General features: G+C 36.2%; 9 protein-coding genes and 1 long non-coding RNA gene across 16 annotated transcripts; 7 read left to right on the forward strand and 3 right to left on the reverse strand.

Moving 5' to 3' along the window:
• Window positions 1-7,658: 7,658 nt before the first annotated feature.
• Window positions 7,659-8,229, forward strand: LOC122402097 (cytochrome c oxidase assembly protein COX19). Its single transcript, XM_043404631.1, has one exon. It carries the CDS (start codon window positions 7,968-7,970, stop codon window positions 8,220-8,222), a length of 255 nt encoding a protein of 84 aa, XP_043260566.1. The 5' UTR covers window positions 7,659-7,967; the 3' UTR covers window positions 8,223-8,229.
• A 580-nt stretch (window positions 8,230-8,809) lies between these two features.
• On the forward strand, window positions 8,810-10,236 carry LOC122402096 (phosphopantothenoylcysteine decarboxylase). Its single transcript, XM_043404630.1, has 2 exons — window positions 8,810-9,243; window positions 9,697-10,236. Exons 1-2 carry the CDS (start codon window positions 8,818-8,820, stop codon window positions 9,865-9,867), a joined length of 597 nt encoding a protein of 198 aa, XP_043260565.1. The 5' UTR covers window positions 8,810-8,817; the 3' UTR covers window positions 9,868-10,236.
• Window positions 10,237-10,467: 231 nt separating this feature from the next.
• Window positions 10,468-169,731, reverse strand: LOC122402161 (matrix metalloproteinase-2). Of its 2 annotated transcripts, XM_043404752.1 has the most exons (10): window positions 169,230-169,731; window positions 133,460-133,561; window positions 128,818-128,987; window positions 35,985-36,131; window positions 33,720-33,862; window positions 28,454-28,612; window positions 16,407-16,813; window positions 12,009-12,307; window positions 11,832-11,935; window positions 10,468-10,795 (listed from the first exon to the last, which is right to left on the reverse strand). In XM_043404752.1, the coding sequence occupies exons 1-10, from the start codon at window positions 169,323-169,325 to the stop codon at window positions 10,554-10,556; spliced, it is 1,869 nt and encodes a 622-aa protein (XP_043260687.1). In that variant the 5' UTR covers window positions 169,326-169,731; the 3' UTR covers window positions 10,468-10,553. The 2 variants fall into 2 exon arrangements, with proteins under 2 accessions (XP_043260687.1, XP_043260688.1); XM_043404753.1 differs by lacking the exons at window positions 128,818-128,987; window positions 133,460-133,561; window positions 169,230-169,731 and adding an exon at window positions 124,292-124,415.
• A 24,914-nt stretch (window positions 169,732-194,645) lies between these two features.
• On the reverse strand, window positions 194,646-215,749 carry LOC122402139. Its single transcript, XM_043404706.1, has 3 exons — window positions 215,565-215,749; window positions 195,043-195,302; window positions 194,646-194,812 (listed from the first exon to the last, which is right to left on the reverse strand). Exons 1-3 carry the CDS (start codon window positions 215,662-215,664, stop codon window positions 194,759-194,761), a joined length of 414 nt encoding a protein of 137 aa, XP_043260641.1. The 5' UTR covers window positions 215,665-215,749; the 3' UTR covers window positions 194,646-194,758.
• A 7,576-nt stretch (window positions 215,750-223,325) lies between these two features.
• On the forward strand, window positions 223,326-225,328 carry LOC122402148. Its single transcript, XR_006259499.1, has 4 exons — window positions 223,326-223,433; window positions 224,256-224,262; window positions 224,822-224,871; window positions 225,197-225,328. It is a non-coding gene; the product is annotated as an uncharacterized LOC122402148 (long non-coding RNA).
• Window positions 225,329-225,649: 321 nt separating this feature from the next.
• Window positions 225,650-227,512, forward strand: LOC122402094 (28S ribosomal protein S27, mitochondrial-like). Its single transcript, XM_043404618.1, has 2 exons — window positions 225,650-226,813; window positions 226,995-227,512. Exons 1-2 carry the CDS (start codon window positions 225,755-225,757, stop codon window positions 227,283-227,285), a joined length of 1,350 nt encoding a protein of 449 aa, XP_043260553.1. The 5' UTR covers window positions 225,650-225,754; the 3' UTR covers window positions 227,286-227,512.
• LOC122402093 (coiled-coil domain-containing protein 22 homolog) lies at window positions 227,509-230,876 on the reverse strand. 2 transcript variants are annotated; one of them, XR_006259496.1, is made up of 8 exons: window positions 230,749-230,876; window positions 230,016-230,187; window positions 229,630-229,930; window positions 229,233-229,477; window positions 228,629-229,045; window positions 228,103-228,543; window positions 227,829-227,999; window positions 227,509-227,751 (listed from the first exon to the last, which is right to left on the reverse strand). XR_006259496.1 is itself a non-coding variant. In XM_043404617.1 (8 exons), the coding sequence occupies exons 1-7, from the start codon at window positions 230,799-230,801 to the stop codon at window positions 227,880-227,882; spliced, it is 1,749 nt and encodes a 582-aa protein (XP_043260552.1). In that variant the 5' UTR covers window positions 230,802-230,876; the 3' UTR covers window positions 227,509-227,751; window positions 227,863-227,879. The 2 variants fall into 2 exon arrangements, 1 of the variants encoding a protein (XP_043260552.1); XM_043404617.1 differs by having other exon boundaries at window positions 227,863-227,999.
• A 528-nt stretch (window positions 230,877-231,404) lies between these two features.
• Window positions 231,405-268,786, forward strand: LOC122402066 (DENN domain-containing protein 5B). 5 transcript variants are annotated; one of them, XM_043404579.1, is made up of 21 exons: window positions 231,405-231,673; window positions 257,316-257,425; window positions 258,213-258,433; window positions 259,104-259,298; window positions 259,570-260,041; window positions 260,158-260,294; window positions 260,370-260,557; window positions 260,639-260,814; window positions 260,894-261,105; window positions 261,195-261,401; window positions 261,490-261,498; window positions 262,091-262,265; window positions 262,356-262,620; window positions 262,723-262,758; window positions 264,506-264,767; window positions 265,091-265,358; window positions 265,555-265,867; window positions 265,947-266,123; window positions 266,191-266,401; window positions 266,470-266,687; window positions 266,767-268,786. In XM_043404579.1, exons 1-20 carry the CDS (start codon window positions 231,556-231,558, stop codon window positions 266,657-266,659), a joined length of 3,942 nt encoding a protein of 1,313 aa, XP_043260514.1. In that variant the 5' UTR covers window positions 231,405-231,555; the 3' UTR covers window positions 266,660-266,687; window positions 266,767-268,786. The 5 variants fall into 5 exon arrangements, with proteins under 5 accessions (XP_043260514.1, XP_043260511.1, XP_043260512.1 ...); XM_043404576.1 differs by lacking the exon at window positions 262,723-262,758 and adding an exon at window positions 263,323-263,430; XM_043404577.1 differs by lacking the exon at window positions 262,723-262,758 and adding an exon at window positions 263,323-263,430 and having other exon boundaries at window positions 262,094-262,265.
• A 5,618-nt stretch (window positions 268,787-274,404) lies between these two features.
• Window positions 274,405-276,029, forward strand: LOC122402132 (intraflagellar transport protein 46 homolog). Its single transcript, XM_043404697.1, has 4 exons — window positions 274,405-274,481; window positions 274,536-274,770; window positions 275,033-275,224; window positions 275,383-276,029. The coding sequence occupies exons 2-4, from the start codon at window positions 274,556-274,558 to the stop codon at window positions 275,957-275,959; spliced, it is 984 nt and encodes a 327-aa protein (XP_043260632.1). The 5' UTR covers window positions 274,405-274,481; window positions 274,536-274,555; the 3' UTR covers window positions 275,960-276,029.
• Window positions 276,030-278,982: 2,953 nt separating this feature from the next.
• Window positions 278,983-282,679, forward strand: LOC122402191. The gene is made up of 4 exons (XM_043404787.1): window positions 278,983-279,350; window positions 279,411-280,220; window positions 280,565-280,723; window positions 282,218-282,679. The coding sequence occupies exons 1-4, from the start codon at window positions 279,158-279,160 to the stop codon at window positions 282,478-282,480; spliced, it is 1,425 nt and encodes a 474-aa protein (XP_043260722.1). The 5' UTR covers window positions 278,983-279,157; the 3' UTR covers window positions 282,481-282,679.
• Window positions 282,680-286,634: the final 3,955 nt, after the last annotated feature.

Genomic DNA, 286,634 nt, shown 5'->3' on the forward strand with positions numbered 1-286,634 from the left:
GGTTAAAACAAATTACTATTATAAATTACATGTACTTATTGCATACGTATATTTATGGTTTCACCATAAACGAGATGTGGAATAGACGTGAACGTGATATAGGATAAATCGATTGTTTTATGGAGGTTGATGTTTTACCACAGATTAAGCATGGTATAGATACAGTTGGGCAGTGAGAGAGTTACAAGCTAAGCTTGTTTCTCTCGGCCAGAGATACCAGACGGAACCCCGAGTGCACCGGGGACACCTCATTCCACTTTCTCACACTATACCAGATCACGCGTACGTGAGTTCGTAGAGTCGACAAAGGCAAACTGATATATGCCCCCTTTCTCGATTCTCCGAAGCTGCCCGAAATAATTTCGAATCGTCTCGTGGGAGTCGAGAGAGAAAGGTCCACATTTGCCTTTTCGTAATGTTATGTATAGCAATCACATAGCAGTAGGAAAATTCCATGCACCCGTTTGGTTGTCCAGGCGGCAGGGGAGGTGAAAAGGCTGGTGACCGCATCCTCGCATGGCATCCCGGAGGTCGGAGCGAAAGCTTCCGCGGGCCAAACACCGCTATGAATGTGTGTGTGAGTGGGCTGAAGCATGGGATATTTGCCGTGAGTTTTACCTAAGGCTGCAGGTTGGCCAGTTGGTTACAACTTACAACCAACGTGGCCACGCGGCCGGCGGCTTAGTCCATGTCACGGAGTCGGGGGCGCTGGTGACCAGGTGCCTGCGGTTGAGTGAGAATGCGGTGGTAAGAGTGCCTCTCACCGGGTGGGGTCAGAAAAGGTACGGCGTGGCGGGAGACTCTGTTATGGCTTACTAGTAGAGTTCCCGGTCCCTCGCCAGGCGCCTAAGGATGGTCACCGTGGGGTTTTAGCCGGTAAGAATCTGGCACTACCTGCCGGCCCTTCCTTCGGGTGGGCCCGCGGGTGTCCATAAGGATTTTACCACGTACAAAAAAAAAACAGTGTGAAAATTCAAAAGTACATGATACTTTATGATGGACTATACAGCTATCGACGACCAGTTTGCCCAAGCTTGTCGAGAAGTTGTTCGTTCCGTACAACAATAGTTGACGTGCCAAATATAATAGATCGAAAAATTGTTAGTTTCATTTAACTTTTACATATTATTGTTATGTACATTAGGAGAAGGCAAATGTGAGTCTTTCTCTCTCGACTTCCACGAGACGGTCCGAAATTACTTCGGGCAGCTTCCTAAAATCGAGAAAAAGGGCATGTATAAATTTGCCTTTGTCGACTCCGTAAATCTACCAGCTCACGTCAAAGAGAAAGTGATCACTGTTCCGCCATTGTGATAAATCAAACCACTGCTTGATAATTTACTATTTATTTTCTTCCTGGGATTAATTTATGAACTTTTAGAGTTCAATACTATAGCTTAGTCACTGGAAAAAATTCAGGGATACCTTTTATAACTATTCTGTTCAGAATTATTACGTTGTTACGTCCCGAGATAGTGGTTTAGGGAAAAAGGACGGTGGGTTGGTGCCCGTGGAGCGCTGAACCGCTCTGCCCGGCGAGACGCGCAAAAATCAAACTACTAAGTATGTTCGAAAAAGGGTTGGTAAAAGTTTATTCGTCTTCGTCTCGATTGTTAGATACAACTTGGTTGACTTTTAAAATCGATCTAATCCTCCGCGGAAATCTTCTCGTCGTCCTCGGTGTTCATCCCTTCTCCGGAATATTCCTCGATCCTCCTTCTGGATTGTCCTGGTCCAATCGGGGTTTGTGCCTTGCCCCATCCATCCGGATCGTCTTCGATCGATGATCCACCCCCGAGCCGAGTGGAGGTGGAGGTTACGCGGCCATGTTGGAGCGGGCGCGCGTGAGAGAGAGCGTGGGAGTCGAGAGAGAAAACGAGGCTAGCGGCCTAAACAACCCTTAAGAGAATTTATGACCCTTGTGAAAGTAAACGAAACTCGAAGCGAAGTGTCGCGAGGCCCTGCTGTGTGTCAAGACCATTGAAACTCTTAACGGAAATAGCTAATTTGGCACGGTCCGTAATAAACAAAAAGAAGGAACGACGGAAACTCCGATGTGTCGTGGTCTTTAGAAAATAAACTAAGTATCTGAAAAGAAGTGCCTTCCTTTCTCTCTATCTTCCCCAGCTTAATCGCCCACGTTGAAAAACACACAATCGTATTGTTTATTACAATACGCCGGTCCGTTTGGATTTCGCTCCTAACTAAAACGCAGTTACATGACTCTGCACTCGACGGTGAATAATCGGGTTACAATTAATTCCCGTTGTGGCGCTATGTGCATTAAACCTACGTTCACGTGATAACGTAACACCTCCCTTCTTATACAAAAAGGTGTTTTGATAAAACAGCTTTTAGGTAAACGCCGATATTCATTATTATTATCCTGTGGTAGGTCGGTGTCCGTTACAATATTTACGCGTACAATATTCTCATGCTTATCATGCCTCCATGTTTTCGAAATTACTTACCTCTCGCAGAAAAAATAGTTAATATTTCCCGGTACAGATGCTTATCGAAATATAAAGTTAATAATAGTCAGTGAGGTGATTCGCAATAACTATACATCATTGACAACTACAAGCAGAGGTACATAAGGTTAGAGGTAAGTGTGATATAAATTATATATATGGAGAACATAATTAGAGCGCAGTCCTGAATTCGCAGACTATTACATTGAGTAACCTTTACATTGGATATTACAGGTTAACTAATTTATTTAGTCTTCTTTGGAAGGAGAGTTCGGTCTTATATGTGCCAGTTTAAGTTTATTTGTGTGTACTATCTTAAATCTATTTTTCCCTAGCGCTAATTTTGCCGTTAAATCGCTGAATAATCGATTTATTTTGTAGGGACCTAGCCAATTACAATCGAATTTGGAGGTTTTGGGCTCCTTAAGCAGGTATACTATATCGTTTAAATTAAATTTACATGGCCTTAAGGTTCGGTCATAATAATTCTTACTTTTCTGTTTCGCTTTTTCTAGATTCTGTGCCGCAGTCGTCTGAGTGGTGGTCATTTAGATAGAATATAGTAGGAGCGGTAGGAGAAGGTGTTGGTTCGTTTATATCGGTATTTGTAATCAAAATCCTTTTCCCAACATTGATTCTGTTTTTGTCATTAGCATATTGTGCATTTAAAAGATTTCCTATGGGGTCTACCGAATTTACTACCGAGGTCACACCACTGGATTTCCCTGTGCAGTCCTGATCATCTCCATTCACCCTTTCATCTGGCCTCACTGGCCAGGATATACGCAAACCTCGGTCCACCTGACCGAGTTGCGTACTTCCATCCGGTTCTCCTGTCCGGATGGGATACTCACATTCATTCCCTTCCGGCCTCTCCCGCCGGGATACACGCAAACCTCGGTCCACCTGACCGAGTTGCAAACATCCATCCGGGTCTCCTACCCGGATGGGATACCCAGGCATACAGGGCGCCCCTCTCCCTTGAGACGATACAGGTTGCACATCGAGTACAGATTCCCTCTCACGGCCTCCGAAGCGGGTTCCTGGGGTTCGGACTATACACCCGTTAGCCAACAAAAGACCGAGTTGAGGAGACTCTGGGGTACTCGATTGGGGTGTTCCTTCAGGAAGTTCTCGCGTGAAATTCATTACTGAGCATGATTTTCCCGAATCAAAAGTCTTTAATACGTTGTTGGTGACCTCGCTTAATTTGCTCGCTGTTTTCCTGCGCGCTAGGAACACAGAGGCTATGAATCTATCGTTTTCCGCGGATAACGCTTCATCCGTCCTGTCCACTTCGGAATCTATGATTGGTGGTTTGTCTGCGCAGACGTGCACCCTTCCTAGACACCTCGGATTAGAATTGGAGTCCGCGCAAGATCGTACAAGTTGCAGTTGAAGACTGGAATTTATGTCGGCGACGACGGAATTACGTCAGGCAAATCAGACAATATCAGGTTTCATTCCTCCGCGAGTAATCTTATGACTTAAATATGCACTTTTCTTTTGCAGGAAACGACCTTTTTCTGATTGAAGAGCCAGTCCGGCGTTTTGCTTCCTCGGAGGAAAAGATATCGATGATAGGTTTTTAGCACCTCGCCAAAGTGCCTCTCTCTTTTCATTTGTTCGATGCGAAACGCTCGCTAGGCGTAACCGGCTGATATCTTAACGTCCTACCGTCGCTTTTCAAAATTGAAGAACTGCGTTTATAATAGAACTACCCGATCCGATTTTCGTTAATTCTTGATAGTCTACTATTCTCGCAAATTCTACAAATAAATTCGAAAGAAAGGCATTCGTGGACCGGATGATCGGCTAAACGCGCGGTTTCGCAATCAATCTACACATATAACGGAGAGAGACATGGGGCGACCAACTTTTCAGAGTATATCTCTTCTTTCGGGTTCCGTTCCTATCGCGCCTCTCGTTCGTTTCGAGCCTCTTCATAGAGGATGATCGTCCGATTCCGTTGATAATTTATCATTTTTCCCTGGGGCCGTACGAACAGAGGAAGACGTCGATCGACGGTTACCGCAAATTTCACGTGGTAAGATATATTTTATAAATATTTATCAGAGTTTAGTCAACATTTTTTTCAGCGTCCCTTTTGGTATGTTCCAAAACTAGTTTACTTCCTTTTCCTCCTTTTGCATAAATTACTTTAATATTAGTCAGTGGGTCTGATTTTAATTCTTTCTGTTTAATTAGGTGAAGTTGGGAGCCGGTGTCGACCAGAAATTCAGCGGAGCCGCGGTGGAAGTGATTGTGGGTCAAGGAGATGGAAATATCGCGCCCGTTGACGGAGTCCCCTTGGAGTTTAAAGGGTTAGCCCCTAGGTTCGCGGAGAGTAAGGGAACCGGGGGACGCGTATCCTTAGGGACATGATCGAAGCTGTTCCGACGGCACTGTCTTTCCGTGTGCCCTATCTTCCCGCATTGATGGCATTTCGGTGCATAGGGTCGAGGCCCGTGAAATCGATTATCAGCCTCGTGCCGACAAGCTGCGATCGGATGCCCGGGTTTCCCGCAACGAAAACAAACTCGCTCGTCTGCTTGTGTCCTAAATATTCTGGGCCGGTCCCGGGGGGTGTTCGTAAGTTTTGGGGTTCGCGTAAAATTCGTTAGCCCGTCTATTCTGGAGGCTGCCTTAATAGCCGATCGTAGATCCCGCAAATCATCTTTGGATATTATACCCGCGATAATATCGTTTCGCAGGCCCTTCAAAAAGTTGTGTACCGCGTTTTTCGTAAGTAATGCCTTGACCCCCACGAATTCCTCCGGTTTGAAACCCTCGCGCGCCGCCTGAATCCCGCGATCTAACATTCCATGTACCCTGTAGCCGAACTCCTCGATCGTTTCGTGATCGCGTCGCTGTACGTCCCACAATTCGCTTCGCGTGTCGTTAAGGTTAAATGTCCGGGGGTACGCGGATTTTATTAAATTAACTAGTGCTTCTACGGTCCGGGGAGGGTCGTCGCCTACGATGCCGCGGTAGGTTAGATATGGCATCCGGCTCTGTATCAACGCGAGTAAATACATTTTATCCTCGGCCCTAATCAACGAGTCCGCGAGCCTGCACTGGGCAATGAATTGTTCAACTTGGGCTGAATTCCCGTCGAAATGGGGTATAAAACTGGAAATCAAGTCGTATGGCATGCGTGACGGATATTTTGAAATTTCAGGCGACGGTATCGGTTCGGAAGATCGAGTCGGGGTTACGATAGGGTCAATGGACAGGGTTTGGGAGGAGCACGACATAGGAGGTGACGCGAACATGCTATTAATCATATTTGAGGGACCGTTCGTCGAATTATACCCTTGAACTAAAGACTGTACAGGAACTAAACCTGTTTCATTTACTCGCGACACTACAGTTCCGGGAGTAGGGGGTTCTACGCGGGAAGATTCCAGTAATTCCTCCATGAATACTCCCTTATCACCACGCAGACGTTTACGGCTTCCCTTAGCACTCACGTATTTGTTTAAGAACGGCGGCATTTTATCGATTGATTAATCTACTTAGTTCGAATAAATCAGACCAGTACAACTAAATTTAACTACTAGTCTGCGCTGCGATTATTATTAGTTTACTAAACTTACTAAAAGTACGACGGAAACGCTCTAGAATTTATTCACCAGTTCTCCTGCAACAGGGGTTTTCCGCTCGTCGTCGATCTGCTGAGTCGGCGGCCTGCGTCCCGGAAGATGTTCGGAATCGGCGATGGACTGGTCCGTGATGTCCTTCAGATGTTCCGATCGGCGGTGATGCTCGACTCTCTGCCCTTCAGGAACCTCGTTCAGTGGCGATCGTCTCTCCGTGTTGAATTAAGGCGAAAGTTCAACCGTGATGGTGAACAGGGTGCATGTGATAACGGTGGTGGCTTGCACGGCCGCCGAAATCACCCGTCTCCGGTATTTACCCGTGCCCTTAGGGAAACCGTGCGAAAACCCAAGGGAGAGCGGATGCACTGATTCTAATGTCCACTTTATATTGTAAAAGTTCAATAAAATAGTTCGTCACAATTAAGTCTATTGAAGCGTGCACTCGCGAGCCGGCAAAGTTTGTCTTATCTATTTAAACTGTCTATATATTTATTTTAAACTATCCCACCGCTGTCACCAAAATATGTTACGTCCCGAGATAGCGGTTTAGGGAAAAAGGACGGTGGGTTGGTGCCCGTGGAGCGCTGAACCGCTCTGCTCGGCGAGACGCGCAAAAATCAAACTACTAAGTATGTTCGAAAAAGGGTTGGTAAAAGTTTATTCGTCTTCGTCTCGATTGTTAGATACAACTTGGTTGACTTTTAAAATCGATCTGATCCTCCGCGGAAATCTTCTCGTCGTCCTCGGTGTTCATCCCTTCTCCGGAATATTCCTCGATCCTCCCTCTGGATTGTCCTGGTCCAATCGGGGTTTGTGCCTTGCCCCATCCATCCGGATCGTCTTCGATCGATGATCCACCCCCGAGCCGAGTGGAGGTGGAGGTTACGCGGCCATGTTGGAGCGGGCGCGCGTGAGAGAGAGCGTGGGAGTCGAGAGAGAAAACGAGGCTAGCGGCCTAAACAACCCTTAAGAAAATTTATGACCCTTGTGAAAGTAAACGAAACTCGAAGCGAAGTGTCGCGAGGCCCTGCTGTGTGTCAAGACCATTGAAACTCTTAACGGAAATAGCTAATTTGGCACGGTCCGTAATAAACAAAAAGAAGGAACGACGGAAACTCCGATGTGTCGTGGTCTTTAGAAAATAAACTAAGTATCTGAAAAGAAGTGCCTTCCTTTCTCTCTATCTTCCCCAGCTTAATCGCCCACGTTGAAAAACATACAATCGTATTGTTTATTACAATACGCCGGTCCGTTTGGATTTCGTTCCTAACTAAAACGCAGTTACATGACTCTGCACTCGACGGTGAATAATCGGGTTACAATTAATTCCCGTTGTGGCGCTATGTGCATTAAACCTACGTTCACGTGATAACGTAACACTAGCAATCATGCTCGGCTAATGTCCCACGTCCAGCTCGCTTCAAAGGTATATAAAATCTATATTTTTTAGTCTTACGCGTGCTTAAACTCTATTACATTAATTAACTAACTTTCCGCAATCTAGTTACATACTATCCAGTAACTAACTATTCGTAGTATAGGGACGAGGGGCAAGAGTCGGGAATGGCTCAGATTTGTTTTTTCTCTCGACTCCGTTGAGGCGATTCGAAGTGCATCTGCGCTTACTTTGGGTAGCTTTGCAGAATTGAGGAAGAGAGCGGGTGTCAGTTTGTCTTTGTCGATTCTCCGAAACTGTACGAGCTCACGTACACGTGATCTGGCATTGGTGTGCAAAAGTGGAATGAGGAGTTTCCGGTGCACCCAGAGCCCGGTCTGGTAACATTGCTGGTGCAGTGGCACTGCATGGCCGTTCGTCGAGTGGTTCGTGAGAAATTAGTGTGCATTTAATTCGTTACTTTTGATTTTTCTGCATGAACACCGTTGAGGGTCAGTGATGACCTCGTACACGTTGTCGAAGAAGACGTTTACGCCCATACCACCGGAGAAGGGCAGCTTTCCACTCGATCATGAGGGTATCTGCAAATTGGCTATGATCAAGTATATGAAGTGTTTATACGAAAATCGTAACGAAAACACGATGTGCAGAAGCGCCGCGAAAGATTATCTTGCTTGCCGAATGGATAATCAATTGATGGCGCAGGAAGAATGGACCAATATGGGTTACGCTGATCAGGTCAAGGAGACATAACAGCAACGATTTATTGCCAATCGATTCACTTATCGAAGTCTTTTAACGATCGACCAGTATTTACGAACATTTATGCCTGGTTAATTTTATTTCGTCTTTGAAAATAAATTCTACGGTTTTTAAAAAACGTGTATAAATTTCTAATAATGCACACCGTATATACATATATATGTATATATATATATGTATGCGTGTATAGGTAAAAAGAATCGACGTCTTTAATAGTGAATTTCTCTTATTATATGAACAAATTAACGTGACACGTAATTTCAGTGCAGTGAATGGACTTCTAAACCAATTACTGTTCATTTTAAAACGATTCGTTACGTAGAGACGATCGCACACTCGTAGAAATTTAAGGAGGCTAAGATAAACAGCTGTTAAGCCTAGAAATCCTTTAGTTGTAATTTTTTCTGTTAACTGTTAAGGTATTTTGAGTCGACCGATCTATTCGTAGTAAAGCATTTATTGTTGTATTTAGGCGGACCAGGCCTATTTTGTCGATATTATAGACAGCACAGAGTTACATTTTATATAGTAAGAAGTAGTGAGTAACAAAACATTAAAAAGGAAAAACAAATACCGGTCTGTAAAAATGTCGAGCATGTCTAGAAAGAAGGTTTTGATCGGTTGTACAGGCAGCGTAGCCACGATTAAACTGCCACAATTGGTAGAGATATTATGGCAAAACAATTTGGAAGTAAGAATAGTGGTTACAGAGAAAGCCAAGCACTTTTTGAAAGAGGCAGAATTGCCTATAGGGATTCAAGTTTTATCGGACACCGTAGAATGGGCTGCCTGGCAAGATAGAGGTGACCCAGTGTTACATATCGATTTAGTTAAATGGGCCGATTTGTTCTTAATCGCTCCATTAGATGCTAACACACTGGGCAAGATAGCTAGCGGTATATGTGATAATATTTTGACGTGTGTTGCACGTGCTTGGAATCCTTCAAAACCTTTGGTCTTTTGCCCTGCTATGAACACAAAAATGTGGGAACATCCTGTCACTGCACCACAGGTATGAATTAATATCTAGCTCTAATACAATTTTCAATTACTTCAAATAATTTTTAGTTACGGAGTTATTAAATTTTATACAGCGCATGCAGGGTCATTTTCACTCAGATAATTGCGCTTAAGGAGCTTTAAGATTAACAATTTTGTCGTTGAATTAAAATTATTCAGATGAAAAAATTTTTAATATTTTTACGAGTTTTGTTAACGTTAGATTTACGGACATTCATTGTATATATTTTTATAGAAAGATATGGAAAATATGGTTTTTCTTTTAATTAGAATATAATACTAACAAATTAACATAAATTGCTGAGAAATAATGTTTGCAAGTTCTGTAACCATAAGTATGAAAAACGGATAAATGGATGGGTTCCGTAAATCTAGCGTTAAAGTTTGTTTAACGTGGATGTTATGGTATTGTGTAATTCATTTTGAATATTTTTACCCTATTCAGATAGCCCTGCTTAAGTCCTGGGGATACAAGGAGGTGACTTGCATTTCTAAAACACTTATGTGCGGTGATACTGGAATGGGCGGAATGGCGGAAGTAGACACTATTGTTCAAACTACGTTGAGATTGATCAATCCTTGGGATCCGTATCCGCCACCAGATCTACGTATCTAATATCGGGAAACGAAATATTCGACGGAAAGCTTTTATCATCGTACAGATTGAATGTGAAATATTTTATGAGGAAAAAAAAAATAAATAAATTTAAAGATAGAGAGTTCGTAATGCGTGCCACGGCGAAATTCAAATAATTTATGCTCACAGTTAAAATTCATGTCCAATAACAAGTTTCAACTTGTACGATTACGCTTTTCTGAATGCACCGTGGTCGCAATATTTTGTTGCTCAAGTAAAATGTTTGTAGAACGTCTGCGCCAAGGAATATATTCAAGATGGAGTTCACATACTACTGCAGAATGAAAAAAAAGAAAATTGTAAAGAAATTCTGTTCACATATCGTGTAAAAAATTGACCCATCAAATAAATGTGTACATGTTTTGTTAAATATATGAGTTAAATAATATTTCAAGGTTTTTTTATTGTAGAAGTAATGTAATTACAACCTATTTGTTATTTATCGATTGAAAGTAGTTTGGGACGGGCATTAGGTAGAATAAAGAATTGTCATTTATTATTAAAATTCTTTATTAAAATTATTTAAAAATTACTTTATTAAAATTACTTTAATTATACATTATTAGTATAAGGGAAGTGCGTTAAAATTTTAGTCGCTTGTAGACTTGAACGCGTACGCGCGTAAGCGTTCGTGTCCATACGCGACTTTACATAAATATCACAGTTTACAAATATTTGCTAAAATATGCTATAAAAAATAACCCGAGAGAAAGTGTTGGCAGTGCTGACGCGTCGCTCGAGTCCATGATCTTTGATTTTCTTGGATAACTTTCAACGTCATTCGTTTCCAATTCTCGAGGGCAGCCCATCCAGACTGGCGCCGAGAGTTTCTGTTTCTCGTGGGCGACTTTCATCCTTAAGTCATCGAATTCCCAAAAGCCCTTCCCTTTGAAGAAATACGTCTTGCCTAGAAAAGAAATATTTTACGTAATATTCATCTCTTTTTTTATTGAATAAGCTCGCGATTGGTTAACTGCTGTAACTTAGTAAAAAATAGTACAATTTTTATGGGGTTTAAAATTTCATTCAGAATTTTTAACATACAATGTTACTTTAACGCCATTTAACTTCACGACTTTTCTTACTTTGTTTTTTGTCAAAAATATGTAGTCTGTCTTGCCTACCACGGCAAACGATTGATATCTTTTTGTAAAAATACCGGACAAAATTTGGTATCAAATCCTGGTTAGCTTTCAATGTAAATGGGAAATATACATATAGCAAAGATGAAAGGAGAGAAATGGTTTTTGGTTTTTGTCGATCCGACTTTTCGTTTTGGATATATTGTAATTTATGTAAAGGGATAATTTTTTTAATTTGACTATTTCTGTATCTGTCTGACGCGCGCGTCGGGCCTCTCTCTCGCGCGTAAGTCGAGACAGTCTCGTGACCAGACAGTCGTAGTATTTCCAAGAATTTACTACGTACTGTTTACTATTTACACGCGCGGTCAATGACCTCGCATCGACGTCATCAATGAAAAGTAAACAAACGCTTCGGACCCCTATATCTCCGGAACTAGCCACCGAATCGACTTGAAACTAAAATCGTTGTATCTCAGGAATTAATTACGCTATCGACATGTACGAACGCTCATTTTAAAGGGCATTTCATCCCCCATCCGACGAACATAACGACTATTATAATTTTTGCTGTCTTCTATGTTTATTTTAAAATTTACTTTGATTCTATGCACCCAAAGAAGTTTCAGCAATTCCTATTGATTATAGGACTGATGTGCGATAAAACTGGATTATAAAAATTGTTTATTTAATCGAAAAAGAATGTTAATTTGTACACAGGATGTTTGCATAACTACTAGCCAGCATGTTTCCGTAAATAATTTATTTTTCGGGACTTAACTACGGTATCGCAACAAAATTCGTTTTCAAGGACGTTTTAGCGTAGTTTGTAAATTTTCTGTATGAAAAGGTAAGACTCACCGTTCTTCCACTGGAAAACAGCGTCGATATCGTTCCCAACATTAGCGAACATACTTATGTCTCTTGGATAATCCAGTTCTACTTGGTTGACAGATTCATCGAACCTGCATGAACAAATTGGTAATATTTGTCACGATATTTTGTGCATCCAATAACACTATACAAAATTAACCGTACCTCCAATACATGGATCCGCTGAAGAAATAAGTTTTTCCATTGTGCCCCCAAATCATCGCCCCATCAACCTTTTCCAACGAATCCGGAAGTCCCAGTACCGTTAATGGTTTCGGATAACCGGGCTCGAGATTGTTGGCGTTGAAAACGTAATACAGTTTCCCGATGAAAAATACTATCTTCTTGTCCGGCCTCTCGTAAACTGCATCCACGTGATCGATATCCTCGGAAAGATTAAACAAACGCGTAATTTCCGCCGGGTATCCCTCGTACAATCCTTGGTCGCCGATTCTCCACAGATACTGGAAAAATCAATGCAACTAACAATTATTTTAATTAATTCCCAAGGGACACTCAATTTTTCTTCGATCGATCATTGGAATAATTATCTTATTTTTAATTATGCCTAATTTAATTGTACTTGCCAGGATCAACTATTGGATGTACCCATAAGTTATTAAGTATTTGTAAGAGTTGTTTTGATACTCGTGCAAGGTATTCAATTAAGTATATTTCCGTGTTACGTTTAACGAGCATTGAAGTTTTCGATAAAACATATCTCTTGCATATCATTTTTATCGAATAAATTTTATATTTGTATCTATTGGACGGTCATTGAAAAAAATCGTTATTATAATAGAAAATAATTCGTTTTGTAACGTTAGAAATAGTATTGCAAATCGAAAGATATCGTTTGATTTTTTAGAAAAAATATATATTCAGGCAACAGTATATTCGAAGAAGAAAACTCTTTAGACGGAACAAGATAGTCCAACTTCCATGGCTTCGGGGGTTCTTACCGACGATGAGCTGAAACTTTTAGAGGATTTGAAAGTTCGTAGTTGGCTTCGTCAGGGATCTGCGGTCGTGTCTAAGTTCGCTTTCGGTTGTTGTCTATCTAAGTTCGTGTCATGGATTATCAATCAACTGCCACGGTATCTAATTGGTTACATGATCTAGCCTAGTCTCAATGGTGTAGAAACATTTCCTAAAAATTTGAATCTTTTCATTCTTACGGTGTTAAAACTTGACGTGCCACGACCAGAATGTTACAGAAACTTTTATTTATTTTAATCGGATACGAGTTACCCTATACGGGATGTTCGCGTTAAACTTGAGTATGAAAACGAAAGGAGGAAAAGTTTTAATATTTTTTATGTACAATAAGGTGAACGATACCGATTTTGTCGAAAAACGAAGGTGACCATTAATTTAAACATTTTTTAAAATTCTCCTTAAAAAATGCAAAATTGTCGAAGATACACGGCTCTGTGCACAAAAAAATTATTCTTGCAATAAATTTCTAATTTAATTATGCAATACAATGTCATTCGATTTTTTATCTCAGATCAAAGGAAAAAAATGCTAGACTGCACGTCGATCAACGCCGTCGACACAAGGAAGAACATTTATTATATCATCCAAAGTCGATAAAGCGTAACGGAAAAAAATATTTGTATCTTGAAATGTTAAAAAAATATACGTGAAAAGCGGAGAAAAGTTTCATCAAACCTTTATGCTATAAAAAAAATTGTCAAATATCATTTTACATGAGTCTCCCCCATTAAGAAGCGTTACCCTATACAGGGTGTTCGCGTTAAATTCGAATATGAAAAAAACGAAAGGTGGAAAAGTTTTAATATTTTTTATGTACAATAGGTGAACGATAACGATTTTATTAAATCGTTTCCCTCTTTCGTTTGTTTTCATATACTCAACGTTCGTGAGAAAACACGCTCGATTCTAGTATAAATTTTTCAGCTTCGAATAAATTCTTTAAAGGGTATAGCCGAATAAGTGGGTCAAATGTGCCCCCAAACCGAATGGAACGAGCCACGGGCCATTCGATAGCAAAAAAAAAATAACCCCTGTGTGCAAATTTTTAACTTGAAATCTCGACCGTGGGGGTAGTAATGGGGTGAAAACGAAAATCATGTTTTTGAATTATTTCTCTTGACCTATTGAGTAAAAAAATGTAAAAAAATTCAGAGACATTTCGGGTACCGGGGTACATACTTTGGGAGATTTTCAGATTTTTTGATTGAAGAACCAGTTAGTGAAAAATAAAAAACAGCAAAAAATGCCGAAAAATGCCGATTACGTATTGAAGGAGGCCCGGAACTACTTTTATACTTTTACAGTAAACAGGTATTACTATTACTATTACTCTCAATTTTTTTCAGATTTTTCATTTTGGTGCGCCGCAGTGAAAAAAAATAAAAACCGAGTTTTTCCTCGTTTTCTGCGTATTAGAGTAACTTACACGTTGAATTTTTATGCATCCTTCAATATATAAGTGTTTTGTAGACTGTTTAATGTTTCTACACTAAGCAGAATTACATAACAATTGAAACAAATAAAATAAAGCCAACCATTGGGTGTATATATCCTAAAAAATCAACGATATTTTCAACGGCGTCGATGGCGCAGCGTTAGAGTGTCCGATTGCTGAACCGCTGGAAGTTTTTTTACCGTAGGTTCGAGTCTCTCTTCTGGACTTAGTATTTTTTTTTCTTCATTATTTTTTTTTTCAAATTCTAACTATATAACAATGCTTTATATTTATTTATAAATGTTCTGATAGCATTTTACAAATATTTTAACCTGAAATATGTATAAATATAGTTTTGGAGTGTTTTTTGCATTTTTATTTTTTTTGTCAACCACGATTATTGTTTAACATCTCTTACACTGAAATTAATGTGAAATGTTAGTTTTCAAATCTCTTACCTTTGACTATTGTGAATGGATCGGAGCAGAAGATTGTATATTGGCTTACTATTACTTCTTCTCGCCCTTCGATCAAGCAGATCTTTCCTTCTCGTTCTCTTTCTTTGATAAATATGAATGTTTGCTACGGCTTCAGTATCTAACGTAGACATGTAAGGGCCATTCCACGCCAAATCTATTAACCCACTCTCTGCCAATGATACTTTTTTCTAATAAACCCATTTTTAAGTACCAGTTTGATCGTTTCATGCTTATTTTTGAATGAAGTATCATTGCTCGATGGAAACCACGGGGAAAAATGATTAATTGTCCTACCTGCGTTACGAAGGAAATAAAGGTTCGTTGGGTGAGGGCCCAGACCGTTCAGGTCAATGGGTGATTGTCGCGTTCGGGTTTCACAATGTATTTTTTAATTACTCAGTTCAAGCTACTGTATGCGATGGGATTTATACATAATTACTTGGCATGGTCCGTAGAGGTTGGTCCTACAAGTGTTTTCATTATCTTTAAAACCAGCAGTAAGGAAAAGATAATAACCCTTACATGTCTACGTTAGATACTAAAGCCGCAGCAAACATTCATATTTATCAAAGAAAGAGAACGAGAAGGAAAGATCTGCTTGATCGAAGGGCGAGAAGAAGCAATAGTAAGGCAATATACAATCTTCTGCTCCGATCCATTCACAGTAGTCAAAGGTAAGAGATTTGAAAACTAACATTTCACATTAATTTCAGTGTAACAGATGTTAAACAATAATCGTGGTTGACAAAAAAAATAAAAACGCAAAAACACTTCAAGACTATATTTATACATATTTCAGGTTAAAATATTTGTAAAATGCTATCAGAACATTTATAAATAAATATAAAGCATTGTTATATAGATAGAATTTGAAAAAAAAAATAATGAAGAAAAAAAAATACTAAGTCCAGAAGAGAGACTCGAACCTACGGTAAAAAAACTTCCAGCGGTTCAGCAGTCGGACACTCTAACGCTGCGCCATCGACACCGTTGAAAATATCGTTGATTTTTTAGGATATATACACCCAATGGTTGGCTTTATTTTATTTGTTTCAATTGTTATGTAATTCTGCTTAGTGTAGAAACATTAAACAGTCTACAAAACACTTATATATTGAAGGATGCATAAAAATTCAACGTGTAAGTTACTCTAATACGCAGAAAACGAGGAAAAACTCGGTTTTTATTTTTTTTCACTGCGGCGCACCAAAATGAAAAATCTGAAAAAAATTGAGAGTAATAGTAATAGTAATACCTGTTTACTGTAAAAGTATAAAAGTAGTTCCGGGCCTCCTTCAATACGTAATCGGCATTTTTCGGCATTTTTTGCTGTTTTTTATTTTTCACTACCTGGTTCTTCAATCAAAAAATCTGAAAATCTCCCAAAGTATGTGCCCCGGTACCCGAAATGTCTCTGAATTTTTTTACATTTTTTTACTCAATAGGTCAAGAGAAATAATTCAAAAACATGATTTTCGTTTTCACCCCATTACTACCCCCACGGTCGAGATTTCAAGTTAAAAATTTGCACACAGGGGTTATTTTTTTTTTGCTATCGAATGACCCGTGGCTCGTTCCATTCGGTTTGGGGGCACATTTGACCCCCTTATTCGGCTATACCCTTTGTTTCTATGTGGGTTCACTACTCACTCGTCCTTTGAACACGAAGATTTCCCTTCGAATAATGCTAATGGCGTCGTAGCTGGTGTCACATTTATCTGGCACGTCGGACCTGGGCGTCGGTGTCCATCGATGCCTCGGTCTTTGAGTGTTTGTTGTTCTCATAGTGGTGGTGGTCGATGTCGTGTGATGCCTGTGAGGCTTGTGAGGCCTCTGAGGTCGATCGTCCGGTCTCTCCGTCCTATAATCCGGCTTTTGAGGGTAACGATCAGGGCGTCGAGGTCGGTCGTCGTTTGGATAGTGATTCGGTCTGGTCGGTCGTGTTCTCCATGGCCTGTAGGTCGTTCCGACGCTTGTCGTTGTCCTCTGCGTTGTTGGATGTAACGGAGGCGACGGACCACCCGGTAGATCCGCCCAAAGTTTCTCCTCGGGATCGCCTGGAACATGATCACGCGCTCTTCATTAGTCCTTGTCAACTCAAACTTTTATCCCCTTGAAAATCTATTAAATTTTCATTCAACTCTCCCGTACAATTTCTAGTACTACTAGACACACGTGTATTTATTTGTACCAAAGAATTCATTCATTCTCGTTCAGAAAAGTAAGAGCTTGTGCAATTCTTATTAGGAATTACGAATCATTTTTACCACTTCTGTTTATAAATTATAAATTAACAAAATCTTTCACGTTGAATTTTTCTCAGAAATGATTCTATTTCTTCCTAATAATAATCGACACATCCTTGTCAGATAATATTTTTTTAACCTAGTACACAACGTGTTAAATTTCTTTAAAAGGGAACCGACGAAAAAGTAAACTCTTGGATCGTATTATTAATTATAATAACGAAACGAAAACGACAGATACTCGAAGAAATGTATAATGCAAAGAAAATAAATGTTCGTTCATTCTCTTATAGAAAAGTAGAGTAAATTTTCAAAAATCCAATCGACTAAATTTATTACAATTTTTATTAGGAATTACGAATCATTTTGACCACTTCTGTTTATAAATTAACGAAATCTTTGACAATGAATTTTTCTCAGAATTGACTTTATTTTTTCTCCAATAATCGACGCATCTTTGTCAGATAACATTTTTTTAGCCTAGTGAACGACGTGTTAAATTTCTTTAAAAGGGAACCGACGAAAAAGAAAAGCTCTTGGATCGTATTATTAATTATAATAATGAAACGAAAACAATAAATACTCGAAGAAATGTATAATGCAATGAATCATTCATTTTCTTCTAGAAAAGTAGAGTAAATTTTCAAAAATCCAGTCGAGTAAATTTGTTACAATTCTTATTAGGAATTACGAATCATTTTTACACCACTTTCAGTAGTTCTAGCATTAATTAGAGACGTTTATAAATCAACGAAAACTTTTTTTTCGAATAACTGACGCAGCTTTGTCAGACAATATTTTTTTAGCCTAATGCACGTAGTGTTAAATTTCTTTAAAAGGGAATCAACGAAAAGGGAAAGCTACTGGATCGTGTTATTAATTATAATGAGAATACGTGCGAATCGACTCGCATAAAAAGGTACGGGAACGAAAGGAACGAGACGGGAAACTTATTTAAAAATCCGGTCTATTATCCGTCGAAGATGATTCGGTCCTGAATTCATTTCCAATACGCCCGGAGGAACGGGAGAAAAATTTATTCCAGACTTCGCGATGAAATCAATTTATCATGTCGCCGTTCGTCGGATCCGCCCCCTTAAAAAGGGACATTCTTATTTGCGTATCCACCGCACTGGATACAATTTCTGCAAACCCAGACACAGTCTTACTTTCTGATTTATTAGAGTCAGGGATTCTTGGAAAATGCGAGTACAATATTTTTTAAAAACAACCTTTCAAACTTCGAACATACGCGTTTTTCTAATTCTCGTCTAGGCTCAATTTTAAATTCATTTTAGTTTTCTTTACATTTTTCCTCCGAGGAAAGAAGTTAATTTTTCCATCAAACGTTACGAAGCTTTCCAATTTTCCATTCCTTTAATTTAAAACCATGGTCGATACCAGAGTAAATTATCTAACTTAGAAGATTTATTCCGTTTCTTTAATTTTATGTTAATTAGCAAACAATAGAAGGAATCTGGGTAAATAAATTATTTATTAAAGATGCCTCCCTGTATATTCAAAAAGGGTTTTATATCAGACAAAATTTGTAAATATCAATTAACGAAAATCCTCGAGATTTCTGGATTAAGTAGAAATATCAACGCATGGTCAGACACGATTAAAATTAATTTTCTCGAGAACGAGACGCCCTATTAAAAAATGTTACTCTATATTATATTCGATTCACTTTTAAAGTTGTTGAAAATCCCTTCTTAAAGGCTGGAATTGGCGTAGCTAAGAATGTTGTAGTTTCTGCTATCGGTTTGTTTATCCGTTCCTCTGGGTCCTCTCTTCTACCGGGTGCAGATTTCGCTAATTAGTAGCTCCCCAGCGAATATTAATTATCATTCGATTCTGGGACACACGCTGTTCCTGAATAATGCAATAATGCAGATAGCGGGGTTGCGCGTGATGTATACTTTACCCGACGCGATGTATTATGCATACGGTTTATTGCTGGTGACTTCTTACCGTCGTAATTAGGGGATAGTTTTCGGAGAAACTTAACCATTCTATTTCCTCTGTCTTGGCTTTCCTTCCTTGGGAAACGGATTACACTTTTATCTTAAATAATTTCATTTGTTTCGAATCAAATGTCTCTCGTTTAATTAGTTTCAAGAGTTTTATTTTATTTAATTTTTATTTTTTTTTACAAATTATTGTGTGTAATGTTTTTTCAATTTTTGTTCAAAATTAGTATTTGGTCCATTTCACATCAATTGGTTTTTTTTTTACAGATAATCGTCAGACGTTGAATTTTCAAAAGCCACTATACTGACTCGAGATGTCGATTTCGATAAAAATGATCAATTCTTGGGTGTGTTTTAAGTTGTTGACGACGAATATGGAGATACAAACTCAGAAATTTCTTTTTAAATTAGTGTTTGGTTCGTTCCTAATCAATTACGATCCTAATTTTAATCTGGAATTAAAAGGCTCGTATCTCGAAATCTCTTTACGTCGGCTATTCTGCTTCGCGGTTTTCATCTCGACTTCAGGTTTCTCCTTTAACTCAAGGACGGCATACTGCCTTGCGATTAAGTGACACTCTTTCTGATGCTAATGAATTTTTAACGCCGTTGCTACGTCGGCAGATCCAAGACGGAAGACCGAATTGTTCGATAGACGTTACTCGAGGACTACTTTCTAAAGTACCTTAGCAAATTCTTTAACAATTACTATTAAAACGTAAGAACAAATCGAACATTGAAGATAATTATAATCTTAATGAAAGTAGCAAAGAAAAATAATAACCTTCGAAAGTAAATGTACGTTCATAGGGCCAAATTTGCAAAAATCTAATTTCATTCATACTTTTACAACAAAATTGTTATTCTTCTAGACTGAAGACTTTTATTACCATACAGAAATTCATTTTAAAGTGTACTGCACAATCTAAAAATCATTTCTATCTTGGTGATTTAAATTGGATGCTAAGAAAATCTAGTCTCATTCATACTTTTACAGCAAAATAACTATTCTTCCAGACTGAAGTCTTCTATTATCATATAGAAATTCATTTTAAGATTTACTACACATTCTAAAAATCATTTCTATCTTGGAAATTTTAAATGGATGCTAAGAAAATCTAGTCTCATTCATACTTTTACAGCAAAATTACTATTCTTCCAGACTGATGGCTTCTATTACCACGCAAAAATTCATTTTAAAATTTACTGCACAATCTAAAAATGATTTATATCCTGGAAATTTGAAATGAATGTCAAGAAAATCTAGTTTAATTTACTACACAATATAAATCAAATAATTTACTACATAATCTAAATTAAATTTAATTTACTAAAAATCATTTTTATCCTGGAAATGTAAAATGAATGCTGAGAAAATCTAGTTTAATTTACTGCACAATTTAAAAATCATTTCTGTCCTGGAAATGTAAAATGAATGCTGAGTAGTCTCATTCATACTCTTACTATAAAATAGTTATTCTTCCAGACTGAAGACTTCAATAACCATACAGAAATTCATTTTAAAATTTACTACACAATCTAAAAATTATTTCTATTCTGGAAATTTAATATGAATGCTGAGGAAATCTAGTCTCATTCATACTCTTACTACAAAATAGTTATTCTTCTAGACTGAAGGCTTCCATTACCATACAGAAATTCATTTTAAAATTTACTTCACAATGTAAAAATGATTTATATCATGGAAATTTAAAATGAATGTCAAGAAAATCTAGTTTAATTTGCTGCACAATCTAAAAATTATTTCTATCCTGGAAATTTAATATGAATGCTGAGGAAATCTAGTCTCATTCATACTCTTACTACAAAATAGTTAATCTTCTAGACTGAAGGCTTCCATTACCATACAGAAATTCATTTTAAAATTTATTGTACAATCTAAAAATCATTTCTATCCTGGAAATTTAAGTATTTTCTCGTTTCTAGTTGAAAATAAAGTATCAAAATCAGATTGCACGCCTAAAAAACCCCCGAAAGTCGTTTCGTTTATCCTTCACAATGTGTAAATAGCAACACTGTTGATTTAGTTTGCGATTCCAGAGAGCCACTGTGCGTCTTGTTCGAAGAGCGAGGAAGTCTTAAGAAGGAAACACACTCCGGCGAGCCGGTAATGAACGTATTTTGAAATGGCTGGGCTCTCCGGAGGGGAAATGCACACGGCACAGTGTTTCCGTATTCCAAGAGAGCAGCATTAAACCCGGACGAACATTGTTTTCATTTTTATTCTTTATTTTCTCCACCGAAATATTTCTGATTCTGAGGCAGGAAATATTCCCTGGTCGAACACTCGCTGGGAAATTTTCCCTTATATTTTCGAGCGATCGAAAACACAGTGGGCTCGTATTTTTGCAAGCCACTATAACGAATTAATCAAAATTAATTATTTTCCCGTAAAATATACGGTTCTGTATTCTCTTTATTTATTTCTAGTCAGGAACAAAACTGAACACACGTACGACATTGTAATAAAAATAATATTTACTCAATATTTGCAAGTAAAATACAACTAATAACAGATGATACTAATTGTAAGTATTTTGTTTCTTTCGTATTCCACGTGTAAATTCCGAAAAAAAGATTATTTTCGTTAAAATATAGTATGTGTATATCATACAAACTATATTATACAACTATTTCTCTGTAAGGTCTCAAAGGAAACGTAAACTTTGATGAGTATCGTATTTAAAAAATCTAAGAACTTTAAAATTGTACAGTCTAGGAACGTATTCGCGACCAGTTGAATTGTTAAACCCATTTGTATCGCGCAGGGGTGGAATAAAAAATATTCACGCGCGTCTGTGCACCCGTAGAAGCAGAAATACAACGATCGTAGAAGCGAAGCAATGTTTTTCTTCGAACAATTTGCGTCAGCGCAATTTGCAAGAGGTGTTTGCTCTTAGCTAAGAAACTACTATCACGGCAGTTGCGAAAGAACGATGGAAATTGCATTGTTGCGACGACAAGAAACGAGAAGAAAGGAATTTCTGCCTAGCTGCACCCACGAAAACGCGTTCGAAGCTCTATGATGTACAGGTACGTTGACAATCAAAAGTTTCGACGCGTACAAAATATTCAACAAATGTACAAATGATAATTTACATACCCCACGACTGTTTTTTTCAATTATAGCAGAACGAAACCTGTATTTTATAGTATAAGATATTTTTAAAAAATTTGTTACGTACAGTTTCAACTACGGTAGGTCTATTAGAAATTATGAAATAAAATGTTGTCGTTTTTGGGAACTCGTTTTCAGTACTTACGTACTCTAAAAACTTTATTAAACTTCGAATAATTCATTGGGATACGTATATGCAAAATAGAGTTCAGACTTTGGAGACCAGAACGAGTAGAAACAGTGATTAATGTAATTTGAAAATAATGTTAGAAACCCTTACAAAAATACAGCTAATTTATCGGTTGTTTCAACTGAAAACAGGAGGGGGGAGATTCTACATGAAAAACCAAGTGGAACAAGTGGAATAAAATTTTGTCCTATGTAGCTTCAGTTTCGAGAAAATTGACTTTGAATATTCAGGAGTACGACAAGTAGAATTATCTAGATATGGTCAGACATAGATATTAAAATTCAATTATCTCGAAAACGAAACGCAACACGCAAAAATGTTATTCTATATTTTTAATTCAGTTCTCGACGTAAAATTTTTTTTTCAATTATAGCAAAACGAAACCTGTATTTCAAAGATACTTAAAAAAAATTTTGTTACGTGCAGTTTCAACCCTCGGCCAATTAGAAATTATGAAATAAAATGTTATCGTGTTTGGGAATACGTGAGGAATTTCTTGTAATGTTTGAGCAATACTTGGGTAAAATTTCACGTCAAACATTGGAATTGTTTGCCCGTGGTTTACGGGTTCTTTGGTTTCCCGCGCGAAATTTTCCGCGTCCGGAGAAACGAGATTTCGGGCGTTTCTGTTTATTTACTATTACGTACGGGTAACTTGTAAAGTTCTTCCACCCGGTATGAAAACGTCGAGTTTGCACAGGGTGAAAGGAACGCCGTGGGAAAAGCGTGACGGCAAAGAAGAAATGTGGAACGATAAAAGAAACACGAGTACCGTAGCGGTAAAACTCGAGTGGAAGTTTCGATTAAACAGCACGCCGCGCCGCGGTATGGAAACTTCCACCGGGAAAACTTCGGGTCCTTCAGGAAGAAAAGGGTAATCGGAAGGGTAATTAAGACAAAGAGCAAAGTGTCTTAAGAGGTACGTTTATTACGCATCGTAACGCGATACGAATAAACAAGATTTCGAGCAACGGACAAAGAAGCCGGGAAAACTAAAATCTAGAAAGAGAACAGCCAGTCGAAAGACGGAAAATTATTTTTTGATTACCGTTTGGTAGTTTTAGTTAGAAACAAACTCGAAGCAAACAGTATTAAGATTTATTTTTATATGGTTTTAATTATTTGCAATAATTTGTGTTTAAAAATAGTAATAGAAATAGTTTTAAATAGTAGATTCCAACGAATAATAGAACTATTATTTTATTTTGAAAATGGGACCATTTTTATGGAGTTTTTCTTACTTTACGGAGCTAAGGAACAATTTTTTAAACATACACTTTCAGGGGAAAATGTCATTTACATTTTCGGTAAGGAATTTCTTTTCTCGTAAATGCGTAGGATTTCGAGGGTATATCTATTCACTAAAAATGATTGTAATTGACCCCGGCAACTAAGAATAATTTTTTTAGAACGATTTGAAATTTTTTAATTTTGTCGAAAAATTTCACACATACTCGAATTTTTTTCTCGAAAGTGCGTAGGATTTCGGGGTATGTGTATTCACCAAGAATTATTGTAATTGACTCCCACAATTAAAAATAATTTTTTTAGAACGATTTGAAAAATTTTTTTTTCGCCGAGAAATTTAGGCACCTACCCCCTGTCGATTTTTAATACTTTGGTTTGACGCCCTACAGAAAAGTTATCTATTACTTTTTTGTAGACACCCATGAGCTCTACTTCAGAAAAAAGTTTCATTGAAATATATTCACTATTGTAAGAGTTATGGCTGTTTGAAAATTGGACCATTTTTATGGGGGTTTTCTCATTTTCCGGGGTCAAGGATCAACTTTTCGAATATTTTTAGAATTTCTACATATTCTTCACCAAAATACGCATCGTTTGCACTTTGAAAAATTAAAATCCTCCAATCCGTTCAGAAGTTATGACGTTTTAAAGATACTCATGAAATTTCGAGGAACCATTTCTGACCTCATATTAGATTTTCGGTAAAGAATTTTTTTCTCGAAAATACGTACGATTTCGAAGGTATATCTATTGACCAAAAATGATTGTAATTGATCCCCGCAACAAAAAATAATTTTTTCAAAACGACTTGAAAAAATTTTTTTTCGCGTTTCTGAAACAACACATTTATTAGATATAACCGTGTCTATAAACAAATTTTTTTATAAACTTAAACCATTGTCCCAAATTTTGATATCTTTCTATCCCTCGTTTCTAAAACTGATTGAAATTAGTTTGGACGGATTTTCTTGTGCCTCGATTGAAAAATTCCAAATCCCGAATTTATCAAGTGGTATCGACTCGTCTGATTTCAATTGTTCTCTGGCCTTTGTCGTTCAATCCTTCGTATTGAAAGTTTCCAAAAAATATTCAAAGACAAGAAGTCCTTTTTGTTCCGATTTATCTTTCTCTTCGTTCGCTGGAAATGTTCAATCAAACCCGAATCATTGTAAGTTAACTCTCGATCCAGCAGCTCAGCGAGGCACTCGTGGTCGCGTATTCATGCTTTTTTTCATCCTGAATCACTTTCGACGTCTTCCATGAAAATCCCACACACGGTTCGTCGTATATTAAAATCCTCTCTTGCCTCGCTGTCTAGTTGAACGTGCTCGTTTAACTTCAAATTTCACCCACGATGTTCCGACGTGAAAATTTCCAGCTTTTTTCCCCGTGGAAACGTCACGACACTGAACGTGTAGTTTATGCGACGCGCCACGGGGATAATCGACGTGCTTCGTTCAAAGAAATGGGATCCAAAATTAGGCGAAATACAAATTTCAAAAATAGCGAGCAGATTTTATTACTTCAGGCTCACCTTTCTGATGCATTTTTTGTAAGTATCGAATATTTACAAAACACTCTCAAACAATTTTTATCGAACACACATAATAAAAAAAAATATGACGAATTTAGTGAATAAAATAATGCAGCAAACCTCGGAAAATTTTTAAACATATTTTTTTTTATATCATGATCACTAGATAATTTGTCTTCTTTACAAGTTGGTGAGCGAAAATGGATAAATGGAGTGTCGAGGTATTAAATTTTTCCAGTAACGATTATTAAAACAATCTGGTACGCGACGTTTCGATTACCTGTTGTAATATGCATGCAAATTTGTTCGCGTTTACTATAACGGCGGTGTAACCGAGCCGTAGAAACGTTCTGAAAATTAATGTTTCCTCGCGAAACGGTTCTTCCACTTAGAATTTAATGAAACAATTACTCCCGGCGAGTTTTCATCCGTGAAGAAGGAACGAGGAAAGATATTGGTTTGTTTTCGCTAAATGAAAACCATTTTATTTTCCCCTCCCAGCCTTTAAAACCGGCGTTTGCGTTCGTATCAGAAAACAATTAAGCAGAAACAAATATCCGGCGATATTTATGGTAGGAAAGGGAAGTGTTGGAATTTTAAACGTCGATACGGAAATTATAATTTATTAAATAACACCCAGAGGAATATAAAGTAAAAATTATTAATGGTTTCGGAATATTAATTCTATTAAAAGTTGGATCTCCTAATTTTAATAGTTTAATTTCGCGATTGGATCTTATCAGAAATTATAAATTTAATATTGCTTTCAATATTTTGTATTTTGCAGAATGCAGAATAAATTTATATAATTTAAGTGATTATGATTTATTAAATAACATCTAGAGGAATATACAGTAAAAATTATTAACGATTTCAAAATATTAATTCTATTCAAAGTTTGTTGGATCTCCTAATTTTAATAGTTTAATTTCGCGATTGGATTATATCAAAAATTATAAATTTATTATCGCGTTCGATATTTTGTATTTTGCAGATCGCAGAACAAATTTATATAATTTAAGTGATCCCATTTATTAAAAGTAACAGCAATCTACAAACGTTTTCATCCGTTGTTAATTGCTTTGTTTTCGACGCGTTCCGAAAGCCCGTATTTTTGCCCGCGTAAATAAATTCATTATTTTTCTTACACCGCGGAAGGAAAAAATCTCGAAACAAATTAATCGGTCGAATTTCCATCGAGCCGCGTAATTAGCGCTCGCGGGTAAACGATAACCTACATTTTGTTAATGAAAATAGTTGACGGAATGGAATTACAGGATTAATTGCGCGATTAAAATTAAAGGGTCGAATTAAACTGCGGAATATTTGTACAGATGCCGGGGACCGTGTTTCAACCGTTTGAATAATTAATTATTTTTGGAGACGAACGACGGGATTAGAAATTACAATTGAACCCGACACACACGGTGTATAATATTTTCACAATCACGATGCGTCGACTTGGCGAACTCCGGGAGACAAATTGCCGAATTAAACCGAAAGCTGCGAGGCAAGAGGGGATAAGTTAATCTTCCAACTTCCACTAGTGATCACATCCTAATTCTGGTGAATTATGCCAGTAATTTGTTCCCCTTTAATACATAATCTCGTGTTACCAGACTCGGGCGAAATTTATTTTAAATTGGAACCGAAAACGTGGCACGCTTTACTTTTAAATAAATAATTATACGAGATTACCTAAAGACAAAATATATTTGTATCTGTTTTAAGGGCCGAGTAAAAAAGTTGATTAAAATATTTCAGGCGTACAATGCTAAAAAAAACAAAAAAAATCAAAAATTGGAACTAATATTTTTCCCTTAGAATACTCGACGAAAATTGAAACTGAACGTTTCTACGACGTTGGTACAAAGACACTAGGAACACAGGACGCTGATGTGTGTGTGTGTGTGGGTGGAGGGGAGTAAAAAAGTATGGGTACAGAGAAAATGGCGGAAACACTGGTTAAAAAGAAGAGAAACGGTGGGGGGAAAAAAATCACGAGGAGGGGATGGAGGTGGATGAATAAAATCGAGAGGTGCAGAGTAAAGAGGCGAGACAAAAAGAAAGGAGGGGGCGTGGGGGTGAACGGAACAAACGGTGGGAGCGTGTAAAGGGCAAATAGGAACGCGAAGGGAAGTGGGAAAGGGTAGGTAAAAACAGAAATCGGGGAAGGGCAGACAGAATACGTTTGCGATTCTCCGGGATCTGCAAAGCTTTCCACTAAATCATTCGAACGTACGGCCGACATCCTGCTGGAACTAAAGAGAAGGGTAGTCCGTCCTTTATACTTTATTCACGTTTCATTTCACCCCCTGTTGTTAGCAACCACGGGGACACGTCTTCCACCCGCGATTATCCTGCGAAAATTGTTTTTCCCCGATTTCTCCTGAAATTCCTTGCTACGGCCATGTATTTTTCATACTTCAATTATCACGCGACGAACACTCATAAATACGAGAACCGTTCTCGCTGAACGGAAACGAGAATCTTCGCCCGTTTCTCGATCGCCTTCCCGGATATTTTCCTCGTTTTCGAAACTTTCTATCTACATTCAATTTTTTTTTGTCGTTTTTACAATACTTACGTGATTTGAAAACTTCATCAGATAATTGAATAATTCGTTGGGATACGTTTACGAAAAATAGAGTTCACAGTGATAATTTGAAAATAATGTTAGAAACCATTACAATAATAATATATTTAATGTACTGGTTGTTTCAATTGGAGAGCGGAGGGGGGAGATTCTACACGAAAAACCAAGTCGAAAATGTCTAATAACATTTTTTCATTCGAGGCTTTGTTGCCGAGAAAATCGACTTTGAATATTCGGGAGTTATGGCAAGTAAAAATATCTACGTATGGTCAGACGCATATATTAAAATTTAATTATTGCGAAAACGAAACATTGCACGCAAAAATGTTACTCTATATTTTCGATTCAGTTTTTCATGTAGAATCCATGGATTATTAGGAACAATTTATATTTTTATGAGTTGGATGTCAGCGCAAGTAGAAATAGTCAATAATGGTTCCAACTTTCTTTCTATTCACATATGATTTTTATTTGTCATCTTTCCTTGATATCCAATTGTCTTAAAACGAAATGTCGACATCGTGGGAACTGAACATAATTAATTCGTGGATTATTATTATAAAAATAAGTAATATTATTAATCTTGCGGCTAACGCGTTAATAAATAATTTCTGACGTTTCTATACCGGAAAAAGATAAGAATCGCGGGTCTCGGGGGCCACCTGTAATTCCGAAGAAATACAGTTATGGGAAAATAAGCGGTCCGGGAAGTACGGGAGTGACATAATTACTAGGTTTGGACGTAATTATCAAACACGCAGACCCACTTACCGTACATCTGCCGAATCCCGTTTCGGTCGTCCTCCGGTAGCTCGTAATTAGAGCTCAATCCTTGGTACCACGGATACATGAGTGCTCCAGGAACGGAGCTGTGCGCCAAGCCGAGAGAGTGGCCGAATTCATGCGCCGCCACCGCGAAAAGGCTGGTCCCTGAAAGCCAAAAGATACGAGGATTCAACGTCTTACGCGACCGTCCATTCACCGGGCCACTCGCTTTCATTCGCGTGATTCGGATCCTTTAGAAAAAAACCGTAGAAATCGGACGTAAATACGATGCAACGGACTAACGATTTTCATCTGAAAGGGAAAATAAAAGCGCACAAAGGATGAAAACATGATTTCCGCGGTGAAGACACTTCAGGCTGCTCGGTAGTCGCCATTTTATTCGTCTTCGAACCCTTTTCGGATCTGTGTAAATTATCTACTCTACAAAAAGGTAAATTATAATAAGATAGACATTTTCAACTTCACCAGTACTATTTACGAATATTTATATTTTGTAAAATTGAAACATCTGTTCGTTTATTAAAAATCGTTCTAAACAATGAATAATATCAGGCGTACAGAATGGACGAAGAAAAATTTGGAATATACTTTAAACATTCGTTTTTTAACCCTTCGTGGATTCGTGAAAATTATCCACTCTTCAACAAAGTAAATTCTAATAAAATAGACATTTTCAATTTTACCCGTTCCATTTACGAATATTTATTTTTTTTTGTAAAATCGAAACATCTGTTCGTTTATTAAGAATCGTTCCAAATTTTGAACAATATCAGGCGCACTGAATGGACGAAGTAAGAAAAATTTGGAATATATTTTAGACATTAAAACGACGTTCACTTTGTAAATATTATTTTACATTAATTGCACGGATTTGGCGCTGGTTCACGGGGCTTTTCTTTCGGCAGCTTTTTTATTATACCTCCGTTCCATTTCGCTTCGCATCTAGGACACTCGATTCGAATGTGGGTCGGAATCATAAAATTAAAGCTACCAGGTACGAACCGGTAAAAGAAAGCCCTATCATCGCGCTGAAAATCAAATGAATTTGATTGTTTCCTTTCTTATCTGTCTACGAACAATATTACAGACTTTTTGTTACGATTTTATCTTTGAAAGCTTTATTGGACTTTGAATATTTCACTGGAATACGTATATGCAAAATAAAGTTCAGACTTTGGAAACCAGAATTAGTAGAAACGGTGATTAACGTAATTTGAAAATAATGTTAGAAACCCTTACAATAATATAGTTAACTTACTGGTTATTTCAACTGAAAAGAGAAGAGGGGAGATTCTCCATGAAAAATCAAGTCGAACATGTGGAATAAAATTTTTTTCTAAGTAGTTTCAGTTTCGAGGAAATCGACTTTGAATATTCAGGGATATGACAAGTAGAAATATCTACATATAATCAGACGTGGACATTAAAATTTAATTATCTCGAAAACGAAACATTGCACGCAGAAATGTTACTCTAAACTTTCGATTCAGTTTTCTACGTAAAATCTACGGATTATTCGAACAATTTAATAATAAATGAAATTTATTCGGTTTGCTCCACCGTGAATAAAATTGCAATTCGTTGTCGTTTGATTCAAAAATATCGACATTGCACAATGTTATTTCGAACTTATATGAGATTTCCGGTCTCTGTCAGTACACAATCCATTAGCAAAATGTCGAATCGGTGTCGATACTTCGTAACGAGAAAACTTCTCGCCGCCCAAGACTCTCAACAGATTAAACTAGTTGCAAACTTTCCCCAAACCGAATCGAATCAAAAATACTTTTCGGGGCCAGTCTGGTAAGAAAAATAGCCGGAAAATAGTTTCGAACAAAACAGAAATGGTTAAACTTGGCTAGCAACGATGGACGAAAATAATTTTTCGACAGATTCGATATCGAATAAAATTGTAAAATTTACTAACCAGCGTGGCAATTATGAGTCGTGGATTGCAATTACGAGTGTGTCGTGCACACTAATCGCGGAGGTTGTCGAACATCAATCGGTGGAAGATGGATTCGTGCACAGAGGCCTGTCACTGTATCTTGGAAGTTTCCTCGTTAGTAACTTTCCCCGCCGCGATACTTTGGAATTTCAACGTTAACAGCAGCTGACTACGATATAGCGAAGTCAAGTGTGCTCTTAATCAAAAGCCCCGCTCGAGGACGAGCACGAAAATAAGTGGAACGAATTACGGTTGTCCTCGGAGGGCGCTTCAGATTGCAGAGTCTCGATATCCCGTGAAACTTGCTCGAAAACTTACAAGACGTTCTTACTTTTAAAACGAGTTGGCCCAGCCTTCTTCTGGCGATCCCTTTTTCCTAACGAATAACTCGGTTAACGTTTCTCCGGTCAAGATTATTCTTTATAGGGCAAACAATTTGGAACTTGGAACGATATATCATTTTAATCAATTTTTCATTTCATTGTTCGTAGATTATTTCTCAGTTCATGAAATCACAATTAAAATTATTTATTTTTTAATGAAGAACCAATTTATAAACGAAAGGCTGAATTTATATAATATTTTAAGTAGCAGATTGTTTCCCAGTTCACGAATTCTGTTTTCAAATTACAACTATTTATTTTTTAATAAGTAGAACTAATTTATAAAAGAGACATTGAATTTATATAAAATTTTAAGTAGCAGATTGTTTCCTAGTTTAGCAACTCACCTTTAAAATTATAATTATTTATTTTTTAATAAGTAGAACTAATTTATAAACGAAACATTGAATCTACATAAAATTGTAAAGAGCAGATTATTTCCTAGTTCTCGAATTCACCTTTAAAATTATAATTATTTATTTTTTAATAAGTAGAACTAATTTATAAACGAAACATTGAATCTACATAAAATTGTAAAGAGCAGATTATTTCCTAGTTCTCGAATTCACCTTTAAAATTATAATTATTTATTTTTCAATAAGTAGAACTAATTTATAAACAAAACATAGAATTCATGTAAAATTTCAAATAGAAATAACATTTAATATTATCGTTTCAAAGAAGATTTTTTAAAAAGTAAAATTCTTATCCAAAGTTAAATATTTGTAAAAATTAACCGAAGAGAAACGTAGATATAGTAAAAATAATAATATAATAATGTAAAAAATGTAGAATAAATGATTTTTAGGTAGTTTATTCGTATCTGGAGATATTTAGTTACAGAAAATGGCGACGACAAGGTTACCAGAGAGATTATTGTCGGTGCCCATCGATCGCGACAGGGATTTATTTGTCAAGTGAATCGTTGATGTACGAAATCTGACATAGCTAGCTAGAATTCAAATGAGAGTCTCTAGTGAAACCAATCTCGGAGGATGCTAATTTTCCAATGGATTTGCAAATTGTGGTATCCCGGTTCCTCATCGTTTATGAATGTCCTGCGGCTCCTGACGCGATGTGTCAGCAAAGATATTAGCAATTCATATGTGATATTAACGCCGATCGAATATATTGGCATTCGTTGCACCGTGTCAAATTATCGTCAAAAATGTTATGTGAAACGAAAGAGTCGTGTATTATGAAATGGGTCTGATCGTAACTCGAAGAGAGTTTTCGGAACAATGTCCCGGGGATTTGTTTCTGGTTGTCGACACCTATCTCTGGTTTGTCCAGATAGTAAACTCTCATTGTTAGAGTTTGGAGGTCAGGATTGTTTCGGGATCGACTTAGGTATCAGGCATTAGATCCCTCGGCCCATTTGGCCGAGAATTCAGCCCCGGGGGCTTAAGTTTCGCGTTTAGATTAGATCCGAGGACTGGTTCTTCGGTGTGGATTAGGTCTCAGACTTAGTAAACGAGCCAATATCCAAATTACTTCCTGTTTTAATTATCAAAGGAAATCCCATATTCGACGTTTCCTCTTCGTTAACAACGCCAAACAATAAACATATCGATGGAATTTAATTTACTTGAAATTATTTTATTTTCTAATTTTCAATAGAACCTGTCTTGGACGATTTTTTTAAACGATTGCCTTGAAGTCGTGTTCAAAGATTTCCTTTTCTCGCGATTATAATAATTTCAATATTTTATTTCATCATACGTGCACATATTTTGCATACGCTTACCATATTCGTTTCACATTTGCATTCGCTATGGAAAAATAATCCTCCTTTGGTAACGATATTAATTAATGGAAATGCGTCTTTCGATTAATATAAATATATGTCGGTTAATTTTAGAAGAATTATAATTCTTTATTATTTATCTTTGTTATCCTAACACAAGTCATACACAAGGGGTATGTTAGGGTGTAAGGAAGAGGAATACAAAATAAAGAGTATGACACAAGTCATACACAAGGGGTATGTTAGGGTGTAAGGAAGAGGAATACAAAATAAAGAGTATGACAAAATTTATTTAATAAATGATGGAGAATCTTTATTTAATCTGAATGTAACCGAGTCTTTTTCCTAACCATATATTTACTTTTTTTATATTTTGTATTAATCGTTTGTGAAACATCAAATGGATATATTTCGAATTTTGATAGAGGGTACGTAGATTTGTTTAGAGAAAGAAAATCTATTTAATATATGGAGCAGAATCTTAAATTAATCTCTATGAAACCGAGTCCTTTAACAAAAATAACTTGTGGCAGATAAAACTGAGCCTTTCTTACGATATATTTACTTCCTTTATATTTTGTATTAATCGTCTGTGAAACGTAGAATGGATATATTTCGAATTTTTATAGATTGTACCTATGTTTGTTTGGAGTTTCGAAGATTTCAAACGGCGTGATCGATCGAAAATGACGATATAGGAATATGGCGTAACGGGAGAAACCTTTCATCGTCGTTCCTTTATTTCTTCTCGGTCACGGGGTGACCGAATTGGCGGATCGCCAAGGTATGGGGTGACTCGATATATATTGCCCCCGCGAAAATTCCTCGGTTCAGGAATCTTTTCTTCCATTTGCGAGTCTCTATAAACTTTCTTCTCCGTGAGCTTTCTCTCCGTCGTAAAATCCTACTTTGAATTTCAGGACTTGAAACTGCCAAGCGAAAGCTCGTACCCGGGGCGTTTCCAGCTCGTTCCGTTACTTTAAAATCGTCCCACAGCCCCCTCTCCCCCTCCCCCTCCCCCCGTTAATCTCAGAGTAAACATTTTGTTTTTCGACGAAATTTATTTTCCCTTTCGCGAACGAGGTCGTAACGGGACGTTTCCCGCGTGACGATATTCTACCATGTGTCGCGAGAATCGGAAAGAAAAATGAACTTTATCGAATTTCTCGTTACCTTCTTCGTTGCTGTCGTCCTGCAGCAGCCATATTTCTTCCTCGTCGAAATGAACGTCTCCGCCGCGATCTCTGCCAGGAAAGAAGGCGTGTGCCAGGATCTGGCCCCTGCCATCGAAAGGATATCCATCACCGTGATAACCACTGAAACAAAACTCAGCCATTTATAGTTAATGCAAATGTCCTGGTTACTCGAACGTTCGAGGTAAAAATAAGTTATCTTTGGAGATATTTTTTTTTTAAGAAGGTCATCAAACTTTCAGGGACCAGCGTTTTGTTCTTTATTTATCTCGTGACAAGACTTTGAACAAACTTGTCGCAGTTTCGGACGACATTTAATATCATTAAAACGGTAAAGTAAAAAGATAAAAGTCAAGAATTATAAGAGGAATATGATGGATAGCTGGAAGTTAGGAAACTATACAACACTAATTATTCAACTACAGATATTTATGCAAATTATAGTGTATTTATTTTATTTATTACACAAAGAATTGTATTATGCAATGGAAATGAAACTTTCAAAAATACAGTGGTGTAAATTGTTTACAAATCTCATTAGAAATCACAAATGGGTCGCTTCGACTGGTTTGATAGTTCTGGTATTAACAGAATTAATGAAATGGGAGCTTTGTAGAGGGTTGTCTCGACCTCTAAATATTCAATTTATATTTTTGCATGTTAAGTGCAATTCTGTAGTTTTCTGAGAATTAAAATTTCCCAATAAACGCATAAACATTCGCATGTATTTTAGTAGCTATTTGCTTTGGGGGTTGTGAAATTGGTCATTCAAAATTTGTTAAAACTCAATTTGCTGGATTTCACTGCTTTGGAAAGAGTCTAGATAACGAATGATAAAAAATCGCAAAAGAAGGATATCGAGAGTCGTATGAAGCAGTTTCAGGATTAGCCCCGAATGCCGTGATATCAGTGGCGTATCGGCTGTCTAGATAATCGACGGCCGCTCGCAAGGGGAATTTAATTACGGGCAGGCCAGTATGGCCCGTCTCCTTCCGATCCGGAGAAAAGCCGAATTAAACGGACCGCAAAACTAAGGGATGGATTGCGCATCGCCGTGAGAACTCGGATCTGCTGTAACCGTTTGAATAAATAGCCAGCGAACCGAACGGAACTTTTGACGCGGAATTACTTTCCTGTCCACCATATTTCTTACATCCAATTTCTTTATCCACGACGTTTCTATTCAGTAACGTCCTACGAATTATCGTGAAGAGATACACGGTTGAAATTATTAAAATTTATTAGAAAAATTCCCATTCGATTCGAACTGAAATTAAGTAATATTATAAAGTAAAAGATTAATGATTCTGTAAAGTATGAAATTTACTTGTAATTCGTACTAAAAGGAGTATATTCGAGTCGCGTGACGTTTCTATTCAATAGTGTTTTACGAATAATCGTGAAGAGATACACGGTTGAAATTATTAAAATTTATTAGAAAAATCCTCATTCGATTCGAACTAAAATTAAGTAATAATATAAAATAAAAGATTGGTGATTCTGTAAAGTATGAAAAGCTGTAATTCGTACCAAAAGGAATATTATTTATGCTGTTCTCGGCTGCCATTAAGATTCCACGTGTAAAATATTAAAACAGAAGTAAATATCGAAATCATTTAAAAATTTTTATTTGCATCGTATTGACATGGAATTTATATAAAATTTTAAATAGCAGATTATTTCCTAGTTTACGAATTCACCTTTAAAATTACAACTATTTGTTTTTTAATAACGAACTAATTTACAAACGAAACATAGAATTTATATAAAATTTTAAATAGAAATAAAATTTCATCTTTTCGTTGCGAAAGAAGATTTTTTAAAAAGTAGTTGATATAGTAAAAATAATAAAATAATCTAAAAAAAATATAGAATAGATGATTTTTAAATAGTTTATTCGTATCTGGAGATATTTCGTTATAGAAAATGGCGACGGCAAGGTTACCAGAGAGATTATTGTTGGTGTCCATCGATCGCTACAGGAATTTATTTGCCAAGCGAATCGTTGATGCCTGGTTGAAGTAAGAGATAGGTGATTCCGTAAAGTATAAAATTTACTTGTAATTCGTACCAAAAAGAATATTATTTATCCTGCTTTCAACTGTCATTAAGACTCCAAACGTGAAAAATATTAAAATAGAAGCGAATATCGAATTCAGTTAAAACTTTTTATTCCCATCGCATTGACCTTTGGACTCGGAAGATTCGTAGGGTCCAAACTGATGCACAAACAGGGTAAACTTACCGATGGAAGTATACCAAAATGTCCGCCCTGTCGCTGTTCACTTCCTGGAACGTGAGTTTCGAGTTTCGAGCCCAGAGACCGAGGGCTTTGCTCAGTTCGAAACGAACGTCACCCGTGTCGAGGCCACTCGGTTGCTCGGTTCTCAGGCTGCAACAAAAAGAAAGGTAGATCATTAGGAACTCGGCCCCAAAAATCGATATCTAGCGCTTTTCGCTCGCTTATCGGCCCTCCTCGAGACGCTCCGACCCGATAACCACGAGAGCCAGACCTCCCCTCGGAGGGAGAAAATGTTTCCGGCCGAGACACGCTGAAACGGAAGACGATTCAATCGCTGGGGCTAGGGAGGGCCCGGGGTCTTTGGGAAATTAGCTAAATTATTCTCGAGTCGAGAGGAAAGTAATAAGGGAAACTTTGTTGCTCGTCGAACGGCGGAAATCCAACCCCGCGGAATTACACAAATTATGTTCACGCGGGTCTAAATAAGGAAGACGGGAGAATGACGTGTTTTCCTGCTCTTGATTAGAAGAAAATTTATTTTTGACAGGGATTAACCCTTCAGTCGACTCTCGATCTCAATCAAATTATTTTACATAACGTTGATTTTTACCAAATTGGTATATGGAAATCAACTCTCCTTTAAAGCATTTAGAAAATAACGAACTGATGGAGGATTACATAATCCCAATAATCCACTTAAGGGTTAAATAATTATTAGTTTAAACCTGCAAAGTTTGTAGAGGTGTACAAGTTGCATAGACCACCCTGTATATTTGGTTAGAAAATAACATAGTTCTATGCAGGTTTTATTTTTTTGAAATTCCCAATTAAATGTTTAAGGAGAATATATATAATAATGTACCATTGAGCTACAGTGCTACTTGATATACGAACAATTCAAATTGTATTTTCAAAGAATACTGAAACTTTCATCATTAATATTTAAAAGTCATTCAGTATTTGCTTCTATAATATTCCATGTATTAAGTATATGGGAAAAACGAAATAGGGAAAAGTTTTAATATTTTTGCAATTGAATAGTTTTAATATTTTTACTTAGTCCTATTCTTTTTCTCAAAATCGATAACCTTGAGGTTTCGAAAAATATTCTTCACATAACAAATTAAGATCTACCGTTGATTAGAAACGAGTTACTTCTCCCAGCAAGTACTATAAATCGTGCAACTCTTAAGCCCTTGTTCTTAACATTTCGTATACTACATTTTAATAGGAAAAAAATATGAAACGAACCTCACACGCCAGGGAATAGGTTAAAAAAAAAGAAAATAAAACAGATGGAGTAATTAATCGCGACGCGGAACCTTTGCTCGATATCTCGCGTCGCAATAGCGCTTCCCAAGTATTTGAAAGCGACGCTTTAAACGGCGTTTCTCATAATTAAGGTCATCCAGCTTTTAAACGAGAACATTTCGAAAGCGTGCAAACAGGTCATGCCCGAAGCATCCCCTAAAAAGATTACACGCCGTGCAAACTGCGTCGACTGTTTGCCATATAGATGGATCGACCTATCACCATGGCAAATATCGTGTCCCAGCCAGTCCCATTGTCTCCGCGGCGCCCGCAAAAGAGAACTAAAAAGATTGTTATTCCTCCATTCAGCCTGTTTCCAGACACCCTTTGCGTCGAAAAGACGGTTCCACGCAGGACTACAACATTTTTTTTTTTTATATCTCTGATAAGACTTATTTGTTAGTTGTAGAGTTATTCGTTATTACGCCAAGGTAATAAATTATAACTTTCTATACCACTCTTCAAACTGCATAGAAAGTATTTTGTTTTACATTGCCACGATTGGAGGATAGTAGCCTCGTTTAACCCCGTCGACGTACGATTTAATTCCAAACAATTTTTCAAACGTACACTATTGTTGATGAGGTACGTGGCAGGAGTTGACCAGAGTAAGAAGAAATAGTTTACCACGAGATAACCTTTTATAAGAAAACTGTATCTCGATACATCTCCTCGCGTGTCGTAAGACGAACTAACTAAATCAATTCAACTACTTGCATTATGGTGGCGCCCTCACCGATCGACTACGTGGTGCTCTCGATCTACAATCGACTTCAATAACTATTCAATTTTATTTAAATTTATTCATACATAGAATGACCACGAAAAAGAATATATTTGTTTAAAAAAAGTGTTGATTTTAATACATAAGACTTGATGACCAGTAGCCTCATGAAGGCGTAAACTTGACATCAAGAACTTGTAACGAGTCAGACTCGTCATTGTACGTCAAGGGGTTAAATAAAAAAATAACAGAATATTTGAAGGGTCTGTATAAAGTTTGAGAATTTTTTATAATTGCTATTTTTCGATCGCTACTATTTTTTATCGCGACGAGAAACGTTGAAAACCATTAAAAAATAATTCCAAACTTTACCCTTTGCACGGTTACTGATAAAGGAAGCTCACGAGGCCGCGAACGGGCATTGTAACGGTGCTAATTAAACCGGCGTGATGGTTCGTCCGTCGATGATGTGTCTCTAATTAAAAGAAATCGGCCCCGGAAAAGACGAGAAAAAAGGGGAACGAGAGCCGACAAAAAGGAACACGCCGCGAGTATTGAAAAAGACTGTTCGTTGAAGCGAGCGTAGCGGCATTATTCCGGTGCTCTACGTCCGAACGAGCGTGTACATCGCGACTCGGTGAATTTCGAAAGGTGGTTTTACCCTTTCCGCGCGCCAAGACAAAGCTGAAAGGCTAAAAAGCTGACGCCCGGAACCCCGCGGGCGATGCAGATACGCAGTTATGCAGCTCCCCGTGCAACTCCTGCAGCTTTCGCAAAACGCCCAGAGACAACTCTCTGCGCCAGTGTGCTTCCGCCTTCCTCCGCGTTCTTCGTCGAGTTCTAAACCGGGGATCAAAATGCTGCTTTCGGAACGCTTTCTTCCGGGGGCGAAATTCGACGAAAATAGACGACACGGATATCTATGGTCGTTCCCGAGGTCCATTGGAATTTGATTCCAAAGCCAAAGGGACGCTCTAATCTCTATGCAAATATTATTCATTGTTGCTGCAAAATTTCCAAACAACCGAATCGCGATTTTACGTTTACGCATCGCCAGGGAACAGCGAGTCGCGAAAATATGATATTCATTAACGTCGATTTTAGTCCGTTCTATCGTCGATTCTTTTTAACGAGGAGGGGATGATTATACCGTGGAAAAAACACAACGAAAACGTGGAATGACATTTTTTCATTCGAGGCTTCGTTGTTGAGAAAATCGACTTTGAATATTCAGAGGTATGACAAGTAGAAATATCTAGGTATGGTCAGACATATATATTAAAATTCAATTATCTCGAAAAGGAAACATTGCCCGCAAAAATGTTACTCTATACTTTCGATTCAGTTTTCAACGTAGAATCCACGCATTATTAGGACAATTTGTATTTTTACTATTTGGACGTCGGTGCAAGTAGAAATAGTCAATAATGGTCAGACGAGCCAAGAAAATCGCATTCAGTCCGACAAATGTTTTAATAATAAATAAATTTGATTCGCTTCATTCCACCGTGAATGAAATTGCAATTCATTATCGACCGATTCGTAAGTATCGACAGAGTACAATACGATAGTAAAATAGCATTATATTTATATCATAATCATTACCACGTAAATTCTGTATTTGAAATATGTCCGAAAATCGTAAACGTCGATACTGACGATATGAATTATTAATATAGAAAGATATACGCGACATATAATGTTATTTTACTACTGTGTGTCATATATGGACACATAATAAATAAAATATATATTTTTGTATTTCGAAATAATATTCGAACCCACTATCAAAAGCATAGTAGCTATTCGCTCTACGGTCTTACCCAAAACTTGTTCTGCAAAATAAATTTAAATAATTCTTCTATCATGTGTATACTAAACTTTAAATCATATCTCGAAAACGAAGGCTCATTGTGAACAAACCTATTATGGTTTTTTGATACTAGGTATATAAAACAATTTCCACGACTGTAAGGACCCATTGTTAGGTGCATGGATGTCAGTAGAAGTTATATATCACTAATAAATAGCACTAATATCGTTAATATCATCATGGTGAGATGTGTCATGTGAAAATAAATAACTGCACGAATCGTATCCACATATTCTCCATTTCCATATAAATTAATTTGGAAGAATCGATAGAAATTGTAAGTCAAACCCAAAAATAGTAACATATTACCGAATGAGACTGTAATAAGTTTCCAGGACGTCGTGTCAACGCAACAAAAGTGTGTTTATGTACACGAGTGTAAACATAAAAAAAAGTCTGTGTGCGAGATACGTGCATTAAACACTGAGAGAGTTATGAATAAAAATGTTAAAACAACGTTGTTATTACAGTAGTAGAGAACCAAGGGAAAAACGAGTTCGTAATAAATGTTCGTGAACGCGTCCAAACTGTCCGTGTTTGGAAACCGGCGTACACAAAGTTCGCGACTTGGGAGTCGCAGCTACGTGAGCGGGCAAGCAAAGCACGATATTCGGGGCAATATAATGACAGAAATGAAAGGACGGAATTGAAATCGTGCTGGTGTAACAAAATGGCCGAGCGTTCATGAGCTCGCGCGAACCGGAACGAAGGAAATAAAGTAGAAAATGAAACAATACATCACGAGCGTTGCGATATTAATTTTCTGCTCTTGGTCGTGCAGTTCCCGGCCCTCTTTCGCCGCGGTTTGCACTCCGACTCTGCATCCGCTTGATTATAGCGATTACGTACCATCGTACAATACGAAGAAAATAAAGAAAAAAAAACAAAAACAAAAACAAAAACGGGACGCGATAAAGGTACATGAAAAATTGCTATCAGCGAAATCGTGAGAAGATCTCCGGGACAAATTATTTGGCGTTTAAAACGGAATGGTTTTTTTTTCATTTTTTAGAAGTGCTTCCGCGTGATGGAAAGCAACGATATAACAGTTTCCGAGTGTTTCCACGCTAACACAAGTGACAACGATCCAGAGCTATCGAGTAAATTTTCCCCCGCGAAAGGTTGGAATTTTTTTGTTTGTTTCAGGCCATAAAAAACAACTTGTAACGCTTATTTAGAACCGTCATCCAGGTAAACGGACAAATTAAAGCCGAGGATCGTCAAGGTAAATTGTTCGGAACGAATTCCCCCGTTTGCTTTAAAGCTGTTAGCCTGGCGTTGTCAGCACATCCGGTATTAAAGCTGCCGCCAACCCCCTCCCACCCGCGCCTTCCGCGAGAGGGGTGACCATGATAAATTCGGTGGCAGAGAATACCATCTTTTTTTCCCTCCCTTCTCACGGAACGTTTTATTTACACGAACACAGTCGAGAAGCTGTATGGGGAGAAAAGATGAAAAGTTTCGCGAGGTCCACTTTGTAATCTGTTCCGTTCGCCGGTAAAATCAAAGAAAACCCTTGTTAGTCGGGGATCCTTTAACGAAACCGTTTCGTTAGCGTCGTGCACGGGCGAGCATCAACGGAAAGTCGTTTCGCTACCCGTGAAACAAGTCCCGCTTCCGATTCTCTCCGTGGAAATTGTATAAACTGTTGCATCGTTTCCGCGAGGTACGCTGCGCATTGTGCGCCACGATGCACAGCTCAACATTCAGCATAGATTTCCAATAACAACGCGGCCTTCCACCCCCCCCCCTTCCCTCCTTCGCCTCCTCTTCGGAAAATTACACGGATCCAACGATCCGCCATTTTTATCCAATAATTAGACATCGAGGCATTAAGGGTGGACCATATTTCTCGACCATTGAATTTTTTTAACGATAGAATTGGTGCGTACAAAATTTGGCGCGAGTCGGGCAATTTTTTATTGTAATAATTCGTTTTTCTTCGTTTTGATTGGTAAGTTTCTGTACAGATTTTTGTCTATCGTTAAATTCGTCTTTTTACACTCTATAGGTATAATCAGATAATAGGAATATAGACTATAATAATAATATATAGTATTATTTTACTACTGTGTGTCATATATACATAATAAATCAAATATATTTTTGCATTTCAAAATAATTAACCACATTTATAAAGTAAATTTAAGTAATTTTTTTACTATATGTGTACCAAACTTTAAATCAAAATATCTCGAAAATGAAGATCCATTGTGAGGAAACCTATCAGGGGTTTTTTATACTGTGGCGGCCAAGGCACCACATACGCCTTAGCCGTTCGAAGCCGCTACAATGTATGGTTGCACACGAGACGATGGTTGCACACGAGACGATGGTTGCACACGAGACGACCAGAGCCGCGTGGCCGAAAAGCCGTTGTCGTCGTCTCTGACCGTCTTTTGTTTTTGAAGGCCTCTTGGTACGGGGGCGATGATCGTACCAGAGAGTCGAGCGTAACCCGCACCACGAGTCACGTCGTTGTACGACAGCAACAATACAATTGTGCGGAACGGAACAGAGCGGAGTCATTATCTTCCCGATCCCACATTGGTGACCCCGACGTGATCTCGCCGCGCAAGTAAAGTTTTTTAAAGAAAATTTGGACATTTTTCGTATACGGACAATATTAGTTAGGGTAGAGAAATAAGTGTATAGTGTTAAGGACATAAGAAAAGGACACGGTCTGACAAATAGTAAGCGCGGTGTGTGTGTGCGGTGAAACTATTTTTTTTTTTGTGACCAAGACTGGTAAAATGACTGACCCTAACGTTAACGCAGGGACATCCGCGGGTGTGCCGTTGGCAGTTGATCGCGTCGCTGTACGGATACCCGAGTTTTGTCCGGGAGACCCGGAGATGTGGTTTTCAATGGTAGAGAGAAGTTTTGAGGTATCCAATGTAACGTCGGAGACCACGAAATTCGGGTACATTCTCGGCGCGTTAGGTGCGCGACACGCCGCGGAAGTAAGAGACATTATCATGAATCCCCCGGCCGCGGATCCGTACACGACGCTAAAAAATGAGTTCATTCGCCGGCTTAGTGCGTCGCAGGAACAGAAAACGCGGCGGTTATTGGAACACGAGGAAATCGGGGACAGAAAACCGTCCCAATTTCTTCGTCACCTGCGCGGATTGGCCGGTACGGCTTTTTCGGACGGTGTATTGCGGACGCTTTGGATGGGCCGACTACCTGCTAATATGCAGGTGATTTTAGCCACGCAGCGGGACACCCCGCTGGATAAGGTGGCAGAGTTGGCAGACGCTGTTGCGGATACGATGACACCGCGGGTACACGTCACGGAGGCCGCGATTACGGGCGTATCTACATCCTGCCAAATACCCCCGCCGGGCCCGAGCATCGAGGCCATGTTAAACATTAAGATGTCACAATTGGCTCTTTCCTTGAGGCAGGAAATTTCTGCCATCCGTGAATCCTTGGTGGACCAGGGGCAATCTTCCCGTCGCAGGTGGACCCACCGAAATCATCCAAACTCGCGCTACCGCAGACGATCTCTATCGCGATCGCGAGAGCGGCCCGCGGGAGGACAAATGGACCATCAAGGGAAATGCTGGTACCATTGGCGGTTCGGTCCGGCCGCGCAGAGGTGCGTTGCACCGTGCAATTGGAACGCCACGGATCAGGGAAACGACCTGGGGAGTCGTTGATGGCGGCCAGCGACACAAATCCAGCATCACGCCGCCTCTTCATCTTAGACAACAGCTCGAAGACGGAATTTTTAGTGGATACCGGGGCCGATTTGTGCGTTTTTCCGCGCCGCCTGCTAGGCGGATTGCGAGAAAGATCGGAGTACCAGCTGGCGGCGGCGAATGGGAGTGTAATTAACACCTACGGGACAGTGTCGTTAAACCTGCACCTCGGCCTACGACGGGATTTCGTGTGGCGATTCGTGGTTGCGGATGTTACAAAACCCCATAATCGGGGTAGACTTTCTCGATCACTTCGATCTTATGGTGGACATCCGCAATCGTCGCCTCGTCGATCGGACCACGTCGTTAACGGTCCGCGGAACACGAGCCGAGGATGAAACGCCGTCGGTGAAGACAGTAGCAGGGACTACCGTTTACCACCAGCTCCTGATGCAGATGCCGGAACTTACACGGCCTAGCGGCACCCCGATGAGGACTACGCACCAAACGGTGCATTACATCGAGACAACCCCTGGACCACCCGTTTCCAGCAAGCCGCGGCGGCTTGCACCGGACCGGCTCAGGGCTGCCCAGAAGGAGTTCGACGCGATGGTGAAGATGGGCATCGCTTGTCCTTCGAAGAGCGCGTGGTCAGCACCCCTTCATATGGTTCCGAAGAAGGGCGAAGAAGCTTGGAGGCCTTGCGGTGACTATAGAGCGTTAAACGCACGGACAATTCCCGACCGATACCCCGTGCGTCACATTGAGGATTTTGCGCAACAACTGAGTGGCAAAAAGGTATTTTCCACAATAGATCTCGTCCGAGCTTATAATCAGATTCCGGTTGCGTCGGAAGACGTCGGAAAAACGGCCATTACAACGCCGTTCGGGCTTTTTGAATTCCCGTACATGTCGTTCGGGTTACGAAATGCCGCGCAAACATTTCAGCGCTTTATCGACGAAATTTTACGCGGTTTCGATTTTTGTTACGCGTATATAGACGACATTTTGGTCGCCTCAGAATCCCAAGCCGATCACCTGCGCCATTTAGAATTATTATTTAAACGATTAAAAGATTATGGCATTGTTGTTAATCCGAATAAATGCACGTTCGGACAGGAAGAAGTTAAATTTCTAGGCTATCGGGTAAATGAAAGCGGCACTCAACCTTTGCCCGGCAAGGTACAAGCCATAAAGTCATTTCCCCTTCCGAAAAACGCGAAGGATTTGAGGCAGTACTTGGGAATGCTTAATTTTTACCGCCGTTTTATCCCAGATGCCGCTCGCTTTCAAGCACCCTTGAACGACCTTCTAGCCGGCAATTTAAAGGGCAAGACCCTCGATAGCCTGGACTTCGGAAGCGCGTCAGGCTTTCGAAAATACCAAAAATAGTTTAGCAAACGCAACCCTGCTTTCTCATCCTGCGGTCAACGCTCCATTGTCGGTTACCTGCGATGCTTCTGATTACACCGTAGGAGCTGTTTTACATCAGTGCGTCGGCAACGAACGACAACCATTAGCATTCTTTTCTAAGAAATTAGGATCTGCCGAAAAGAAGTATTCAGCTTACGACCGGGAACTACTTTCTATCTATTTAGCAATAAAACATTTCAAACATATGCTCGAAGGCAGACATTTCACGATTTTTACAGACCATAAACCCATAACTTTCGCTTTCAAACAGAAATTAGATAAATGCTCTCCTCGACAATTCCGATACCTAGATTACATTGCGCAATTCTCTACAGATATTCAACATATTTCCGGTAAAGACAACGTCGTTGCCGATGCACTGTCCAGAGTGGAAACGGTTAACCACTCGATTAATTTCGAAGAATTGGCAAAATCGCAAGCCCAGGATGAGGAGTTGCAGCGGTTGTTGAATAGCGAATCTAGCCTGCAATTACGCAAAGTCTCGTTGCCTGGCACGTGTTCCGAAATTTTTTGCGATATTTCGATTAAGAATGTAAGACCTTATGTCACCCCTCCTTTCCGACGTGCAGTTTTTAATATGTTACATGTATTATCACATCCAGGTATTAACGCGACGATCAAGCTCATAACGCAACGTTATGTTTGGCCGTCGATTAAAAGAGATGTTCGCACGTGGACACGTTGCTGTATACCGTGCCAAAGATCAAAAATTTCCCGTCATGTGACTGCACCATTGGCTACATTTGTTAAACCTTCTGCGCGATTCGAACACATTCATTTAGACATAGTAATTTTACCGGTGTCCGAAGGTTTCAGGTATTGTCTGACCTGTGTAGACAGATATACGCGGTGGCCGGAAGCCTTCCCCATGGTCGATCAGGAGGCCCAAACCGTAGCTCGAACCTTTTATGACGGTTGGGTAGCGCGGTTTGGTGCTCCCGTACGGATTACCACCGATCAGGGTAGGCAGTTCGAATCCAAATTATTTTTTGCGCTGAACAATTTAATTGGATCCACACGCCTTCGCACAACGGCGTATCACCCAGCGGCCAATGGGATGGTAGAGCGTTTTCACCGACAGATCAAGTCGGCTATAAGGTGCCACGGATCCGACAAGTGGACAGAAATACTTCCGACGGTTCTACTCGGTATTCGTTCCGCCTGGAAAGAAGACCTCGGCGCTACCTCAGCGGAATTAGTTTATGGCGAGCCATTAAGATTACCGGGAGAGTTCTTGTCTTCGCATTCAGCGGAAGGCACAGAAAATGCTTCCGATTTTACTAATAGACTACGCAACCATTTTTCTAAATTGAGTCCCTCTAATGCATCACGCCATTCCGTTAATCGTACATTCGTTTTCAAAGATCTTAGCAGTTCAACACATGTTTTCATCCGAACAGATTCAGCCAAAACTATTTTACAACCCGCTTATGAAGGTCCATACGCCGTAGTGCGCCGAGGCGAAAAAACATTTACAATAAACATTAGAGGTAAGGAAATAAATATATCAATTGAAAGGCTAAAGCCTGCTTATATGCTAGCAGAAAACAGACCGGATCCCGTGAGCATAGAAAATCAGCCGGTCACACAAACAAACGTACCTGACAATGCGCCGGTTATACAGCAACGTGTTACGCGTTCAGGTAGACGCGTACGTTTTCCCGAGCGATTTCAAATTACGCGGTAGTACTTAAGGCTTGCGCATTATTATAATAAGTATCATATACCATTTATTTTTTTCCATCACTTTTATGTACTTTCATGTATTTTTAGGTATTACGTATTATATATTAAACTCCATGTAAATTCCTTTTTTTTTCAACTCTGTTCAAATACTGTAATGTAAATCTTAGTTAGGATAACGTATTTTATATAGTAGAGTAAATGGTAGTGGTAATGTAGTCGGTCAATTTTTCGTAATTGTGCCAATTACTGGCAGGGGGGTAGTGTGGCGGCCAAGGCACCACATACGCCTTAGCCGTTCGAAGCCGCTACAATGTATGGTTGCACACGAGACGATGGTTGCACACGAGACGACCAGAGCCGCGTGGCCGAAAAGCCGTTGTCGTCGTCTCTGACCGTCTTTTGTTTTTGAAGGCCTCTTGGTACGGGGGCGATGATCGTACCAGAGAGTCGAGCGTAACCCGCACCACGAGTCACGTCGTTGTACGACAGCAACAATACAATTGTGCGGAACGGAACAGAGCGGAGTCATTATCTTCCCGATCCCACAATACATACTAGGTAGGTATATACTAGAACTTGTGCCTACTATTTTTTCTAAAACAATTTCCACGACTTTAAGGTCCGCCCTAATGCTCATATTTAGCAAGGAATGAAAATCCATTGACGTTTTAGAAAATAATCAATAAATCAAAATATGTCGCCTAATGGTAAAAATGTCGGTTTTAGCTGGCCAAAATTATTATTGAATAATTATGGCCCTTTATGACTCAATCGTTACAATTTTATTGTTTAAATGTACATTTTTTTTTAGTAATTGGAGATTAGAATTGAAAATTATAACATGAGAACTATTCTTTTCCTTAAATTTTTTTACTTATTATTTTGAAGGAATAGAAAGCAAATATTCAAGACAACCAATCTATAACCAATTACCTTCCATTTTGCTACACATTTAAAAAATAATCACTTTCTTTAATAATTTGATCGAAAAGACGCGAGTAGGAACCAAAGCAAATTTAAGAACATTCAACTGTTCATTATCGGATAAAAAATGAAGGAACTGAACTTGTCTATTGATAAAATTTATCATATTAATTATGATTGAAAGACATGGAAAAAGTCGATTTTGTCCAACAAAAATCGATATTTTTACCATTGTGTGTCGTAAAGACGAGTTCATCTTCATATCTCTGTGAAATGACAACGTCTGTGCTCTCCGAGAGAGTCTTTTCTAAAGGATTCTTTTTCATCTCGATAGACATTTAGACCCATTAGAAGTTGATTTGGGGTGAGAGATGTCTTCCCCCCGTCTCTTGTTTTTCTATTTCTACCTGGTGGGTTTGGCGTTCCCGTCGATCGTGAATCCGATCACTCGAGTCGCGGCTAAAAAGCTCTCGAAGCTTTGCGCCGGAAGCCGTGTGATCGACAGATTATAGAGAGCTGTCCCGTAGCCGAGTGGCATTCAACACTCCGTGCCTTCAGTGTCAATGGGGCGTCGACGGTGGGGAAATCCCACGGATCGAGTGATCCCGGTCCGTGACAGTCATGGATCGGTATAGCGAGCTCCCGGGGAATCCTGTTTTCGACAAAGCCTGCTCTTGACAAAGACCTGCTCGTCACGCATGGAAATCCACTGTGTAGTGTGCGGTTTATGCAGGACACAGGGATCCTTATTCCTCTTAACGCGGATAATTTCAGGTTAATCTATTTCGAGCTCCCTTTGTCGCGTACTATGCACTTGCCTCAATTAAATGGGAATATATCCTTATTACGAGTTCTGTTTCTCGGTGAACTTTAATTCGATCGCGTTCCTTCGATCCGTAGAACGAAAAGATCGCTTGGATGATCGAGGGATGCGGAGAATCTTTACGAGAGCTAATTTTTTTAGAACTTTGGCGCTGGGAACCGAGGACATCCTGTTTTTTTATAGTAACGGAAATAAGCAACGAATTCGATCCTCATTCTTTGGTTCGTAAAAGGTTAGGCGTTTACGTGAACTCGTTCGATAAAATAAAATAAAATATATGGGTAAATACTGGAGGATAAATCGTAATAATAAAGCAAAGACTCTAAGAGGAATTCCTTCGAAGAATAAAATAAAATGTACGAGTGAATTTGTGTTAAAATAAGTGGTTTCAAGTATTTTCTTACCAGAATTGATCGTGAATTTGAGACTCGATAGAGACTTTATTATTTCCGAATAGAACGTTTGGCTATTTTATTCGGTATTCTTAATATTATCTAAAGGAAAGGAAATTTCACGATGTTTAATCTTGTTTGAAAAGCAAGACGCCCGGTTCCGCATAGTTGGCGTGCACGCTGGAAGATATCAAATGCCATAAATGGCAGCCTCGAAGTTACGGAAAATATTCATTGCTCATGGACACGCTACTCGAAGAATTTCAAAGCGTAGCGCGAACACGAAAAACAGATGTTTCCATTCCACGCAACGCACGAATGGAATCGCAAGATATACCACGCCTATGTTGATTGTTAATTAATTTCGATGTACTTAATGGATTTCGTGACTACTAACCTGGGGACCATCGCAACGATATCATCAATTTCAGCGGGCTTTGGCGTTAATTAAATTCCATGTCGATTCGTTAAACGGGTCATTTAAATACATTGTCCACGTTTACTTTCTATTTTTATTGCTTTTCCAGAAAAGATATTTAGAAATTTCATTGAACAGCCCCCTTGCGTAGAATTAGAGAGATACAAGGTAAATTTTCAATTAGAGGCAGACTTCCTAATTTGCACGCTTCGAAACAAAGAAGAAAATAAGAGCAAAATGAAGGCTACTGATAATCCGACATTGTTAATGTCAATTTCAATTCTTCTCCGAAGTGTACGCATTAATGCAGGAACAATTGTGTGTAACATCGGCGCATAATAGACTCCGGAGGAACGCTCGGGCATGAACCAATGCGCTAATTAATTCTGCACGTTGCCTCTATTCAAGATTCGTGACTAGCATACGCGTTATTACGAAACCGATGATCACAAAATCGAACAAACTTTTATTCCCCAAGAGATAACATACCGATGAAACTTCTGAATTTTAGCTTGCAAAATTCTAACAGAAAATAATCTTTCGTCGATTAGATTCGAGACACACGGTCAAAAGAAATTAATAATAATAATTATAACATATTTTATTTGCAGGTTTGGCTCCTCTTATATGCAAATAATACTATTATTAGATTTCATCTCAAACTTTGCGATGGTTTTAATGAGTGGGGGTTTTCCCACTTTCTGGGGTCAAAATTTTTATATATTCTTGATTAAAATACGTGTCGTTTGCATTTTGGAGCATCAGAATCCTCCAATTCGTCCAGGAGTTATGACGTTTTAAACAGAAACATGAAATTTCAGGGGGAAAGGTCATGTATGGTCAGACATTACATTTTTGGTAAGGATCTTTTTGTCTCGAAAGTGGGTAGGATTTCGGGAGTATGTGTATTGACCAACAATTATTGTAATTGACCCCTGTAACCAAAAATAATTTTTTTAGGATGATTTGAAATTTTTTAATTCCGTCGAAAAATTTCTGCACCTACCGCCTGTCGATTTTTCTTAAAAATTCGTTTTCGATGTATAATAAATTTGTTTGACGTTGTACGGAAAAGTTATTTCGCACTTTTTTGTAGGTATCCATGAGCTCTACTTCACAACCAAATTTCAATGAAATCCATTAATTATTGTAGGAGTTATGAACGTTTGAAAATTGGACCACTTCTATGGGGTTTTTCTCATTTTATGGGGTTAAGGAACAACTTTCTGAATATTCTTAAAATTTCTACATATTCTTCACAAAAATACGCGTTGTTTGCATTTTGAAACATTAAAATTGTCCAATCCGTTCAGGAGTTATGACGTTTTAAACAGAAGCATGAAATTTCAGGGAAAAAAGTCATGTATGGTCAGACAGTACATTTTCGGTAAGGATTTTTTTTCTCGAAAGTGCGTAGGATTTCGATGGTATATGTATTCACCAAAAATGATCGTAATTATCCCCCGCAACTAAAAATAATTTTTTCAAATGCTATTAATAATAATGAATCTGAAGAATAATTTGGATATTTTTTAAAGTTTTATGATGTCTATTTTAAACGTGTAGTCCGAAGAAATCTTGGCACCAGGGATTAATAGGGGACGCCGAAAATACATAAACGCGGCGCACCGTAAGCTCGGAATGGATAATGGCGCTGGTAACCTAAACTTTCTTACTTAGACTACAGTTTCTTAGTTACTCCTTCAATTTCCCCGTAAAGTCATCTTTACCGCAACACCCCATCCCCTCTACACCTTCTTCCACTTACTCCATCCAAGTTAGAACCACCTTTAATTAATTGTTAAGAGTGGACCTCTTCGACGAAACCGCCAGAATGTTTCCGTGGCTGTTGAACGTAGCAAGAAACTGCTCGTCGGACAAAGTTAAATCGTTCGACGACACTGTGAACCAGTTTCGAACAAACAGCGAACTGGAAAAAATCCAACTCTAAAACAATTTATTTTTTACGAACAATATTTATTACACAAACACTTTGTCGCTGAACAAGCAGATATTTGTTACTGTCGACCAAGTTACCCGACTGTTCCCAATGTGGGGCGTGTATCCATTAGTTCGAAACAGTTTTACGTCCGATAGAAAGTGCCACGTACCGCGAGGAACGTTTCTTCTTTCGACGAAGAGGATCGTATCGACTTCCAAAAGGGCAAAACGGCAAAACGGCGAAACGACCGTGGGTTTTCGTTCGAAATGATAGCTCTGGCCCCTTCCGTGTTTCCATTGTCACTGGTAAATAAATCCACGGTAAAGTCCGGACCGCCCCCCCGCCCCCCCACGTTCCAGTCGATCGATGATCCTGTCGAGGACGTTTTCCTGACCCCACGAATTAATCTTTCGTGCTTGGTCCACCGATATCGGAAAATTCGGACACGTTGGTGCCACGTGTACGCCTTCGCCTTTTATTCCTTTTCCCCGTTTCGCTGAAACTTTATTGTCGTTGTCCGATTGAGTCGAAACCTCGGGACATATTGAAAAACGAAATCGCCAACGAATTAACCTAAATCCTAATTAAACATCGACCGTACTCTTTCTTGGCTCGCTCTTGCGATTATTTCGCGAGATTACAATTTCTTCGAGAAAATTAATCTTTCAAATTATCGTTTACTCAATTTTTGCGAGGTTTCACATGCAATATATTTTAGCAATCGACGGGCCATCTACGTCTCTAAAAGTACGCAAAGTTTTCAGAAAATCTATTTTGGGTAATTATTTATAGAAAATTAATAAAATTCTGTTACGTCTCGTGCAAGCCCATTGGTGTTTTTAGTATATCCAAAACCAAAAAACGAAATACTCGTTTAATTTTTACAGTGGTTTAGTCATTTTGTAACTACTGTGGAGTACAATTTTTCTTCGTTGCCAATTGTTAGATATTTAGAACCGCGTCTTTATTTCAAAATTATATTTAAACAAAGCCGAAGTTAGAAGTCAGTGTTCCTTTTGTATTTACTAGGAACTTAATTACTCGGTCCCGTCATTTTTCTCCCCCTCGACGGAGATTTTCTGGGGAAAAAGCAAATTGAGAGACACGCGGTAGGTATAAATCTGTCCCTTCTCAAACAGAATTTCCCAGCAGGTATTCCAACAAACTCGATTGAAGGCCGGTACGTGGAAACTGGCCGAGCCGAGGGATTCGATCGTAGCAAATGACAAAACACGGTTTACAGAATCCGGGCCCATTCGGGCTGAAATGTGCGCGCGATGACCGTGATGAGAATCGAATCGATGTCCGGCCACGTTGCGACGGGTTTAACTGACCGGAAGACGAACTCGCAAACGGGTGGGGGAGGGGACCACCTTTCCATCGGAACCCATCCCTCCAATCGTCTCAAACTTTTAATTATTTTCCAAATTTAATCGCTTCTCCTCCGATAACGCCATATTAAAATCAAATTTTATTTCCACGGTTATTCCCGTCGAAAGACATCCTTTGGTCGATCTATGTATATTTGGTTAGAAAGTAACATAATTTTGTCCATGTTCCATTTTTGTAGAATTAGTGCTCATTAAATAAATTGTCCCTCAATCTAGATAAGTGCCATGTCGTTAAATTTAGTAATAAGAAAAATAATATAGTTTATAATTATACTCTAAATGGTATCGTACTAACCTCGCTTAATCGTGTTAAAGATCTTGGTATAATTCTCTTCTAACTCATCTTTCAATGTTCATTATGAAGAAATCTTTTGTGTTAAAGGGTTTATTCTCGTTAATAAATGAATAATAATAATAATTATTATTATTGTAGGAAATTTGTATTGAATATTTATGTAGCGTTGTAGTTTTGTTGAATGTTAATTTATGTGCAAAAGGGTCGAAGGTGTTTGTTCATGAAGGAATGGGCGACCAGGAACAGCGAGACAACAGGGAGAAAAAAAAGAGTGGTTGTGAAGGAACAGACGTGATTCGTATATAATATTAATTTGTGTAAAAAGATTGTGTGCTTGGTGTGTTTTAAATTATATAATTCTATCCTTAGTACATTTGTTCCAAATACAATTCTCTTTGTTAAATCCTACAATATTGAAACATTATTGCTTCCGAGTAGCAATCGAAACCTTCGAAACGAAGCACATTTATTGAAATTTACTCGTATTCGTAAGTACATATCAGACTTGATCTCATGTTTAATACCGACTAGATCCACGAGTGTATAAAGATTCGATAAAATCGGTGACACGAAGAATCTTGTTAACGTACGATTTTCAAGGAAGACGTAAGCTCGCGCACCGCGATAACAGGCAGCCGGAGCTCGGTTCACCGTTTGACGAATCAAATGATAAATTGATCGAGTGTGATGAACAGACAATGGAGCAGATAAATGGAACGGATGGACAAGTAGATATAAAGTGATCGATGCGCGAATTGATGAACCGAGAGAGCGACGGGTCGTTGCATACCGAGGCTCTGATCAGATCTCGTAAAATCGCCAATTTAATTTTCCTCCCGGAAACGAAGCTGACAGTTCACTCGTAATTCTGGACAAACGAGCCGACGAATGCTACGAGTGCTCGTGCGTTTGTTCGATTATGCGATTACACGGATCGTGCCTTCCGTATTAACAATAATAATCACCCCCAAAATTCCAACAACTACGGAGACTAGCGATTTTTTTTTTTTAATGATAGGTAGGCTGTTTTGTACTGAGATTTTGGAGATATATTTATTCATGTTACGAGTATGTACAGTATTTTTTTCATCGAAAAATATTAAAAATTGTGGGAGTTGTAATTTCTTGTTTAAAAAACGCATTTAAACTGGCTTTCATGGTATGTATTTCAAGACCTAAGAGAGCGATCGACTTCTTTGGAGAGAATATTTAGCAGATACGCCTTCATTGCTGGAACTAGAGATTATTAAAAACATTGAGTTTAACTATTTCTTTTGGTACGCTGAAGACAAAAGAAAAGTTAGAAAATAGAAACCCTAGCACCTTTTTCAGAAGAGTCATTAAACAAGAAGTTATAACTCTCACAATTTTTAATATTTTTTGATGAAAAAAATACTGTGCGTGCTTAGAAAATGAACAAATATATCTGCAAAATCTCAGTACAAAACAGCCTATCTACTAATAAAAAAAAATCACGAAACAGTCTAGACAGCGATAACTTTAAACGTTATCACGTTGTACGATCTAATTCTCCTATTCTTTTCTTTTGCTAATAAGGAACTATTTAAATATTTTTCGATGAAAAAAATACTGTACATGCTTAGAAGATGAACAAATATATTTGATAGATCTCAGTACAAAACAGCCTACCTAGCATTAAAAAAAAAATCATAAAACAGTCTAGACAGCAATAACTTTAAATGTTGTTACGTTGTACGATCTAATTTTTTTTATTTATTTTCTTTTGCTAATAAGGGTCTATTTAAATTTTCATCCCGTTTGGCCTAACTTTCGAGCAGCGGAAAGAAGTTTGAGTTGAACAGGCAGCGAACGAGAAAGCCCTGTACGATAAAATTTCATTTTGATCTTCCGATGGGGACGGACGCAACACTTTGCGCTTCCCTTATCGCCGTTTAAAACTTTCCGCAAACTATCCCCCGAACTCCTTGACGTCATTGACGTCTTCATCGTCCTCGGGGTAATTTTCGCCGGACCCTCATTACGGGAAACGCCGCTTCTATACTAATCACAGAACTTCCACGCGGAGTTCCGAACGCCTTGTTATCAGCCTCGAAACTTCCATCGAACGAATCAAGACGATACCACCCTCTACCCCCTCCCAACAAAATTATATATTTTTTAGCCCCTCGACGAGTTTGAGTAAAATTTTAAACGAATCCTGCGTATATATCAAAATTGTATTTAAATTTAAAAAATAATATTCGTCTCCTATCGAACGTCAAAACTTTTCACCTCTTTTCTTGCGTACGGTTTAATTGTTATTACTGTATGAAATTCGATCCCGCGTGCGTGGTTTATCGATCACGCTCGCGGCTTGAGTAAACAATAACACAGTGGTAAGGATAATTCCGCTTCAGTTAACTGGGTCAAAATTCAATCAGTTAGCGAGAGAATACCATAAATATTTCATCGACTCATAAATAATGTTTCGCGCTGAATTTAATATTCACGTACGGTTCGTGCACCAGGGGGAAAATTAATATTGGCCAAGAGACAATAACGACTTCTGTGTACAGCATAGCTCGTTGTAAAAGCGAAATGAACAGCGGCTGAAATAAACGTTCGATCGTATATTACTATAGCGAGGAGCAAAACTGAATACACACACGACGTTTATAATAAAAATAATTTTTTTATTCGATATTTGTGTGTGGAATATTAAAGAAAAATACTTAGTATTATGTACGATCTTCTTGGCTTTTTAAAATACATTTAACATTTAGAGTACAATTATTAATTCGCTTCGCAGAATTTTAGTTCTTTTGCATTCTACACGCAAATATTAAATAAAATATAATTTTTCTCCTTACTGTAAATCTTCGAGGAGGTGGACAAATCGGAGGCGTTAAAAGATTATACTTTTTTTTTCGTTGCGTTCTATAATCTGTATCCTGTTTGCAATCGATCGTAAACGGTTTGCTTAATTTATGCGTTTTTTAAATATCGCGAGTCGACGTTCCCAGACCAGCACGTAGTTCGTTAATTTTCCCGCCACCCGTGAAGATCGTTCAACGTGGCACGATGATTCTGTGATAAAATGTATCGCGATAAAACGGCGACACTTTTAATCTCCGTGCAATTTTCTCGAGCTTAATTCGGCGGAAACGAAAGAGAAAACGAAACAAACGGCCATCGTGAAAATAACTTTGATGTCTCGGCTGTAACGAATAGTTAATACGATCGTTACATGCAAGAAAAATTAATCCAAAATGTGGAGCAAAAGTTTCTCGTAGGACGCTCTATTTTCGAGAAAATTAATCTTTAAAATGAGTACGACTTGGAGAACGCGTCTGATCGTTACTCGTTATTTCTACTTGATTCTAGCGTTTCTAGCATTCAGTAGAAACAGCGGACAACGGTCAAACGCGTCTGTACTTTCCACTTACTGTCAAAGTTAATTTTATTCGTTAAATGTAATTTTCCAAAATCCTTTTAAACTTCGTTATTTTGTGTCTTGATCCGCTCTTAACCCTTCTCAGTGGATACAACAATTAACAGTCCTAAAACAGTTTCAACGAAGGAATATACAGGATGAGTCTCGTAACATGATGTCTTCAAATAACTCATATTGTTGTACCAAAAAATGTTTCAGACAAAAGTTGCATAGCTTTTATGATATTTTGTTTTTTTTTTTACCAAAATATAAAGGTCAGTTTTTCAAATAGTATGCCATGAATGAATACCAAATAGGGTCTAAAATAAATAATTACTGAGATACAGACTCTATTTGGTACAGTACTTTTTTTTATGTAGAATTTAATGTTTGATCCAAATTAACCATTTCATTTAAAGAATTAAAAGAGCCCTTCGTATCTCGATAAAAAAAGCAAAATAACATAATAATCGATTATTAAAAACCAACTTTTATCTAAAACACTCTTTTGCACTGCAAATAATTTATCAGGACATGTATTTGGAAATTGTCAGAAAGAAGTTGGCGATATACAGGGTATCTCACCCGATTTTGACATCTTGATTTTCTCGCTATTGTTACTCGTAACAAAAAATGTTTCAGCGGAGGCTTGAATGGTATCGAGTGGAGCATATTCTGACGTTATTAGTTTTTCCGTGAGTGGACGCGTAAAGGTCATATAAAGGTCAACTTTGTTTTTTTAAATGGAATGAGGTATTTTTTAATACATCAATCGATTCAGCCGGACAATCGTTATAAAAAAGTATTAACTGTGTAACGTCGAAAAATTAGTAGTTCAGGAGATATTTAAATTCTTAAGGCATCATTACTACCGCACCTACCTACATCATTGAACCATTCCTGTAAATAAACGCTAACGTCTTAGTACAACAGTAATGGTGTTTTAGAATTATTTAAATTGAAATATCTCCCGAACTACTAATTTTTCGACGCTACATAGTTAGTACTTTTTTATAACGATTGTCCAGCTGAATCGATTGATGTATTAAAAAATACCTCATTTCATTTAAAAAAACAAAGTTGACCTTTATATGACCTTTACGCGTCCACTCACGGAAAAACTAATAACGTCAGAATATGCTCCACTCGATACCATTCAAGCCTCCGCTGAAACATTTTTTGTTACGAGTAACAATAGCGAGAAAATCAAGATGTCAAAATCGGGTGAGATACCCTGTATACCGGGCGTCCAATTCTTCCAGCGTAGCAGAAGGAACTATATTCTTTAATCGCGAGTTCAATAATCGCGCTAGAAGCTGCGTTCGTTTTTTTACATTTGCATTAAAGCTTAAAAGCGGTCGGAGGACGCTCGGTGGTCCCTTTTCTCGTTTCTCGCCTTCGACGAGATTGGATTAAACGAGTGCGGAAAGTATGAAGGGATTACGAAAATCGGTTTTCTCAACAGAGTAACGCCCGTTCGAAAACTTGGACTATTAAATTCCGCGGGCGAAATTAATTTAACGACGCGAAGCAGCGCCCGGCAGTTCGTTCGATGGAGTCTCGAGGCGAGGAAAACAAGAAATCGACGAAATTAATGGCCAAGGAACCAACTCCCGGCCCGAGCCGATTATCGAACTGTTAAAATATTCGCGGCCACCCGCGCGAAACACGGATTAAACTTTCGATTAAATTCGACCACGTACCCGGAGACGACAACAATTTATTTCGTTTCCTTCTCTACTGAAAATTAAACGATATTTAAACGTGTCTGCCATTAATTAATTATTCTCCTGCCACGTAAACGGAGACACGTAATGGAGACTCGACGAATTATTTTTCGGGAATTAAAGCATTTCTCTGGACGATAGAAACGTTATTTTTGGCATTATTGATAATTTAATTATCGGGTTACATAAATATCAGAACGCTTCAAAATACTTATACATCAAGGATATTTCTATACGAAATTGCGTTTAGAATTTTGTTGGCTGTAATTTTCTATTGTCAACGCGCGTCGAGTAAATATTTAAGAAATAATATATCGTTTTTTTATTTTGGAATTTTTTAGTTCGTAACGAAATTTAAAATAAAAGGCTCCTCGATTAATAATTATGGAAGACTGATTTATTTTTATTATAATATCAAGCGTTAAGAATGAATATAGGGCACGTGATTTACAATTTGTGGACACGAATATTTATTTGTTTAATTTTCTCGAAAGCGAAGCCTCCCATTTAGTTTCAATATTCTAAATTTTCGTCTTATTTCGAGCCATAGAATCTACTTGACCTAATTTGGACCGTTACGAGTCGCCCTATGTACTATAATTGGCTACTTTAATTTCCATTTTATAAGAATTATTTGTCCCCTCCTCCCTTTTCTGGAGCAACGGTTGAATCGGGTATGAAAGCCCAGGGGTTTTTGCATCACAGTGTATGCTCGAGAACCGAGAAACCTCGGACGAGAATGGAGTGTCGTGGACGAAGCGATGTGTGGTTAACACCAGGAGCTACCCGGATAGTTTTCGTGGACGAAACGGTGCTTAATAGCGAGAGCTATGGAAATGGAGATGGTTTTCGTGGACGGACCCGGAACTTAATTAACAGCGGACCCGCTGGAACGGAATAGATAAGCTTCCCAACTTTTCTAACCTGTGTACTTTGAGCGGTTAAAGTATATCGTCGCAAATAAATTCGAACCAGCGTTAATACAGAACCCTAGCGCCACTCCAGGGTTAACTGATACGGTTCATTTGCAAAATATACAGACATTTAAAAACCTCCAAAATATACTATGAAAAAATAGTACTTTTTATTTTATGCATTTAATCGCAAAAAGAAAAAATAGAATCGCTGGGGTGTAAAAATACACCACGATACCAGTTAAGGGTTAAATGAATACGAACCAAAAAGTACAAAATTTCCATTATTAGATGTTAAATAAAATAAAAGTAAATAGAATTTTGGAATCTGTATAAACTCACGAACGAAAAATTTGTGAAAAGAAAATTTTTGCCTGGTGGAAAATGGCAGATAAAGGTTTCAAGTATCGTATGGAGAATCGAAGAGGTTTAGGCGAAGATCGAGAGATCGATAGGGAGAGAAAAAAAAGTATGGGGGATCGATTGGAGCCGTTCGTGACGCACCTGGTCCATTTTTGGTGACTCGACAAAAGGTACACTTTTAATCGGTTTTGCAGGCTGAAAGCTGCACTTGGGATGGGTTAAAAACGTTACGGGTCTACATTATGTACACCGGTTCGATGGAATCCCGTTCAATTAGCGCAATTAACCGCTCGAGAGCGCGTGGATGAGACTCGAGTGCCGCGTAAAAACGCGAAATCGGATTAAGCGTCGGTGAAAGGGTCATTAGTGGGAGATATTAAAAGTTAGCGACGGCTTTAGCTGCCGGTGTCAGAATACGCGGGGAAAAAGGTGCCTGGGAATGGTCGCCGTTCCGAAGCCGCGAAACTGAATCCGGAACTCGATGAAATTCCCTTGGAAATGTCCCTGGGTTTCTTGTTAATCCATTCTATGCACCGAATGTAAAATTATTTTTAACGCATTCGTAACCCAATCGAGCAAATAGCCACCCCTTGTGTTCACAACAACTCTACAATTAAAGATAACGAATACATAATAACTTTGTGTAATCATAATGTCATCGTGGTTTCGTCAGTCGTATAATCAATAGGAATTGCTGAAACTTCTTTGGGTGTATGGAGTCAAAATAAATGTCAAAATAAACATAGAAGACAGCATAAAGTATAATAGTTGGTATAGTCATTGGATAGAGGATAAAATGCTCTTTAAAACGAGCGTTCAAACAAGCCGATAGCGTAATTAATTCCAGAGATGTAGCGACTTTAGTTTCAAGTTAATGCGATGGCTAGTTTCGGAGATACGAGGGCCCGAAGCGTTGTTTACTTTTCATTGATGACGTCCGCGCGAGGTCATTGACCGTGCGTGTGAATAGTAAACAGTGCGCGACGCGTCAGACGGAGACACATATAGTGAAATTAAAACTATTACCCCTTTACATAAATTACGATATTTCCAAAACAAAAAGTTGGATCGGTAAAAACCAAAAACAATTTCAAAGGGGAGGCTTTGCCGCTTCTAACAGTGGCTCAATTATGGAGAAAACACTAATAGCTTCAGAACTGCATGTGTGTAAAGTTTAACTATTTTTAATACGTGTTGTTGGGCTATTCTAAGACAGTGGCCATTGAAGATTCTCTCCTTTCATCTTTGCTATATATTTTCTATTTGTATAGGAAGCTAACCATAATTAATTTTTACAACAAAATATAAATCGTTCATGTGGTCAGATGTTAAAACAAACAATAAAAATAGAAGTGAATATTGAGAAAATTCATTGTACGTATACTATAAGAAAAGTCGTGAAGTTAAATGGCGTTAAAATAACATTGTATGTTCAAAATTCTAAACGAAATTTAAAAACGGTCGTTAATAAAACATTTGGTCGGTCGTGGTAGGTTTAGTGTTAAATCGTCGTAATTTAATTGAAAACAATCAGTCAGATTGAATCGATGGATAAAGATTACATTTTAAATTTCCCAAAAATTTGTGCGAGTTCTGTATATGCACTGCTTATTGTCATGGGTATACTGGAGGCTGTCCTCGGATTTTAAGAACAAGAAAATACGACTGTTCGAAGCAACAGACTCTGGCAACAAAAGGGTCTCAGTCTGCGTCTTTGATAGAATAACGAAGGTGTCTGAAGGTAAAGAGATTGTTCGGAGAGCAAATACCGGGTCGCAAAAGAGACTACGCGACCCTGTCTGATCTCTGTGTGTCTTGTTACCTATGTAAACGCGTGTAAAGGCTTGTAAGCTCTTGAGCAAGCAGTCGGGGACATGGTCTCCTTGTCGTGGAAAATCCAACGATGATGTCGCCGGGAGATACGTCTTTTGGTCGCCCGTGTAAATCCGGTTTCGACCCTCGGATTTTCTTGGTTTTTCTACCGTTCCCGGTCCCCCCTTGATCCTTGGAAAAATCTCCAAATAATACAGACAAATAATCGGACGAAATTTCTATATAAGAACGATTCGATGCTTGAACTTTGTCTATTCTGACTTAAATATACGTTAGGGTAGCATGCTGAAAACTTTTGGACAGGACAAACAGAACGGATATATTTCGAACAATTAAAGATAATTTTGTAAATTCTGGAAATCTGATGGGAGTTTGTTTATCCCTATAATGCTATAGATTCGTGAAATTGGTGACTCAAAGGCCCTGCTTTCTCCTTGTTAGAGACTAATCAAATGGAAAAGTTATATTATGTACTGTGTATGAATTGACAATTTAATTTTTACGCATGTATGTAATTTGTACGCATGTATAATTTTTGACAAAAATTGATTGGCACTGGGGGGGCGTAACAACGGACGCAATAATAAAAATTTCGTCTGGTTTTCGGCGTCCGCGAGAGAGCCTCTCTTCTCCCCCGTCGCCATAGGCAACACCCTCGAATGCACTCGTGGAAATGCAAGACGTTTCATCCGTATGCACGCACGTCGGGGTGAATATATGACGCCCCGTCGTCGAGAGGGTGGTGCAACCACTTCTCGAGAGAGTTCTCGGGCCGGAGACGGTGCTGGAGGGTCCGCCTAGGCAAGGGCAAGGGCACCCAAACAAAAGATATCAAAGGGAGAGTGCCATCGAGACTCTTGAATAAAGAACGTGAAACTGGAGACGCGGCGAGGATGGCGGAGACGCCAGGGAAACGGAAAGAAGACGCCATGTCTAAATTCCAGATGCTTTCTTTTCGGATTCTGCTTCTCTCCAAGTCGAATCGGACTAGCTTTGTACCCTTCAATCCTTCCACTACGACGCACAATACTGTTTCTCTCTTTTTTAAACGTACTTTTATTCCAGTCAAACTTTTTATTACATTTTTTTTTCTGTTTAGAGTATTTACCAAGTTTAGGAATCTTTACTCTTGATCGATAGTTTTTATTAACCCTTTATTATCTACGGTTACTTTAACCTTAACCCCTTGTGACTAATGGTGGAAGTACTGATTACTAGTATTACAATTCTTAATCGAATGTTCCTATGGAAATTTCGTTAAACTTTTATAAATTCAGCCGTTACGTTTCGTTTATAATTAAAATAAAATGTTTTTTCGTTCTTAACCCCTTCGTTACAAGTTCCTGATGTCGAGTTTACACAATCATGAGGCTATTCACTGGTCATCAAGTCTTATATAATAAAATCAACACATTTTTACATTCACGAGAGTATTCAAAAAACAAATCTATTCTTTTTCGTGGCTACTCCTTGTACGAACAAATTTAAACAAAATTAAATAGTATACGTTTGAAAAATTACATCAAATCGTACGTTAAGGGGTTAGGTGGTAGATAAAGAGTTAATATATTATACAATTACAGTTGTATTAAAATTTATTCATATTTTCATTGATGGAATTAACCAATGGGAGCTTTGTCGAGGGTTAGGTTAAATATAATATTTCGTATCTTACTTTAACTATTTTGAGAACTAAAATTTCTCGCAAATGCATACACATCTGCAGTCTGGTAATTAGTAATTAAATTAGATAGTCAAGGTAGTAATAAAAATTGTTACTTTACCGATCCTTGAGCCTTTTATGGATCGTAAAACGATTATAAATTACACTCGATCCGTGTAAGGTGAATAAAAGCGAATAAAAAGAAAAGGACAAATAAATAATACAAAGTGACTGAAAAGCTATTATACAGCTTTTGTTTGCTATAGTAATCGGTATCCGTGGCAGGAAACACATGCACAGGACTCGAGCGTAAAATTTCTCGAAACTATATCGGATAATATATTAAGGCGCGTTGAATTAGCGGTGATTCACGCGTCGACGAGTAATCGACGAATCCTAATTACGGAGACGAAAGCTTCAGGGGCACGGAACGACGAAAGCGGGAAATCACGGCGCCGTTCGAATTTCCTGAGGCGTCGTGAAAGGCGCCGCGACGCTGTCTGTATTTTATTAGGCCATTCTCGCGATCACTTAACGAGTTCGTCTAACCGTTCTGATTCGATTCCGTGACAGTAGCTTAGTTCTACGCGCGACTTACTGCCAATTCCATTCCCATTGGGGAAACATGTGTGTTTGCTGTTCAAAATGCCGCACAGTGCGTCGAAGAGAGACAAAAGTAAGAAAATCAACTTGCTTAGAGGCAATAATGCGATCCATAGACACGTTGTTAGATAGTATTAGGTTGAGAATATGTGTTAGTAAAACGAATCGTCGTCGATTGGTTTGGAAAGGAAATTTCTTGACTGACTGAAATTTTAGTTCTTGCATATCATGGCAAACAAGGTAAAGATTCTGTATCGTAAAGAGAATATTATTTTATTATTTTCGATGGATCGTATTGTTCAAGGCAAGTATTCTTTATTTTGAATTTTCGTTTTTTTTCTCTCTTCCATTAACAATTTGAAGTCACACATTTTTCCTAACTTTGATTAGACTTTTCTCAAATACTCCTCGATACACCTTCATAATTCTGGCTGCAAATCTATGTGGATGTATCTTGCAAAAGATCACAGCTGCTCCCATTTGCCCCTTAATTTTTTATAATCATTTATTTAGGTCATTCACGATCGCTCGCAAATAGAGCTATTTTTGACCGGTGGTTTATAAGTAATACAGACCAAAGGAAAAGTAACATATTTACATATATCCAAAATTATTCTTACTTTTTCGTGTATATATTGTATTACATTGCAGTAATACACAATAAAGTTTATTTATTATTTAATTATATTTTTACTGTGCCTGTTTGTAAAAAAGAATGTTATTATTCCTATAATCTTTTGAAACGTGCATAGATAAATTAAATAATCTTGAAATTTTTCGTAAATCAAAATCGCCATTTTGCAAGTTACTTGCTCACTAGTAGATTTAGTTATCCGGTTTAAAAATATATGTAAAATTGTTAGATATCCAATAAAATTTTTGAAATATTAATAATTGAAGTTTCATTATTATCTAGAAATATAATTTGAATCTATCATCTATCGATTACTAACATGGCTTGATAGCAAAGTAAGAGGCTCTTACTAAATTGATTCAAGTTGATACAGATAAATTTGAATAATGAAATTCACACATAAGAATGCTAATTAGCTTTTAAATAAAGTATCTTTGTATTTATTAAAATGTATAACGTATATAAATATTAAGCAGAGGTGTATTTAATTTAAATTAGGCCCATTAAGAATATAAAACCACATTTTACATGTGAGCAACAATTATTGTACATGATGTGAAATTCGACATTTCTCTTTATAACATAAGAGAAGAAGATAAAACAAAAGGAAATATATACAGGGTGGGGCAATAACTATGTCCACCTTGAATATCTCCGTTATTTGTAATAATATTCAAAAAATTTATATACAAAACTTGCACGGTACAGAGGGGGACACATTGTGATATACACATTTTTTGTGTGGGTGGAGACATAGAGGAGATTTCAAGATCACCTTCATTTTTTTAAATGGGATCACCCTTTTTGAAACGCCTACTATGATAGTCCCTTTCATTAGGAATTCAGTGACTATAATTATACAAGGTCTTTCAAGGTCACGGCCGGTGAAAATGTATAAGATTTAAAATATGAAAGCAAAATACCTGTGTTTCATAAATATTCCAAACGATGGTCATTTACGTCGATATATTGCTGTAAACAGGCTCTGAAGGAATGTTGAACTCTGACAAGTACATCCGAGGTGATATTCGTACATGCTGTGGTGATCCGCTGATGCATATCTTCAACTGTTGTTGGGGCATTCGCGTATGCGGTCTCTTTTAGCATACTCCATAAAAAGAAATCCAGTGGATTTAAGTCAGGCGAACATGTTGGCCATGAAACAGTACCACCTCGTCCAATCCATCGATCGGTTTGGAAACCTAGAATCCAATGTTTCTTTTGCATAATGGGCCGGGCAGCCATCATGTTGGTACCACATATCATAACGGTTTTGTAGAGAGACATCTCCCAACAAAATTGGCAGATCTTCTTGCAAAAATTGAGAATATTTTTGCCCTGTCATCGTTCCGGTAATGAAGTATGGTCCAATTGCTTTATCGTTCAAAACACCACACCACACGTTTACGCTCCATTGTATTTAGTAATCAACGTCTCGAAGCCAGTGCGGATTACTAACAGACCAATAATGGGCGTTCCGTAGATTAATTGAGCCATGATTACTAAATGTTGCTTCATCCGTAAACAAGACATTAGAAAAAAATGAACGATTTTGATGTAATCCCCATTGACAAAAATTAATTCGACATTGAAGGACCTTAGTATGTTTACTACAAGTCTCATTTACGATAAATGTATTCTGCTTTCATATTTTAAATCTTATACATTTTCACCGGCCGTGACCTTGAATGACCTTGTATAATTATAGTCACTGAATTCCTAATGAAAGGGACTATCATTGTAGGTGTTTCAAAAAGGGTGATCCCATTTAAAAAAATGAAGGTGATCTTGAAATCTCCTCTATGCCTCCACCCACACGAAAAATGTGTATATCACAATGTGTCCCCCTCTGTACCGTGCAAGTTTTGTATATAAAACTGGTAATTAGCGAATTTTTCATTTATCTCCGATTCGTAATACAAAATTAAATAAACCACCGCGAATACCACGAGAAAATACGTGTCAAAAGTGATCGATGCTTCGGTTTCCATGAAAAAAATTCAATTTCAGTCGTTCGACGTGTTTCGTAAAATAAATATCGCTTCCTGGAATTCATCTTTTCGTCGAACAAAAAGCAAAACGATCTCGACTATCGATCATTCGTTGGGTTTTCAGGTCAAAGAAGAGGTTGGGTGCAGCGTTCCAGCGAAACTCCATAATTTTCGTTGTTTTCCAGAGCGGGTTTTCGCGCGTTAGAATACAGGTCGAACGAGACATTCCGCGGGGAAGAGGGAGGGATAATTTTAGCGGAGAATAAGTGCCGTTTCTTCGCGACGTTTTCAATGGTCGTTACGGATGTGCTCGGTTACGACGAAAATACCAACTGGAGCACACGCGCGATGAATATTCGGAATTTCCACTCGGATAATATTGTAAATTCCAGGAATTTCTGCCTGTACAACTCACCGGTTTAGACAGTTTTCGGGACGAGGCTTTAAATTGCATCTAATTTCCGTCGACATACCGTTGCGTATCGTTACTTTATTATTTCAAACGATCAACGTGACTGGAAATTCACGATCCCTTACACCGAAGACACACTTTCGACCGTTATATTTCGTTTATAATAAAAAATAAAATGATTCGTTCGTTCTTAAGGGGGCAGTCTCATCTGTATGTTGCAAAATTTAACCATCTTTATTAAGTTTTTTAAACTAAATGTTACATCTAACGCTATAATTTATTTTCGCAATTTACTTAACTATCCTTTGGGAATACGAAATAAATTTTTCAATAATTTTTATCGACTTTTCAAGTTTTTATTACGCCCACGGTAAACATATGTTTAAACACTGGCGTAGATGATGAAAAAATCAAAAAGATTTTTACTCCATAGTTTCCTGTTATCGTCCGTAGCATAATAATTAATTTATGTCAAAAATTGGCAAAGTGATTTTAAGAAAAGTATATGATATACTCGCTATAAAAATATAATTTTTACACGGGCAAGAGCTATTAGTGCGTGGAACAACGTGTAAAAATTTCAGAGCAATCGAACGTATAATTTTTGAGATTTAATAAAAACAAATTGATCTTTTTGAGGCCTCACACGAGACCACCCTTAATATTGACTTTTCCATTTTGTTATTCTTCGATCGTACTTTCGTTTCATCGTACCATCGAAACGTTCGACTACTTCCTGCTCGAAACTCGGTTATAGAAATTTTCGTCCACCGTAGATCGCGCAGAGTGTCACTTTCGCGAAAAGTTTTGCGCGTCCCAGGACACACGTTGTCCCTGTTTTCAATCACGTAGACGTGTATCGACTTGGCGCGAGCCATTCGATTGCCCAGTTTGCACCACGATACGTTATCAGACCGTCTCCGCCTCGTCGAAATTAGATTCCGCGTATGGCCTTGTATCGCCGTGATTACAAGAGAAATTGGATGCAATATAGGATAACGACTGGCGTGGTTAAACGCTCTGCAAGGAATTTACGCTCTTGTCAGCCGGCTGGGGCCATTTAAATTAATCGTCGCTGGTGTCTGTGATTAGTGGGATCGCACTTTCGATGACACGCGGATCCCGTTTAATGAATTTCTGTCGCGACAAAATATTTCGAATGCCTCCCAGGATTAGGTACAACCATTCCCAACTTTTTCGCGAGATAATTCGCTAATTCGAAACTATCAGTTCGAACAAACTGACATTCCGTCAAAAAGAATTTACAAATTTGTTTCCTCTCGCTTAAAGTGGGATTGATTTTTTTTAATTCCCTTAACGCTACATTTTTTATACGATTTTTCTTTTAATCGAGATACGGTCAATTACGAAATAACGAAACCTGATTCGACCTTCCTCTTGAACAGAATTTTAAGATCAAATTGAACGTAATTTTATTTATTTTTGTGAATCTGACGAAATGCAATTGCATGGTTTCTAAATGGAACTTATGATTTTCATTTTTTTAAAAATATGTGACGAATTAAATGCTACGAGGCACAAAGAAGTAAAAACTATAGTTCGAAGATACGAACGAAATTTTAAGATGCTCACCGAATGTAATTGTATGTTTTCTAAATGGAACTCATGATTTCTTTTTTAAATAAAAAATATATAACGAGTTAAACGATACCATAAAGAAATAAAAGCTATAGTTTGATATTTTTTTAATTCTCTTAGCGCTACATTTTTGATACGATTTTTCTTTTAATGAAGATACGGATTCACGTCAATTACGAAGTAATGAAACCTGATTCGACCTTCCTCTCGTAAATATCGTCGCGAAGCGTTTCATCGTGCCGTGTTGCGCAATGCTATTGACATTTATTCCGATCGCTTGATCCCTTCGCGTAAACCGCGTATTCGATCCACGAAGTTTTCTCGATCGAGAAACTATACATGTTAAATGCTTCGTTGTCTTTCAATGTCCACCAATTGCTTTTGGCGGCTGTCGATTTTACTTCCATTTTATGGTAAACGTTTTTTTTTTTTTGGAAATTAACAAAGTCGTAAAAATTTATGATCAATCATCGAAATAAATAAATATGCCTTAATATTATATCTACTTTGGGTGTAAAAAGATTGAAGACTAATGGAACGAAATTACTATCATCGTGTGTAGCCACCGAAATAAATAAATATGCCTTAATATTATATCTACGTTCATGTCAAAAGCTACGAAATTACTTTCTTACCAAATGTATTGAATTGAACCGATTCATCATGACTCTAATAATACTTCGATAAAGAGCATCTTCGAAACAACGGAGACAATTCTGAGAACGAGAAAGAATTCCCAGGTCATCGAAACGGTCTGTCGGGGGTAGCAAGTTATCTCGTAATTGCGTCCAATACCGATCGCTTGTTGAAACGAGTCTCGATCGGCGTCGTAAGTCATCGTCAATCGTCATTGAATACAGCGTCGTTAATTGACTCGATCGACCGGCCTCGAACCCTTGGCTTCTGACGTTTGGGGCGCCAATCGGCTACTGGAAATTGCTAATTTACTCCCGACACGTGATTCCTAATTTCTCTATTGCAAATTCTTGCTTTTTATTGAATTTAAATTGAAATCAGAACGATTCGAGTAGACTGCTATTTCCGGTAGAAAAAGTCTCTAGAATACCATTTACGCCGATTCAAGATGCTTTATAAATTTGGAAAACACGTTGTACGCTGGTTCGATGTTAGAAAACGCGAATTAAAATGCGGATACAATCTTCCGAAGCGACATCGTTATCTTGCGTTTAGTTGTTTCAAGTTATTACTAGACTGAGAATGTTTATGCAAATGCATATGTTTCTAAGAAATGAGTAAAAGACTGAAACGTAAATAGAAGTTTGTTTCGTCAGTAGAGGTCCTTAAAAATATAGTTTTTTATTTTGCATATGGCACATGTTTTGTATATCTTTTATAAAAACGTATGTCAAAATATACTGCATATGTCAAACATATTTATTGCATTTCTTTTCATAAAATTATGACAGAAATGACAACCTATGTGTTTACCTATAGTGAATCATTAATGGTAACAGTTGATAGATTCTACGAATAATATTAATCAATAATTCTGGAGTATTCTTGGCAGATAGGTTTTCAGGAAACGATTTTTATGAGATCAGATTGTTAAAGAACCTAAAACAATTAAAGTCTGCTACTTCAGCAAATTCAAATATGCTCCAATCACATTTTGTAATGTTGAGCGATCGTTCTCAACTTATAAATTTACTTTGAGTGATAAACATCATCGACTAACTCTTGACAATATTGAAAAAATATTCGTAATACATCGTAATTTAAATTATAATTGATTATTGCCATGTCTAAGTAATAAAATTGTTTGAACATATTTTGTATATTCCTGTATATTTTTACATATTATCGATACATATTTGCCATATGTCACTTACATATTTTGACATATTTTATTCAGATAAACATCCGCAGTCTAGTTATTACTGTACTGTAAATTTTACAACATATATTACAAAATCAAAATAAATATATGACAAGTAAAATTTGGAATGTATTTCGAATAAAAATGAACTTTTGGTGGAACTTGGTAGCTGTATTATTACTGAATTATTACAAAAGTTTATAATGTACGTTACAAGATGAAAATAAATATATGGTAATTAAAATTTGGAATATATTTCGAATAAAAACGAACTTTTGGTGGAATTCAGTAGCTGTATTATTACTGTACTGTATATTTTATAATGTACTTTTACTCGATCAAAATAAATATACGATAAGTAAGCTTTGGAATATATTTCGAATAAAAACAAACTTTTCGTGGTACCCAGTAGCTGTATTATTACTAAATTTTATAATGTACGTTACAAAATCAAAAAAAAATATAGTGTAAGTAAAATTTGGAATATATTTCGAATAAAAACGAACTTTTGATGGAACCGAGTAGCTGTATTATTACTGTACTGTAAATTTTATAATGTACTTTTACTTGATCAAAATAAATATATAAATAAGCTTTGGAATATATTTCGAATAAAAAGGAACCTTTGGTGGAACGTAGTAGCAAAAAGGTACAAGTAAAAGGTCGCCTCGTAGCGATTATGTGAGCCAATTATCGACGACTCCAGGTTGCCTTCGGGCTTGAAAATCGATCGTCGGTGAATCTATGATTAATTACTCGGTTGCTGGAGTCCAGACGGCCTCATCGCCAAGAGATATCGCCAGGCGTATCGACTGCGCGGATAACGCAGCCAATATAATATCATTGAAGTCTATTACGGACGTGAATAAAGTCCTACCATGTGGCCAAATTGGCCTCAACCATATCCAATCGGTGACGAGAGCTCGCGCAGGGAGAAGAATAAGGACTTAATTGCTCTGTATCCAAGGCTAAAATGTCTCTGTCTCCCAGTCTGGACAAATTGGGTCACGACCCCGTTGAAAGAAAACTTCTGCCAGCAAGAAGAATCAAGCAGTCGACGGATACGCCCGAGTTTCTGCTTTTCCTCAAACCCCCTCAACTTTCCAACGCAATGTAGCTTTTTCCGTTTGCTTCTGGAACGTCGTTTCGACCCATCCCACTTCGCTTTCCGTCGCCATTGTCGACGTTCTTGTTCAAACCGTACTCCAAGGACCGGGGTCGCCCGGAACCCGTACCTCAAAGTAACTCTATACTTTTCCCTTTGCGTTATTTCCCTCTCGCTATTCTCTAATCGGTATTTATCGTTAAATAAGTACAGAAGTTTCCACATTTCTTTGTCAATTTTGTGTTTAACATACTGGAGGATACACTGAAAATTTAAATTACTAGCAAGTAATATGCTCCCATAAGGACATTTAAACTCTCACATTTTTCGCTGATGTCAATATTGATATTAAAATCCTTATAATTTGAAAGAAAAATTCTTTGCTGTCGATTAAAAATTATAGTAGAATAATATGACGAATCTATAATTGAAGAGTCTTTGTAAATGCCGAAAATACTGAATAAATTAAAATATTAGATCGTCCCATACGTTCTGTTCGATATTCTGAATGTGATAAAATTTCTAATGCAATATAAAAGAAGCAAAATTTGTCGGTTCAGGGAATTTCTCAAATTTTAGACATACTAACATCAAGAATTCATAGAAATTTGAAACAAATAGATATTGTGTCGAAGCTCGAAATTTGGAAACGATACTTCTTAATCGTGTTTGAGCCTGACTGCATGAATGTTTTCGCTAGCATACATATAATAAAACCAAACCTTATAAATAGACTCTGGATGTTTATGCAAATTTATATTTTTATTAATAGAATTAATAAAATGAGGGGTTTAGAGGGTTGTCTCAACTCTTAAATATAATAATTCGTATCTTACTTCAAGCATTGCTTATATTTTTGTGTACTAACAAGGAACCATCGCGAACGGTCCGGCTTCGATTTTGATGAAACTTTGTACACTTATAAAGCAGCCAAAAATAATCGACACGTATTTTGTTTTAGCTGCGGTAACTCGAGTTTAAGGGGTGAAACCACCCCTTGAAGTTTTGGCTCGAAACGGCTATCTCGAAAACGGAAAGAGATACAAAAAAATTGTTAATAGGCGAGGTTAATGGTTTCTTATGTACAATAACATGGTGTTAACAAATTTTTAAAAATACAATTTGTTTATAACAAAAAAAAATTTATTAATTTCATTTTTCATTTTATTGAAATTTTCATAATGACAAAAAATGACGAGCATTTTTTCCAAATCCATTGGTATGCGATTTTTTAAAATTGCCTCCTACAGTTTTGCAGATTTTGATGATTTACATCTTGCGCGCACATTCATTATGGTAGTAGCCGTTCTAACTTTGATTTTAATGAAGCACTGTAGGCTTGCACTAAATTATACAGTAATAAGTAGCGAGTAATAATAACAGTAACAAGTTTCTTAACAGCAACGAAAGGATTAATTATTTTTATTGCCCACCTATGACATCGTGGCAAAGGTGGAGCAATTTATAAATTATAAATATATGCAGTGTGTATAACAATTATTCTATATAGTTCCGACAATAGTGGTACTCGTCGAAAAAATGTTTGAAACATAAAGATTTCTTACACCATGCGCATTTAATTATTGCCACGTCACCGCAAATATGACATGTTGGCTCATTTTCAACAGAATAGCAGTACTCAACAGGATTCTGGAATGCATTTGGCTTTTCATCTATATATCCGGATTTATACCAGGATTATTTAAGACAATTTTGGAACCTTGGCGATGAAAATTGATTGTGGACCAGAGATTGAAGTTTAATTATATTATTCCTAGCATGTCGTGATTTAAAACGAGAACTATATCGGAAAATCGGCGGACGAAATTTTTCCAAGTGCGGAAACCGTAAACATCCAGTGGTTGAACATACTTTGTTCCACCTTTTGGTATTATAAAAAGTTTTACATTTTTACCCTCGGGAGTAACTTCGTTCACCGTCTTCTTACAGTGACCACACCAGGAATCAAGAATTAGAACTGTTGCGGCCCCAGTATTTGCGAAGTAAATTTCTCTTAACCAGGTCTTGAAATGGTCCGTAGTTAATTTGCCTGACTTTGAAGCTACAAGATATACATTGTCAGGGCGAAATAAATGTTGTTCCACAATCGGCCCGAAATGTCCTGTACTCTCTTTCAGTACAATAAATAATGGTGACAGTAATTGTCCATCAGCTGAAATGGTTGGCTGGATGGTGTAACTATGAGTGGTGGATGACACTGATTGAACACCTCCTTCTACGATTTTTATATCTTCTTCAGCCAAAGTGCGCCCTGAATGTAATTCCAAATTAAAACCACTTTGATCGGAATTGTAAACATTGTGTGGTTCATTTCGGGCTATATATGATTTTACTTCATTCACGAATGTGCTGCATTGCAAATGAATATCGTCTTCTCGATTTACCATATTTGTGGTTACAAATCTGGTAATTTTTCTGGACACTAATCTAAACATCTTTTTAAAAGTATATAGCCAAGTATATCCGGCTTTAAATGTTTGTAAATTTTCTATGTCCCTCACTTGTAAAGCCCATCGCCGTAGATCTACTTCATGCACAATTACTCTTAACTGCCGAGCTTCCATAAATTTATTAAATGTATACTCTGCAATACGTTTTATCTTTTCCTTTTTTGTGCCACCCTGTTCAATTTGTAAAGCCCATTTGCGAAGCATTCTTTCGGATTTCACGTGACGGAATTTGGAACGTACGGTGTCTAATTTTAATCGCTTCGACTTCCCGCTGTTCCAGTACGCCACAGCTTTCCTTTTATATTCGAATGGGATGTATTCCTTATTCGAATGACATACAACGTCTTGTTCGTATATGTTTGGAATATTCGGTGTCCTATTTTCCTCCTCTTCATCTACCCACAACCAGTTCAAATCAGCATCCTGATTTTCTTGGTCGATAGGCGTCCCGTCCATTTCAACACACGTTTCATGTTCAACCAGGAATGCCGTGTCTTCGACACTTCTTACAATTAAATCGAATAATACATCCCTTAAATTTTCTTCTGCGCTATTAATTGGCGTGGGTCCCTGGTTCCACTCAACAAACGCAGCAGACAGTAAAGTTATTACATTAATAGGATTAATATTTACCATCTTTCCGAATACAGTAAAAGCTGGATATATGCAACAAAAGATTGGCTGGATAAGTGCAACGTTTAAATGCCCAGAATCGGCACCTCGGCTGTATGGATAACCAACAATGTTCTACACGCTTATAAAGAGCTAATTGCAATATATATATATATATCCAAGTTCTCCCACTTATCTACCAACAAATATTATTTTCACATGACAAGGGCAATCAATTTAATTAACTTTACGATATGTCACGTTATCAAAAGGTATAATACAAACTCCATTTCAATATACCCATTTTATCATGTTTATTACAAAAACCGTCTCGATTTTAAAGAATGTTAATAACAACAGAGATACAGATGCACATACTAATCTCATTTGACACGTATTTTTATTATACAAATTACACAGAATGCTTTCACAACAGTGAAGATTTAGATAACGTGCGTAAACTGCATGATAGGCGAGCCGCAGGAATGACAATATTTATTTATTCAATTTGTATTTTAAAGCAAGTACATCATGAGAATAATAAGTGTATCTTTATCTCCTGGTATACACACTGTATGTATTTATAATTTATAAATCGCTCCCCCTTTGCCACAATGTCATAGGTGGGCATAAGAAAAAATCTTTTCATTGCTGTTAAGAAACTTGTTACTGTTATTGTTACTTGTTACTTGTTACTGTATAATTTAGTGCAAGCCTACAATGCTTCATTAAAATCAAAGTTAGAACGGCTACTACCATAATGGATGTGCGCGCAAGATGTAAATCATCAAAATCTGCAAAACTGTAGGAGGCAATTTTAAAAAATCGCATACCAATGGATTTGGATTAAAATGCTCGTCATTTTTTGTCATTATGAAAATTTCAATAAAATGAAAAATTAAGTTAATAAATTTTTTTTTGTTATAAACAAATTGTATTTTTTTTAATTTTTTAACACCATGTTATTGTACATAAGAAACCATCAACCTCGCCCATTAACAATTTTTTTGTATGTCTTTCCGTTTTCGAGATAGCCGTTTCGAGCCAAAACTTCAAGGGGTGGTTTCACCCCTTAAACTCGAGTTACCGCAGCTAAAAAAAAATACGTGTCGATTATTTTTTGCTGCTTTATAAGTGTACAAAGTTTCATCAAAATCGAAACCGGACCGTTCGCGATGGTTCCTTGTAAGTGCATTCTGTAGTTATGTTGAGATTTAAAATTTCCTATAAATGCATAAACATCCTACTTATAATATCAATAGATTTATTTGTATGTGTACATGATCAAATACATATTTTGTAAAAATTTTAATATCTATGGATTAGTCGAGTCGTTAGAAAATAATGAATTAAAAATATACAGGGTGTTCGGCCATCCCTGGGAAAAATTTTAATGGAAGATTCTAGAAGCCAAAATAAGACGAAAATCAAGGATACTAAGTTGTTGATTGAGGCTTCGTTAAAAAGTTATAGAAACATTTCCGACCACACAGTATATTTTCGGTAAAAAAATTTTTTCTCGAAACTATATAGGATTTTGGGAGTATGTCTAATAACCAAAAATAATTGTAATTGACTCCCTCAACTGAAAATAATTTTCCCAGAACGATTTCAAAATTTTTAAATTTTGTTGAAAAATTTGTCCACGTTCCCGAATTTTTTTCTTGAAATTGCGTAGGATTTCGGGGGCACGTCTGTTACCAAAAATAATTGTAATTGACTCCCGCAGCAAAAAATATTTTTTTTTGATGATTTGAAATTTTTTAATTTCGTTGAAAAATTTTTGCACCTACCCTGTCGATTTTTCTTAAAAATTCGTTTTCCATTTTTAATAAATTTGTTTGACGCTGTACGAAAATGTTGTCTTACACTTTTTTGTAGGTATGCATGAGCTCTACTTCCAGACTAAATTTCAATGAGATCCATTGATTATTGTAGGAGTTATGGCCGTTTGAAAATTGAGCCATTTTTATGGGGTTTTTCTAACTTTACGGGGTCAAGGAACCACTTTCCGAATATTGTTGGAATTCTTATATATTCTCCATTAAAATACGCGTTGTTTGCCTTTTGAATCATTAGAATCCTCCAGTCCGTTCAGAAGTTATGATGTTTTAAACATACGCGTGAAATTTCAGTGAAACATGTCAATGGTATGGTCAGACATGAAATTTTCGGTAATGAATTTTTTTCTCGAAACTGCGTAGGATTTTGGGGGTATGTCAATTCACCAAAAATACTTGCAATTGACCCCCACAACAGAAAATAATTTTTCCAGAATGCTTTGAAATTTTTTAATTTAGTTTTTTTAATAACTTTTTAACGAAGCCGCAATCAACAAATTGATGTTCTTGATTTTCGTCTTATTTTGGCCTTTATAATCTCCCATTAAAATTTTTCCCAAGGATGACTGAACACCCTGTAAACAGTTTCTCGTATTCGTACACTATAACAGTGATTCACTAGAAATGTAAAAAAAAAACATTGTACTAATAAATCAAAGAAGTTTCTCGTATCAACGATGTAATTGCTTAGTCAAAGGAAAATTTTCGAACAAGAGGTTTATATTTTTCATAAAATTCCTATTACATGTCTGAAATATTGCTTTAAATCGTAGTGCAAAACTCGCCACGAAGACGTGGGACGACCTAATACCAAGATTAATAATTTCAGCTTACGTATTTCGAGAATATGTTTCTGGTTACGCTGTCCGCGTAAACTGTAAACGTTGCGAGCTGTTCCCGACAAGAGGACACGCGAAGGAATAAGGTTTCCAGTCCACGGAACGGCGATACATCGTTGCACTTTGGTCCGAGCGCGCCTTGAACGATTTCTGGAACGACTTGGACGTCAATTTCGCCTCTTAAGCTCCCCCTTTCATAGATGATACGGTCGATAAAACGGTCGCGTTCGCTCACTCAAAAAGGTTGTGATGACCACTAGGGGCCCAGTGTACAGGCAAGCATCACACCCAGGTTGAGTGAGTCCACGTGACCGCCATTTTCAGAGAACTCTTTCTCGATATCCTCTTCACGTTCCAAACCTCCGCTGACTCGCGTTCCTCGAATCACCGATCCTCTTCTTTCGACGCGTTCCTCGGTACGAATTTATATTCCACATTTATTGACGGCTTCACGAAAACAGAAGATCCATCGTTGCGAATTATCGTCTTGTTCGATTCCACTTAAGGAGGTCTCTTCTTAAAAACGAAGGTTTAATGGAACAGGAAATACGCTTGAAACGTAATTCGATATACTTACACTTTATTCGTGTGTTTATTTGTCATGTTAAAGCTTCGAAGCCTCGATGTTTGATTATTATCTAGTACGAGTCACTGGTTACGATGAAACGAGAAGATGGAATTGTCTTCCATCGAATAAATTATGATACCAGGATCTTCGCGTTGGAAAATTAAATGGAAAATTTGCGGTAACAAATTTCGCGAGGCTTTGCTATCAGTTTTAAAAACGAAGGTTTAATGGAATAGGAAATACGCTTGAAACGTAATTCGATATACTTAAACTTTATTCCTGTGTTTATTTGTAATAAAAAATGTATTTATTTTTATTTCGTTTTGCATATATATTTATTACTCTTTCAGTAATATTCACAAATTTTTACAACGAGAAATAGTGAAAATTAGTGGCAGTACAGAGCCTCGTACGCAATCGTAACGAAAAAGTGTTCCAATGGTTCCCATGATTCGAACAGTTCTGCTGGTCCAAGTCAAAAAAATGAAAAAGATGCTTAATTAGGATACATTTTTCTCTAGCCGGTACTAAAGGGCAAAAATTGATAATTAAATAAATGGCAGCATTTTTAAATTGAAATATCGAATTTTTCTTGCTTTTAACTTTAGCAGGCTAAAAAAAAAAATGGAAAAATAATGATTTTGACTTCATTGTAGTACAAGCTATAGTGACACATGTATTGGAGGTACACGCCAAATTTGAACGAAATCGGACAAATAGATCTTGAGATGTCATGGAAGTGAATTCAGAAAAGATAGTTTTGAGAAAAATGCATTTAAATAGAGAGATCAGAGAAACAATACGTATACCTTCGTTAATTTTAAGAGTTTGGTGATATGCTTTTGCACACATATTTCTAAGACTATGTCCTTCAAGAAAATGGAAGAAAAAGAAAAAGAAAAAGTAAAATCGAATTTCTTGGCGGTTTACGGTACAAGATCCCGTTAAAGTCGGTGTTATTGGTGGATACGCGGGGACTAATTGCACGACGCGGAATAAGGGAACGCGATTATACGATGAACGGTGCAGGTTCGAAGAACGAATGCTAACGGGGCGTTAGCAGACACATTTTCCCGTTATTTTAAGGCAGAGAAAAGCGGAGGCTGCGCGCCGTGAAATATGATGGTCGATGTATTAACTCTTTGTTTGCTAACATTGTTCGCCAAACAACGCGGCTTTTGTACGACTGGTGTACAAAGCCATTGAGATTTCTGCGCCTCTTCCTCCCCAGTAATTATATACTGCCTCTCTCTGGTCGCAATTTCTCCGCAACTTTCCGGCCTTCTACCCCCTCCATTCGCCCAGTGCCTCGATATCGATGCTAATTAGACATCCCTTCATCTTTTTTCATTCAACGGAGTATTTCAAACTAATTCACTCGTTGATAAACAAAAAAATTTACGCAACTTTCCTTTAGGCGCCCTATAGAGACTACGTACGCATATTTTTGGATACATTTTTCATAGTTTACGGGGGACCAAAACGAAAAGAAAATGTGGAAAGAACGAGATATTAAATTAAATCGACAGTAGGTTCACGATAGAATCTCCGCCATTTTTGTGATTTCTTTTTTAATGATAGGTAGGCTGTTTTGTACTGAGATTTTGGAGATATATTTATTCATGTTACGAGTATGTACAGTATTTTTTTCATCGAAAAATATTAGAAATTGTGGGAGTTGTAATTTTCTTGTTTAAAAGAACGCATTTAAACTGACTTTTATGGTATTTCAAGATGCAGCAGACTGATTGACTTCTAGAGAGAATATTTGACAGACACGCTTTCATCGCCGAAGCAAGAGATTTTTAAAAAAATATTGAAAAAAAACTATTTTTTTTAATACGTCAAAGACGAAAGAAAGGTTAAAAAATAGAAATTCGAAACTTTAAGTACCATTTTCAGAAGAGTCATTAAACAAAAAATTATAACTCCCACAATTTTTAATATTTCTTGACGAAACAAATACTGTACATGCTTGTAAGATGAATAAATATACCTTCAAAGTCTCAGTGCAAAACAATCAACCTACCGTTAAAAAAAAATAACAAAAAAGGCCGAAAAGTTATGAGAATCGTCGAGGATCGATGGATCCACGAAACTGGCCGCAAAATGGCCAAGAAGTTCCTAACTATACAATGGGACCAGCGTTTCTGGATTGCTTATTCATTCGATGGACAAACTTCTCTCCCTCGTGGGAGAGGGGTTATCGTGCGAATGCAGAGGAGTATTTTCGAAGGACAACTCTGCCAGGATGCAAGTCGTAAGGGCGACCAGACGGACGTCCCGTTGTAATTTCCGTCGCGGGAAATGCAACTGAATTTCATCGTTCGTCCTCCCAGAAGAGAACGCTGAAGATCTACGACGAAGGGACTCGCGGAGGTAAGGCGATTATCGAACTGCCCTCCCCCCTAAGAGCATAATCGAAGGTTGCCAGAAGACGAAGGAACGAAACGAACCGACCGGAGACAATGACGATGGCAGAGTAGGTGGATTATAGAAACAGGGAGATGAGATTTCGGGGGGATTGCCACCTAAGAGGAGCCCGATTGGCTGAAGTTCTTTCATACCGGAATGTATAATCGGGAAAGTTAATTGGAAGAAGCTTAAAGTTTGATCGAGGGGGCGGCTTCTCTCGAGTCGCTGCACTCATTATCCTTATTTTTGTCGTATTAATAAATTTATCGCTTCGTCGTTTCCTTGTTTATAAAAATAGAGGACTAATTAAACTATAGGCATAAGGAAATTAAAAGTATAGTTCGAAGATACGAACAGATTTTTAAGATATGAAAACTGTATGCAATTTTATTTATTTTTGCGAATCTGACAAAATGCAATTGTAATTGTAAAATATTTTTATAAAAATGTATAACGAATTAAACGATACCATAAAGAAACAAAACCTATAATTTAACACTTTGACTGTCACGTCATTCATATGTAGGTGACAAGACTTTTCGCTTTGGAACTAAAACAATTAATTCTCAAGCTGGAATGTGAAAGGAAATAACTTTGAATAAGGTTCATGAATTTTAGTTGTTGTTACGAGAATAATTACTAAGACAAATGTTAATTCATATTGTTTACGATAGTTTAAAATGAAGTTTTAGTTTTAATCCGACAATGTGCTAAAGATACGAAATAGAACGAAATTTTAAGATGCTCGGACTGGATGTAATTTTATTTGTTTCCGCGAATCTGACAAAATGCAATTTGCATGTTTTCTAGAAGGAACCCTATCATTTTGACTGGTTTATTCGTTGACTTTTCGTCGCATCGGGAAGCAAAACTTTAATATTCAAACATGATGGAAGTTTGACACACACCCGTAGCGTGCGCCTGTGGGTATGCGCAGAGGAACATGCGCGAGAGAGAACGCGCGCATGAGCGTTGTGTTGCTTTACCAGCACGTTTTTGTCGTGTCGTCGTTGTGTGTTGTCGCGTGTACCATGTATCAATTCTGTATCATTAATCATTATTAAACATTTATATATATATGTTCCAACAATCCAACAAGGTTATGGGCCCAGGAACGGTTCCCTTACGCGAATGGAAGTGGAGATAAAAGGACACGCATAAATAGAAAGAAAGGTGTATTTGAAAGTGAAGTTATGTGCGAATAACCACGTGTTCCAAAGATTATAAAGAAATAAGTTCAACAAATAAATAAAGAAAAAAATGGCTACTTCAATGCAAACTGATCGGATAGATAAATTAAATGGTAACAATTACCGGTCATGGAAGTTTAATGTGAAAATGGCTCTAGTACAACGTGATTTATGGCAATACGTGAACGGTGAAGTTGTTGAACCGATCGAGGACAATGAAGCAAAGGCAATCTTTAGACATAAAGAAGACAAAGCGTTGGCCACGATTGCACTAAGTATTGAGCCGGAACATCAAATACACATTATGGACTGCACAAAAGCATCTGAAGCTTGGGATGCACTAACAAAGGTATTCGAACCAAAGTCGAGGCCCAGAATACTACAGCTCAAGAAACAAATGGTTTCAATAAAGCTTGAGCATGATGAAACAATGATGTCGTATCTAGGAAGAATAAAGACATGCAGCGACAGTCTTAAAGAAGCAGGTCATGAAATCAGAGATGACGATTTAGCATATGCAATGCTATGTGGATTACCAGATAGGTATGAAGGAATTATCATGGCATTGGCGAACCTTGATGACAAAAAGTTTAAGTCGTCAGAAATAAAAGGGATATTGTTGAACAAGTACGACAGGAGAGCAGCGAAGGAGATCAGTAACCTCGAAGAAAGAAAAGAAGCGCACCATCAAACCAGAGCAGTGTCTCATCAAACCAGAGAAGCGTATCATCAACCAAAGGAATATAGGAAGGATGAAAGGAAATGTTTCAAGTGCGGTAAACAGGGACACCTTGCACAGTATTGTAAAACAAGGACACAAAGTGCAATAACAAAGTGGAAACAGGGTACGTCTAATGATAAGCAGTATAAGCAGAAAGATATGTTTTTATCGGAACTAAACAATGTTCAATTAGATGATTCTTGGTTGATGGATAGTGGTGCGACTCATCACATATGTAAACATAGGGATTGGTTTGTGAATTATAAATCTATAGCGAATGAAACAATTTACTCAGCTGATAACAGTGTGCAAGATAATTTAAAAGCAATAGGAATCGGTGATATTAATATAGAGATTTACGTAAACAATAATACTTTTGATATAACTTTGAGCAATGTGTACCATGTTCCTAATGTAAGGAGAAACTTATTATCAGTTTCACAAATAGAGAATAAGCAGAAACGATTAATAATAGATAATCATAGATTAAGTATCCTAAATAAGAGAAATAAGACGATAGTGGGGGAAGCATTTTGTAAAAATGGGTTATACAGGGTGTTCGGCCACCTCTAGCAAAAATTTTAATGAGCGATAGTAGAGGCCAAAATAAGACGAAAATCAAGAATACTAATTTGTTGATGGAAGCTTCGTTAAAAAGTTATTAACAATTATATTCAAAAATTTCAAATCGTTCTGGAAAAATTATTTTCGGTTGCGGGGGTCAACTACAATCATTTTTGGTGAGTACACATACCTCCGAAATCCTATCTACTTTCGAGAAAAAAAATCGAGTAGGTGCTGAAATTTTTCGGTGAAAAAAAATTTTTCAAATCGTTCTAAAAAAATTATTTTCGGTTGCGGGGATCAATTACAATCATTTTTTATCATTACACATACCTCCGAAATTGTACGCACTTTCGAGAAAAAAATTCCTTACTGAAAATCCAATTAGGTGTCTAAATTTTTCAACGGAGAAAAAAAATTGCAAATCGTTGTGGAAAAATTATTTTCGGTTGCGGGGGTCAATTGCAATCAGTTTTTGTCATTAGACATACCCACGAAATCCTGCCCACTTTCGAGAAAAAAAATAGAGAAGGTGTGAAATTATTCGAGAAAATTAAAAAATTGCAAATCGTTGTGGAAAAATTATTTTCGGTTGTAGGGTTCAATTACAGTCATTTTTGGTGAATAGACATACCCCCGAAATCTTGCGCATTTTCGAGAAAAAAATTCAGTAAGGGCGGCACTTTAAACGTTAATAACTTTTTAACGAAGCTTCCATCAACAAATTGGTATTCTTGATTTTCGTCTTATTTTGGCCTCTACTATCGCTCATTAAAATTTTTGCTAGAGGTGGCCGAACACCCTGTATATGGTTAGAGCTAGTGTAACTAAAGGCAGATCAGATCGAATGGAAACACATATTGTCAAAAACGATAAGTTAAATGATAGTGAGAAATGGCATCAACGATTTTGCCATATAAGTACAAGAAATATTCAAGAGATATCAAGTAAGAGTTTAGTTAGAGGCTTGGAAAATTTAAATATAAAGGATATTCATTGTAATGGATGTAGCATAGGTAAATCTGTGAAAGCTCCATGTAAGAGCATGGGAGGTAGACAAACAAAAGCCGTATTGGATTTAATTCATTCAGACTTATGTGGACCGTTACCAGTAAAGTCAATGGGGGGTTTAAAATATTTTCTTACTCTCACTGATGACTATTCGAGGAAAACAACAATATATTGTTTAAAAGGTAAAGACGAAGTATCCAGTTTCGTACAAAAATATATAGCTAGAGTAGAAAGAGAACTGAATAGAAAAATAAAAAGAATAAGGACTGACAACGGATTAGAATTTTGTAACAAGGAATTAGCAACATTATTTGATAAATTAGGTATAAGACATGAGCGTACAAATGCATATACACCGCAAATGAACGGTGTAGCCGAAAGGGTTAACCGAACCCTAATGAACTTAGTGCGTGCGATGCTAAAGACAGCAAAATTACCTGAAAGGTTTTGGGCAGAGGCGTTGCTTGCTGCATGTTATACCAAAAATAGAGTCAAGCATTCGGCAATCGACGACAATGTTCCGGAAGGGATTTGGACTGGAAACAGACCAAGCGTGAAGCATTTAAAAACGTATGGATGTTTGGCGTATGTGCATCTCTCGGGATACGATAAACATAAGCTCAATCCAAGAGCGAAAGAATGTATATTTGTAGGGTATTCGACACAAACAAAGGGATATAGGCTATTTGATCCTTTGAAAGACGACATTATACATAGTAAACACGTAGATTTTGTCGAAGAATTATGTGGATTTCAATACATTTATGGAGAAGAAACATATGAAATACCATCTGACAACGAAAATAGAGCTAATGATGTAACAGATGAGATAGAAATTAAGAAGGAAGAAGTGAAGCTGGATGAATCAACAGGTAATGTACCCGTAGAAAATGTACCGTTATTAGAAAAGGATACAGTAGAAACGAATGTGAATAGCGATGTTAGCAGTTCGCAAGAAATACGAGAAAGAGAAATTGTTAATAGCAAACCACGACGCGGAAAGGTTATTAGAAATCCATGGGGTTGTAAAGGTAAACCTAAAGATATTGAAATAAACCTAACAGAGATAATCGAACCTACAACGTTTGAGCAAGCGATGTCATTACCTCAATCTGAACAATGGAAAACAGCAATGGATGATGAATTACAGAGCTTGGAAAGTAGAAATACGTGGGAGGTTGTAAATAGAGTCGAACATATGTCATGCATCGGCAGTAAATGGGTTTACAAAATCAAGACGGATCCCACTGGGAAAGTTGTTAGGTACAATGCGAGATTAGTAGCACAGGGGTATGGTCAAAAGAAAAATGTAGATTATTTTGAATCATATGCTCCAGTTGCCAACATGTCAACTATTAGACTGCTATTGGCGATGTCAGTGTGTGAAGATTGGCAGGCACATCATTTGGATGTTAAATGTGCATATTTGTATGGAGAACTAACTGAGGAAATATCCATGGAGTTACCACCAGGATAGAGCGAAGCAGATCAAAGGTAGCAAAATTGAAAAGACCGATTTACGGGTTGAAACAATCAGGTCGGAATTGGAATGATGCAATTGATATGTTCCTAGTTAAAAACGGATTCCAAAGATTAAAAGGCAATAACTGCGTCTACGTATATGATCGTGATCTCATTTTAACTATTTACGTCGATGATATAGTATTATTTAGCAAAAATGTAGATAAAATAAAACGAGTTAAAGTGTTATTAACATCACAATACGAAATAAGGGATTTGGAAATAGCGTCTTACTTACTAGGGATAAGCATTAAATATATTAATCAAACTATGAAACTGTCACAAGAATTATATATACAGAAATTATTAGATGAATACAATATGATGGAATGTAAAACCACAAAAACACCAATCGAGGCAGGTATAAAGTTATCAAGGCAGGATAGCCCTTCAAATGAAGTTGAAAGAGAAGAGATGAAAAATATGCCATATAGACGGCTGGTAGGATCACTAATGTACATAGCGTTGGCGACTCGACCAGATATAATGTATGCGACATCGAAGTTGGCACAATTTGTATCAGATCCCGGTAAAATGCACTGGATACAAGCAAAAAGAGTATTAAGATATTTATCCACTACAAAAGAGAGATGTATGGTATATAGTCAAGGAGATAGTGAAATAGAAATATTTAGCGATGCGGACTGGGCAGCCGACATTGACGATAGGCATTCCTACAGCGGCATGATAACTTATTTAGGGGGAAATCCAATCTCTTGGAAGTCAAATAAACAGAGATCCATATCCACATCTACCATGGAGGCGGAATATATAGCATTGGAATGTGCTGTGAAAGAAGCGATTTGGATAAATATGATGTACAAAGAGTTACAGCGACTGATTAGCATTAATGTACCGCGTGAACCATATATTATCAGATGTGATAATAGATCAGCTATCGACTTCACATTGAATAGAGTAGAGCGATCGAAGTCGAAACATATAGACATTGCGTATCACATTACTAGGGAAAAGTGTGAAGAGGGATTGATAAAGCTGAGGTATGTATCTTCTGGCGATAATGTGGCGGATATTTTCACCAAAGCGTTACCACACAGTGTAATGACTGTTCATGTAAAGAGATTGCGAATGTTTATGAAATAGATTGTATGCGAGGAATAGATGTGTGCCAAAAGTGGGGGATTGATGGAAGTTTGACACACACCCGTAGCGTGCGCCTGTGGGTATGCGCAGAGGAACATGCGCGAGAGAGAACGCGCGCATGAACGTTGTGTTGCTTTTGCCATCACGTTTTTGTCGTGTCGTCGTTGTGTGTTGTCGCGTGTACCATGTATCAATTCTGTATCATTAATCATTATTAAACATTTATATATATATGTTCCAACAATCCAACAAAACAGACAAGAGAGCCTGAAGTTGGAAGGGCGCGAAGATTGTTCTTGACTCTAATTGGCTTGTAGTCTAAAATCTCGACTGTGCGCCAATTTAACCTAACTTGGTTTCTCTCGACTCGACCACGAATCCCAACCGCAACATTAACTATGTTATTTCACTATATTATTATTCTATCACTAACTCTTCGAATTTTGGTCGAAATATTTTCCAAAACAAAACTGCAAATAAACTTCTTTATTATATTATACTCTTATTCTGTAGTTTTCAAAATTTTTATATAGCTCGATTGACGCGTTGCCTGCCATGGTAGTCACTGATGACCGGCACTTTAAACTCTACGCTATTTTAACACTTGAACTACCAAAGCAGCCCAAATGATCCATTAATAATTTCTAATACAACTTGTAAAAAATTTACTCGATTTTTACTGGATTTTTGCAAAATTGCATTATACATTTCTTCGCGTATCTATCGCTTTAATTTCTTTGGTAAAAATAAATGGATTATAATTGTCGTTAGTTCTAGTGTTAATTAAGAATGCTGTAAAATACAAGTTACAGTGAGTCACAAAATTATTAGCACATACAGAAAATGATAGAAATATGAAGGGTAAAGGAAATAATAAAAGATTTTTTTATACTTTTCATTTGAAAAATATAATGTTTGAACCATAAACTCACGATACTATGAAAAAAACAATAATATCGTTACATATAGTTGTAAAATAATGAAACGGAACGAAACAAAATTACTGTATAACTATAAGTGACGATATTATTATTTTTTCACAGTATTGTGAGTTCATAAATATTATGTTTTCGACCCAAAAACCGTAAAAAACAGTCTTTTCTTATGTCTTCTATTCTTCGTATTCCCATCATTGAGCGTGTCAATAATTTTGTGACTGTACATCGTTAATATTTCTATGTTTCGTGCTGTAATTTGTACAAACGTCGAGAAATTTGAGTTGTTATCCCAGATTCCTTTGGAATTTATTATTTCATAATGCATATAAACAGAGAGTCGATGCAGAGGTTTCCTTAAAAAAATTTCAATTGTAAGGACGAGGGCGACGGGGAGGTGGTGAAATAATTTCACGATTAAATATTCCTTTGTAAGTTTCAAAGAGAAACGACTTTCGCCGAGCCCTGTAATTCGTTTCAAGCGTGCCTTTTAAAGAGACATTTCAGGGGAAACGTCCTTTCGCGGCTTCTATTAAACTCAGTCTTGTTATCTCCGGGCAAAGCGTGGACAAATACGCGTTGACCCTTTTCTTCGCTGACTCTTGTCCTCTTTTTCCAGTGGCCCGTGTTTTCCACGGCCTCGTTTGTTTCCTTTCCCGTCCGTCTTATTTCGCCTCACGGTGAAACTGATTCCTTTCCCGCGTACCTTCGAACTAAAAACCTCTTTTCCCTAGCAAGCTGACGTTTCTCTACGAATATTCGTGTTGTATCGTCCGCTGAGATGTCGTTTGATACCGAACCAGCCACATTTTCTTGAATTCTCCATATAAATATACATTGATTACGTTCTAATCACTTTCGACTATCTCACTTTTCAAAATCAACCTTGCACCAGACACAAGGTGCCAAACGTAATTATCCAGAGCAAGATCTTAATCATATTATATGGCAATGTCTCCAAAGGCTATTTCTCTCCCTACACGATCGATGCTTTCCTCTTCCAAACACTTGTACCTCCTACAAGGGTTATATTTAAATTCCAATCACAGTCAATTCAGAATCTCTATAAGTAGCAACTAGTTTTACTATCTGTCTCATGCAGTTACTTATATAATCCCCTTAACACATTGACTGCCATGTCACCCATATATGGTGGCATGAATTTTCACTAAGGAGCTAAAAAAAATGAATTTTCAAGGTTAGATGTTAAAGAAAATAAATCTGGATACGCTTCTTAAATTTTAACGAGGCTGTAAAAATAAGTTCTACGACAAATTATGTTAGTTTTCAATTGTCTAAAAACAAAGTATTGTTTTTATAGACAATTTGAGGAGTTTGGTCCGGCAGTCAAAGTGTTAATATGTTTATTCGACTCTACGCAAACTCGTGCTAAAAATTTCGTAAGAGGTTACAGCGTAATAAATAAATATAAATATAGATGATTAAAGTGGCATGAAAAAGTTTTCGGAATTTCATTTTACAATAGCTCAAGAAATAACCAATACTACGATTCTAAATCGGTTTATTCAAGCAGAATTCTGTCAAATATTATCTGCTAAATATATTTAAACGTGATGTTCTATTTAACACGAATCGTCTGGGCACGGTAAAGTATTTTGATCCTTGGCGTCCATGGCGTCCAGAGCACGTATCCTTTCGTCCCCTGCCTTATCGCGGTTCTGTACTTGACAGTCGGAACGTGCAACTGTCATTTTGTCCGTTACGGTGCTCATCGAGAGAAAGAATCGTGCGGTCATGGATAAAACGGTCTTCGGGGACTCGGAACGCTACAATTAACTACGAATACAAACCAGAACAGAGAATCGACTCTAAGAAGCCAAGTAACAGGCACAAAATAGTTATATTAAGAAATAATCGTGTTATAATGCAAACTAGTAATTAAATAGAAATTTTTAAAATAGTCATAATCAAAGACACGTCGCTAAATACCAAGGGGAATAGAAACATTAATATAGATGCATTTAATTCGAAATCGTGCAAATGAAATACGAAATATAATAATGATATTGAAGAATTCTAGAAATTTGTTTTAAAAGAATGTATATTTCAATGTTTTTTAAAACGCCTTTTAAATTCCAACTTCTGATTCTTGTTATTTCCCAAGCTCCTCATATAAAATTTCGAAAAAGTATACAAGGTGTTTGTGTCAAATTTGATCAGCATTTTTATCACAAACGTTAAGTATATGAAAAAAAACGAAAGTGGGAAAAGTTTTAATATTCTTTACGCACAGTAAGACGTACGATATTTGTGTATGTATTGTGTATGTAATTTTTTAAATTGAACGATATACATTTTTTTGCGGTTCTCAAGCCAAATTTCTCAAAGTTCTCAAGACAAATTCAAACATGTCACACGTTAACCCCTAAGTGGATTATTGCGACCGCTGCGATCCCCTGCAAGTTTAAACTAATTATTTAATATATGTATGTCGATATAATTATTTGAAAATTTATGTAATTCTCCATTACTTCATTATTTCTTAAATACTTCAAAGGAAAGTTGATTTCCATTTATCAATGTGGTAAAAATCAACGTTAAATAAAATAATTCAGTTGAGATTGAGAGAAATCAACATATTTTTACATTCACGAGGTATTTGTTAATCGATTCTTTATCTTGGTCATTCCTTGTACGAACAAATCTAAACGAAATTAAATAGTACATGTTTGAAAAGTTATTTGAAATTAAATCGTACGTCGAGAGGTTGAAATTTCTGATTTTCCTTATTTCCCACGGTCCTCCGGATAAAATTTCGCCAAACCGTAGAAAAAACAGTTCGGTGCGCGTCGACCGTAAAACCGCACCGTGAAAAAACGTGCGAACGTCTCGTCGGGGCTCGATACTTTCCCAATTAACGACGGGGGGACACGGATCCCCGAAACTGACGGGTTTCCGCGCACGATCGTTACAAAAGCCCCGCAAAAGTCTGTCTTCTCGAGGTGTCGACTTTCATCGGCAAGGGTGTTCCCTCCTCCAGCACGATTTCAACGCCTCCTACTCAGGGCCCGACTCTGAAAGGGTACTCTCGGTGTCTCCCTTCGAGCACCGAAAGTGTTCCTCGTTGATCACGAAATGCAACACCGACGACCACACGGTGGGGGAGAGAAAAGGGAGCAAGGAAAAGGGACTCTCCCGGTAGAGCCCTTAGAAATGTCGTGGGGGGACGCGCTGCACCGTGGCCAGACTGGCTCGTTTCACTGCGAGCCCGATTCTAGTCCTGTTACGGACGGATGAATTTTAATTAATGCCGTTTCTTCGTGATCCTTTTCACACTAGCTTGAATCGGCCTTTTAAACCTTTATTCAGAGACACGGGGAACCCCGACGAATTACACGAGCCATTTGAATGAACCGTTCCCACCTCAGCACCCGCGATGGGTACCGATTCGTGTCATATATTCGTCCAATACTGGTAGTCACATTTTTTTCATGATTTTACGATTCTTTTATTGTATACAGTCTGTTTGGTAAGAGCGTGGGCGCGATATTTGTGGAAGTTTACTTTTTAATGAAAGGGATATTGTGTTTGTTTAACCCCTTAGCGTGCAATTTAATATGAAACAATTTTTCAAACGTATACTATTTAATTTTATTTATATATGGAATGTAAACAATTGTATAAATTGTTGTTGAATGTAACAAAAGTGTTGACTGTAATATATAGGACTTGATGACAAGCGAGTAGACGGTTGTGAAATTTGACATTAAGAACTTATAATGAGTCAGACTCGTTATTGTACGTCAAGGGGTTAGCACTTTTTTTTGTAATTATTTTTTAACGATAGGTAGGCTGTTTTGTACTGAGATTTTGCAGATATATTTATACATCTTGTAAGCATGTACAATATCTTTTTCATAAAAAAAATATTAATAACATTTTGCAAAGAGAGAAGTGCAGAGAACATAATAAAAGTCTGTATCGAAATCTATTCATCCAAGCCATAGCGAATATTCACAGTTGATATTCTCGACAACGAAACCTCGAATGAAAAAAATTTTATTCTGTATTTTTGATATGTTTTTTTTCACGTAGAATTACCCCCTCTCCAGTTATACCATTGATACTGGAACACCCTATGTATCCAATTAATTACTAATAAACATGTCAAGTGGAAAAATTGTACAGTAATTATTAAACTGAAAGTGGGAATAATAAAAGAATATATTTATCCTGTATTTATCCTTCCGACAAAATTCGAAACAGGTTGTTTTTAATTGCCTCCACCTCTCCCGGATTAAAAAATAGCCAATAATATTCGTACAAGATTCCGGTTGGTTTTTTTGTTTGGCAAACTAAATGTCTATTAAAAGTCGACGGTGCTCGTCGAATCGAGGAACCGGAAATCGGTACAAAGCGCGATCGGGGGTGGCGTCGTAGAGCGCATAAAACGCAAAGAATTCGTTAGTCACGCGAAATCGGCTTGCATCGGCACAGAAGAGTTTAATGACCGCCGCGGCGGCGGCGGCGGCTGTAATTAACGTAATACTCGTTAAAGGGAACCCCGTCGGTCTTGGAAGATTGTCGAGGGTGATTACCTGCACACACGGCCGCCCTTTCGAGAGCTTGGAAAATATCTAGACGGGACTAACGATCAAAAGGGAGACCAAAAATTACGACCCGACGACAAAACGCGTTTACCTTCGACGATTCGGAGACAAGCAGCGTTTTTGAAACGTGCCCGGAATCCCCATTACTCGGAACCATTATTTCGATGCTCGGACCTCTCTGCAATCTCATTCAGGATGCCTCTGTAATCGTGACACGACCCTCAAAGGTCGTTTCACGCGAAAAAATAAGTCGAATACGCGACATAAATCGATCCGTTTTCGAAATAATTGATTTCAAATACTTTCGTCCGACCGTTATTAAATATTTCCACTTGTACTGTCACCTAGCTCGTTGAAATACAGAATGTCTTAATACTTGCGGATTCTGCGCGAAAAAATAGGCTGAAAACGTAGAATAAAATTTTCCCATACGACGCTTTGTTTTCGAGATAATTTTAATATTCCTCGTCTGACAATTCCGCTATATTTCCACTTGTACTGTCACCCAACTCGTCGAAATGCAAAATGTCTTAATAATTGCAGATTTTACGTGGAAAAGTAGGCTGAAAACGTAGAATATAATTTTCTCATAGGACGCTTCATTTCCGAGATAATGAATGTAAATATCCATGTCTGACCATTCATCGATATTTCCACTTCCTGTACCCCTCGAGAACGAAGCCTCGTACGAAAAAAATGTATTCCATGTTTTCGACTAACTATTTGACGTAGAATCACCAGGAATAACCAAAACCCACGTAACTAAAAATACAAACGATATTTTGCAACTTTAAAGATTCGAAATTCTAATGACACCGCAATTGGGTAATTACCTTGCGATTAAATGCAATCGTGGCAAATATAATTAGATATATCGGATAATCTGATATCCGAATCCCATATTTCTAGTTTTCCCCAGACTCCTACGGCACTAGATAACGTTGTTTCTGAGAAACCAATTCGGCCCACGGCTGATAAGATACGGCGTCGTTTACGGGGTCTGAAAGGTCGCGAATTAATTCGCGGGTCATTAAAAGACACCCGCGAAAGCACGTGCTCTCAAAGCTGCACAATTAACGGCTCGAATCTACTTAGAAGCGTTCGCCGGGGCAGAATTGAATTTAACCGAATGGCGAGTTCAGAAAACGACGGAGGCGGGACTCTAATGGATGCGGAAGACTTGAAAGCACGGCGCCAAGTGACACACGAGAGGCGTCTAAATTGATGGCCCGCACGACCACACCACGCCACACGGAATGGCGAGGTTAAAGCATATTCACCTGGGCTGGAAAAGGCGAGGCTGGAACCGGCTGGCCGCACCGCAGTCCGCCGAAGGCACGCAATAACGAACGACTAAATTAAATTGAAAGCCCTCCGCGCGCTACCAGACAACCCTTCGCACCTTACTGGCTAACGTAGGCTTTCAACTAATTAGGTCGTCTACCCGCAACAAGATACTCCTTGTCATACGACACGTGGTGCCTTCTGCCTCGCGACGACGCTCAAAACCGCGTCTTTCCGGGTTCAATTATTTTTCGTCTTCTCGCGGATGCACCGACTAAATTACACGATTCTTCGCGACGTTTATAAATGTCGCGTGCTAGGTTTTAGCAGTAGACTAAGGATATTCATGCGTTTCGGAATTTTAATTAGTGATGGGGATCGAGTTTAATATGTGGGGTGAGGTATGAATTAGTCCTCGTGAGTTTTCAGCCTGTTTCGATGATCTGACGAAAAAATATCTAGTATCGAATCAGTATTTAACCGACAAGAAATTGTAGTTGTTTTAAAAACAAATTTGTTTTTGATAAAAAATTAAGGTTATTATATTTTTAAACGGAACTAGGTATTTTTAACTTTTAACTGCTACACTATGATCTTCAGATGACATTGAAAGAAAAATTAATCGATTGCCACAATATTTGAAATTATTCGACGATACATACCATTAAGTATAAATTTTCCTTTTATTTTTATAAAATTTTTATTTCCTTTTACCCTGTATACTTACCAATACGAGTAAATTCCAATCGAATTTATAATAAATTTCGAATACTACTCGGAATCAGTAATGTTTCAATAATTATACATAAAGTGTATTTATTTTATACAAATAGATATCGAACTCTAGAATGAGTATTTGCAATTTTAATTTTCAAAAAACTACAGAACCCACTTACACTAAGAAGCATAACTGAATAATCACACGTTTGATATAAATTGTTATTTATTCCTAACAATACAGGAGAATGTCAAAAAACAAACTCTATAGTTATCTTTATCACAGTTAAATATCTTCTCGTTTGGCAATGAGAAAAAGAACAGATTGACTGTTGTATATAATTATTTTATGTTCCTTACTGTAATATACAAAAATATAAGAAATACTTAAAGTAAGATATGAATTACTATATTTAGGGATTGAGACATCCCCTAAATCTACAAAGCGCGCATTTCATTAATTCTATTAATAAAAATACGAATTGCATACAAATCTAAATTTCAAACGGTCGTAAATTTTATTGTTATTTAGCTGCAGAAATTATTTAAGTAATAGATACAATAATTCCGTAATCAGAAGCAGGCAAATTTTACCTCGAATATTAATTAACACAGTTTTTGGTACAAGTAAAAATGTTAACAGTTTCGTTCGAACCGCGAGTCTAAATAGTTTATAATGACCTTAATAAAACAATGAAAACCCGGTGCTCGACGAGCGCGAAAATTTCGCTTTAGCGTTAAATTTTCGTTTCGCGAAATTACCGCGGATGAGTTCGAATTTGTTGGGAGGAGGGAAAAAAGCCAACGAACGAGAATTCCAGAGAACCGAGGGAATTGAAACTTTCGTCGGTGAAACTTGTTCAGTGAGGATTGACGCCATTATTGATGTCGATATTGACTAGCTCAATACAACAATAGTTATAAACAAAGGCAATTTTAATTCTCAAAATACTACAGAATGCATTCAATATGCAGAAATATTAGAAATATTATATTCAGGGGTTGAAACAACCCTCCACAAAGCTCCCTTTTCATTAATTCTATTAACAAAAATATTAAACTCCACAAAGATCCGAAGTCTAGTTACGAATTATGATCGTGCGTCGAACATTTTTCTCGACTTATTTATTTTTAACGTTCTATATTAACCCCTTGCCAACACGAGTCTGACACGTCACAAGTTCTTGATGTCAAACCTTATAAATTATAATCAATACATTTTTCCATTCACGAGGTATATACTCGTAAAACAAATCTATTCTTTTTCGTGACCATTTCTTGCACGAACAAATGTAAACAAAATTAAATAGTATACATTTGAAAGATTATTTCGAATGGAATCGTACGTCAGGGGGTTAATAGATTCAAAACGTAAGAGTCGAATTTGTTTAATCCAAAGCGTATTATTATTTAACGACAAGTTGTGCGATTTCTATAAAAAGTTAGATGGTAATACAGAGGTTTTAAAGATAAACTATTGTCTCTACACCGGAGACGGGAACGAGCCCCATAAAGCAAACGAAAAGCAATCTTATTTCGTTCGATAAACGATATCCGATATCAGCGTCAAAGACGAGAAAAAGAGGGTAAAAACTCGTCTGTTTGTTAATCTCTTCCTTCCACACCGGCACAATGCAATCCGTAATTATTTCTCCGGCGGAAAAGAGCTCGTGAAAAGCACCACGGGTATTTTATCCGCCTATAACTGAGCCCTTTGTGAAAAGAAATGGCAGAAAGGGACAAGATTCAACGCTCGCCGCGTTAATAAAAATAACGAGAAATACGCATTAATTCGCAAATTAAAAAATTGTTTAGCTTCTAATATTTCGGGGTTTCTTACGTTTTATAGAGTGGCAATACCATTTTTTGTGGCCACCGGTATCGGAGTTTTCCAATTCTGGAAACAGTCCAGAATCGAAGCGGAACTTTTTCTTCGACGTGATTTCCGCTTCGATGAAAATCCTAGTTTAATTTTCTTTCCAAATAAATTCTACGTACACGTATAATTACAAAACTCGGCGGATAATTACGTTTTATTTAAACGATATGTTTGTTCGTGCTATCGAAATATTTGCAATTACTTCGTGCCAAATTTTGTTCGTTGAAAGAAAGAAAACGTTTCGACTTCAAATATCGTGCATCCAGCAATGGAAACGATCGGGGATTCGCAGAGAGGAATATTCCAATTAGTTAAATAAGCAGCAATTAACTTGTTAAATTGGTCAACAATTTTGATTGGTTAAACGTTTTAATCACGCCCATGTTTACGTTTTATTCCTGTTCTTTTCCGTTGATTAATTGGCGACTAATTGATTAACTGTCTCGTACATTGACAGCGTCGCTTAAACAAAATTCTCCAACCGGCGAATCGATTAATGTTCCTACGTAAAAGTAACACCGATCGACAGGGAAATCCGGTTTAAGAAGTTGTTTTATCCTCTAACGTGACGAAGTTAAACTAATAGCGAAGATTATATTTTTTTGTAAATAAAGAGGACACTGTAGGATAATAGGTTTAAGGTCACCCGAAAAATAGAAATTCGTCAGAGGTTGAATAGGTTTCCTTTGAGGAAGAAGGCTTGTGATCGATAATCACGCGAAAAGCAGCGATTTGAAAAATAACGCGAATGCACCGATGCATTCAGCGACGCATTAGGAATTCACAGTATTTGGGTCAGTCAATGCCAATCGATTGCACCCGAATGGCTCATTATGGCCAGGTTTCGCAATCATATTGCAGTATGTAGGTTCGTAAGGACGATGAAATAGCGCGGCATCCATCTGTAACCATGCATCTTTATGATTGCGTTCAAATGGTAACATTGCATCCGTTACCATTTTGACACTGGGATGCAGAATAGCCAAGAATCCAGCTGGGTCACCGTTGCTTTAGTTGCCGACAGCCAGAGGCCATGGACTCTTCGTGATCGCTGTTGCAACAACAAATTTTTGCCATTCCATTTTAACTTTCTAGTTTTCGTTTTATGTCTTGCCTACGAAGCGGTTCGAATTTACATTCTGTTTACTCTGCTTTCCTTGTTACAATATTTCTGTTTCAGAAATATCGTTCTAATTATTCTCAAGCTATAACAATTTTTTAAAATGCTCAAATTAAACAAATTTTTCTCGTCGACAATGATTGTTACCAACTAAAAAGAAACATTTCCAATTGAGTACAATCGTTATTTTTACCGAAAGACTACCGTTAAAAATTGTTATCCTGATAATTTTCCTTTTTACTTTGCATATAATGATTATGGTTCCCGATTTTTATTATTCTGTTTCCCCTGCTTTGCGTATTATACTATAATATTTCTAATTAAAAAATATCGTTCTAATTTTTCTTAAGCTATCACAATTTTTAAAAATTTTCAATTTTTTTAAATTTCTGTCGTAACCAATGGTTGTCACCAACTAAAAAAAAATATTTCTACTCGGGTACAATTGTTATTTTTACCAGAGGACTACCAGTTAAAAAAATGTTATCCTGATAATATTTCTTTTTATTTTGGTTACAACGGTTATGGTCCTAGATTTTTACAACGATTGCCATTCGTGTAACGGACTGGCCATCGAGCGACGTCGTAAATACGACAACCAGAGAATGAAGATCGAAGCGATTGTGCGTTATACGACTTTAACTAATTAGCACATCGCGACGGAAAACAAATTGTTATCGCCGTAGCGGAATGGCGGCCGTAAAGCAGCAGCGAATTATTTAATCTAGATAGCTGTTATCTCCCGGAGTAACGCCAGAAAACAAAAGTCTCTTGGCACTGTAGGTACCTCCAACGTCGGAAGATCCGTTGCTGTGAATTTAAATCGCAAACTTATTCGAGCACAATAAGTTATCACGATACTGCAACACGATATGAACAAATATTCTCACCATCCCTCACCCCCTTGTTTAACAATATTTTATAATAATTTAGATAAAACGTGACACAACGTGCAAGGAAACTGAGGATTTTCAGGAAACAATTTTCGAGTACTTATGTTCGTTTATGAAATGTAAAAATTAGTCTATAATTACGAACGAATAAACCTGAATAGGGATAATCAAGAACATATTTCTTATATTTTCTAATCCACTCAACCGTTCATAAATATTTTCACAGTTCCACAAATTAAATATTTACCTGTGAATTTTTATTTTCAAATATTTTCTAAAATTAATCTACATCTAAATAGACAACTAATTAAATAGACATCTAATTAAACAAATCGATGTTTGTAATAGAGAAAAAATTCTTACTTCGAGTCCATTATATTACATTTTCTAATCCAACCGTTCAGAAATATTTTCAAACTCCTACAAATTAAATATTTCCCTCTGATTTTGTATTTTTAAATATTTTCAAAAATTAATCTAGATCTACACAGACGTCGTGGATCGTTCCTGTGCAGGACAACCGATGTTTGTAATAGAGAAAAATTCTTGCTTGGAGTCCATTACATTAGGAAATATAGTGTTCGAGGGAGGCATCGAATTTTTCTCCTCTAAAGTCCGTCGAGCTTTCCGTCGAAAGATTATGCTCGTGACGGTTCACTTTTTGCGCCCGCGAAGTTGGAGCACAAATTCTCCGAGGTATGAGGGCGCGGGGGAGGAGAGAAAGAAGGCCAGATTGCGTCCTCTCGATTGCTCCTGCCGGCCCTTTTAAAGACGCGGAAAGAGAAACCAATCTCGGGTGAGTGGATCGTCGATTGTACGAAAGTGGAAAGAGACGAAACTTGTCGGACATATTTCGTTTCTCATAACTCATAACGCATTCCGTTCCGTTCCTTTTGTCGTCGTGGATTTGGGGCAAAAAAAAAGAGAAAAAGTTGAAACGGCCCGAGTTAGGAAACACTTTCGATAGTCATTCCACGGCAGATGACAAACTTTTCACGCAGATTTCGAATCCTATATTTTTCATTGAGTTCTCTAACTTTCCCCTGCTCCTACGAGACTTGGATAACTTTTACAATTTTCCGACGAATATCTGCCGTGGAATTAAACATTTTTTACCCGTTTTATTGTTAACATTACTTGGGAAAACTTTGCGGATGAACCGGGATAAGTACTAAATATTTTCGCTAACTTTCGCTACGTACAAGTAGCCTGGAACTGATTATAATTTCAAAATGCATTTATTTTCACGAATTTAAAGCAAATCGGTCGCTTTAGTTTCATGGTTATTATACAAGTTTTAAATAAATTAATATATTACGATCTGAAAGGTTAAATATGATTGTTAATGTAATTTCTTAGCCCTTGGGTACCGATCCACAAGGTTGCAGTAAAATAATGTGTAATTTTGTCATTAATATGAAACTTTTATGTTTATTATCTCCAAATTTTAACTTCAAAATCAAATACTGGAATAATTATCTATTTTGACTAGGTTATAATAAACATATATTATCAGGAGCAATAGAGAAAATTTCATCCCAGATTTGCTAGTGGATTATGGGTCATTCTAAATAGATTTTTAACGCGACTACTGTTCGGTTGAAAAACGTCCTTCAACGGATCACATTACATATGCAGTAATTTTATTTATTACAGTGTGCTTTTTAACAGTGTATTATAATTAAATGCATAAATGAGTATTCTGCATAATGTGTCGTACGAAAAATAGAAAATTACTACTTCGGGTCATGTTTAACTAACGACGATAATTTTTTTAAGGAATGATTGTACACACCAAAACAAAAAGAATATCGTTCGTCTTATTTTGGACTCCATAATTCTCTCTTAAAAGTATAGCAAATGTGTTAAGGGGTAATAGTTTTTTACTTTTGTATTATACTAGAAAAAATATTTTTTCACATTGATGGTATTAAAAATTGAAAAACTAGAACAGTCTAAAAAAAAAATGGTAAAGATAATAATATTACCCTAATTTCAGCCATATACTATAAACGAAGATTTATTCTAAAGATGAAGTTAATAACAGACATTTATTTTTCACACCATTCTGAAAAATATACTTTATGGCGTTGTTCAGAGCCTTCATAACTTTAACAATTTTTCAAATTCGTCGAAAACCAAACGGTGTCGCCATTTTATGGACTTCGAACTATCGATTTATCGGGAAAACTTTTTTTCATTTGTTGACCGAAAAAAACCACTACACCCCCGAGCGCAATATCCATCGTACGTTTGAAAATTTTGCAAATTTGTTATTAAACCCCATCGAATAGTTATTTTAGATTTTAATTACTTTATTGTAGCTTCCGACAGACATGATTTTTAAGCCTTCGTTAGTAGAAATAATTGATACAAATGAAAAGAGAAACTTACAGTAGAAACAATCGATCCAAAATTCAGAATTATAATTATAAAAAAGAAATATATAAAATTATATTTATAAAAGAGGAAAACTTGTAACGAAATTGTAGTATGACAAGATACACACGATACTATTTATATATTCTAAATAACACAATTTTATATTAACTTTATTAATTGTCTTTTCGAGACCTAGAAATTAAAATCGAGAGCTATTTTTTCACTCTCGATATTTTGAAATTATTTTTTATTGAAACATTCAGCAGAGTCTACGTTTCAAATACCATGTATTTTCATCAATATTTTAAATTTCAGTTATCCGGAGATTACTGTAGACAGCTGTGCCCAACTGGATTACGAATGCATGAACTCTGGCCAATGTATACTGAATTTTTTATTTCTCGAACGTTTCATTGATTCTCTTTATTAATCGATGGACATATTTATTACTCCGAATGTTTACAAACGCAACTGCAGACAAAAATAATAATTCATGGAAAATTCACATCCAAAAAAAAAAAATTTCTGTTTCGCTTCGACTCGTTTTTTCTTACAAAGTAACAGATTGTTTATTTTTATTACCATAAAAATATTTCCCACAATACTACGCATAGTAATAATGCACAAAAAAAATTCCAATACAAGACTTTCCACGACAAAGTAAACGAATGGTGTTTACCAACATTAACTGGTTCGTCGAAACTAATCGTAAAGCTTCCCTTTGAAACGTCACCTTCATTAACATTGACAGTTTATTCAAATTTCCCCTCGGCTATTTTACTATTTCAGTCTATAGCAACGAAAGTTTATTTCCCCAACACTGTGTATGTATTTGTCAGAAAAATAGTTACCGTCATCTAATATTTATTTTATATTTTCTAACATTTTTTAGTCGATCGAATAATTTACACGTGAAAACAAGGGGACACTGAAATACAGTTTTAATTTGCTCGAGAAATTCGGGAACCAAAATTGAGTTTAACGATTACAGTCGGGAGTTTAACAAATCGTGAATAATAACGATTCGATACGAACGCGTTCTTCATCCCCTGTTCGATAATCAACTCCAAATTACAGCGATCTATTATGTTCACCGGAGGCTATATAGTCTTCTCCAAAACGATTTCACGTCACCTAACTTCCATTTAGAAGCAACAATTACAAAACACACAAACTGTTCGAGAAATCGTATAATTAACACTAGATTTTCGAACATATTTTTAGCGAGACCCGTTGTGTTGACGATTTACATTAAAATTTATTCGTACAGATACATTAATTAAACGCAACGTAAATGGCCTAAAAATAATATTTATGCGTTCTTATTACGTATCTGTCAGTACGTACATAAATCTTGGGTCGAAGACACGGAAGACTAAGAAGCTTAGGCTTTCTGGTAAATATGTACCACTAGAGGGCGATTTACATCCTCCGTGTAGCGTGAATACTAATTGTACAATCAGTATTACATACTGAATACGTAATCGAGAAATAATTTGAAAATAAAACTAACGAAGAATCGGACGGAGATTTCAAATTTGAAAAGTTGGGAGAATCTGTCGATGAAAATAATTCTCTCAAGAGTTTACAAACATTCTATGTATAATTATCAAGTACCATTAAAGTACGAAATGCTTTCAAAATTAAATCCTGCAATGTAGTCTTACGATTTACTTTCCAGCAACCATACATATCCAGACACTGTACGCGCAATCGTTAGAAATGAAACGATCATAGTACTTTTCTTTTTCTTTTTCCCAAAAATGTGTCGAAATATTTGAAATATTTTGGCAGGCGTAGCCCCGGTCGATGTTAGTTAATCAACTACGACCGAATAATTAACGAATGATATAATAATATAACGTCTCGTCAACCGCAATTCTCGAACAAACTTTCCCTACGTCGAATTTTAAAGACGGGGAATTAACAAAGTCGAACAGCGACGATTTAACGTTTCCGGGAAACGAATTTGCGGAATGTAAAACTTGCCATGACGCTGTCGATAGTCCCGACGTCGACCCACGGTCCTTCCTGGTGTACAAGAGTTCACAGACTTCGCGATAGTACAAGATTATTCTCGTTTCCAGTTGGAACGAAATTTAGGAACGGAATTAAACTGGCACGCGATACGTGCGAGACGAGACGCGGCGGAATACTGAGGCGAAGCTAGAACATCCGCGTCTCTACGGTAGGCGCGGTGGTGGGGCGAGGATTCGCGCTTGCGCACTCGCATTTGCAGTCTAGTTATTAATAGACAGAATTTTGGAGAAAAAAATCCGGGGATGTCTCAACTCTTCATCGACTGGAAAGGATTATCAACATCCTGACGATTTTTTAAAATTTACTCTCTTCAGGCATTTTAACAAATAAATAGCAAGAGAATTAAAACAAATTTGGGGAAACGTTGCTAACATTTTTTAATCGAGATCTTTGGACTCGAAGCACAGGAGTACTTTTTAAAAAATTCTTATTGATAATAGAATAAGTTCTTTTTAAAAATTTGCTCTCTTCAGGCATTTTATAATTTTAATAAATAAATAACGAGAGAATTAAAACAAATTTGGGAAAACGTTGCTAACATTTTTTAATCGAGATCTTTGGACTTGAAGCACAGAAGTACTTTTTAAAAAATTCTTATTGATAATAGAATAAGTTCTTTTTAAAAATTTGGTCTTTTCAGGCATTTAAAAATTTTAAGAAATAAGTAGCTAGAGAATTAAAACAAATTTGGGAAAACGTTGCAAACGTTTTTTAATCGAGATCTTTGGACTCGAAGCACAGGAGTACTTTTTAAAAAATACCTATTCATAATAGAATTAGGTCTTTTCTACCATAGTCAGTAACTTGTAAAGAACATTGAACATTATTGATTTTCTTTTGCAATCTTTCGTTTTGTTAGAAAATCTAGGCTGCTTATTCATGAATGTTAATCGCTATGAACTTTGTTTCTTACTAATAAAAACACATGAGAACACATGAACTATTTAGATAAACTTTTACCCCCCTGTTAGAAATAAAAACTTAATCTGGATTCACAGTTGTATGAGTTGCATGAACTATTTAGATAAACTTTTGTCCGTCTGTTAGAAATAAAAAACTTAATTTGGATTCATAGTTGTACGGGTTGCAATGAAAGTATGTAACACGAGAGAACTTTTATAGCTACCAGCAGAATTTGTCTAGTGCCATTTCCTTAGCGCGAAACATTTGTACGAAAGGGGGACGTGAAGTAGAAATACATGTAAATCGCATTATTCGGTAAAGCGAAAACCTGAGGATAATTCTGTTTTCAGATCTTTTTTAATGCACGGTTTATGCTATTTTCTGCTCAACAACGACTAGCAGGGCGCTGCACGAATTATTTCGCGCGATGCGTTCGCGTAAACTTTGTTACCGCGAGCGTGAAACATGATTTGAATTAAAAGCCATGACTCGAAAACGAATTATTTTCCCGAGATCTGACTGTTCCTATCAAAATACTATCGAACAGGATAAAATTATGATATTTTACAAATGGTTTCTCGCGATCTCATATGAAATATTTAAAAAAAACTTGTTCACATTCACGAATATTGTTTTAACAATAAAACTACCAATAATTATGGTGTATTTATTTCCACGAAAGAAATTGAACCGATATATATGAATGTTTATTCATTCTTTTATAAAAAACCACGGTAAAATAATAATTTTTATTAGAGATTATGAATGGGTCATTTTGACCAGTTCGGTAGTTTTACTATTAATAAAACGCAAAACCCCGTTTGGTATAGGAGTAAAGAAGAAAGGAAAATTGTAGAGAGGACCAACTTTTAAAGCTTTTAACTTTATTGAATGGAGAATCTGGTCAAGTCTAACAGGAATATGTATGTTATTTAATATTTTAATAGCTATAGTTGGAATACTTTCGTGGACCTCTCTATGACCTTGTTAATGGCTTCTATATAATAGTACTTTATGATTTCGTGTGAAATATTTAAAAAGTAATTTGTTCACACTCGCAAATACTGTTTTAATAAAACGCAAAACCATTGTTGGCTATACGAGTAAAAGGAAAATTGTAGAAACCACCATCTTTTTAAGCTTTTAACTTTTTTTAATGGAAAATCTGGTCAAGTCTAACGGGGATATTTATGTTATTTAATGTTTTAATAGCTATATGAGTAAAAAAAAAAGTTATAGAGACCACTAACTTTTTTAGTGTTTTGAACGAAGGATCTGATTAAGTCTAATAAAGATATTTATGTTATTTAATGTTTTAATAGCTAGGGTTGGAATACTTTCGGGGTCCACTCTATGACCTCGTTAATGGGCTCTATTTAAGCACGCGTCAACTCGAGCGAGAACACGCCTCTATGCGCTTTCGGAAATCACTAAAACCGGGACCGGTGAATATCCCGTAAGGTAGAACACTGCTCCAAATAGCGTTGGCTTTTAATGGCGGCGTGTTGTGGCTCGCATATGGTCGACGCCCGTTTCGTTCCCTTTTGATAAGGAACAATTATTGGTGATAGTCGGAGAGACGCCCCTCGCAGGACGCCCGCTCGAATGTACCGGGTGTCTCGAGTGGTCGACGTGTACCATCGAACAGGAAACAATAGGCTCTCTTGTTCACCCCTACCGCTGCTGGCTCTTTGTGCCAAAAAAAAAGAAAAAAAAACGGGCTAAATGCACCCTTGCTACCAGCCTTACGCGCGTTTACACGACTAAGGGATTTCGACGACGATCTTTCCCTTCTTCTTCTTCTTTTACGGATTTCTTATCTCGAATCGAATTTATGAAATTCACGAGAAAGATAGCGAGGTAAGAATTTAAAAAAAAAAAAAAAGAAATCTTATCCGCAAAGCCTCCTTTCTTTTATCTTATCATTTATCTTTCAGCTGCCACTGTGGCCCATCTTACAACGCACGAATATTTGGCGATAACGCTGTAACAATGCACTGTATTCATCGTTCTATTGTTTATGGAGCGAAAATCGAATTTTTCAAAGCAGTCGTTGTTGAGAAATCGCGCCATATTTATTTGATCAAAATGTACCCCATTTCCATGGAATTTATTTCCCACATTTCTCTTTCAAAGACACGAAAATATTTTAAATTAAAAATTCTGGGGCTAAAATAGTCGTCTGAAAAGCACGAAATTATTTTTCAAATTATTTCTTTTCCCCGTTTATTAAATCTCCGTAAAAGTTACACGCGCCTAGTTTTTTGCAGTATCGTTTGAATAATTATTCGGAGATCCGGGAGGAGGGTGATCCAGTAATTGTTTGCGATTGAAAAAGTAACATTAACGCTTCGTTGCAAAGATGAAAGGCGCAAACATAATCCCTTTCTCTCCAAGGCGCTTAAATTGTTAATGGTTTAAGGATAATCGGGATCTCTGGAAGTGGGCTGTTCCATGAATAGGACATTAGGTGCCGAAGCCATGCATATCCTCCTGAAATTATGCTGACATAATTCTTCTCGCGGCGATAAAGAGCGAACGAAAGCGGAATGCCGAGGGGGATAATTCCGGTCGCGAAAATTTCTACCATTTTAAACCGTTCTGCAGAGCTCGACGGAGGAAAGTAAATGGCAAGAAATGTTTTTTGGCAATTTAGGTTGAATTGCGATACCAGAACGACGGGCGATATGTACGAAAATATTTAAAGAAAGGTATTTCAAGCAACCTATAATAAGTTTCATATTTTCCTAATATTATCTCCAATTGTTCAGTCGTTCGAAAAAATTGAACTTATTCTTACAATATGATTTTTTTATCCAATTAAATCGTAAACATATGAGTACGTGTTACAGATACAGATTTTTATTATGTTTTCCTTGCTTCTTTACACTCGTGTTGACAAAACTTCCTGAGCACGTATCATAATTTTATTGTCTTTGGTTTTGACTAATTATGGTTTTCAGATTTGATACTCCTTAATTTTTATCTATGGGGTCGTGTTAAAATAAAAGTGTATAAGAATATTTTACAATAATGCGTATAAAAATATACAGGGTGTTCGGCGACCCCTAGGAAAAATTTTAATGAGAGATTCTAGAGGCCAAAATAAGACGAAAATCAAGGATACTAATTTATTGATTGAAGCTTCGTTAAAAAGTTACAGAAACATTTCTGGCCACGCAGCATATTTTCGGTAAAGAATTTTTTTCTCGAAAGTATATAGGATTTCGGGGGTATGTGTATTCGCCAAAAATGATTGTAATTGACCCCCGCAACCAAAAATAATTTTCCTAGAAAGATTTGAAATTTTGTAATTTTGTCGAAAAATTTGTCCACCTTCCTGAATGTTTTTCTTGAAAGTGGGTAGGATTTCGGGGGTATATGTATTGACCAAAAATAATTGTAATTAACCTCCACAACTGAAAATAATTTTTTTTAAACAATTTGAAATTTTTTAATTTTGTTGAAAAATTTCACACCTACTCGAATTTGTTTCTCGAAAGAGCGTAGAAATTCGAGGGTATATCTATTCACCAAAAATGATTGTAATTGATCCCCGCAACCGAAAATAATTTTTTCGTGAATGATTTAAAATTTGTTAATAACTTTTTAACGAAGCCTCAGTCAACAAATTGATATTCTTGATTTTCGTCTTATTTTAGCCTCTGGAGTCTCACATTAAAATTTTTCCCAGGGATGGCTGAACACCCTGTATAAAGAAAGGGATTTCGAGTAACCTATAACATTTTAATAGTTTAATATTTTCCTAATATTTTCTTTAATTATACAGTCGTTCGAAAAAATTTATATCATTGCTGCGATACGATTTTTCTGGTCAATTAAATCGTAAAGGAAAATAAGTTTATAATATTTTGTAAATGTTCTAAGTCTCAGTCGTCGCTATGGTTCTATCAAACTAGAGCATACGACGCGTGGACTAAAAATATTTAACGGAGAGATACTAGTTTATCGTATTGCGTTAGAACCATTATTTATCGCCAGGAAATGCTGCACGCCCTGACATCCGCCTTCGCGGTGCATCACTGCAGTATGCTGCATCAACGGGCAACCGTGTTTAGTATACCCAGCCACTGGCCAACTTTTTCTTCAATTTTTCATCGTGTTTTATGCCAGCGGTATTTGTGACATCTAACAAAATGGGCTCTACTTTATTTCTTCCACTTTTGACCTCCACCTACCATCATTTTTCTATTCGATCAAAAATGCGAGAATAAACAACAGTTGTATTTCAAATACACAAAATGATAGTTTTTCGAATCGTGAGAAAATCTTATCTAGAAAAAAAAATATGCAGCGCTTCGATAACGTTTATATTTAAAGCTATCTTCCATACTTTAGGAAATAAAAAAATTTCAATATCACGTTAAATTAATTAAAATAATTTTATTCCCCATAATTGAAATTCATATACATTTGATTTCTTTCGATTTCCCGTTGATCATATTCTCTTATTTTGTCTAAGGTGCGTTTGATTTACACGCTGAATCTATTTTAGATGATTATTAATACAGTACGCGTGCCGTGAACAGTCTATTAATATTCCATTCAATTAACGATTAAATTATTCAGGATGGTCACTCATCAAATATATTATTAACAAAGGTCCCGCTTATCGATTCGAATTGTTAGCTATTTCCTCTGTTTCACTTCAATGAAACTATTTTCTAATCACCCTAAGTTTTATAATAGAAAAATTGCGAAACACAGAAATATTTATCTAACATTTTTCAGCTCTCCTAATTAAAAATTTTCCCACACGCTACGATTAAAAGCTACAATTACAATTCATTCGGAGAAGTTGGAGATTAAACAATAATTTACGCTTACAGTGTTTCGCTAATTTTTATTCGTTCCTTTCGCGTCCATCGTGAAAATGATTTCCCGTTCCACTTCCCGAAACCGCATTAGGTTCACGACATTTAAACGAACAATAAATTTTAATCGTTCGACGACAGGGAATAAATTTACAATGACAACAGGAATTTCTCCCCGTGAATTAATTGAAAAATCGCTCGAAACACGAATCGCGTATAGACAAAGCTATGATCGATTCACTGACGTAAATACAAATGATTTACAAGCAACAACGCGCCGGTGACACACGCAACAAAGAAACAAAGCTATCGTACGATGGTTAACGGTCGATTGTACGAATTTTACATCAAACAAGAGAGTTTCGATTTCCCATTTTCCGAAAGGGCCATTTTAAAAAAAGGTTGCAACTCGTATAAGTCGCGTACGTTCTCGTTAAATAAATCCGTTAAAACACACGCCGTCGGAAACGAAAAACAAAAACTACCATTACCCGTTCTTGGAGAAAAAAAAATCGTATATTTCCGCTGAAATCAGTGATACGCAGTTTATGCTCCGCATCGCGTAATAATGATCCACGGGGGAGGATCAGGGTGTTTTGAACATCAAAAATTATCGTATCGATCCTCCCGATACTGCTTTTTAATACTCCTTCTTTCGACAATATCTCGGAGAAAAATACTGAAACCGTATATAATTGCAATATTTTGTAAAAATATTTCGATTCAATTTTGACAAGCAAAATTTATGAATCTCCGTAAAAATTATACTTATACAGGGTGTTCAACCATCCCTGGGAAGAATTTTAATGGGAGAGTCTAGGGGCCAAAATAAGACGAAAATCAAGGATACTAATTTGTTGAAGCTTCGTTAAAAAGTTATAGAAATATTTTCGGCCACACAGTATATTTTCGGTAAAGAATTTTTTTCTCGTAAGTGCGTAGGATTTTTTGGGTATATGTATTGACCAAAAATGATTGTAATTAACCTCCACAACTGAAAATAATTTTTTTAGAACAATTTAAAATTTTTTAATTTTGTTGAAAAATTTCACACCTACTCGAATTTTTTTCTTGAAGTGCGTAAGATTTTGGAAGTATGTCTATTGACCAGAAATGATTGTAATTGACCTCCGCAACTGAAAATAATTTTTCCGTGAAGGATTTGAAATTTTTTAATTTAATTTTTTAATATATTTTTTAACGAAACCTAAATCAAGAAATTGATATTCTTGATTTTCGTCTTATTTTGGCCTCTAGAATCTCTCCCATTGAAATTTTTTTCAGGGATGGCCGAACACCCCGTATACATAATTGAGGAACGTTTGCAGAAAACAATGTATGTAAGTGCCTAAATTGGTAAAATTTAATTTTTTCTTCTTAAAATGTTGTATGGGTAAATACTGTATTACTTTCTAAATACTTGTACATAATTTTAATGTATTATTGATGTGCCAAGCGTCGCGTTTGAGGAATACAATGTAAGCACCAAAGCAAAATTTTTGCAATAGCTCCTAATAGAAAATGAAAAGATCATATCAAAGAAATATACTTTTAGTATTTTATATTTTTGATAGTTTGATATCCTCAAGTAATTGGTGAACAAACAGGTTTGGCACTTATGGTGATTGCAGATTTAAATAAATAAAATTTTTGTTCTGGTTATAACAAAGATGTGGTTTGTTATTACAGTCTTAGTATATTTTTCGTGTTTCCAAGCATCAAAACGTTACTTTTGGCGTATTTCTACGTACTTTTACCTGAATAATGGATACGAATGACTGTCTTGTTACTCTACCACGCCACTATTTCAGTTATAACGGGGATTTAATCGTGTGACGATAAAAATAAATTAAATTTTGTTAATAATCTAAAGAAATGTTTTTCTTCTGAATCTTTTTTAAAAAAGATTCGTCACATTGTTCTACTATAATTTTTAACCAACAGCAAAGAATCTTTATCTCGATAGATGTGCAAATCATTTCAATATGTCTCGATCGAAGTTCGTTGTTTACATCTTCATGTTATACAATTACGTTTCTTTGAATTTTTCTTTCAAATTATAAAAATCTTACAAAATTTTAGTAGTACCATGCCCCACAGAGTGTTTCCACTGAAAAATGATATGAACTTTTATATTTTTGATTTTCGATCGTGGCTCGAATTCAAATGTATCCAATATTTGCAATGAAACTAGCAACAATATTTATTTATTTCCCCGGAATAAAACAACCTGTGGGAATTATTTTTACTTATTCTTGGCTGGAACGGAGAAACGCGTTTCGTTTTCCAATTTCCTGAATTTCTACGATGGAAATCGGATGGAAGGGGTGAGGCTCGGTTCGACAATCCGTTTACCCCGTGGATCGATAGTCTCGATCGTAAGATTTAGCGGAATAGCTCTCGCCGGTGTTTCTCGATAAGTAAAATGTGTTTATGCTATCTAGATTCGACAGTTTCTATTCTGTGGGAGACTGATTAGGGAAAAGAGGAGGACGCAACGAGTGTGTGTTATTACGCGTTGCAAACAGCAGGCCCGTGTAACGATACACCGAGGTGCATTATGTTCGCGGTTCCTAGTTCGAGGACACTCGAGACCAGGTGCAGGTTGAAGGTTTTGAAAGAGGCCCTGTAGCCTTGTACAACGAGGCCTCTGTTGCAATTGCACCGGGGCTGCAATGTAGGTCGGCCCTCTTAATAGAGCAAAGAGACAGACAAGAGGAAAAGTAGGTGGGACCAAGTAAGATTAATTAAAGCGATGCTTAATCCGTTTCCGAGTTCTTGCAAGAATTTCGATCAAATTTCTCTTTCTGCCTTCCTCTCATCGACAACGCTACCGATCTAGTTTTATAAACAGTAAATAACAGGCCCTTATCGCCGACTATCAAATTTCCAAGCCGCCTCGCGACGATACAGAAATCATCTCGAGTAACTCCATACGTGTTTAGAGTTTCCTTTCCTGTTTGGTCATGGGTTCTACGAACTCGAGATGTTTAATATACGAGGTGTGGCTATTAAATGACGGGACTGACGCTGTAAAACATTTTATTCTGATTTCATACATATTTACTTATTGTTCGAAACAGTGCTGGAAGTCTCCTTCTGTCAGCTTCTTCAGGACGCGTGCCGCTTTTCTTTCAACGGACTCAAATATTGTTCCTTTTAATGCAGATTTTACCTCAGAAAACAGATAGAAGTCGCACGGCGCAAGATCCGGTGAATAAGGCGGATGGTCTGACACTGGAATGCTGTACTTGACTAGCAAACCTCTTGACAAACAATGCGGAATGAGCCGGCGCCATTGTCTTGGTGGAGAACCCATAATTTTTCCTTACACAATTCGGCTCGTTTTTTCCTTATTCTTTCACGGAGTTCAGCAAGAACGTGAAGGTAGTAATGTTGATTAATAGTTTGACCTTCAGGAACCCAGTGAAGGTACACAATCCCATGAATATCGAAAAAAACAATCATTGCTTTGAATTTTGATTTACTTGTTCAAGCTTTGTTAGCTCTCGGTGAATTTGGGTTCTTCCAGTGCATGGATTGGCGCTTCGTTTCAGGATCATACGAGTATCCGTTTCCTAAGGTAAAAATCTGCATTAAAAGGAACAAGATTTGAGTCCGTTGAAGCTGTGAAAGCACGCGTCCTGAAGGAGCTGACAGAAGAAGACTTTCAGCACTGTTTCGAACAATGGAAGATTCGCATGGAGCATTGTAGGGATAAAGGAGGAGTGTGTATTGAAGGTGATAATATGTATGAAATCAAAATAAAATGTTTTGCAGCGTCAGTCCCGTTATTTAATAGCCACACATCGTACAAAGATAAGATACAGTGGGGGACAAAAGTATTCGTACACTTCGAATATAGAAATAAAAGCAACAATATTTTCTATATTATTAATTATATTCAAACATATGTTGCTGTATATCATACATAACACTTATAACAACAAATGAGTAAAAAAATAAAGGCAATAATATCATTTAGTAACTTAATATGGACTGAAATTCACACGACGGTCAGAATTCGCTGGGACAAAAGTATTCATACATTATCATTTATGTTGATAAATACGATAGTTACGATGAAATCAGGACATCCCGATTAATGTTAATATTACATTAGTAGATTTCACGTTGGTCTGGGTTAGTACTAGTCCTGACGGGTAAACGTTAATATCAGATATTTGCAATATGGGGAGGAAAAGTAGTGAAACAACGTTAGAAGAAAGAAACCTTGTTATTCGGTTATACCAAGAAGGGAAATCATATAAAAATATATCAGAAATATTAAAAAGAAGTCGATCCACCATACAAAGTATAATAAATAAATATAAAAAAGAAGGAACATTACGGAATGAAGAAAGAACTGGTAGACCCCGAAAACTAGGTACTAGAGAAGAGCGTAAAATTGTTCGAATTATTAATCAAAATCCAAATACCAGTGCATCGGAAATTGCATCAAACCTTCAGCAATATATACACAAGGAAGTACATCCGAAAACTGTACGAGGAGAGCTGCATCGGGCAGGATACAACAGCAGAGTTGCGAGGAGGAAACCCCTTATTAGTAAAGTAAATAAAAAAAAGAGATTAGAATTTGCAAAAGAATATATAAACGCTAGTGACGACTTCTGGAAGAATATAATATTTTCCGACGACTCAAAATTTAATATTTTTGAGTTGGATGCTAATAAAAAAGTGTGGCGGAGAACTAATACGGAATTGGATCCCAAAAATATGCAACCGACGACGAAATACGAAGGTGGACGTGTGATGTTGTGGGGATGTATTGCTGCTTCTGGGGTCGGTAAATTAGTGATAATAGATAGGATAATGGATAAACATTTATATTTAAACATTTTAAATGAAAATTTACAAGTATTGGCAGATCATTTTACTTTCAGCAAGACTGCGACCCGAAACATACAGCGTATATAGTGCGTCAGTGGTTGTTATATAATACTCCCCACATGTTAATAACTCCTCCACAATCGCCTGATTTAAATCCCATCGAGCACGTATGAGCGAAACTTGAAAAAAATATACGAAAACACGATATAACAAGTAAAGAACACCTGAAAGAAATATTAAAAAAAGAATGGTATAATATAGAACTAGACTGCGTAAAAAATTTAGTGTTGTCAATGCCTAATAGATTACAAGAAGTAATTCGCCAGAAGGGCTACCCTACAAAATATTAATTTAAAAAATTAAATGTATGAATACTTTTGTCCTAGCGATTTCTGACCGTCGTGTGAATTTCAATCCATATTAAGTTACTAAATGATGTTATTGCCTTTATTTTTTACTCATTTGTTGTTATAAGTGTTATGTATGATATACAGCAACATATGTTTGAATATAATTAATAATATAGAAAATATTGTTGCTTTTATTTCTATATTCCAAGAGTATGAATACTTTTGTCCCCCACTGTATATGGCTCGTTGCCCGGATCGATTCAAGAAAAAATATAATTGTGCTTTATTATTCTTGATGAATTATTGGTTAAATAAGTTCTCCAATACCGTACGAACTAGCATACATGAAATTTAATCAAGTTTATTAAAGATTTCATAATTTTTTTAGTAAGTAGTAAGTAGTAAGTAGTTGAGGAGGTGTATGAAAGACAGTGTAGCTTCTAGCATAAAATAAAGTAAACATTGAAATATTGAAATAGTTAATTCTATAATTATAATTATATTAGGTGAACAAATGAATAATCCAAATCATCTTAAGAAGTTATAAAATCAAGTTTAAAGTCAACAGATTTTCTCGCTCTTTTGCCGTCATATAGTGTTGACATATTGTTGAAGTCCGGGTTGGAGAAATTATACGCGGGTGAAATATGAATACATATATGTATATTTGAGGCAACACTGGCGGACATTAAAACGAGCCGCCTGACAGTCCGACAGTCAAGAATGTAATGCCCCTTCTTGCCTACTTTCTAAATCTTATATACTAAAACCGAAGAAAGGAAAAAGGGGCATGGTATGACGAACCTAGGTGAACTTTACCCTTGTTGACAAAATGAGCAAGAGCTTGTCATCTAGGCGACTAAGAGGCGATGAGCCAGAATATACATTGATAAGGAGGTTGGTCATCCAACAATATAGCTAGTTAAAACAAAAGGTAGTTTGACGAAAGGCCCAACATAACCTTCAAAAGTATTCAATTCAGTAGAGTCGAAAATGGCAACAGATAAGGTGCAAATCCGACATTGCATTCTTTACGAATTCCAACAATGGACAATTACTGCAAGAGCATGCGAATCGATTTGTTCCTTTCTCGGTGAAGGTGTTGTATCGTATGATGTGTGGGCATTTTGGTTTAAGCGGTTTAAAAGCGGTGATTTGAGTCTAATCGACAAACAACGCCCTAGAGGCCCTTGGAAGTGCGACAACGATGATTTGGAACAATTGCTCGCTGAAAATGCGGCACAAACGCAAAAAGAACTTGCAGAATAGTTAGGAGCAACCCAGAAAACGATTTCCTATTTGCCTATGTGAGATGGAAAAGATCCAGAAAGAAGGAAAATGGGTTCCGCATGAACTCACTGCAACCAACAAAAATCAAAGAGTGGCAGCGAGTCTTTCTCATCTCAATAAGCAGCGTCGAAAGTCTTTCTTGTGGAAAATCGTTATGGGCGATGAGAAGTGGATACTCCATGTCAATCCGAAACGCAGAAAGTCATGGGTAAATCCCGGCGAAGCATCATCATCGGTTGCAAAATCCAATCGCTTCGGAAAGAAGGTTCTTTTCTGCATTTGGTGGGATATCGAGGGCGTGGTTTATTATGAGTTGTTGGAACCGGATGAAACAGTTACTGCGGACTGCTATCAACGTCAATTAATCTGCTTGAGTCAAGCATTGGAACGAAAACGTTCGTATACTGGCAAAGAAGAACGTCCAGTGAAATTGTTGCATGACAACGCTAGACCACATATTGCTTGAGTCTTGGCTAGAACGTCTTGTAGCACCCGGCGTATTCACCAGACATTGCTCCATCTGATTATCACCTGTTCCGGTCGATGCAACACGCCTTATCCGATGTGCACTTCCAATCAGTGGATGAGATCCGAAAATGGCTTGACGACTTTATCGGGTCCAAAAACGTAAAATTTTTCCGGGATGGAATTCATCAGTTGCCTGAAAGATGGCTTAAAGTTATAAAAAGTAACGGCGAATACCTTGATGGAACAATTCAATTTATTTTCTTTTAAAATAAGCATTGAATGTGGCTGAAAAAATTGGATTCATTTGTACAACTAATAAATTCTTCAAGAAAATAGGAACGATAGAAAAATCAATGGTAAATAGCATAAATAAAATTTAAGCAAGTTCATTGAAGATTTCATAATTTTTTTAGATAGTAGCAAGAATTGAGGAGTTGTATGAGAGACAATGTACCTTCTAGCATAAAATAAAGTATATATTGAAATATTGAAATAATTCATTCTATAATTATAAATTCTCCAAGAAATTAGAAACAATAGAAAAATCAGTGGTAGAAGACTTCTCGTTCTTGGAAGAATTATAATTAACTATACGTAATAAAGAAAGCAATGATTCCTAGGTAAATATTAAAATATTTAATTCTATAACTCATAAGTATAAATTCTCCAAGAAAATAGAAACAGTAGAAAAATCAATGGTAGAAGACTTCTCGTTCTTGGAAGAATTATAATTAATTATACGTAATGAAGAAAGCAAAGATTTCTACATCAGTGGATCGAGCGATAATTGGATTCAAAGGGATAGAAGTTCTCAAGGGCGAACCTCGTATTACCAAAGTCTTAGTATTCGGAGTGTTCGGCCAACCCTGAGAAAAATTTTAATGGGAGGTTCTATTGGCCAAAATAAGACGAAAATCAAGAATGCCAATTTGTTGATCGAGACTTCGTTAAAAAGTTATTAACGTTTAAAGTTCCGCCTGTAAAACGGCAATCTGCGAACAGCTGCGTAGGTACACGCGATAGTAGTCCTCACTAAAAAAACTGTAAGACTGTCGATGAGTCAGTAACTAGAATTTCTCGTGCTGAGTGAGAACCACTATCGCATGCACGCGGCTGTACGCAGATTGCCGTTCTACAGGCGGAACTTTAAATATTAATAACTTTTTAGCGAAGTCTAAATCAAGAAATTGACATTCTTGATTTTCGTCTTATTTTGACCGCCAGAATCTCCCATTAAAATTTTTCCCAGGGGTGGCCGAACACCCTGAATACCGTGATTATAAGAAACTGTTTTTACCGTGACGGGAACAAAAAGGATCTTTGAGAGAAATCGGCGGTCGTAAGGGACAAGTGGCGTTCCTTGTTGAGAATCGGCATTTCGTTTCTATCGCCCGACACCGGAGGAGATAAAGTCGATATCTTTTACCAGGGAACGCAGACGAGCGGAACGATTTTTATATTAATTGCTTTCTGGTCGCGTTGCAAATGCTCGGGGAGGGATAAGCGACGACCGTTTCGCCGTATACGCGGTATATAAGCTACCGGGAGAGCATTTTCTGTTTCTGACGGGTCACGCGGCAATGATAATAAATCATTCGGTGGAAGAGAGATGTCTACGAAAACCCCCACGAAGTACAAGATACGACGCAGGGGAAGGAAGAGCCGGAATTTATCGCGTCCCAGCATCGTCCTCGGAAAGTCAAATGATGTAGACTCGCGCGTGTGTGTACCTTTCGTACAAGAGTTATGTGCACCGAAAATCCTCGGATATTTTCAATCTTTGACCGTGAAAATTTACTTCGCTACTTGGAAGAAACAGACCCCGGACGATTCGTTCTCGCATCAATATTTCCCAGGTGGCAAATTGCACTAAGAAAATTGCTCATCACCAGTTTATTACAGTTTTTCCTACGAATTTTACAGCATCAGTGGCACAACCAGAGAGGGGGTCATTTCACATGAAAAAACAAATCAAAATTAAAGAGTAAAATTTTTTCATTCGAGGCCTCATTGTTGAAAAAATTAACTTTGAATATTCACCGAGTACATGATACGGATTTTTATTATGTTTTCTGAACCTCAAGCATGTATCACAATTTTATTTATTGTCTCGGTATCTTATTATCTTCGGTTTTGGAAAACCATGGTCTCCAGATTTGATGCTGCTTGATTTTTATTTATGGGGTCGTGTTAAAACAAAAGTGTATAAGAAAAATATTTTAAGCCTTCCTCCATTAAAAACGAAAATCATTTGGCATTTGAAGAATTAAAGATACAGAATAAACTAGAATGTGTTCGTACAAATCTAATTCAGAAAATACAGTTCTATGTGTAGTGCAAATGCAAAAATTTTATTTTTTATATTTGATTTGTTTTTTTTTTCACGTAAAATCACTCTCTTCCCGTTTGTGGTACAAATCTGTTTTTTCTTTAAATGAAATTAAATGATACACGTTACGAGTGATTGAATTGAATTCTCTCGATCTTCGAACGCGTTTATCTTGGTGACGGTGTTCACGTGTCTTATTTTCTTCCAAAAGTTCGGGTCTGCCGTGTCAAGAACGACGAACGGAAATCATTTTCCGCCCTTAGAATGGGGGATGCTTTCACGGAAATCGTTTCTTCGGTCGGTAAAGCGATAACGGTGCCAGGCATTAAGGATCCCTCGGTGCTTCGGACGGCCTTGAAATTTCGATCGTCGTTTTCCATCTCTGGAAAAATGAACGATTTACAGGCGGATGCTGTTTATTTAATCCATCGAGTCATTATCGAGCCACGAACGGCGGGGTCGAGATCAACGCGAGACCTTTTTCGAACCCCGATAAATCTACGGAACAAATAAAACGCACAAGGTGCAGAATTCACGAATCTACGATTTAAATTCTGTTCGAATCGAGACTGAGTCTTTAAAACGTATTTCAAACATTTTTTATATTTTTCTCACTTATCGTTAGAGTTTTTGTTTAATATTAGAATGATTAAAATGGTCAAAATGACCCATTCGTAGTTTCTAATAGAAAATTGTAAAAAAGTAACTCAACTGGATTTTTCAAAATTTACTGTAGTTTTTTTTTATAAGAAAATGAATAAACATTTATTTCCATTGCATTACACGTTTCTTCAAGTATGTATCGTATTAATTTCTTTGGTACAAATAAATACACAATAATTATTGCTAGTTCTATCGTTCACAGTTAAAAGAATACCAAAAAAACGACGTGATTATTAGTCAAACTCTCACGGAATACTGCGAAGTAACGTACTCGCGAAGATACTAAAGATTTTAATAAATATCATTTGGAATTTGATTCATTTCGGTGTCCAGGGAATCGTATACGCTTGTGATATGATGATTATTTGCCACAAAGAATTGATATCACCCATCAGTAACCAGAATGAAAATCGACACGACCCCAATTCCCTTCTCCGTTCTTCCGCGACGCCCTCCTCCCTTTTATTCCATACTCAGCACAATAATTCCATTGTTTCTGGCAATTAAGCGACAGGAGACACGAGTCGAAGAGTCTGGGGAGGGGTGGTAGGGTAGGACACCGCCGAGGACCTTGTGCAAAGTAGTTTCGTGTCCAGGACACGGGATCGCGTCTCTCGATCGAGACACATGATTGGCCGCTATTGTGCCACACGGCGATCTCCATGATTCTAAACAAAGGAGCTGTCGGTCGGTTGGCTGTCATGGTGCCCCATTGTCTTCCGGTTTGTTTGCATTATCCAACGCGAGAATATACCGGTCGAAAGTTTCGAAACGGCCAAATTTGTTTTTGAAAAAATTTTCTCTCCCCGATGTATGGTTTTTCTTCTTCTAATTAATTCAAGGTTGTACTCCTTTTTAATACGTAAAATTATTTCCTAAGGATAAATCTTAACGGTGTGTTCTACCGTGGAACGCGTATTTTTAGATTCATACTACTTTATAAGAAAATGTGATACGCTAAAAAAAAATGCTGGCTAATAATTATGTAAACATACCGAATCAGAGTTGAAATTTTTTTTCAATTAAATAAACAATTTTTATAACCCAGTTTTACCGCATATCAGTCGTATGATCAATAGAAACTGCTGAAACTTCCTTGGGTATATAGCGTCAAAGTAAATGTAAAAATAAATATAGAAGACAGCCTAAATAACAGTAGTTTGTATATTCATTGGATAGGGAATGAAATGCCCTTTAAAATGAGTGGTCGAACAAGTCGATAGCTTTATTAGTCCCCGAGATAGAAGGGTCCGAAGCGTTTGTTTACGTTCATTGACGCGAGGTCACAGACCGCGCGTATAAATAGTAAACAGTGCGTAGTAAATTGTTGGAAATACTACGACTTCCTGGTCACGACTGTCTCAGCTCACGCGCGAGAGAGAGGCCCGACGCGACCCGTCAGACGGAGCCAGATAGTCAAATTAAAAAAATTACTCCTTTACATAAATTACGATATCTCGAAAACGGAAAGTCGGATCGGCAAAAACCAAAAACTATTTCAAAGAGGAAGCTTTGCAGCTGCCAACGGTGGCTCAAACATGGATAAAGCACTAGTAGTTTCAGAATTACACGCGTCTAAAGTCTTTAGAATTTTTAATACGCGTTAAATAGGCGATTGCACGTAAAACGAACCGAGACGTAGAGGAATTTTAAAAATTACGTTTTTCTTTACACGACATCTCCCAACTGGAAAGTCTGATCGACAAAAGCCAAAAGCTATTTTAAAGGGGAGGCCTTGCCAATCCCATTAACAAAGGAATATCGTGTTTCATTCAAATGTATGACTGCTTCCGAACTTTCAGACGGTTTAGTATTTTTGCTCTTTATAGCATTATTTACCTCATAAATACCGAATAGTCTTTCTCCAACGTTATCTACGCAATGAACAGCTCTGTTTTCTTTCCAGAATGTTTCCCCACGTCTTGGATGATAAAACGTACAAATGATATCTCCCTTCATGGTTTCGAGGACCCTCGAATAAGCTCCTTTCCTTCCGACGACTTGTTAGAAAAATAATCCATAGGCTTGAAAAAGGTCAACCCCTCGTGGGGCAAAGGAGAAAATCGATACGATATCGTGTCTCGTATCTCGTCTCTTTTTCTGGTATTATCTGTCATAAGACAGGACACGGTATCGATCCTGGTTGCCATTCAAATCTCGATGGCCCTTAATCCTTTATATCCTTTGCCCTTTATCGAATCAAGCGTTCAACATTTTCCTATTAATTTTGAAATATTTCTTTTCTCTTTGTTACTCTGAAGATATAATACCTTTTTCATTGGCAATTTTTGTGATTTCTCGTCGCGAGAATTTCGAAAAATTCGATACAAGGTCAACTAACATCGCGGTATAAATATTGCGAAAATTTTTTTCAATTCGTTGTTTCATTCCGTGAAAAAAAGTAAGTGAAAAATTACGCGATAGAACCTTTTCATATAACGCTTCGCTCTCAAAAACAATAACACGAAACATTTGTCGGGCACGCGCATACCTGCAGTTGACAGCTTTAATATTGGATAAAAAGGTTCCGTATTCGAGGCTACACGATATAACCTGTTTAACAATTTCAACAATTTCTTTTCATTTCTCAAGCTAAAATTGTTTCTTTACCTAAATATTCGATTTGCACGATTTATATCGCGGGGGAAAAAATTAATATTTGCTTTATAAAAGAAATATTTGCTTCCGTCAAAATGAATTTGAAAATTAAATTTTCCAATCACAACGTAGGAACTATATTACTCGAAACGACAAATGTTTAAACTGTCCCGTCGTTGAAAGCTCTTCCGTGAACGTTGATGGCATAATTCAATGATTCTGTCGATACCCGTGACACGTCGGAGCTACGATCAAAGAAACGAGGATTCCTGATCGAATTTCTTCGCCATTACGGCGATCGACGATTGCCTCGTTAAGTTAATGGACACATTAAATGTTAATGCGATCGTCAGAAATAATTTTCGAATAATTGTATTGCGACTCCATCACGACGGCACTCTATTAATTAATTCCGAATTTTAATCTGGCTAACACGAATTTATCGCTTAAATCTTAAATTCATATTTTAAAACGTTCTATTCCCAAGTGGTGGATCGCGATATTAATTCCTAATAATGGTAATTAAAAACAATAGCAGCACTTTCCCTCTTACGTGTTCGTACAAATATGCAAAATTTCTATATTGAACGAGTCTTTAAATCATGTAATTAATTTTGAAAAAAAAAGTGTATAAAAGTTACTAATACTAAATTGTCTTGCTGATCGAGATCAAAGCAGTGTAAATAATTGCGTTGGATATTTATTTGTTAAATAAACACGGCAGAGTTTCTGTTGTGATTATGTTTGGTTCATTTTAAACAACCCATTATTATTTCAACACATTTATTTCTATTTTAACAATGAACGTACATAGGTATTTCTACACGTGTTCCCTCACAACGCCATTACACACTACCGGGCGCTCTGCCACGGGATTCCCCCTCATATCACCGTTCCAACGCTACCAATTACAGTCAGTAAAAATAACTAGACAGTTTCGACCTAAATATGTATTTAATTAATGTAGTTTTACAAAACGAAAATGCTGTTCTTTGACGGTTTTCTGCTAACTGAGCTTGAGTCTAAAAGGGACGGGGTGCAATAAACGAGCATCCTCCTCAGATAGTACTGACTTTTGCAAGGGAGGGCACTGCACCAATGGATACAAATTTTCATTAAAAACACACGCATGCTATGCTTATTCTCGACAAATTGTTTAAGAAAAAATTAGATTCGGCGTTTCTGGTTTGTAGTGGATGTCGCGAACTCGAAAGCGCTAATATTTTTCGGGAAAAGAAATTGGAAAATCAACGAACGGAGGGTCTGGGGAAAAAACCGGGGCAACGAGGTTGCCTCCGCAAAACGGGTTCCCGGTAAATTTGAAAGGTGGCAAGGATGGGAAAAAAGTTGGAGCATCGTTCAGAGCAAAGTGGAGAGGTAGGTGGTTCGTTTCACGAGACGCGAAAGAACCTTACACCGGTCGTCTCGTTCCCGCAAACATTCCCTCGCTTCCTTTCTGGCCGTCGACACGACGTCCAAAGTGCGATCTTAAATATTAACCCGGCAAGGTAATCTCTGTTGGTAATTTAGGTCAGTGTCTTCTAATTTCTTTCCCTCGCGGTTCTTTCAATCAGCGAATTCTTCTCGCGAGCTTCCACACCGAAACAATGGACGCCAGAGAATCATCCAAGACGCAAGAAAACCAGAGAATTCGAGCTCTAACCCCCGTGAACCAGAATTCAATTTTAACTGTTCGGACGTTCGACTCGACATCGTATTTGTTTTAATTTCAAACGATCGCTTCGTTAGACCCTTTGGTAAAAATCAATTTTTTCTTTTTTTTTTTGAAGGAGGAAAATACAGTTTTCTTTTATTTTACTCGTAGTGTGATGTATGAGACTTTTTTGTTTGCTAGTAATACTAGAACTACCGACAATTATAGTATATTTATTTGTACCGACGAAATTAGAACGATGGAAATTGAGTGTTTATTCTCTCATAGAAAATTCGAGTAAATTTTGTTCAAGTTCTGTTAGCAACTACGAACGGGTCATTTTGACTGCTTTGGTAGTTCTAGCGTGGAATTTATATTTTAGAGATTTACAAACAGCAACAAGTAAGAAAAGAAAAATTAATGTTAACTTTGAAAGAAGTGTTACAGACTACGCATATAATTTCTAGTTTAAGAACCGTTCCTTCAATTAGAAATTTTTATACTAATTCTGGTCGCTTCAATTCAGAATTGAACGAAGAATCGATTCTTCTTGCAAGAATCGAACGTTCCTAGTGAGTTTCAAGACCCGGTAAACGAAGTAAATGAAAAGCAATTTTGATCACTTACCAAATATTCCATGAATAACGACGGCAAACACCACATTAAGCCACCGTTTACATATTTACGATGTACAAACAACCGAATTGTCCTGCACAACTGTGTTTATCGTCCTGTTTACTATTCCTTTTTTTATCGTTGCTAATGAAAAGAACATGTATTATTTACACGAAACAGCGAATTAATAAATTTCTTATGGCTTTAATTCGACGATTTATTTGAACGCACCGACGAATTTACCCGTCTGCAAATCAGTAGTTATTAGCAAGTGTTGTAACTAAATTTTAAATAACGCGAACGGATTTTACGTTAATTATTGTTTCGAACTGTTACATAAATAAGCAATTTCTATTGAAATTTTTTGACATCGGTCTGGAAATATTCCAAGGAAAGAAGAAAAAAAGTTATGCTTTTGAAACCGTATTATTGCACCGAATAGTAAATAGTAAATTGAATTTGACTTTCATGATTCGTGAACGTTCTGTGTCCACAGAGTGTACTATATTTTTTTTCTCTTTATTGTGTAACTTAGTCTATAGATTTCTCTTCCAATAGCAATACACATTACGTGGGTGAAGACACACCAATACGATCAGCAAAACCACACATTTACTAGTAATTGGGCTTAGTGATCTCCTTCTTCATCGATTAATACACCATTCGAAGCCTAACAACCGTTTTCCTAGTTAATACGCTGTAGAAGATCGACTTACCAAAACATCGAATAAACTTGTTAAACACTAATTTCCAACAAAGTATAATAAATCGCTACGAAATCACTGTTGCTTATTATACAAACTGTCTCAGGTTTTAATAGTATAACTTTGTTGGTGTACTATTTATAAAAAAAAGAAATAATAATAAATGCATAAACTTAGATCGTTGGAAGCTTTATTAAAAAGTTAAGACAAACATGTGAAATAAGAAGAAAACGGTAGAGAACCAAGTACCAAACTTTATGTAGAATAATAAATTCCATTAACGACCGTTGTTAATTTTCAATTGTCAAAAACGATGCAAATTTTGATATATTAATTACATTTAGAATTATTAGTAACAATTTATATGAACTTTACAAATTCCAGATTGTCGAATGTAGTAAATTAACAAATTTCATAAGTTCATAATAAACATATACGATAAGTATAAAACTATACAGTATGAAACTATAAGACTGGTCACAGTTCCGGTTTTAATAACAATTAGTTCCAATTTAATTTGATTATTATAACCATAACTCAGGCAAGAAGAATAACAACGAACGACTACAATCGCAATTATTATTAATAAAGCATAAATCATTATTCAAATTTCATGTTGCTTGTTGCTAATGGTAAATAAGATGCCTCGTTACTGAATTTGTTTTGGAAATCACCGCGACATTCTAAGAAAAAGTTTATCTATTTCCTAAGTTCGCCACCAGATGGCCGTTCGAACCAGCTGTCGTTGCTAATAGTTCCACGCGAGTTTAAATTCAGAATACAATATTAACTTCGCTGAACTCAATGTGTTTCCAATGTTTTTTTCCCACTGTTATTTTTAATAACAATCCCTCCAAATGCTATTTAGACGAAACAATAAATAGCACAATTTTAGGTAATACAATATTGGGACTTAATGATTGACCATGTCAAAGGCACGTGTTTACAATTACGTTTCCAAAATAAGTATACCTATGGCCACTAATTTTCTACTTATACCATGAAAAACAACGGTTCCCGATAGCAAATTATCTATTAAATAATTCATAACGATCGATCTACATATTTAGTAGTGTTCTAGTAAAAATGTTGAACGTTTCGAGGACGTTATGAAAATTGTTACGGTCGCCGTTGTAGCAATTTTCTTCGTCTCTTTGCATCGATCGAGATGCCGTTTGCAGATGCATCTAACGAGCCTAATCATTTCACTCGGTTATTTTATTGACAGAGCTTGATTAACTCTCTTCTCCTCGTCGCCGAGAGGGGCTTAAATTCTCGAGGACTATCATCCCGCTCAACGTCCTGACGAAATTACCACGAAATTTTCGTGCGACATACCGTGCGGGCGAGCCTGGTCGTTAAGGCGTGCAATTAAAGCGAACGATGGCTCGCTCAACCCTCGCGCGTGCTAATTAGAACCTTTAAATACTAACGAACCTCATATTACTTATCTCCTTGCTCGATTACTGTGCCCATGGAACGTGCTGCGAATTCAGTCGTCGACGATCCGACAGCCTTGACCCTCGTCGTTCAACTTTCGCTTCCATTTTCCTTTCGAGATGCACAAGTTCAAACTGTTCACGTTTCGGAAGATGTTGGAAAACTGTTCGAACGAACGTTCGTTACGATCGAACGAAACGTGGTTTCAGAGGGCGCCACGAGACTCTGCGAGACGTGATCGGTATCGCAGATTTACCGACGATAGTTAAGCGACCTCTGTGAAACTACAGTATCGACCGACTCCCATTTCTCACCGGATATAACCGGATATGCATACTGATTGCTTCCGGAATAACTAACGCGTGCCGAAAACAGATGTAGATTGTTCAGAACGGGAACAATATTGATAAAAAAAGAGCAAAATAGTAGAATTTCGAATATTAGAAATTAGTTTATTTTTAAGAAAAATTCTCCACTATGGGAAGATACCAATATAGCTTCTTTTGACATGTTTGCATACAGATAACCGTGGAAATAATTTTTAGTTATCGTATGATTAATGTAATTTTATTGATGAAAACTGATTCAAATTTTAAACTTCGACAATTTTGATAGAAATAGTGTTGAACAGAGATCGTTCCTAATTAATGGGGAAACTCTATTTAAAAGAAACGATCACGAATTGAAAATGCTATAGTTGGCGTATCGTTGATGAAATTCTCGTGGCAGGCGAATGCGGACAGCGATAAGCGTACAATTGCAAACGAATCTTTACTATCGTGACCTCTCTTTTTATCGGATTTTCCCTCTTTTCTCCATTAAAGCGTTTGGTCGTCGGAAAAGTTCGTAGCCTTGACCTCCCTCGTGTCCCGCGGACACTAACGGTTCCAAGATAATTAAATTAATTGCGCCCGAGTTGTTCCCCTTCAATTAAATTTGTCTATCCTCCCTTTTGTCGCCTAATCGGATAGTACGATTCGTTCGCGTTATCGCGTGCCAGTTTTAATTATCGCCGACTGCAAATATATCATACAAAGCTGTTTGCGCTGAAATTAACGCGCCGGAAGATATTTTCTTCGTGCTTTGAAAACCATTAATAGGATTCACTTGAATAACTTTAGAGCCGGCTCGCTGAAGCATCGAAAATATTTTAAGAATTGTTATACAATAAAATTGCTGGCAGCTGGGAAACTAGGCGTTAAATTTACTAATATTAAAATATTTTCACAAATAATATGCTCAAGTTCTATAAATCTAGCGTTCAATGATCGTTGCATGGATCTCGATCGCTATAGGAGTTGTCAGTCCCGTTTTCTCGAGTATTTTACTGTTTATTATTCTCGGATGTATACTAGTCTGAATCATGACAATGACAGAGGGTTGAAATGACTCATGGTCTAGTTTAGGAACGCGCGGAGCCCGGCTGTCCAAGAACCCCAGTTTACGATGCTTAGGATCTAATAAAGTTGCGTCTGACGTTCTCGAGATCCATAACTGCTTCATTTGTGTGACAACGAACGCTAATTGTAAGTTATGTCACCGTATACTGGGGTGTATCTTTCAAAAAAAAGTATTGGGTTGGCCAAAATAGTATGTGCAAATTTTGGCGATACTTGCCAAACAAATCTACAAATTTTAAAAGCACATGGTTAACCAATAGCTAACGTTTAATCACAAAATAATAACATAAACGTTTGAAGATTAGATTTCTTTTATAATTTTGACATAATTTTACAAATGAAATAAGAAAGGAAACTGTAAAAATTTATGTAAATTGACTTCAATGACAAAATGAAATTGAACTTTATTTTGTTGAAATTGATTTGTCACTACACCTTAAACAGTATTAACCATAACTATTATTTTTCGACAAAATTTAGTTCAAATCTTTTTGATGATTTGGAGGAGGGGGGATGATCCATGCAGAATGTTCACAAATTATAAGTTTGTGCGTTCAAAATTTATATCCTATGCAAACTATAATTAATTATACGTCTAACGTTTAAATTTTATTTTTTGGAACGTTACGAATCTAAAAATTAATAGGGCAAGTGGAAATAATTTCCGGTAGGTGGAAATGTTCGATCGATATTTAAGATCTGTAGGATCTAACTGGAAGAAAATTCTCATAGATTTTAAATTATTAGAATATTCTATTATCCGAATACTCTATCGTCTGAACGTTTCGTTGTTCAAAACGATATAAACTTGCTACACCGCGCTATAATCCGTTTCGAGTTTCGTTTGGATATTCCTAGCGACGTACCAAGCGATCGTTAAAGCCTGACTGACTACGAATCTTTGCCAAGAACCCAAGAAAATCCACGGAGCCCGTCTATCGTCCAATGGCGTCCAGTCTCCGGGTCAACTAACAAGTTGTAAGCTTTTTTCTGGATTCACGTCGGGCACAAAGGACAGAAGAGTTGGCAGTTTTTGCTCGCCTCGCGAATCAGCGGGATTTTCACGGTTGCAGGGGGACGCAAAATGGTGAAACGGTTCCAACTGCCAAGCAAAGGGACGCGGGATCCGCCGTTTGGATCGCGACCAACAATGTCAATGGCGTTTCCGTTGCAGTTAACGCTGCGTTCGCAAAGAATTTTATCCGGTTTCATAGTGGCTCGATCTCCACGCAGGGACCGGCAATTAGAAGGCCAGACGCCCTGTTTCTTGAACAAGTAACTGCAACGCGCAGCCGTGTATCATTATCCTGGAACGGTTTCCGCTGACGCAACGGTTTTACGTCCCCGACCGTCGCCTCTTTTCGTCAACTAACGCTGACGGGGATGGATATTAACGCTAGACCTACCAAACTAGTCGAAACGACTCGTTTTCAATTTTAATTTAAAAATCAGTACGATTAATCGCTTCCCAAGACATTTCTGTACATTATTGATATGATACCTCAATAAAATTCGTTTACTGCAAATAAAAGTAAATTATGTTGAACTTACTGTCATTTCTAAAATATTAAGTTGGTGCATATGAAATGTCGGTTTTTCTTTACATATGAACGTTTGTCTCCCTGTTTTTGTTATGCTTTTGTTTTTGGCATAACCTCGTTTATAGTTGTACTGTCCATTGCCAGAGTCACATTTCAACAAAGAAGATTTTCTCAAAAGTGTTTCCTTTTGTTATTTGTTTTGAATTTTATACCGATATGAATTCTACCGATATTCGTGTAATTTTTTTATATGAATATAAACTTGGTAATAATGCTGTAAAAATTGCACGCAATATAAACCAGGCGTTTGGGGTGAATACTGTTAACGATCGAAAAGTGCAGCGTTGGTTTGACAAATTTCGGTCTGGTGATTTTTTCCTACAAAATGAGCCGCGTGGAAGACCCAAAACATCTGTGAAAAATGATGCTCTGAAAACATTGGTGGAAACGAATCCAACTGTACCTACAAGGGAACTTGCTACCAGAATGAAAGTTGACCATACAGCAATATTGCGACATCTTTCTGAAATTGGCAAAGTGAATAAAATAAATAAGTGGATACCGCACGAACTAACCGAGCGAAATAAGCTGAATCGGTTGAACGTATTGTCATCATTACTAACCCGATTTCATCGAGTGCCATTTTTCGATCGGATTATTACTTGCGATGAAAAATGGGTTCTTTACGACAACAGGAAAAGGTGTGCTCGGTGGCTTGATAGGGATGAGGCTTGTGCTCATACTCCAAAGCCATCACTTCATCCACGGAAAATTTTAATAACAGTTTGGTGGAATGTGACTGGAGTAATTCACTACCCATTCCTTCGAACTGGGGAGACAGTTACAGCCGAAAAGTACTGCCAGTACATTGATGAAATGCATGAAAAATTGAAAATTATACGCCCATCACTTGTTAATCGGCATGGCCCAATACTTCTCCACGACAACGCTCGGCCGCATATGTTGCACAAAACAATTGTGAAATTAAATGAATTAAAATTTTGCAGCGCCCAGCTTATTCACCGGATCTTTCGCCAACCGACTTTCATTTTTTTAAACATTTAGAACAGTTTCTACGGGATAAACAGTATGAAAATGAAAACAGCCTGAAAAATTCCATATCATAGTTTATTGATTCTAAAGATCAGAATTTCTTTAAGACAGGCATCTATGCATTAAATTCTCGTTGGGAAAAGTGTATTGAAGCAAATGGGGCATATTTTAATTAAATAAACAGCTTTTCAAAAAAGATATGTAGTTTTGTATATTCACTTAAAAATCCGACATTTCATACGCACCAACCTAATATAAAGGCATATTAATTACGAATAAACACTCGGATGAATTAATAAAAGTAACAATTCTAATACGAAAAATACGCGATTTATGCGTTTCTTATAAATCTATAATATAATAGATTTTATTTTATTACCCAAACTGGAGGCCCTAATTACGAATGGGAATAAATTCTATTTTAATGACAACAAATTCAATTTGACCAATTGCCAAAATTCCTATCCATAACAGAGATAAATAAGAAGTAAATATAGTAAAATGACTCTATTTATATTATAATATTTACCTCCAGGTGAGATTCCGATGTGGCCACTGTTGTCCTTGGACCGTATAACGCTTGTGCCTCATCCTCGTATACCTGGGATCCGGTTGGTCCGGAAGTCCGCATCGCCGCAGCTTCATCAATTTCGATGTGGCCTCGTCGATTTTGCCAGTTACAGGAATACCACCAAATTTCTAACGACAGAAACCATACGAAACAATTAAACGAAGGACAACGCTTGTAACGTTACGCGAGTTACTGTAGCTTTTTCAGCTCAACCATTCGAGTACCAAAATGGCGCTGCTTTACTATTTCGCGTAAAAACTTTTGAGGTTATAGCACAAATCTTAAAGATCTTACAATTATTAGCAAATTCCTACAACAATGTGATATTTCTATTTAGTAATTTAATATGTTTTATAGTTTAGGTAGTAATATTTTGTGTAATGTCAATCTCGTATTGAATATACAGGGTGCCTCACCCGATTTTGACATCTTCATTTTCTCGCTATTGTTACTCGTAACAAAAAATGTTTCAGCGGAGGCTTGAATGGTATCGAGTGGAGCATATTCTGATGTTATTAGTTTTTTCGTGAGTGGACGCGTAAAAGTCATATAAAGGTCAACTTTGTTTTTTTAAATGAAACGAGGTATTTTTTAATACATCGATCGATTCAGCTGGACAATCGTTATAAAAAAGTACTAATTATGTAACTTCGAAAAATTAGTAGTTCAGGAGATATTTCAATTTAAATAATTCTAAAACACCATTACTGTTGTACTAAGACATTAACGTTTATTTAGTAGTTACTATCCAAATAAAAACTAACTATTCTTATAATGAAATAGCTTTTTTTATAGCATAAGGCTATTTCATAAAAATTTTATTGTATTTCATTTTAAGATATCACTATAGTCAATTTTTACTATCCAATTAAAAATTACATACATCTATTAGTAATTTTCATTGGATATATGAAAATTATTCTTATTATTAAATAACTTCTTTTTATACCATAAGTCTATTTCATATGAATTTCATTGTATTTCATTTTAAGATATCACTATAGTCAATTTTCACTATCCAATTAAAAACTAACTATTCTTATAATGAAATAGCTTTTTTTATAGCATAAGGCTATTTCATAAAAATTTTATTGTATTTCATTTTAAGATATCACTATAGTCAATTTTTACTATCCAATTAAAAATTACATACATCTATTAGTAATTTTCATTGGATATATGAAAATTATTCTTATTATTAAATAACTTCTTTTTATACCATAAGTCTATTTCATATGAATTTCATTGTATTTCATTTTAAGATATCACTATAGTCAATTTTCACTATCCAATTAAAAACTAACTATTCTTGTTATTAAATAACTTTTTTTATATAGCTTAAGTAATGAGATGTGATGTAAATGGTCGTTACGTTGAACTATTCCTGTAAATAAACGCTAACGTCTTAGTACAACAGTAATGGTGTTTTACAATTATTTAAATTGAAATATCTCCTAAACTACTAATTTTTCGACGTTACACAGTTAGTACTTTTTTATAACGATTGTCCAGCTGAATCGATCGATGTATTAAAAAATACCTCGTTCCATTTAAAAAAACAAAGTTGACCTTTATATAACTTTTACGCGTCCACTCACGAAAAAACTAATAACATCAGAATATGCTCCACTCGATACCATTCAAGCCTCCGCTGAAACATTTTTTGTTACGAGTAACAATAGCGAGAAAATGAAGATGTCAAAATCGGGTGAGACACCCTGTAGTATATTTGTTCAATCTAGTATCAAGTTCATTGTACCTGTTTTTTAACAATACTCGTTATGACGTAAAGATGCAATTTCTTATCATTGGCATAATTTTATCATCGATAACAAACTAGTCTGTTTAGAAAATAATGTATCTTTAACTAGTTTTAAAAACCGTTACCTGTACCTTTATTTCACTATATTCCTGTGAATGGATCAATGAGCTCAGCTTGTGAGTTTGCGATTTTCAATAAATACAATACAAGTTATTGTAAAATCACGTTAGAGATATCTTATTACAATCAAAGTCTCCTATAACAGTATGTACTGTGCAGATATTGAAAACTAATAAAGAGGAATTCCCATATTTGCCTTACCAAATTTTTAAATACTTTGTATCCAACCCCAAAGATTGAAAACTTAACAAACGACGATGGTCCTATTTATTCGATAAAAAAAATTCGACGGAACATAGAATTCTTTAGAAACGAGGTACATTTTGTCTGCAAACTTATTAAAATATACAATAATTTTGTTCTTTCTCAGAAGCTGTTACTTTCGATCTCCTATCAAATATAAAGGAATAGAGTGTTTTATTGATGCTTGCAAACTTTCTAAGGGTAGTGTACATTACGCAAGAGTCAGAAAGACAGAAGTTGCATAAGTTTAGAGAAAGAAAAGGCCCGAGCAACCCGTCGCTAGTAGGTACAAGTTTCGCGGGCTATGGATTCCAGTGGACGCTCCGAGGGAAAACTTGCACCTTAAAAACGTGCTGCCATCGACTGGCACCAAGTCTTTGAACCCGTGAAAAAGTTTCCCAAAGTTCAACAGGACGCGATAATTCGTTTGCAATTCCAGAACTCCTCTTTTCAATCGGGAAAAGAGCGGCGAAACTTTCCGCGAGACACCTTTGATGCGCGGTGCGACCAACTTTTTTCTCGACAACAAAAAGCCATTAACTTTCCGACCTTACGGGACCTCGTATTCCCCTTTCTTTTACAGAAAACCACCCAAATATTGGGTTGGCCAAATATTTCGTGCGAATTTATCCTTATCTTCAGCCACTGTGAAACGCAACTAACTTCGGTTCAAATCATAAAAGCACATAATTACTCGACAGTTAACATTTAATTGTATATTGTCACGAAATAGTTTGAGGATTGGTTTTTTTTATAATTCTGGCATAATTTTACTTTTTGGAAGAATTTCACCTGATTATAAATACCAAATTTTTATATTTTTATACACGGTTATACATTTTAATAAATACAAAGATAATTTATTTACAAGTTAATTAACATTCATATGTGTCAATTTCATTATTCAAATCTTATTTATCTGTTATCAAGATGAAAAAATCGCACGGTTATTAGGAATCGAACTTCGATCAACTTACAATTAGTAAGTCTCTTACTTTACTATTACCCCATAGTAATAATTAAATGTTGATAGATTAAAATTATATTTTGAGATAATAATGAATCGTTAATAATTAAAAAGTTAGTGAGTTTACCTCTATAATGTTTTTAAATCGGATAACAAATGAGCAAAATTATTTTTTTCCGATTTATCGCGTTCAAGCTTTTAACAGACTGTATAATTGTCCGCGTCTTGGAAAACTATTCAGAGACGCGAAAGTCTGGAGTCTGGTGAAAGAATTTAGAGGAAACCGTGATAGTTTGATGGCAATTTGTCGGAACCCCGGAGGAAATATTGATTTCGTCGAAAGTCTACGGACGTTTGCTCTTAACGAGCTCCATTTTCATGTAAATCCTCACCAGACGAGCGACGCTCGCGTCGCTTTTTCCCAATTGCGCGTTTGCTCTCGTTTTCCTCCGTTCCCGTTTTTTTCTGGCCGCTAAAGTTAGATTGTCCCCATTGGATCGATCGATAGGATCATCTGAACGAAATGGAAACTCGACGAGAGAACGACATTAAAACGCTTCCGGTAACATAATCTCCGCATTGGAAATGATCCTACAATCTTTTAACGTGATCAAAATTTTTACGTTCCGCAGCTGACCGGGTTACAAGTTTTCCCTGAACGGTCTCCGAAAATACTCTGGTTGCGACCGAAAATCGAACGAAACTCCAAACTTTTACCAGGAAAAGTTATTCAACAAACTTTCTGACTTTTAAATTATTTCTTTTCTGGCCTCAAATTAACTTTGCACATTTACACTTTTGCGTAAAAGATCAATTATTGCATTAATAAAAGGAGGATCTTACATTTATTAAGAAACATCAATAATTTTCAGATAAAATAAAAATTTCTACGTATGACATTATTTAAGAAATTTGAAACAAGATAAATATAGACGAATAAGTACATTTACAGTTAAGTCGACTCTTGTTTGGATCATATTTAATTTGTAATTGTCTTCAAATTGATCGAAATATTTACTGAAATTGTACGGAATATAAAAACAATTGTATATTTCGACAAAGAGTTCGAATCTCTGGGATTGATAATTATTAAACTGCTTTGTAAAGGGTTGTTTCAACCCCTAAATATAATAATTCATATCGTCAAGTATTTTTTATATTTTTAAGAATTAAAATTTCCCGATAAACGCATAAACATCCGCAGTCCAATAATAATTAATTATCAACGAGTAATACAAAGTGCTCGTATCGAGCCTAATTTTCGTGTCGCTACAATTTCCATTTATCGAGGGAGAAATCGCCAAGAAACGACTCGAAAATGGAGGAGCCTGAAATGGAAATAGGATCGTGTCGCGAGTTCCGGTATTCCATTCACACTTTCGACGACTTAGTAATTTATTGCATGCACATTTAATTTACAACGGTTGGGAGAGTCGGTTGCCTCGTATTCGATACACGTACCGATGGCGACCTTTCCGAGTACGACATCCTCGAAACATTTCACTCACCTGTAAATGTTTAATAGCGCTCCTGAGTTGGTCGTCCGTCCTAAGGTTTCCGGTTTCCAAATCCGACTGGGGCAGGTATCCAAATTTCATCAAATAATTTTGCTGCAACGGAAAAATAAAACGCTCGGTTAGTTCAATTCCGACCCAATTTCGCAAGAAAATATTTAAAGTTACAGTCTGGAAACTGACTCGAAGCAGAGTACTTGTACGAATAAAATTTCTATTCGCCGTTATCGAGATACGTAAAAGCGTATTTTTGAATCTTGCCTTGCACCGTTTAAAATTCGTCGAAACTCGACGACGATCGAGTCGCGTCGCAACGATAGATTCAAAAAGGCTTTTCGTTTGGTAAATAAAATTTGAAAAACGGTAAAATTATATCCAGGCGACCGACCGCGATATTCCCTGGCGATTCGAGCTGCACTTTTGGCTGGCTTTTGCTATGCGGATACAAATCCAGCTGAAAGCACCTCGAATAGCTCTGCGGAACTCGCTGCCAGCATTCAGTCTGCAATAGGCCACATCCAGCGACACAAGCAGGAAGTCTATCGCTACAGGGACTTCCCTTCTCCGCATAATACACGTTTTTCGTTTCATTTTGCCGAAATTTAGTTCCCAAAGCCCTCTCCTGTCGATAGACTACAAGAAAGTCGATTGTTTCAAGAATTTAAGTGATGTCCCACATCAGCTTTCGGGAGATCGTTCGCATGCAAATCGAATACACGAACAAAACGAAGTTTAAAATAAAATCATTGACAATGAAACATATTGGGTTGACCACAAAGTATGTGCAGATTTTGGCAACATTTGTCTTCAGACACTCTGAAATGCAACTTCAAATGAAATCTTAAAATCACGTGGTTAATAAAGAGCTAACCTTTGACCGTAAATAGTAAGAAGAAACTTTGAAGATTAGATTTGTTTTATAATTTTAACATAATTTTAAAAATTAAATATAAAAGGAAACTACAAGGTGCAAATCTGTAATTTATGTAAAATGTATGGAGAGAATGTAATCAAAGAATATTTCTTGAATAAAGATATTGCATATTATAAAATAATTACTGGCCAACTTAATAGTTTATATTTCCTGTGCATTTTAAGAATTGATAAAAGCTAATTTCGTTTCATAATTTCAATGTATTCTTATGCTGTCGAAATAGAACGTCATTTTGTTGAAATTCATTTTTCACTACACCTTATACAATATTAATTTGATGATTTTGGGTAAATATGGTCCATGCAGAATGTTCACAAAATATAAGTTTGCATTTATAAAATTTATATTTCGTGCAAACTGCAATCAATTGTATGTCTAATGTTTAAATTTTATTTTTTTTTTAACGTTAGCAATCTAAAAATAAATGAGAATATTTCCAGCATTATTTTTGGCTCGAGACTCTATTTTGGAGGAAATTATTCTAAATCTCGAATATAGTTTATGGCCGTTCGCGTTCAACATCCGTGTGGATTTACGGGGACATCACGTGCCGTTGAAAGTGGCAGAGTCGCATAAGTTTTAACAAGATTGTACAAGTTCCTTGAAACTTGTTTAAATTCTATGGTAATTCTCCAAGTTCCGAAACATTTGTGGGCTAAGAAATTCTGTATTCGCGTAGGATTTCCATACGTTGATCACCATTTCCAGAAGATGATTACGCGAATTTCACCCGGTATAATTGAGATTCTTGCAAACCTATCTCACCCAACAAATTTAAAAATTACCAATTCTCCATAAATATGCATTACTAAAATAAAGCAATTAAATAACGACCATTAACATATATATTATTTTACTTTAGATGGTATTCGAAATAATTATGTATATAGTCCATTCAAACTCTTCTATGAAATAACTATTTCGCTTACTTTTTAACTGAACTGTCTTATTGATTATTAATCGTATTATTTAACACGAACTACCAAAGTGGTCGAAACGACCCATTCGTAATTTCTAATAAAAATTGTAAAAACTATATCATAGCTTTTTATAAAGGGATGAATAAACATATATTTGAATTACATTATACATTTCTTCGCGTACCTATCGTTTTAATTTCCTTGGTACAAATTAACAATTAAATTAATTGTATTTACTTTGTTCTAATTTTCTTTATTTCTGTTTCGCTAAATTAATCTTTTTTCCTGGCGCGTCGATTGCGCCGAAAACGATAATCATTATCAAAATTCCTGGCTAACATCTTGAATAACGTTTTCTAGGCTGGTTTTATCGCCGTCGTTCCTTTCGTGGATCCACCTACGACGCCACCGGCTCTATCGAGGGCGATTACGAGACCAAAGATAAGCAAAAGGGCCGTCGCGATAGCTTCACCGGAAGAGGATACGAAGAGCATAATCGTACGACTTCAGGAAGCCCTTGGAAGATGTGAACGAGAACGTTATTACGAAATCTTTCCTGGAGATCGCCTGTCGGACTAGTACGAAGCTACGGGCGCAATAAAAAAATTATGCAACAGTCTCGCATCATATTTATTCGTACGTGTGCGAATAATGTCCGATCCTACACAGGGAATAAGATTGAAATGTTCCGTCGAGCAGCCCCCGTTTTCGTCAAGAAAAATGAGACATTTCTCTCCCGCCCGCGCGCCAAGAGAAAAATACGAGGGAAAAATATGGTCGGCTGAAGTACGTCGCGAGAGGAAAATGTCACGGTAGTGTTGCAGAAAACTGCGTTACATTTCTTCCTGAAACGAGATCTACTCGCGACTGCGATCCGATACGTTTCACGGGAACGAAGATGTCTCCGGTTGGAAACAAATATTCCGAGTGTACATATGTATATGTATACAGTGCGACCCTCGTAACTCGACAACCCTCGTTATTTTACCAAACGCTGTCACAGGAATTTCAAATTTTCTGCCACGGCGGTCAACCAAATTCCCAAACGCTGGAAACTATAATGATATACGTAAAAGTCTACGAATAACATTCTATTCGATGGATATTCGAATTTTCAGGGGTGCAAATTGGTATTTCTTTCTCCTTCTTTCGTTAGAGATTATGAGAGACAATAAAATAGAAACGATTGTTATTTGTTATTTAATTTCGAAAATCGAGTAGACCTATGTAACTCGACAACCTTCGTCATTTTTCTAAACGCTGTCACAGGAATTTCAAATTTTCTGGCACGACGGTCAACCAAATTCCCAAACGCTGGAAAGTATAATAATATACGTAAAAATCTCCGAATAACATTTTCTTCAATGGAAATTCGAATTTTAGGGGGTGCAAATTGGTATTCTTTTCTTTTTCTTTCGTTAGAGATTATGAGAGACAATAAAATAGAAACGATTGTTATTTGTTACTTAATTTCGAACGAATCGTGCAGACCTATATGTATCAATTATCTCGATTGTCCGCGTAATTGTCGACGCCAATTTCTTTAAGGCTTAACTAACCAAACGTAAACCGAGTATGGGCATCAACCGAATGGACGATTTCTCTGGCATTGTTCCCTGAACGCTTCTTTTTCGCCTCCAAAACCGGTTGTACAACGACGACTGCGTCATCGGTTGCACTGCCATTTAAAGAAGATAATGTATCGAGGAATGTCATTCGATACAGCGATATTTTTGGGCCAATCCTAGTCTACCTGACCAGATTTCCTTCTGCTCGACTTGTGTCGATGAACCCTCTTCGAACCCCCTTCCGATTATATTTTACAAACAGCTGAACTGTTACTAATTCCAAAATAAACGACGACAAGCTCGAATCGACGATAATTCTTTTTTCTCGCCTTTGGATTATTTCGAAATTGCATGTACCATACACAAAATGCAATTGACCCTTCGAACTTTGAAAGATTTCCCTTACCGACGCAATTTCAATTTCGAAATAAATTCTTAAAAATAGTTTTCCCCGTAAGTAGCTATATTTTTCACGATTGATTGCTATGTTATTCAGGTCCGGTGCAACGTCGACGGCTCCTAGGAACAATAACTTGGCTCGTCTCCGTCTGCTTCCTGTCGGGCGAACGTTCGAGGAAGATACGCGCGCGTTTATAGCCGGCGTTGCAATAAAACGAAAGAAAACGACGATTCCGTAGAGAAAAGGTGCAGAGGAAAGAAGGGGAATGGAAGTGGAAAAATGGTATCTCATCTAGGACCCCCGAGTCGGTGCTCGCTTATCGCGTGCAAATCCATTTAACGTCCGGAACAACAATCTCTTTTGCAAGGGAGCATTTAGCTATTCTGTCGTGACGCCAATTACGTCGAGCACACCGGGTGTTATCGTCTTCGACAGCCGTGACCGAGTTTCTTTTCGCGAGTTTCTCGATTGCTCGCGCCTCTGATTCGAGACAACGAGCTCGCGAGAAGAAAGACGCGAACGACCTCGCGCCTTCGATCGCCCTGGCGCAAACTTTTCCGCCCTGGGATAAAGCGACACTTCGCCAACGAATGCAAAGATAGTGGATTCAATTTCCTCTGTCATCGACTCCCGGTTCGGCTTCCACGCCTTTTGCCGGTCCGTCACACTTATCCATGAGCTTTCCCTTTGAAAGACGAAAAGCCAAACTCGAGACACCGTTCGCCATCTTGGCTGAGAAGTTGGAAACGAGACCTCTCGACTTTCCGGAAATTTGAATTTCCGTTAGTCTCGCCTTGACTGGAATTTATTCGACGATTAATCGACGATTTGGAAACCGTCCTGTCGCCAAGCTTTCTCTCAAACAGTAGCAAACGACCGTCGAATTTTCTTTCATACCCTATAGCACCCTATAGTACTCATATCTGTCTTTGGAATACGCTAAAATAATATATTTCAGTCGAAACGATAAACATATTTCTACAAAATAGGAACCTGTTTTATTTATTTTTTTTTTTTTGCGTAGAATGACCAGAAAGTGGTATCGTGACAAACACGAAAATAAATTGCGTACACACCGAGCGCAGCCGTGTGTTGCTTCGCCAAAATCAATTATTTACACTCGAAAAAATTCCTACGACTCGACAAAACATACAAAAATATATGCACGAAGTTTAAAATCAATATGGTCGAACGGTTTTTTCTAATAAAAATTTCAAACGTCGTCCAATTTTTGGACAAATATCTCTCAACGATTTGAAAACACTTTAACTATTATTTACACGCACGCCTCTTTCGTTTGGTCTCTGAGCTTTTTTATATGTAAATTTTCAGTCCTATTGCGACCAGTGAGTCATTTTATATCTCGTACTGACTATAATTGCGATGCAATATCTTAAAAACACTCCTGGCTAACGTTACATTCTGATTCAGAATAATAAATGGCACGATTAAATGCGATTCCCTTTTGGAATTAATTAAAATTTAAGTTCTACGTACAGCACTCGGGAAGATACCTGTGTTTCATAATGCAAGATCTTTATCTCGTTATGGCTCTGGCGATTACATTAATCATTTCTAATTGCATTCTGAACACACGTTTCTCTTATCAAATAATACCGACTTTCCTCTATCTATTTACACTATTAAAAAAGGGAATAATATAAATTCAAATTATTTGAATTCGACTGAAATTAAATTAAATTTCAGTACTCCGACGATAGATATTTAAAATTAAAAGAGGAAAACGAAGTACATAGATTTATTTTTCCACCAGCGAACTATACTCGCGCTTTAACGGGACGAAACATTAAAATTCAAAGCTGCGATTACGTATCGAATAACAGTAGATTACAATAGTACTAGGCTAAGTTATGGTGACGTAAGAAACAACAGTGGATTACAATAATACGCGTTGCGTGAATTGAATTAATTACGCTGCGGCTTTGTTCGACGTTAGACAATAATCGATAACAATAGACAAGATTTTATAGTGAATTGTGTTTGGTGTTCTAAACGATAAATATTTAAATTTTACAGAACAACGAATAACGAAACAAGTTCTCCAATCAAAATACAATTATTTCTAGAAAAGCCATTCTATCGATCGATGTTTCCTGAGATTTAAATCTGAAAATTCACCGATACTTTACAGCCCTGTTCGAAAATGTTTTCAAGTAGTTATACTAATAATAATATAGAACATGATTGGATAATCATGGCCAGGCTTAAAACTGGTCACTGCAAACTTACACATGAATACCTAATTAAGAAAACAGAACCACCAATGTGCACTGTCTGCATGAAAATCATTAAAACCAACCACCTACTATTCGAATACAGAAGATACAACACACAACGACAGAAATATAAAATAACATCAACAGAAGTTCTGACGACAAAGAAACACATAAAAAATACCCTAAACTACCTAAAGGACATCAACATTTACCACTGCATATGACCGGACAGAAAAGAAGGAAACAGGTCCTAATCGTCGCTAATGACCCGTAGGTCGATGCGACGTAAAACCCGAATTAAAAAAGAAAAATATAGAATATGATCGTTTCCGGAAAGGTCCGAGCTTTTCGACTCGAAAATGATTTTTCGACGAAACTGCATATTTTGCTCGACGAGCGGTTATAATTTAAATATTCGTACGATTACGATGCTGCAGCTGTCATGAAGAACAATGAATCGAAGAATAAAAATTTTCTATGATTCGTAATCATCATAAGGTATGCTTAGCGTGGGCTTGTGATGCGTCATCGATGCTGATTGACGAAGGGCAAGAGTCAGGAAACGAACGTGTAGGAATACAAAGTTTTAATAATCGTTATGAATTGCACACTTTCTAACCATTCGACTTATCACAAATTAAATCGTTTGTTTATTCGAACGAATGCCTAAGATGTTATCGAAATAGAATTTCGGCAGTTGCCTCGTAATCAGATGAACGCGAGACAAACCGAGAAATAAGAAAATTTCCTAGAGAAACACGGTTAAATAGATCCGCAATTGTACATGTTCCTCGTGTTCTTTTGTATCGGCAAACCGTACTTTCTCGAATTAAAGTCTCTTAACGAGGGTTACTCCGATCTACTGGACACTTGATCTCGTTGACCCGATTTCCGGTTCGCTTGTGTCCTTGCCGACTCTTCTATTATTGCTTCTCCCTGCCCGGAAGATAAGACACGAAAAGAAAAACGAAGCTTCTTTCGATAGTTTTACCACAGGCGAGGTATAAGAGTAGCCCTTACATTCAATGTATTTTTTCGACCCATTTTTCTGGGTCTCTAGAGACCCATTACCATTTCCATGTTACTCACAACATTACGAACAGGTTAGAGAAATGAACACAAGAGAAAAGAGAGGCAAAAAATGAAATTACAGAAATTTCATTGTTTGTAAAGAATTTTTTTCTCGATAGTACGTAGGAATTCGGGGGTATCTCTATTCACCAAAAATGATTATAATTGACCTCTGTAACCAAAAATAATTTTTTTAGGACGATTTGAAATTGTTTAATTTCGCTGAAAAATTTCTACAACTAACCCCTGTCGATTTTTCTTAAAAATTCGTTTTCCATTTTTAATAAATTTGTTTGAGGCTCTACGGAAATGTTGTCTCATACCTTTTTGTAGGTATCCATGAGCTCTACTTCCAGACTAAATTTCAATGAGATTCATAGGAGTTATGGCCTATTGAAAATTAAGCCATTTTTATGGGTTTTTTCTAACTTTACGGAGTCAAGAAACAACTTGCCGAATATTGTTGAAATTCCTACATATTCTCCACTAAAATACGCGTTATTTGCATTTGAAACATTAAAATCCTTCAATCCGTTCTGAAGTTATGACGTTTTAAAGATATCCAAGAAATTTTTGAGTGACATTTCTGGCCACATATTATATTTTTGGTAATGAATTTTATTTCTCGAAAATGGTTAGGATTTCGAGGGTATGTCTATTGACCAAAAATGATTGTAATTGAACCCTGTAACTAAAAATAATTTTTTCAGAATGATTTGAAATATTTTAATTTTCTTAAAAATTTGGTTTTGATTTTTAATAAATTTGTTTGACGCTCCACGGAAATGTTGTTTAACACTTTTCTGTAGATATCCATGGGCTCTACTACATAAATAAATATTTTTGTCAGCCACTGTAAATAAAGTAACGACAAGTCACAGGAAAAGTTGTCAAATATCCGAGTTTCTATTTGTTTAGAATGTCTTGGATCTCTGTTCGAGCCACGAAGGAGTTGATTAATCGCGACACGACGTAAAAAATGATTGGACGAAAAGAGCGCCGTGTTCTGCGTGCGCTGGTAGAAATAAACAACTGTTTCTAGTTAACGGATAATGGAAGTACGAGTCCTGGGGTAGCTGCGGAGGACTGTTTCAGGTTGGGCACGCGTGTAGCCGAAGGTAATTAGACTGGACGAAACTCGGGTTAATTGAAGAGCAGGGCAACAGCTAACTGAAAGACAGTGCAACGGACCATTGTGCTGTGTCTAGAGCTCTCCGAAAGCTCTCGCGGGAACGCAATCGACGGACTTTCATCCTTTGCCATTTGCTTTAACCTACTAACCGGCCATCTCTTCCCGTTAACGACCGTTAGTTCTAGCCCCGTGACAAACTTAGGCCAGGTTGGATGTACGTGCCGGGATTAAACGGTAAACCTACGTAGATAACTGCCCGAAACTGGAGCCAAACGGTGGACGCCGGTACAGTGATCGATTTCCTAAATTTATGGCTGGACCGAACGTCCAAATTCGCTACAATGATCGATTTTTCCTACCATAGAGAGACCTAGCAGCGGAAAAATAAAACGGCCATCGGGATCTGGAGAGTCAGTTTATTCCAATTCCGTTCGAAAACCGCTCGGAAATGAGTTTAGGGCGCAGCGGAGGAAAAAGAATCGTCCAGCGTGTAAACGTTCGAATCGAATTTTCTTTTTCCTCGCGACCGTGTTATTCTCCGATGGCCAACGTTATTCCGCACACGTCCCGTTTTCCGTCGGTTATTCGACGGAACCCCAAACGCCTTGCGTAACCGGAAATCGCTTGGCGGAATCGACGGCGGATACCGACAGCCATGACCGCAATGCAAACACCCGTAAAACCAATTCGACAACTAATTTGCATTGTCTTTTCGACGCTAGCCACCAAAACCTCCTCGCTGCTATCGTAAACATTATAGTTTACGATTCAAAACTACGAGACGTGTCTAAAAAATAATGAATCTGGCTTTATAAAAGTGTTTATATTTCGCTTATTTGTAAATTTACATTATCTGTTAGAACGAGGGACGAATATTCTCAGACACTACCCAAATGATCATCGCCTGCTGAGACAAACACCGTGATACTCGTGAGCAATTCGAGCTCGTCGTATTGTTCGATTACGATCGTCGTCCATTATGTCATTTCATGTCTATCGTATCGCTTCTGTATACAGATTTGATTCGATAAATTTCTATTTAATTTGTTCGTTAACTGTGTCGGAGTTTATTATTTCTTATCCTGACCTCATCAACGTAATCTACTTCGAAATGTAATATCTAGAACAGAAATCAGTTTCGTTACTCTTTACAGAATAAGAACAAGTTCCAATAGAGATCTAAAAAATTTTTCAAAGTCTGATTTATTTTTCTGAACATGAGTATCGAATTGACCGCGTTGCAGAGAGGTTGCCTGTGCATTCATGAATCATCATCGGGTTTGTTTGGGACACCAAAGTCCTCCAGGATACGAAATTGAGCGGAACCTAGCAGTTGCGTCGTAACGAAACCGCGATGCAAAATTTATGGTTGTCCATTCATTTCGGCTGACCGTACCAGCGTTCGGTAATGTCCGGCAGTCGTGTTTCCGGGATAAAATGAGAAATTTCCGCCGACACGACGGAAGATAAGTATCGATTAGTATCGCCGTCGCTCGTTGGAACATAGATCGTTTATTTGTCATTGCAACGCACGGGTAATCTATCAATAACTGACAGATACATCAAGACTACGTATTATAAATACAGTCAATGATCTACTGTTTTCGTATTTCTACGAATTGAAACATAATTCACGTGAATATGGAAAGCCAGAGCTTTCATACAATATTTATTTCTGTCTATAAATTCTTAATGTTAGTTTAAAGTTTCAAAAATTACCTGAACCGACAAATTTTGTTTCTTTTGACCCAATAAAATCCACTAACGTGATCCCCAAAAGGAAATTTAAATGAGCCAAGTCACAAGCAAAATTTACTATTTCCAATTTTTATTTTTTATTCAAGAATAACATTTCCCCTGAATATCTATATTTCACAATAAACGGTATCGTCTTTAACGGAAGAATAATGGTGTTTTATTTGATATCGTCAAAAAACAATGGGAAAATCAAGGGTGGAAAATTCGTTTGGACGAATTTCTGATTCCCGTGCGGCAATGAAACTTTTTTTTCTGCCAGTTATTCCCGTACGGGGGACCATTTTCGAGCATTCATTTCCACCGTCGGTCGCTTATTTGTTCAAATTTTCCATTGAACGCGACAACCGACGCAACTGAAATTTATACGAATCGTCTGAATCGCGACAGACATTTGTCGACAGTTTATAGAACGGAAGGAAAATACTGTGAAAAATTGTCGCTCGGAACACGCGACAGATTCGAAGCATCCGTGTTTCCATTAGGCTTGTTTTCACTACGCGCAGTTTGAAATATTAAAGTGATTGCTCGTCGGGATTAATTTTATGATCTGGTCTGGGATCAGCAATTTCCAAATTATTTGGAAAAATAATTATTTCCCCTGAATGAAAGAAATCATTCCCACGATCGTGTAGACAGTATACAGTAAGGAACAGAACTGAAATAATAATCACAAGTTTTGTATAAATCACTATTTACTGCTAATATAGGAGAATGTTAAAAAATAAACATTATAGTTATTTTTATAACAGTTAAAGGTAGTATAGAAAACCTTTTCAGGAATTAATTTCTTCTCGTTTGGCAATGAAAACAATAATCGATTGACTCGGTTTTGCAACAGTTCCTAAAAATAATGTTTACATGTAGCAGTTTCAAATGTTTACAATATGCTATTATAAGATATTACTATATGTAAGTAATTATAGATAAGATACTGTTATAAGTAAGAATAAATATGAATCCAATTTCTCCAAATTGTTTAAAAAAAATCATTTCTTGTTTGAATAACGACTTGTTAGTCAATCGACAGTGCAGAGAATAAGAAACAAATATTGTAAAAGTATATTATTAAAAGTTGGAGGAAGACCAACAAAATCGCCACCGAGTCAATCTATTCTTTTTTTCATTGTCAAACGAGAAGACATTAACTACTAAAAAAAATTTCTTACGTTACATCTAACGGTGATAAAAATAACTATAATATTTATTTTTTAATATATTTTTATATTCTTAGCAAGAAATAATGATTTGTACAAAATTAGTGTTTATTAGTTTAATTATGCTCCTTACTGTACGTCACCGTACAAATAGAGGTTGAACACCTTTACTAATTTTACTGGTAAACGTATACTAATTTTTGTAAGGCTCTTGACAATAACTGGAGTTTCTAAAGGCCAAAGGAAGAGACAGATATGGAAGATACGGAGAAAGGTGAAGGAGATGGAAGAATAGAACTGGTCGCTGGAGGAAATCCAGACGAGGGTGCGCCGACTATGGTCACGGCCACATCCTGTCTTTCGACACGCATAAATGCGCTCAGTAGGCGAGCGTAATTCCTATAGTTTGCTCGCCACGAAAATTCCCGCTTTCTTCCCTTCCATCCTATCCATTTTATTTAAATCACGCGCAGGATTTTTTTTTTAAATTAAATCATTTATTTTCTTCGATTACTCGTTTTGGTGAATGTCAGGATACTATAGATTGTACATCAGATAAATAACTAGTTTTATCATTCTACACGTTGAATTTCCAAGAAAAAAATCTGTAAAAAAATTCCTTAAAATCTGCCTCGACACCTAAAATGTCTCTGATATTTTTTAAAATTTTTTATTTAATAAAAGGGGAAGACCTGCATATATCAATTTTATTTCGAATCTGTTAAAACAGAAAATCAGTATTATTTAACATCCTTTTTGAATCAATTATTCCACTAAAAACTATACATTTTAACTAACAAATGTATGAATATTGAAAATGTATATGAAAATGAAATACCTTTGTTCTCGACTGTCAATTGCGATCAGAAATAAGGCTAAGGTGGGAAAGTTAAGAGTCCCCTATCTAACAAATTAACTGAAGTTGTATTTAATGAAAAAGCCAAGGACATTAATCACTTTCTTTGACGTACAACTGGCATATTGACCAGAGAAAAAATAAAAGTCAATCGAAGGGTGGCATGCAAAGTTGCGTGCACGCAATTAGACGCTGCGTCTAGACAATCGAAAATCAATTCGTCTGCCACAAAACGTAATTCCCAGAATGAGTCAGACGATATTCATCCACTTCCAACCCCTTCGCGACAAACACATTAAGTTTTCATCGAAACCGCCACGCGAGGGTTCGTTTTTCAGAAACGAACTTACTTAATTAAAGTAACCGATCAAAAAGGGATTGCAAAAGGTCAACAAATCTTTCGCGCACGATTTAAGTGTATATTTTACAACGACTATAATTTAACAGAAGGCTTTCCCTTGCCAGAAATTATTAACTTTCCGTCGCTTTTAAGACCAAGAATCCTCTTAATGCGCAGAGTAAATGCAATATACGCCAAAAACGTAACGTTTGCAACGACGTTCTCGAGTTTACGCCCATTTGCAAGTTTCCAATTGCGTTCTAATGTTTCACGAAGAAGAAACATCAACCAACGAAGCGATCCATTCCGACGAAGATCCACGAAGAAAAGGGACCAGCGAGTTTATCTCGACTGTTCATTTCCTAGGCCCGACTTGTCCTAGATTCTAGTTCGCCCAGTTATGTGCAAACATCGTGAATCTCCGCGATGCTTACAGTTCTCGAGTTACGACTCGGCAAACAATCATCGGCACGGCGACGATCCTCGCAAACAATCACGAACGGAGACGAGTCTTCTCGGCGAAGACGAACTCCGTACGCGTTGGTACGCGTTTACGTGACGAGTATACTCATCCCCAAACACGTGTTGTATCTCAGTAGACTGCTGCAATCGATGTAAACTTTCCGCCAGCACCCGGCCGTGCGAAGATTAATCGTAAAAGGCTCGCTGTTTCTCCACTCGGGGCACGTAACCAGCCACGTGTCCGCGGAAAACGACATTTATGGCTAAAGCAAATGCCATAACGTTCTAGCGCGCGCAGCTTCCAGCCAGAAGAATAAAGGTTAAGAACTATCTTGCTGCTCTTCCCATTACAGTCGATAAATTGCTCGAACTCGTATCGCGAATAAGAAAACGACGATTACATTCTTTTCTTCCATGATTCGCGTTCTAAAGTAATTGTTCTAAATGTTTTTCTTCCCTGCGAGAACAAGATAAAATGCACTTTAATCATTACTTTCCGAAGAAACTGTAAGATCTATTTCCAATTTTTCTCAATAAAAAATAATAACACTTGTAGGTTTCATCGAAGGTGGTATGTACAAGCTGATTAAAAAACTCACGCGAGTGATTTGTCACGGTAGGAGAGGATATTAAAAAGTTTGTACTGCCAAGGAACGTCTAAAAAAGAACATAAAACAGCAAAATGTATAACGTGGATTGTCACGAAGCCCTGCGAGAGCTAATAAACCAGCATTATTACGGTTTATTCGTACGCATCCTGTGTACGGGGGGACCTTTCCATGAAAGTCCAAGGTTGTGGAAATGTCAACAACGAGAAAAAAGGGAACGAGACGCGGTCATTTAACTGGTATAACCTACGATGTCACAATTTTCTCGTGTAAATGACGCATTTCCGTTCCCCGCAGACGGAAATCCCGCCATAAATTTAGTACACGTACCTGCATTTCCGGGCAGATGCAGTTTCGCACGGTTTGTCGGTTTATTTGTGTCGCGCTTCGCGAAGTTTAAGTTTCCAGCCGCGTTGTTGTAAGCCTTCTACCTTAGTTTCCAATCTGTAAATTAATGTTCCGTGGTATTTCTATGCGCTGGTGTGCGAACAACCCTTCCAACTAACTTTATTGTCGCGTCTCAATACGTTTCTTAGTAGTAACGATCTACAAATTCAATCTTCGCTACGCCTGACTTCGAACAGAAGACTTTAGAAATACAGACTGGTTTATTATTCGGTGTACAAATGAATAATCCAATTTTTTCAGCCACACTCAATGTTTATTTTAAAAAAAAGTAAATTGAATTGTTCAATCAAAGTATTCGCCGTTACTTTCTATAACTTTAAGCCATCTTTCAGGCAGCTGATCAATTCCATCTCGGAAAAATTTTACGTTTTTGGACCCGATAAAGTCGTCAAGTCATTTTCGGATCTCATTCACTGATTGGAAGTGCATATCGGATAAGCATCAGATGGAGCAATGTCTGGTGAATACGCCGGGTGCTGCAAGACATCCCAGCCAAGACATTATGGTGTCTTTTGTATGGGAAGCAATATATGGCCTAGCGTTTTCATGCAACAATTTCACTGGACGTTCTCCTTTGCCAATATACGGACGTTTTCGTTCCAATGCTTGACTCAAGCAGATTAATTGATGTTGGTAGCAGACCGCAGTAACTGTTTCACACAGTTCCAACAACTCATAATAAACCACGCCCTTGATATCCCACCAAATGCAGAGAAGAACCTTCTTTCCGAAGCGATTGGGTTTTGCAACCGATGTTAATGCTTCGCCGGGATTTACCCATGACTTTCTGCGTTTCGGATTGACATGGAGTATCCATTTCTCATCGCCCATAACGATTTTCCACAAAAAAGACTTTCGACGCTGCTTATTGAGATGAGAAAGACACGCTGCCACTCGTTGATTTTTGTTGGTTGCAGTGAATTCATGCGGAACCCATTTTCCTTCTTTCTGGATCTTTTCCATCTCACATAGGCAAATAGGAAATCGTTTTCTGGGTTGCTCCTAACTATTCTGCAAGTTCTTTTTGCGTTTGTGCCGCATTTTCAGCGAGCAATTGTTCCAAATCATCGTTGTCGCACTTCCAAGGGCCTCTAGGGCGTTGTTTGTCGATTAGACTCAAATCACCGCTTTTAAACCGCTTAAACCAAAATGCCCACACATCATACGATACAACACCTTCACCGAGAAAGGAACAAATCGATTCGCATGCTCTTGCAGTAATTGTCCATTGTTAGAATTCGTAAAGAATGCAATGTCGGATTTGCACCTTATCTGTTGCCATTTTCGACTCTACTGAATTGAATACTTTTGAAGGTTATGTTGGGCCTTTCGTCAAACTACCTTTTGTTTTAACTAGCTATATGTCAACACTATATGACGGCAAAAGAGCGGGAAAATCTGTTGACTTTAAACTTGATTTTATAACTTTTTAAGATGATTTGGATTATTCATTTGTATACCTAATAGATTGTCATCGACGCGTAAAAGAGAATTCGATAGGTAGAATTTCAAACTTGACGAACAATAGAAGAAAGTACAGAAATATTTGACTATATTTCGAAATTTTTCTTGAAAGTCGAAACAATTTTCGTACGAAAATGAAATATAAAACTAGAGATCGAGTTTTGTTGTGATCTATAATTAACTCTTTAAAAAACGATAGTAGAGCGATCCCATTTGGTGTATGCAAAATATTAGACATAGACATTCCATACTTTTTAATTATTTATATTTTAAAAAGTATTGAGTATCTGCATGTAATATTTTACATAGAGCAAAAGGAATCGTTCTACTGTCATTCTGAGAAAGCACATTAAAATCGAAATCTCTTTGATCCTGTTCGAACAAAATTCTAAAAAAGATTTTATTTTCTCGAGTAATTTGTACTAATATCTTCCTCGTCTTCGATGCAATTGCAAATCTTCAAAGCGTGTAAAAACAATCCAACTATCGTCCATTGCATTTTATTTTGTCCAGGGAACTGTAAACAGATCAAATTTTGTCCAGCTCTGTTAACCTTGGAGTCAAATCATCGTGCAATTATAATTGTAAATCTTCGAAGCGCGTAAAGGCTGAGTTATCGCGTAATTAGGGCGCGATTAGGTGTTGTTTAGTCGCGGTAAATGTAATCGGATTGCATTTTGGTCGACTCTGTTGACGGAGGCGCGACTCATTGAAGGTTCCCGGAGGAACCAGACCCAACGTTTCTCTCCATATATCCAAAACTCGTAGACCGTGCTAGTCGTCAACCCCGTCGGAGGAATCTAATTTTAAAACGACCTATATTTAGCCGAAACTTATTCCAGCGGCGGCGTGCACCGGGTCACCGGACTTCTCTTTCACGAATGGAATATCTCGACACGGCTACCGACTAGCAGAAGACAAGGAAACCCTGTTCCAAAGCCTCGCGAGACGGGACGAAAAATAATTTTATTTATTAGATGTACTCGGGCAAAATTATTTCGGCATTGGTGCCATAAATACAATCACGCTAATCGTGGCACCGGATCGGTGGCCTTCCAGGGGAAAAAACCGGTCGAAAATATAATATAACATTTTTTAAAAATAAGTTTTCAATCGCGATAAAAATAATGACCGTAAGCTTTCAAATTAATTTATCGGAAAAATAATTTCTAACTCTTTGGAGCGTAGAATAATTACTACAGTCTCTTATATAGAATTATTTGTAACTAAAAACATTTTGATTAAAGGAAATAATTTTATTTTGACTTACAGACCATCACGATTGAACAAGATAAATATTGTTTTACCATTATATTCGGTATATTGTAAAATTGATAAATAAATTCCTAGAATTACTGATAATAAAATCTGACGAAATGTAGTCTACTATATCTGTAGAATAATTTCGTAAAATAAATAAAAACTTTCCAAGCCAGTAACACCATTTCCTCTAATGTTCACCGAAATTTTCGTTCATCGTCGAAAAGTGAAACTTGGTCCACGTCGAATAACGAAATTACGAAGAGTTTGACGCAACATTTAAACTTCCAACGAATCAGCCTAACTCTCTAAATGAATTTCTCGGTACGGAGGAATCGAGGGACGCGAATTTGTTAGCAAAGTGACAAACGCATTCCACGAACACCTTCGAATAAATAACGAAGGAAGCAACGACAAATCGGGCGAGACACGGTCGAGAAAAATGTTTCATCTAGCCTTACGATCGTGTAGGGTAGTCGATGATTCACGTGGAATCGAATTCATTCCGAAGAATGGAACGTCCTATCCTAGACAGCATCCTTGTCGGAACGATCCCTGAAAGAACACCGAGAGAAGCGACATAGTTTCCACGATGTAATGCAATTCGACCAACATTCCGAGACCCGAGTGCCTTGACCTCATCGGTCTAACTACCACAAATTAAATTTCTAGAGAAAATTTACGCGCATCAATGTCTCGTGAAAACGTTATGCAACCATCTAAAACGCGAAAACCCAACGAGCTTGTCTGCACTTATTGGAATTTACATAACATGAGTTATTACTTATCTTAACGAGTAAGGAAATATTTTAAACTGCGCATGAATTTTTTAAAATACAATATTTTATTCTCTGAGTATATTCTTTATACTTTTAGTAACACATACCTGTACACAGAATGAAAAAAATTTAATTTTCAAATATTATTTTTTGTTATTTTTTTTCCACGCATTATCTCCAGAAAATTACCAAGACTTTTTTGTCTTTGAAATTTTGAACATTTATCAATAAATTAACAGTAAAATACTGTTTTAACGAGTAAGTAAATATTTTATTTTAAATCGTGCATGAACTTTTTAAAATGGGATATTATTTTGCTTTTAGTAATAGCAACGCATAGAACGAAATAAATTTAATTTTCAAATATTATTTTTTGTTATTTCGTTTTCCCCACAAATTATCTCAAGAGAACCAAGACTTTTTTGTCTTTTATGAAACGTATGCCTAATCGCTTAACTAATTATCGACGCTTATGGAACGTGAAATATCAGTCGAAAGAAAGCAGCCGCCGATACTTGGTCGAAAATCGTTCGCGTGTGTCGGAAGTGGCACGAGAAGTCAAGTAACATTTATTAGAGGCGAGGTGCGACTATTAGGAACGTCGCTGAAAAATGTGGAGGCGTTCCGAGTTCGTACAAGGGGTTGCCTTGTTCCTCGGAACAGCCTCTTTTCACGAACACGGACTTTTCTGGCCCTCGAAACGCGTTTCGAGCTTCTTCAAGAATGTTTTTACGAGTTTCCGAGCACCGACATGACGGATCGATTCATAATCTTACTGCGATGCACTCTAAGCGGATCGTAAAACTGCTGGTGCGTTTCGCTCGTCAAACGAAGAAATTGAACGCGTCGAGAACGTACGAGCACGAATTGGACGAAAAATTGGAGAAAATGGAGAAATTGAGTCTCAAGCCTAAAAAATGATATCTTACTAAATACGCTTAATTATGTTAAAGATATTACTTTCTCTTCTAACTTATTTTTCAAAGTACAGTGTGAACAAATTATTTTGCTTGATCTTGGCTCTCTGGGACTTATTTATAGAGTTTTCAGATTCTTTAACAAAAACAATACAGTACAAATTATAAATTATATTGTGCTTTGCCTATTCTGGAAAACATATTGATCAATAACATTGAAAGAGTGCAGCACAAATTTCTGTTCCATGTCTCTTGACTCGCATAATTATGATGACTTACTTAATAGTACTATTAATAGAAGGAAAAACTAATCAAAGGCCATATTTCATGTGCAACAATCATTCGATCGTTTCCTTTGTAGGTACCATCAAAACATCTGAGAAATCACATTCTATTTTATTCTGAAAGTCAGCACAACATTTGGATCTCAATAATAGAAATAATGACTCGTGCAAATTCTGTACAGATATAATTGAAAAATCATTGGAAAGTCTAAAATTATTCTTATATAACTTGACTATGTATAATCTATATTTTGTTGTTCCTTGCATATTACATCTTTTGTACTAAAGTGTTTTCCTTCCCGTTAAGAAATTAATAATATGAATTATGAAGACTATTAGCAGAAATCATGAGAAAATTATAAAAGAAAGCAACATAATTTTTTTCCTCACACAGCTTGAATCCTCGAACATTGTCATTAACTTTTGAGAGTACATATTTGTATTTTTCATCGAAAGAAACCAGAAGTCTGCCTCGATCCGAGTTCAATGACTCCGAGGTCCAAGGTCCGCGGGCTATAAGCCACAAGTGGCGATAACTACACACCATAGAGTAATGGAGTTTCCGTCGCTGATGAATTTCCCAGCCATATAGTGATTGTATTCGTAGGAATTCCGGGATCGATGAAATTCTAGAAATGTAAAAACGGAACCACGAAGGACGCGAGCCTGCAGATAATTGCGGGCGCATTGGTCGGCCATGACTCAGAAAACGTCCGGTTTCTTTCACGTTTCATAGCTATGTTGCTTCATCGTTCTACGTGTGTGTGTATCAGGGCCCACGAATCGGTATGTGTGTTAAAATACACGAGCAATTAAGGTTCGTCGCTTTTCTACGCACGCGAGCCCACTATTATTCTCGTATGTCAGTCATTTCTTATTTATCCACCATCTGTCAATTCTAGCAATTTTAATTCACCAGAATTTTTCATCGAGAATTTCTCGAAATATTATAATATTTCTGAAGAAACGTGAATCTAGGAAAACTAAATTATATATCTCATTTATTTCTCATGTTTACGTAGGTTAGAGTTTGTAATAAATGCTAGTTAAAGCAAGCCTTTGGTCCACTTAAATATCTCCCTTACTAATTGTAGAAAAAAGTTTCTTAAGTCAAAGTTACACTGTTTTATGAGACACTTATGGAAAGAATTTTATTTTTAGTACGAGGTTTCTAGAAATTTAGTCCTGTTATGGGTTACATGAAAATTCGACACAATTTGTTAACAATTAATATTTATAAGTTCTGTTAAATCCTTTCATTGTTATTACTGGACTGCGAAAATTTTAATTCTCAATAAAACTACAGAATGCACTTAATATGCACAAAAAAAAGAAATGCTTAAAGTATAATACGAATTATTATATTTAGGGGCTGAGACAACCCTCTACAAACCTCTCATTTCATTATCGACTTTTTTCTTTTATTTTGCTACTGGCTATAGGCAAATCCATACTAATTGAGAATCTTTCACGTTTTTTCATTTTAAATAAATAGGATGGCTGTAATCATGGACACCGTTAGTCATTTTTAAAAACGACTATGTTTGACCATGTTCTACCATGTTTGGCTATGATTAACTACGACTATAAAATTGTAAAATGTCACTGACACGCGTATAAGTAAACCTTGTAAATTTAATTGCAAAAGGTCTCATAGTTTGTTCGCAAAAAATTCTCTAATAAAAGCCTACAAAAAAGTCTCAAATACTTAAGAAACGAATTATTATATTTAGGGGTTGAGACAACCCTATACGAAGCTCCCATTTCATTAATTCTATTAACAAAAATAAAAATCCGCAGTCCAGTTACCACAATATCTTTTTACGTAATGATGGTACTAATATTTAGGAAGCAACGATTAAAACTTGAAAACTCTGGAAAATTATATCGGTGGTATACATAGTTGAGGTCCGCAGTATACGTTTCCTGGCTCCGATAGGCGCAATCCGGAGAAGATTGCCAACAATTTGAATACTGCGTCCCAGTGGCTTTCGACCTCGATTCGGATCGACCAGACGAAAAGGTGTACTTGAAGATTACTCTCGCCCGAGCCGCATTCCTTAAACGTAATCATGCCTTCGGGCGCCATTAAAGCACGCCGTTATTGCTGTCGCGATGAGAAAGGTAGCTCCCGTAAAATCATTGTCCACTGGAGAAAGGAGTAAATCGTCACGAGACAATGGGAGAAGGAGCCAAGTAATTGAAACGACTTCCTTTTTTGTCATCGGGCCCGCCTTTCAGAACCGCGCGAGATTCACTCTTCGCTGCGAGAAAACGGAACAGAAAGTTTTCCTCGAATAAAAAAATTCCGATCCGATGGAAGAAAAGGCCAATCAAATCGTTTTCGTTCCCTTTATTCCCCTTTTTACCAACCCCCGCCTCTTTACGAAAAATAAACTTCTTATATAAATACAGAGCGTTCGGCCACCCCTGGGTAAAATTTTAATAGGAGATTCTAGAGACTAAAATAAGACGAAAATCAAGGATACTAATTTGTTGATTGAGGCTTCGTTAAAAAGTCATAGAAACATTTCCGACCACACAGTATAGTTTTGGTAAAGAAGTTTTTTCTTGAACGATTTTGGGGGTATGTGTATTCACCAAAAATGATTGTAATTGACCCCCACAATTGAAAATAATTTTTTCAGATCGATTTGAAATTTTTTTTTTCGTCAAAAAATTTAGGCACCCCTGTCGATTTTTCTTAAAAATTCGTTTTTTATTTTTAGTAATTTTGTTTGACGCCCTATAGAAAAGTTGTCTAATACTTTTTTGTAGGTACCCATGAGCTCTAATTCAGAAAAAAGTTTCATTGAAATATATTCATTATTGTAGGAGTTATGGCTGTTTGAAAATTGGACCACTTTTATGGGAGTTTTTTCATTTTACGGGGTCAAGGAACAACTTTTTCAATATTGTTAGAATTTCTACATACTCTCCGCCAAAATACACGTTGTTTGCCTTTTGAAACTTTAAATTCCTTCAATCCGTTCAGAAGTTACGATGTTTTAAAGATTCGCATGAAAATTCGGGCAGAGATTTCTGGCCAGAAATTATATTTTCTGTAAGGAATTTATTTCCTCGAAAGTGCGTACGAATTCGGCGGTATGTCTAATGACCAAAAATGATTATAATTGACCACTGCAAACAAAAATAATTTTTCCGTGAATGATGTGAAATTTTTTAATTTAATTTTTTAATAACTTTTTAATGAAGCCTCAATCAACAAATTGATATTCTTGATTTTCGTCTTATTTTGGACTCTAAAATATCCCATTAAAATTTTTCCCAAGGGTGGCCGAACACCCTGTAGAAGAAATATAAAATGACGTTTCGTACAGGTAGCGGAGCTTTTTATTTTCATTTGAACTGCGAATATTTATAAATTCGGTCGTTGTCGTGGCTCATCAACACTAGAACTACCAACAATTATGATGTATTTATTTGTAATTTATTTCCAAAGAAATTAAAACGACAAATACGCGAAGAAATGCATAAATTTTAAAAAATCCAGTCGAGTAAATATTTTACAATTTTTATTATTCGGTGGTTCTAGTGATAAGTACGATTCCGTGCTTTTCTCAGATTTATTTAGAAAATAAAACCTCATAGAAACAAGATTTACATCGTTTGCTTTCGAGTGGTATTATTTGTTAACACGTCTTCACCTTGTATTACAAAACTGCGACTGCAAGACGATTAAAGTACGTCCTCCGTGGAATTGTACGAACGGAAGATTTACCGCCGAGGTCCTTGCAAGTTCCTTTTTTTACGGGAAACACAACAGGAGAAAAATCTAGTTGGCTTTATTTCTCATTTAACTACTGTTCCACGGTGGGTCCAACAAAAGCTGTTTTTAATTGCCTCGACTATTCCTGAACTCCCGCTACGTTTTTTTCAAGCTATTTTAAATCCTATTACTTGATATCATTAAACGAATTCCGTGCAATTTTTACAAACTGTATTCCACTTGCTATTAGAATTTCATTCAGTAAATCTGTGTTTGGAATCAATTTTATGGAATTTCATTTTACGGGGCTTTCAGATATTTTTTGTTATGTATTATTATTCCAAATTTCGGACATCGATTTTTCTCTCGAAAATAAAGCCACAAACAGAGATATTAAAAATGTTCTGCCCTCGACTAGCGACTCCAAAATTCACACATTTTTCCCAACGAAATTGGAGCATGAAATCGGCTCAAAAACTTCATAAAAAAAAAAAACAAAAACAAATCGTAAGAAAGTCAAAGGTAAAAAGTGAAAATGAAAGGGGGTAAAATGGAATTGAAGACGCGAGAGAATGAAAAAAATGAACTCACCGGACCGAAGCAAAGGAATAAAAGAGTGGAGGGGCTGAAAGGAACAATGAAAAAGGAACGCCAAAACGCGTGAAATGGATGAAGCGAGACGCCAGAGACCAGAGTTATGCGACAGCAAAGGGAACGAAATGAAAAATAGCGAACAATCGACCGACCGGACGACCGAAACGGACTAAAGGCAACCGAGAAAACAAAATAACAAATAAGCGCGTAACAGCTAAAGCGAAGAGAACAACAGAAATAAAGATGACTGAAGGGAAGGTAGGAGGAAAAGTCATTGGAATAAAACACGACAAATAAGACGGAGACGGGGAAATTAAATTGATCGCGAAACGGGGGAAAATAGAGGGACGAGTAATAAAGGGCGGATAACGAGGAAACAAGGGACGAACCGAGTCAGAAACGAAGGGAGCCTCTCCACGGTCCGATTTGTCGGCTAGAATTTGATAAAACTAACGAATCCGATTCTTTGTTCGATTAATCAGGATCGATAGAATCGTCATATGGGAGCAAAATTCTAAAAATACTCACGAGGGAATTTTACAGAATAGTAGTATGCAAAATATTAGATGTAGATATTCAATAACTCTTTAAAACATAAATAATTAAAGTGAAACAATTATAAGTTCTCTATAACCCCATCTGTTCACAGGATGTCTCGTGAAATTTAATACTAATTCAGTTCGTAAATTTTCGTGTGTACTATAAAATATTATATATTCACTGTAGTATGCGAGCGCCATTCGACTCTGGTGAAGGCAATTCACCTAATTGCTGCGGTATTGCAACATCAATAAATTCCTGCTTGGTACATATTTTCTCTCGATACAAAAATGCATCAAAACTTATGAACCGAATTAATATTATTTTTCCACCGTAATTATTCGTATCTTAAAAAGTTTCGAGTATCTACATCAGTGTTTCTCAATCTGATGCATAGATCCCACAGATGAGCAACTTTAAATATTTTTGGGGCAATTAGAAAATTATGTTGCATTAATTCTTTTATTTTTCTCATTAGACGTACTTGTTTGTAGCATAATTTTTCAGAACGTGATCGACTATCGTGCTAAGAATTTTCACCTGAAATGTTGCTCGGTGTCGCGAACAATTTGGAAAATATTCGAACGGGTCAGTTTGTACAAACAGGGGTGTAACGTTTGGATAGAAGGCGTATAGGCTGTTACATCAACCTAACAAGCTTTCTAGATCTAGGAAAAGGGATTTACTGATATTTATCGAGCTAAGAGTTTCGGGAGCACCCTCCATTCTGTCTGCTGCCCTCGTGTCCAGTAAATGTCAATGCTCCCAACCTACCGATACAATCGCGTCTAGGGTGAGTGTATTAGTGGCGCCATGAAAGGGCGGCCGGAAGATGACGTCACCCAGTACCCAAAAAAAAAAGAAAAAGAGAAAACGTAGCACGGTCGTTCGTTAATCATCCTAGGTGGAGGGATACGACGTTCGTATGAATCAAATGCAACCATTCTTCCCAACGAAGAAAACACTCGTAGATCTTTGATTATTAATTCTCCTTTTCGACGAAGCATTGTAAAACAACGAAAATCTACAGGAGGTTTCTCAACAAGCACTATAAAACTTTGAAAATTATCGTAGCCGCCATATTTGTTTAAGTCACGTGACATTAGCGTACTACAAGTCATCGTGAAGAGATAGAGAGTTCAAATTATTGAAATTTATTATCGAAAATATAATACAATGTCGGGCGAAAATTGAAAGTCATGTTTTTCGATCAATTTCCCCTATCCTGTTGAACAATTTTGAATAAAAATCAAAGGCATTCTGATTTCTGAGTCGGATTTTAGGAGAATTTTTTTTAGATTTTATTTCTTGAAAATCCAATCGTCGATTCTATCTTTGTTTAAACAAAATTCGTTCAAAATCGGACTTACTAATTGGCATAATTAATCTAAATAAACGAAGTAGAACGACTGCTTAAAAACTTTTAAACGTAATACATAACTGGCCAATTAATTAGACGCATCGTCCCGAGTAAACGCATTCTCATTCGTTACTCGCGGTTCAAACAACTTGACCCTTCGTTCGCGGTGCTATTAGTTTCTTCGAAGTAACTTGTTTAATTTCCAGGACGAGTATCCTCGCGAATAATTCGTTTCTGCAGCAACGGGAACATTAAAATTTTACTCTCGTGCAAAATCCACAGACGAATAGGCGTCGTTTGAATACTATGTTAACGTATTATAAGTCTTCTAATACTCTAATACTATTTATCTAAAAAATTTTCATCTTTTTTAAAATGGAACTCTGTAATTTCAATTTAACTGTTCGATGCAGTTTTTTAATATCTATTTTTAAAGAAATTTATAGAAATTAAAGAACTATTACTTCTTCTATTTTTATAGAAATGTATAGAAATTAAATATATACTACTACTTCTATTTTTATAAAAATTTATAGAAATTAAAAAAACTGCATCGAACAGTTAAATCGAAATTATAAAGTTCCGTTTGGAAAAAGGATGCAAATTTTTTAGATACATCGATGCATAAAAATGAATAAAACGAAACAATGAACATTAGAGTATCTTTTGTAATTTTTAGGAATAGAGGCACCTTGTATGTTCGAAGACGATTCGACGATTGATTTCGTACGAACAAAGCTTTTTCTATATTGACACTGTAAACGTCCAGGCACACGAAGATGCTAGGAATATTATTACAAGGAATTAATAAACGTTGGGATACCATAACTAGCACACAAGATAAACTTTGAACCTCGAGAAACGTAAGAAGTCGAACGAACGACGACTGCAACGACGCGATCACATAACCGTGACAACGGCCGTCAAAGTGACAATACTCATAGTCGTATAATCGGTTTGCTAAAACCTGCCGGAAAAGGAGAATGGAGAAAATTCCGATCGCGCGAAGGCGATAGAATTGCCAAGAAGAAGAGCTGATAAACATCGAACGATACGAAATTCCGAGCGCGATTGGTGTGTGCCTTTCGAAGGCTAGATTCTCACGTACGTTCACGGAATACTCCTGACGGACAATACAAAATACCAACTACAGAAAACACCGTTACGTTCAACGAATTCGAAATTCTGCGAGCGCGCCGCGTCGATTCGATTTTATAAACGAGTTCACATTCGGTGACTCAACGCGAGAAATGGGATCGTAGGGTTCATATTTCGCCATCAAACCACCGGAAATATTTAATGAACGAAACTAGAATAACTTGGTTAATACTGTTGACCCATTGTTCTAAAAATTAGAACATAATACGCGTCGATTCGTGTTTCTATACATGCGTGAGATATCATTCTTAGACAACGTGAAGAATACATATGTATATTTACAAAATTGCTCGAACCATATACGAAAATTCGGAGTTCCAACGAAATAGTTAACTTTAATTCTGTACATATTACACGAGAAATGAGAAAGATGGAAAATAGAACTTGGAGAAAAGTTACGAAAAATTACAGGAAACAACTTCTTCGATCTTTGTATAGTATGATAGATGGGCCAAGTTCTAGAAATCATGGTAGTTTATCCGACAGGGGACTCACAATTGCACGGTAATTTATGTGAATAAGTTTTCTGCACAATTTCTTTCCGTCGTACTTTTTCTAAACGAGTCATTTCTATATCAATCCACACAGAGAGGGTTGGATAAAGAATTATGATTGCGACGAATAACGAAACGGGTAATTTTTCGTCCCTGGGCAGATCCAGCGATGAAACGAGCGCGAGTAGAGCCGCGGAAACTTTCAAAATGGCCGGATGCTATTATTGCAGGTAGACGGTATGGATCAGGGACGAATAATCGAATATCGACTTGGTGAACATGAGCCTTGGTGACAATAAGTTGTCGCTAGTATTTGCCAGGTGTGTGTGGGCAAATGCGTGTGTGTCACGTATTGACACACAGTCGAAGCATTTCTGTATAGGCGCCGGCACTTCCTGCAGTTAACGACCTCGATTGCATATAAGTGCCTGGTTTAATGATTTCGAAGTAAGGCCGAAGGCCCCGCCTGATAACATCCACTCTCTCCTAGCGAGGTTCACGACACCTATTAAGGCTGTTTCACACGAGCCACTATCGGACGTTAGCTACGATACCATAATGGTACACAGTTGCGGTGTAACAATGGCGTCGCGATAAATGACACGTGCGAGCGACACAAGCGTCACCGTTATACAGTCATCGTTAAGAAATTCTCTTTGCTCGTTCAGCTACGTGACACATCTTTCCTCGTTCCTCTATATAAACCATGAATCTTAACACGTTTAACCCTTTGCACTTCGAATATTTCAATTTTGTTACCAGCAGCTCCCAACGTTTTCAAGAGTTTTCAGATTTACGTTAACCATAGAATAGGGCAATTCGAACGAATAGAGGAACAAACAAATTCAATTAAATATCTGTTTTATTTACGCTATTGCTGTATTTTGCAATTTTCAAGCGTACGATATCTCTTGAAATAATTTCCAGGATGCAATCCTTGGTTTTCTTTCGTACGTTTCACAAAAATAATTGATTTCTTTTCTTCCTCCAAGTATTTTTCTATTTGAACAAACTGCACAATCCTTGTGCTTTCCTTCGGGATGTACGAAAACGAAATTGAATTCTGTTTGTTTGGACTTGAAAAAATGTCGAGTTGCATAGGAGTGCGTAGAGTTAACACGTTGTCTGTCAGACCAAACCCCTCAAATTGTCCACCAAAACGACATTTTGTTTTTAGACAACTGGAAACTATCCATCATTTGTCATTGAACTTATTTTTAACCTTGAGTACTAATTGTTTCAGCACCTTAGAGAAAAATCATGCCACCCATATGTGGATGACGCGGCAGTCAACGTGTTAATCATATTTCTTGGGCATTTGCATTTGTACTAATTCTTTACAAAATGTTAGTATACTCCAAACTCTTAAACTATCAGGTATAGGGCATAAAAGTTTATATACTATTTAGTAGTGATTATAAAACTGCACCAAATAGCATGCTCAATGTTATAAAATTCTACTTTTTTTAAAAGTGCAATTGCACTTTTTAGATGCACCGATGCAACTGCATCCTTTTTTAAAATAAAATTCTATGACTGCGATAACACTATCCGATTTAGTTGTTTAAGCTGTACAAAACATTATTACAGCACTTGTGCCATAAACCTAATAGTTTAAGAGTTATGACAATTTAAAGTAAGATAATTTAGTATACTTTAAAGTGCTACAACTCTTAAACTATTAGGTATAGGACATAAGTGTGTTAACACTCTTTTGTAGAGATTAAAAAACTGCACCGAATAGCATAATCAAAATTATAAAATTCGATTTTTTGTAAAAGTGCAATTGCACTTTTCAGATGCCCCGATGTAATTGCATCTTTTTTTTAAAATGAGACTCCGTGACTGTGATAGCACTATTCGATCTAGTTTTTCAATCTCTACAAAACAGTATTACTGTACTTGTGCCATAAACCTCATAGTTAAAGAGTTATGGCAATTTAAGGCGTATTAAAACACTGTATCGAATAGTGCAATAAAAATTGTGGAGTTCCATGTGGAGAAAGGATACAGTTTCATCGACGCATAAAAATGATTATTCGGTTTTGCGTTATAATATTTTCTGTGTCTCTAACCATTTTAAAAATATAACTTTTCCCAAAAATTCCCAATTTATCTCATTCCAAGATGTCGAAGCAAAATGTACTTACGAAGATTCGAAAGATTCAAACGAAAGTCATTTAGAATTCGGTTCCTTTCGATACTCAGACAAACATACGTGCTCACGATGCTATGATTCCTCGTCATAAAGAATTGATAATATGATCGCGATGCTGTAAACTTGTAACGTAGTTAACGATTCAAGTTTCCAGCCATTTTCGAAACCCCCGTCGCTAGACGCGGCGTTTAGCGTAAACTAGAGAGAATGGACTGGGGTTAGGCGCGGTATACCGGGGTTAATGCGTGCATCGATCGCGTTGTTTGCTGTTAACGGTGACAGTTGCAATTGATTACGTCAAAAGGGCCGGTCTTTTGTCGCGGAAAAAAGGGACAAGCTGCGGTCATTAACGCTAGCTCGTAGACGCAGAAGGTTACCAACGCGCGTCACCACTCTGCGTCTGCGTATATGGATTGCACGTCTATGCGTATGCAGCCGCGTCTAGACGCTAATCAAGGAAGGGCGCGTGTGCGTCGCGTCGCCGACTCGTTTTGCCCCGGACTCCTACGAGCCTGACGTTTGTTGGAAAAACAAGTTTCGGGTCAACGGTATTCAGGAACGATCATTTTCCCACGGATAATTTATCGTTAGACTGCGGATGCTTTGTGCAAATTTATAATTTTATTAATAGAATTAACCCTTTGCACTCCACTGCCGCTGCCATAGCGACAAACATAATACCATAGCTCTGGTTTCATTTACGATAACACAAATTAAATTTAAGAAATGTACGAATAAAATTTAAATTATTTATTTTTTCGGAGAAAAGAATACTTTTTTATTTTCAAAAGTCACAAAATTGCAATTGGTATTGCTCGTTCTTCGAGTGCAAAGGGTTAATGAAACAGGAGCTTTGTAGAGGATTATTCCAACCCCTAGATACAATATTTTTATATTTTTGCATATTAAGTGCATTTTATAATTTTTTGTAATCTATAACAATAAATATACCTTATTTAATATTTAAAGTAATGGTTTACAAAAATATACAATTCGTAAATTTAATTATTTATATCTTTAAAATTATTGACTATCTACAGCTAATATTTACACATTCGCTTTGCAAGACCCTTGCAAGCGTTATGGACGATCGAAGATGATTCACAAATATGCAATTTAGGGTACCAACAGACTTCTGTTGATCCTTGGAATTTGTAAGACATTGTTTTTTAGGATTTCCTATCGGTTCTACTAACAAAGAACACGAGGCAAGTGTTTCTTCGTATCGCGAAAAGACTGAATTCTCTTGAATTTTAATGGGCATCGAAACACTAATATTTTTGAAGCTATCAATTTTGGGGATGTAACGGTCACAGATTGAGCACACGTTGTACGGAGTTATTTCGAACGATAAGCGATTATCGAAGCAAAGAGCAAGACACGGTGTCTCGAAGAAGTTAGGAGTTTCTGGCATGAGCGCGGGGGCAGTCGAGGAAAGAGAAAAAAGGCGCAAAAGCGAAGCTTAGAATGAAAGGGCATGCAGAACGGCGCTGGAGAGGATAAAAAAGACCGGAGAAAACTATGCGAGGGAGGATGAGAGGAAGAGCAGATGTGCTCAACGAGCTGCAGGAGCTCGTTACGTTTCAAGATTTTACGGAACGTCGAGGGCTTGCTTATTTAATCACTATGTTACTTAATAACGATGTTCTGTTCGCGAAGCTTCAGAGACACGCCGATTTTACGAAATTTTTAGTTTTTTCCCTGTCAGTCTGTTCGGAAATAGCGACACATCCTAACATGTGGCGTTCGAACTCGGAGAATCAACGTTTTTCGAAAGCGATTATGTTTGAGAAAATCCAGCGCCACCGATTTCAACATTTTTCGAAACGAACCTTGTAAATTTGACTGCGAAAGGTGTTATAGTTTCTTTGCAAAAAATTCCCAAAGAAAGTTAAGAAAAACGCATTTCGCACTAGTCCCCTCATGAGAGTATTCCCATCCAGATCACAATTTTTTTAATGGTTTCTTAGAATTTTTTTCACTCAGTTTGAACCCATACTTCTAGCTCTACGTTTCAAGAGTATCCACAATTTTTTTCGTACAAAAATATTAAAAATTATAAGAATTACAGTAAAGTCAATTAGAACTTGAGATATAATTTTTGTACGAACTAAATATTTGATACTTTTGAAACGTAGAGTTAAAATATATGGATTCAAACTGTGTTAAAAAGTAACCTTCATTATGTAACAAAAGTTTCTAAGAAACCATTAAAAAATTACCAAAACACGCAGTTAAGGTTTATGCGACAGACACTCGACAGTTTTCGAGATGTTTAACAGTAAAGTACCGTGTTAAACTGTTGCACCGAGTACTGTTCACTGGATTATTTTAACGTTTATTACTCCGTAAAACATAACCTGCTGTGCTTCAGTATCGATAAAGTTTTAAGCACCGTATAAAATAAATATTACACGATTACTTTCGTGCACAACTCCTACTCCAAACAAGTAAATTCGATGTTAATAGGTACCGAGTACAAGAAATCTAGAAACACATGGAATTTATGTTTTCCTTTGAATTATAGTTACAACCAATATTGTAAAAATTACGTTGGAAAAAGTGCTGTTTTAAGATGGTCGTTAAATCATAAAAAATGATTGTAAGAATGAAAAGGCTGCAGTTTGAGGAAAGTATCTGATATTTCAAAGTATACAGGATTGCGGATGCATTTTTCTCGCTTCGGGGATTGGAGAATCGTACGTTAGATCGAGATCTACGGTCGATGACGAGCAGGGAGTCGAAGAATAGCTCTGGATCTCTCTATATTCGATGCGTGCGAAACGACTGGCTTGGCGTAATTAGTAACACATGTGGCGGACATCGAACGAACCACACCCATTGATAGACTGTGCCAGTGGGAGAAAACATTCTCACCATACGATCACACAGAGCCTAAAAAAACCGACACAGATGGTCGAGAAATTGATCATAGAATTAACACGTAATAATCCTTTGTCGATAATAAAATTATTTTTCTAATAACCGTAGACACGGTACCTCGGAAAGAAAGTTAACGCCATAACAAACATTTTACGTTTATTAAAGAAAAATGTGTCGATAGCTTATTTTGAACTGAAAAAAAATAACAATAAAGCAAGGTTTAAAATAGAATATTTGCTCGGACGAACTTTAGAGAGAATTAAATTTTACATAAAAGTGTTTAAATAATAAACATTTTCTCTATTTTAGCTAAATAAAGAAACCTGCGAAAGTTGAAATTAATATGTTTCCAAAAATAATGTTCCGTTCAAATTTTCGATTAAAATGAAATAAATTAATAAACTTTAAAGCGTTACAACTCTTAAATTATCACGTTTATGGCATTAGTGTCTTGATACTCTTTCGCAGAGATTAAAAAACTACAGCGAATAGCGTAATCAAAATTATAAAATTCGATTTTTTGTAAAAGTGCAATTGCATTTTTTAGATGCAACTGCATCCTTTTTAAAAATAAGACTCTATGATTCTGATAGCACTATTCGATTTAATTTTGTATGCTCTACAAAATATTATGACAGCACTTGTGCCATAAACCTATTAGTTCAAGAATTATGACAAATTAAAGTGAAATAATTTAGTATACTTTAAAATGCTGTAACTCTTAAACTATTAGGTATAGGGTACAAGTGCTCTTTTGTCGAAATTAAAAAATTGTACCAAATAGCGTAATCAAAGTTATAAAATTCTATTTCTTTAAAAAATACAATTGCACTTTTTAGATGCACCGATGCAACTGCATCCTTTTTTAAAATGAAACTCTATAATTGCGATAGCACTATTCGATCTAATTTTTCAAGCTCTACAAAACAGTATTACGGTATTTTTGCCTTAAACTTATACTTCAAGAGTTATGGCAATTCAAAGTATATTAAAACACTGTATCGAATAGTGTAATAAAAATTCTAGTGTTCCATGTGCATAGAAATGAATAAAATTGTATTCGGTTTTGCCTTATGATATTTTCTTTGTCTCTAATCATTTTAAACCATAACTTTCCCCAAAAATTCCCAATATATCTTATTCTAAGATGGCAGCGCACCGAGGCACCTTGTTTATCGAACAACCTTTTGACACGAGGGTCGAAGTAACGTTTTTTATGAAGAGAAACATGTTCCTGTTGAAATTCTATACCCGGGGTAAAAGTGCAATCGCATTTTTCAAGATTCATCTAGTTTTTTCTTCGAATGAAACTCGTTGTCTGAATTTTCGCGTGCTCGGGTTTGAAAGTGTGTGTTGTACCGAGCAGTGTGGATTTAATGTTCGCAGCTTACACATATCTCGGGCGATGCGGGGGCGCCAGGACTGTGCACGTGGCATTATTTTATGCGTGTGTCACAAACAGAAAGGCGGTTTGCGGCTGTGTGGCGGGATGACGAAGAACCACGGTCGATTCCGCGTGCGAAAGTCGCGTATATTGACTGCGTGCTTTCAGACGTGGCGCCTGCGTCCTCACAACCCTCCTTTCGTGTCAAGCGATTCGCTTCTTTCCCCGGAAACAACCCCCAGTCGAAATTCTTGCCTTCCCAACCTACATCCAGCCACGGATCCCTTTCTTCGCGTTTCGATCCCTTTCTCCACGTCGTATTTCTTCCAGCCTCGTTTACAATTTTCATTTTTCGCCACCCTCGTGCGACGAACGTCTTCGCAATATCGTGACAAAACGGCAGAAATTTGCTCGTAAACCAAATTTCAACGCTATCACGCGTAACTTTGTCATTTTTTAAGCCATTTTATGTTTCCCTTTTCGTTCGTGTCAGCGACTTGTTGCACTATATTTGAGACACGGAGCTTTCACCAGTGGATATTCCGGAATTGTTATATTATAAGTTTAAAAAAAAAAGTATATTAACGAATCGTATGAATGGTAGTCAAAATTTGGACGTGGGAATTTGACGATCGATGGATCATCATCAGTGGGACAGACCGTGATCGATCGAAGAAGTGTTGTCACCGGAGAAATAATATTAGTTCGTGCCGAGTTTTCTGAACTTGTCCTTCTCATTTGTCTATATATTATTTAAATAAATGCATTGTCCATCAATTTGTCTAGACAGTGAAATTCGTTATAAAGAAATACAAAATTCATTCATTTACACCTCTACTATGTATCTAATAGTTTTGAATAATATTCGAGTAATTAACTACTTCACAAATGATTCAGAAATTACTTGACACTGAATCATTATTTTATCAATCTATCGAATTAAAGGCAATCACACGTACGGAATGATGCATACAGAAAAGGAATACATGACGCTGGAAATTTTAAATGCGATCGTGCTTTGTTCGAAACATATGTATATTGATATTATATTTCAATTTTTCTCGCGAGATGGAACGATGACGACCGAGGAACTTCACTAGAATAATCTGTATTATGACAATTAAATATGACGAAGGATTCATTTGCTGCCACCCAGAACAGTTTTACTTAAAATGATGTAAAAATAGTAGAACAATTAGGCGGTGAAAACAAGTGTGAAATATATTCTTCTTGTAATTGATTTCTATATTAAGCAAACGATTTATTTATTAATATTAAGAGAATCGAATAATTTCTGTTGAAAAGAATGTTTCCGAGAAGTTGTTCGATTTTCCGCGAAACCTAAGAATAAGAGAGTTACTAGAGACGACAGAGTGAATATTGAATGCTTTCTGAGAAGAGATCTCTGCTTTACAGATGAATAATGATGCGTATTCATGAGGTTAGGATCTTCGGGCACCAAGACGATGCGTAGTTTGTCTTAGGAAGAAGGAAATCATACATTTCACGGTAAAGCGAAACCCCAATTGATGCAACCTCTATAAACGCGCGCGAACCTCGTTCGTTGCATCGTGTCGACTAATGGAAGGGATATCCGCGTATAAGGACTTTTAAGTCATTTTTTCATAAAGATTCTTTAATTATAGATTCGTAACATTGTTCTACTATAATTTTTAACGAACAGCAAAGAATTTTTCTTTCAAATTATAAAAATCTTGAAAATATCAGTATTACAGTTACGCTCGGTACTGTAGAAATTTTCATTCGCGATCTAAAAATTCTCAATTAATTTCGAACGAACAGTAAAATGAATTTTTAGGAAAATTTAGGTTTCCCTAAATCAGGCTAGAGCCCTCGCGAAGCATGGTTTCCAGGAGGTTCCACGAACAATCGTAAGAGCTGTTCGTGAAATAATTAATTGGCGACTTCGGTGACACCGGTTTAAATTATGACGCCTCTGGCCAGATCTAGGTACCATCTTTTTCTTTATTCCGCATAATCCGGATTACTCGGTGGATTACAGACCACGGTGAAATATCGCGCCAGGGACGTCTATACTTTTCAAAATTAATCGATCAACAGTTTTCTCCGCCAAAACGCCTACAGTGTTTTTTCAAAAATCGCTCAAAAACCAGCTATTGGAAAAGCAACTATTAAACTTGAATGTTAAACATTGTTCGAAGAAGATCGATTTGCTCAAATAGTTCACGAACACAACGTAATTTTGTTAAAGTTGCATCAATAAAACGTGGTTTATTTGTAAAAATGAAACGTGTGTCGTACAACCACAGAAATGTAAATCATTGAAAACATCTGTTTATCATCTTTATTTACTATAAACAAACAAGGATCCGCTGTTCCTTTTTTGGATTCAAAACATTTATAGTAAATAAAGATGATAAACAGATGTTTTTAGTGATTTACGTTTCTATGGCTGTAGGGGCACACGTTTCATTTTTACAAATAAACCACGTTTTATTGATATAACTTTAACAAATTTGTTAACGAGCATCCTTCCTACAATTTTGGAGCTTTCTTCTCGACTATGTTATCTGCTTATTTGTACGTAACCAGCCAGCTGTGGCGACCTCTTTTCAGAACAGGCACTTGTTTATTTTATGTTGTTCCTACCTCTAAAGATTCTAAACATATTGAAATTTACGATAATTTAGTTTTCGCTAAAATTACAATTTAAATAGCAAATGCTAACAAACTTTAAAATACCGCCACTTTCTTATGACGGATATAATCCTCAAAACACAGCCGACTGATTGAACAATAAATTGTTCCGTAACATTTTTGAATTAACAGGAAAAAAAACAGTAATTGCTCGTGACTCGATCCGATAATTAACCCGTGTGACGGATGAACAAGTCAAGGCTGCGAAAGCTCGCAGAATTCATTGACTCACCACTTTGTCGTCCGCGTAGATGGCCGAGGATCGCGATGCTCCTGTCGCCAACGCAGAGAAGACCACCGTCAGCACCGTCTGAACAAGCACCATCATCTTGCGATCACGTGTATATAATTTCGTCGCGACGAAACCGAAAAAAAATCACTGCTGCTTTTCACTTGCTCTATGAACGGTCCCCGAAACCACTAGAGGAACCAGAGTCCACCTAACGCGATTCGAAAAGGCACCACAACCGATCCGGACCACCGGTGTCCGCGACGAGACGAAAACCTCACACGCGTTAGTGTCGCGGTATTCGTTGCAACGAACGTAAACGCGACCGGAAGAATCTCATGTCGAATCGCGAGACTAAATTGGCGACACGATTTCCGTGGAGAACCGTAGAAGCGAAATAAAATAAAACGTCGGAGCGGAATCGAACGACGACCTTCCTAGGAGGCCTACGGCTTACTCAGTACCACTGAACAACTTTTGTTTTTTTATTTCCTTCCCTTCCCCGCTAAGACGTTGTAACGTTCCCCCTTCTCCCTCGTTTGATCCGCGACGTCGACTCACGCTTCTTCCGCTCTCGTTTCCTTCGCGCGAACCTGCCGAATTCCGTCGATTCACCGCTTCTTCGACGCCGACGCCGGTGTCGACGGGCGTCGTACTCTCTTCCGTGTTCGGACTTCTCAGCGGCTGCCACGTCCATCCGCCGACCTACGACAATTTACACCATCGTTAACCCCGCTTTCCCCTCTGATACGTCGCAAAACATCAATAATTGACAGGAAATATAAACAAACAGCTGAGAAGGGCCCTCACATGACGCATTAACCCTTGAGTGGACTCTCGGTCCGACAACTGAATTATTTTACTTAACGTTGATTTTTACCAAATTGGTAAATGGAAATCGACTTTCCTTCGAAGCATTTAATAAATAATAAACTATTGGAGGATTGCAGAAATTTTCAAATAGTTACATTGACATACGGGGTGTTCGGCCACCTTTTGGGAAAAATTTTAATGAGATTCTAGAGGCCAAAATAAGACGAAATTCACGAATACCGATTTGTTGATTGAAGCTTCGTTAAGAAGTTATTAACAAAATTATTAATAAAATTTGTCCATCTACACGAATGTTTTTCTCGAAAGTGAGTAGGATTTCGGGGGTATATGTATCCATGAAAAATGATTGTAATTGACACCTGCAACTAAAAATAATTTTTATAGAACGATTTGAAATTTTTTAATTTCGCCAAAAGGCACCTACCCGAATTTTTTTCTCGAAAGTGAGTAGGATTTCAGGGGTATGTGTATTCACCAAAAATTATTGTAATTGACCCTTGCAACCAAAAATATTTTTCCCAGAACAATTTGAAATTTTTTTTCGCCGAAAAATTTTCCGGATCGGTACGAAACTTTAAACGTTAATAACTTTTTAACGAAGCCTCAATCAACAAAGTGGTATTTTTGAACGCCCTGGATTGAGAGCCATAGTGGTGTAAGTCACATTTTAGCTATTTCGCGTAAAATGATACTTTGCGTTCGTTGTTAAAAAAAACATCCAGACACATATTAAAGTTACAAAAACACTTGTGCAAGCTCAGAAACGTGTTATAAAATGTCTGTATAGAAAAATTGCAGGATGTTTAAATTCTGGAGTGAATTTACATAGTAAGAAATCGTTACCGCAAACTTTCCATTTAATTTTCCAACGCGAAGATCCTGGTATCACAATTTATTCGATGGAAGACAATTTCATCTTCTCGTTCCGTCGTAACCAGTGACTCGTACGAGATAATAATCAAACATCGAGGCTTCAAAGGTTTAACAGGGTCGGTCATCTCGGGGATAATCCGACGGGCGCAAAGCATTACAATCAGTAAGCTGGAAAAACGTCACGGATCCAACCAATGGACCGAAGGAAAGCCTGAAGAGGGACGACACAGCGTAGATGCGGATCAATGAAATGTAAATGTAAGCGAGGAGTAGCAAGAACCGTCAAAGAAAAACGGAAGCCTCCCGTAGGACACACCGGATACCGGAAGATAATCAAACTCGACCAAAGGAATGAGAATCGTTATCTCCAGGAACGTGCCAACGCGGGTTGACCTCGTTCTTTGCGCCGATAACCGGAATTCTTTCCTCTCTAATGTGGTACATTGCCTTTAGAAAATCCATACCGTGGACCATAATTTTCTCGAATAAATTTCGCCTATTTAATCCCTGCTGAGGTCTCTTCCGGCCCATTTTTCTCCTGTTCCATCTTTTTATTACTTTTTAGTATAATAAAATGTTCCTCGTCGGGTAATAATTAAAACAGTTACACTTGTGATCTTTCTACATTTTTTATATTTAGTTTTCTCTGATTCAATATCTATTTCTATTTCTGAAAAGACGGATGAATGTCACTTATGCGAAAAGCTCCATATTTGGGACATTTTTGTTCAGAAGACCTATGCAGTTGAACGAGGAGGGAATAATTTAAACTAATTTCTATTGCCTAGAGTCATAAATAATTGTCGAGAGTTACAAAACCGCTAGATCCAATTATTGAATAGAATTTCTACCAATTTCTTTGGTTATTGCTCCTTGCCAACGGTTGATTTGTTGTTAAGGCGTGGGCGGAAATCATTGGCGATCGTTCTCGATCGAGCCATTTTTTTTCATAGCTGGAAGATCGACGAGCGAATTTTATGCGGAGTTTTTAAGAAACGAGACCAGTGAGTCATTCAAGGGAGACGTCCCGCCTGAGAGTGTGCGTCATGTGAGACCGAGGAAAACTGGGAATATCCAAGAATACTTATTTTCAGAAAAATAAGGATTCAAGTTCTAAAGTCCATAGCAGACACGGCTCAAAATATTCTAACACGCTATCTAGTACCAACAGTTCCCAAAACTTAAATTCTTAAACTTAATTTATCATAAAATAGTAATAATTTAATAACGTCTCTCCCAAAGGAAAACATAGTTCTTGGGCCAGAGAGAGAACTTACTTTTCAAATCGGCGATCGGTAGGACAATCGTCGAGTCGTGGAAAAGCCCTTGCGCATTTCCGGTCGGGCGCAACGTGGCTGCAGTATGGCACTGCGGAATGCCATGATCGTCGTTCCTGTAATCCCTAGACGATTCAAGGACAATCGGAGAATCTCGGGCACGTTCGGATTTCCGGTGCGTTCGATGGTCACGTTCCGCTGGTGGTCCCCGTCTTTCCGCCTCTTTCCGCCCCTCCAGGCCCTTTATTCCCCCCTCTCTTTCCCACGGGGCTCCCTCGAATTAACCTTAGCCAACCCACGGCTTCTGCGCGCCTCTCGCCAGCCTGTTCCGATTTCTCCCGATCGGTCGACGATGTGGATCCCCTAGAAAATTTTCGCAACGTCTCTGGGGGAGGGGAAAAAAGTGCCATTATTAGTGGGAGGGGGAACATAACCTATTTTCTCTTAAGTATACCGACAGAAATTCCTTTGTTTTTCAATACTAGTAAGTAATCTATGAACAATAAATTGCCCATTAACCGTTAAACATTTTTAAATAGGCATAAACACTATACATATACATATACATATATGTACAGGGTTTTCGACCACCCCTGGGAAAAATTTTAATACTAATTTGTTGATGGAGGATTCGTTAAAAAGTTATTAACGTTTAAAGTTCCGCCCGTACTGAATTTTGTTCTCGAAAATGCGCAGGATTTCGGGGGTATGTCTATTCACCAAAAATGATTGTAATTCACCCCCGCAACCGATAATAATTTTTCCAGAACGATTTAAAATTTTTTTCTTCGTCGAAAAATTTAGGCACCTAATTAGATTTTCGGTAAGGAATTTTTTTCTCGAAAGTGCATTGGATTTCGGGGGTATGTATAATGACCCAATGATTGTAATTGATCTCCGCAACCGAAAATAATTTTTTTAGAACGATTTGAAATTTTTGAATTTAATTGTTAATAACTTTTTAACGAAGCCTCAAATTAAAAATTGATATTCTTGATTTTCGTCTTATTTTGGCCTCTACAATCTCCCATTAAAATTTTTCCCAGAGGTGGTCGAAAACCTTGTATGTATATCCTAATTAATTAAAAGAAAACCCACATTGTGATGCAACTGTTAACACAATGAATGTCAATAAAAATATGTGTTCTCAATCAGTAACCCCTTGAAAACCTTTCAGAGAATTTGCGTGGAAATATGTCAATAACGAACTTGGATAATAATTAACTGCTTGAAGTAATAAATATCGTTTTGGTCCACTGTCAATTTCGTTAATTAGTTGTTTCTAGGAGCGCTCTGAGTATTATGGTACCTTTGACGACCACGGATAGTAAATACAATTAGTATAAACAGACTACATAAATGTAAACACCGTTGACCTTCGTACATTATATCGCTGTGACCCGACTGACCTCTTCGCATTTCGTACTTTTAATAAACTTTCGAAACGATATACGTATACATATGTACAATTTAGGCTACGTTTAAAATAAATACTATATTTCTTAGAAGTTGCATAAACGCAACCTTTTGTCAGAAATAAACTACTGCTCGGCTCGTTGAATGTGTCTGACGATAATCGAATCGCCCAAACTAGAATGTTTATAATAAAGACGAATTATCCAACACGAGAAATCGTTCCAGGAGAAATTGTCGTCCCCGTATGAAAAGATTCTTTGTTTCGCGAGCTTGGTTTTGCTTGGAACTCGATAAGAGGCAACGATTACAACCGCAGGAAATTACAATAAAAAAAATCGAAGCGTACTGGAATGAATGAATCACATATGCTCTCGATTCATTGAAACTATTAACACGCGAAATTTATTCTCGCCCCCCCCCCAATGGTTGATCGTTTCCCCCAAAGCATTTACAATTAATTATTTATCCAGTACATCGGATCGAAAGAAAATTTCGTACGTATTCGGCCAAGTATCTGTAATTTTGTCTTTTCTAATAATCGAGACTTTCCTAAACCACTCGATAATTGAATTTTAATACGAATTAAGATCGGAAATGAATAAATATGCGATGTATTAAGTAAGCGCGACGGTGGTATTGCGGCAACACGACGTGTAACGGCAACACCGCGAACACACTCGTGAAAAATTCCATCGAAATAACAACGAAACGTCCCTGTCCTAAAAATATAAAAGGCTCTCGAGAACGTTCAAGCGGCCGGAACAATTATAAATGCACAAAGTAAACAAATTTCTAGAAGGAGCAGTCGCACGAGTTTTTGGTCGGTAAGAGTGGCTAAGCCCTCTGTCACATCGAAGTGGAAGCACGTGCTCCACAAAGGACACAAAGCTCTCTCGCAACCATCGAATAGCTACACACGGGCAAGAAGCACGAGCAGGCGCGCGTGTCCGGCACGTTTCAATCCCATTAAAGCTGAAACCTTTCGTAATTCGAGCCGAGGGAACTCGTTCTCGGTAACAATTACCCCGTTGACATACGCGACACACACAATCACGCAGATTCGAAGCGAGGACAGAGTCCAATGATCCATCGTACGAAATCCTGGCCCACGTTCTAACCACACTTATTCGACGATGTCACTGAATCTCATATTCGATTCGACCGAGGATGATTAATTGCAATGAATATCATTCGATTCTTACCAGACGAACGGAATCCCCAGTTCAGGCGAGTTTCACGAACGAGCACGACGAATGATAGCATTCACGGGCGTTGAACGATTATGACAGCGGCGAACGAGACGGAAAAACAATGTGCACCGTGGCGAGAGACGACGCGAAAAACCCACACGCGTACGGTGCGCCGCGTGCCGCGCGACTGACGTCGCTTTCCTTCGAGGACCCACCATATACCCCCACCCCAACCGTTTATGTTGTCTCCTGCTCGCTCGCTCCTCCACCTTTCCCTTTCTCCAATGGGAAACCGTACTCGAAACGGACTACTACACGTCCAACTTTGATTATTAAAAAAAACAGTTTAAGGGGGAATTCTCCTGTAACAGTATTAAAAATAAAGTTTCCTTTTTAATTTTTTTCGTAAAGAATTAAAAGTTGTACTAGACTTGTAGAAGCGTGAATAGACACCTCTAAACTATACGAAAATTTTTTTAGTTTATTTTTAATTATCTTTTATTAAATAGTAGTTAAGTATATTACTACTATTTAATGTTGTTGGAATAAAAATGTTCTTAAAACCGGTCGCTTTGATACCGAACCTATTTTAAACAAAAGATAAAGAATTATTTTCTATCGGAGATTACGGTCGTAACACTTTGAATTTAGAGTAAGATCGCATGGAAAATGCTGTTGCACTTGCAACGACAATTCTTGTACGAATATCTTACTTATCTGACAAAGATTATTATGTTATGAGGTCCTTGCAACATAATAACCTCAGATAAGTAAGATATTCGTACAAGAATTTATATTAATTCATTTATAATCGCAAGTCTAATTATAAAAAATCAAGATATTCAATTAAATTGCACTTGGAAAAGACAAAATTATTCTTCAAGTATGCAGAAAAATGACAAAAAACTGCTGCTTTTATCCCATATTTTACTGTGACGAATTTTAGAATCCATACTTACATTTATAAAACCCATAAATATTATGCGTTTGCAATTTATGTTGAATTAACGTAACGATATGAATATATTGCCGAATTAAAAAAGGAACGTATTTTAATGTAATCTGCAATTAATTTCCGTAAATCTAGCGCTAAGGAAAGTATGAAAGCATAATCATTATTTAATATCTGGCTTGCTCGAACAAATCGCTTAGTTATTGAACAGCTATCAATAATTTAAATTAATGAGAGAAGTTTGCTGGGTGTTAACGAGCAACCGTTACCGAGATCTCGACGAAAGGACTCGATAAACGAAATTTTTTAGTGGAGCATCCATTTCAAGACAGTTTCACGATCGTCCCGTTTCAGCAATGGCGTTCTAGTGCCTAGTCACGGTCCAGGCGTTGTATTTCCGGCAGAACACCCACTCGTCTTTAGCAGGATGAATTCATCGCGTATCTCTTGGCCTAACGTACTTTTATCTCGCGGGAAACGGCTGGTCATTGGCCCACGTTACTCTTCTCTGATATTGATCCAACAATCACTGTCTTTCAGTCGGTCGTTCATGAAACATTCATTTATTGTTTGCCTTTCCATTCTCCACCGCGGCGCAACGATTGTGCTTTCCGTTAATCCGCCGCGATCAAACGGATCTGCTCCATTTTACTTCGACTTTTTTCCCCTATAAAAATAAACTCCCTGCTTGCGATTTCCTCGAGCTCTCTTCGGTTCTTCTTCTTAATAAGTGTCTTCGAATCAGAGAATTCCAAATGTAATACTAACGAAAGTTTCGATACCATCAAAATTCGAATATACAAAGTGGCCCTCCATAATTTCCAAAGTATGCATTTTTGAATAAAACAGTTGTATAAAAATGTTGCATGGTTCGAAGGAGTACGCTATGCAGTGCATTTATTTTTGTATATGTATTCGAAAGTACTGATTTTTGGCCAAAGCTCTTGTAGAATAAACTTGCTTGAATATACTTGATCTCTGGTATTTATCTGGCATCAGAGAATTCCAAATGTAATGCTTACGAAAATTTCGGTGCCATTAAAATTCGAATATACAAAGTGGTCTACGCGACTTGTGCGCCTCGATCATTTTCAAAGTATGCTTTGCTCGAAACAAATTTTGTGTAAAAAAGTTTCAGGGAGTACACTATGCAGTGTATTTATTTTTTTGATATATGTATTCGAAAGTACTGCTTTTTTACCAAAGTACTTGTAGAATAAACTTGCTTGCTATACTTAATCCCGTCTCTGGTTTTTTTTTGGAGGAATCTAAAAGACAGAAAAACAGATTTGTATACTCTGAAGGGGAAAGTTTCGTTACTTTCGCCATTTTTTTTTATTTATAATGTCGCGATATGGAAAGTGGAACGTACGAAATACTTGTTTGCCAACGCACGAAGGCACGAATGTGCAAGTTCCTAGACGGGAACGTCTTCGTGAGTAATCGTAGAAACAAACACGACTCAACAAGTGTAAAGCGAGATGAGAGGAATCGTGCGAACGGCAAGTACAAATATAGTAATAAGGTCAAAGCTGCTTATAAACGTTTTTAGTAGCGTGGACTGGGCGTTCAATTTGTGACATAATCTCTTCGTGCACAAACTTTATCCCCATTGAGTCCAATGATCTATAATCTGTAATATCGTTCGTGGTTGATTTCAAGAACTTTCTACAACTTAAAAATTCGAGGACAACTTTGAAGAATCGTACTTACATAGGGAAGAACTACCTTAGGATCTTACAATTATCTTAAAAATTGTATATCTTTCCGTAATGATTCTTGTTTTGTAACTGTGTTGTTATGGATATTTAACACTTAATTTGAAGCAGCTAGAAAACTTGTAAGATTAATATACAACCAATCGATGGAACAAAATACATAGGAGGTACTGATCGACGCTAAGAGTTACTGTAATAAAATTTTTTCGAATTATTTAAACTCGAATTAAATAGATCGTTTATTTTTTTCTGTTATATTGTCCCATTCTTAGCATTTCTCCCCTATTATAGCGTAGAATATATAATGGAGTACTTGATACCTTCGGTATTGCTCGTGCTTGGTTCCTTAATACGATATTATTACGAGGTAATCGCGTTTATGAACGATGGCGGATTACATGCCCGGCGAAATTGGGGATATAATACTATTATTGGTAGAATGTAGTCAACATTATTGCACAAACTCGATTATATCCCCTAAGTCACGGAGTGTTTCGAATTATAAAAGTAACTACAAATTAATATCTTATTAAGTCTACAAATTAATTCTCGGTCCTTATCACCTATAACATTTATTCAAATTAAACTTATTTCCCAGTGAATCGATGTCATAAAGTAGCCAAGGAACACCAACTTTAGAACTATAATACTCGACTCTACAACAAAAGTAACTTTAAAAAAAAGGGACCCTGTATGTTTATTGCATTTCAATTAATGAGTTGGGTATTAAGAGAAGATATTGTATTCTATGACTTTCAACGAAGATAAGCAACATACATTTGTATGATAAACGAAATTCCAGTAAATTATGGTATTTTTTATAGAAATTCCGTCTTAATTATTATCTTTCAAGTTCATCCACGTCCTCTCACAATTTTGCCAGCAAGCTGCACGACCGAAAGTCTCGATTGGCCTAAACCCGAACTTTCACGATATAAAAACATCAGAGTGCGTCACACTTGCTTATCGCGGCCGATCTAAACAAAGAGACAGATAAAAACATTGATACAGAAGTATCAAAGTGATTCACAGGCGACGCGCACGCCGGAAGCCACTGATTGTTTCGAAGGATGGTGACCTCTTCCTGTCTGCCGAGGGTCACTCGCCTTTTTGCCAATCAAGAACCCTCCGTCGTCGCAAATTAGGCGAAACTTCCCACAAACCGAAACTCGCTGAATCCTGAAAACACGACCGTCGACTGTTCCGAGACCAGGGCTGTGTTTCGTTCCCCCGAACGAAAAATAAAACTATATTTATTCGTAAACAAGTTTCTGACCTAGAATCAATATAAAAAATCCACCAATGAATTCTAATTCACAAACGAATTTACAAATTAAACGTAAACGCTAAAATGGCCTCTTAACGTGTTTGAAAACCAGCGAAGAAGCAACAAATCGATAAATTGTTCCGGAAGTCTGCTGTATTATACATTTCTATTACACATACGCGGACTCATACAAGGTTTAGAACTGTATCTCTTTATTTTGAGCAAAGTTAGGAAGAAAAGATGAATGACAAAAATTTTTAAAGCCTTTAGGAAACGTGATCCTTCGGAATTCAATTTATAAAGTTTCGTGTCAGTGGCACGAGCCGAAGAATAGTTGAAAACAACGGTCAAAGATAATCTTTATCTAATGTTCGGTGAATAAGCAGAGAAATCGAGTGTATCGCATTCGATAATAATTTATCGTTCGTGCAACACTAGAGAAGTTTCGCTTATGAATTTAATTTCGATACCTCGAATAAAACAATGTTTCAATTACAATCGCAATGTCGCGATTGATGTTCTCTACACAGTGACAAACTTTGTCAAAGCGTTGAACAGAGAATTTATATTAAATTTGATGATATAAAAAAAATTCTATTCTTACCGATGGTAACGTGCTGGGCGTACAGTTTGCGTCATTATCTATCAGTGTTCTTCAAAGGCTATATTCGATGAAAGCCTCGATCACAGACGAGGTATACAAGTATAATATAATCGCAGACGAGGTATACGAGTAGATCTTACATCCAATCTATTTTTTCGTCTCATTTTTATGGGACTCTAGAGCCCCATTACCATTTTCGTGTCACTCGCAACATTACCAACAGATTACAGAAATGAACACAAGAGGAAGTGAGACAGAAAATGAAATTCCAGAAATTATATTGTTTTTTGACGGAATGAAAACTCTACGGTTCAGAATTGGGCATCGATCAATTAATTTCATTGGAAATATAAAATCGTTAAATATGGCTTTTAGGCTTCATCACAGTTTCTGTCAACTATTTTTCTTGAAGTAGTACCACAGACGAGATATGCACAGGTGGTAGTACCACAGACGAGGCATACGAGTAGACCTTTCACCTAATGTATTTTTTCGGCCCATTTTTCAGGGGCTCTAGAGCCCCATTACCATTTCCGTGTCACTCGCAACGTTACCAACAGATTTAGGAATGAACACAGCAGGAAGTGAGACAGAAAATGAAATTACAGAAGTTTTATTATTTTTTAACGGAATGAAAGCTGTACGGTCCAGAGTTGGGCATCAATCGATTAATTTCATTGGAGTAACCAATCGATTAAGGTTATTTAAAGATTTCAAGATTATTAAAATACCAAAGGATGTGCCTCATTGACAACTACACTGAAAATCCTCTATTTTTTATTTTAAATTGTAATACATCATTTATTTAAAAAATAACTCGGTATGGCAGTCAGATTGGGTCATCAAAATCCATAAGGTGAATACCTCGTCTGTGCTTTTCACCTTATGGACTTTCGCGGCCGAATCTGACTGCCATACCGACCTACAAATTCGGAGCTGATTTTAGCGGCCTCTTCTCATGGATGGCGGTCAGTTGAGAAACTATTTATTGAATTAGCATTCATGGGCAGACAGCTGTAGAGTAGGCGTAATTACATGTGAGTTGACTATGGAAGGGATTAAAATTCATTTTTGAATCTATTGGTAACGTTGCCAATGACACGAAAATGGTAATGGAGTTTCGAGACCCCATAAAAATGGGTCAAAAAAATCCATTGGGTGAAAGACCTACCTGTACACCTCGTCTGTGACAATACTCTTGAATCTTTAATGAATCAATGAGAATCAAAACTAACCTAGTGAAGAAGTTCTATATTTATGATGATCTATGCAAAGCGGATCACAGCCAATTTGCTAATATTATTCAGTTTTTAATTAATAATTGCATTACCCAGCTAAGAGTGATACGATTATTAATTAAACGCGAAATAGTATTATCCTGGTCTCACTACGTGGAGGTTGCTGGAGACCCGCCCTAACCGATTCCCAACCACCCTCCATTAAGAAAGATCTGTGACCAACAATCGTTGGTCGAAGAAGAAACAAACGAAAGTGCAACCAACGAAGGAAACAACCAACGAAAGAGTTTTTTGAGAAAGAATTTGCCTCTAAATTCTCATCAACAAAACAGAGAAATGGACCAAAATATTGCCTGCCTGATATAATGATTAATATAGGGAACCAAATTCCTGCCTAACTATAAATCTAAATTCGTTTACATCCTACCTATCTAATCATCTAACAAAATACATAGAAAATGTATGCTTCCTTGTTGTTCCTTCGACAAAGATTTCCTGAAACATACTGTTACATTCTACCTAAGTATAAATCTAAATTATTAAAACATAAACTAAGCAATCTGAAACAAAATACATGAAATACATTATTTTGTCTTCTATCTTCTATTTATCCCACGATGATTTCCTGAAACACAAACAAAGCAATATCAAACAAAATTGTAACAATTCTTAATTGTTACTTCTATAAATCTAAAACTTCCATAGGAATATGCTCTGTAACAGAAACTTGTTTAATAGATTAGTAAGAGAACAAACAAAAATTTGACAATACAGACAAGTGCAGTGACAAAGTAAAAATAGTACATAGTATACGAGGTTACTTTGACTCTAAAATGTATTCGTCGCAAAATATCTTCTTGCACGTCAATCTAATGATATATTTTAATAAGTAAAGAAAGACTTCGATATCGAAGACGTTGCGGTAAAAACCTCTCTATCCTTACAATGTATGGCGTCTGGGTTTGTCGCCAGGTCGAGCGCTCCTGGAAACAAGTTGACTGTCGGTTTTTCGTTTTATGTTTGTAGGCTGCCGTTGTTCGGCAGTTGGAAGCAATACGTCGGCTAGGACAGGACGCATGTAAAGTCCTGGGTTATTTTTCCTTTGTACAATCAAATATCTATATAATCAAATATACATAAGTTTTCCGGAGAACTGTGCCTGTCATTAAACTAAAACCTGCGTCCATGTAATTACAACAATACCCTCAACAGAAGATACCCAAAGTCGTCAACTCAATTATGAAAGTGAATTTAATTATTGAAGAATGTAAAGAACAATCGGAAGCTACTAATTTGACACTCATTCTAAAATGAATATAATTATAAGTATTATAAAAGATATTAAAATCATGACTCTACCTTCGATTGATATTACGATATTCGTCATATTAAAAATCGCGGCGTGCAAAAACATTGCAAGCTTAAATAAAACGCGACGCGACACGTGCTCATAGCGTGCAGTGAGTGTGGGTATCAAATTGATCCCCCCCGGCCTTGATTATCAGAAAAGCAAGTCACGCCCCTGGAGCTGGTCACTCTGCTTCTCTACGTACACCGCCGGGTCCTAGAGGACACACGATCACAACAGGACCCGACTTATTACTAAAGAAAGATCCTGAATCAAGAACTCTCGCCGGAGGTTATTCTCTTTTCCGTATAAAGAGGAGAATATACGCTCGGTGAAGCCCCACTTAAGCTGAACCAAGCTGCACCAGGGTTGAAGCGGTTAGAGCTATCAGACCTACTACACAGGTGATCACATGTTTCATTCTATCAAACAGAGGTGATCGAGCAAAACTCTCCGGTTCTTTGAACTTGAGATGACTGACAGAGAGAGGGAGCGTATGTCGGGGCTACCGTATACAGTAACAGTCCCTGATCCCCTCTGCGGCCGAAATACGCTTTCTCTTAGATCGTCTCGCTAGAGGACGGCAACTGACCCTTCGAACCAGCTAAACGACCGATCACTTGCTTTCTACATTAAAGCAGTGGTGACCGGAACAAGAAACGGGAGAACGGGTGAACGGGAAGCTAAGTTAATAGTTGCTTGGTATCGCCGCCTTAAAAATAAATTTAACCTGGAAATAAAAGTTCCTCGATGTCCTTGCGTTGTCGTCCCACAATGTCCCGCGATGTCCAACGATGTTCCACGATAATAGAGGCCTGTAAGTAATCTGAAACAAACTAAAAGAGGCTGCATTTGCGATTAGTTAAAGAGTTAAATATAATAAATTGGGAAACACGAAACTATGAAATAAAATAAATGAGCCCAGAGAAACCAGTGACGTAAAATAGACATGGACAAGAGCACAACATATACAATAAGCAACATTTAAGACAAGAATAAAATATGGGAACAAACACATTTACAAACAAGGAACCAGAAGTGAAATATGTAAACAGCCCCACGATGCGACGTTCCGCTATGTCCGCCAGCCCAGAGGAGAATGAGTGAGCTCGTCACCGGCAGTGTAACTCAGCCTCAGGCAGCAGAGTTATAGGGCTGGGGAAAAGCGTCCTTAGCGAGTTCATCAATCCAATAACAGTTAACCGTGTCTCTTACCGAAAACTGAATATTCCACGCAAAAGGGTATCAAAAACCATTATTTGTACAACCCACGCTATCAAGCATTATTTTAACTATTGCTTGATGTTAATTAATAATTATAACAAACAATAGGTATGAAAATATGGACAAATTCGAAGAGGCTGAAAAGTTCTTTGAAGTTCTGTCGAGAACCAAGGTCATACATCACGTATTCATTTCTTCGATCTTCTGTCCTTTATACGATACTTTCTTTTGTATAAGTTTTCACCTTTCTTTTCTTATCAGTAAATTATACAGGATTCTAACAAAGATACGTAAACTGCGTAACTAAAATCGCAAAACAATATATTGCAACACCCAACAAAACACATATTAATGCACACGAAGAGAAGTTGTGTATTTTGGATCGTAAATTTGGAAAATATTCGAGCATCGAGGGGTTTAATCTCGAAATATGCGAGAACAATTCTCGTGTCGGTCAATTGGAACGTTTTAAAAATATTAAAACGATTATAAATATTACATTGAAAAATTTCAAATCGTTCTGGAAAAATTATTTTCGGTTGCAGGGGTCAATTAGAATCATTTTTGGTAATAGACATATCCTTGAAATCCTACGCATTTTCGAGAAAAAAAATTCTCGTCGAGGTTACCCTAGGTAGTAATCGCGATTGTAAAAGAAATACAATAAACATTCCAAGCTACCGTTTTTCTTTTGATGCTATGCGAAACACACACGAGGTATACGAATAGACCTTTCACCTTATAGACTTTGGTGACCCAATCTGACTGCCATACCGAATTATTTTTTAAATAAGTAAGGATTTTCGGTGTAGTTGTCAATGAGGTACATCCTTAGGAATTTTAATAATCTTGAAATCTTTAAATAATCTTAATCGATTGGTTACTCCAATGAAATTAATCGATTAATGCCCAATTCTGGACCGTACAGCTTTCATTCCGTTAAAAAATAATAGAATTTATGTAATTTCATTTTCTGTCTCACTTCCTCTTGTATTAATTTCTAAATCTGTTGATAACGTTGCGAGTGACAGGAAAATGGTAATGAGGTCCCGGGACACCAGAGAAACGGGCCGAAAAAATACATTAGGTGAAAGGTCTACTCGTATACCTCGTCAGTGGTGAAAGGTCTACTCGTATCACAGACGAGATATATGAATAGACCTTTCACCTTATGGACTTTCGCGGCCGAATCTGACTGCCATACCGACCTGAAAATTCGGAGCTGATTTTAGCGGCCTCTTCTCATGGATGGCGGTTAGTTGAGAAACTAGGCACTGAATTAGAATTGATGGGCAGCCAGCTGAGTGTGTACGTAAATCCATGTGAGTTGATTATGGGAGGGATTGGAAAAGACAGTGGAGTATTATCAGACGGCAGCCCCGTGCCGAAAGGGAACTGCCCCACCACTCACACACACTAATGCCAACCACCTTGTATATGAGTTCTGGCGTTTCGTATAGCTTCGTAGATTCGAGAAAGGCGGCGAATGTCAGTCTATCCTTCTTGCTCTCAACACAGCTGAAATTCGATCTCGCATATTCTCGAGCCGAGATTCTCGACTGCCTAGGCATTTTTGACTTTCCGACCTGTGTAGGCATATACAATGTATAAGCAATATACCATAATGAAGAAAAAATTACAAAAATTTGTTTTTACGGAAATACACGTTTTAAAACGATAATATTTTATGAACATATTTTAACCCTTTGCACTCGGTCGTCCCCTCTGAGGGGACATGAAAGTTTATTAGTGATTAAGGAGAATGAACTGATTTCACCGCAATTTTTTAAGAAACACATGTTTTCCTGTAACTTTCGTATTAAAATGGGAAATATTCTATTAAAATGAGAAATATATCAGCCGTTTTTACGTTGGAAGTGGAAGGATTGTCGAGGATGGTCAGAGGCGTATGGTCGGATTCAAACACGTGGACAATAAACGTAACTATATAAACTATATTATTTAATGTTTACTAAAATTATTTAACATAAAGAACATAAAACGTAAACGTAAAAAACTATAAACGTAAAATCGAAACTTCATTCAAAGTCGAACCATTCCTATTGCTATCTTCGTTATAATCTAAATAAATTAACGTTCTTTGTCGGACAATAGAATGAATAATAAGCTACATATTCCAAATGTAGGCCAAAGAAACCGGGACTGCATTATTTGTTCCGACAGGAAAACACCAGGAGAAAGACGTCAAACAACATTTTATTGTGAAACATGTATAAATCAACCTGCTATGTATATTGGGAATTGTTTCATAATTTACCATACCATAGAAAATTATGAGAAATAAATTTTTATTTTGTATTGTAAATATGTGTTCTTTAATGTCCATAAATACATATAAACCAAATTTCAACACAATGCCTTACTTGGTTCCAAAGTTGTACCATATAATATCACAAATATCGCTGTTACTACAATGAATTCTATCTACACTTACGTGCCTGTTATACAGGGTGAGGCATTTTAAACAGGTCACCTGAATAACTCGCTTGTTTTTGAAGATAGGAGAAAATGCATTAGACCAAACTTATTTGGTATCGGGGGGCTCATAATCTGGTATTACCAATTTTTTTGTAGGTGGAGGCGTCAAGGAGATATGAAGGTCAACTTTGTTTTTTTAAATGGAACAGTATATTTTATTACTTACATTCTGATAGAGTGTTTCAAGGCGAATACAATGACCTATTATTAAGGTCATTCAAGGTCACCCAAAGTCAACTGCAATAGAAAATAAATTGTGTCAAAGCACTCTTCGAACACTTGGATACTTTGATACTGCTATTACAAGTGTTCAAAATGGCGACCTTGAACATGGATACATAGTCTAAATCGTTGCAATACTGATGACACTGCCTGGCAAATTTCATTTGTATCTATTACAGAGCAAGCTCTTCTTATACGTTCTTGCATGTCAAGTTTGGTAGTTGGTTTTTCGCGGTACACTTCTGCCTTTAATTTTCCCCACAAATAAAAATCGAGAGGTGTCAGGTCTGGGGATCGTGCCGGCCATTTGTTACTTCCTGATCGACCTACCCAAGAATCTCCAAATTTTCTATTTAGAAATTCTGTAACATTGCGTGCTGAATGAGCAGGGCATCCGTCTTGCTGGAACCACATGGATTGTCGTATGTCCAGTGAAGTGTCTTCTAACAATTCTGGCAAAACGTCTTCTAAGATTCTCAGGTACTTACTACTATTTAGCGTGCCATCAATAAAATATGGACCAATTATTTTATTATGAAGAAGACCGCACCAGACGTTTACAGACCAAGGTCTCTGTTTGTCGACTTCTCTCAACCATCGTGGATTATCTACCGACCAGTAGTGCATGTTGTGACGGTTAATTGCTCCATGGTTTGTAAATGTGGCCTCATCGGTAAATAACAATTTACTCAAGAACATTTCATCGTCTTGTAGTTTTTGTAAGCCCCATTCACAAAATTGTAAACGTTTTGTATAATCATTTTCAGTTAATTGTTGATGAAGTGATATGTGGAACGGATGAAATTTGTTAATGTGTAATATTCGTAAAATACTTCGTTGACTGATGCCACTTTCGCGTTCCAGTTGTCTTGTACTAACATGTGGATCTTGTATTACAGCTGCTACAATATTTATCGAGTTTCCATCATCAGTTGCTCGTTTGGCAAGATTACGTGTTTTGTTATCCACAGTTCCAGTTTCTTGGAACTTTTTTATAATGTTTGTAAAGACAGAAAGTGAAGGTCTATTATTACGATCGGGAAATCTTTCACTATACACACGTACCGCTTCCCTCATAATTCTATGACATTCACCATAAATAAGAACCATTTCTACTTTCTCTGCTATCGTGTAACGCATTTTAGAAAACTAAACACTTAGACTGAATAAATGTTACGAAGCTGTGCTCTAGTCGGTAGTAAAATTACCAATAATGTTTGAGGATACGGATAAGCGTACAATGTGATTGAATGTTTGTTTATCTTTTGTGACCCGTGTCACGCAATACACACACGTGATACACAAGTATTCGAAATGTACTCTGACACAATTTATTTTCTATTGCAGTTGACTTTGGGTGACCTTGAATGACCTTAATAATAGGTCATTGTATTCGCCTTGAAACACTCTATCAGAATGTAAGTAATAAAATATACTGTTCCATTTAAAAAAACAAAGTTGACCTTCATATCTCCTTGACGCCTCCACCTACAAAAAAATTGGTAATACCAGATTATGAGCCCCCCGATACCAAATAAGTTTGGTCTAATGCATTTTCTCCTATCTTCAAAAACAAGCGAGTTATTCAGGTGACCTGTTTAAAATGCCTCACCCTGTATATATACGACTCGCCGATTGTTGACAAAAAATCTGCAGTATGTATACGACTCGCCGATTGTTTATTGTTTCTATAGATACATCGAGGCGGCCGGCAATGAATGCGTATAACAGCTGTGCTTAAAAACTCGATTTGTGTAGCCGGCCGCCTAACGGCGGCCACGCATTCATTTTCTATTTCAATTTTCTTTATTGATATTATCAGAAGTGGGAAAGATTTCAGCCATTATTTCGACAAATTTAATTATTAGATCATTAGCATGATATTGTCGACGGAAGAAGAATTCAACTAAATAGCCTACATAATGTATTTGGCGAGTTCCATACGTCAGAATATTCGAACCTTTGACAACAATGCAGAACTAGATTTAGCTCGACACATTATTCATTATTTGTCGTCGGTTGTCATGCCGACTAATACAAACAAGAGAAAAAAGCAACGATCGTGGACTGATGCAATACAGAGCCACAGATATGTACATATAGACAGAATTCATTGTAGTAGTAGCGATATTTTGAAGAAAAATCTCGGAAACTAAGGCCGAGCGACGGTTATATGTATAGGAAAAAGTTGCTCAAAATGTTGATTTCTACAACATATTCAAAAATCATCGAAATCGGTGAGACCCGGCCTTTTCTAAATAATTACCTCATTTTCTTTCAATAATTCTCCATTGCAAAAATTCTACAGTATTCTTACATTTTTTTATATTTTAAAATTTTCCCATGTTATTAGAAAGTAGATATACAACGAAAGTTATACAATTTATAGTTCCTAGCATGTATAACATGTATATGTATATAACGCATGGTCGCTTCGTATGGAAAGTCAATGAATCTTCAAAAAGCGCCCAGGTCCGATTTCGAGAAATGTAAGGTCTGTCGGTCACGATGGCTTTTGTCGTTTACTGACGATTCGAACGGTTGGCGATGCCAGGCTTGCTTTCGAGAAATGTAAACAACGTCAGCGATGCAAGAGCGAGAAGGAAAGCGAGTATCAGCCTGTTCTTCTCGGCTCTTCCGAAACTCAACGAGCTCACGTACACGCAATTGAGCATAGTGTGCGAAAGCGAGGAATGAGGAGTTTCCGGGGCCCCGATGCAAAGTCTGATTAAACTGATTTCGAGTCGCAAATACGTTTCTGCCGAGTTATTTTTTTAATAAATGATGTATTACAATTTAAAATAAAAAATAGAGAATTTGCGGTGTACGTATGAATGAAATACATCCTTATGAATTTTAATAATCTTGAAATTTTTAAATACTCTTAATCGATTGATTTCTCCAATGAAATTAATCGATTAATGTCCAATGATGGACCCTACAGCTTTAATTCCGTTAAAAAATAATAAAATTTATGTAATTTTATTTTCTGTCTCACTTCCTCTTGTGTTAATTTCTGAATCTGTTGATAACGTAGCGAGTGACACGAAAATGGTAATGGGGTCCCGGGACCCCAGAAACTCCGGCCGAAAAATTACATTACGTGAGACGTCTATTCATATATCTCGTCTGTGCTCGTATATCTCGTCTGTGATATCGTCTCATTCGCTAGATTACTTTTGATTCGCCTAATTGATAGCGCTGCAGTCTTATTCCATTCTGAATCGATAGCGCTAGACTCTACACCGAAATGATAAAAAGATTTTAGAATATTTCCACAGACCAAGTATAGGATAGACTATGTCTTAATTATAATCGTCATTCCAATTAGTGTTAAATTCGCATTTCAGTGTGAACTGATAAAAAAAGCAGTGTATGTAACCACAGACGAGATATATGAATAGACCTTTCACCACAGACGAGATGTACGAGGAGACCTTTCACCTAATGTATTTTTTCGGTCCGTTTCTCTGTGGTCCCGGGACCCCATTACCATTTTCGTGTTACTCGCAACGTTACCAACAGATTTAGAAATTAACACAAGAAGAAGTGAGACAGAAAATGAAATTACAGAAATTTTATTATTTTTTAACGGAATGAAAGCTGTACGGTCCATCATTGGACATTAATCGATAAATTTCATTGGAGTAATCAATCGATTAAGATTATTTAATAATTTCAAAATTATTAACATACCTAAGGATTTATCTCATTGATACGTACACTGCAAATCCTCTATTTTTTATTTTAAATTGTAATACATCATTTATTTAAAAAATAACTCGGTATGGCAGTCAGATCGGGTCATCAAAGTCCATAAGCTGAAAGGTATACTAGTAGACCTTTCACCCAATGTATTTTTTCGGCCCATTTTTCTGGGGCTCTAGAGCCTCATTACCATTTTCGTGTCACTCGCAACATTACCAACAGATTTAGAAATGAATTTCAATCCCTTCCCCATAGTCAACTCCATATATTTACGCATACGTTACAACTGTCTGTCCGCTAATACTAATTCAGTGAATAGTTTCTCAACTGACGAGGACGCTAAAATCACCTCCGAATTTTTCGCTCGTTATGGCAATTGTTCGAACTGACGTACAAAAAGACAAAAATTAACGAGATACACTCTTCCAAAGTGGAACAAAATGTTAAAAAGATCATGCATCAAATTGTGAAGGGATCCTCGTAAGAAGACTTTAATCTTCGTAATGGTTTTAATGGGTCGATGATCAACAATGGCTAGCTTATGGTCACTGGTAGTCAACAGCGAGGTTGACATCAAGGTCAGCGGTCCAGTGAAGATCCAGAAATGGTCAAGAGGTGTTTACCAATCGAAATAGTTTCTTTGTAGACAAGACAGTCTTACCTGTTAACTTTAACTTTGGCTCTGACTAGTCTCCCCATCCTTTCATCACCTTACACATATAAGTAAGGCCACTGTGAAGAATTCTTCAATCTCGTCGCGAATTCGGGAGGGTACAAATAGCCAGAAGAAAACCGGGGACCTCTGCTAACCATGGCTGACCAGTACTGACCAGTACTGACCATTACTGACCATTACTGGCCGCTACTGACCAGTGATGACCAGTGCTGGCGCCACTACTGACCAGTGCTGGACGGTGATGGCCTACGGTAAGAACTGTTTAAAAATTCTCTCCCCTTTTCTATTCTATCGTTTGATGCCAATTTAGTTTCAATGAACTGATTTTGCCTTGCTTGTCTAACTGATGTTGCTATAATATGAATATTTTCTTACTTTACAGCTGGCCCAGTGGTAACTACCCTATGTACTGACAACAAGTAGTAAGTCCACTCCACTTATTTATATTTTATTATTTTTATTTGTTTGTTTGATATGAATTCAACTTTATGTGTCTATCTGATTTTATTTAATTATTATGAATGTTCCTTTTCTCTGTTTCTACTTTTACATTGTTTTCCGAATTTATGTATTGCTTTGATATGTATAATATTGCAGAATATAATAATGTAATATTGTTTTCAATCATATACTACATTTGTTTCTATACAATTTCATGAATTTTTATTTTTACGTTCTTGCTCGAATTCTCGTAATATTCTACGGAGGTACTTTGTCTAATTCTTCCATTTCGTTTGATTGTTTGGTGTTGATTCAATTTGATGTCTCGATCCAAGTTTCTTTCATTATTGCGAATGTTCGTTTTGATATGTATAACATTGTGTTAATGCATACACCATATTTGTTTCGATGATACTGATGAATATAAGAATATTCCTTTTGATATGCATAACATGGTGCCGATGCATATACCATATTTGTTTCGATGACACTGATTAATATAAGATTTTTATTTGTATGTTTCAGCTTAAATTCTTGTAACATTTTGCTAATATACTCTGTTCATTTCCCATTAGCTAGGTAATAGATCATTGTTAAGTGTTTATTAAACTTCTTACCATATCTTATTAATATATAAATTAGTTTTGATTTACCTTCACCCCTTTTTAAACAAAATAATTGCTTGGTACAATTAAACTAGACTTAAGCTTCGACTGGTTGTATTCGTACTTTCGTTGGCAAGTGTAGTTAGTATCGTTTGCTTAAAATTATAATCTTCTTGCACCCCGCGATTTTTAAGATGACAAATGTCATAGTAAATTCAATTGTTTTTAATTTGATACTCATTTTAAAATGAATATATAATGAGTACATATATACCTTTCTCTAGTTCGCTTGTTCCCTGGTTCCCGCTTTCCGAGATTATGTCTCGACTGAAAGAACCAGAGAGTTTTGCTCGATCACCTCTGTTTGATAGAATGAAACATGTGATCACCTGTGTAGTAGGTCTGATAGCTCTAACCGCTTCAACCCTGGTGCAGCTTGGTTCAGCTTAAGTGGGGCTTCACCGAGCGTATATTCTCCTCTTTATACGGAAAAGAGCATAACTTCCGGCGAGAGTTCTTGATTCAGGATCTTTCTTTAGTAATAAGTCGGGTCCTGTTGTGATCGTGTGTCCTCTAGGACCCGGCGGTGTACGTAGAGAAGCAGAGTGACCAGCTCCAGGGGCGTGACTTGCTTTTCTGATAATCAAGGCCGGGGGGGATCAATTTGATACCCACACTCACTGCACGCTATGAGCACGTGTCGCGTCGCGTTTTATTTAAGCTTGCAATGTTTTTGCACGCCGCGATTTTTAATATGACAAATATCGTAATATCAATCGAAGGTAGAGTCATGATTTTAATATCTTTTATAATACTTATAATTATATTCATTTTAGAATGAGTGTCAAATTAGTAGCTTCCGATTGTTCTTTACATTCTTCAATAATTAAATTCACTTTCATAATTGAGTTGACGACTTTGGGTATCTTCGATATCGAAGTCTTTCTTTACTCATTAAAATATATCATTAGATTAACGTGCAAGAAGATATTTTGCGACGAATACATTTTAGAGTCAAAGTAATCTCGTATATTATGTACTATTTTTACTTTGTCACTGCACTTGTCTGTAGTTGTAGTATTTGTAGTTTTACAGATTCAGTGTTGAGAGCATATTCCTATGGAAGTTTTAGATTTATAGAAGTATCAATTTTGTGTGATATTGCTTTGTTTGTATTTCAGGAAATCATCGTGGGATAAATAGAAGATAGAAGAAAAAATAATGTATTTCATGTATTTTGTTTCAGATTGCTTAGTTTATGTTTTAATAATTTAGATTTATAGTTAGGTAGAATGTAACAGTATGTTTCAGGAAATCTTCGTGGACGGATCAACAAGGAAGAATACATTTTCTATGTATTTTGTTAGATGATTAGATAGGTAGGATGTAAACGAATTTAGATTTATAGTTAGGCAGGAATTTGGTTCCCTATATTAATCATTATATCAGGCAGGCAATATTTTGGTCCATTTCTCTGTTTTGTTGATGAGAATTTAGAGGCAAATTCTTTCTCAAAAAACTCTTTCGTTGGTTGTTTCCTTCGTTGGTTGCACTTTCGTTTGTTTCTTCTTCGACCAACGATTGTTGGTCCCAGATCTTTATTAATGGAGGGTGGTTGGGAATTGGTTAGGGCGGGTCTCCATTCGCAGCAACCTCCATGTGGTGAGACCTGCATAATACTATTTAGCGTTTAATTAATGATGGTATCACTCTTAGCCGGGTAATGTAATTATTAATTAAAAACTGAATAATATTAGCAAATTGGCTGTGTTCTTCACTAGATTAGTCTTGATTCTCATTGATTCATCAAAGATTCAAGAGTACTGTCATAGACAAGGTATACAGGTATCTTTCATCCAATGGATTTTTTTGACTCATTTTTATGAGGACTCGAAACCCCATTACCATTTTCGTGTCATTGGCCACGTTACCAATAGATTCAAAAATGAATTTTAAACCCTTCCATAGTCAATTCACATGTAATTACGCATACACTACAGCTGTCTGCCCATGAATGCTAATTCAACGAATAGTTTCTCAACTGACCGCCATCCATGAGAAGAGGCTGCTAAAATCAACTCCGAATTTTCAAGTCGGTATGGCAGTCAGATTCGGCCGCGAAAGTTTATAAAGTGAAAGCACAGACGAGGTATACGAGGTATACCTCCTCTGTGTTTGAAGAGAATGGATCTTTGCTGTATTAAAGTGCAAAGTGAGCACACTGGATTGTACAGACGATAAAGTAGTGTTCAATTGTGGTGCTTTGTATTGCGTGTTGCAATAAAGTAACATATTCTTATTTTTTGTCTTGTTGCTAGATCCAGTTCTAAACTTATTTTTTAACAAAATAGTTCTACCGTAATAAGGCAGTAGTGTCATCTACCGTTCAACATCCTCATAACTAATGGTAAAGAATACCTCCACTCTCGTTCTGTGATCTCGTTCAGATTGTACGCCGGTCCCGCATTTCTGCGAAATTATCCACTTTTCTTCGGTTGTCGATTACGGACGTCGGTAAAAGATAAAGGCGACTTCGAGGCTCAATGATATCGCCGTGTATGATAATAATATTTCGCCACAGGTTGATGTGACTTAAAAATTAGTTAAATTGTTGTTGTTTAAGGTGATATTTATGTATACAATTTGGTGGTTAGATCTTGGGTTTATTAATCATTCGGCAACTTTGATATTTTCTATTGCTTCTGTTTTGGTGATAATTAAATCCAGATTTAAGTTGATTTTCTGTAATAAATACCTATTAATTTGTTACTATGTATCTACATATACTATATGTGTCTTACTGACTATCCGAACTAAAACATAACCTATTTTCTGATCACGTTGACTTACATATGTAAAGTTACTTCTTTTCACGCTTTTTTCCACCGGATGGATTAGCTCGACTTGCCCGTCCACTGGTGGAAAGACATGCTGCGGCAAAACACGTGGCCTTAGCACCAGGAGTTCAGAAAAACGAGTAGTATACGTATAACTGGTAGCCTAATTGCGTCGCGTGCTCCTCTCCAATGTGACCTCTCGAGATTCAGATTCAAATATACTTTATTTCGGGCGTGTAGGAGGAATAATAAATGGAGTATACAAATAAATATTTAAGGAATAACATTTTATTAGGTCTACGCTATGCTTACAATAATTCCAGTAAAGTATTTAATAATAGTACTTCATTGTTTGAGAAGAAACTGTAAGTGCATGCAAAAATAGCAAAATACAGTAATTTCTGTTTATTTTTTTAACCGACTGTAAACAATATATACACGTTACCAACAGTTATTTAATGATGTATTTTACCTATACGTTGAAAGAATATATGAAAACATTACAACACAGCAACAAACGAATTTCGTTACAATTTTGCATTTATCAATTTTACATGTCTTGTCTAAATTTAAATTCAAAATGCAACAGAAACGTTGATCCGCTTATTTGTTATTAAGATCCGGGTCCTGCTGATGAAGTCGGCGATGCGACGTTAACTGCAATCATTAATTGAGTCGTAAATTATTTAAAGTAATTCAATTCAATTAAATATATTTCAAAAGTTATAGTGTTTTTAAAAATATCTCGAGTTTAGTCTGAAACAAGCGCAATTTTGGGCTATAATACTTTTTTATTTATAGCGTTTAAAGTCACATCTATCTATCGGTCGATAGATCCATTTTATAGCTCTAACGATAAACGTAAATAATATCGAGAATTTCTCTACCCATTGTCCAACGATGAACGATAACGTGTAAGGGTCGAATCTCGATGAATCTTTTCGACGCGATTGGGGGAAAAGTATCTCCCCTTGACCTTCAAACTTTCGCATGGGTACAGCGAACTCGTTTAAACGCATTGTGTCTAGTTCTTGGTTCTTGTCGCTAGTCGTTGCATCGTTCTCTTGAAACGCGTCATTCTGTAAATGTGGATCGAACCTCTTGCCATGGCCACCGAAACAGGAGTGCCCAAATGCCGAACAACCACCTACGGAGAACAAAATTATTAATTTCTTTTAATATTAGAACATATTCAGATACAATAAGTCTCAGCCAAAATCGTACACCATATACGAAAATATGTTTCATTCCAAAAAAGAAGTTTAGGAATGATTTGGAACAAAAATAAGGCAGACATATTATTGCAAATATATCAGTATTTATTGTGTAATAATGATAAAAGAAATGAATATTGCTTAACATAAAAAAAATTAAAATTATTATAATACGTTACAGAAAACATCTCACAGCTAAAATCGTACACATTAAGAATATTGTTTTATATTTAAATTAAATTAAAAATTAGTACTTTGTAGGATATCTTCGGCTACATTCTACGGCATGTAACTTTTTCAGCATTGATTTTACTAGGTTTTGTGTAAAATCTGATTTAATTTTTCTCCATTCTTCTTGCAATGCCTTTTTTAAATCATTTTTATTAGAAATCATGTGTTTTCTAATCCTTACTTCTAATTCATGCGAAATATTCTCAATTACGTTTAGGTCAGGTGATTGGGGAGGTGTATTCATAACTTTCGAGCAGTTATACATATAATTGCCACATTTTGACAATATGCTACGTATGTTTTGGGTCATTATCACTATCAAATTTAAAACAATTCAAAATTCCTAATTTCTCGGCACTACTTTTTAACTTCTTTTTTAAAATATTTAAATAATCAAATCTGTCCATGTTTCCTTTAATAAATTACAAATTTTCTGTTCCAGTAGCTGATATACACCCCCAAAGCATCACTGACCCACCTAAATGTTTAATAGTAGGATTCACATTTTTTATTTTAAATTCTTCATTAGGTTTACGCCATACAGTAACTTTGCCTTCTGAATGAAGAAGATTAAATTTGCTTTTGTCGGCAATAATAACTTCTTTCCAAAAACTAAAATCCTTATTTAGATACTGTCTCGCAAACTGTCCTTTTCTTATTTTTATCGCTGATAAATGGTTTATTTCTTGCGGCACGCCCATAAAAATCATTTTTTCTTAGTACTCTTCTTACAATTTTTGGATTAACAGATATTTGCAAATATTTTTCTACCTCGTTCGACAATTTAGGTGCACTCAGCTTTCGATCTTCTTTGATTTTTCTAATTATCCATCGCTCATCGTACGCATTAAATTTTTTGTTCGGTACTGTTCTTAATTTATTTGTAATTCTATTTTCTTCTCTATAGCGTTTAATAATGTATTGAACAGTGCTAATACTTCTACCAATAATTTTTGCAATTTCTCGATAGCTTTTCCCATTTTGAAAGTTCTTCGCGACAATTTCCCGCGCCTCTAGTGTCGTCTGCTTCATTTTTACTATTACATATTACGATTTATTTTCTTACTTCAATGCAATACCACGTTTACTAGCAAGCTAAAACAATGCGATTATCTTCTGTTTAACGTTCCTCCTTTCTTTTCGGGGATTCCTGGATGGGAATACCAGATAGGAGAATAGCGTATGACTTTAGCTGTGAGATGTTTTCTGCACCGTATTATAGTAACTTTATTTTTCTTATGTTAAGCAATATTCATTTCTTTTGTCATTATTACACAATAAATACATATATATTTACAATATATGTCTGCCTTATTTTTTTTCCAAATCATCCTCAAACTTCTTTTTTCGAATGAAACATATTTTCATATACAGTAAGTCGGAAAAACAACGGAACTTTTTAAATTTAATAAAAACTGTTAATGCCATCTATTGAAACAATATGTAACCTGAAAGCTGTATATTTCCTCTATAAAACAAAAGCATCATTATTGGAATCGACTAACGGATTGTTAAGTTATAACGGTTAAAGTGGCAGCACCTTTTGTCACTTCGTCGCAGAAACACAATGGAACATAGACCAAACATTAAAGTTTCAAACGCGGGAAAACTTTTACAGAAACATTTGAATTGATGAAAAAAGTTTATGGTGATGATTGTTTATCCCGCACACGTGTGTTCGAATGGTATAAACTATTCCAGAACGGTCGTGATACTTTGGAAGATGAGCCAAAGCCATGTCGGCCAAAAAAGAAAAATCGCGATGAGTGCGTGAAATGATTACCTACGATGCGATTTCAAGTGTGAGATGGATGGCAGAGGTATTAAATACGACTAAAGACATGATTCACGAAATTTTGACAAAGGACTTAAACAAACGGAAAGTCTGTGCTCGATTTGTTTCTCACGCATTAAATGAGGACCAACAGATTGCTCGCGTTGAACATTGCAAGGATCTTATTAAAACAGCCAGACGGAACTGCACTGTGCATTGTGACTGAAGACGAGACTTGGTGCTTCAAGTACGATCCACAAACAAAGCGCCAAAGTGCAACGTGGAAGTCCCCAGACACTCCGAAATCGAAAAAATTACGATTCCAGAAGTCACGAAAGAAGACAATGTTGATCTGATTTTATGATTCTAAAGGTATTATAGTTGGGGAATTCGTTCCTCAGGGTCAAAATGTCAATGGTGGATATTATCTGGGTGTTATGGAGCATTTGTGGAAAAAAATCGTTCGAGTGAGGCCCGAATATCGACCGCCAGGAAGTTGGTTTTTGTTGCACGATAATGCACCATCGCACAGGACTGTCGCTGTTCGTAAATTTTTGGTGAAAAAACAGGTCTGTGTGCTCCAACATCCTCCGTATTCGCCGGACTTATCTCGATGTGATTATTTCCTATTCCCAAAACTCAAACTGGCCATGAAAGGAACGTTTTATGACAGTGTTACACTAGTCCAAGGCGCGGTGACAAGAGTTATTGTGGCGATTCCACAAAATGATATAAAAAAATCTATGCTGGCACTAGTCGAACGTGTCCAGCGGTGTATTGATGCAGAAGGGATGTATTTTGAATAAAAAAAAATAATTTTGGCAAAATAACTACATAATTTTCTTTTTTTAATTTAAAAAGTTCAGTTATTTTTCTGACATACTGTGTATGTGGTGTACGATTTTGGCTGTGACTCACTGTATAATGTGTATCGAGTATTACCCAATATGGTTATCCATTATATAGGAAAATTTAATTACGAATATTTATTCACGATTTTAGACATCCTTGTTGAGACACTTAAAATAAGTTGCAAAGTAAACATACACATATGTGCCAATATCGTGGAAGAGGTTAAAATGTTTGACCACGCTTTATCAGTGTATTTATCTATATAATATTAATTATTATATTAATTAGCAGGGCGTGTACGAAAATTTTTAAGCGTTTAGTTTAGGTTTTCTTTTTTCAAATACGATACAATCTCAATAATTGAAGGAAAAAGGTTAATAGAAATTATTGAATGGAAGGATATAAATAATTTTGGTCAAGAAACGTGGCGATCAACGTATTACGCAAGCCATGCACCTAATTTTCGAACACTGAAAATATGAATGTAAAATACGAATGAAAAAGCGCCGTCATTTAAAGTAAAACCATGAATCAATTATGGAAAGGGGAAATATATCATTAACGCAAATACGATCGTTAAAAGTAGAGTGCAAATAAAAACGCGCGATACGGATCAGTCTGATATTTCGCAGTTAAATAATAAATCGAATGCCGGAAAATAGTACGAACAAAAACGCGAACGAATAAATTGGAACCTAACCTAAAAGACTCGACGGTGAACGCGATTCGTTGCACGTGACCAGCAGGAAAAATGGAAAAAAACGAAGGAATCGATGGAAGAGCCGAGCGCGAACTTATTCACTCAATTATTATCTTAAACGAAGCCAGGATTAATCGATCGTTGGTTTCAAGTTTCTTTCATTGGTCGCTCGGACGCGTCTGTTCGTGCGTTTTAAAAGCTTTAAAAGACCTCTAAAAGGACCCAATAGTAAGGAAACTTTTCGCGAAAAGTGATTTTTCCATGGTACAAAGGCTGTCGTCGACGTAAATACTGAAACTGCAAAAATGAATTCGCTTTTTGTTACTCTCGATCTTTTTTGGAACCGCGGAACGCGATTGAAGGAAATATCAAAAGGTAAGAGGTTAAGTCGATTTGAAACTTAATAATTCTCTTTTCACGTAAAAATCGACGAAGGAAAAAAATAAGAAAGTTGTTGAACGAGAAGTTGGAATGAAACTTTCATTAACCGTTTGCAAATTATGTTCCGAAAACGATTATTTTAAAAGCTGAAAAGGAGAGGGGAAACAAAAGTCATTGGCAATGCTGTTTTAAGTTTTACGCAAATAGCTGGCGCCGCGAACGATGTAATTTTCTGTTTTGCAAAGCTTTTGTAGTTCCACTTTCACTGTAAATCGATTTTTACTAAAATATTTGCATTTTCGATAAACGTTTTGTGGCACTTTATGTGTTTGCAATTACTCTACCAGCGAACTGTTCCAATAGCAATTGTTGCAGAGTGTAAATGGTTTTGTTATTTCTGATTGTAAATAGAATTGGCAGGTCCTATAATTCCATCGTTCGCAGCGTCGAAGTACAATGACACGATGCTGCGTCCCGTTTCGTCAGTTTGTTTTCATTCACTGTGGTAATTCTCATTTTTCGTGTCCAATTTTAATCAACGAATTTAAATTTTGCAAATCCAGGATCTGCTGGAGCTACTAACCTTTGAGAAATTGTTGACCGAGTAACTAAAATGCACGATATAAAGTTTTGACTAAACTCTTCGATATTTTCACGGGCTATTTTGTTGGAAATGTTTCCTCACGCAAATCTTTATCTATGCAATTTTTACTATCTGGTATTGTTTTTACAGCTTTCAAAATTGACGGTCTCGATACAGTTTTATATTTTGAACATATTTCTCTATTCGAGTTTTCAAGTTTTACCGCCTATATTTTTGAACATTTTATCTATTCTATGATTCTCAGTTTTCGTAACTTACAATATCGACGGTCGTTCACGTTTTTTATGTTTTCCCGCCATTGCCTTCGGTTTATATATTCTTGTATTTTGTTAGGTTAAAGATTACTCGAACCAAAATTCAAACGTTACGAATGAAATTAAAATTTAAAATTTAATTTCTTTTTGATTTTGCATAAGTGTTTTTATTTATATAGTATAAAGCAAAACAATATGTTGTTGCACATTTCCAAAAAATCGATATTATACGTTTCAATGAAGCGTTGCAACGGTTACGAGCAATGATAAATTCCGTCGTTAAATCACCCATCTATTTGACAAACAAGTGAAGTTTGCGAGAGAAATGATGCCGCTTTATAAGAATTTGCATTCCTCGAGAACGTTGGTTTATTGCTTCCGTATTGTGTTCGTAGCAAACGCGAAGTCGAATCTCCGTTATGAGATTCATAAATTGTTACTGAGAAACGTTAAATCCGCGTTCGATGGAAAACGGTTACATCGACCGTAAAAATTTTGCAGGGCAATATACCATACAATTGTTGAAATTGCAATTACTGTAAATGCCAGCAAAAATATAGTACATCGAAGAGTATCGGGACCTTTACACAAAAAATACATTATTTTTAATTGTTTAACTAGAACAAATGCAATTATTACATTGCTATAGAGAGCTAAAAAAAAGTTTAAAAATCTACCCTTTGATTTGCTGCAGTTGTTAAAAAATATTTTTAAATTATCTAAACCTTGAATTATGTATGGATCAAAATTGAAATTTTGTTCATCATCATTGGTGTCCAATTGATTTAATAGTAAAAAGTTTAGAGAATTTATTACTTTAATTGTTAGTTTACAGTTTAGAGCAGTCCCCAGTGTCGTATAACTAGACAGGGTGTTCGGCCACCCCTGGGAAAAATTTTAATAGGAAATTCTAGAGGCCAAAATAAGACGAAAATCAAGAATATCAATTTCTTGACTGAGGCTTTGTTAAAAAGTTATTAAAAAATTAAATTAAAAAATTTTAAATCATTCTGGAAAAATTACTTTTGGTTGCGGGGGTCAATTACAATCATTTTTGGTGAATAGACACACCCCCGAAATTCTACGGATTTTCGAGAAAAAGATTCAGTACGGGTAGAACGTTAAACGTTAATAAAATTTTAACGAAGCCTCCATCAACAAATTGGTATTCTTGATTTTCGTCTTATTTTGGCCTCTGGAATCTTCCATTAAAATTTTTCCTAGAGGTCGAACACCCTGTATATGCGTTTCCCTTTTGATATTTTTATATCTGTTGTTTTAATTTAATTTAAGTTTGCTCCATAGGAGGAAATTCGATGTTTCAATAGACGGTTGCACGGTCGTGGGTCTAATGGGGGTCGAAACTACGATTCGTAGTATGTATTTCCAAGACGCATATTCAATTCTCCAGGCGGTGCACGTCTGAAAGCCGCAAAATCAGACCACGGATCAAAACGGATAGAACGTCGTTCTTCAGAAGTAAAAGCAAAAGTAAAGGAACAGCAACTTGGCCGACCTCGTTGTAGATAGAAATGACGTTATTCCTGGGATCGAGTGATTTAATAAAAGCCGTTCGTCTCGGTACGAACCTACGAATGCTATTTGAATTTAAAGCACGACGTTACTATGAACTTTTTATCCAACTTCTTCTTCGATTACTCGAATTAGGAACAAAACGAGTTCAGATTCTTTTGCGATTTTCTAAGTATCAACCCTTTGATGGAATAGCAAGTCCCATGGAATTTTCATTAGATTAACGTCGAGGATTCTTTTACTGCAAAATAGCATCAGATGCTACAGGAAGAAACTTATCTTTACAAATTTTTAATTTAGCTTTTGTATTGATTTTTCGACGTGCATCGTTTGATTTTTAAATTGCAATATTTCCTTTATTTCTTTAGAAATATTTTGTCAGATTTACAAGAAAAATCCATTAATCCATTGTTATGTTTCTCTATGCAAAAAGGCTGAAGAAATTCTATGCACAATGCAATCAACAACTTATAATTAGATGATTACGTAATAATGGCGTCTATATGCAATTCAGAGTACTTTGTATGCGACTGCAAAATACGATCCATTCAACGTGCAACAATGAATATAAAATTGGATCCAGTCTATTACATAAACTGTAAATACAGCTACATAAATTATTAATTTCTTAAATACTGTTAACGTATTCGTTGGCTATAATTTTAACACCGTGTAAACGCAACTGATTTTCAAATTTGAACCAAGAAAGATTGGTTGTTAGTAATATGCAAGCAGAGTTTAATTCCGATAACAACACATTTTACTATAGGAGATATCAAACTTTTAATGAACTTGACGTAACAATATATTAATTTGGAAATTCAGAATTACGAATGCAGCAAAGTTGATTACGTGCACAATTAATGGTTCACAAATGCATTATATCATAACAACGTTAACAAACAACTTTTCAACTCCATTTACTGTAAACGCATCGATTCATCCAATTTCAGATAATACATTCAAAGTAAACTGATAATAGGAAAGATATGTTAAGATTGTTTTTTTTTTTAATTGTTTGACATTCAATTTAATGGAACATCGAGAACAACGCATAATTAATTTCACGTGCTTTCATCTCAAAGAAAATTTTTTAACACGCGTCGTTTTATTTCAACGAAAGTCTGCTGAACTTTATACAGTTTCTACGAACTGAAATGACGATAAACTAATTATGAAGCACGTCACCGTTGTGTAGATATATTAAAACATTTTAATTCTTTCTCTTCTCATCGGAATCTTCATAGTATAAAATATTAACGAAAGTTGACATTCAAAAGATCAAGTTAACGCTACAAATACAATTTTGAATGACAAGTTTTCAAATACAAAAAATTGATTATAAAATGCATTGCAGATTTTTTAATGTACATGTTATGTTCAGTATTTAATGTGACTTAAATTTGAGGCGAAGTTATTTAAAGAATACTTAATTCCTTGAGACCAATTAAATCTTTTTGTAATAAAAGTTTGTATGGTCTTGGAAATAATATGCGATTAATTAAATTCGTTAAGGTGAAAGAATTGAAGAAAATTTCAATCGATTATACCAACCTGCATTTTATTATTTTTCATTATATTCAGAATATTCATTAAATTTTCATTGCATTTTCATTGCTCGATACAAAGAAACATTATATTTAAACAATATATCATAATATTGTAACGTATGTTGCATCGTAATTTGAAAGATTCCACAAAGCTTTCAAACCTATAGAATTAATTTAATATTACATTCTGTATTTACATTTGAATTTAAATGAAAAATCTATAATTTCTGACAGTAATCTATGTGCATATTTATAAAATCGTATACCTTAAACTTAAGCAAATTCTGTTGCTTCCTCCAAAATACTAAGATATAAATTATGCTTCGTTAATTATCTGTAAATTGTTATAAGAGACAAAGACGATCCTAAATTAAAGAAAAGGGAAATTATCTAGGACCTTGTGTGAAGAGTTATGCAACTGTGTCGTTCAAAAAACGGGACGCGGTGTTTATTAATCCGTCGATCGAACGAATCCACTCTGTAATGAATGCAATAACAGTGCGTTACAAAATAACGACCATAACGAACTCGGAGGATAGAAAGTATCCATCGGTCAATGGATGCTGTCTAATGACCATTTTCATTTATTACGTAACGAGAGTGCTCTCCGTTGTTTTCCGTTTTTTGACTGCCCTCTTGCAACTTTCCAAGAGTAATTTCCACCCTATTGCTGAACTTTCAGACTAACTCAGAGTGCTTAGGTTCCTCTAATAGTTTCTTCGATTGTACAGAGTTTCATAACTCCTACTGGATGCAACGAAATCGATAATTCTGTACTATGTATAAAATTATAATAAAAAAAATTGTTCGAGTAAATTTTATTCAGTTTGAAAGATCAAAAAGATTAGTCCTTCTGGACTATTGAAATTTTTCAAAAAAATATAGTTCCCACTGAGTTGCAAAGGAGGATGTTAAAAAAGTGCCAAATTTGTACCCTGCCAGGCACCTAAAATAATTATAAGGCATCATTCTACAGATTCTGCACTTCGAATTGTGCACAATTGTTTATAGCAAATGTGATGGGAAAGTCGTGAAAAATGTGGTTGAAATTGACGATGCTACGAAAGACGAATCATAACTTTCCAACTTCAAATAATTATAACTTCGAAGTGAATGCATGAAACGTAACAATTCCGATGCTATTTTGTAAAGAAAAGTCAATATTTATATAATATGCAAGGAAATGTTGCCCAGATTGTTGGTTAGTAACAATAAAACGCAAGAGATTAAGATGATGTATTAGGATGCAAATATTCCTCAAAATATGTTTAATGGTATACTGTAACTCAATTCTAAAACGGGATGGAATGCATTCAATATGAAGAACTATTTTATATTTCATCCCCTTCTTCTTCAGATGATATTTCTTCGATTAAGTATCTGTTGAGGAAGTTGGCAGGTGAATGTATGGATGTTTAATGTCACGTAAATCCGAAGTACCATAATACTGTTTCAATATGTGAACAACACCCCACTACACTTTGGCCTATTTTACATTCACAAATATGTCCAACAATTGCAGCAAGTCCAACCTTACTTTTAACGAACTCTGTAAACTGCAACCAAAGATGCCCCTTTTTCTTGACAAATGACTTCTGTCAATGTTCAGAAACACTTTTGAACTCTGGATACTGCTTCACAAAACAAATCTACTTCTGAAAAAGTGCTGTTAGCCGTGCTATTGACATTTCTGTTTCGATAGCATCCCACACAATACCAGTTGTCATTGCACTTTCGGTATTTGTTTCGAGCTAACTTTGCAAGTGACTTGCTACAAATAATACAGTTTCACTCCATTTTACACTATAACATACGCTACAAAAATCGTAATACAAAATGTCTTCAAAATAAAATAAAATCTCAAATCTAAAATATCTAGGAATCGCTTGGTTTGCACTAGATAGCATCTCATATAAGACTGTGGTCCAATTCCAGACGAAAGAAAAAGTATCGTGGAAAGCCATAATGGTGTTACTTTTCCAAATAAACACCTCTACAAGAATGTAACGTACCAGCAGAACCATCTGAAGTATAAACACTTCAGATCGCACGATAGCAACCATATCGTATACGTTGTGAACGTCATCGTTAATATTAAATTCATTAAAAAATTATTATCCAAAGAAGAACGGGATGAAATATAATAACAGTTTTTCATATTGAATGCATTGAATTCCATTCTAGGAAAGAGTTACAGTATACACTTAAACATATTTTGAGGAATATTTGCATCCTAATACATCATCTTAATCTCTTGTGTTTTATTGTTACTAACCAACAATCTGGGCAACATTTCCTTGTATATTATATAAATATTGACTTCTCTTTACAAAATAGTATCGGAATTGTTACGTTTCATGTATTCACTTCGAAGTTATAGTCGTTTGAAGTCAGAAAGTTATGATTCGTCTTTCGTAGCATCGTCAACTTCAACCACATTTTTCACGGCTTTCCCATCATATTTGCTATAAACAATTGTGCATAGTTCGAAGTGCAGAATCTGTAGAATGATGCCTTATAATTATTTTAGGTGCCTGGCAGGGTACAAATTTGGCACTTTTTTAACATCTTCCTTTCGACTGGACATTTTAACCAGTGTTCATCGTAATTATGAACATTATCAGTCTCTATCTAAGCGTTTTATAGTTGAGATAACGTTTATCAGTATGGCAATTTATTCCAACATCAAGTGGACAGATAACCCATACACGTATGGACCAGCTAATGCATTTTCACAGAAACATTATCTTGCCAAAAATACAGAAACAGAGGCCACTGACGTGTCGACAATGGTTATTCGACAAAGTATAGTTCGTTCCTTATCTGATAGAAAGGCGTGATTGTTATGTTGAGAAAGCCCAACAGAGAAATAACCTTAAGTGATAAAGGTGAAATATTAGATCATAAGCCGATGGGTGGAATGCTTTATAACGCCATGAACTTCATTACATACGTATTACTATGCTTTAACAAGGTGAAAACGACGTTGTAAGATATTACAATCCGCCTGTAAGCTCATTATTCCGAAATAATATGCTTACCTTCTTGTACACAGTGAAAATAGAGAATCCAACCTCGATAACCAAACTACATATATATTAAATTAATAAAACCTTTGACCTTTCTATCAATTATTTATTCTCACATTTACGATTAAAAATAATTTACAAAATTTTGTATAACATCAACGGTAGATCAGAATAATTTGGTCGGATCGAGAAGTTTTATGTAAATGGTTTCAAAAAATAGAAGAAAGATAAACTAATATTTTATTGAACAAAAAATTATTTAAATTGATTAAAGAAAAATTACAGCAAAATGTAAATTTCCATATTGAATGTTCGATTAAAACAAATTAGACCTGCAGAAAAATTGTTCACCTGTTTAATTTGTTTCTTAACTATTGTTCGAAAGTTTTAGTACTGTTTAAATTTATCAATAATTGTGTTAGAAGACTCCTTAATGAAAAAATGAATTGAACGTCACCTTTGAAACTCGCCTAATCAGTCTAACGATAGGGATAATATTATTTACTCGACCAAAGACGAAGTGTGTCAATGTCAGCTTGAAACGCGCCTAATTGGACCAGTGGTCTAGTGATAGTTTCTCGAGAATTGCGGACAATAATGATTGTTAACGAAGTAGCCGATTGTTTAGAGGATAACAAGCTGCCAGGAGTACTCGTAGAGACATTTAATCCCTCGGTTAAGGGTCAAAGGTGACCGTCTTGAAAGGAAACAACATTTTCCTTCGGTTGGTTTCGAAATTCTGCACATTGTATTTAGGATCGTGTTCTCTAATGGGATCGGAGTGTGGGCTTAGAACAGGATTTTAAAACGAGACAAAATATGAAAGTAACTAGAAGAGAACGTTACTTTAAAATATTATAAACAAAATAAAATGCAAGCCGTATTTTTCTGAGAAAAACACGAAAAAAGAAATACCCAATCACATAACTAACTTAATTAAGAAACTTTGTCTCGAGTAACTTGGAATAAAGGTGAACTATTTTTTCGACGTATCCTCGCGAGATTATTAAAACACTGGAGCAAGCTTTTAAATTAGATGATTATCTAATTATCTTAAAATCCGTGTTATAATTAAGTCGTTAAAATGTACTAGCTTACTGTACGCGTAAGTCATTATCGTTACAACGTGAAGCTGTTTTAGTGGAACCATTCGAAACTTTCTGGTAAGGAAATAACGTTTTACATCTTAAACATTATAATTTTTATTAATAGAAGATATCCAGGAATTATCTAATTTGGAAAACTTTCGAATAAAAGATGATTACTATAAATAACAAAGGTTGTTACTATAAATAACAAAGTATTTTTGACAAATGTCGATTGAAATGTCTAATTAGAAATCTGAGTGAAAACAAATCATTAATTGGTGTTCACAGTATCATCGATTGTCGTTTATGGAAACAATTTTGCAGACTAGATTATTTCGATTCAATAAATGCTACTCCGTTCAGCCATAAAAATGAAAGCCTTAATTGCTACATACGATGCTTTCGATAAATGATTTACTGTAAACGTTATTATAATTTCGTTAAATATTATCAGTAATCTTTTGTGCTATTCTTCTGTGCTTTTTAATACCAAAATTATTTTTTTCTAAATGGTAATAGATTTGCTTAAAATTTTCCAAAAACTGTAACATGCAATTAATAATCGCTACTAAGTCACTAATGACATATTTGACTTGTCGATCGGTAATTTAATTAAAAAAATAGTGAGAAACGCGTGTGGACATTCAAACGTACTATTTGATAGCACAGAAAGGAAGGAAATTGCGATCGAAGATGGTCTTACTGCTTTTCTTATTTAAACCAATTCATACTTTATCAGGTATCGATTCCTGTCTATATTTTGAAACGCACGAGTGCGGTGAAGGGCTAGACATATTATAAGTCGATATAGCATCGGCCATGATGGTGTTACAGGCCAGATATAAAGTGCTTTTGAACCCACGATAAGTAAAACCGGTTCCTATTATATTTTCCATACATCAAATTATCACGAGTAATAAGATTTAGAATGGAACTATAGCTAGTAAGATAACTAAAAGAAATTGGGAAACTTTTTGAAGGAAAGCAATTTTTATAGAATTTTTATCTCGCTGGTTCTTAGAGTTCACAGAGTAACTAATCTAGAAAGGAATATATATATAAAGGTTTAAAAATCAGTTCTTTTTGGAGATGTTACAATTTTTTGGAAAAAATGTTGCTCTAATGATTGATAAAATTTTATTCTTATTATTATTTCATTCAACGTAATTTTGCTTTCTTAGAATTTTCGGATCAAGCAAGATCTTTGAACGGAAGTTCTAAAAGACGATTCATCTTACATGACAGTCTTAACACCATAATGATTAATCTTGAGTCTGGAACCTAAACTATATCTGTATTATAGATTTTTGTACTAAGTTTGCGGAGAAATGTTATTGCTTTCATAAGTAGAACGTCTGCTAGACATACTTCTCCATCGCGTATATTAATATTTTCCAAAATGGCGAATCATATCTCTCATAGGAAACTATTTGTAAATTACAAGAAACTTTTAAAAGGAGCTAGAGGTTCAGAATTTCTTACGTATCTTTTGTAAGAGAAGCCAAAGTTCATTTTAAGGTTCACATTTAAAATAATGCTAGTAATATCTTTTGTTGAAACAACTTTACATTAAAACCTCATTTGCAACCATGCTGACTCTGGTTCAGCGCTGCTTTTTACCTAACGTTTTTAACGGTCGTTGAGAAAACACGACGGGGCAAAGAGCTTGACATTAAACTTCATGTAAAATTGAAAGAAACATTCGAGAAGGCATTTAAATTGTTGCGAGATGCTTACAAGAAAAATGTGGCCCTTGATGCGTACCAACGCGACGTTATGAAACGAAAAAATTGCCATAGCTGGTCTCTGTTTCATGAGAGCGCTTCTTCTCTCAAAGGTATCGGTACACTTTGACCTCAAAAAGTGGCGTAGCGTTTGGCCATCCACTGTATTCGCACGATTTGCTTCCCTGCGACTGTTTTCTCTGCCACGAATCGAAAGGAAAGCTGAAAGGAAAGCAGCTCGATACGTTTTCGAGAATTCAAACAGTTTCGATATCTGCTATTTCCACCATCTTGAAAGAGGAGTGAGACAATTCCAAAGCTTACATGTGTTTTCTCGGAAAGAAAAGGTAGATATTTTATGAAAAATTCTAATTCAAGTTTGGAAACAAATTATAATGAACTTTCACTTATTGTTATTACGGCAGAGAATATAAAATAGTTGGAACATATTTTTCTACTCTCTTTATTCTATACTATTATATTTACATACCACTTGAGATTGATGAACATGATTCACATAACTTGATTAATATTCCACTTCAAACTATCGATCGTCCTTGTCGAAATACGATTAACATCGTTGAAAAATTGAATTCATCGCTATTATAATTGCTGTGTCACAGGAAATGCAATATTAATCAATTTCATTAACAGTTAATTCGTTCGTTCTTTAGTCTTCTACAATAGATTCTGTTTGCAACATTTTTTGCAATTACAAATTATAATCCAGTCAGTTGTATGTATAGTTGTATGTATAATTTAATATTTAATATTCAAATCCTGTGCACCAAATATTGTCTCTTAATATAATTGACGAAGAAACATTGAGGTTGTTCTGCTTCTATTATTAAAAAGAAATGAAGATTTAATTATGTCGTGAAAGTATAAATAAAAGTCGAAGAAACGTATCTTGTTCTCGCGAATTAAAGTATTTCGCGTATTAATGGAAAATCGATCGCGCGATTCTATACTTCTTGACCAACGAACAATTCACTGTATACTCATAGAATCTATCTGACAATTAGATGTAACAATAATGGGTTAAGACTTTTCAATGCTCGCTTACATTTCTTCGGTCATTTTTCTTTTCTTAACGCCTGGAGAGCAATTACGGATAACTCGTATTACACGGAACTGTCTGTTGAACTAAACTTCAATTTCCCTCAAAATAATATTTCGTTAAAACGTTAGCAACGAGCACATTCTTTGTTTCTTAATTTTTTGCTATACTTTCGAGTAACACTTAAGACGATACAATTAAAAATCTTCTCCAGAACGAAACCAAATGTTTTTAATATATTTTTCTATAAGCTTTCGTTGCTCGAATAAAACTGAAAGATTATTTTAATATCATTAAAAGTTGTTATGATCCGTACTTCGTATAAACGAAGAATCGAGTTAGTCAAAGGTAATCCGTGATTAATTAATGACATCAAATGTTAACGATTCGAATCACGTACAAACATCGAGACATACTTTCTCGTTACATGATTGTCTGAAACAACCTTATTCACGTAAAATTTTACGTAAGTACGATCTGTTAGGCTGAGACTTCGTTTGTTTTAATCAGATTTTAAATACAAATAACAGTTTTACATCTTTACGTACTGTTGGCGTTATTTTCCATTCTTTTTTCAATTATCTCTCTTTGTATATTATGTTTCACACAAAATCGATACACGAATTATCATTATAATTCGTATTGTAAACTTGTGTAACAATTCGAATAAAGGTGTTTCGTTAAATAATACCGTGGTATTTTGATGACCAATCTTGCAACAATTGGTCAACAGAAATGTTAGTTCACGCTGTTGTAATTTCCTCGTAACTGCCCTTTTAAAATACAAAATATTCACGCTTGTTTTGTCAATTAATTGGTTTTCGTGGAGGCGTGAACCGTGGAGGGATAAAGTGGATCAAATTTTGTTTTTATTCTGTCGAAAGTGTTGTTTCTTTAATATAAATAGATAGATTATAGAGTAAAAAATTTCGATTCAATATTTCAATATACCCTTATTAAAATATTTACAGAAGTTTGTATAGTAGTTTTGAAAGGTTGAGTGCCAATTTTATACTTGAAAATTGCACAGTTTTAAAAAGGAAAGTTACAAAAACATAAAACTCGAAGACTCGCCTGTGCTTTTCTTGTCGATGGAAAAAATAACGCGGAATATTACTGTAAATTTTAGCTGCAACTTTTCGCTCCACGTATACGACAAGATGGGTGAAGTTTGAGTATTTATTTTAAGTGGTTTTAAAGTAAAATTGATTGCCAATACAGTTATTATTCCTTCGGATATAAACTCATAATTGTATTAATAAAATTTAGGTCGAATATATTGTCATTTTTATATATTATTTATTATGTACTAAATTAAATATTTTCTTTTAATTTTCTGACATTTGAATGCTTCGCCAGTCAGTTTCAAATTTGTAAATTTATTTATTACTAAAATGCAATATGTGAAATTATTATAGTTACTCATATAACGTGACACTGTACACCTCAACTTGTAATATTGTGACTATTTTCAATGTGTAAAATCCAAAAGAATTTCATTTTCAAAGTGTCATATTCAATTTAAAAATATATTAGTTTGGTTCGATGTCACCGAGTATTGATAGCAACAGAGTAAGTGTTCTGGAAAAATATTAGAAACATGAAAGTTTATGAGAACATTGGCATTTTTGAGACAGAAAGAAAACCAGGAAAGTCCATTTCAAATCGAAAATGTATTTTGAAATTAGTGAAACGACGCGTGGAAAAGTTACGAGAGAGGGTGGTTTGTTGTCAGAACCAATCTGATGATCCATCTTCTCTTACGCTTGTATAGCTTGGGTGAAAATGGTCGGATCTTTGTTCACAACTCGTATCACTTGCCCATCCAATAAACGAAGATACATCTGTTGATGTAACACATGATAAAGTAATTGGAAATTAATAAAAATCATTCTACGATTATAATCTATAAGAGAGGTTGTTTAGTTATATTCCTCAGTAATAATAATATGTATCATAATGAATTTTGCTAATACTAGATATAATAGAAATTATATCGTATTAAAACAAAATATAAAGACTCTTTCCAAACAATATTTATTATACATACAATAAAAGTTATGATTTGATTTTATTTATTCAGAAATTAAATTCATGTTAAAATCAGGCATATAATAAATACAAAAGAAAGGATCTTATGGATCAAATACTATAAAAGAGTTATGCTACTATCCGGTACAGTATAAATAAATATACAATACCGTAGAGTTTGATATTTGGACATCGTTCTAGTAAACCATTAAAGTTCACAACGTGAGATGAAATGTTTATTTCACGAAAAATAAAGCCCGTACCTTTGAAAACTGTCTCTAATGTTGTACACGAATTAATAAACATTGATTGGGAATTGTGGTAACTGCGACAATAGTCAATAAATTTAAGAAACACGGGCATTTGACCATACATTCATAAAGCGAATAGAGAGAAAAGAATGTACAACAATAGGAGAGAAGAAGAAAAATGTATTTTAAATGTTAAAAAGTAGTCAAAATTTCCTGAGACGATAACCGAACAGCTATTAAGGTTAATTTCTTTTGTTTATTATTTTATTAAAAATAATATTTGTTTATTATTTTTAATAATAAACAATCGTCATTAATAACCACCTAAGTGGAAAACATTATATGAAAAATAAAAACTACAAAAGTCATTATATTCTGATCTGATAACAAGGACAAGTGGTCTGGGTAATTAATTACAGCTATTACAATAACTAGGTAGACTATACAAAATATTTGTAATGATATGACATGCATTTTATAGCTCATAAAAGATTTTAATATTACCACTAAATTGAATTATATTTTCATGATATACTGTCGACATTTCAATGTTTTGTGCACAGTCCTTTGTCTAATTATGTAGTTTAATTTAATCAGGTTACACGATTGCCAGTTCATGTTTCGTTTCATGAACCGGGCCAGAAAGTAAAATTTTATTTACGGTGAATTTACATACGTATATATTTTAAAGCAAACTTTTATATATTTTCCTTTATACTTTTAGCCATTATTTTTGCAAACAATTTTTTTTTTTGCCGCAAGGTCTTCAATTTTGTTTTTTATTAATTTACGAAAATTTACACGAACAAGCCTACAGCGTTTTCAAAGTCAATAAAGGTAAAATGCATATCGAAGCGATGAGCAAAATCAACGTAACGAAGAAAAAGGAGGGAATCGAGTAAAGAGAATATTCAACTATCCTTGAAGCACAGTGGATATAACGTTTTTGCACGAAGATAGAGTGGAAAATTTGCAAATAATAGATGGCTCAGTGGATGAAAGCGCGTACCTAAATATTTTAAATGGAAACATAAGTAAAGTACCGAGGGTATTATGGTCAGTTAGGTCAGTACAAGGGTATTATTGAGATAGTAATCCTAAACACAAATCTCATTTAGTTCGAAAATTATTATTATATGATGGTGGTTCGATACACAGGAAACGTGTATTTAATAGAGCATTTAGTAATCCCCGGATAACTGATCGAATATTATTCTGAATGAGCGAACAGAAGTCCATTATTGATAATCGGGCTCACTTGGAATAGTTTATAATTAAAAATTGCGACAATGGACTTCAATTTTATTTACAAGGACTAGAGAATTTTCCTTGTTGGATCCAATCGATCGAAACGTATCGAAATGTGAAACAGTTTCGCTAGACGACGAAGGACGATTCCTATGCTACTTAAATTTGGATTAACGCGTAACACCCGGTGGATAATTTTTGTTTGCCCCGGCGATAGAATCAATTTAAGTTCGTGGAACACCGAGAATTATTCGTTCGATTGTTCTTATGTACTCTTGCACGTCCGTGCCGCGCATTTACGCTCTTCGAAATGAAGTTCCTCTTAAACTTCAGCTTCCGGCTCTACAAAGGGCGAGTGTCAAAGATTCTCGGTTCATAACAGCGACACGTATCTGGTTTTCATACTTCTCTCGTTTATGTCTTCGTCGCGGAGGAAAGACATATTTGTCACAATTTCTCTATCGGCGATTCACTAAACGTACGCTGTTTCCTCAAAGACTATGAAACGACGTATTGTTCCCTCGAAATCATTGTTAAGCTTTCACAAAGACAAATCGACAAAAAGATAATTATGATACGTGTAATATATGAGCCGGTTATTACCGAAAACTTAAGTCACGAAACCAAAAAAATCCCAAATTTTTATTTTTATTTTTTATTTATGTATGTGATAATAATGCTCGATATAAGAAATAACATTGCCACGTTTTCAATATATTTTTCAGCATATTTGTTTATAAATGTTTAATACTGAAAATTTTATAATGGATTTCTCATGGTTTAATTTGTATGCTTTTTTTTGTAAAAGGGTAGATGTGTTATTTGTTCGTTATATCTTCAAATGAAATAAAATAATAAATCTCTTTGTATTTTGTAACGGAAAAATAAAAATAAAAATTCATGTCGGTATTTTATATATTAATAAATAAAACCTACAAAAACTTGAGATACTTAACTCCAGTAACATGACATTAATTAATAAAATCGAACGATGGAGTAATGTACGTCGCAATAATTTTCGACAACTTTAGTACTTGTAATTAAAGAGAAACAATATTTCCATGAATGTAATAATTATTAACGAAATTTAAAAATGCAGAAAGCAAGGACTGTTGATGCTTCGAACTTTTAATAATTCTCTAACCCCTTTGTGCCCACCTTGATATTGTTGTTTTTTGTAATGCTCATTATTTGGTTGCAAATATAATGAGATTGTAATAAAATAATATACAATACAGATTATTTATACGTCTGTTGCGTCATTATGTCGAAAATCCCGCTGAACATAATACTGTAAATAATGTATTAATTTTAACCAATAATCCATGAAAGAAAAACACACGGTTGATAATACAACAACAATATAAATTATCTGAAACTGACTGCCGTGCATAGAAAGGTTGAACGTAAACAAATTAAAACGCGTACAACGAATAAAATTCAATACTCGTAAACTTTCAAATAATATTAAATCAAATATCAAAGACTTCCTTTAACATAAAAAACTGCCGGTTAATAAATCGTTTCCACGTTCAACTCTTGAATATTTATCTAGATAAAATTTAAAAAAATATTCCTCTGTATTTAATTTTCTTTAAAATTTATAATTTGGCATTTTCCATATCTGAGAATAATCGTATCATATTTGAATCATCGTAAAGTCTATTTGTAAAATAATAAACTATTTTATAGAAAAGATTTTTCGTCGGTCTGTATTTAAAAATTTGCGAAATTCGTTTATTGATTCAATTTGAAGAACAGCGAAAGTTTAAATAGCCGGACACCGGTGACCATCAGCGGCAGTAAAAGTTTCAAAGAAACAGAGAATGAAAAGTTGGGGATAAAGAGGAGTATTGACGATTAATTATAAAAAATAATTACTCACGTTTAGCGTAGGCGGTGCTACTAGCGAAGAGCAGGACCATCAACGCGCAGACGGAAATGCAGACCGTCAGTGGGATACCGGAAGTTAGGTTGCTCCTCATCCTGTTGCTCGTACGGAGACTGATTCCTTTCAACCTGATGGCTCGAGGGACGAGAGCTAGATGAACCGGAGGGCCGATGCTTCCTCGGCGAGCAGGTGGTTTTGAATGAACAAGGGGGACGTTGCGCGTTCCTTCTTTTACGGGTGCGGTGGCCAGAGTGGGGTAACCGAACGTCGCCGTGGAGCATGCTGAGTACGCAGATACTGCGGGTGGTGTTCCGTACACGCACGGGATCATATACAGGGTGCCAGCAAATTGGACACAACACCTGACAAAAGTCATTCGAACGAAGGATAAACTTGAACGAGCTATAAGATTGGACGCCAGTGCAATTACAGTATGTATCGCGAGAACACGACTCGATATCTAAGAAAGTAACAAGTATATTTGAAAAAATCACAAATAGGTTTAAAATATACATATAATAGTACCATGCAATTACCCGATATTGGGTGGAATCTTTATTCTGGTGATCAATTTAAAGTTTACTCCGGTGTACTTTGAACCTATTTTTGAATTTTGCAAAAAGAAGTGTGGTGGTAGCCCTAAATTGTAGCTTGGACCAAATTGTACCGAATGATCCATCTTCTCTGTTTTATTTTATTCAGTTCCATTGTTACGGGAACTGCCAGATATCGTTACAAACATTCGCGGTTTTGTTTTCAAAATTGGAGGACTAAATATTTCAGGTATCCCAAAGAGTCGTATTTCAAGCTCTAAAACGTGATTATCTTTTTATTAATTTTACATTTTAACGTAGGTTTTGATATATCATATTTCCTATTTCATTTAAACCCGCAGCGCCATTTTTTGTGTGCCGTTCTTTGTCCTTTCTTCGTACCATTTTCCATATTTTCCACGTTATGACATTTTTGTTCCAAGAGAGAAACCATAATTTCGACCGATCCAACTTGAAACCCATAAGGTGATTCAATTTAAGAAACTAAATTCTCGAATTAAGCCATTTTGATCCTCTGGAACTGGTGGTAACGAGGTTGAATGGAAAGTAATGCCTCCGATTTTTTAACTTCTGCAAACGTCGAGGTATTTTAATGAACGTAAATAGAAATAATGCTCGGAGCTTACTGTTCTATTTGCATATTTAGTCTTCGCAAAAGAATCGGCTATCGTGTGCCTTCAGCCACTTCCTTTTCAAATCTTTATGGCCCCTAGAAGTTCCTTTAATTTTGGGGAAAATACACCTGTAAAAAAGGAAAATCATGATCACTGGACATAAATTTGAAAGTGTGTATACCTAATTCGAACGCTCAAACTCTGGGACAGCACAATTTCTATAGCTACATTCAAACTTTAGGAGAGTACCAGCTGATTTCTGTATCAACGCTCAAACTTTAGGAGAATACCAAGTTCATTTCTAGCGATTGTGTCGAAAAAACCGCCTCGAGAATTCTTGAGATTTTTTAATAAATCATTCTCGATACCGGTAGACAATTTTTCACAATCTCGAGCATTAAAAGAAATATTATTAATTTTTCACGTGCTTATACAAATTGATACACACACCTATAACAAAAAAAAAAATAAATATAGATTGTCATTAGAATTCAGTAATATTAATTTTCTGTTGGTTTTGGTTTACGTCTGAGTAGGACATAACTTGACACCAAAGTGCCAAACTAGATCAGCTATTCATGGTAAAACAATTGCAGTTAAAAGACAAAAACTGTGCCAATGTCAACGTCAAAGTTGACATTAGATAACAGTACACGTCAACTTATAAACTGACTTAATGTTTTCCAACTTATTGGATAATTTAATAGATGAAGTATATTATTTAACGTTGTTCGACTTATTTTCGTGTCTGTAAAAGGTAGAGTTTAATGTTGTCCGAACGAGAAGTGAGTACATCGCCCGCCTGATAAAATGTGACGTTAAATGTATTTTTTATAATCGATCCGTTATCGCGTTGAAACCACTAACCCTGTTTATCATCGGCGAGAAAAAATATAAAGTGCACAGCTGATTACTAATTCCGGTGTTCATGTTACGTAATATTAGATCCTTAGTCGGAGGAAGAAAAAAATGTTCAAAAAAGAAAGAGACTACGAAAAAGAAATTTTGTTATCCAAGATAATACACAGTCTGTTTTGCGTCGACTAAAATTTTCAAACGCTGCCCAATGAAAATTGATAACGTTCATAAATAAATGTTTTCTCAAAAGGAAAGTAAAGTTTACATTTAACAAGTTACATAGTTCAAACTTATATTTCTTTAAGATTTAAAAGTCATTTAAATACCCAAATTATTTTTCTCTCAAAACCAATGGTTGATGCGTATAAAAATCATGCGATATTTATTAATATTTTTTACTCTTAGTGTCTTAGAAATAAAATATCAATATATAACCGGTTATAAAAATTGAAATAAACGTGATGTAATCTCAATCTTAGCTGATAAAAAGAACAACACGTATGAAACTTACTATAGCGAGGGCGATAAATCCTAGCTGTCTACAGAGTAGTCAATCGAGAGAAGTTTAAATAACTGTTCGATAGGATTGAGCCAAGTTTGGCTACCCATTTTCACCACAAGTTGCGTGGAAAACTTATCGACGAAGACACTTGGAAGTTTCATAGTAGAGAAGTTACTCGTTAAGCGGCTGCTTCGTTAAATCGACGCTCCAAACATATATCCCAAGGAAAATGATCCTCATTGTTTCTACTGTACGTTATTTGGAACGAAACGCTTTATGTACATACAGGGTGTACGATGAATCTTGATCCAGTGAAAGAGTTACTTACACGGGAAGAAATATTAATTTTTTTATTTTACATCATAGGTTATCTGTAAGGAAAAGATTCTTTTGAAATTTCATAAAGATTGATAATAGATTTATGCATAGAATCGCTGTTTCTTAACTTCACCCTTTCACACTTCATTTTTTCCACTTTATGATTCGCACTGCATCGATTTTTTGTTGGAAAACTTCGTTAGGACATTCATCTTGATTGAAGGTTTTAGCTATGTTTCGAATAATCAACTTTTGTGTCTCCTTTCCAATATGTGTTTTCGTTCAGCGTCCGCCAATTTCAGGGAAACTGTTTTTCAGAAATTGCACTCAGCGGAACGAGGCCACTTAAAAAAATATCTTTTTATTGTTAAAGATAACATTATTACGTTTCTAACACATACGGTTGAAGCAATGTTTCAAATTCGTAAAACAAGTATTTTAGTAATTGAATAACAAACAACTTTAATTCTATCCCTGTACCATCTTCTTTAAAAATGCACGAATGCACCTGTTGCAATGAATGACTACATGTCTAGGACTCCTATCGATCCTTTTATACAGTCATAACAGACGTATCTATATTTGGTTTTCACAATAGGAAAATAAAAAATAACATCTTTGATTTCAAAAATAAAAATTTGATCATAATTTGACTTTCATTGATTAAAGATTGCATATACAGACTGTTCGGCCACCCCTGGAAAAAATTTTAATGGGAGATTCTAGAGGCCAAAATAAGACGAAAATCAAGAATATCAATTTGTTGATTGAGGCTTCGTTAAAAAGTTATTAAAAAATTAAATTAAAAAATTTCAAATCATTCACAAAAAAATTATTTTCGGTTGCGGGGGTCAATTACAACCATTTTTGGTCAATAGACATACCCCTAAATTCCTACGCATTTTTGAGAAAAAAATTCAGAAAGGTGGACAAATTTTTCAACAAATGAGCCGTTTATTTTGAAAGTGGCCTAACTCCATTTTTCAATTTTTTCCGGTTACCATGGTTACATGTACAACTTCATGTTATTTATCAGTAAAGCATTTCAGATTGCTTATATTCCGAGCAAATACGATAATTCTTGACACATAAGTTTTCAGAGTTAGTTCAATAATTGAACCGTGTAGTTTGAAAGTGGCCTAACTCCATTTATACTTAAATCAAGATATTTGCTATTGATAATGTCGGAAAGCAGTGATGAAGGTAATTTTAATTAACTAGTATTTACAAGTTAACCTCAGTTTTTGGACAATTGCGTTAATTGAATAACCAGTACGTTTAATTAATATAAAACTTAAAGTTTAATATTAAATTTTAGAAATTATTTCACCCATGGGGAAGAACAGAACAAGACTATTTAGTTCAGATAGTGAAGAAGAAATAGTAACTAATGATTTAAAAAAAAATCGAAAAAGAAACAGAATTATAGAACAATATTCGTCTTCAGGGGATGAAGATACGAATAACAATGGAGAAAAGATTGATGAATCATACATCCAAAAAGTGCGAAAGATTAAACGGAATTCAAGAAAAAGATATTGTACTCAAACCGGAAATATTGTACTTGAAAAGATTTTCGAAAACAAAGATTGCCGTTGTCGGAATGCTTGCACAAAAAATTACGATGAAAAAGAAAGAAAGAATATTTTTGAGAAGTTTTGGGGTTTGGGAGATTTTAACAAACAAAATGTATTGCTTTACGAAGCTGTCGAGCGCAAAATTGTAGAACGAAGACGTTCAACAAACGGAAATGGTTCGCCAAGAAATTGGAGTTTTAAAGATATGTAAAATAAATTCTGTATTGTTTTTTTCAATTTGAAGCATCTTAAATTATGTTGAATGGACTTGGGCACCTTCAAATTTTATAATGAATCTGGTTGTTAATTTTGAAAGTGGCCTAACTCCATTCTTGATAAGAAAACGCATATTATTCACTTAATAATTGCCACTATTTTAATAGGAACTATAAATTTAACACCCTTAGATACACTTAAGCAGTATGACTCATTAGTATCCTATACGTATATTTTTAAATTCATTGAAACGCAAACCCTTAAATATCTCGATTTGAAGATAAATGGACTTAGGCCACTTTCAAAATAAACGGCTCAAATTTAAAAAATTTCCAATCGTTCTAGAAAAATTATTTTCGGTTGTGAGGGTCAATTACAATCATTTTTGGTGAATAGACATACCACCGAAATCCTACGTACTTTCGAGAAAAAAATTCTTTATCGAAAATATACTGTGTGGCCGGAAATTGTTTCTACAACTTTTTAACGAAGCCTCAATCAACAAATTTGGTATCCTTAATTTTCGGCTTATTTTGGCCTCTAGAATCTCCCATTAAAATTTTTCCCAGGGGTGGCCGAACACCCTGTATAATACTTATAGAATATTAAAAACCCTTAAGCAATTCTCGACTGGATAAATCTTTGACTTCAAACACAGATATTGTGCAGTCTCTATTATCTTCCTGTCAATTATGATTGATAATGAGCATCATTAGCGGAAACGATTTCCATTTATGACAGCATTGGTGGTAAAAAGTAATCTTTGAATCGGAAGCTCGGTAAAAATATAACATAGAAATATCAAAAAATAAAAATTATTCTTACAATGGTCTTTTAAAAAGAGAAAAATTCCAGGAATATACAAGAGAATAAACTGTTACATGATATAATATCCATAAATGTAACCTTGTCTAATACACGGTTCATGTTCACATGAATAGAAGCATTATTATTGAGTTACATTGTACATTCTCACGGTTTATTGGACAGTTCATCGGTTAATAAATTTTATCGGATTCTAATTAAAGACCAAAGTCGATTAAAATGTGAAATCTTCTCAATTATGTTAAAAGTTAAACTTTCTTTAATTTTAAAACATACTAAAAAAAAGTAATAAAATAAATGATCAAATAGATCACAATCATAATTTTTTTTAATGATTATTCAAGTTTACTCTAGAAGGGTCACTGAAAAGGGAAGTTTGAAAAATATTGGTCCACTGCATTACACCCCCGTATATACATATTTATATTATCATAACAGAAGAAGAGCTCCAGTTTTTATGCATAATGTTCGAACTTTATTTTTGTTTAAAGATTTAGTTCCCATTAAGTAACTTTCTAGACTGTGAAACAGGTGGTAATCACTTGGGACAACGTCTAGGGTCTCGAGAATATGAAGGATGAACCATAACTTCCCAGTCAAGCTCTTTAACTTTCTGGAGTGTTGCTTGTGTACTGCGCGTTCTTGCATTATCGTGATGAAATGAAACTTTTTCCCCTTCACTAATGTTATGTACATTTTTTTGTAGATTCATAAAGCTGTTCGTCAGTTATTATTTCGAAAAATGCATTTAACATATTATAATGTCATTTTTCAAAATAATATAATAATTTTCATGTAAATTGTTTATAAATATTTCGTAAACAAATTAATTATTTAAAAATTCACGGACATTTTTGGTGATCTAATTTCTAATAATATACATTGTTTATAAATGCAAAAGTGTTATTAAGATTATTGACGATCGGTAAATTCAATTATAATTCCTACCGTACCGTTAACGCTGCAGTTTTATTCTTTCCTGGAATGGTAACGTCACATATGACAAAAAAATGTTTCAGCCCCGACTCGTTCTTAACATAACAATCTTCAAAGGATGAAACTGAGAAACCCTGGCCGAAACTTTAAAATATAAAATCATTAAATATGACCTTTAGACTCCATCACAGTTTCTGTCAACTATCATTCTTGGAGTAGTACTGCTTTGATGAATATCTGGTGCTCTTTATTATTATAAAAAAATACTTAATAATGTTAGAATAAGCATGGTTTTCAGTATCCAGTGTGTATGTATGTCTTATTGTGCTGATTATCCGGAACGTCCGATTAACATTTACTCTTTTATTTCCAAGCTTCGATCGAAATACAGTAGTGCCCACATAAGTAATCGCATTTTTGTCCGCGGCCAGTCCCGAGCGGGGTCACTTAAGGGAGGAACCTTATGTAAAATGAAATTTTGGAGTATTTTTTTTTGCTTAAATTAATAGGAAATTTCCTCAGGAATACAATAAAAAAAGTTAGAAAGTGATCAGAGATTTCCTTGTACCTTATTTTCAAAATAAAGTAAATGGTTGTATTGGACACAGGGGCTCGGGTAGTCGAATACTCGTCGGACGCTTGGTCTTATGGTTGCTTTGTTATTTAACTGTGTTACAACCAATTATGTGTATATCGGTTCTGAAAAACGTGTTCCCTCGCTCAATTCAGCAGCGTCTCTCGATTCAAATCAGTCGTTCGCAGAGCATATTAAAATAAGGATATAGTGTAGGCAAATTGGTAGAGATTGTAAAGATTTTAGTGGCCAGTTGCTCAACAACCAGGCCGACCGGGACGGGGACACAGATTTATGATGAGGACGTGACTTTTGACTATTTTTTTGGAAAGCAGAAAACGGATTTCGCCAACAATAAAATATCTTAATTTCGACAGTCCGAAGACTAAATAGCGATAGCCGCAGCATAAACCTGGTCATCCTAGCAAGGATACAAGGGATAGCGCACTCAGGTAGGAACCCCACCAAAGCATGTACTAGGAGGCGTCTAATAAGGCGAACACCTAATTAGTGGAAACTGAAAACGCCTATCTTTTGACAAAAGGTAAAAACCCGAGACAGAACGCTCAGAAACAGACATTGTAGAAATATAGAAGTAACTACAAGATACCGTGTAATCAATAGTGAAAATGAGTCGAAAAGTGCAAGATGATAATCCTAATTATCGTCCTAATCGTCCGAGACGACGAAAAGCTCCTAAAAAATTTGACTTGAGGAGTGCTGAAACAGAAAGTGAAGAGACGAGTGGAGGCTATGTCAGCAGATATAATTACTAATTTTACACGCTGTTAATGAATTAAAGAATTTATCAGTGTTTTTGGTGCAATTTCGGATAATTTTATGTGCAAAACATGTAAACGAAAGCAAACATTTGGAGAAGCAGGCAATCGTGGATTGGGGTTTAAAATCGTCGTTACATGCGCGTGTGGGACTACTTTAATTAATTCGGGACCTTTTGTAAATAACAGTTTTAAAATTAACCGCAGAATTGTGTTCGTGATGCGTTTGTTAGGCGTCGCACGTAAAGGATATAAAGATATTTTGCGGCATGATGGATTTAGGCTGTGAATTGAGTGTATGTGCTTATGACGGCATTATACAGCATATACATACTTCACTGCAAAAAAATGTTTAATGATACGTGTCACAAAGCTGTTGAGGAAGAACAGTTTAATGAAAAAAAGGAACAACCCTTGTTAAATTTTAAAGTGTCTGGAGATGGTTCCTGAAAAAACGAGGATTTTCTTCACTCTACGGTGTAATGACGCTCGGGGAAAGTCATCGATTTATTGGTAAAAAATAGTTATTGCCAGACATGTGCATATTATAAAAATAATAAAAAGAACCCCGAATATTTGGAACATAAAGAAAATGGACATTGTACAGTGAATCACAGTGGCTCTTCGGGTAAGATGGAAGTAGATGCTGTCGTAGAAATGTTTCTCCACTCTGAACAATTACACGGAGTACATTATAGTAATTACATAGGAGACGGTGACGCTAAAACGTTCAAGGCAATTTTGGATATTGAATCGTATGGTCATGAGTTCAAAATTAAATTGAACGAGTGCATTGGACATGTGGAGAAGAGGATGGGTAGTCGGTTGCGCAATGTAAAGAAAAGTGCAAAATTAGGAGGAAAAGGAAAGCTGACCGATGTGTTAATAAAAAAATTGACAAAATACTACGGTCTCGCTATCAGGCGTAACAGTGATTCTGTTACTGACATGAGAAAAGCGATAATGACAAAATTTTATCATCTGTCTTCAACAAATGAAAAGCCGCAGCACGACGACTGTCCTCCCGGCGCCGATTCATGGTGTAAGTGGCGCGTTGCACAAGCCTTGAGACAAGAGTTTAACCATCCACCTCCATTACACGAAGATGTGCAAAAACATATTCGTCCAATTTACAATGATTTGTCACGAGATGATTTCTTGGAGAAATGTTTAGGTGGCCATACACAAATTGTTAACGAGAGCTTTAACGCCATCATTTGGCGTTTAGCTCCTAAGCATCTTAATTGTGGCATAAAAATTATTGAAATAGCTGCTTTTTTGGCTGCCGGCATATTCAACGAAGGATTTTCGTTCGTCCTTCAAGCAATGCAAGAACTCAGTATAGTAATTGAACAGCAAAGCAAAACATTCACTGAACATGAAAATAAACGCCGTATTAGACAGCAGGAGCACCGCAGTCTTCATTACACAAAAGAGGCTCGCGCTTCTCTAAAAGAAGAAAAAATGGCTAACAATAAGTCACAACTTTTCAAAGAAGAGGAAGATCTGTTCTATGGCCCTGGAATCGCATACTAGTAAAAAACTGCGGTAAGTTAAAATGAATTACGAATTTTTCACGATTTTTCTGTTACTCAAACTTTAAACGCGTTTTTCTCACAACGCAAAATTAATCACTCGATCTTTATGAAACTTGGCACAAATATTCTGTAAATAATTGGCCTTAGCATGACAAGCTCCGATTTTTTATTTTTTTCTTTAAAACACTGATATTAACAATTGTTTATAAAACAAAATCCTTTTTTTCTTCAAAACTTCGCCATTTTTACAATTTTGCAAATTTTAATAAAAGAAGACCGTCATGGTGAGCGTTTTTCCATAAACTAAAGAATGCATTTTAATTTTTTTATTTCAGATCATTTTTGGAACCTGTACGCTGCACGGCGCATTTACAAAATGCCATTTTCAAGCCGCCATTGTACCGTTGTTATTAACAATTAAAGTTTTAAAAAAATATTCATGTTACATTATAATATTAATAAATGATACCTAAAATTTTTAATCAATCTACACATTACATTTTTCACAAAAAATTCTTGAAAAACAGGCCATTTACATAAGGTGAGCACTACTGTACATGTTCAACTTCTATACCATGCGTGTCTTATGACATAAGATACACTCCTATTAAAGTGGAACAAAATGTTAAGAAGTGTTTTTTAACTTAACAGTTTATTAACGGTTCCGATTTCGGTAGTTCAATCGACCACTGGTTTCTTTTTATCGGGTCGTACGTAAGTGGAAGGCACTTTCCTCATGGTAGTCCGTCTGCCATGATGGAATCAGTCTGCCATCTGGTTAGGTTGGTGTGAGGAGTGAAGCATTTTTAACCCATCGGGAGTGAAGTAAATCTTTTACTTGAGTAAGAAGTCTTTGTGAAGTTATGAATCACTGATAGAGAATACGACTGAAAATGTTGAAAACATTGAAGTGTGGAAAGGGAACCTACTGTACAATTCAAAAAGCGTTGATACAAAAACGATCGTTTCTGTCCGAAGCGTACCGGTGCGAAAAAGCATGGCAATCTCGGCTTGAAACTCCGTTATTGAAAAAAATTAAACCACAAAACTTATCCTTAGACATAGAACATAAGCATATAACTGCTGGGAAAGTAAATGCACTGGATATCGACATTTTCGCGAACACAGTATTGGAAAAATATCAAGTTGAGGAACTGTTGACTTCAATTCATAATTTAAGGTTAACTGCTGAAACGTCGAACACATTAGAGTCAACACATCATGCTGTCATTAGGTATTTGTTGGATAATGATTTTACCGAAGATATTATAAACGTATTGCACGACAGACTCAATTATGGTATTTTTCCCGACCATTTGTGTTATAATATACTTATGGACACATACATAAAAAAGAAGGACTATGTTAGTGCAGCAAAAATTGCTGTTTTACCTATGTTACAAGAAGATTATGAGAATCAAATAACTAACGCATTGTCAGTATACTCCTGCTACAAATATTTGGAAAAACCTGATGATTGGCCAAAGCCACCAGTTTCTATAGATGATTCCAAAGAAGAAATTAAAATACGCGTGGATTATCTTAGGAATCCTTTCTTTGATGATCATTTTGATCTTACAGATCCACGTGATTTGGTAGGAAAAACATTAGCTTTCTATGGAAAAATTATGAATAATACATTAGGCAGGACTTGTCAGTTAAGAGGCTTAATATTATATAAAAAGTATCAAGATATATTGGAGTTAATAGAAAAGTGGTTGAGACAAGAGAATGATAATATTATATATGAAGAAATTTTTGAGTTGATAAAAAAAGATAATGAAAACCTACCTGTAGAAGAAATGACAGATGAATTTAAGAATGTAATGTCCCAAGTTGAAAAATTAAAAACTGTAAGTCTGTGTAAAGATAATTTAATCCAAGCATTGGAGAATGAAATTAAATGTGCAGTTGATAAACAATCTGAGACAGATATAAATGAACAAATAAAGGTAATCAATATTTTTAAGAACTTATTAACACAAATATAATTTGTGTGATTTTTATAAGACTTATTTAAGACTTTAGCATTTACAATTTAAACTATGGTACAAGCTTTGAGAGCTGAAGACTCAAAATTCATTTCGATCGCACTATATTAAATAATTAATAAAAAATTTTTTAATATTTTAGAAATATATTGTCTGGGGAGAACAAAGACAAAACCTATTAAATGAACAATTAGAACAGATAAATCGAGAAAAAAGAATACAAAATATTAAACAAATAAAGAAAAAATTACAAGAACAAGAACAACTTTTGACATTCTTTGACAAAGAAGAAGAAATAGAATTAGAAATAGAACACTTAGAAGAAAAAGACAAAGAAGAAATGGAACGCGTTCTTAAAATGCATCATGCTGTAAAGAAACTCAAACAATTGGAGACACAAGCAGAATATATACCACCAACTGTTACAAAATAGATGTTAAATAACTAGTGTAGTCATAATCGATGAATGAAACTTTGTAGTTGAAAATTGTTTAATAAAATTGTATTTCAACAGAAGTTATTCTTGAAAGGATATAGAAAGGATGATAATGGTAAGAGACAATAAAAATATATTAAATGTTATTTATCTTTCGTATTTTGTACATAATCACTTAGAAGTGGTTTTTAAATATGTAGTACTTATGTTTGTAGTAGATTTCTCCAAAGCCGTTTATTTCTTAGAAATATGAAAGTTAATTATACAATTAAATTTTATACTAAAAAATTATTAGGCTCTGTAACAAATAACATTCCGTTTGAGCGTTGGTATTGAATAAATTTATGTCACATGCTTGGCCCAATTTTAAGCACATTTAGTATTACATAACTTCGGACCAAGGCACACATTTAGCAATTAGTCTTAACAGGTTTGGTCTTCGTATTCGTTTGTAAGGAATGTTCTGTAAGTGTAACGATATAATCTCATAAATCTTGTAATCAATTTTGATATATAACACAATATTAATGCAACGTTTACCTGGTCGTTGTTATTACGACTCGTATTGTAGTACCTTATATTATATAACAATCACGAAGATTTATTTTGTAGTTGCGCAGTTAATGCTGCCGTTTCTTGTTTCATTTGTTCCAAATCAGCAGTTATTCTTTCCAAATTTGCTCCAACATTTTTCGCGGATTCAGAATCGATCTAAAAGGAAATGTATAATACAACAATGAAATTAAATATCGTATTTTGATATTACATCAGAATTAAAAATGATCATTCTAATTACATCACGAGCCAATATTACCTGTTCTTCTAAGTCCCTAATTTCTCGTATAGTGGCACCTGTTTCTTCGACTAAACTTACAAGTTCACTGCAATCGGAGTGAAGCGTAGCTAGCAATTTGTACGCTTTTCTCGATGCTTCGTTTGTCCTTGCATCTCGAAATATTAATTCATCAACAACTGTAAATGATCTCTCCATTCTGCCTGTAAGCGTGTTGATTTCTTTTTGGATTTCCCGTGTATCAACTAAAACTTTATTGATTTCGTCCCTTTGTTTCTTAACATTATTAATTATTTCTAAAATTTGTTGAGTATATTCAGATCTATTCACTACTGACTTAAGTTTTTTAAATTCTGTTACTAATTGCGAATATTGTTGATTTTTGTTATGACATTCCTCCTGAAGTTCTTTTTCCTTTTCTATCAGTAATTTAATTTCATCGAGTGTCTTTTGACTTGCGCTCTATATATACATACATACATGACATTTTTATTTCAGGAATATACTTAAAATTTCACTATCTCCTATTATGTATAGTAATACTTACAGCTTTCGTTGAATGCTTTTCCCGTTCTTGTCTATATCTTTGAATTAATGGTACCCTATATTCATCCCACTGATTACCTAAATTAATTAATTTATTTGTAGTAGCTGCAATTGCTGTCTCTAGTTTCTTAATATTCTCTTCGCCATCTTGAAGTAGATCGCAAATTCTTAATTTAATTTTCTTTTGTTCCTCGTTAATTGTTAACTCTTTTTCTTCAGTTTGATAATTTATTGTTATTTGTGTTATATTAGTACTTAATTTTCTAATCTCATCTTGTAGTTCTTCCATATTATTTTTAAGAGTTTCACATTCTTTTTTTATCTTTTCTACTTCTAATTCCTGTTTTTCCGTTTTATTTAATATTTCTTGATTTGGAAGCATAGGTTTTTTAATACTCTCATCTTTTACCTGAGGTTGCTATACATAAAATAAAAATCTTAATGATGAAGTATAATATAATACTTATGTATGACAATAATATAGTAGTGCCCACTTAAATGTCCGCACTTTGGCCTACTTAAGCGTCCGCAGCCGGTCCCGAGCGCGGACAATTAAGTGGACACTACTATAAGTACAAACATTGTGCTAATTTTAAAAACCTTACTTTGGAAGTCAACATTGTATCTTTTATTGATACCCTATTAAGAACATTAATGTCACTTGATGCATTAACACAAGTAACTTTATTGCAGTGTTCTTTATTTAACCAATTTATTCGATCAAGTATATTCGTAGGGTGCGAATGAAGAGCCTTCGCGTTATAGGATATCAGAGAAGGTAAAAATGATTGTTGATTTTGCACTTGTTTAGGCACAGTTTGCAGATAATGTACACAATAATCTTGATACTCTACAATAAAAAAAATTTTCATTTTTGTAAATTAAGTATTGCTTTGCTGATCTAAGTTATTGCTTAATCAAAATAATCTTTTTTTCCTAATGAATCAGAAATAACAGGGTTTTGCTGTAATATTAAATGGTGTTATAAACAATCAATATTACCTTCTCCACCTTCTGATGTCGGTATTTCTAAATTCACAGATACATAAGGGATGCTTGCTCTGCCTCTATTTCTAAATCCTTTTGTATGACAATAATGTGGTAACCATGGGATTGTAAATCCTTGCGATACCTCTGATGCTATAGACTTTTCTAATAATGCAATATTACTAATAGGTTCATTTAAGGTCTTATCATATTCTTTTGGTAGTTTTTCAATGAGAAACATAAAAACTCTTCGTAGGTCAGCTTCTGAATTATATAAAAATGTTTGGTAACCAATATCACCTTTGTATCCTAATTCCTAAATTTATGAAGTATGTATTAACAAAAATAAAATTATGTAGTTAGATAAATGAAAAAGACTATTTTTTTTTTTAATATCTTACTACACATGCTTGAGCAAGCGTGGCACCTAATCGAAAACGGGCTGCCATGTTTATAGGTAAAACTGTAGACAATCCAAGACCTGGTCTTATTATATCTAGACATTTCACTGTTGCTTCTACCACTAGTTCTGTATTAAAATCACTGAGATTTGTTATGCTGTATCCTATATCACTAAAATACATTTAAGATTTATCTAAAGTACAAAGATGTTAAATTAAAGAAGCATTATTGAAAAATTGTCGACTAATTGCAAAGCGATTTATACAATTTCATTTAATTTTTTCAATAAATATTAATATTAGGACGATATACTTACTATTTTGCGTATCTTTTTTTAAAATTACATTTACGAGTTTATTTATCATGATACATATCTCGTTATACTGTTTTCTGCTACAACAGTTTTTATTTATTAATTATTTAATACTCATATTAATAATTAATTTATAATAAAAACCGTTATATAGCGAAAAGCTATGGAACGAGGTATGAATGTGTATTTACTATGATTTTGTAAACTTTGTCAAGATTAGCCGGTAAAATTTATTTCGTGTTCAGCAATTTTGTAATATTCTCGTTTGTGGTTTTATTTACAAAGTATTGTAGTGTCTTAGTTTTGACAGAAAAACACAAATAAACATTACCGCCTACTTTTGTTCTTAATAGAATGCAATCGACATTGGATATCAAAGGAGGCAAATATACACTGAAACAATGCAAAATGCAACTCACCAGCCTATTTGACACAACGAGTGAAGAATTATATGGTCAATCCCTTCCATCATCCGTAAAAATGTGAAAATTCTAAAATCCCCTGCAGTGTTATCGTATTTTAAGAAATCCAAGTTGAATTGCAAGAATCTAACCTGTCTATGAGTGGAGAAACATTTGTGTACTACCGTGCAATTATGCAGATGGCGCAACAAATTTTCAGTTTCACCAACGTGAAGTATGTTTCTTCTATACTGATCGGTTTTGATTTTATATAATAATAATAATCTCTGTAAAGAGAGTCTAGAGAGTTTCTTGTCTATATTTTTTACACAACTCTGTGTGTTTTTCTCGTTGAATACCCAAATTAATCGATTAATTAATTTTAGGTAGCTTCAATGATTCTGTCTAGTTTCTTAATATTCTCTTCGCCATCTTGAGTCACATCATACATTCCTGCTTTAATTTATTTCTGCTTTTCGTTAATTAACTTATTTTTTTTTTGTATCGTGATAATGTAATTTACGTTACGTTCTCGTTACGAGCCCGCCTTGAGATTCGAGTTTCCGCGCCATTTGTTGCCGCTCAGATTTGCGCGCCACATTCGCGGCTAACTTCACCGCGCCAAGTAAAGATCAATTATTCGCGGCGAGAGGTCCGCACTCCGTAGAGTCGTGCGTTGCGTTCGGTACGCGTCAACATCAGCTGTTGTTTCGCTCTCGCGTGAAATGACAGTTTCGTGGAAGTTCACAATGTGGAAATCGTTTTCGTGAGGGTGCTTCGTGTATCGCGGAGGTGAGCCCGATTCACGATCTTCTCCTGGAAAAGATGAACGGGAGTCTGGGGATAATGCGGGGTCCCGAGCAACATCCACAGAGGTTCGCGGATTATTTTGTCATTTGCGGACTGGACAAAGATTCGGGCTTGGAGCCAGACAAGTATTACGGTGAGTCCTACAGTTTTTTTAAACGCATCCGCGAATCACGCCGTCTTGCCAGGACTGGTCGTCTGTTTCTCAAGTATTCAACCTCGAACGAGTTCAATCTCGGTCATGAACGTACGTTAGACGGATTTTTTATGGCCTGACAAGAAAGGTTGCACTGCTGTTGCAATTTTCGAAATCGCTAGTTTGCGCAACGATAGACAATATATCTCGGGGCAGCGATATTTTCCAGTATCGGATGTTGCTAGTGTTTACACTAATACGGTATTGTTGTGCTGTGAACTTTACGAATCGAGACAGTTACGGAATTAATCGTTAAAGATCGTGGGATTAAGTTTGTTAGCAAGGTCCGGTTAGTAATTGTGCACAGTATTATACGCGTATCTTCTTGTTTTATTTACACGTGATAGACACGTGAATTTCAATCGATGCCAGTGCTACCCACAGGAAAATGCATTTCTGTCGACGAACCGAATTGACAGTTCGTTTGAACGCGTATCGTAAGTTTCTTTTTGGTACGTGAATGTACATTGCACTAAATATTAAACGTCTACACGTCCAAGATTGGAATACATGTGACATTGTACGATGATTTATCTAGGAACAAACGCTTCGTTTCTGATGCGTTTTCAAACGTAAATATATAGCTGCTAGTATTAAATAGTTTTTGTGATACTTTTACATAATTAGCAGAATGGAAGGAAGCAGGGTTTGGTTGAAAGTTAAATGCTCGATTAGCGTGTGTCTTGTATATTTTTAATTGTACATTTTTTTAATGTCACTTAAATCGATATTTTCATTCGCTTATTTTTAATCCTCTTTCGCGAAGTATCTTCGTAGCAAAATATGATGCAAAAACGGTTATCATTAAATATTATATGTAAAGCTGTTCTGTTACGAATAATTGATATTAGGATGATGAATTATAATTATTGTATCAGCACACGATATTTATTAAATTTTTTTATCGTTATTCTTGTTTTACGGTATTATTTTTAATAGCGATGGAATTATTATATCATTATTATTAATATACAATATTTATTATACTTGCTAATTTATGGACTTAATCATTACGAATGTTGTGTGTTCATCGATTTTTTATCTTATCAGTTTAGGCAGATACAAACATGTTACGTGGATCAAATACGAGAAGTTGTTTATTTATCATTTTCAATTAATTGTAATTTGTAAATTAATGCACGAAGCAAGATAAGAAAACTATTTATTTAAAAGTCAAAAGGTATAGTAGCCTAGAAATAAGTTGACTATGAAAAGAGATTAATTTAATATATGATTTAGACCAATTTCGTAATACATAACCAGCATATAATGTAATACATTTTGGTGGTTGATAGTTAGTGACGCTTGCCGTGCAAAAGTTATTCGGGACGCGAACAATGAGGGTACAGGAAGCAACGGATCTTCCTAAGAAGCAATGCTTCTCTCGTGCGGTCCATTTTTTCCCAGAACAGCTTCGAAGGGATCGTTTTACAGACTGCTGGTGCCACTCCTGGGAAAATTCCGCGTTAAAAGATGCATGCGCTGAGTGCTGACCACTTGTTTCGTTAAGCGGACGGTTTACTACTGCCTCGGTTTGTGTATGTAACTTTTTTGCATAAAATTTGTTTGCGTATCCTCTTTGCACACGGCTATGCTTGGCTCCCATCATGAGCAATTTGTCCAGGAATTAATTGTTTACGAGCAATTAACAGAAAATTTGTAAAAATAATTTATCTATTTATCTAACGTCTCTATTGCACAGAACCAACACGTTATGCATATAAAATTAACATTCATTCGTTGCAGAAAATGAGATCCGAGACAATAACGTAAAGAGAAGATGTGCAGCTGAAGTGCTAAACCCAATCTCAATAATAGAAATGAAAATATACAGAGCAAGAATAGGAGAAACGTAGTCAAAGGACGTAGTTAAGGTCATAAGAGTTACTTCTATTTAATATAAAGGTACAAAAGAGAAAAAAATTACACATAAGAAGGTTGAAGGTTGGAAAGCAAAATATAATTGGTAACGGTTCAGTCATTTTGTATACGTTGTATGAAACAAATTCTTATAATAATGTAATAAATATCTGATAATCTTTTTGCTACATACAAAATAGGCATAGAGTTACTTTGTAACATTAACTCCTTACCGCATGGCGTGCAATATATGCTTCGCGCCAGTTTATTTATTTTATTTTTCAACCTTCAGCATTTTTAACTGTACTTGTAGATCATTTATGTTGGTAATTATTTACTTTAGCGATTCCTCACCAATTTCCATAACCTTGAAATATGTTGCCAAGGTCACTGTTACGAAGATTTTTTCTTTATACGTGTTACCGCCGCTCGCTCTTCGTTTTCGAGATATTTGCAAAAATAATTTTATGTTTGAATTAACCTCGGGTTGAGTTGGAGATAAAATATTAAACTTTATTGGAAAAATGTCTGCCATTATATAAAAAAATGCAGGTACTCTTGTATTAAAATAATGACGACCAACGACAAATACTATATACTGTGTCAAGCTAATATCGGATAATATAAATAAAGAAAATTGCAATAGAAGATGAATGCGGCGGCCGGTATAAGAAAATCTAACCTAAACCTAATCCATTATATTAACTACTAGGTAGAATAGTTAGGTTTAAGTAAGGTTTAGGTAAAATTTGTTTATGCCGTCAGGCGGCCGGCTACTCATATCGAGTTTTTACGCACATCCGTTATACGCACCCATTGCCGGCCGCCTCGATGTATCTATAGAAATAATAAACAATCGGCGATTCAACGCTTACACACACGCTGCCACAGTCACGTAAGTACGTATAGACAGGATTCATTGCAGTAGCAGCGATCATTTTGAAGAAAAATCTCGGAAACTAAGGCCGAGCGGCGGTTATATGTATACATAGAGAAAAAATCTTCATAACAACAACCTTGAAAACATATTTCAAGGCCATCGAAATTGGTGAGGAATCGTTAAAATAAATAATTACCTTTTTTTTTTTTCTATACTTTGGTTTAAAGAGTCCTACAAAGTAACAACAGTACATTTTTTGTAAATTCATTTCTCTCACGAGTTAGATATCCAGATTGAAAACTCGGTATGACACCAGAAATCTTCGCGCACACGTGCGTCGGACTTAACGGCCGTAGAATTCGTAGCGAAACAAGTGTGTCGTAATTCAACACCAGTACTTTCGTCGTACGCGATCGCCAGTTTTCAGGATTGAATTACTCCGGGCACGCAGTATAGTCGCTGAAAGCGATATACAGTGACTGTCACTTAAAATCGTATACCTAGCGGTTCAGCCGATATTTTTTCAATAGAACATGAAAATTGTACTAAATTATTGAAACTCGTATAGATGCATATAGTGTAACGTTTCATTATTTGATACGTAACATTACAAAAAAATCTTTAGTATGTATTCGGTAAATTAAACAAAATTTCGGGTTGCGTGTGAAACTTAGCTGTCAGTAAAAATCGTACATTGTTGGTAACATTCAAAATTCGGGAAATCCCCAATTGTTTTTCGTGTAACAATGCTTAGCAACGATTGAATCTAGCTGATTTAACAGCATTCTGATTGTTATATGCGTTGTTCTACCAAAAAATCAATAAAAAAGCCTTAAAATGCGACAAACTATAGTAGCAGAGCGTGAATTAGTTATTTGAAATTAGTAAAATTATTAATCGAAGTAGAAGCACAGTTCAATGTATAATAAAACAATACAAAGAAGAGGTCGTGTAGTGAATAAATTAAAAGAGAGGTCTGATAAGAAACTGAATATCAGGGATGAACGATGGATTGTTAGAAAAAATAAGGATGATCCGAGGATTAGTGTTCCAAAAGGGTATAGCCGAATAAGGGGGTCAAATGTGCCCCCAAACCGAATGGAACGAGCCCGGGGTCATTCGATAGCAAAAAAAAAATAACCCATGTGTGCAAATTTTTAACTTGAAATCTCGACCGTGGGGGTAGTAATGGGGTGAAAACGAAAATCATGTTTTTGAATTATTTCTCTTGACCTATTGAGTAAAAAAATGTAAAAAAATTCAGAGACATTTCGGGTACCGGGGCACATACTTTGGGAGATTTTCAGATTTTTTGGTTGAAGAACCAGGTAGTGAAAAATAAAAAACAGCAAAAAATGCCGAAAAATGCCGATTACGTATTGAAGGAGGCCCGGAACTACTTTTATACTTTTACAGTAAACAGGTATTACTATTACTATTACTCTCAATTTTTTTCAGATTTTTCATTTTGGTGCGCCGCAGTGAAAAAAAATAAAAACCGAATTTTTCCTCATTTTCTGCGTATTAGAGTAACTTACACGTTGAATTTTTATGCGTCCTTCAATATATAAGTGTTTTGTAGACTGTTTAATGTTTCTACACTAAGCAGAATTACATAACAATTGAAACAAATAAAATAAAGCCAACCGTTGAGCGCAATATATCCTAGAAAATCAACGATATTTTCAACGGCGTCGATGGCGCAGTTGTTAGAGTGTCCAACTGCTGAACCGCTGCAAGTTTTTTTACCATAGGTTCGAGTCTCTCTTCTGGACTTAGGATTTTTTTTCCTTCATTATTTTTTTTTTCAAATTCTAACTATATAACAATGCTTTATATTTATTTATAAATGTTCTGAAAGCATTTTACAAATATTTTAACCTGAAATATGTATAAATATAGTTTTGAGAGTGTTTTTTGCGTTTTTATTTTTTTTGTCAACCACGATTATTGTTTAACATCTCTTACACTGAAATTAATGTGAAATGTTAGTTTTCAAATCTCTTACCTTTGACTATTGTGAATGGATCGGCGCAGAAGATTGTATATTGGCTTACTATTACTTCTTCTCGCCCTTCGATCAAGCAGATCTTTCCTTCTTTTTCTCTTTCTTTGATAAATATGAATGTTTGCTACGGCTTCAGTATCTAACGTAGACATGTAAGGGCCATTCCACGCCAAATCTATTAACCCACTCTCTGCCAATGATACTTTTTTCTAATAAACCCATTTTTAAGTACCAGTTTGATCGTTTCATGCTTATTTTTGAATGAAGTATCATTGCTCGATGGAAACCACGGGGAAAAAATTCTATTTACGGGAACATACCAATTATCACAAGCCATATCTTACTTAGCGGAAGTTATGGATGAAGATAATAATATAATTGTTCGTTGCCTTAAGCAGACAAAAAATATTATTAAATGTGAAGTGAGATCGCGTCACATCAATAGTAAAACATATAGATGTTACATTAACTACGTACCAAATTCAATTGGTTACTCCGGGATTAAACGCTATTGTTGCGAATGTGCGAATGGTAACCGTACTGTCGGTTGCTGTTCACATGTCGCAGCAATAATTTATTATTTATCGCATGCTCGGTACTTTTCACGAATTGTACGTCCTGCAGAAATTCTGAGTAAATTATTTAATATCGAACAAGTAAATCCCGTAATTAACGTCGACAGCGACCAAGATTGAGCCATGCTTTTTTTTATTTCCAACACTTATGTCCGCCATTTACTCTCATCCGATCCATGTAATCACTTCTAACCCATCCTTCGCCTCTCCTGATGGAAGAAGCCCACCACCTTCCCGTGGTTTCCATCGAGCAATGATACTTCATTCAAAAATAAGCATGAAACGATCAAACTGGTACTTAAAAATGGGTTTATTAGAAAAAAGTATCATTGGCAGAGAGTGGGTTAATAGATTTGGCGTGGAATGGCCCTTACATGTCTACGTTAGATACTGAAGCCGTAGCAAACATTCATATTTATCAAAGAAAGAGAAAAAGAAGGAAAGATCTGCTTGATCGAAGGGCGAGAAGAAGTAATAGTAAGCCAATATACAATCTTCTGCGCCGATCCATTCACAATAGTCAAAGGTAAGAGATTTGAAAACTAACATTTCACATTAATTTCAGTGTAAGAGATGTTAAACAATAATCGTGGTTGACAAAAAAAATAAAAACGCAAAAAACACTCTAAAACTATATTTATACATATTTCAGGTTAAAATATTTGTAATATGCTTTCAGAACATTTATAAATAAATATAAAGCATTGTTATATAGTTAGAATTTGAAGAAAAAAAATAATGAAGGAAAAAAAATCCTAAGTCCAGAAGAGAGACTCGAACCTATGGTAAAAAAACTTGCAGCGGTTCAGCAGTTGGACACTCTAACAACTGCGCCATCGACGCCGTTGAAAATATCGTTGATTTTCTAGGATATATTGCGCTCAACGGTTGGCTTTATTTTATTTGTTTCAATTGTTATGTAATTCTGCTTAGTGTAGAAACATTAAACAGTCTACAAAACACTTATATATTGAAGGACGCATAAAAATTCAACGTGTAAGTTACTCTAATACGCAGAAAATGAGGAAAAATTCGGTTTTTATTTTTTTTCACTGCGGCGCACCAAAATGAAAAATCTGAAAAAAATTGAGAGTAATAGTAATAGTAATACCTGTTTACTGTAAAAGTATAAAAGTAGTTCCGGGCCTCCTTCAATACGTAATCGGCATTTTTCGGCATTTTTTGCTGTTTTTTATTTTTCACTACCTGGTTCTTCAATCAAAAAATCTGAAAATCTCCCAAAGTATGTGCCCCGGTACTCGAAATGTCTCTGAATTTTTTTACATTTTTTTACTCAATAGGTCAAGAGAAATAATTCAAAAACATGATTTTCGTTTTCACCCCATTACTACCCCCACGGTCGAGATTTCAAGTTAAAAATTTGCACACAGGGGTTATTTTTTTTTTGCTATCGAATGACCCCGGGCTCGTTCCATTCGGTTTGGGGGCACATTTGACCCCCTTATTCGGCTATACCCTTTGTGTCGAAAGTTGAAAAATATTTAAATAAGAATGTAAGTGACTCAACCATTAGAAGAGTACTAAGGAAACAGAAGTATCATGGTAAAGTTGCTCGAAAGAAGCCGCGCATAAGTTTTGCAAAATAAGAAGAAGAGGTACGAGTTTGTTACGAAGTATATAAAGGAACAGTTTACTTTTTGGAAAAGTGTAACTTTTACTGACGAACCGAAATTTAAGATCTTCGGTTCGGATGGAAGAAAAATTGTATGGAGAAAACCAAATACAGCTATGCATATTAAAAATCTCCGAGCGATTATTAAATTTGTCGGTGGGTCTGATATGGTCTGTGGCTGGATGTCAATATCTGGCGTTGGAAATCTGGTATTTATTGATAATGTAATGAATAAATACCGAAAAAATAGGAATATTATACGATTTTAAATTTTACGCCGACAACGATCCGAAGCACAATTCTTATGTGTATAGCGAAGAGTTGGCTATTGTATAACTGTCCTAAAGTTTTTCAAACGCCCCCACAATCTCCTGATATCAATGTCATAGACCATATTTGGAACGAACTGGACAATAAAGTAAGATTACACAATATTACAAACAAGGAAAGCCTTAGAAAAGCTTTACAAGAAGAGTGGTCGAAAATAACACCTGAATTTTGTGAGAATTTAGTAAAATCAATTCCTCGACGACTGCTGTGTGTTCAAAATGCATTTGGTTATCCAACTAAATATTAATATAAACATTTTTTATCACATATTATTCTAAAACTGTATCTTATTTCCTCTGTACGATTTTTACTGGCAGTTTCACACACAACCTAAAATTTTATTTAATTCACCGACTACTACTAAAGGTTTTTTGTATTGTTGTTATGTATCAAATAAAGAAACATTACACTATATGCCTCTATATGAGTTTCAATAATTCAGTACAATTTTCATGTTTTATTGACAAAAATATCGGATGAACCGCTAGGTGTACGATTTCAAGTGACAGTTACTGTAGTTTCCTCGATAACGAAACTACGTGCAAGAACAGCCGTATTGTTCGTCCACGTGGAATTATCTCCGATATGGTCGTACCGTCTATCGCGGGACACCCTGTATACTCTTACGCGTCGAACAAAGGGCAATTGTGAACAATAGCAACAAGAAGGAGATAATTCCCAGCTTTCGTTGAATTGTGACCTTCGACCCCGTTCGTCTGACGTGTTTTAGCCGTGTCACGGTAAAATGGACACTCTTGCAATAGAATCTTGCGTCAGGTTTGAGCTTTACAAATCATTTTTTATCTATTTCTTATTCGATCAAATATTTATTTATATAATCTTTCAGTTTTAAGTGCATTTAGATAAGAGAAAAAAATTGGTTTTCAGTTTTATTCACAGCTATTGTTCAGGTATTCGATTCCAAACGTTTTCACAGTAATTTCTGTCTCATTCGTATAACATTTTATAATCTGTTTAAAACGAAGCTCGTGGTCTAAAATGATTTTTCATTTGGAAAAACGAGGTGGATGAAGAACTGGTTCTCTATAGTACTAACGTGGGCAAACAAAAAATGGAGAGAACGAAGAATGAAAAATAGGTTTCGCACTGTGGATCCCGTAGCGGCAGTTTTCTCGAGTATTTCTGAAAAAGGCCGTTCTTGAATGAAGCCCGGTGCGACAAAGAGACTGGGGAGTATTCTAAAGATACTGCACGCTGAGAGCAGCTGCAACAGATGCAACGCGATGTACCGCGAGCACCCTCCAGAGTGACAAAATTAATCGGAACACGGAAAGCTTTCGAAAACAAAATTCACTTATTTATTGACTGTGATACGAACGAACGAGTTCGAATCGATTACGAAATCATTGTATATCGAATATTGGAAGAGTACATAAATATTCAAAGACTCGACTGTAGAATTACTCGACTATACGAATAATTGGCTATTCAATTATCTAACTATTCATATAGTTGTGTATGTAATCAGTACTTGAATATTTTATACATCGAACAAGTATCTGCATATTTATAGTGTGTCGGATTACAAACAAAGTTCTTTAAGTTCGCCATTCCTTTTAAACATTTTGCAATTTATTATATGCTCGAGTAAAATTTTAAACCACCAAAGTAATGGTTATTCAAGCACGAGAGTCTTTAATGTCACCAAAGACGTACGAATACTTTAAACGTTATCGACCGTATAATTGGTCATCTTAAGAAAAAAGAACCGTGAATTTAGACCTAGAAAAGACATACAAAAGTTATATTACATTGTATACATTATATTTTAAAGTTGTAGCAATTATTGATAGAACGTAATCTCAAAATCTGTAAATTGTTATCAGGTTTTTAAAATGTAGTTTAAACGTTGAATTATTATTTTGAGAAGCAAATTCTAGTAACGATTAAACAGAATCGTCCAATTTAGCCAATTACAGATAAAATGTTTAATTTTCAAAATAGCCACGGTCAACCGCCTGTAAAGATACTATTATCCTGATAATTAATTAATTTATCGGTTTATGTAAATTCAAGCCTTCCTCGTTTGATAAATTTATTTTCAACGGATTGTGATTCTTAATTTGGAATGATACTTTCTAAATAATTATTATCTTCAATAATTTAATTCCGTTTTATAGGAGTATTATCTGTTTCTTGAAACTATTTTCAATGTGTTACATACACGATTACGTAAAGGGTGGCGCCCAGTCTTTTAAGTAAATTGAATAACATTGTCACTGTTCGCGAGTTCGTAACTCTTTGGATTTAGATGCCTTTCGACGCAACAGTCACTTGGACTTTCCGTACAGAAGCTCTGCTATAACGTGTTCAGACTCGCCTATTCGTCAATTTAATGTTGGTATAGTGAGACGACTCGATCGATCCGGTCGCGCGCAAAGTTAAGGCATTAAACTTGTCTGGCTGTCTGTAGTAAACGATACTTGCCACACGAAGACAATGTGCAAGGAAAGCAGTCTTTCATTAATTGCATTTCAACCGGTAAATATTCTTGTAAATTGTTCTTAAGTGTTCGCGTAAATTTTTGGCATTTGTTTTGCAAACGGTCGAAAGTTAACAAGTTCGTTGACTTACGAGTCCATAATTGATTCAGAGGTCAGTAAAGTTCAATAAATTCGCTTGCAAAGATCAGAAGTTCGGTCATGCAAGACCATATGTAACACGTGCTTGTATATTAGGCAAGATTAGTATACAATATAAGATTTTTTTTTACACTTTTGGTTATTTTGCATTCAAATTAAGAAATCGGATTACAGTGAGTCACAGTTAAAATCGTACAACACATATGAAAATATGTTTCATTCGAAAAAAGAAATTTAGGAATGATTTGGAAAAAAAAAATAAAGCAAACATATATTGTAAATATATCTGTATTTATTGTGTAGTAACGACAAAAGAAATGAATATTGCTTAACATAAAAAAAAGTAAAGTTACTATAATACGGTGCAGAAAACATCTCACAGCTAAAATCGTATGCTATTTCCCTATCTGGTATTCCTCTCCAGGAATCCCCGAAAAGAAAGGAAGAACGTTAAACGGAAGAAGATCACATTGTTTTAGCTTGTTAGTAAACGTGGTATTGCATCGAAGTAAGAAAATAAATCGTAATAATAGTAAAAATGAAGCAGACGACGCTAGAGGTCCGAGAAATTGTAAAGAACTTTCAAAATGGGAAAAGCTATCGAGAAATTGCAAAAATTATTGGTAGATGTATTAGCATTGCTCAATACATTATTAAACGCTATAGAGGAGGAAATAGAATTACAAATAAATTAAGAACAGCACCGAACAAAAAATTTAATGCATACGATGAGTAATGGATAATTAGAAAAATCAAAGAAAATCCAAAGCTGAGTGCACCTAAATTGTCGAACGAGGTGGAAAAATATTTGCAAATATCTGTTAATCCAAAAATTGTAAGAAGAGTACTAAGAAAGAATGATTTTTATGGGCGTGCCGCAAGAAATAAATCATTTGTCAGCGATAAAAATAAGAAAAGGACAGTTTGCAAGACAGTATCTAAATAAGAATTTTAGTTTTTGGAAAGAAGTTATTTTTGCCGACGAAAGCAAATTTAATCTTCTTCATTCGGATAGCAAAGTTACTGTATGGCATAAACCTAATGAAGAATTTAAAATAAAAAATATGAATCCTACTATAAAACATGGAGGTGGGCCAGTGATGGTTTGGGGGTGTATATCAGCTACTGGAACAGGAAATTTGTAATTTATTGAAGGGAACATGGACAAATTTGATTATTTGAATATTTTAAAAAAGAATTTAAAAAGTAATGCCGAAAAATTAGAAATTTTGAATTGTTTAAAATTTTATAGTGATAATGACCCAAAACATACGTTGCATATTGTTAAAGTATGGCGATTATATAACTGCCCGAAAGTTATCAATACACCTCCCTAATCATCCGACCTGAACGTAATTGAGAATATTTGACATGAATTAGAAATAAGGATTAGAAAATTTACGATTTCTAATAAAAATGATTAAAAAAAGGCATTGGAAGAAGAATGGAGAAAAATTGACCCCGATTTTACACAAAACCTAATAAAATCTATGCCGAAATGGTTACATGCCGTAGAATGCAGCCGAGGATATCCTACAAAATATGTACTAATTTTTAATTTAGTTTAAATATAAAACAATATTCTTAATGTGTAGAATTTTAGCTGTGAGATGTTTTCGGCACTGTATTATAATAACTTAATTTATATATTTATAATAACGACTTTTACAATTGTCTAATTTTGAAAGTGGTGTAAGTCCATTTGCAGCCCGTAAGTATACATCATTTTAGTAAAATACGCGTAAAACAAATTTATATAACCAAATTACATATTGATAAAACAGTAGAAACATTGCTAGACTTCATATAATTTGCCTAAATTTTTTAATTAACAGATATGTTAACCTTTAATTTTCTCGAAACAAGAGAAAATGGACTTACACCACTTTCAAAATAAACGGTCCATATGTCTGCCTTATTTTTTTTCCAAATCATTCTTAAACTTTTTTTTAGAGTGAAACATTTTCATATATGTGATGTATGATTTTGGCTGTGACTCATTGTATATGGTGAAACGCAGAAGGTAATGTAAAACGTATCGATAGTATCGATAAATCAAAATGCGTGTATCAATGACAATATATTGAAAGGAATCGATATACTTGATATATCGAACCCAATCGTTGATGTCAATATAGTATTATCGATAATCGTATTGACATCTCGACGGTAAACCAGGGTATGTTTCAGTTTGCGAAACCTTCAGAAGTCGTGCTTCTTCGATAGAAAAGTTCCTTGTTCGTTGAATACGCTTTCCTTCCTTTGACGTGTTTCTTTTTTTTTGTTCTCACATTTCAATGGTACTTCCTCATGCGTTCTAATTATTAAATGAATCGTTAGATCATGTTGTTTTAAGTAAAACGTCTTTCTTATAGCTATTATTACAGTTGGAAAGTTTAATTACATACTCGATGGTAATTATTTCGGACTGTTTATTATGAGGATAACGTTTCAAACATAAGATATAATAAAGTCGAGAGAAAGTACAGCAGCAGCAATATTGTATTAATCGTAAGTTATGTAGCTGCACTTATTTAATTTGTTTTTCTATTTTCTCATTAAGAAAATACATACAATAATTGAAACATCTTCCTCTTAATATGTTTACAGAATACTGAGGTATTATTATGTGTATCATACCAGAAGTATTTATCGCCTGTTGAAGATAATTAGTTATCAATATTCTTGATCGTATCATTATGTTGGGAAGAAGAAATTTTAAAGTAACCTAAAAACATACATTAACCTAAATAATACAATTAATATATCGACGATGATTGTAAAGAAAGTCTCGGGTAGCATTAGCATTGTTTAATTGCCATTAATTTCTAGGCAAAATACGATTAGAATTCGTGCGAGCAAACACGCGTATCGTCGGCCGAGTAGAATTCCATCAAGACAGGGAACAAAATGGTGAAAAATTCAGCATTAAAATGCAACAGACCCCAATGCACTTTAATTCGACTCGAATCAGTTGGATTCGAGTGGAAGAACTCGGTCCGGTTGCAATGTGAACTTTCCAACGATTATCGCTGCTGAAATCATGCGATGTCGCCGGGTTGATCAACGGATCCGTTTGTTTTTTTATCTACCTGAAAAAAAAGAAAATGGCGCTGGATCCTCGTGCATGTACTTTTTCCGTAAAACAGCCTAGATCGCGTGACACGGTCCGCATAACGTGCACGTTTTTATCGTTGTTTGTCTGGTCTCGAATTCTTCAGGTCGTCATGCTTTGCCGAGCTACCTTGCGATAGCAACGTAACGTTCGATACCAGTAACTTTCGATAATGCTGCTTTCGATATTCGATAGGGTCAAATATCGATTTCGGGAATCCTATAAATTCAAGTGCATGTACGGGAACGTGGCATCAGTAGCGGAGAAAACAACGTGATAGGAGTTTAGAACTGTTTATCCGTGTACACGCTGTATATTATACAGGGTGCTCGGCCATCCCTGGGAAAAATTTGAATGGGAGATTCTTGAGGGCAAAATAAGACGAAAATCAAGAATATCAATTTCTTGGCTTCGTTAAAAAGTTATAAAAAACTTAAATTAAAAAATTTTAAATCATTCTGAAAAAATTATTTTTGGCTGCGGAGATCAATTAAAATCATTTTTGGTGAATACACATATCCTCAGAATTATACCAACTTTCGAGAAAAAAAATTCAGGTAGCTGCCTAAATTTTTCAAACCGTTTTAAAAAAATGATTTTCGGTTGCAAGGATCGATTACAATCATTTTTGGTCATTACACATACCCCCGAATTCCTACGTATTTTTGAGAAAAAAATTCCATACCGAAAATCTAATGTGTGGCCAGAAATACTGAACGGATTGGACGATTTTAATGTTTCAAATGGTAAACAACGCGTATTTTAGTGTAGAATAAGTAAATATTTCAAGTATATTCGAAAAATTGTTCCTTGACCCCGTAAAGTGAGAAAAACCCCGTAAAAATGGTCCAATTTTCAAACGACCATAACTCCTAGAATAGTGAATATATTTTAATGAAATTTTTTTTTGAAGTAGTGCCCATGGATATCCACAAAAAGTATTAGACTTGCGTATTAAAAGTATTAGATTTGCCTACAGCGTCAAACAAATTTATTAAAATTGAAAAACTAATTTTTAAGAAAAATCGTGGGGAGGGGGGTTGTAGTGCCTAAAAATAGTCGCCCAGAGATTTTTAATATCCATAGCTGTATTTGGTTTTCTCCATACAAATTTTCTTCCTTCCCAACCGAAGATCTTAAATTTCGGTTCGTCAGTAAAAGTTACATTTTTCCAAAAAGTAAACTGTTCCTTTATATACTTCGTAGCAAACTCGTACTTCTTCTTCTTATTTTGCAAAACTTATGAACGGCTTCCTTCGAGCAACTCTACCATGATACTTCTGTTTTCTTAATACTCTTCTAATGGTTGAGTCACTTACTTTCTTATTTAAATATTTTTCGACTTTCGACACAAATTTTGAAACACTAATCCTCGGGTCATCCTTATTTTTTCTAACAATCCATCGTTCATCCCTGATATTAAGTTTCTTATCAGACCTCTCTTATAATTTATTCACTACACGACCTCTTCTTTGTATTGTTTTATTATACATTGAACTGTGCTTCTACTTCGATTAATAATTTTACTAATTTCATTATAACTTCTCTTGTTTATATTGTGATAAATAACTAATTCACGCTCCGCTACTGTGGTTTGTCGCATTTTAAGGCTTTTTTATGAATTTTTTGGTAGAATAACGCATATAACGATCAGAATGCTGCTAACTCAGCTAAATTCAATCGCTTCTAAGCATTGTTACACGAAAAACAATTGGGGATTCACCGGATTTCCAATGTTACCAACAGAGTACGATTTTTACTGGCAACTAAGTTTCATACGCAACCTAAAATTTTATTTGATTTACTGAGTACTACTAAAGGTTCTTTTGTATTGTTGTTATGTATCAAATAAAGAAACGTTACACTATATGCATCTATACGAGTTTCAATAATTTAGTACAATTTTCATGTTTTATTGAAGAAATATCGGCTGAACCGCTATGTGTACGATTTTAAGTGACAGTCATTGTATATTATACAGTCGTGATATAAGAATAAGATAGAAGGGAATGATTAGGGATATCTTAGGCCCGAGTTTAACGAGCACTTTTTACGTCGCGTAGAAAACTGTTGGGTGTAATCGAACGAGGAAAACTGCGTAAAAATACGCTTGCCTGACCTCTGGTCTCGATTCATTATTATACCAGCAGTTTCTGACACGTTGTACGCCACGGAAAAATATATCATTTGCGCTTTGCCGAATGTTTCCTTCTGCCTTCTTGCGAGCGTGGATGACGTCATCGTGCACGGGGTCATTTGTGCGCGAAGGGGTCCCCGCCACTTAAATACGCGCTTAAAGGGCGGAAGTATGGTTACGGAACGAAGTCGTATACTACGCGTATGAGATACGCGAACAATGATTACCGTGTACTATATGAAATGTTTCTATTTTTAGACTATCGAGATATAGTGTTGTTACGTTATGTTATTATCGCTTTATATCTTGAAACGTGTCACTACATTAAAACAAAGTACTATTGTGTTTTGCGTATCACGAACGCTGTGTGCTCTTACACGCATCTGTGTTTAGAACACTGAGCTGTGTAGTGTTAGCGTCTTAGCTACTGTGGAGAGTGAGTCATCGGATAGTAAAATCGGGAGGAAATGTCTTGGGACATACGAGGGTCGTTCAATAAGTCCTTAGAAAAAGATAGAAAAACCAATTATTTTAGGTAGTTTTTTTTTTTATTTTTCAACATAATCTCCATTTAGCTCTATTCACTTTTCCAAGCGTTTCTCCAACTTTATTAAATAAAAAAAAGTCACTGGGGGCAAAATCCGGCGAATACGGTAGATGTTGTAATAATTCGAACTTTAATTCCATGATTTTGGCCATCGAAACTGCACAGGTGAAGACGTTCCTTGCTTCGATCGACAATAAAAATGAAACCATGTGGTGGATATAACTGAAACTTTGAGAGTTGTCTAGTGAGTCACGATGCTTATTAAATACAAACCATTTTCGATGCTACGAGCGCCAGGTCTTGAATTTTCTAAGGACTTATTGAACGAACCTCGTAATTCGACCCACGGACTTTTAATTTTTAATCGAAAATTAATCGGGTATCGGATAGAATTGTTTTGAAAAATTGAGAGAGACTTGAAAAGAGTTATTTAATTAAATGCTGTTCGGTGACCCGATTTATTTAAGGAACGAGGTAAACTTGCCAAATGTGAAATTTAGAAAAGGGTGACCCTGAAATCGGGACGTAAAGTATTTCTCAACCGGAGTTAAATTTTTGCTACGCGTTCGATGCCCAGCTTTTGCGTCTGAAAATAACGTTTTATACTCGCTTGGAAACGTAACCCTTCTGCGCGGCGTATTTTGACAATAAAATGTGAGTATGAAACCGAGGCTGGTCGTGTTTGCATGTAAAAAAATATTTTTAGTGCGTCTGAAGTTTGAAAAAAAAGTATCGGTGACAAAACGATTACTTTTATTGGTTTATCGATCGTCAGGGAGGTATTCGTGCATTCATCGCCAGTATGTTGAGTATACGGGAAAGGATGGAAAGCAATTTGAAACAACGAGTCAACAAAAATGAATTCGACCGGAACGCGATTGACTTTCTTGCAATTCTAAATTGAGAAAATACATTTCTTTTTGTAAAAGCAATTATTCGCCTTATAAAGGAAGACGTTTATTTCAGACGACAATGACGTTGGAAGGATATGTATATATAAAAATCAAGGTTACCGAGTTTTATAAATGGAACTTAAAAAGAGTGTGCTCTGGAAGATCGTAATTCTTTTTATTATTCTAAACTAATCTAGATACTTATCATGGATTATTATTCACGAAGAATATCTACCTTTGCAACTTACAAATTTTAAATCATCAAAAAATTGTTCTTACTATCGCTTAACATTGTTTTTATTTTTTATTCAAAAAAATAAAATATTTAAATGATGCTACTTGATATTTTAGTGAAGATAATTATACGTAACAGTTAATATACTGAAGACATTTCCAGTTAAACAGTCGGTGGGCCCCCTGCGTTCGTGAAAAATACTCGTTACACGGTGTCTCATGCGTGTAACATGCTCTCGAATCAATACTGTCCGTACAATAGGGGCATATCTAACGTTTAATACTCGTTTTTTCGTTACCCTCTTCGAGCGTAATCTTCTTCTGGCCATTTATCCCCATTGATCTATCGTGCACACGGTCGTAACAGAAACTTCTTATTTTTCAGTTTTTATTTACGTTTATCGGTGACACACTGTACACTATAAGTCGAGCGTCAGCGTTGCATTATCACGAGTAATCGTGATATACGTCTTTCCGGTCGTGACCCGAAGATTCTCGCGAGGTTTTGTAATTGTAATTTCAAGAACAAACAATTTCGTGACATTAAGTTGCACAGACTTAATTTATACCTAGAGACAGAGACAATAATTTATAATCTGTGTTGCAATCTTAATTTTTAGCAAAAAAGTCAATTGTAAAAAAACACAGAAAAAATATGTTTTTCGAAACAAAACTTTCGTTCCTTTCAATTATTTATGTGTATTGGTAGGCTACCATACTTGCTATAAATTAGATATCCGATTTATAATATTATGATTAATTACGATACCCCTCTTGTGCTATAATTAATGAAACGTTATATAATATTAGAAATCAGTTACGTATGAGGTAGACCGTTGTTCTAAGTTATTACTATACGTAATTATGTATTGGATCATTTTTGTGAGTTTGCAACTGTTCCTATCTGAATAATAAAAAATAGTAGCGTTTCTATAGTAACCTCAATATTAGGTAGATTAATTATTCGAGAGTGTGATTACTCGAAAAAAAGTTCATTTCGGCATTCTTATCTTTTCATTCGTAGATGTCGCGAATGTAGGACAGGGGACAAAATGAAATTGCAGATTTTCGCGCAAAATTCATTAAAATGGATTTAATGGAACTGTGTTACGATGATTGGGGTTAAATTCGAAGGTGAGAGTACGAGCATTATTTCGAGTAATCTTTTTTTTTCCCCAACATTAATTAAGTTATACGACTTTAGCCGTTACTGGCGTGTTAGAAACTCGAGAGAAATCCCTTTACCTGTCGTTACTACATTGCAAATATTTTTATGCAAATGATAATCACTTCTTTAAAAGAAAAAAGGCGACGAAACTGTTGACATATTATTTCAACATTACTTGCTGGTGCCTTATTAAATTTTATTTGTGATTATTTTTCTAAATTCCATTCGCATCATTTAAATTTGTACGTACATGTAATTTATACATATATGCATTAAAATTCTGAAATGTTCAACAATATTGATATTATGATAATTGAAAATTCTTGTTGCGAAAAATAGACAGTTTTGTAATAATTTTACTTATGCAACTCAAGATTGGATAACACCTCGTTAAGTGTTACATTTCTGCACGTTTAAGGGCACCGGTAGCACCCATCGTTTAACTAAGAAATCACCATACAATTTGTTCCGGCCACTTAAGCCCGTTGACGACAGAAGCGCGCATAATGTGCAGTGTGCACAGTATAGAAGGCGTGTGTAGGTGCTTTCTCCTCCAGCTGGAACTTTATTAACTGCAATCTAAGCGATAGTGCAATAATGTAACACGTCCTCGGTAGAAACGTCCACATTTAGACGGACGCGAAGACTTGAAACATCAGATTTATAAATAAAACATACTCAATCACTGTGAAAACACTTTACAGTCAATTATTAAAAAAACGTGTCACAGTAAATTATTATAATACATATTATATTCAATTATTATGAAATATATCAGTCGGTTATAATATAATGTTAAAGTCATATACAGGGTGTTCGGCCACCCTTGGGAAAAATTTTAATGGGAGATTCTAGAGGCCAAAATAAGACGAAAACCAAGGATACTAATATGTTGATTGAGGCTTCGTTAAAAAGTTATAGAAACATTTCCGGCCACACAGTATATTTTCGGTAAAGAATTTTTTTTCTCGTAAGTACGTACGATTTCGGAGATATGTGTATTCACCAAAAATGATTGTACTTGACCCCTGCAACTAAAAATAATTTTTTTAGAACGATTGGAAATTTTTTAATTTTGTCGATAAATTTCACACCTATTCGAATTTTTTTCTCGAAAGTGCGTAGAAATTCGGAGGTATGTGAGGTATATTGACCAAAAATGATTGTAATTGACCCATACAACTGATAATAATTTTTCCAGAACGATTTGAAATTTCTTTTTTTCGCCGATATATTTAGGCACCTACCCCTGTCGATTTTTCTTAAAAATTAAATAGAAATAGTCTAACGGGACTGTATTTATGTATATCAGTGATTCTCAACCCATGGATTTTTTGAAACGTAAATCTATTAAACGTATGAATGTTGAAATGTAATTTTTCTTTTTCATAACAAACAAGAACACGACCGTGAAGAACTGTCTACTATGGAATTTGGGTCGCACTTTGAGGGGGTTGAGGAGCACTGATATGCATACACTTACCGAGCAGGTTGCATAGCAAAGTACCTTAAGAATTGCGAAATGACCTGACGTCTTTGCACAATATCTATTTTTGTATTTAGTTTAAGATCGAGTACACTGGTAACATATTTTATAACTAAGCTTTGGACTATCTTCAATTTTTCATAGTCCACATTTCATCGTAAACATTGACCTTATACGAATCCGCTTTTGATTTATTCATTCTGTTAATAATTTAGCGTCGTTTCCACCATCTTGATTATTTTTGAATTTTGAATTTTGAATGTTACGCTCGGATATTACGTTGGAGGACAGTGTTTCGAGAGTTCACACTTTCTTTTTGTCCTTTTTCTAAGAAGCTTGTCGTGCTAAGTCGGTGGTCCCCTTATTACAAGTCTCGTATTTCGTGCTCGAGAGCAAACCATTGGTGGGACAGTAAATTTTCGAATAGCCAAACGGTAGGACATCGAGTTGGGCCATGCCCTTGACCACTTCCTCGAAACTCCACCAATAAAACAACATCTCCTTAATTCTGAGGGTGGACAAGTATCGTCGATAGCTGAACAAACATAGGCGAGTTTTCCGAGGGTCAGACTTACGAAGTTCGACTCCGGGACTAAAAGGTTATTTGATCCCTTAGAGCTACTATGTTGAATAAATTTATTCAACGATAGTATAAGAATTCATTTGTTTTTATGGAATCCTCTTTGTAAAAGATATATATCACAAGATTTTAACCGAGTTGTGTTTTTACATTTAGAAAGATTCGATTCTTTGGATGTTAATATAAAATTAAAAATTCCAATCTAGACGAAAATAGGCTACTTAATTTGCAAAAGTATTAATTCTAATTTAATATCAAATTAAACATCTAATCAACTGTCTTAATCTAAATATGCTAGTTACTATAATAATATAGATACATTTACAATATGTATTCATGATATTCTTCTATAATATCTTCAAATTATTTTATCAGGTGAATCGTATGTGCGATTTGGAATGTCATTCGCTATACGTCGGCGAGAAAGAAATTGAAGGACTAATTGAAACCATTTGGTAGCTCTCAGCGACTGCCAAATTGCACGGTCCATTGAATTATCGTCGTTATTTCGTTCATGAAATTCCCAAGCGGAGATTAGTCCGTGGAGCAGTTGATAGTGGTAATTAGAGTCACCGAGCGAGCTTAATCTTCGAGCAGGCTCCTTGAATTCGAAACAGTAAATACGATCGACTGATTACTTCGAATGGGACAGACTGTGCTTACGCCGCCATCTTTAAAATTTAATGGCTAGGATTACTGTTCCAATCAAAGATAAATTTCAATTAAACAAACCCATCATTGTTATTATAACTTTCTGTTATTCGATCACGTTATCTTTCATGGTTATTACGAAGATGGAGAAACCGATAATAATATAATACAACGTGTGTGTTCCATCCATGTAAACACAACCGTTCGAATGTATTTGATTTTGTAATTGACTTTAGTAACACGAATCTAAGTTTACCGTTCCTATTAAAACAACAAGAAAAAAATTAGTCCAGTGGCCTAAGTATAATTTTCTCTCGAAACCATCTTTCCTACGTTCGTTCTATATTAAAATTCAAATTTATTCAGTAAGTTTACCATTCATAATAACGATGAGTTTAGTTCAGCAAATACTGGTTGCTCTTAAGGTAATCTTTCGATTTGTTTGCTTCGCGCTGAAGTACAAATTTACAATTCGTATTGAAACAGCGAAGAAAAAGATTTGCAATTAAAGGATTGACGGGGGAAGCCTTAACAACGCGTACCGCTCGCAGAAACGGCTCAGTCGTAGCTATTCCAGTTTAAACAATGACTCGAAAAAGGAAACTCTTCAACAAAGTGTAACGTCCACTCTTCGCTGAACAGTTAAACAAAACATATCTCGAGCAAACACATTCCGGCGAGTGCAAATCCCGACATACAATTTAACTGGCGTACTTCTGTAATTTCACCAGCGTGTCGAGTGCACACGCCTTTTCCTACACTTGCAATTCTCTTTCCCGTTTCACAGAGGAACCGTTGAACGTGGAAAAATATTCATTACGCTTTATTATCGCTTTATGTCCCTTACATTGGCATACCATGAGTTTTAATTCTTTTAAATTTGACGATATCGATTATAGTACTTATTGCTACTGTAATTAAAAGCGGTGTCAGTGATTTCACTAGCACAATCTGGAAAGAAAAGTTCCTGCAGTTGGTAGGAAAATTGAACACCTAGTTTATCTTGACCCTGCACGGGAGGAAGTAGAGCTGAAAATATGAATGGAGATTGATCTGAAAACTCAAGAATAAAACATTAAGGTCAACAGAGACGAATAGTATAGAGAACAGGAAAAAGCGTTGAATACTTGACATAGAAACATCAGATCAAATCGAATGACTCTTCAGCAGTTCAGAGTGGTCTGTTGTGAAACAAGGATTCGATTAGAAAAGCGTGAAAAGAGTCAAACTTTCCAAAATGTATATGCTGTTCCATTAAAAAAAAGAAATAATGGTCGTTTATATGTTATGAAAATTACTTTAATGACTTCTACAGTACCAGACAAATATTTCTTTACTGTTCAAAAACTATTCCTAATAATACTATACACAAATAAAAGTCACTGACCTTTCAAGAATTATATTTGTTACTACTTTTACGTCGCATCAGTTTGTTTTTGAGGAGTAGTTATATGATATGACGGGGGCAACAAATTTAATTTTATTCCGGCTATACTGTTATCTCGTAACAGAGATTGGTCCATCGTATTACAGCCGAGTCTATTCTATATTCGAATTAGCGTGGCGTATCATTTACGTCAAACTATTATCTCGCATTCCATGTTCACGACAACCTCCTACGTGTCCTGGACCTCTTCGCCCCTCGACCTTTCTCGGAATTGCAAATTATAGCAAAGCATGCTATTTCTGTGAACGTACAGTAATCGTAACATGTGGGCATTAATTCACAGGTACAATTGTGGCAGAATATTAATAATGAAAAAAGTTTGTTCAAACATGTACGTACCCTAGAAAAGTTTCATTTACACAAGTACACATTTAAATAGGTATTTGCTTACAGATTTAGACAGTTCAGAGTCTTGTGTTACGCTTGCTCGATGTATCGATTATTAATGGAAAATAATATTTGTTATATTTGTTATATTTCTTTGTGGAAGTATCATAAACGAATTGGCAAGTTTCTCCTGATGAAAATGAGTCCAAACACGAACCCATTCGGATCATTTTCAATTGTATGCTATACTCGCTATTTTTGAAAAATTTTTTATTACGTATAATTCAAAGTGATCCGAATAGGGTCGTGTTTGTACTCATTTTCATCGGGGAAACCTCGCCGACTCGCTTATGATACTTTCATGAAGCTACAATGCACAATAAATTTCTATCGATAATGATAGAAAATTGTACTGGGTAGAAAAAGTTTGTCAAGATAAAACGTTATACGTTATTTAGATAAAATTGTGCCCGGCTATGGTAGATAACAGGGACACGAAGAATTCCCTAGACGAAAAGAAATTATCGGGAAGAAAAGGAGCAACGAAACCCATGTCACGTAACTTCCCTTCGGTCGATTCAGCCTAAAGGAAATAAAGGTTTTTACGGCGTTGCATCCGCGGTGATAACTGTCACGGATGGCGCAGGCTGCCCTCGGTAATTTCGGCAGGGAAAGATGCCAAAAGTGTTCAGACGAACGTGCAATATTTCAACGTGTCGCGCAAGATGCCACGATAAGACGTATCCTCACGGAAAAACTCGTCTGGACCCGAAGAATTATGTAAATACTACGCGTTACGCTCCGCAGGTTACGGTTGTTACGGTTGTAACAAATTTTCAGGCTTGTTTGTTAACCTCTGTTTCTCGAGTTTCCTCTACTTTCGGTGCACTTTAATGCCCGAAACGATGGCGCAAGTTTATTCGTACACGGTAGTGTTTTCGTTCCGGCGCACATTCTTTGAAAGTTAAAAACCATTAATGTTTCAAAATACGTGGGAATTTTAAATTAACACCTTGTTTCGAAAGTTTGTTTTCGCGCCCGAGTTAGATAAATGTAATTGAATTAAAAAATGGCGAAGAGTCAACACGATCATTTAGATCAGTGAATCGTATGAAACTAAATTGTACATTATAAAATAGAAAGGAGAAAGCAGTAACCACTTAAAATCCGGGTGACTGCTTTCAGCGATCACTTGATGTCGCTCGAGATGCAGAAGCACTCGTACTTCAGTCCTGCTTTTTTCCTTTTTAGCTTAGCCTCGATTACGTCTCAAAACTGCCATCACGAATTTCACTGTTTTTTAATATTCATATTATTTTCTACTTTTAGTTCAACAAATATTGACTAACAACTTATCGAACTTAACGATTTACAAGTAATTAGAAGTGATCGAGTTAGGTGACTCATCCTTTATTACAATCTTTGTAAGATACCAAGATAACGACACGAAGAGTCACAATGATTGGTTGATTACAGTAATCGACGCTCTTCTTGATACCGTATATCTTTGATTGAAACATTATATTATACAACAAACAGTATCATTTTGAAGTGGTCAGATTCTTAATTTAATTTAGGCAGTTGATATTTTGATAGACAGTAACAATAACAATAGAAAACGAGAATAGATCTCGACGGTAGCTTTCCCGCGCGAGTATACAAGTTGTTTTATTGTTTCACCGTTCGTGGCGCTACTAATAAAGGGACTAATGTTTCCCTGCATCTACTCTATCGTATACTTATTGCCATGAAAACCACATCGTTTCTCTGGACATTTCCATCCATGATTCCATTTACAGGCGATGAACGTGTTAATATCGATGCGTACCAATTCCCAAACATCGACGGTTCACTGTAATTGAATGTGAACTTAAACGACACGTCCTTTGTCCCGAACAACACACGTTTCTTTCATCCGCTAATTATTTTTCCGCGCAATCGAACCGACGCTCGACGAACCCGCATCGTGTACATTTCGCCATCTCCTTGGGTGGCTGTTCGATCATGAACGATTAACCCTGTACTACAAGGGTGCTCTTGTGTTCATCGTGCGCGAAGCAGCTGGAACGTCGCCAAGACTTCAACAGTCTCATTCAGGTCGAGTTACTCCGGGATATGTACCACGTTCAATAACAAGTTGCCGACGTTGCCGTGGAGAGATTCTAATTTTTCCCAGGGAAGGCAGGCAGGGCACCCGCGTAGGAGAGTTGAAGGTTCCAAGATGCACTTGGACCGCACCGAGAACAATGTACAAACTGTTGTGAATACGTACACGGGCCAGCGTTGGAGCACGTACTCTTTGAAACTTGGGAATCTTTTTTTTTTTCTTTTTTTTTGTCACTCAAAACTCGCGTGCATTTCTTCTTGTCCCTCGGAACGTTGACCCACTTGAATTTCTCGTAGCTTTTAATTTGTTTATTAAAAAGAATCACCCTCAAAGAGCTCCAAGTAATTTCTAGCAATTTAGAGTCTGTCTTTTGTTGCAATCTTCTGTGGAACCCCCTAATTGGTATCGTGGGGTGCTTCTTCATCTCTGTTGTTTTTCATTTTGTCAGTATTTTATTTTAAAGGTAGTCTGTAATTGGGAGTATATTTAAGATAATATAAAGTACAATATTGATTATATATAAATTTAAATTGTACTCTTGAGTATAATTAAAAACATTTGTAGGTTTTATCTCATTGTCGATCCTCGGATAAGACACGAAACCGTGTTCAAAAGGCAGTACTTTAAGTAACACGAAACGTGTGTCTAAGTATTTGGCCAAAAGGTCACGGTCGTCACTTATCGTTAACAAGCATTACGGCTCATCTTTGCGAAGCGTGTTGTTTGCGATTATAATTGTCACGTTACCGAGCCTCGGTTTCAGAGATCGTCAAGCGACGCGTGGGCGCGAACACAAATATATTTTTCGGTTTTTTATAGATTACAATTTTGGTATAACATAATATTTTTAACAACACAGAATTGTTAAAAAAATTTTCTCGTATAAATACGAATATCGTTACAGGAACAAGTTTCAGGATTACCTGATAATAATAATAAAAAATTTATTGAGCGCATTCAGCCTTGCTAGATTTGGAAGAGAATTTTATTTTCTGTTTCAGGAGACTCTTTGCAATGCACGCCTCTGGATCGTGCATACAAGAGCAAAGTATTGGGACACTATCCAGACTCGGTACCATGGAACCCTTTCGACGATCATGCTGTCTGCATGGTATGTCGCGTGGAAAACACGTGTTCCTTGTTCAAAAATTAATTTAATTTAAAAGATACAATACGCTATCGTTCTAATAGTTAAGAACCTCAAAAACTGGAAAAGGTTGTCTATGTAATAGGTGAGACAACAGTGGTCAAGGTTCTTGCATGAGTATTTTGTAATTCTTATAGAAAGAGGATATTGATACATAAACACACAACAATACAGGGTGCTTGGGGAAAAATTTTAATGGGATTTTAATGGGAGATTCCAGAGTCTAAAATAAGACGAAAATCAAGAATACCAATTTGTTGATCGAGGCTTCGTTAAAAAGTTATTAACGTTTGAAGTTCTCCCTGTAAAACGGCATCGCGCGTGTACCCAGCTATGTATATGCAGATTGCCGTTCCACAGGCGTAACTTTAAACGTTAATAACTTTTTAACGAAGCCTCGATCAACAAATTGGTATTCTTGATTTTCGTTTTATTTTGGCGTCTAGAATCTCCCATTGAAATTTTTCCCCGCGAACACCTGCCCCCTCGAGCGTTAATTTACCCTGTTGTGCGCCGTGCTATCGACAAAGAACGTCGAAATCCGTATCACGGTTACAATACAACTGGGTCTTCGCATCTCTTGCCCGAGTTCCAACAACCGCGGAGGACGTGACGCAGAGCAAACTGTTAGCGGATCAACGGTACACCCAACGCCCGTTTACACCGCGTTCTAGTTGCGGATGAAAAAGACGAGGCTGGGAATGAAAAGGCCGTTTGTTCAACGTCTCTCATTAGATATTCAATCTTTCAGCTTTGCCTGCCGAGCGGCCTGAGATTCCGAACCCAGAAGCACTCGGTGGAGCCAACGTTCCACTCGTTCGTGCTCACCAAAGAAGACGGGCACAGAACGTACGGTTTCAGTCTTGTTTTCTACGAGGAGTGCAGGAATCGAAAGATATGCGCGGCTATGCAAACCCTGCAGGCGATGCATATCACGGAACTGAGCAGCGGCCAAAACGGTACACCGCCAACGTGAGTCTCCTTTGCGCCATTTGCTCGCTGCATCCTCCAATGATACAGTTAATTACGCCTCCAGTCGCTCGGAGAACGGACAACGAATCGAGAAATTAAGGGAATTGGACACCGTGTATTAATCGTTTTAAAGCTTCAAATTGTCTTGTCAATTTCTACAAGCGTTACGCCTTAAGAGAGCTGCCTGGTCATTTTCTTTTTCTTTCTCTCCACTGTGTTAAAAATTCATGGTTTCAAACATTGTAAACGTATTCGACGTACTTAATAAGAAATTGTACAACGTCTTATATGTATAGTGAGAGAACTCTTAATCATCCAAATATTAAACCACGTTCAGAAATAGATAAATGAATAAAGGATAGATGAAAATTGTGTATCCGATGATATGTACCTTTGTAATACAATAGTCTTACTAAGTCAAGGCATTGATTGCTAACTAAATGACGTGTATTTTACCTCTAAATGTTTACCTTGAAAGCAGAAGAAAATATTCACCAGGTTGCCCTTTCAGCATTATACGAAGCATAGTCTAGATATTTTTATTAATACCAAGATTAAGAATGATATTCAGGTGTTCTGTTTCTCATGATTCATCCTAGACAAAAACTCCATTAGTAGGAAACGAGCAAGACAGAATTCGTGAAAGGTTTGACGGAAATGCGTTTTGCAGGGTAAGGAAAGGCCAGGATGGACATAACACGCGATCGTTGCCACGGCATTTCAAGCTATCAGCACACTCACCAGGTGCTGCGTTGGGCTACTATGACTCTACCAAAGACAAGTTGCTAGTGACCAAATCGATATCCTTGCTATGCCAGCAGCCTTACCTCCATGCCGCGAAAACGTTCCTCACTAATCTCTACAAGTAAGAGCCCTGAATTCTCATGTCCTGTGGGCAGAACAAAAATAAATTTAACGTTAGACAAATATCAACAAGACTACTGCATATTACAGATCAAACTTGTCTGCCATGAAACATTATAATTTGCACGTTACATTTGATTTCTGTAAATAAATTTTATTTCCATCAAGATTAGTTTGTAGAATTATGTTAACTAGAAACTTTGTACCCTTTCTTATCAGTGTTATAACTCTTTAAATTATTAAAACGGAATAAAACGTATTTCCGTTTTTAGATGTGTTCCTAGACATCCAGGACCTGGTCTTAGCTTAGAGTCCTACGTGTACAATATTCTTTACAACGTACCGGTACCATTACCTGGGAAGTCGTTGAAATTCTTCGTTCCCAGCGACGAGCCAGCGAAATCACCATTAGAACTGGTTATACATCAGCCGACACCGTTGCAGGAACTACCGATGCTCGATTATCCTCTGAAAGACATGTTCACATGGCTCGGCGCTGACTGCGTGATTCAGTTATTCACATGCGTCTTATTGGAGAACCAAGTGTTGCTCAGAAGCTCGGATTTTCACAAGTTGATGGTGGTATCCGAGTGCATAACGGCGCTTCTATTCCCATTTTCGTGGCAACACGTATACGTGCCGATATTGCCCGCCAGTCTGCATCATTTCTTAGACGCGCCTGTACCGTTCATAATGGGTTTGCATGCTCAGAACGAGGGTGGTGTGCTGAAAATTGCTAGCGAAGTAAGTGGTTTAGATCTTTCAAAAGATAGAGAATCCTACATCCTACCTATAACATGTATACATGTTTTTTGCACTCCAGACAAGATACTATTTCATATTCTGTTCTTCTATTGCAGGCAAATCTTTGTTATGTAGATATAGATAAGCAAAGTAGCCAATTTCCAGAAGAATTACCCGTGTTTCCTCATAGGATGCAATTTATTGCTGAGATTAAAGCTCTCCTAAACAAGTACAAAGTACCATATTCAGGAAAGTAAGTGAAATGATCGTTGTTCCCTTCGTTTTGCATTCACTTTACACAGTGGTGTAAAATTAAAATATTTTACAGGACTGACAACATGGTCATAAATCATTACAATGGCGATATCATGACTAGTAGTTTGACGCTTCCTGGTTCTGGTTTTCATCTCCCTCGCAGAAAACACTCGTTACACGATGTCTTGGATTGGGATCGACCAGAACCAACACCTCAATCAGACACTTTACAAAGAATAGTAGATATCGTTAAAAGAACGGGTAAATGTTATAGTATAGTAATAATATTCGATCATATTTTTTCTATTCACATACTTAAACATGTATATTTGTTTAACGCAGGAGTGAACGTAGATGATATTGATTCAATAGACGATAACGTGAAGGAAAGAATACTCACGTCGCAAGAGGAGTATCAGGAAACGCTTATGTTTAATAATGCCATTAGGGAGATTTTTTTGAACCGTTTTGTACAGATATTTTCTAGTTACGAACACTTCGTGATTCAACCAAGTCAGGTGAGATACGAGATTTATGCACGATTCGCTGCTGCAATTAAATTACAACTGTAACATCGATATTAATTGTATATTATAGGACAAAGATGAATGGTTGAATAACAGAGATAGTATGCACGTTTTTGATAAAGCTACGTTTTTATCTGACCAACCCACGCAACATTTGCCATTTCTATCAAGATTCCTAGAGACACAGATGTTTGCTTCGCTAGTCGACAATAAAGTTATGTCTACATGGAGCGAGCTCGACTTTAATATACGAGTTTTCGATCAAAGAATTTCTTTCCTGAGGTGAGATTTCTTCTTTTTAACTATTCACCATTTTACGGTTTTATTATTTTCTCTATTTACGTTGGAACGATTAATTATCTCGTTTATAGAAAAAAAGTTGGCGAGGGCATCGTACGATCAACTCGCTACGAACCATGTACAAGTATAGAAGAGTCGCAAAAAGTGTTGGAACAGAGAATGATGAACGTGGATTTCGAGACGAACCCACCCAATGAGATTCTTCCTCACAGGGCGGCGTATTTTCGAAGTTTTCCCTTGTTAGACACTGTTGCATTAAACAAGGAGCCGGCTCAGAGGTACATGTTATGTGCAAATGCAATTTTTCTCTTATATTAAATCAAAGTATACTAATATTTACTATCTTCTTTCCTGCCTCACATGTAGCATACTTCGGTAAGGACTAGTTCTGAAGTCGTTCATTGTGCATGCGTATTTTGCATTACTAACTCGGTGTTATAAATCAGAATTCAATTAATTAAAGAAAACTGTACGTAAACATATATTTACATTTATTTGTTTTTATGTGTTCAGTCCAACATGAATATGAACTCTGTTGAAGTTTAATTTCATTAATTAGTCATGTTTATTTAGTTGGGAGAAACTAAATTTTCAAGTATTAAAAAAATTTTATAGATTCGCAAATACATTAATTCCCCGAATTACATGCTCCACTTACATCGTACGTATTAAATAAAGTTTTCTTGTTTTTTTCCCTTCAACTTTTTTAATATAAAAAGGTACATTTTTGACCGTATTTAATTTGAATAATATTTTATACCAAAAGTAAAACTAGTGGGGAAAATTTCAAAACGAATTAACCGTGTAAGTGGAGGACTCATTTCAGTCCGCTTGTATCATTTGTATTTCGAATTTTATATAATTGAATATTTTTAAATTTTAATAGCCGTCATTTGTAATTGTGTTTATCTCATCTAATTTTAATCAAAACGAAGTGTAATTCTAATTGATCGTTTATTTACAATAGCAGTCGGAGAGGACAGACTCAGTGGAAATACAAAATGAAATCCATGGAATCGAACGGAAAACCAACTGCTCCTCAAGAAACCCAGTCACCCAGGCCACAAACTAAGCTCTCTGCAGACATGAGTCCAGCGTTGATAGCACAAGCCAATTGGACTTTTGTTGAAAAATTGCTCAAGGTACTGTCTTCGAAAAATGAAAGAACTCGGTTTAGATATTTTTCTAAAATAACGTAGTCGGGTACTAAATGTAAATCTTCTTTTGTCAAGGATTGCAAGTCAAAGACAAAGAGGATGTTAGTCGAGAAAATGGGTTCTGAAGCCGTGGCATTGGGCCATGGGGGCGAGTCGTTGTCCGACGTCGAAGAAAATACGCTGGTTGCCAGTCTCTGTGATCTATTGGAACGAGTTTGGAGCCACGGGTTGCAAAATAAACAAGGGAAAAGCGCTCTTTGGTCGCATCTCACCATGTACCAAGAGTTAGAAGAGTGTAACGAAACAACTAAATCCATAGATCCAAACTTTCTCTCTCCTGGTAAGTTCAGATTTATTATTACGCGGCGATACCTGTTATATAATTGTGCTTTATCTTCGTGGCCACGATACTTAATAAATTTTATCACATTTGAAAATTCAGCGCTAGCGTGGTGCGTGCTGCGGAAACGACTCGATTGTACGTGCCTTATTTTATTTAAGATAAAGTGTTAAAAAGTAGAGATTAGTTTCTCATACGTAGATACTCTGCACTGTATTAGTTGTAAGTGACCCATTATTGATAAACAATTATTTATCACTCTCTATGTGTTCTCCGCTAAGAATGCACAACGTATATTAGTGAGTACGTTTACCTGTTACTTTCGAGTAAAATCAAATATTTTAAGCGTAATATTTTGCTTTATTAAATATTACTTACAGGCATATTTTGTATAAAAATTTTTTTATTGGGAAGATTATTCGTTTATCTCCGCTTAAGTTGATTATTATAATTTACACATTTACTTTCTATCGTTTCTTTTATGTTATATTGTTCTTTGTTTGCAACAATGAAGCAACTCGTAAAATTATACCTTTTATGAAAGAAAATAAAAGTTTTTAAAACCTATTAAATTGCAACCAATGTAGACATTTAACGTTAGGTCGTCGAACGTTCTTTTGGGTTGCCCCACTGTTTTAAACACGGAGCAGCGTTTCTGTTTTAGTTAATTTTTATTTCTGTTTTATTTCCTGTTATAAATAGGCAAGAAATCGCCAAATAAGTTTTTTGGATTACCGGACCGTTTAATTTCATCATTTAGGGGCAGAAATATTTTTGAAATTGCTTCTTATATCAAGGAGAATTTTAATGGTAAGCCTTGGCGTTGGCTTGCCACAGGAAACTTTCGATTCGCCTGTACTTTAACAATAATTTTGTATTGTCGTTGCATTTTATTTTTCTGGTTGTCATACGATTGTCTTATACATAAACAGCATGTTTATATGGTTACCGTGATGCTGCAGAACATAATTATCAATTTGTTTAATGTCGTAAATAATGTATATGTATAGATATTTTAGAAGATTACTTTCCTCTGCTATTGTTATTTACGATTTACATGCTATGGAAGAATTGTTTTTGTTACTTGATCTGGGCAAATTTTATTTGAAATGAAAAATAGGAAAGAAAAAACTAATATTTCAGGCCTCTATTTTCTGAAACGTTATTTGGAAATAACCGAAATATCGATTTATTTGAAGTAATAGGTATTTCAAAAAATAAAGTTATTTCGTTAATGGAAATAACAAGTATTTCAAAGATGTTTTTGAGATAACAGTGTTGTCGTTTACCCAAAAAATAATTGTTTATTCGTTTAAATAATTTATTTAACAAAATACGTAACATTTTCGTCTTATTTTTAGCCATGAAACATGGTAGCAAAATTTGTATGGGAACCTGTTGGACATCCTGTACAATGATGTGTATAAATCATTGCCACATCGTGTATTTAAAATTATAAATACATACGATGAATGATGGGTTTGTAAAATATCAATGAAGTAACAATTTCTCATGCTAATTTCTTCTCTTCTTTTAATCATCATCATTTCATCATTTTATTAAAATATATCGAAACACATCGGTTATTTCCAAGAATATTTCGTTATTTCATTATTCTCAATGTTATTTCATCAAATAAGATAAAATTTAGCATTTCAAATAACGTTATTTAAAAAATGTCCCGTCTGTTTTGTACTTGGAAAGCCTGAGTTGGTTTGTCTCTGGAATGCATCCACATACTTTGTTTTTATCGATGCATGACTATCGTTTGCATGGATTCTTAGAAATGTTTTTATTTTTATAGCAGTGTGAAAATAAATAATTATTTTATACGTTTGCCTGCTTTCTTGTGTAGTTTAATTTGTGTATTTTTAAACCTTAACAGACTTATCGAATTTGGCATTGGAGACCGACGTTTCGCCTACTCGAGGTACGGACAAACATAAATCCCCCGGGGACAGAAAGATTGGTCCGGAACATCTGAGACCTTTGCCCGATTCTTTGCTCTTTGACATTAGAAATGTGCAAGCAATGACTGATATTAAGACGCACATCGGATATGCCAGAGCTTGGGTTCGATTGGCATTGGAGAAGAAACTTCTGTCTCGTCATTTGAAAACGCTATTGTCGGACACGACATTGTTAAGGTATAAATTACTTAAAACATATAAATAGAGTAATTTATGTAATTACAGTAGTGTGTAAAAGCTTCCATGCAGAGCTGTTAAACTCTACTTTGAAAGGTATCGTCCTTTCATTAGAAGAAGGCACAGCCTGTTTACATATCCCCACTTTTGCTGCAGTTTAATGATTAGCTGTCACCAATCTTCATCACCGTTTTCGACCAATACCTGTGAGTCAGTGGACAGCAACAGGAGTGGGAATGTAAACATGCTGTGCCTTCTTCTCGTGGAAGAATGGTACTACTTTCTACTTGTTTGCTTTCACGTTGTATTTTATAATTCTTCAGGAGTCAGTATAAACGCTCAGCGTTTCTACGATGCGAAGAGGAGAAGGAGCAATTCTTATATCATCTCTTAACGCTGAATGCCGTCGATTATTTCTGTTTCACTAACAATTACCCAACCACGAAATTGCCATATAGGGTTGTTATATTTCCTAGTCGAAAAGCAAGCGCAGCTACTACTTCAGCAAATAGCTGGATCGCTATTTCAGGCACTCTGTGCGAAACGAATCCAGTTCCTATTCCTAAAGGAGCGTTGGAATTTGTATTTCACGTATGTTTCTATTCACTTGCCATTTTTTTTCAGTATATCAATATTTTCTAATATTCCGAGTCAATATACTTATCCGATACACTCAGAAATAATTAAATACTTGGGTCGACCGCTGTCTTTCTTAGTTAATTATTGACGTTTTATAGTTATAGTTTAATATTCTGTGTTTAACGTAGAATTGTAATTCCCATTTTAGCACAAGAATTTGGGCGTGCTCTCTACATTACGCATAGGTCATGACAATACAGGTCTTTCCCCTAAATGGATGGTGGAACACGTAGTAGTTAGAAACGAGGTTACAGGGCATACGTTTAAATTTCCCTGTGGTAGGTGGCTTGGCAGAGGTATCGATGACGGTTCTACCGAGAGATTATTAGTGGGGGCCTTAGTGCCTCGCAGTATCGATAGTGAGGAGTTAGTCGAATCGTGTTCAACTCCACCGAGGTGTAGGTCACCTAGTATACCTAGACGCCCCATATTGTCTCAAGTTGAACTACAACACATGTTAGGTAAACGCTAGTGAAATATTTTGTTCTAACGTAACGTAAAAACTGCAGGAATACAATTGTGGACTATTTGGTTTCGTAGGAGAAGCTGTAAACGCAATTGTAAAATTCCACTACAGAAGGGAATGCCAAGATGGTTCCTTGACAGCTTTACTTTGCGGAGAAGGTGGCCTCGTGCCATCGTTGGAACAAATATTTCTATTCGGTTTCAAAAATCAGAGGATATTTGGGAGAAACTTTTATGTTTGGGACTACCTTTGTAAGTAACTGCTTATAAATCTTCAATTGTGTTTGGTATTCCGCTTATTCCGCTGTGTTCTTTTCAGTGCGCATAAAGGAAAATTTTGAAATTTCTTTATTGGAGGAGATGGACGAATATTCGCAAAGGTTAAACAGAGGTAGACGAGCTCACATAGAGAGTAATCAAAGGTTTACGACATTAAGATGTTACTGTCACCTTATCGATCAGATTAATATGTTCAGTCAAACCCTTGGTAAAGATGGAAAGTTCCAGTTGTTCATTTGCTTGGCAGCGAGGTAAAGTGTAATGTTATGCTTTATTTAGTTGGTTGCATGTTTGTCTGACTAGTTAATTTACGATTTAGGGAGCAGCTTCTTCATTCGATGTTACGGCCAATGAGCGAGGCCCGCTCGACCGCCGACATGTACGAAGAAACATCATTTCTAAGGAATCCTACGTTATTAAATTTTCTCGTCCATATTCTTGAACCATTGTGCGAGTTCCACATCGTCCTTGAAAAGAGTTTGACTCATGGAATTTCTAGTATATGTTAATTTATTGAAAGACATTCCGCTTAATTAGGTAAGAACAATTGCTAGTTACTGTTATTTCTTTAAAATTGCAATTTTCAAATATTCTTTTATATTTCTTGTTTTGTCAGGATATGTTACGAAATTCTAAATAATACGAAGAGAAGAAAGACATGTGTTATATTGGAGGTATGAGGAACTTTCTAAAACCTATTATTAAGAAACTAAGAGGAATTTAATAATGCAAATGAAGACTGTTACGGAACTGTAAAATAGTCGTTCTTAGGTGACAAATTATTTGACGAAAAATTAATACATGAGTGATAATGAAAACATAGATCTTGCCCCGTTTCAAAAGCTTATGATATTAATGACGATGACAAAAGTCAAATACAAAGATAAATCTAATTTGGCCAATCTTGCCATAGATATTAGTAGAAAGCAAACAAAGTTTGTTGAAACCGACGAATCGTGTACCAAAGATGTGATCCTATTAGTTATTACTATTAGTGTTATTAATATTATCAGTACTAAGGGTTTAGTTTTTTTACGGTCTTTGTCGTAAGCAGAAAATTTCAGAACCATGCAAACAACGTATATCACGGTAATTGATAAGTTAGGCGGAACAAATGTGGTTTGTATATGTTCTATTATCAATTATTTTAATCGAAGGTAAGAACGGAGAATAAAATATCGGCAACAAAAGAAAAAACTAGGATGGGAAAGATTTACATGTTGTTATTTTCGAATCTTAAGCAATTTTATGCGTTACATTGTATTCAAGTAATTATGGAATGAAATTTTAATTATCAATAACCTCTCTCCTCGATTTCAATACGTTCTTTATTTACATTTGTGAACAAACGCTTACAGCGATGCGTAATACTCCTTTTTACAAAATTGTGTGTAATAATACGAAATGTTTTTTTATTTTCATCGGTTAATCGATCAAAATTATAACCAATTCCGCGTAAACTGTTCCCATGAGTGTATTTGTGATTTTTTTTTATTAAATTTGAAAGTCTAATCGGTGTATTATAGTATTGAAAAAAATGGACCAAATAACTTAATCATTTACTACGACTCTCGAAGCATGGCAGTTTGTTTCTAATCTGCAAGGTACATAACGTTGGTACCGATTGTCTTTCGAAGTTTTAATGTACTTGATGATAATCGGTGTAGCCTGATAACATTACCGACGTTGTTGAAAAAATAGCTATCAAAGTACAATTTCTAGCATTTCACAAATATACAATAACGGCATCCCGTAGATAGGAATCATTCTGTCGTATTATTAACCCGTGTATTATTGCTCGCCCTTAGCGCGGTACGCGTGAATAATTTGATAAAATTTTCGTCTTTAAATACGTAGTAAAACCTGTAGAATTTTCGATTAAAACGAGTTAGCTGTAAAATCCTGAAAAATGTTTCAACCGAAACGGAAATATTTTAATTGGAAGTCCTCGTTACTTTGTATCGATCGAAATTATGTTCGAGTAAAGATTAAAGAATGGAAATTATTTTAAATTATGGAAATACTTCACGCATGCCCAACCGTGTATATTCATTGTATTCGTACCAGCCAACAAAGACTTCATCGCGAGTCGTGTACGCATTCGTGAATGTAAAACTTTGATTTTGGTTTCTGTTAACACATTGCTCGCCAGGGATATCGCTCGGTTCAATTTTTTTAAACATAAAATACCATATGTAATTATTAGTGTTTGTAGAAACAAAGCGTAGAAACTTCTATCGTCGAACGTACACTTTGTTAACTTATACGATGTAGAAGTTTTGTATACTTCGTGTGATTCATGTACCATGAATTCTCGAATGTCTCATTAAATGAACCGTAGTTGGAAAGCATTGTGTTAACGTAGGAACATATAAGCGAATAAGAAAAGGAGCGTCATCGTACGCGATATAAGTTGTTGTTTTATTAATGCCCGGTGTTTAGGTTGAAAGTTCAGTTGTTAAATAATTGCGTTGCTGCATAATGTTAGCAAAGGTAATATACCAAAATACTCGCATAACGATCTGGTCAGGTTCTTTTTTCTAGATTTTCTAGAAAGAAGAGAAACTCTGTTTTCTATCATTTTTTAAAGCAGATTATTGTGTATTTTACTGTTTTAACAATAATCGCCTCTTCGGTAAAAAAAAACAACGCGAAATATGTTATATTTTAGGTAATTATAAAGTGTGCATTGTGATCGATTTAGACTGAAGGATAAGTTATTTTTCGTCGCATTTTACTTTTTGTTTTATATTTTACGTGTGTCTCGTGTTGCCATGTAGAAGCTATCGCGCAATTTTCTTGGAATGATTTTTTAACCAATTTTGCGGAAATTTCAAGTATGACAAAATCAAGGTATTCATACTAATTTGTTTTCGGACGTAATAAGATTTTAATATGTTGAAAATAAATTGGTAATATCATTCTTTCGTAAATGTTGACACCAGAAGGATTTAAGAACATGAATCTTTTCAAGTCATAAATGCTTCTGCATGACCTCGACGTGTACCAACTTCATAATACTCAATTCAATAGTTTGTATGTAAGCTTTTGTTGAAGATTCGAAGGGTCATCTCCATTTGATCATAATTAATGCTCGATTGTTCCTCATTGAGAAGAATCGTCGCTCTACCAAATTTGTACATACGTGAGATATTACAAAGCTTGATGTAACGTATAGAATCTTTTACAAGACAAATGTCGCATAACGTAACTGTATATATTCGAATCGCGTAAAACAAGATACTATAATATTGTACAGTAGAATAAAATATTATCAAATAAAAGAGTTTCATTCATGTTTTACTGTGACGTTTTGTAACCATATTATCGTATTAACGATCGTGTAAATGTCTTATGTATCATTTTTCCACGAGAAGAAGGCACAATCTGTTTACATCCCCACTCCTGTTGCAGTCCGCTGAGTCACAGGTATTGGTCGAAAACGATGACGAAGATCGGTGACAGCCAATCACCGGACTGCAGCAAGAGTGGGGATGTAAATACACTGTGCCCTCTTTTCGTGGAAGAATGGTACGATTTTAATGTCTTTACCATATTTACAGAATAATTTGAGTTTCTTATTGATTTTAATTCCAGGTTTTGTTTTACTATGTTCATAGGAAAATGACAGTGGTACAACATAAACATGATTTTAACAATAATATGTCCAAGCTGTCGCTACTTATAATTTTACTTCTTTACTGCTACTGTTAATGCTACTGGTAGTACACTTTTAAATAACTGCTTCTTTTACTTCTTGTGTCCATTCCTCCATCGCAGCATTAAATCATTTCCTTAAGTTAGCACATGCTTCCTTGGTAAAATAAAAATGAGTAAAGAATTTATGCACAGGGGGCTCCAGACACGGGGATGAAAGTGCCCATTGAGTAGGTGTTGGACCAAAGGAAAAAGAATGGTTGGAAGAAGTTCAGGAAGGGGAGGAAAAAAGGCAGGGAATATTTCAGGACATTTTGGGTCAGTAGTAAGAGGGAGAGGTTTAAGCCGTGGTTTGAAAAGTTAAGAGGGGTGAATAAGGGTGTGATTAGGCTGGTCTCAGGCTAAGGGCAAATCATTATAATCTAAGAGAGTCATTGACAAGGAAAGGGATGATTAGAGATGGAAGGTGTGAGTGTGGGCAGGGGGAGGAGAATGTGGAGCATGTAATGTTTCAGTGTGGTTTATATAACCTGGAGGGAGAGATGCAAGGGAGGTTGAGGAAGGAAATAGCGAAGGTAAGGGAAGACGTGGTAGGGTTGTTGGCGATGAATAGGACCAGGGTATATGTATAGGGTAATGAAGGGTTTTTTGATAAGATAGGGAAGGATTTGTGAAGAAAGAAAAGGAGATGGATGCTGGAGTCGGGTCGCGATAAGCCGGGAAAGTTAGGAGGAAGAGAAGGGAGAGGAGGGAGAGGAGGATGTTCCTAATGGGGTAGTGATAATTAGTAATTAAGACTAGAGATTAAGTTGTGTTATTTTAGTTTTATTTTCTTTTGTATTAGGTTAATGTTAACTTTAATTTTAGTTGTAAGCGACTGCTGGAAGCGAGGTTAGGGTTACGGGAGAGTTAAGAAGGGAAAAGGAGAAGATGAGGGGGAGGAGGAGTTAAAAGAGTAGAAAGGAGTGGAATAACTGGAGTAAGGAACAAGAGACAGGTGGAAGTAGAAAATAGAGGATTTAGAAAGTAGATGATAAATGGTGTTATTAGAAAGCCGATAATGCTAGTATCGCACCCAAAAAATATAGGAAAGAAAAAAAGGAAGAAAGTAAAGAATTATTATTACATTTAAAACTTTTGTGGAAATCCCAGTTCTTGGAAATGACGTCACGATGTCAGGAATTCCCTATTTTCGTGCCACCTCTTCGGACATAATATTCTCCTGATTCTACCCTGATCTCAGTTTCATGTCAGAGTGAGAATAAATCGACACAGGTATTTCGAATACATTTATTTATCGTCTTTCACATAATAACACTGCATATCAATAATTTCGAATTATTGATGTGCACTTTGCTACGAGCGGTACCAGCGGAGATACGAGGAAACACCTACCACTTATCTGCTCAGAAGATGCATCATTTGACCACAGACGAGATATATGAATAGACCTTTCACCTACAGTGCGTTACAGCCAAACTCGTACACCACATATGAAAATATGTATCATTCGAAAAAAGAAGTTTAGGAATGATTTAGAAAAAAAATAAGGCAGATATATTATTGTAAATATATCAGTATTTATTGTGTAATAATGGCAAAAGAAATGAATATTGCTTAACATAAAAAAAATGAAGTTACTATACAGGGTGTTCGGCCACCTCTAGCAAAAATTTTAATGAGCGATAGTAGAGGCCAAAATAAGACGAAAATCAAGAATACTAATTTGTTGATGGAAGCTTCGTTAAAAAGTTATTAACAATTAAATTCAAAAATTTCAAATCGTTCTGGAAAAATTATTTTCGGTTGCGGGGGTCAACTACAATCATTTTTGGTGAGTAGACATACCTCCGAAATCCTATCTACTTTCGAGAAAAAAAATCGAGTAGGTGCTGAAATTTTTCGGCGAAAAAAAATTTTTCAAATCGTTCTAAAAAAATTATTTTCGGTTGCGGGGATCAATTACAATCATTTTTTATCATTACACATACCTCCGAAATTGTACGCACTTTCGAGATAAAAATTCCTTACTGAAAATCCAATTAGGTGCCTAAATTTTTCAACGGAGAAAAAAAATTGCAAATCGTTGTGGAAAAATTATTTTCGGTTGCGGGGGTCAATTGCAATCAGTTTTTGTCATTAGACATACCCACGAAATCCTGCCCACTTTCGAGAAAAAAAATAGAGAATGTGTGAAATTATTCGAGAAAATTAAAAAATTGCAAATCATTGTGGAAAAATTATTTTCGGTTGTAGGGTTCAATTACAGTCATTTTTGGTGAACAGACATACCCCCGAAATCGTGCGCATTTTCGAGAAAAAAATTCAGTAAGGGCGGCACTTTAAACGTTAATAACTTTTTAACGAAGCTTCCATCAACAAATTGGTATTCTTGATTTTCGTCTTATTTTGGCCTCTACTATCGCTCATTAAAATTTTTGCTAGAGGTGGCCGAACACCCTGTATACGTTGCAGAAAACATTTCACAGCTAAAATCGTACACATTAAGAATATTGTTTTCTATTTAAACTAAATTAATGTTTTATATTTAATCTAAATTAAAAATTAGTACTTTGTAGGATATCCTCGGCTGCATTCTACGGCATGTAACCATTTCGGCATTGCTTTTATTAGGTTTTGTGTAAAATCGGATTCAATTTTTCTCCATTCTTCTTGTAATGCCTTTTATAAATCATTTTTATTAGAAATCGTATGTTTTCTAATCCTTACTTCTAATTCATGCGAAATATTCTCAATTACGTTTAGATCGGGTGATTGGGGAGGTGTATTGATAACTTTCGGGCAGTTATATAATTGCCACATTTTGACAATATGCGACGTATGTTTTGGGTCATTACCACTATAAAATTTAAAACAATTCAAAATTCCTAATTTTTCGGCCCTGCTTTTTAAATTCTTTTTTAAAATATTCAAATAATCAACTTTGTCCATGTTCCCTTCAATAAATTATAAATTTCCTGTTCCAGTAGCTGATATACACCCCCAAACCATCACTGGCCCACCTCCATGTTTTATAGTAGGATTCATATTTTTTATTTTAAATTCTTCATTAGGTTTATGCCATACAGTAACTTTGCCATCCGAATGAAGAAGATTAAATTTGCTTTCGTCGGTAAAAATAACTTCTTTCCAAAAACTAAAATCCTTATTTAGATACTGTCTTGCAAACTGTCCTTTTCTTATTTTTATCGCTGACAAATGATTTATTTCTTGCGGCACGCCCATAAAAATCATTTTTTCTTAGTACTCTTCTTACAATTTTTGGATTAACAGATATTTGCAAATATTTTTCCACCTCGTTCGACAATTTAGGTGCACTCAGCTTTGGATTTTCTTTGATTTTTCTAATTATCCATTACTCATCGTATGCATTAAATTTTTTGTTCGGTGCTGTTCTTAATTTATTTGTAATTCTATTTTCTCAACTATAGCGTTTAATAATGTATTGAACAGTGCTAATACTTCTACCAATAATTTTTGCAATTTCTCGATAGCTTTTCCCATTTTGAAAGTTCTTTACAATTTCTCGGACCTCTAGTGTCGTCTGCTTCATTTTTACTATTATTACGATTTATTTTCTTACTTCGATGCAATACCACGTTTACTAACAAGCTAAAACGATGTGATCTTCTTCTGTTTAACGTTCTTCCTTTCTTTTCGGGGATTCCTGGAGAGGAATACCAGATAGGGAAATAGCGTACGATTTTAGCTGTGAGATGTTTTCTGCACCGTATTATAGTAACTTTATTTTTTTTATGTTAAACAATATTCATTTCTTTTGTCGTTACTACACAATAAATACAGATATATTTACAATATATGTTTGCTTTATTTTTTTTTTTCCAAATCATTCGTAAATTTCTTTTTTCGAATGAAACATATTTTCATATGTGGTGTACGATTTTAACTGTGACTTTCTGTAATGTATTTTTTCGGTCCATTTTTATGGAACTCTAGAGCCCCATTACCATTTTCGTGTCACTCGCAACATTACCAACAGGTTATACAAATTAACATAAGAGGAAGCGAGACAGAAAATGAAATTACACAACATTCTTGGCCACACATTATATTTTCAGTAAGGAATATTTTTCCTCAAAAAGGTTAGGATTTCGAGGGTATGTCTATTGACCAAAAATGGTTGTAATTGACCCCTGCAATCGAAAATAAGTTTTCTAGAATGATTTGAAATTTTTCAATTTCGTCGAAAAATTTAGGCACCTACCCCATGTCGATTTTCCACAAAAATTCGTTTTTGAGTTTTAGTAACTTTGTTTGGTGTCCTACAGAAAAGTTGTCTAATACATTTTTGTAGGTACCCATGAATTCTACTTCAGAAAAAAGTTTCATTGAAACATATTCACTATTGTAGGTGTTATGGTCGTTTAAAAATTGCGTTTTTTAATCCGTTATACATATAGTCAACTCACATGTATTTACGCACACACTACAACTGCTGCCCATAAATGCTAATTCAGTGAATAGTTTCTCAACTAACCGCCATCCATGAGAAGAGGTCGCCAAAATCACCTTAGAATTTTCAGGTCGGTATGGCAGTCAGATTGGGTCACGAAAGCATAGACGAGGTATACGAGTAGACCAACGTCGTGACCATGGAAACCACTAGCCCTCGTGAATCAAAACAATCATTCAGTAGGTTCTATGGTGTATCATTGACAGTAATTCGTCAATTTTAATCCGTCGAAGCGGATGGGCATTGTTAGACAATGGACGTCAAGGATAGCAGCGACGAAGATGAGACGCACAATATTTCGGCGTTTACGAAGTTTGACGAGAGCATCGACGTTCGTAACGCCGAGGAGATCCAAAGTCCAGTCAGTCATAGACCACCAAGCTCGAGAAGACTAAGACCAACCCCAAAAAACGAGAGTCCAACCTCTATGGGGATAAATTCGCCGCGCACGAAATTAAATTTCCAAAGGTAGTATGGTACTTGAAATATCGATTGAATAATTGTCAGATGTTTGGATCGAATCATAATATTACGAAAAGATAGATACAACGCTAGTGAAAAGTTTCCATTTTGAGCTAATCTGAAATGAAGTATGATGTCATATCCAGTTTGACATAGGACAGTGAAGAATTTAAACCAAGCAACTTACATCATGACTCCGGAGCGTTTTGAAGCCTTTGCAAATAACCATCTTCATTAGTGTTTTCTAACAAAGGTCACCGTTTTTCAGATATTCAGACAATGACAATACCTTTGGTAAATCGCTGGGAATCACCAGCGATCCGTCTGACAGCGAAGAAAGCGACGACGACGACATACAGGGGACGAATAACGCGCAACCGATCGAAATGTACAATCCTAAGGACTTCGAGGACTTGGATGTATCTATGGAAGTGAAGGAACTATTTCAAAATATACTAAGGTACAAGTAGCGGGTTTGATTTAAAATAAAATGAAAATTACAAAAGATTCAATTTATGAATCACGTTTGGGGCTCGTTTTAATAATCATTACTATAATTACCAAATTTTCAAACGCGCAACCAGGCATTGCAAAACTAAAGTTTCGACTACAAAACAGATACACGCCGCAGAAGATCGAGCTAAACTACAAACTGATACCGTTCATCCCCGACTACATACCGGCGGTCGGCGACATAGACGCGTTCATAAAGATTTCTCGACCGGATGCAGTGGAGGACAAAATCGGTTTGACCGTCCTGGACGAGCCGTGTACCAATCAATCCGATCCGGCGGTGTTGCACTTGCAATTACGTAGCCATTTGAGAAGCGCGGGCGCAGCCAGGCAGACGGTGGTGAAACGGATCGAAGACGCCGAAAAGAACGTCAAGTCCATCGACAAGTGGATCGATGACATAAATCAGCTTCATAGGAGCAAGCATCCGCCGGCTGTTAATCTGACGAAACCCATGCCCGACATCGACGCTTTGCTTCAACAATGGCCGCCCGAAGTCGAAGAAAAGCTGAACGAAATGGAGTTGGACTTCGCGAAACTGGACTGCGACCTACCGGGTCTCGTCGATATCGTTTGCAACCTTCTCGATATTCCCGCGGAAGAAGGCTCGAGAATGGAGGCGCTTCACACGCTTTTCACTCTCTACTTGGAGGTACGCAATGCCAGAGCTCAGAAGTATTGAGTCCCTAGGGTCTAGAATTTACAAGAAGATGGTCGCCAAATACGAGTCACAAAATTATTGGCACGAGTGTGAACATAGAAGAACGTACCAATAAGTGACCTAACCCAGACAAATTGTGTCAGAATTATCTATAATTTGTTGCTCTTTATTGTAATTAAGTAAAAGTTATTAAACTGACTTTGCAACTTCCTTTTTCGCGTCAGCTTGTTATTCTACCTTTATTGTTAATTTTTTGTAATCAAAGTAGCTAAGTCAGTCCATGATATGTCGAGTAACGATGGACGCACGATGCATTTACCATGAGACAGTATGCTTACCGACGTATCGTCAGCAAACTGTACTGAGGGCGTGACCGACGAAATCCGAACCTCGAAGTGAGGGTAATGTGGCATATTGAAGAAAACTCTTTTACTAGCTCAAGTACAATCGTTACAGTGGGACGTGTAAGCAGTTCCACTGTTTGGAACATTTTAAAAGAAAGGCACGAAATAGAAGAGAAAATTTCTGTAGATGAATGTTACGAAAAATTGGAAAAGATAAAGATTTCATACAAATATACTATGACGACACTTCCCGCACTCGTCGCCAGAGGGCTACGCTCAACCTGTATCTCTCACAAGTACTCGACCGACTACCTATTTCTATAGTATATACATGTTTCAATCAATTATTAAACGTCCTGACATCTAAGACAGCGACTGCTAGAATCGCCTCCTTGGTTTTTGAGCTCTCTAGCCTGGCCCAGATCGCCAACTTGGTATTAACAAAAATGTGGTTTGGACGGGTACTGTGTGTTGACAATATAAGATCACATATTATAAAATTCTTGCAAACTGGTTTGTCAAACCTTATAGAAGATGAAATCGTTACATCTACGAAGAAAACGTTACATATGGTATCTGCAAAAGAGAGACAGACGATGCACCATCACATTGTATCTTTATTGCTTTTTGAGAAAACAGTTTCTATCACTTTATTTGGACCATATGGTACGGAACAAGAGCTTCCAGAATGTTTTCCTTAGAGTGAACCGTATATCCAAAGTCCTCCCGTTTGTGCATATAAATACAATATAAATAATTATACACGTTTAATAATAGTCGTACGGCACGAGAATAATTAGCTGGCGAGGTTGCTGAATACGCAGCATTGAATAGCTTTTACATATTTCGACGAGTTGAGCGACCGAAAGAACGAGACAAGATAACTGCGACGCGCGGGACAACGTGTGTTCGTCGAGTTGTTTTCTTTTCGAATCGCGTCGTCGGTCTCGAGACATCGAGAACACGCGTCATCTGTTTTCTTCGGAAACGATCCGCGGATCAAAGCGTCGCGAGCCCGTGCGACACCGCCGTTCGTCGTTTTTCACTTCGCGAGAAGCGTTCGCGCGTGAAATTCGAGTAGCCCTGGCGACGCTAAGCAATGCAAATAAACTTGGAATACGAGCGGAGTCATGCTAATTCAATTATAGGATAATTTTTTGAAAAGTACCGATGGTCGATCGGCGCCAAATTTGGCAAGGACCAACGAGGCGCCAAATATAAAATTTTAGCCACGCGCGTACGTTAATTTTTGTTAACCATACTCGAGTACACGGGGCAGCCACTGCACAAATATTATTCCAACGAGAAGATGCAAATATTCTAGGCGCGAAGCGTCTCGGGTTTGTTTATCTAGAAGCAACGTAATCGTGAAAACACGAATGCAAGTAACATTCGTTCGATTGACAACTTTTACGAGCACACGTGGAGGAGCAACACGACCTACGCTACACCTACGCTATAGTCTACTATCGTCGAAGCGGTCCTCCGCCTTTTAAGGTGTAACGACATAATTGTTTCACGGGCCGCCGATCATCGCGACACATTTTATCGTGAACGCACGATGACACCGGGCAAAGTATACGTTTGGTCATCGGAAAAGTGACGTCACTTAACCCCTCTTACGCTCGATTAAACTGCTACTAAGCAGAAGCGAACCCTGCTTTGCCCGGTCGTCGTAAAGTTTGACGATTTACACGGAAGGCCTGACGTCATCGCACCTCCGTATTTTCACTTTCATCGCGTCATACGCAACATTTCCGTGGACACACGGTGCTACGGATCGCTGGAAACGCGGTAATAAATTTAATTTTTTACTTTCGCCCTAGGGATCCGAAAAGTTTAACAGTTTCTAAATTCTCGCGTATCTATGTAAACGAAATTGTGAAACTTTTGTCCAATCCTTGTACGTTCCTTGCATTACTGACAAAGTTCTATCACAAACATTTTGATTCCCATTCCAAATTGCTTTTTTTAGACATTGAGCCTTCTTCAGATTTTTACAATTTTTCTTAATTGTTATGACAGCTTTCTGTATGGAGAAAATGAATAAGATAGCAGTTTCATCTTGAGTCTATTAATGGACTCATCTGTGAGTACTTGTGAGAGAGCGTGTCCCTCTGCCGACAAGTGCGGAAAGCGTCGCCATATTGTCTATCGTTTTGTGTTTACGTAGTTTCCTTTGGTATATCATAATTTATTTGATAATCCTCATACAATATGGACTATTATTTATTAAAAATAAATTTTGCTTCAACTTTTACTTACAAACCTACAGTTTTACTTTCGATAGGATATAACGATAGCATTTTACGTTTAGAGAAGGACACAATATTCTGAAGTAATTTTGAAATAAATCGTAAGATTACAATTTATCGAAGGTTCGAAGCTTCGAAGTCAGGAAGCACGCTTGATTCGTTTGGATTGTAACCGTCAGCCTGCGTTGATAGCCGTTAGCGCGGTAAAAACAATTTGGGACGAGACGACCTTTCGCGACGATCGCTCGCCCGAGCCGAAACTGTTGCGACGTTAACGATCTTCGAGCCAGTAAGAATCGAATTTTCGAGCGATCGCGATCGGTATTCCGGATTCTTAAATTAGTCGTCGTCCCGACATTCGTCTTTGCTCGCGCCAGTGCATATCGTTTCCATGCTCGATAGCCCGAGAATACCGAAAATACACAGTTTGACGTAAAACGGGAGTTCCAATGTAAACAAGCAAAATCGACCTTAGATTTGTTTCTTTTTTCTATTTGCACAATCCGTATGCGGTATCCCGGAGCTCTAGGCATCGTTGCTTCTTCGGTTTTGCATCTGGTGCTGAGAATTCGTTGCACGATTAACGGCGAAGCCAGCGGGAGATCCGATTCCACGTTTAAATGAGCCGAAGGGCAGTTCTAGGAAGAGCTGCACTTTCGTTCAATACGGCCGATGGCATACTCGATATAGATCAAATCATGGAAACGGATCCGTGGAAGCATATCGACGATTTCGTGCAACAAAATTTCATGCAAGACATCCTGAATCAATTCGACGAACGAATGAAGCTCGAGCCGAAACCCGTTCCGGCAGGTAAGCAGAATAATATTTATTCGTAGTTGAGCTTTTCTATTTATCGACGATTGACGGTAGAAGCGAAGAAGCCGAGAAAGAGTCCCGATACACGATCGAACCGAACGAATCGAGAGAATCTGTCGAACAAGACGAATTCGCCGATGGCCAACAACGAAAATTCAGCGAGAAGCGGAGGAACGCTGCCGGAAACGCGCAAGCAAGCCTTCGGGCTTCGAGGCAAACGGGTCAACGATACGGAAACGAAGGAGAAAAAACGAAACTCCGTTCCGAAGAAACAGAGGCTCGTAAGACGTCGTAGAACCGTAACGTCCAAGAAATCGCAACAGCTCGAAAATGTTACGAAATCGAGCGTCGAAGAAGACTTTACCGCAAAACGATCGACGAAGAAGAGAACCGAGAACGAAAACGTTGCGGACATGTCTATTTGCAAAACTGAATGCGCGAATCCGATGGAAATAGCAACCGAAAACGTCGAGATAGACGGAAACGTAACATCGAAACATCAAACGACGATAGAAACGTTGAAGAACGCGAGTTCTTGCTCGACCTTTAAGGCGAGCACGCCCGAGAGATTCGTCGACGCTGTGTCCAACAACAGCACCGAGCCATTCGAATTTCCTATAACAAAGAAACCGAACGTCGACCAGAGCAGATCGCTACACAAAGAGCACAGGAAAAAGGAAACCTCCGCGAAATGCAAATGCGATACCACGGTGGAGCTAAAGAACTGCGTCGAAAAACGTGAAGGAGAGAAAGTAAAGGAGGTAGTAAAGAAGGAGAGTGGCCAGAAAAATGGAAAGAAGCGATCGAATAAGAGCGAAAAAGTGTCGAAACGTAAAAAACATAACGGAAAAACAGAGACAACGGGTAAGCAGACCGTTATCTATGAGACGTGACAATAGAGTTCTGAGAATCGTTCGATGAAAGATTTTTATTTTGGAAATTAAAGTAAATTTTTAAAGTGGGGATTGTAAATTGGTATTTCTTGGAATCTTGGAATTTTAGGAACCGATTGAAAATTTATTCTTTGGAAACTAAGGCCTCCCGAATGGCGGAGCCCGGTTAACTGTTAACTTCTTTACTACTGACAACGAAAGCAAAATTATTTTCGAAACTTTATTGTTGCGCCTACTATTTCCACGATCGTATAATCGTGTTTGAATTGTACCATTGACGTTGGTACGTAACGTTTCTATTTACTTACTTCGTAGATGGGAAACAGATAGGTAAGTTTGAGAAACGTCTGCTCAAAAAAGAAAAGAAACGACGGGACAGACAAATATACCGAGAGGAAAGGAAAGCCCAACGAGCTATTGAAAAATTCAGTCATCACGTGACGAACATCGCGGAAAAAATGGGTTATTTACAAAGTACGTATCCCGTAAAAAATCTCGTTCTTGTAACAAATCACGGGGGAATAAAAAGTTGTTTATGTGACCACAGTGGGCAAATCGGTGGCATGCTGATTTTAGAGTTACGATATACATTTGAACGCTTACTTTTTCAACATTCAACGTGTATATATACGTGTATATATTGAATGATATTCTAATTATACCGATATAATGTTGAGACTCACTCCTTGATATACGTACCATATTTCAGTGATCGAATATTTTTCTAATTCGAAATAAAATACCTTGAATATATTTCATACTAGTTTTTGCCCGCGGCTTCGCTCGCACAGGAAACCGTTTAGTTCCCTCGGAAATTGATATTGTTTCTCCATAAAACCTTTTAAGCCCCCATTCACCTCTATAGAGTTTTAATTTTATATCATGTCGCCATCTTAGATTTCAAAATTGATACCATTTTCGTAATTAACGTTTCAAAAAACCTTCATAACGACACCCATACGGAAATAAGGCAACTTTAAAGATAAATAAGTATATCAATGAGCATTCAGACCAAGTATGAAGCAATACGACAATGAACAAAATATGCCCCATACAAACGTTGCAACCCCCTTTCACCCTTCTAGGGGTAGAATTTTTTAAAATGCCAAAACAGGTGTTTGATTAATTATGTCAAAGAGCATTAAGACCAAGTTTCAAGTAAATCCGATCACAAATAAAATATTCCTCATACAAACGTTGCAACCCCTTTCCACCCCCTTAGGGGTTTAATTTCGGAATATCCTTTCTTATTCCTTGTATACATCATAAAGGAAACCTCTGTGCAAAACTTCAGCTTTTTATGTCCAAGGGCTTAGCCTGGTCGTTGATGAGTCAGTGAGTCAAGCCTTTCATTTTATATAGAAATTGTATATAGAAGTTGTATATAGAAGATATATATTGGTATTGGTTTTACTAATTTTACCCTAAACCTAGAAAAATATTTGTTTTTTTATCCATTCCTCATACATTTTCATAGTGTAGTGAATGATACCAAATGTATGTTTAATATCATTGCCCTGATAATATATGAACGTATCCATACTTGTTCTACAATTAAAATTATTTTCCAAAACGTTTAAATAACGCAACCTGTCCATGTTTTCATCGATAAAGTATTTGTCAAAGATTTTTAATTTTATTCTTCGCACTGTGCGTTGGCCATCCGAAACAGTGAAATTAATCATTCACTTTATACGCGTAGATGACGCGTTTCCAGAAAGAACAATCTTTGTTCGAGCAATTTCGCGGGAATTCTATTCTGAATGTCTTATTTTTATTGCTAACATACGGTTTTTCTGGGTTACTCGACTGTGTAAATTATTCTTTTTTAAAACACGGCTCAAATTCCCAGAGTGAACACTTTTATTTAAGTATGTTTTTACTTTTACAGTAAGTTTTACTTGGGACCTGTTTGTATTCGATGTAAAATTCATCTTTCATTGTATTAAAATTTCTTTTTTCTTCCAGAATGTCGTTCGAATACGCGCGCCAGCAAGACCAATGATTCTTCCGATTTCTCTGAAGAGTCCTCGTACACGAGTTCCAGCTACGACAGCTCCACTTCCTGTTCCTGTTCCTGTTCCAGTTCCTCCTGCTCTTGCACCTCCTGCTCCTGTTCCTATGACCTCTCCGATTGCTCCTTTTCCGACAACTCGTACGGAACCGACGAGTACTCTGAATACACATTATGTTCCTGTTCGGGATGCGACAGCTCTTGTTCCAGCGGATGATGGTGTCGTCCCGTTGCCATTGCTCGAATCGCATTTTTAAAAACGATACTCGCAACATAATGTGTATGTACACTGCCGTGCATAACACCGCGCGTTAACCTTCGTGTTATCGCATAGTTTTTATACGTAGACTACGAGAAATTATTTATTTACATATGTACGAATAAAAGATTATACGAATAAAGAAATTCCTATACAATGCCCCATAAAACATTCGCTAATAAATGATACCAAAACACGCTGACGTTACGTGCTAGTAGTAAGTCGAAAACATAGAAAAATATTGTTCGAGTATTATTAGATCATTAAATTTTGATTCGTTCATTGGGAAATATTTCATCGAGTAATTGAAATTTTTATTTTTATGTAACGAATCGGGGATAACCACTTGTTTATCTTCTGCTCGTTATTCGATATTTTTATTTAGATAAGGATTTTGCTCGAATCTGGCTTCCACAATGCATGTTTTCTTCGCAGTATGTATCTCCAGGAGTTCGTAAACAAACCGAGATCGTGTAAATCGAACGCGTAATATATTAGTGTAAAAACAGCCAATCTTGAAATGCTGTATGCTTGTGAAACCGTTTTAACTGCATCTTGCAGTCTATAAGAATAAACTATCTTGATTCTAACTACGCATTGAAATGTGTGGCCAAAATGTAGCCAAACAAGCAACTCATCATCTGTGTTCAGTTAAAAAAAGAATTTTATTAATTTGTGTAAGGAACGTTAAAAAATAGCAAAACGAATTACATTAAAATTACATTAAATATTGTTTACAATGCATCAGTGAACCTTTAAAACAAAAGTGAATAAATCAACCATCAATGGTTCCACATATTCGATTGTTACAATTGTGCACAAGGTTTGAATGAAACTGTTCAAATTTTCAAACAGTTCCGACATAGCAGTTAATTTTTCACGTTCACTAAATAACCTTTGTTTATAAAAATGTACAGTTTCGTTCAAGCTCTGATTGCATACAAAAAAGTACTCTGATCGTCCTAGATAGAATCGAATCGAATAGAGAAATCAGAGACAAACCTAAACGCATCAATTTTATCAACTACAGGCGTTTAGTCAAACGCTCGCGACGCCCGATGTATGCAATTTTTATAACGAATCAAAACGAAACGAAACGAAATAGTTTCAGGACACATCGCATTACTTACATCGAAACGGTTTTCTCTATTTATATCATCGATATTGCTGTCGTTGCACTGGTATGTATGATCCATCCCTATGGACGTTGTATACTTGACATACATTTTAAAAATACTTTCTGGTATAAACTAAATTCCACGTCGGGGTAAACGCGTTATTTGGCTATCGCGGGCGAGAGTGAGGGCGCGTGCCTCATCGATTCGATCGAATATTGCTTCCCTCTAAACGCTACTGTGACGGATGAGATTACACGAAATCGAGCACTTACTATAGATTTTGATAAAATCTATACTCCGAAAAGATTTACACTTGCACCGTATTTTGCATTGGAACACTTGCAGTATCGTTGTCGCGAAACAGTGAGTGTAAACAAACTCGCGTGTCCTGACTTTAGAAACAGAAACATAAAAATGGTAGTCGACGATAAGAATGAAACTCATCACAGCCATTGCAATTGCTGGAAGAAATCACGTACGTACAGAAATAGAAAATTTAAATGTCAAATATGTTCGTAAAGAATGAACTTATTAACCACTTATTTCCGTTTTAGATTCCCCAGAAAAAGTTGGAGTAAAATCGATGACCCCACGGACGTGACATCTCCTTGTAGACGACGTTTGATTCGCAAAAGGTTGGCGATAAAATATTTACAGAAACGAATGACGTGGTTTGCGGACGAAGAGCAGATTCAAGCTGTGAAAAATCATTACTGTAATCGACATGTCGTACATGAATTAGATGCAGTTTATACTTGTATGTATGCTAGAAAGATATTTACGTTTTTTATCTCTGAATTCTTTTTTGGTTCCTCCCTTTTTAAAACGTGCGTCACGGACCTTGATGTTTTAGATGTAAAACTATATATACGGCCATTATATTTTTATTTTTGTCTACCGGTACGCAAACGATCTTTTAATATATTTTAGGACGTAGGTTCGATTTCAATAGTTTTTCCGTTTTACCCTGGAGCTGCCTAATTGGGTAACAGTGAAGAACGATCGAAACTGCATGCGTTTCGTGCGTTTGCACACGATAACAAGAAAGACTCACGAGTGTACTTGGATACCTCGCGAGAGAAAATCATTAATTTATCTCTCGCCACAAGTCTAAAACGTACACCGTGAAAAACAGTTTCCTTGGCTCGATACCAAAGAATCGCCAAGACTCGATACACCAAACCCAATCGTAGCTAGTTTCCAAAGATAAATTAATCGTAAAATTTTTCTAAAAGATTTTCTACGATATCATCGACGATCGACGTTTCGATTATCTAACGTTTAACGTTCGGTTATCGATATACGATCGTTTTCGGTTTTACGATCGGGGGAGGGGGAAGGGAAAGAAAAGACCAGGAACTACGCGGGTGTTTGATCGTCGTCGATGTTCCACGTCCTTTTTCGATCTACGTCTGCGCGTCTCGGCCGGGTCTATAAAAGCGACGCAGGGCGTCGCGACGACTCCAGACGCGACATGCGCGCATTGCTGAAAATGTGAGACAGAACTACGTTTGCCGTTTTTTCGTTACCGTTGTTAGCAGCTTCCCTCGATTTCTGTGAGAACCGATTCGCGACGATTCCCATCGAATCTATTCACATCGATTATTTCGAGTCGTCGTGTCCGTTCGTGTTTCGCATTCATAGCACGCTGTTAGCTGTGAAAATGTAATTGTGAGAGGCCGTTGAAAGACAGACGTTCGTGGAACCGTAACTGCAATTTACGTCGAATTCAGTGTGTTGCATGATCCATGCGTTAATTCGCCTACGGCGACGTTTCACCCATCGTTCAAAGGATTTTATCGTCGTGGTAAGTTTTAAAAGTATAATTCCTTGTCCCCTGTCGATCACGATAATCAACGATTACGCGACTAAATGAAAATATTATACCGTGACAGGGTGAAATGAAAATAAATCGAAGAGAAAATACCTATATGCAAAACAGTTCTTCTCTTATCGAACGTTCGTCCATACATCTCTCTCTCTCTCTCTCTCTCTCTCTCTCTTTGACCGTCTCCTAGAATACCTTGTTAAACGCAAAGATACGCCAAAATATTACTCCACTAATCTCTCGCATGCGTTAAAATAGCACCGGTAAACACAAACGCTAAATATATCTGTGTCCAAACTTTGTCAGAACGAACCGGAAAAATCCGGCGGTGATATACGAAAAAATAATCAACCGTCTTTTCTTCGTTTTGCGTTAAGCTACCAGAAACATAGAGACGAAAGAACAGATCGTAAACGACCGTCACGATGAATCGAATCGCGCGATCGAAGGATTTAACAGCTTCGATGGTTTACTCGTTCCAAAAAAAAAGAAAATATTTGTCCGTCGAATGCAAACGTTTTCGACGATAATATTTTCAGAAAATCATTTTCCTCTTATTTCCATTACTTTTCGTTCGATGTTGGTTCGAACAGAGTCGGCGGAAATGGTAACAAGATGAATTTAGGCGCGTTGCCGCAGCGAGATCCTTGCTATTGATCTAGCCAGCTCCAAAGGTCCTGGGTTCACCCGGCCAACCTCCGGCGTCATCCCCTCTCGTCGCCAACGTTCCCAGACCTCCGTGGCCTGCTCGTCCTTCGCGTACATGGCCCACCAACCCTCGAAATCTCATCAATTTTTTTCGACAATTTTCAATTTTAGTCGAAAAACCCTATTCGTCGAACCGCGACGTCGACAAGCACGTGACGAGCTTTCGGGGATCGAGCACTTTGGCGTACAGTAATGGGATTCTTAAAATGAACTCCGGACATGATTTGTAAATTGAACATTTTCATCAAAAGATGTTTTTAAAAATATACTGTTCGTTACGTTAAATTATTTAACCCTTTGCACTCCATTGGCGCAAACACAATACGCGCCATAGATTCAAGTTTCATTTGTAATAACGCAAACTGAATTTAGGAAATGTGTAAATAAAATTTAAATTATATTTAGATACAGAGAATACTTTTTTATTTTTAGAAATCACATCAAAATATTGCAATTGG

This window comes from Colletes gigas, unplaced genomic scaffold, assembly GCF_013123115.1.
Source record: "Colletes gigas isolate AHSC1104 unplaced genomic scaffold, ASM1312311v1 Colletes_gigas_Sc00033, whole genome shotgun sequence".
Classification (NCBI taxonomy): Eukaryota; Metazoa; Arthropoda; class Insecta; order Hymenoptera; family Colletidae; genus Colletes; species Colletes gigas.

Excerpts from the sequence above, each read along its gene's own strand:
- LOC122402097 (XM_043404631.1), top strand. The coding sequence starts at position 7,968 with ATGACCTCGTACACGTTGTCGAAGAAGACGTTTACGCCCATACCACCG.
- LOC122402096 (XM_043404630.1), top strand. The coding sequence starts at position 8,818 with ATGTCGAGCATGTCTAGAAAGAAGGTTTTGATCGGTTGTACAGGCAGC. Across the intron at positions 9,244-9,696 it reads ATCCTGTCACTGCACCACAG|ATAGCCCTGCTTAAGTCCTG; the intron begins GTATGAATTAAT and ends TACCCTATTCAG.
- LOC122402161 (XM_043404752.1), bottom strand. The coding sequence starts at position 169,325 with ATGATGGTGCTTGTTCAGACGGTGCTGACGGTGGTCTTCTCTGCGTTG. Across the intron at positions 33,863-35,984 it reads ATTTTGGTATACTTCCATCG|TGGTTATCACGGTGATGGAT; the intron begins GTAAGTTTACCC and ends GTTTTGTTTCAG. Across the intron at positions 28,613-33,719 it reads GGACGACAGCAACGAAGAAG|GGACCAGCCTTTTCGCGGTG; the intron begins GTAACGAGAAAT and ends TTTGGCTTTCAG.
- LOC122402139 (XM_043404706.1), bottom strand. The coding sequence starts at position 215,664 with ATGAGGAGCAACCTAACTTCCGGTATCCCACTGACGGTCTGCATTTCC. Across the intron at positions 195,303-215,564 it reads TAGCACCGCCTACGCTAAAC|GTGGTTGTTCGGCATTTGGG; the intron begins GTGAGTAATTAT and ends TGTTCTCCGTAG. Across the intron at positions 194,813-195,042 it reads CGTTCATCGTTGGACAATGG|TTAACGTCGCATCGCCGACT; the intron begins GTAGAGAAATTC and ends TAATGATTGCAG.
- LOC122402094 (XM_043404618.1), top strand. The coding sequence starts at position 225,755 with ATGTTGAAAACATTGAAGTGTGGAAAGGGAACCTACTGTACAATTCAA. Across the intron at positions 226,814-226,994 it reads ATATAAATGAACAAATAAAG|AAATATATTGTCTGGGGAGA; the intron begins GTAATCAATATT and ends TTAATATTTTAG.
- LOC122402093 (XM_043404617.1), bottom strand. The coding sequence starts at position 230,801 with ATGATGGAAGGGATTGACCATATAATTCTTCACTCGTTGTGTCAAATA. Across the intron at positions 229,478-229,629 it reads GACATCAGAAGGTGGAGAAG|AGTATCAAGATTATTGTGTA; the intron begins GTAATATTGATT and ends TTTTTATTGTAG. Across the intron at positions 228,544-228,628 it reads AAAAGCATTCAACGAAAGCT|AGCGCAAGTCAAAAGACACT; the intron begins GTAAGTATTACT and ends ATGTATATATAG.
- LOC122402066 (XM_043404576.1), top strand. The coding sequence starts at position 231,556 with ATGAACGGGAGTCTGGGGATAATGCGGGGTCCCGAGCAACATCCACAG. Across the intron at positions 262,621-263,322 it reads TCCAAACTTTCTCTCTCCTG|GCAAGAAATCGCCAAATAAG; the intron begins GTAAGTTCAGAT and ends TGTTATAAATAG. Across the intron at positions 263,431-264,505 it reads TATCAAGGAGAATTTTAATG|ACTTATCGAATTTGGCATTG; the intron begins GTAAGCCTTGGC and ends AAACCTTAACAG.
- LOC122402132 (XM_043404697.1), top strand. The coding sequence starts at position 274,556 with ATGGACGTCAAGGATAGCAGCGACGAAGATGAGACGCACAATATTTCG. Across the intron at positions 274,771-275,032 it reads ACGAAATTAAATTTCCAAAG|ATATTCAGACAATGACAATA; the intron begins GTAGTATGGTAC and ends ACCGTTTTTCAG. Across the intron at positions 275,225-275,382 it reads CTATTTCAAAATATACTAAG|ATACACGCCGCAGAAGATCG; the intron begins GTACAAGTAGCG and ends ACTACAAAACAG.
- LOC122402191 (XM_043404787.1), top strand. The coding sequence starts at position 279,158 with ATGAGCCGAAGGGCAGTTCTAGGAAGAGCTGCACTTTCGTTCAATACG. Across the intron at positions 280,221-280,564 it reads CGGAAAAACAGAGACAACGG|ATGGGAAACAGATAGGTAAG; the intron begins GTAAGCAGACCG and ends CTTACTTCGTAG. Across the intron at positions 280,724-282,217 it reads AAAAATGGGTTATTTACAAA|AATGTCGTTCGAATACGCGC; the intron begins GTACGTATCCCG and ends TTTTTCTTCCAG.